Source organism: Aspergillus viridinutans (assembly GCF_018404265.1).
Source record: "Aspergillus viridinutans IFM 47045 DNA, scaffold_3, whole genome shotgun sequence".
NCBI classification, from domain to species: domain Eukaryota; kingdom Fungi; phylum Ascomycota; class Eurotiomycetes; order Eurotiales; family Aspergillaceae; genus Aspergillus; species Aspergillus viridinutans.
In genome coordinates this window covers 95,783-366,269 of record NW_025091219.1, presented here as the reverse complement: position 1 = coordinate 366,269, position 270,487 = coordinate 95,783, and the positions used below count along the sequence as shown (strand labels likewise).

The window sequence follows — 270,487 nt, the reverse complement described above, 5'->3', positions numbered from 1 at the left end:
ATGATGGGACATTTAGAACAGAGTAAAGTGAGACTCTTCGAGGTATATCTGTTAGTAAACAGGAGTAAGTATGGGACGAAAAGGTGGTCGGCGAGCTGAATGCCGGGAGTACTCAGCCTGATTGAAGACTACTTATCGTCTCTCTTTAAGGCGAACGCATAGCAGTCGATTTTCCTCCAGCAAGAATCAAAAGTACCTCGTGGCCCCTGAAGAACGCATGTTCCGGTGTCCACGGCAACAAGCATGCCGGAACCGGATATGACAGGTGCACGGCTCTCAAGCGGTTGCGGCATGCAAGGGCCCGCCAGACCTCGCGGACCACCGTGCAGCATGTCTTACAGTTTGATCTAATTAAACAGGCTGCAGAAGCTGTCGGGTAGCCTTGAACAGCAAGGGGGGTAGTGTTCGGGTCGCAGACACGTTTGAACCTACTCTCGACCTCGAGCATTAGCTGGCCAGATGAGAAAAAAAGAGTGGACACTCGAGGTAACACATATTGATTAACTCCGTTCTTTGTATTTGTTTGTCTGCTATGTCCTAAGTGACTATCTAGAAGTCTGGTATTCTCGGAGTAATTACACTGATTCATCTGATGTCGTCTGAAAACAAGTCTCCAGAGTCGTCCGAGATCCTTCCATCGCCCGGGATAAAAAGATTGAAAGAAAACAAATGATCCGCGCCGGTATGGTACAGTGTCAAAGGCAACGATGTGTCGAAGCCGTCAGCTAGTGGTGCGAATGTAGAACTGTACACATGGTGCTTGCTCAAGTAACAACAACAGAAGAGGCAAAAAGACAAGCAGAGACGAAGCACACGTTCCAGTTCATCTTAGAAGCAATCAGAGATGAAGTCAGTGAACTCAAAGTTCTCTCCAATCTGACCCTCGGGAAGGCTGAGTTGCTGGTAGAGGGCAGCCTTGTTGTAATCGTTCTGCATCTGATGCATGAGATCGAACGCATTGGGTTCAAAATGATACTGCTGGTCCTCCGGCATGCCGTTAGGAGTCATGATGGCATCCATACCTGGAACACCTTCAAAAGCAGCATTGAAATCGATCTCGCCCACTGGCATGCCCTGGAGAATGGCAGGAGTGGAGACATCAGACGAGACGTTCGTCGCAGCCGGAGTATCGAGCAAGGCAGCGGGCTTGGTGTTCTTGGAGAACTAACGGGATGAAGCACGACGCTTTCTCTCAGAAGGCTAGGAGAGCTATATCAAATGTCTCTATAATTCTCGGCTTGCATATTTCTAAGCTCTTTTGCCAGGGTTGTGCCTTCGCCCAGCCCTCCTTTCATTCTGCTTTCCAGTGTCTTCCAGGCGTCATAGCCAACTTCCTTCGCGAGTGCCTAGCAGAATTCACAGGTACAAGTTGCGGCTTTTACCGGTAACTCCAACCACCTCAGGTATTTCCTGAAGAGACTTAGGCTGGTGCATTTCGAGCACAAGTGATAGGGCGGGATTGGACACACTGACTTCATTCCGACAGCAGCAACACCTGGTGTCCATCGCCTTCCGCATAACATTTGTATGTCTTCACACAAAGAATCATTGTAATTATTATAGAGCATAATACTGCTGCAGAATTATTATAAAAATCAAGTAGCGTAATAATAACGGGGAAGGCCTACTTAGTCGGAGAGGACCGGAGGAGGAGGCGGGTGAATCGATTGTCGAGAGGTCTCAGTGAAGGATAGGACATTTCTTTGTTTACATCCTGCCACAATCTCAGACTGCGACATTGTACCCAGCCTCGTTTTTTATCGAGGACAAACACTGAAAGGGATTTATCCTTTCTCTTCTCCTTTCATCGTCTTCTTCTCTTCAGAACCCTTTCCATCCCAACAACCTGTTGGATCTTCAAAGACTCCTTCTGCGTCTACACTTGCCTCTCGTCTGTTCATCTTCAGCTTCTCCTTCAAGAGCATCTTCACAGTCTAATCTTGAGAAAAGACGATCAGTCTTCTGTTCAAAATGGACGCCGCAATCTCTCCCCTCGAGCGTGCTTTCAACACCTTTTTGATGACCATGCCACAAGAGCAGCTGGAGGAGCTTCTGCAGTACCTCCAAGACACCAAAGCTCAGGAAAACAATGGTTTGCAGCTCCCAGATGCAACTCCTGCCACTGCTGCAAACTACGCTTTGGACAATCATCATGGTGTTGCCGTTCCAGTTGCCGCAACTCCTCGTCCCCTGGTTACTCGTGCCAAACGCACCCAGGAAGGAAAGAAAAGACCTCTTAACAGCTTCATCGCATTCAGAAGTGAGTCCAACTTTACCACCAAGTATAGATACACAGACTAATAAAGAATAGGCTTCTACTCTGTCATCTTTCCGGACCTCACCCAAAAGGCCAAGTCGGGCATTCTTCGCTTCATGTGGCAGAATGACCCTTTCAAGGCCAAATGGGCAATCCTCGCGAAGGCGTACTCCATCATCCGCGATGACCATGGGAGCGAGGTTTCTTTGGATCAGTTCCTGGAGATTACTGCCAAGTTCATCGGTCTGTTTGAACCCACTCGCTACCTCGACGCAATGGGTTGGCAGTTGAACTTCGATGCCCAGCAGCAATACACAATGGCTAGGGTCAAAATCACAACTATCCCTGAAGCCGATATTTCTACCAATTACTCGGTTGACGATGTCGTGAAACACTGCTATGATACTGGCTACGTGTCTGAGAAACCACGCAAGCACACCGCAAGTAACGGCAACAATACTTCCACCATGGCTTTTGCTGCTCAGCCTGCTTTCGTTGTCAAAGCGGAGAACTGCATTCAGCTCACTGGCGACGATGCTATTGTGACTGACGATGCCTTCGCAACTCCTGAAGTGGAATTCCCATCTCCCGAAGAGACAGATGACACTCAAACCCCTGATCCTGTCGAGGCAGAACCAGCTGTCCATAACTATCCTTTGGCTTTCATGGATGTACCTGGCGTGCCTGACGGTCAACAACTTGAACTTGAATTCTTCCAGGGCAATGACTTCGACCTCAACAACATGCAACTCCCATTTATCGACGCCTTGCCCTTTGACCCAGCTGCCGCAGATCCCTTTCCGCTGAACTATGACCCACTGGAAGCGCCTCCTTTTGGCGTCTTTGACATTGATCAATACATCAACGTCTGACAGGCCATGCACTGAGGTTCGGCCGCCTACCTCTTGGGTGTCTCGAGTCTACTTCTGCAGATTATCTTCGTGCAGAAGGGGTACTCAACGATGTCTCAGGCTCTTTCACATGTACACTATCAGATTTGTTCCCGAATGTACTTTATTCATTTTCCATTCGGCATTTCGAAGCAAATCGCGGTTACGAAGCAAGCGTGGTTATTTTTCGTGGCAACATCAGCCCTCCGATGCATAACGACTTTCGATGAATTGGGGCTTTCATGATTCTACATTCGATATCAAGTGGCCTAGCTTATGAATGTCTGGCGCAGTTTTCGTTTGTTATCTGGTTTCGAAGGGTTTCGTCGGGCTTGCAGTTTACAACGATGTCCTGGTCTTTATTTCTTTCCTTGTTTCCATGAGCACCAACACACTTCTCATCGAAGTCTTTCCTATCGGTGGCTCAATCAGTTAGCATAGCTTAGCTAGTTCAAAAGATAAAAAAAATAATGATAATTGTTTCGAGGTACTTGATCGCTCTCGCAAGTAGGATAGATTGCTCTTTCGAAGGCACTTTAACTTCTACTCTATCTACAATGCGACCTTCTTCGTCGTATATGCTTTGTAGCATCATAGAGTACGGGCTCATTTCTGTTCCTAAGCGGACCAGTAATCCAGAGTACGCTCCCTGATCGAAATCTCGCAATTCCACTCAATTTCCTTGGGACAAACACAAGGTTGAACCAGCATGCCAGCCACCTCGAAGCTCCAGACCCGCAATGGTATGGAGTACATCGTACCTTCACAGAAGTGAAATCAATCCAGCCACCCATCTCCAACCGGCGTTTTCCTTTTAGTTTACATCAGTGAAAGATCTCGAGAAATTTGTCTCCAGTCACCTTCGCCACCGTTCTGTCATTCGTGAATTCGAACGAACTAGAAGGTCGGTATTTCCCTTCTACCCAGCCATCCACAACGACAGACCGATCCACTTCCTTTCAGACTTACTAGCCACCAGCTCCCAGGCAAGTGTGGAGAAAGCTCGGATGAATGCTGGAGACAGCCGTTCACTCGTGGCAAGTTCCGTAAGGCTACCTGCCACCACGAGCCGGAATCAACATGCTTCAGCCTTCACGAGATCGCCGGAATGACTCGAGCAAAAGCCCAGCCGAGGACAAGGTACGCCACCAACATTACTGTCACTGTCAAAGTTCTTATCTATCACACTCGAACCACACCAGTCCAGCCACTCAAGTCTCTTGTCCAACAGAAGCAAGAAGCAAGAAACCAGCCCAAAGTAAGTCGGGCTCGCGGTCCATCCAACCGGCCCCTACACCCGCTCTTTCACCAACTCAACTAACAGACCTAGAACCCAGTGCACAGTACTCATGTTGTCCAAAGAACCAGTCAGTAACCACCGCAGCCCAGCTCACCGGAATAGGAACCCGTTTACAGGGTCCAGACATGCAAAGTTGCTGACTCTCGCATCAGACACCTGCAGGGATACGCCGAGAAGGTAGAACCACCAGCCAAAGCTGAAGCAAAAGCCAGAGCGCGACCGAGAACGATCTGCGACCGGGTCCTACAAGCCTACTTTCTTACAGACCATCCTCGACGACGTCACAGGAAGCGGGGAGAGGGGGTCCCCTTGTTCCCTGACTCCTATGCGGATGCGCGTGGATGACCATGAACAAAGAAATTGGCAATTAGCCCTAATTCTAAACTGCGGGCGTCACGATAAGATTTGCGGTGGGACCCGCGCCAAGACGAACCGGCACCTGTCAGCAGGGAACGTGAGGGCCCAGGGTCGAATGAGAATGCGGCGGCGAATGAGGGGACAAAGAAACCGCGATGGGCGCGCAAGGAGGTCTGTGTGGGATGTGGACTGTGATCCATGCACTGCAGCACTCCATGGACGCAAGGGCTGTCACCTGGTTGTAACTCGATGCGGGTTCAGGACGATCATCTGCATCTGGAATCTCTGGAGGCTTAGCCTAAGCTCGGATACATCAATTGACTTTGTTTTTGGCCTTTTTGTCGACAAAGGATGAAAGTATATCTATCTTTCAGGGTCCAGTTCCGTCCGTACTCCGTACAATGCAAAAGCTCATACCGTTACATACAAGAAAAAATATATTGCTCCCTAGTCTTGGTATATTGAATATATGAAGAAGAGACCGCATAACGAAAGGAATCTGGTCGGAGTAGAGGAAAGAAACACAGAGCGACCGGGGATTAGAGACACAAGAGAGGAAGGGAAAGAAGGATATGATGGACTTGACCATCTGTAAGTACCGAGAGCATGCATGCAATGATAAAATACAACTACATTGCCACCCATGGTTTTACCAAAGGTAGTTTCTACCACGAGCACCACGTGGACGGAAGGCGATCCCGCAAAAGCCACGGACATAGACACATTGTAGACTACTAACTCTCACCAATGGTAATCAGGAATGGAATCTTAATCCTCCTGGTAAGAAATCTTGCGCATCTCTCCAAGGCGTTGACGTGCCCGGGCCAGACTGTTCTCGAGTTGAAGGATTTCGACCTATTCGCGAGAAAACAACCAGTCAGCATCTTCGCAACAGACAACGCGCAAAAAGCAATGTAGCAGATTGGACGAAATCAAGCATACCTGCTGCTCCATTTCTCGCACTTTGAACTCGTGCGAGCTGAGCTTCGCGTAGTCGACCGTCTCCCCTTCATCCCGATTGCGTTCGGCAATGATGTCTTGCACTTGTCGCACCAGAGCACGGCAAGCGGCACCGACCGCCTTGCTAGCGGCCTCGAGGCGATCCTGCGTCTTGCTCATGAAAGTGGCCTTGACTCGGCTGGCAGCCACCAGCTGAGCAGTGCTGGCGGCCACATCGTTACTGGCCACGATCAACTGCTCCGGAGAGTTGCGGCCGGAGATCACACCGTCTGCTGTCTCAATCAGAGTATTGGTCGAGGTGGCAACAGCCTTGGCGGCCGAAATCAGACCCTCCGTCCACCGGTTGTTCTTCTTGTAGAAGGCCGTTCTCGACGAGCTGCCACGGCCCTCACGCACGATTTCCTGCTGCGATGCCGTCGCGGCCTTAATCAGTTCGGCAATCGCGTTGGTAACGGCAATAGCAGCCTCCAAGATCACATCGTTGATGCGAAGCTCGTATGTCGAGAAGCCTTCGCGAGGCTTCGTCTTAAGCTTGGCCAAGCGTGCTGCTGCAGCCTCGATAGCATCGGCGGCCTTGCTGAGCTCTTTGTCCACCAGATCACCCAGGTCGCCGCTGGTACTAATCTTGGTGCTCTTGGGAGCAAACGCGTCAACCAGTTTCGACAACGACTGCAGATCTTTCTGAACCTCCAAGTTGTTGTTGATCACAACATCGGTCTTCTGCAGAGGTTCGAGACCCTCAAGTCGGAAGGACTGCAGTCCGCGGAAGAAGCGCACGGTCGCCTGGGCCGACTTGCGCGCCGCATTGAGCAACTGATCGGCGCTCTTGTCGTCGTTGGCGAAACGAGTGAGACCCTTAGTGTTGCTCAACACATCCGCAATGGAACCAGAGAAGATAGACACAGTGCGGATAATCTCGGCATGGGGACTGTTGGGGCCGTCGGCGATGAAATTGTTGAAAGCGGTCGAGAACTCGGTTGCGGACGCAGACGCCTTCTCGACCTGAGAGAGCACGTAGGGAGGGGAAGCGTTCTGGTTACCAGCCTGCATGGTGGAGTCCAGTTCGTACAAGGCATCATCAACACGCTGCACACCTGTTTGGAGGACAGAATCAATAATGTCGTTGATCTTGGTCACTGTGCCTTGCAGGACGGTGTCAATTTGAGAGTCCAATGCATGATCGACGTCACCCTGGCTCTGTATTGTTCTCCGGCATCAGTCACAGTTCAAAATAGCAATGTAGCCAGTAGCGAACAAAAGAAATGAAGACGTACCAGTTTTAGCTCCTCAAGCTCCATGAGCGCCTGTTCCATTCCCGACTTGTAAACCTCGATCTCTTCATCCTTCTCGCGGAGCGCAAGTTCATGGTCTCCTTGATGGTCCATGTTGCGAGACGAAATTTCTTCCAAGGCGCGGGTCTTGTTCTGTGCAATTGAGTCAGCGGAGCTATGAGATAGCAAATTTTTGCAGTCATGAAACTCACTCGGAGTGCCTCCTCGAGGTCCGCCATCTCACGGTTGTACTTCGACAACAGAGTCGAGATCTCGGTGCCCTTTGAGCGCTCGGCATTCTCCGCGCGTTCGATAGCAAGCCGAAGCTCGCGCTTGAGCTTCTCCAGCTCGTCCTTATTGGTCCCCGTCAAGCGGTCCCTGTCATGCAGAGCACGATCCCTCTCCCTGATCATATCAGCCAGTTCAAGATTCTTTGTCTTCAGCTCCCGCTCAAGCTTCTCGCGTCTCTCAATCGCCTCTTGGGCTGACGCTGCCTTGAGCTTGAGGCTCTTGGTCGTCTGCAGAAGGTCCAGATGCTCCTGTCGAAGCTGGGAGTAGAGCTTGGCTAGGGCCTCGTACTTGGAGCGCCAAGTATTGACCTGCTCCTGCAAAGCGCGAATCTGTTCATCTTTCGAGGCGTTTTGCATGTTCAAGTTCGTGGTCAGCTGCGCCATCTGCTCCTCCAAATCCTTCACGCGGCGATCATATTGCTGCAGCATCAGCTGGTCACGCTCGTACTGAGCCCGGGCATTCAAGTTTTCCCGTTCAAGCTCCGCCAATCGACCCTGAGTATGGGTCTGATACTGCTCACGCAAGAGCTGTTCCTGAGCCAGTCGCTGCTGCTCTGCCTGCAGACGCTGCTGTTCCTCAAAGTCACGTTGCGATTGCTGCTGCGCAAGAAGTTGCTGGCGCTGCTGTTCTTCCCACTGTTGCTGAAGGCGTTGCTGCTCCGCTTCAAACTCCTCCTGTTGACGCTTCGCCTCGTTGGTCCAGAAGTCGTTGATGGGCTCCGGCTCAGCAGCCACCGGCTTTGGCGGCGGAGAAGGCTGTTTCTCAACCTCCTTTGTCGGCCGTTTCGGTAAAGCTGGACGGTCCTCGTCTTCGCCCAACAAGCTTGGAGGATCTTGAGGCAACTTAGGGACAGTGATCAAACTCGTGAGATAACGCAGGTTGGAACATTCATAGTAGAATCGGACTAGCCGATAGTGCTGAGCGTCGTATCGGCCACGAAGTGGCTCGAGTGCCTCGTTATCTCCCGTGGCTATGAGTGAAAAAGCAGGTCAGCATTCAAAAGGCGACCTGCTCCCAGGACTAGCGGATGCTTACTAGTATGCATAGCCCTTAGCATGCTTGTGATAAACTTGTAAATGCCATAGCTTTCCTGCACAAGGGGAACCAATGCAGAGATTCTACACTCGTTATTGGCTCCTGACTGGAAGTGGGAGAAGATGAGCTTCTGGAATGTGTCAATCTGATCCTGTAGTGTCATGAGATCGGTAATGGTCTCGTATCTAGAACAGTCGTCAGTGGAGGACATCGCCGGTAGACGCAGGAGGACATAGCTACCCTTCATTCGGATCATTGATCGTCTTCAAACTGATGTACTCCTCGTATTCAAACAGCCCTTGACAGAAAAGGTCAGTATCCCATAATAAGCAAGCCTCTGGCTTCCTTACCATTGAACTCGGGATGATTCCGATGAAACGCCAACTTCGACTCGAGGAAGAAGACATATTCGCGAATAAGCGGACCGTATCCTAATGACACACGCACAAATCAGCCGAGTGCTCTCCCAAAGCCGAACCGTCTCTGCCGCATACCTCTAATCCCATCTCCTCCAACACCCCTCATCAAGCTGTCAATCCAATTGACATGCTGTTGTGCTTCCCTCACAACAATCGGGTGTCCTTCCTGCAGAACTTTATGTATTGTAATCAAGGCCTTGAATGTCTGGACTTCATCGGCAAGCACAGGTTGACTATACGGAACCGGAGCGCAGCAAAGTCAGTCATCATATCCGCAGCATCGCCACGCATTTTAAGCCATCACGCACACTTTCATGCCAGCCCAGAAGGCGGCAGAAGACTTGTGGTCCCAAGTATAGACGATACAGCTCCGGACATGTTTCCCTGGTGAACAAAGATCAGTGGCGAGCTCATATCAGGGGAAGCCGAGGGCGATGCGCGCAAGCGTCTCAGCGGGTGATCTGCGTACGTTTCGGGGCGGTTTCCTCTGCGGATTGCAAATTTCAGATCAGTCATATGAGACATTGGAAGAGAAAGCATAGGGTATACTCTCTGGCACACATACCGATGCTTGTTGCTTTCCGGATGTTGATCGCGAGATCGGCCTCCGTGCTACATGGACGTATTAGCTGACCCGTTTCTTTATCTTCGCGGGCTCAATTCGCAAGACAATCGGACAAGCTACTCACCGACTCATCTTGAAGGCGGGCGATTTCACGGATTTCGCGGGGATCAGGGGAGCAGAAGACGATCGTAGATGCGGCGGGAGCCGGTGGGCCCGTGACAGCGAGTGTGGATGACAAGCAACACTTGCGCTAACAAGGAAAGAAAGAAAACAAAAGGCAATAGTAAAGGCCCAGAGGAAAAAGAGAGATATAGAAAATGACTGTGAGAGGTCAGCGATCGGGATGGCAGTGTGGCAGAGCCCAGACAATGACGTTTTGGGCGTCTATCGGGAAAGCTGGCGCCTGCAGTTTGGCCATCGCAAGTCTTGGCAACGCGTCGTCCTCCTCCTGATAGATAGACGAGTCTCCTTATGTAGGGCATGAAGCCCAAGATTATTTCAATACATGAAGCTTCTGCCTAGTGATAGATCTGAATATATATCAATCTGAAAACCCATGTGACTGCTGTATGCTCAATGTACTAACTTCAACTTCACCTTAATACAATGCTAGTACTACTCCGTAGAATGAGATGGCAATATGTCCATCTACCCAATGATGAGAACAATACAAAGAGACCACATTATACCGCAGTCAGTCCTCCAATAAACCTATCTGCACCAAGAACGCCGGCTTGCCCACAAGCACACACTGGCTCTGCGCCGCAGAACCGTCCGGAGAAAACATGTATAAGAAATGACATCGAGACTGGAGGTTACTTCCTTCATCAGACGTCTCAGCCGAAGCGGTACAATTCTCACTAAGGTAAAATTCCATCTGTTGCCGATAATATTTCCATGCCGTGCTTTGTGATACCGGGCATGCCTTGGGCAATGGAGTCATGCTCGCACGATTTTTGCTCCGTACCATCATCCCAGCAACGGCCTGCAACCACATCGTCCGATCTGGAAAGGGAAAGATCCCGAGTATTTTCCTGGGTCGCACTCGGCTGTACTATATCTATCTCAGAAGCGGAATCAGGCGCCGGGCTGTTGGGTGTCGAATCGTATGGCGCCTCAACAACGAGCAATTCGTCGGGGCTGCTTTCGTCACCCTCCGGTCTGGTAAGAGGCTTCCGTTTTGGCAGGGGTGGCTTTGGGACGGGCCTCTTCGCGTCACCTTTGGAACGCTCGGGGAGTGGCGGTGGTACAGGCTTCCGTCGAGGAATAGGGTTACTCTTGATGCCGAACTTATCAGGGCGCGGTAATGGGGTGCCTGGAGGAGGAAGAGGATGACCACGTCCGATCGGCTCGTCGGGAGTGCCTGCAGGCCGAGAGGTTCCCTGGCCATTGGCATCTGCCTTTCCAAACACACTCCAACCCCATTTCTTTGCTGCGGCGGTCGCTGTACCCAGAGAGATTGATAATTTTGGCTTCTCTTCGGGAGCAGTCGAAGACGTGACTGACCTTGTCGGGATTCCTACAGTTTCCAACGTGCTTCGCCTGCGCGATCTTTCGCTACTGATAGACGCGTTGGAACTTCCATTTCCATTTCGGAGAGCGACTGACGATTCACTGGCCAAGTGCGCAGATGTAGGGCGCGTTGGAGAGCGGCTGGCGAACTCGCCAACACTTTCAATAGACTCCGTAAATGATGATCCTCGACTGGGAGACAGCTTTTCTGGGTCCATCTGGCTGATTGAGGGCGGTGATCCATTCGGCGTCTTATTCGGCGAGCTAGGAGGCGAACGACTCGAGATCTCAATCATGGCACTGGCAGCGCTGCTCTTCTCTTCGCCCTTGGAATCACCCGTAACTTTTTGGATCTTGATGTTGTCAGCGGTGACGACAGGATCGGCCACATTAGAAAACGTCTGAGATCGAATAGCGCGCGGCGGAGACAGACCGCCTGCTTTATCAACGGCGGATGATATACTCATTTCGGAGTCTGTTGTGACGGACTTGGAGCTTTTGCGTGATTTCAGCGATCCGGAAGTGGTTTCCAAAAGCACTGGCATGCTCATTGCACGATCGTCCTTCGCCTTCAGAGCCTCGATTGTGTCATTCGTAGTCGGAGTCTGTGGCTGACTGACCGACTCGTCAGGAATCTCAGTCTTTGACTCTTGTCCTGGGACCTCGCGTTGCCAGATGCCGCCGCGGTAAGGCTGCGAAGCGGTGTCCAGGAAAGGAATATCGTCCCAGTAGGGCTGAACAACACTTTCAGCGATAACTTCGCGAATTCTACTCTCGATAGTTCGCAAAATAATGCCGTAAGTGATCTGCTTCGAGCTGACAATCGGTTCGATGTCCATAACCATGTTTGGCATTGTTTCGAAAGAAACCCACACTCTGTTACTGGGCGGCGGCTTGAACCGAATCAGCATATGGCCTTCAAGCTTCTTGAGAACTACAGCGAGCACAATGTCAACCTCTCGTGCCTTGAAACGAGGACCTAGGTCAATGCGAACAGTGGCCGAAATCTCAAGGCGAAAGTTGCCGGTATATTGGATGTCAGTCTCCACGCAGCAGTTTCCATCGACCGTCAGGTCCTTGAGCCTCGGGTTGGTGATGAAAGGGGCACCTTCGCCCATGTCAATTCGCTGCAAACAGATTTTGCTGATGAAGTTCGGCTTGTTGACCCGGGAGATCTTCTTCGTGATCTTCTGCCGAATGAAGTCTTCCACCTCCGGGGTCTTGTATAAGGCCAAGAACAGTCGGCCGAGCACGGCATTGATCCACCGCGTCTGCAGCTGCTCCTCGGATGAGTGCAGGCGTTGGACTAGGGTGACAATATGATTGACGTCAAACTGCTGGTGCTTGGGCGGACAATTTGGAAAGTCGCCCATTCGGGTCTGGTTCTGGAGCATAGCGAAGTAAAAGTCCTCCTTTTCAGATAAATTGTCGGAAAAGAGGAAGAATGGAGGAGTCGGCCCTCCCAGGTCACCAAGGGAGTCCAGCCGCCTCGAAAGACAAATGGCGTTTCTTTTCAGCCATAGTTCGCCCTCCAAGATTTCTCCCTCGCCACCGTAAATGCTCACATCGTGGTGCGCGAGCGAAATGACATATCGAACTTCCACCTGGTTGGCATCGTCATAGAGCATCAAATGGCCATGTCTGTTCATCGATATGGTCAGCATTGAGGAATGCCAAAGAGACGGCACCAATCGACACCTACCGCAAAACAATGTAAAACACATTACGGGCCCTTTTCCCGTTCTTGCCATTGTTTTTCGCAGGCTCGATCGTCGGCGTTTGCTTCCTATCAAACAGACTCCGGTACATAGTTTGGTAGACGCTGGGGCTCTCGGCGGCGATCACCTCACCCGCCGGGGTGGTTCTCTCGGGAGGCTTCCCATTGACTCCACCAGGGACATACTCGCGACAGACAGCAAAATAGCCAGCAGCGACATCAGACTCGTGAGTCCTATGGAACTTTTCTGCTAGCTCATCTGTGCCAGATTTCAGACTGAACTGATCATCGGTCGGTCGTTGAATGCTATCGGGAGATGGTCCGTCTGGATGGTCGGAGGGTGGGGAAGCGCGCGGAAACGTAAGATACGCATGGAGAAGAACCAGCGACAGGACAAGCGGGATGAAGGTGAGTCCGCCGATAAAGTATGCGAGAAGAAAACTACCGAACGAACCCATCGGGACCAAGTCAATCAAAGACGCAGCAGGAAAGGCTCCATTGTCGTCGGTATCACTGTTGCGACTAGGTGAGGGGAATAGAGCCAAGGGCAAGGCAGCGGAAGGAGCACACTATCTGGCAGATGATATAGGACGACAAGGAGAGAGAAAAGGAATGAGGGATTCAGGAGGTAGACAGAGATTCAAGAAGAAAAGAAAAAGGATATCAGGGACGCATGGAAAGAGAACAAGATAGACTCAGGCACGTTCGGGTCCAATACAATAATGTATCGCTGTACTTTGTCTCACGTGGAACAGACAGCCGGGGAGCTAGGTAGTCAGATCGATTTAAGGGCAATCAGTAACCAACAACAACATCAACAGTATAATACCAGGAGCACTTTGGTCTTCAACCCCTCAACTGCTCAGGAGTAGATAGATAGGTAGTTCATACGTATGCAAGTGACTGCCGTGAAGTTAAGTACTGCTCAGTTCTGCCCCCGTCCCTTCCGCTTGTAATAATAACAGATCCCTGCCATACCTTAGGAATCGACCTATGACGGCACCTGACGATAGCTGCCCCAACCGGGTTTAGCGTGATTTCTGGGCCTGGCATGAGGAACGTTACGAACTCCACAAATCAGCATCACCAGGTAAGGTAACTATTTAGCTGGAACATCATTGCTCCGATAAATCATCTGATGGAATATCAATTAGACCCATCCAATGAGTACAGCAGTGTGAGAGCATCAATCTGAAACCATTTTGAAGGAGGAGTTGAGTGAGACGGCGACGAGTAGATGGATAATTTGGGAATGATCAATTTATTTACTCCGTACATGCTTGCAGTCTATCTGTCTATCTGTCCAATAAGGAACTCTGCTGAAGTGCCTCACATAGGTATGCTTCGGAGTACTACCGAATTACCCTCAAGACATGGTCAAGATGACCTACTTAGGTAGCCACTCAAAGGTCAGATATCTAGCCCTCGATCATCACTGCATCATAGCACATTACAAATCTACGTGTCTCATTCATAGCTAAATGAATTCATGGTGCCGCAGTTCGCAATAACAACATACAGCATTTGATAATCTAATAAAAGCAAAACATCTATGTTCCCATAAGAATCACATAAAGAAACATTGGATCTATTGACAATCATGCTTTATGTCCTCCTGTCTCATTATCATATGTCCATGGCCTTTCTTATCACTATCAACCTGATGCAGAAACAAAGGGAAGGAGGGGACAGAAAGATGCAAATTCTAGCAATCATGGAAGGAGAGGGTTAATGATACATAGATAGTGGAAGGATAATGTCACACTCGGTCGTACTTCACAAGCGATAGCTGTACACTTTGGGTCAATATGTGGCTGGATGTGGAGAGCGTATGAAATTGGGAGAATGTTGTAGACCACTTAGTCCTGAGCCCCAGCCGATATACCGTCCTCCGACGGACTCCTGACGCAGCCTTTTGAGTAATTCAATTCCTCCGATTCATGGTTTTCTCGCACATCTGTATCAGACCACTCTTCGCTTCACTCTCAGGGAAATCGCTAATGGCAGCAACGGCCTTATCGGCGTATTCCTGGGCCAAAGCGCGCGTCTGTTCAACACCATCGCTCTTATACACAATCTCACGGGCCTGGCAAGTTGTCAGCTTTTGGTCTTATCACATCGCTGCGAGACGAATCATTTTCCGGGGCTAGAAATCACCACTTACTCTTTGTACGTCTCCTTCCTGGCTAAACTTGCGGCCCACTAGGGGACCCAGCTCAGGGTTTTGTTTCCAAGCGAAGAGCAGCGGGGCAGTCGCAAGTCCCAGTTCCAGATCTGCGCCAGCAGGCTTGCCCAACTCGACCCCGCTCACCGTATAATCCAGCAGATCGTCCACCAGCTGAAATGCCAGGCCCAGATTGCGTCCATAGGAATAAGCAGCTTCAACCACCTCGGGCGCACTACCACCAAGCAAAGCAGCTGCGCGGCACGATTTGCTGATCAGACTAGCGGTCTTCAGGTAGGTCTTCTGCAAGTAGTACGAGATGGTTTCGTCGGTGAAAACGGGATTTTTCTCGTCCGCTACAGTGTTCTTCAACTGCATGAACTCGCCCTCAACCAGGTTGGCAATCACAGTGGCGAGGAGCTCGGTGACTTCGGGGTCCCTCAAGCGCGCCAGAGCAACGGAGGCTCGGCCTAGCAAGAAATCTCCGGCCAGAACAGCCATTTTGTTTCCAAATTGGAGGTTCGCAGAGTTGGACGACCGGCGGGTGACGGCATTATCTATCACGTCGTCGTGGAGAAGCGATGCAGTGTGGATTAATTCGGTAATCTCAGCGAGTCGTCGCTGAGATGGCAGGATGTTCTCGTCGCCCGCAAAATCATATTGTGCCTCGGCTGACTCTGAAACAAGAGTGTTTGTATGCGGGTTCGTGTCGGCGAGTACAGAGGGTGATGAAATGGGATCATTGACCAAAATTGGGGCTACATCGTTTGGACGACTCTTCCCCGGAGTCAAGGCAGTCGCCTGAGACATGAGCAGCACCAGAAGGGGACGCATGTGTTTACCCTCGCTTCGGGTATAATATTTGGCCACTTTATCGAGAGTCGGATGTCCCGAGCCGAGCAATTGACGGATATTTTTCGTTAGGAACTTGAGCTCTTTTCCTACAATCCTCAATGGATCCACCGAGATCTCCGGAGGAGCCTTTGGTAGACCTTTGAAGATTGTCTGTGCTGCAGAAACGGCAGCGCCGAAGGGAGAGGCATCTTTCCGCCGGGTTGGGTGATACCTTCGAACGGGTGTCTGAAATTGTTTGGAAAGAAGGTCATCGCGGAGGCATTGCCAGCATATCGAGGTGGAAGGTGTTGTTCGAGATGCGAGCACAAGGCCAGAGGCCGAAACCGTTCGAGCTCTCATGCTCAGGCGACAGTAACTATGATTAATTTCAGAAGGACTCGCAATCTAATAGAACACACAAGATAAGGTACAAGAGAAGCTGAGAGTCCTAACGAGTCAAGGCGCCGTGTGCCTTTCACTTTGCGGAGTGCATAATGTTTCCACAGTTATCAAAAAACGGCCGAAGATTTCGAGCTTACGGAGCTGCGCTCGGGCCGGAACGGGAGGGATGGCAGCTTCCAAGTTCCAAGGCCACATCAGAACACGTCGTCATCACAATTGATCACCACGCTCGTACCATTTCAAGGGCGTGTGAAAAGACATTGGCCGTTATGTCAGGTTTTTCTAAATGGAAAAAGGCGACTCGTAAAGATACTTCTACAGGAAACGCGGTGAGATTTTCTTGTCTAAAATGTAAATGGAGATTACAGAGAGATCCTGTTGAGACTCCCACCAAGGTAAGATGACCAGCTCGACGGACGACATCTACAAGACAAAATCCGTCCTGATAACCGGAAACGAAATAAATCTGTGAATACAGGAAATATGGAGAATCACGCCCGCAAGTTTAGCTCAGCAAACTTTCCCCTCATACACATCCGGGCAGAAAAAATGGCGTAGCATGACTCGGATACTGCAAAAGCCCAGCCTGGGAACCATTTGCAGTTGGCAGAGGCAAAGCTGAGCAGAGTCACTATATGAGCAGAGGTAGTGTGGGCCACTAGATGGCGTCAAAATCACCGCCAGCGTCTTCGTCATCAATGTCCCCCTCCTGAATCTCTTTGGCGAGCTCTCGTTCCCGTTCCCGAGCCTCCTGTGCGCTCTTGAGCTCGAGGCGATGCTGATTCATGGGAAATCTCATGGCCTAACACAGAAGAAGAGGCAGATGTTAGCGATGAATTCAAAAGACCGTCCGGGAAATTGGGAAAAAAAAAAAAAAAAAGTAGCTGAAAACACGGAAAGCCTACCTTGACGCTTTCGTCATGCAGAGCCAAGCAAGCCCGAATACGTTCGTGGAACACCTCTCCAGGCTCGCGAGTAGCATAGATATCTCCGACTTCCTTACTCTTCATGTATCCGTGCTCATGATCCAAGGTGGCCTCAATCACACCATCGCGGATCGCCTTGGCCACGATGTATTCTGCCGACTCCTCACTGTCCAGGCCCAAACGCAGGCAAATGTCCCGAAGCGAGATGCGAGAGTAGGACAACGACATCATCCGGATACCCGTTTTGATGACATTTTGCCTCAAACGCAGGATCAGGGTGTAGGTACCATCTTTCCGGAATGTTGCACTGTGCGTATTTACAATGTTCAAGAAACCATCCAAATCTCCAACGCTCACGGCTTGGACGAGTAAGAAGTAAGGGTGCAAAGCACGCTCAAGTGCAGGTTGGCGGAAGATTGCACGGTCGGGAATATCGCCCATCAAAAGCTCAACAACTACAAGCAGCTTGTGAGAAGCCTGATAGAAACCACGAGCACTGTGACTCGAAGGAGACTTGCGAGTAGCACCAATCAGGTGCCCGTGAGCTTCCGTATACTGCAGCTGAATCGCACGAATACGGCCCAGATAATAAAGGTACCGAGCAATCTGATTGTTTGATGCAGAAGGCGGAAAGCGGTTGTGCGAGATGAGCAAGTCAGCCTGCGAGATATGAGACGTAGACAAGTAATTCCGCAGAAGAAGAGTCATCACGGTGGCCTGAGTATCGACATCTTTCCGGAGAACGGCAGTCCTAAGAGCAGCGAGCAAGGGCTGGCGGATGGATGTAACCGCCGCAGCAGGAGATGGGGGAAGGGGAGCAACCTGCTCGAAGAAGAGGGAGTAGTAAAAGTACACGCGAGCAGCAAGAGAGTCTAGCGTGCGACGATTAAGAGTCCGCAGACGCTCAATCAACGCTGTCGAGAACTTTGCGCCCCCTTGAATATCCTTCTTGTCGTAGAGGTAGATCTGAACGAGGATAGATAGATAGGTATCAACCTCTGGCAGTATTTCTTTCGGAGCAGACTTGTTCTTCTCCGAATCGACCTCCATCTTCGAACTTGCAAGGGCGCTCTCGTAGGCGCCAGATTGATCAATGGCTTCCAGCAAGAAAGCAGCAGTAGGACTTGAGGGCGGGTAAGTCTCAACGATCACTTCTGCCAGCACATCAGCAGTGATGTGCTTGCGCATTGAGGATATCGACCTGAGAACGCGCAGTGTAAATCTGGGGTCGAAGTGGGCTACAGCTCGCTCGAGGAGTGTGAAGTTGGTCTTGATATCTACAGCCAAGTGATAACGGTCGATGGTTAGGCATGCGTCCATCAGGACAGTAGCGGGAAAAGAAACGAACCTTGAATGGCCTTGACTCTGGGATCAACCTCCGACTCGGGCTTTTGAGAATCAGTCTCTGCGGCCTCCATGACAACATCTTCCTCCTGATTCTGTCCTTTCTCTCCGGATAACCTCGAACCCTTGGACGGGGGCACTACAACAGTCATCTTCTCGTCACCTTTCCGATCCTTACGGGTGTTGAATGAGGATGTAGGCCCACCTGCCGTATCCTCTCCCATCTCAATATCTTCAGAGCCGTTCACGCCGTTGGTATGCGGCTGATCACGCTGCTCGCCCATACCGGAGTTAGATACGTTATTGGACGAAGCCGCCGGTGTGGGAGATTTGGCCTTGCTGGCGGCGCCGCGGTTTGGCGCGGCCTTGTCCTTGTTGGAACTTGAGCTTTGCGAGTTGGAACGCGCTTTTTCACCGTTAGCAGATGAAGAAGTATCTGACTTGCTGTTCGATCGCAAAGAACGTTTCTCGGCCGGCATCTTTCTTCAACTTGAAGCTCGGTTGAGCAAGAAGCGATTGTAGGGCCGGGGAACGGAGGAAGGGGAAAGAAGAGGACCAATGTCCGAGGACAAGAAGAAAGTCTGCAAAGAAATGACGAAAGGGACAAGAGTAGGGATTGAAGAACCAAGAAAAATAAGAAAAGATGGGAGATGGTGCCTCGGTGAGTAGGGGAAGATGGGTTGATGAAGTGGTGATGTGATGTCAAGGTTGACCTGGAGATGGATGGACAGCGAGAGAACCAGCACAGGGCTTAGTCAGTTGGGGCAAGCTTACTGGGAGCGGCAGCTGATGTGATGCCGGAGCTGGTCAGCTGCAGAATACTACTCGCCTCACTATTATTATTATTGAAACAGATAAGGAAAAACAAAGAGGAATAGGCCGTCCTTTTAAGCTGTGAGTTGGTCTACCAGCAGTGCAGTCTAGACTAGGTATATCTCTTCTTTCTACTAGGGACCTCAGCTACGGAGTAAACTGTTCTTTTTTGTCGGTCGCAAAACAGAAAGTATTGTGAGGCCTCAGGCAGCAACCAGCTTGGCAGCAGCTCCTTCTTGGCGGTGATTAACGCGACCCAACACCGACGCCATTGGATGTTTACGTTCGGAGTAATATTGTCTACGGAGTATCTACGGAGTAGCCTGTAGTACGATCTTTTATTTAATGAGGCTCCTGGAGCACTAATCTGCATACTATATTGTGGCAATCATAATTGTTCATCAGACTCAACAGTCAGTGGTTTCCACGATGTCCTTACTCGAAAACCATCTGGAGCAAATCCAGCTCTCCTCAAATGCCATCGCCGAATTACCGTAAGCGCATGGCCTTGTCTCCTTCGGGACTGTGTGCTGATCGAGCTTTTTGACAGTTTTCCGCAACCTCGCATATTCACCAATGCTCTTTTGGGCCCTCACGATATCACCGCTTTGATCCGCGATACCGAAGCTCATGAACGAGCCCTTTTCCAGACTGACCCGTCTGCCAAGTCCCAACGGCGAGCAACAAGGAGGGGAACAATGTTTCAATCCGAAGCGGAGGGAGAGTCCATGGCGAGTCGAATTTATGCTGCGCGAAATAACAGAAATCAGTCGGCAGTCGCAAGAGTCCTAGGTTCTGACATGATGGACGAGATCAAGCGCTCTTCGGGAACTTCAGCCAGGGGAACGCGAAGTGAAGTCAATATTGACGTCCTTCTTCGCGGGGCGGAGATTCTCTGCAATGTCTAGTAAGCAAGCTGCTCGTATCAATTACCCTTCATTTGCTGGTGCTGATTTCGTGAAGTCCCGTCGCTGGTGCCCAGGAGAAGATTGCCACTCTGCGTTATCGTCACGAGTTGATTAGTGATTCTATTGCTCAATTAGAAGACCGAGTAGCGAGGAACACCGCAGAATTGGAGCAGATGAGCCACTCGTACGGGAACGAGTACGACGACTATGACAATTCTACCACCGCACCGCCAGAAGTCACAGACGCCGATATTGAGCGAGAGATGGAGGAGATCAGAGAGTTGGAAAGGCGGAAACGAGCTCTAGAAGCGCGTGTAAGCGGCATGGAAAGGGATTTGGGTGGCTTGATGGGCTGACCCGTCTGGCCGACCACTTTTTAATGCCTTATAATCAGCGTCCTAGACGTGAGCATGAGCCTCTCTTCGCTTCGACAAGCTTCCGCCCTGAGTGCTGAATCATTTTCAATGATCGGCAATTTCTTCTTGCCCTTGTCAAGTACGTCCCTTGGCTTATTCAGATTAGGAAAGTGAGCAGACAACCCTATGTACAGCACTTGAATGTCTGTGCTCAAGCAGGATGTCGAAGCGGGTTCCTGGGCTTTGCCTCCAACCAGCCCGGTCAGTTTGGGCCGTCTGCGCTTGCGCGATGGGCCTGTAAGCTTCATGTTTCGAACTGTCTGCAAACAGCACGTTAGTCTTCGGAACGAGAGCCCAATTGGGCGAGACACAGCAGGTCGAATGTTCAAGCAGATGACGAGTTCCCCTTGATAGATCTCAGTATTCTCTGCTGAACAATGCGTGTATGGGTTGGGTTTACGAATGGAATAGGGGTTATATGATTGCAGCAGCCCTTTTTCTCAGCAATCACTCTGAGAAGAAAGTGAAGGGACTCTGGCATGACTCTCATTTGTCATTCTATCTGGAAGATCCTCAAGTCTTCTTTGACAGTGAAAATCAGCGCACCTGTATCTTAATATTCGCTCATTGAATTTGACCAGATTGTCGATGATTCTTTGATCACAATGGCCCTCCTTGGAAAGAACATTTGCCCTCCGCCATCCGCGCTGTAGAGAGATCAACATGTCCGATCAGAATCGTCGTTGTACTTGCTCTTACGTAGATAGCGCGTTTGGTAATACCCGCCTGACAACGATGCACAAGCGTCAAGTATGCCTGGAATCCTAGTTCCATGCTAGTGTCAAAATCTACTAAAGAACAGCTCAATGAGTTTGTGGGAATGTACAATCAACGAGCCGAATCGATAGCTCATCAGTCTACCCGAAGATGCGTTAGAAATATTGAGAAATAACCGTCAGTGAGGGCGCACTCCAGTGTTCGTCGCAGCTAAGGCTGCGATGCCAAGCCTGAGGCTCCAACGCTCCCTTCCGCTTCCTCTCCGCCATCATTCATCGGATACTTGGACTGACCAGGCTTCATCAGTCCCTTTTCTCAAGCTGGAAGGCTACGTCTGGAGTCTGAAATTCACTCTGTGCGAATTATTTGACCCTTTTGCCAGCGTTACGAGGGCTTTACAAGTATATCTCATCTCACCATCACGACGCAGTCCAGGGCCGAATTCACCATTTTGACCTCCAACTAACACCTTCAAAGTAACCTCGTCACAAGCGCTGCCTCCTTTGTCCCGTTCAGCTACCTCCCTCGCGAGCCTCGGCCTACCCCGTCAAGCTCCTCCTTCCCGATTAGACTACGAGATCTCTCGCTGCCGATCAACATGGATGGCTCTCAGGCCCAGGCAAATCAGCCGATGGTTGCGCCTCAGCAGCACTCGAACCTAATCCGGACAGACCAGGTTCAGAAATTACCTCATCTCAATGAGCAGCAAAAGGCTCAGCACACCCAGTTGGTGCGCAATTTCTGGGAGATACTCAACAGCCGGGACCCGCAGAGTGCGGAATACCAGAACGCCCACGTGAGACTCACACAGCTCTCTCAAAATCTGATGAAAGGCATGCGAATATTTCAACAAAACCGCCAGCAAGCACTGCAGCAGCACCAACAGGCTCAGGCGGCAGCTGCAGCCGTGCAGGGACAGCCAGTCCAACGTACGCAGTCCGCCAACCCGCAGTCTTTCGCGCAGCTTCTCCCACAAATCCAACAGAAAGTGAACGGTCTTCACTTCTTCCTCCCTCCCAATATCAGCAAAGAACAGGTACAAACATGGCTGCCGGAGGCAAGACTACGATACGGTATTGCGCTGCAAAAGCAGGAGATCGGACGCGTACGTATCGCGGAACTGCGCCAACAGTTTGCGCAGCGACAGGCCGCTGGGAACATGAGCCAGGAAGAGGTGCAGGAATTCAAAAATCGGCAGCTTGCGGCGGAGAAGCTCTATCGAGAAGGCAGCGACTTCTTGAACAAATTCAAGGAGCAACAGGAATCCTTCAAGACACAGCAGCAGAACCAGCAGCTCAATAGGGCAGGGCTACCGAACGCTGCCCCCGGTCAACCTCAACAGCCACAGGGGACTGCAGAACAGGCTGCTCCTGCCCCTGGGACTGCGCCTGCCGCCACACCTGCGCCCACTGCCGGTGACAAGCGTCCAGTGAATGTCCCCGGACCCATGCACCCTGGGCAAGCCCCCACTCCGGCACCTCACACCATTAACTCTGCAGTAACTGCGGCGCGAAATCAAGCCGGACAAGCGGCCATGTCTCCCTCCACGACTCAGCCGGGCCAAGCGCCCGTCACACAAGCTGCAGGCACCGCACCTGCCGCTCCCGCCGCGCCTCCCCATCAACCACAACAGCAGCAACCGCAACCTCTTTCGCAACAGGGGACTCCAGGCGCGCAGGTCACATTTAGCCAAACCCCCAATCCGGACGGTTCGACGCCGACCCCTTCAGCTCCACAGCCAGTCAACGTACAGGGTCCACCACGTCCTTTGTCCCATCAAGCTGCGATGGCGCAAGCTGCTCAGAATTATACCAACAACGCCGCGAACAATAACATGGCTCAGCAAAATGTGTCGCAGGCAGCTGCGAATCCTCATGCACATCCTCAGGGGTATATTTCCAATCGCGCGTCGGAAAATTCAACGCGTAACATCAACATGGCCATTCCAAAGAACCTCAACGTTCCTCCTCCAGAGCCGGTCAGCATGGCACCAGCCCGGCCCACTCTGTCCGGCGGCCCCAGTCATGGCGCCATGGGTATGATGGGCCAACCAGCCATCCAGAAACATCCCGGCTACGTTCTTGAAGGCGAAGGCCAGCGTGTATTGAGCAAGAAGATGCTTGACATCCTGGTGCGCCAGGTCACCGGAGGAGGAGAGGGTGAAGGGCTTACGCCAGACGCCGAAGAGGTAAGTTTTATTCTCGTATTAGCGCTGCGTCCGGCTGTGCACGGCGTTTAGAATATGCCATTTGCTAAATCATCACGATAGTTCATCCTGCAAATGGCCGACGATTTCGTTGATGACGTGGTCACTGCTGCTTGCCGTCTCGCCAAATTGCGCCCATCCTCGACGCTTGAAATCCGCGATATCCAACTCGTCCTGGAAAGAAACTACAACATGCGCATCTCCGGCTTCTCCACCGACGATCTCCGCACCGTGAAGAAACCGCAGCCCACGCAAGGCTGGACTCAAAAGATGTCAGCCGTCCAGGCCGCCAAAGTTACTCAGGGCAAGACCGAGTAATCCACTATCCCTATTTCTTCTCCCTTCCTCCTTCATCCTCCCGACTAAAATTATGAGGGAAATCGCCAACGGGAGAGCTCACAAGGCGGAGCACTTCCCGTCAATCTTCGTCTGGCTTTCCTTTCATCCTCCAAACCACGGAGAACTTGAGATCCGACCCCTAGAGTAACACTCAACGTGAAACATTATACATTATGCGTATTCGGGCTGGCGTCATCGGTGGGGTTGGGCCTCTACTTTTTACTATTCTTCTTTTTCTGATGGGTTTTGCCCTTGCTAGATTGTCTTTCCTCCGGGCAAACTATGAATTCGTTCAACTCCTGGAATGTTGCATCTATCCCGGCGTCATGATTTGAGAAGGCCTGTTATTCTGATATACCACCTTAGGCTAGGCACAGGTTCAACGAATGGATAAAAACTTGATTCATGATTTCATGTCTGAAACTGCGTTCTGGGGAATACAGTCAGAAATCTAGACGCTTCCTTCTGGGTCTCCCTGTAAAGATATCATGTGTCTTCAAAGGGGGATGCATTGCGGGTCTCGTTAAGTCAAAGTTGAGGTCGTAGGTAAGCATAGAATGTCTCAATAAGAAGAACGGAAGGAACCGTTGATGCCGTAAGGAAAGGGGAAACTACCTTATCACTTGGGTCATGTTCATTGCTACTGAAGGTAGATGTCATCCCCGGATGCCATGTCGGAAGCAGGAACATATTGGTATCAATTTTCTACTTGGTGTAAAGTCTTCTATCGATCTTCTAGGGCGTAGAAAGTGCAACAGTAACTCACAATGCGAGAAAAAAAAGACAATGATGACGCGCTCAAACCTGCTCACAGAAATTAAAACAAGGCTTCTCCCAACCGACTATCGAGTCCAAAATAGAGATCCAAGGACAACTGAGAATCACCAGAATAACGTACAGGAAGGGAAATGGCAGGCAACGAGGTTCCAAGAGTGTCTAGAATGGCAGAGAATTGCAGGGCCGACGATGGGCGGCTTTGATATGGGGTAACGAGGAGCAGCGCCGACAGAAGGAAAAGCAATATACAAAATATGTGGGATGCAAGGAAATATTGGGGGGATGGAAAAGAATAATAAAAGGAGAAAATTGTTCGAGAGACGGAGATTAAAGACAATCCATGTAGCCCTTCGCATAGGAGATTGTCAGCTAGATGCGCCTGGCTTGGAGTCGGCATCTACCAGAAGAGAATGAATGGACAGAAAGGCAGAGCAAAATTCACAAAAGGGAATGAAAAGATGGTATGAAAGTGTTTCAAATGATGGTGCGCATGGTCGAAGATAGCTTTGTCATGGTGCAAAGAAGAAAAACGAGGGTTGGAGACAGCATTGTCCCAAAATGATTGAAGGGCAACGGAGGACACCATGGTACTAAGGAAAATCATGTCAATCATGGTAACATGGACACTATCAGAAAATCGGTCTCCTCAAGGATTGGTGAAGAGCCGACAGATGGCGGGAGAAGATGCGTCGCACGAACATGCAAGGTAAACGATCTATGGCGCCCAAGAAACAAAGCGTCATTGACAGCGAATGGGGATATCACGAGATAATCGACCGAAAACAGCACGCCAGAAACAGAAATGGAGTCGCGGAGCGTATAATTGCGACGCCGGTCATCGGCTTGCTAAGGGTGATAATGTGCCGTTCGGGCCGCTATAAGAAACTCCTTTTCCTTTTGGACCGTCTTGCGAACTGCCCATGTCAGGCAAGGGCGGCAAATCCTTTTCTGTGAGCGACGGTCCTTGTCGGCTATGCTGGCTGTGTCCACCAACACTGCTCTGCTCACCGGCTTCGTCCACTATGGGCAGGGTCGAAGTCGGACCTGGTCCGTTGGCATCCGCAGGGTCCCAGACAGTTGAAAGCGTTCGAGGATTCGTGGTCGAGACGTCCTTTGCGGCCTCCTTCTCGGCAGCCTGCATTGTTCGTTCGACAGACTCGGTTCGTTCTGCTGATGTTTTGCCCTGCGCTCGAGCTTCTTTATGCCGTTCGACTTCCTCCTTGGACATAGTAATGCCCCGGATAAATTTAATAAACCGGTCGCCATAGCTCTCAGGCGGAATTGGGGAGATCTGGCTGCGATCATGGGAAAGTCCTTTGAAAAAGTTTTCCAGTTTCTTCACGGTCCCATACTGTCAGAGTGTCAGTCATTGCTCAGGGCTCGATGGAAGACTGGCTGCTGTTGCATTGCAGTAATGCACTTACATGCGTCAGACAGTCAATTATGCCAAGGTAATAGATCTCATCGCCAGGCTGCCCGTTCTCGTGAGTAGCTCGGAACCCTCCGTCGTCGGCATAAAAGATGTGATACTGTCTCTCGTCTAGAATCTCTTCGGGCATCTTCGCGGTGGCTTTATCAAGCGGCACAGGACGCTCCCTTTTTATGAGCATCCGCAGCTCACGTGCCTTGCGTTCGTTTTCCAGCTTGGAAGGAGTGCGCATCAGCATGTTTGGATTCGTCTCTTCTTCACGGTCACCTCCCGGTTGAAACACTTGCAACGTCTTGTCGCGAAGCTTTTCTTCGTTGCCTCTCCCAAGATCGTGGATACCCACCAAAAGAGAGTAATCCATGATCTTCAGTTTCTTCAATAGCTCAACATCGCGTTCCAGCTGAGCGAGGAAGAATTCCCGTTTCGAAGGCCCGCATTCCAGGTGACGGCCCCTGCGAAGCCAGTTTAGATCCTTCAAAGTGGCCCGCGGATTCTTCTCAAGATCCTGCTCCCGCAGGTCCCGGCCGATTGTTGACCCCTTCAGGTCGAAGGTCTGGTGGATGTCGCGGTGGGGGGGGAAGAGGTTATTCATGACCACGAAGTGGATCTTGCGCCCGTATGCCATCTTCACCCGGTGAAGACCATAAAATTGTGATATCAGCGTGTTGGGATTCTGCTCCACATGTTTGTAATATTCTGGAAGAATCTTTCGCAGCAGTTTGTGTTCGGAGTGGTGGATAGTCTTGATAATGTACTTGTAGTCCCTGGAGAAGTAGAAGAAGCTTCCGCTTTTTCCTGGCGAGCCCAGCTCGGAGAGGATATACTTGCTGGTCAGGGACATCAAATAGTCGGCCGGGTCAAGGCGGAACTTGGCTCGCAAATGCCGGAAAACCCACGGCGCATAGTCCTTAAATTTGAAGTCGTATTTTGCAGAGGGCGTCAGCTCGTTACCAGTACTAATAGCAACGAAAATGTTAGCCAATCAACAAGATTTGGGAAGAAGAACGGAAAGTGACAGTCGTCATACATATCGAAAGAGAATTTATGCTTGGCTTCAAAATCTGCGGGTGTTAATTCCCGGAGCATTTTCGCGTTGATCCTCGACACCGTAAAGCGAATTCCGGTCAGCATATTGTACGCAGTCACCCAGTTAACGTGGTTCTGGTCGACTTTTGTTCCAACGATGACACGATCGTCATCGTCGTCATCACGGCGTTTCCTTCTTGACGCTCTCCTTTGCTTGATCGCTTCCGCCCAACGCGCTGCATCCTCGTTCGGGTTGGCCTCGTCAGGAACCGAGTCCGAGTGATTGGTTTTGGTAGCCCGCCGAACCAAGCTGAGTGACGTTCGGCGGATTCCCCCCGCTGTTGGAGATAGCCGACCACTGCTATAAGCCGTCTCGTCGGCCTGATCGCGGCTATTACGACGCCCGCTGGTCGTTCTGGGGACTTGCAGAGTATGTCGATGTCGAAGGCCTGATGCTGCGGGATCTTGCGTGTGGCTAGCGTCAGCGGCGGCTGAAGGGAGAGGCGGGGAAGAATAACGGTGGGGAGCTGCCGTCTGTGAGGGAGACAATCGATCGGGTTCGGATGCGAGCCGGCTGGTATCTTCGGATAGCGAGGTCGAGAGGATGTTCCCGTTCGCGGCCACAGTCGAGTTCTGAGAAACCAGTTCGTCAACCGACGGTTGGGGGCGATCTCCGTTAACCAGCGACTTTCCGTTGGGGGTTCGGTGGCTCGACGAGATCCCATTGACCTGCTGCGCACTGGAGATGGACCCTGCTGCTGAGCCAACGCCAGCACTGGCTCCAGCATCAGAAGATTTCCGAGTAAAATCCTTGTCCATCGTCATTGAAAACCGGCCGCTCTCCCTTGGATCGCGGACCGATCCATTTCCTAATGAATGCATGCTGCCATCTTTCGAATGTGGTAAATCTCGTGTGTAGGAGCTAGCGCTTGACCGGGGCCCATTCAAAGAATAGGCACTGCCATTCTTCAGATCTGAGGAATAGTGACGATCTGTTGGCTGAGATTCGATGTGGTTCGTATCACCGTTCGGCCAGTTTGTCCATAAAAACGTATTTCCCAGGGGGGCTCTGTCGTGCGCTTTCCCTTGCGGTGAATCAAACGGGCGAGGGTGTGTGGCCGTAGCAGTAGACGACTGATAAGGCCCGTCGTTGGAGAAAGAGGGCATGGTGCGCTCCTTTTTTTCCCTTATTGTTGCGGCTCCCAAGGGGCAGGGAGGAGGAGTTCCAGGGGAAAGAAGGAAAGAGGGGATGGGACTGTGACGTGAGGTCTGCGTGGACCAACGAATCCGAGCAAGCAGACGGGAGGAAATCGCTTCGGGTACTTAATAAGATGACGCTGAGAACCAATGGGAGGACGACAAGATGGACAAGCGACAGAAGGCGTAGAAAGGGAAGTGATTGTGACAGCCGACCGATCAAGCAACACGGTATATTAATTCAATGCACGTAATGATCAACTGAATGCAAGGCAACGAGGGAGGAGAGAGGTGGGGGGTGGTGGTATTCTTCCCGAGTCGAGCTGGAGAAGCCAGCCGGGGTAGGCGTGGCAGAAAGTTCAGCGACCGATAAGCATGTTCAGGACGGAAAGAAAGAGTCGAGACAAGGAGACAACGTGGTCAGAGGCGGCGAATCACCGAGACAGACCAATCTAATAGCCGAAGGATAGGGGGAGAGAGGAGGATGAGATTGGTCAAAAACGTATGAAGGTGAGGATTGAAGGGAGGAAGGAGGAGAGAGAAAAGAGAGAGACAGCTGGAGCTAAGATGGAGAGGGATGACCAAGCTCGGATAGTTCGAGATGGCGTCCTGAGGGGAATGATGGTTATTAGATATTAATATTATGCTCTGGACATATTCTGTATGATTGGAGTTATGCAACAGTATAATTTGTCGCTCAGTCGGCCGATGCACGGTAGAGGGATTGACTATGATAATACTGTATTGATATTGATATTGGTATCGATTCAAGACAGTTCAGAAAAGGAGTGTGGTGGTAATATCAACAGGAACAAACACACGGAGAGAGCAAGAAAGGAGAGGGTGGAAAGACGGAGGCCTGGAGTCTACAGGTCCCGCCCAGGAACTACCTAGGGATGTTCTTTTCTTAGATCTTTGTATTATTATTACTATTACTGCGCTTTAAGGGCCTCGTGGAGTTCATATCTGACGATTCATGATACTCATGAAGCCTCGTACGGATGATTGGTGTTTTCCCGGAAACAAAGAGGTTGGTTATTTGACTGGAGAAAACAGGGCCAGTCTCAACTCCACTGTTCAGCTCCAATGGCAGCATCAAGATCATTATTATTTCGGATTGTTATGTTTGATCTACTCCATAGAGTCGGGTACAAACAAATGCATTGAGTTTGACTATGTCCAACGATGTTAGATGTTGAACACCCCTTTCATTGCTCCATACTGATGTCCGTAGCCGAAGAGTGCCTAGCTGAAGTACTACACCCAGGCTGATTACGTGCTTATTGATGCCACTTGCACTGTGCTAGATATCATCATGGTTCCTAAAGTAGGCGGGAGTCTACATTATCAAGGACATAATCCCAGGCAGAGCTTTCTATCTCTCTGTTTTATTGCTACGGATTTCGCAATGTTGGTTTGGACAAGCCAGGCACCTTATATATATATCTGACACAGGGGACTCCTTGTCCAGTGGGTATATTTACTTAGTAGATCGCCTGGCAATCAATCAATTGTAGGTACTCCTGTCATACCAATAAACATAGCAGCTCAACAGCTGACCATTCTAACTGCTGCTCTGATAATAAGCATTCTCTTCCTGCCCACCTGCTCAACACCTACATCCATGCAATGCATGCTCTCCTGTCATGTCAGGAGACATCATCTGCACGCAAGGGACATCCTCACATTTCTGAAGTAAACTGGACCGTCCCATAATTCATGCTTCCATCCAGAGGGAATAAATCCAGTCCAGACGCGAAGAAAACGCTGAAATAATGAACTACTCTTAAGTATCTTCTTGCTTCGAGCAGCCCGTCCCTAACTAGAAGATCAGTTTGCCTGCTGGAATTCCAATGCTGCGCGCAACCGTAGCTCATGGTTCAATATTGCTGATCTGCTGTTCAACATATGTCCACCCGACGCGCACATCTGGCAGAACGCGTATCACAGAGGCTAAAAGAAGAAGCCCAGAGAGCGTAATTCAAATTTCCGCCAACAATATGGCGTAACCCAAATGGGTCGGGAAGTACGAGCCAAATAGCAGTACAATGACCACCACCTACAACTACAGTCTACGTGTGTCCGTCGTATAAACATGAAAAAAAAGCAATTCCATTTCAAAGACGTATCCTCGAACGAGTGCCCCAAACGCAGATAACATGTTTCCCCCTGGAAAAAAAGATCCCCCGCAGGACGCCAACCCTACCAACATTCCAAAAACATAAAAAATTGAGCGAAAGCAATCGACAAGATATCCCGTGAGCAGCCACAGCAACGGCCACTAAAGATGGTAGGCGGCGGGACAAAGCAAATTACAACAGAAGGGAAGAAGATAAAGGGATACAGCCCAAAGAGATATCACTCAAAAACGCACGTCACAGACGAAGAAGCATTGGACGGGAAAGGAGCAAGCACAAGAGAAATCGCTCAGAACGACCCCAGCGATGGCATTTATGCCTCGCTCTTCTCGGCCTTCTTAGCCGTTGTGGTCTTCCTCTTGGTGGCCTTCTCAGCGGGCTTAGCTGTCGTCTTGGTCACTCGGCCTGACTTGGTCGTCGAGAGAACCTTGGGTTGGTCGACCACAGCAGGGGCCTGCTTACGTATTAGCATACACTGGGAATTGAGAAGCAACAGCGATGATGGTCACATACCGCAGTCGAGGCCTTGCGAGGTTTGGCGGTGTTGGCCTTGGGTCTTCCAACAGCTTTCTTGGTGGTGGTGCCGGCCTTTTTGGTGGTAGCTTTGGCAGCAGGCTTCTCGGCCTTCTCCGTCTTCTTAGCGGCGGCCTTCTTGGGGGCAGCAGCCTTTGAAGTAGTAGTGGCCTTCTGTATGATGCATATTAGTTATGTCTTTGCTTGATCGATTCAACATGTACTTTTGAACTCACCTTGGCAGCTGGTTTAGCAGCAGGCTCCTTCTTGGCAAGCTTCACAGGGCCGGAAGGACCTGGAAATCGAGACGCGTCAGTGTTACGATTCAGCAAAAGAAACACGCGTAGCCAGCGAGACGCCGCAAAACGCTCAGGATTGATCGAAATGATCAGAGAGCACGAAAGGTAGAGATGCGCGGCAGACAGCGACTTACCCTTGGGCTGAGTGAACTCTCCCTTCTCAACACCGGCCTTAATAGCCTTGTTGAACTGGCTGTCAAAAGCGGCCTGACTGGCGAAAGCAATTTTGTTGTTGGCCAGTACATATTTCTTGATAGACTGGCGACTGTAATGATGTAAAAAATCATACGTTAGTTTGATCGCGTCATAAGAAGTAAGGTGATTGTGAGGGGAAGTTGAGCCACGTCGCCAGCGGCGATGAATCTATACTGAGGATAAGGGCAGAAAACTACATACCTGCTACCATTACGCTCTTTGAGCTATAAAAGAGACGTCAGCGACCAACTTGAGATAAAATAAAAAGCAGTCCGATGGGTGGTTGGGACAATCAAGCGCCGTGCAGACGTGTCACGGTCGGGGAAGTTCCCACCCGGCACCATCATCAAAAGGCGCCTCGGAAACAGCGTGATTAACTCACATTCAGGATAGCATCCTTGATCATATCTATATTTTCTGAATTAGCAGACATTCGCGACGAAAATGATATTAAAACCACCCAAACGCGAAGTTGTGGTGATGAAAGATCAGTAGAAACATACCACGGTAGGAGGCGTGGCTCGAGGTAGCCTTCTTGGTCGCGCTGGTGGAAGCTTTCTTGGGAGGCATGTTGAAAGGTAAGAGGGGGATTGGTGTTTCTGATGGTGAAGGTAGGTATATATATAAATCAAGAGATCCAGAAGAAGGATTCAATGTCTAGAAGCTCCTAAAATAGACTGCTGGGTGGTGTGCGAAATCGAGGAAGAGAAAAAGCAGTCGACAACGGAAGGGGTGGAAAAGCCGCGGGGCACCGCGATTTATAGGGCAGCCGGTGTTGACACAGGATCACTCGCAAGCAGAAGCGGCACAACACGTCGAATCTCTCCCTCCTTTTCTTCGCTTTCCTCTTCTCTAATTTTTATTTTGCCTCGATATTTGTGCTTTTCATATCTTAGACTTTTATATAATGATTTAGCAGGTACATATTGAACCAGTGTAGCGCGACGATCAGCCTTTGAAAGTAACAGTAGGGAATCGCTAAGAGTACCTATGGAGTTCTGTTGTTTTGTACGCGCATGATCCTATTGTCTGTCTTCCTCAGCACTTCTTGTCTTCCCTCTGCTCCATACATGTAGGCGATGAATTTAATTCCTTCTCCCTTTTCGCACCTGTCTATCATATTCATAATGGAGACTATAAGGGATTTGATCTCGGTCTATGCGCATTCCAGGCGAAACTAATCAGGCAACCTGTTATTCTCCCTCCTTTTTGTCCACTCAATTTCTCCATCCTCGCGTTGTTTGTGGGCTCTCGATCAGGACCCCTCTCCCTTGCCAGGTTATTCATTTTTTTCCCGAATAAATTACTTGAATCTTGGTATGAACTTCTTATGGACTTTTGAATTTGACATCTATCGCTTTTGAAGAAAGAGCTTGGACATTTTCTGTCAGATCTGCGGTGGTTGAAAGTGACTTCTGAAACCGTCGAGATGCGATGCGATTGTACCTTTATTCATTGCAGTTCAATCAAGCTCATCCACTCCTGACAGCGTGCACCGTGCTCATAAACTAGAGGCTGAGGAACTGAAGTCAATGATCTATCCCCTTGCATATTTACAGTTTCTCTCTGTTGGTAAGCAACATGATTGGAATCGAAGGTGGAGGAGGGTTTCGTCCACCTTCGCTCGTGCTTTGGTTGGGTCACGAGGATAGAGTGTGTCCATGACGATGATATCCATGATATACTGTATTGGCTGAAGTTTGTCTCTGCGCCAATGAGCATCTTTTCCCTGGGTGACCGTAAGAAAGGTTATCTCAAGTTAAGCAACGTATGATTCAACCAGAAACGAAGGGAGATCATGTGGTTCGAGAATATACCCAAGTCGTCAATCATGGGAGGCATCCAAATACTACTTCTTGACCTTCCTGCCAATCACCCTTGTTGCTGAACCATGGTATACCTCGCCTTTTTACCCAGATTGCCGTCATAGGTCACTTTTTCGTAGAATTCTATTCTGGATCAAATTGTTCTGAAGGGTACGAATCCTCGGCATGTTCTGTCTGACTGATCCATTGTTTACATCATTGCTGCGGGCCGCTGTTTGGCTCATGGCTCGGAGGACATCATCACATCGGGAGACTTGTGGCAAAAGAATTCTAGGGAAAGGTGCATCGATCTAGCATCCAGCATACCCGCTATTATGAATTCTCATGCTAGTGGTCTCTATCACTAGTAGAACAGTGTCGATGAAGTCCGCTAGTACCTCTGCGCTCTCTCATCCTTGACGGTGACAGTGAAGTAATATGGCATAAGCCTTCATTCAATTCTTTTATCGTTGTCCAATCTGCTCCTGGTTCTAATGTTATTGCATCAAGTCCTACATCATTTCAGAAAGATTGACTCATGAGATATTGTATTGGTGGACCAGGGGTTACCGCTATTGCTATATAGACACCAATGCATATATATCATTCCGCAGTAGGCAGATGCACGAGCAGGCTTTGTCCACGCTTTAGTACTTGAAGAACCTAAATCCTGCAATACAGCCATGTTATCGAAAAGGAAAGACCCCTACTGCTATTATACGTCTATCATTGAGAGTCCTTGTCAAAACAAGTCAACGGACGAGTGGAGGATGGAGGAATGCAGTGTCCCTACGCGGCACCACGTACTGTCAAAATCAGAACATAATCTATAAACAGAAAACAATCATGTTCTTTTGCAATCCCTAATCATACGTGAACCATCATATGCCATGAAAAAAGAAAACGCCGCGCCTGTAGCTAAGGCCGGAAACGCCGGCAATATTACATAGTCTGACACGCAACATGCGAACCCGTAGCCCCCTTGAGATGGTCTTCCCGACACGACTCCTGCAAAGCTGGTCCTACAAAAGACAAGCAACCTACGCAGCACCGCGAGGTTTCGCCTTGGCCTCCTTCTTAGCCTTGGCCTCTTCCTTTTTGCGTTTCTTTTGTTCCTGTAACTTCTCATCGTGCTTGCGTTTGAGACTAGCCTTCTCCTCATCCGTCCGAGCGACCGGCTTGAAGAAGCCCTCAAGCCGTGATTGCTGAGCGGTTTTGAGATTCTTCTGCAGGCGAGCCGCTCCGTTGCGAACCCGGTCCTCGTTGAAACCCTTATCCTTGACCAGGAACTCCACCAGAGCTTCAACATCTGGCGCCTCCCATTTAAAGTCACACTCGGGATGGTCAGCTTCTCGCACGTCCGGATGGAGAAACAACTCCCTTGCATCCTGGTAGGGCCAATCTTCTGGGATGACATATTTCTTCTTGGGGTCGCTCTCGATTGCCTCGACCACCTTCTCCAGGCTCCCGTGTTCCCGAATGAGTTTCAAAGCGGTGTTTGGCCCGACCTTGGGGATAGGTTCCAGATAGTCACAGCCGAGAAGAATGCATAGATCAATGAACTGTGCAGCCGGGAGTAAGCATGAGAAAATCGTATCGGTGAATGAACACAGGAAATAAATAAGTCGCCTACCTGCTTGCGATCCATACCGAGTCCCTCGAGCGTATGATTCAGATGGATCTCTTGAATGGGTTCCTTTCTCTGCTCGCTGAACGTAAGATGTCTGAGAAGAATTGGCGCCTCAAAACATAAGGTGTCCATATCCTCGGAAGCAGCGGCATAGACCTTCCCTGCCCGCGCAAGCACTGCACACTGGGCTTCCGCCTCTGTCGGAGCGTCGATGTACGGGATACCCATCAACTTCAACAACTTTTTGCATTCCGCATTGTGCTCTCTTGTAACACGTACCGTGCGCCGCGAGAACTTCTCAACATCTTCCGCAGTGCCGGTCTCTTTTGCTTCTTCATGGGCTTCAGTAGCCTCTGCTTTTCGTGCACTACGCTTCGCCAGTTCACCGGACTTGAGCTTCGGTGGAGCTCCATCAAAGACATAGAGAGGCTTAATTCCGTTATCGACCATGCGCAATGTCCGGTAAAACATTCCCATCAAATGCGACGTTGTCTCGCCCGACTCGCTCATGAGCTGCTGGCCCTCGGAGCGGACGGCGATCAAAAAACTGTAGATACTCATAGACCTGCAAGATGTGAGCTACATGAGCTGACGTGTTCGAGGAAGGTTCAACGCACGCATCCTATTCATCAATGGCTTGTGAGTATCCCTGCAACTTTTCAAATGTTTTTCCATGCTGGTGAGTAGAATCGGGAGAAAAGGACTACATACGATGGCGACCTTTCGGCCAAAGTGGTTCTTGATATCCCCTGCCTTGACAGCATCTGGCGCATTCTCTTGAATAACTTGAAACAAATCTGGAGCCCCCCAGTCAGCTCTATTCAAGCTTCAAACCATGTGGTGGTAGCTGGTTAACGGGCCCAAAGTTGACGTACGTTTGATACCCATGGCGGCTTCTCGTAGAATTTAGAATACAGCCAAAAAAAAAGAGGATAATCGCTACTCCCTCGCTCTGTTGGTAAACCACTCACTAAAATAAAGTGTTCGAGATATGAAGCTCAAAAATAGCTCGACTCGTGATCAGACGCGCTGCGGAAGGATGAACGCGCCATACATCATTTGAGCCTGATCGGGATTAGTGCAATTGAGCTGGATATCCACGTGATTTTGAAACCCCGCGGGAGTTTCCCCGGCCTCAGGCGCCAAGGCCGTAACTGTAAGGCGGCGAGAGCCGCGAGACCCCAGGGGCCCAGACTTTTGTTCTCCGGCGTGTAGGAGCTTGGAAAGCCGAAAGGAAGAAGTCAATAACGGGGAGGAGGCGCTGCTATTCGCTGACGGCATTCGTAGTCCCTCCGTTCTCGGTCGATAGATAATAGAAAAGTGAAGTTGGTGCATGTAGGCAGAGCCAGCCAGAGAGGCGCACAGCTACCCCGTACTAGGCCGGGCTTGATTATTCATTCTCCCCCCTCAGGCTGAATGTTGCACCCCTCTTCAACGGGGCCCATATTCGTTGGGAGCAAACTCATATACAACGGTACAATTCTACGCACTGCTTCGAGGATGACTCTCCCCTTTTTACAGTAACCATGAAGCGGAGTCGCATTCAATTCGAAGCCAACGGCCATGCGTCTTCAGCCTCTCCTCAGGGAGCTTACCCGCATATGGCGACCGATGAGGATTCGAAACAACAAAGTCTGAGGCATATACCTAAGATCTCACGGAGAATCCGTGCGTGTACAAACTGCAAGAATCACAAGGTGCGCTGTGATAAGGAAGGGGAGGCGCCATGTCAGAGATGCCGTCGCATGGGCTTGGACTGTGTTGTCAACAAGAGCCTACAGACTTTACTGGACGATGAGACAGAGTAAATATAGCCATATATATATATCGTCATTATTGGTACACCATCGCTAATCGTTCCATGATCATATAGGTGGAAGACGACGGTTGAGCTTGCAATGACGGATTTACTCCGAAAGGCTCAGCTACCGGACTTGTCATACTATCAGTCGCTGGGCAAATCGGTGGAGACTCCTTCCAGTAGAAGAGACCGCAAAGAATCAACAGCATCAACGGAAGATACTGGCACTGCGACGGTCAACAATGACAGGAGACCGAGCTCGATAGGCTCCAACCTGGACTCTGTCCCAATAAATCCAACCCCATCGACGAATTATTCCTTTCCTAAGCAACATTCCCAGTACTCCCTCGATCGGGAAGAAAATGGAACATCATCCCTGATTACTGCACCAATGGGAAGTCTATACGAAGTGACTCGGCTGAGCGATATCCCTCCAAGTTCTCCTGGACGTCAGCATGCATCCGACCGGGCACTAGTGACCGACTTCATATCGCGAGGAGTGGTGGATCTTCAAGAGGCGGAGGAGCTGTTCCAGTATTTCGATCAGGTGCTCAGTCGTTATTTGTGGGATGGTATGGCGTTGGTGCACAAGGACCTTACATCTGTTCGCAATTCTTCTTCAATGCTTTCGGCCGCCATTCTTGCCGTTTCAGCTCTCCATTTACCCGACAAGGAGAAAACATTCGATACCTGTTATACGGAATTCGCGAAGCTGGCTTCGGAATCCATGCTTGATAGACACCATACCCTCGACGATCTGCGTGCGTTATGCGTTGGCGCATTCTGGCTTGCGGATGTCAGTTGGAAGCTTTCAGGATATGCGGTCCGAATTGCGACTGAACGAAACCTTCACCAATCCTATCGCAAGGCCATGCAGGGCTCTATGGAGCATATAGAACAAGTCAGGCTCTGGTATCTTCTCTATGTAAGTCCAGGTCGCGATTAAGAATTTGTGACAGCTTCCAGATTATTGACGCTCTGAAATCGACTGCATAGACCCTGGAGCACCATTTCTCTATCGCGTACGGACGACCGCCTATAATTCATGAAGATCCAAGCATCGCGAATCACAATACGTTTACACTTTCCCCAACGGTGCAGCAGTCGGATCTGCGCCTTCACAGCCAAGTAGACCTGTTCATCATTTTGACCCGAATATATCACGCTTTCGGTCCCGATGTCGACTTGGAGGTTCCCGAGAGCGAATTCTCTACAATCAATAAGTTCGACGCTGATCTTGGAGATTGGCGCTCCGCCTGGCTCCCTCGTTTAGGTACGCATAACGGCTTGATCTGCTTGCGGTGGTAATATGAAAAGAACGCTAATATTGAGGTGAAACAGCTGGAAGTCGGTATGTCGGTGCATACCCTTACAAAGCCGTCTATCTGCACTACCACTTCTCTCGTCTGCAACTGAACTCGGTTGCTTTACGGACATATCACTCCTCGAATTCGTCGCGGCCAATGTCCGCTGAACGCAAGAAACATGCCAATCTGGCGATAGAATCTGCGATCGAGACCCTCCTGGTGGTACTCGATGAACCTGACATTCAAAGAGCTTTGATTGGCGTTCCTCTATATCTCCACAGCATGATCACCTTTGCAGCCGTGTTCCTCCTCAAGATCGCCGCGAAATGTTGCTCCGGGCCGCTGGCCAATGCACAAGGACAGCAAAACTCCATTGCCTCGGCAGGTCTTTCAATTGATGCGCCTTACGTGCGTGCCTTGGTTGGTAGAATTATTGAGCTGATGGTCACTTGTAGCAAGCGCGCTAGTGAGCGCCATCTTACTCATCATATAGCCCGTGGCTTGCGCAGGATGCTTACAGGATTCGAGGAGTGGGAAAAGAGAAATTCGGGGGCCCAGCAATCTCTGGGACAGAATTCCTATGGGGCTACATCAATGTTCAAACCCATTATCATTCCTGGAGCGCAACCATTGGGTGAACGAGACACCATTCTGAGCCACCCTCCTCCGCTACCCGGAATGGCTCCCCTGTCGGCTGAGCGCAGTAATGGGTATGAACCTGCTCAGTTGCAAGGGAAACGGGAGCCAGGTCTCTCGATAGGCTCTCTGGATCCTATGATGGCTGATTTATGGGGCTTCGACGAGGAGTATTTCCCTACGGGCGTCTTCGATTTTCTTCAGTCTCAGATGCCTGCTTGAGCTGTTGAGGCAGTCAATCGGCAACAACCCGCATTGTCTTAATACAACATTTAGTGAAAGAACGGCAATTAACGGGACCGTTTATTCTACTCGAGGGCCCAGGTTGGGGCTCTGCTGAAACCTCCGACATTATCAGTCAATTATTACCGAACTTAGCCAGTCGATTCCAGATTCTGTCGTACGTATCCATATTTGAGTCCGCCGATGAACTGTTGAGCACCACACTGTCGTGTCAATGTGTCCACAATTGCTTTGAATGGCTTGAAAGGCCAAACCGTTGCCATCCGAGCATGCAACCCAGGAAGTCCGTCTGACTTCCCACTGAGAAGGCATTTGTCTTCCGACATCGATTTCTCTATCACGAAACCTACCCTTGTATAGGTAACTGCAATCTGCCGCTGTCGGTCACCTTCATAACGATTCACTCCATAAGGCAGAGGCATGAAAGACCAATGTTGTTAAGACGTCATCGTGAAGCGAGGCTTCCGGCTACCGAGTAAATATTTGATGTGACAGCCATGTAGCCTAGAGCATGCACATAGATTATCAAGAATATCATACCGACAGCCAAATGCCTCTAGTTAGGACTTTGCTTATCCTGACGGTTATTGGATGGTGGCACCGACGGAGCGGAAACAATCCCGAGGCTTAACATGGCCCAGAGTAAGTAAGTGGTGCGGATGACCGAGGATCACCGAGGTCGGCCTTCGAGGTGGGTATATATAGGTATGGATGAAAATCGGTGGTTGACTCGCTTTGATCCAATTCTCGCTTTCACTAACGAATTCGATACTTCGAATTGCTCTATCATCGGAGGGCAGACAAACATCCCGGTCGACTGCCGAGGTCAAGCGTTATCCGGACAATCGGACTCCCCGCAATTCAGTTGCACCCTTGCTGCTCTGGATAACCACCAGCTGCTGTCAATTTCAGTTCGACTTGGGAGACGTGCAGGAGGAGATTCACTAAAATAGATACCCGGTCTTCATTTGATTTGTACTACTTCACTCACATTCCATCTTCTCGCGCCGCATTCTTTCCTTTATATAAATCATGAACCGGTCAATCTTCCGCGCAGCATCGCGTCACCTTCGATCAGCGAATCGCCTGTACAAAGCTCCCGCGGTCTGCCAAAATGCTTCGGTACGGGCGTATTCGACAGTGTTTAATTGGGAGGATCCCCTGGCCGCGTCGGAGCTGTACACGGAAGAGGAATTGGCGATTCAGGACACAGCCCGACAATACTGCCAAGAGCGATTACTCCCCCGTGTTCTCGGTAAGTCATACATAGGGACGATGTGTGTGATTTGCGCTTACAGATTTGCATTCGTTTAGACGCCTATAGAAACGAAGACTATGACCGTAAAATCCTGGAGGAAATGGGGGAGCTCGGCCTTCTCGGCGCGAGCATTGAAGGATATGGATGCGCCGGTGCGAGTACGGTTGCCTCCGGGTTGATCACAAAAGAAGTCGAACGGGTGGACTCGGGATATCGGTCCGGAATGTCTGTACAGAGCTCGCTGGCGATGACGGGTATCTATGAGTTCGGCACCCAGGAGCAGAAGGACCGATTCCTACCGCAACTGGCCAGGGGAAAACTGGCGGGCTGCTTTGGTCTTACAGAACCCAACCACGGTTCCGACCCCGGTTCGATGGAGACGACTGCGCGCGAACACCCGACCAAGAAGGGCTACTACTTGTTGTCCGGAGCGAAGACATGGATCACCAACTCCCCCATCGCGGATATCATGTTGGTATGGGCCAAGTTGCAGACGACCGGCAAGATCAAGGGTTTCATCGTCGAGCGTAGCCAGTGCCCGCCAGGCACACTGCAGACTCCAGCGATCAAGAACAAGACTGCTCTGCGCGCATCGATCACAGGTATGATCCAGATGGACGACTGCCCTGTGCCGGCGGAGAACATGTTTCCGGACGTCGAAGGCCTCAAGGGCCCCTTCACCTGCCTGAACAGTGCCCGGTTGGGCATTGCGTTCGGTGCCATGGGCGCTCTGGAGGACTGCATCGACCGTGCCCGCACTTATGCACTGGAGCGGAAGCAGTTCAAGCGCAACCCGCTGGCGAAGTACCAGCTCATCCAGAAGAAACTAGCCGATGCAGCCACTGATGCGGCATATGGAACGCTGGCTGCCACTCAGGTCGCTCGGCTTAAGGACGCGGGCAAGAGCACTCCCGAGATGATCTCCATGGTCAAGAGGCAGAACTGCGATCGAGCTCTGGCGAATGCACGGCTGTATGTGTCTCCCTTCCTGCGACTTCCGCTGCTGGGAGTCGAATCATACTAACAGCTTTTTCGATGAGTAGGCTCCAGGAGATTTTCGGCGGTAATGCAACCAGCGACGAATACCATATCGGACGACACGTAGCCAATCTATTTGTGGTGCAGACCTACGAAGGACAGAGTGACATTCACGGTGAGTACCCGGCGGATATCTTAGCCTGTCATTTCCACATGATGAGTTCAAGACTGACATTGCCCGGGTTTAGCATTGATACTGGGACGGGCCATCACAGGAGTTCAGGCGTTTGTCTAAGACATTCTAGCCCTTCCTGGTCGACCTGTAGGAATGATTGCTTTGGAACCATGTTTGATATTGCCTGTATATATCCAAGCCGCAGCATGATAGAGGCAGAAGAAGCCATAGCAAACGACTATGCTACCACGATTCTCATACCTTCCAGGTCCTCATTCAGTCCACACTCAACCTTACATCTGTAAGATGAACATGTACCAAAAAAAAAAATCTGATATCTCAGTTCTTCTACTTGTCACCATCGCCTTGCGAGATGCAAAAAAGGCTCCAAAGTCTTACTTTGTCATCATTTGTAAATCTGTGTAATTCGCTGTAAGAAAAAGGACAAGGCTGAATGAAAAACAAAAGATCGATCCGTAATGGCGTATCGATCGTCCACTTAAAGTTAAGTACCAAGTTACCAACTGGCGGACAGTGGCGAATGCATCAAGGTTGGCATGGAAGGCCTGACACATCACCCTGGTCCGATCAACAGGGGCTGATATTCTTAGATAGGGTTGGTTGCCAGTGTAACATCTCAGCCAAGCTGATCTTATTTTCGATGTTCAAGGATAGGATATCACCAACCCTTGATCACTATTCACCCTTTAAGAAACGACAAGACCATATGACGCAGTGTGGCTGGTGCAGGAGAGTAGTAAAATTAAAGACAATCTAACCTACTCAGGTTAGCATAGTGGGTATTCTGACGGTAATACCGCTCTATACGTAAGTAACCCTCTGATCGGGAAGTTTGCCTGAGGTTCTCTGCCACTCTCTCTCCTCCACTCTCGTTTTCCCTCTTCCAGCCCAATTCCCTTCCTCTTTTCCCCCCCTCCTGCTCTTCTTTCTTCTTTTTCGCCCTCTCATTTCCGACGTAATCAAATCCATCTCTTGTCCCTAGTGAGTCCACCCTTAGTCCTCCCCATTTTTTATCATTCTCTTTCTCTTTTTCTTCTCTTCATCTTCTTCTGTTTTATTTCAGTTGATCTACTACTCACTTCCTGATCTTTGGTACTAACGTTCGGAACTCTTGTGTGTGCAGAACAAACAATACCTCTCCTTGAGTGGCTGATCTTTTATCTACACTCTTTCATATCACAGAACTTCCGACATGGCTCTCAAGAGAATTAACAAGGAACTCACTGACCTCGGCCGGTAAGATATTTCAGTTCTTCGCTCTCTCTGTCGTTGTCCTTCATGTCCACTGCGGCGTGGTGTCGTTCACCCCACTACTGCGGGGTGTCTTGGGCGTCCTCGAGGCGCTTCCATTTCCCGAATTCAAGACGTCATCTTTAGCTTTTCACAATGCTGATATTGATTGTTCATCTAGTGATCCGCCCTCTTCTTGCTCTGCTGGCCCTGTTGGAGATGATCTGGTATGATAGCTTCCCGACCCTTCCGTCGCAAGTTTTGTTGTTACTGTCGTGTGCGGCGCGGCATACTGCATGAATCCGCCTATGTCCTGCAACTTCCTCCCAGCATCTCATTACTCTTTGAATATGGCCACTGACAGCTGGTGTTTCTTTAATAGTTTCACTGGCAAGCAACAATCATGGGTCCTGTAAGTTTCTCCAACTTATTTCAGTCACTGGTCGCATTTGTGACTCAAAAGAGTGATTGGGTATCTTACGTCTATGCTCTTGAATGCTGACATTTCTCTTTGACAGGGTGACTCGCCATACTCGGGAGGCGTCTTCTTCCTGACAATCCACTTCCCTACCGATTATCCATTCAAGCCACCCAAGGTCAACTTCACCACTCGTATCTACCACCCCAACATCAACTCGAATGGCAGTATCTGTCTTGACATTCTGCGAGACCAGTGGAGCCCCGCTCTTACAATCTCTAAAGGTATTCATCGATGTGAATGATCCTCCTTTCTTAGATGCTGACCGCTCTTCAGTGCTGCTTTCGATCTGCTCAATGCTCACAGACCCTAACCCGGACGACCCGTTGGTGCCTGAGATCGCTCACGTCTACAAGACCGACCGCCCTCGGTACGAAGCGACAGCCCGCGAATGGACACGCAAATACGCTATTTGATCTTCACAGTTGACTTCTGCGCGGCCACCTCGGTTTTCCCAATTCTTTCTGCGTCATCTTTCACTCCGTTAGATCAGATCCGAAGCCTGGCGTACCGTGATCGTAGATCCATTCCTTGTTCTTACTGTGAAACAATCGCGTGTCTCTAAATTCGTGTTATTCTCTGCGCTTTCTCTAACGGCGGGAAGTGTCATGTCCTACGATCATAATGACCAATTGTCTTTGATGCATTCATAGCACCTTTTTTTTTTTCGATCTCGACTGGATGGAATTCGACAATCCATTTGATGAACATAAAAACCTCAAGGCCGGGTCTTTGGGCGGCAGAAGCTGTGGCTCGTATGGCTTGAGGATTTTGCCTCGGGGAGAGGAGAGAGGTCGCGTGAGTCGTGAGGAGAGCGGAAAAGGAGGGAGGCTTGGTGGTGCGCCGGTGGTGGTAACGGTGTGTATTAGATAGCGATAGGTATAAAGGCAAGACCACGTCCGACCCGTTGACCGGTTAAGAATGAGTTTGCTTTCAATGCTTGTGCTTTCCATGGGTTCTGATCTGTCGTACTTGTAGAGATCTAGTCTAAACCAAGAGCCCTTCTGCGAGCAGCCCCACGGGTGTCTGGATTTCGTCGTTCTACTGAAGTCTGGATGTTGTTATGCGACAGGGCCAAGTATGAAAGCTCAGCTCGGTTTGGACGATACCAGATTCTCTATTTACCCAGTATGTAATATAGACAGACATCCATTGAGCTAAAGCACAAGAATGGGCTTCAGTATGCGAATAAGGACAGGGACTACTCAGACATGCATGCGAGATGTTCATAAGAATAAGGGTGCTGATCGACCTGTAATGTCAACAAATGCATGAGAGGTAAATAGAACAGAAGCGAAGATGGGAAAGTAGGAGACAATCAAGAACATAAGAAAGAGAACGATAAATCAAGATGACCGGCCAGCTTCTTGAACTGGTCTATGGCCGCATCATACAATAGTCTATGTGTTTCGAGTATATGTACTAGACATCAATGCACAATCAATCAATGAGACGACGAAAAACAAAAACGCCCGACCTTGCTGCCTGTTTAATGCGTGGAGATATGCTGCGGTTACCCTGTCGTTACATGGCTGATTGAGGAGTCCAGATAGAACGAAGAAGCGAGCAGTTGAAGAAGACGATGAGGAACCAAGCTGCGGGTCCTTGACTTTGTTCAGGCAACCTGGCTGCCTCGCCGACTGCTGACCTTGGATGGAGCCTTGGAAGCCCCCCCAGCTATACTGCCGTTTGCTTTGATGGTCCTCTGCGACACCTTGGACACATTGGTCGAGACCTGACTGACGCTGTCGCTCGGTTGGACGGGTTCGTCGAATTTGCTGGATCGTTTGGAGACATGAGAGGGGGCTTTTGAGCGGTGGGATTGATGGGAGTAGGAGGACCTTCGTGAGAAATCGACCTGACTGATAGAATCGTCCGGCGTGATATTGGTTTGGATGTCAAAGTCATCCACGACGCTCTGGGGAAGCGGGATCTCACGGGCAGAGACACCCGACTTTGCACCGCTGCGGTACGACACATAAGATGTCACGGATCCTTCGGGCAGCGGGACCTGACGGGCCGTTCGCGCGGAGGAGGTCGTGCTTCCGGCCAGGGATCTGGCCGCTGACTGATGCGAGGAATGGCGGGAAGAGTGGTAATCCTGATAGTTGGCTTTGGATGGTTTGGCAGTCGATGCTGAATAGACGCTCTCTTTATCCATGGCTCGCGACTTATCCGGGAAGCTGCTGATGAGAGTGCTGGGGTTGCATGGATACGTAGTCGAACGGGCCGGTGGGGGGTACTCAATCGCCCTCAGAGGGATATCCCTCACCGAGTAGACACTCCCATCCGAGGCACGACGCCCATTTTCGTCGAGGTACACGCTGCCATTTTCTCCACGGGGGTGGACGAACTCTGTGCCTTCGTATATTGTGCTCGCACGAGGATTCTTCGACGAGACACTACGGGTCAGAGTGGATCGCACATCTGCTCGGGAGAAGGTGCTCCTGGCGGGAGGAGCGTCAATAGCCCTGTAGCCCTGATGTTCCTGAGCTAGCGAGGGAGCTTGCGATGGAGACGTCAGCTGAGGGAAATCCCGGGCTGAGTACTGCGGAGGAGGAGTGGCCTCCGAGGACTGTGACTCGGATTTGGTCATTGCATAAGCGATTGCGGCACCTGCGGCCGCTCCAATGAGCGTACCAACGATTGTCTTGGCTGTGCTGTCGTCCTTCTTTTGGGTGGTGTGAGTTGTATGGTTGACAATATAGGTAGGAGACGGCGCTTGCTGAATCTCCCGCGAGATGATGGTCGGTGCAGTTCGCTCTACAGCAGTAGTCGCCCTTGAGACGTACGACTTGGCCTCTGACCTGGCAGAGGGAGCGATACTTTGAGGCTTGACGGAGCTGACCTTTGTGCTAGCTCGGGACACCACGGACCCATTCTCAAGCAGGCCAATTGCTGGTGCACTAACTTCTGACTTGGCAGCAGAGATACCCGGACGGTACACAGCTTCGATGCTGTTGCCGTCAAAGTCGATCACTGCTGCACTGTAGTATCCCGAGTCCGTGTCGCGCGTCTTTGGCTCACCGTGAATCTTTCCGCCGGCTTTCAGTGCACTGATGAAGAAGGATCCTACAGCATCTTTTGACGGCGCAGGGAAAGCAACATGTGCTGCACCAGCTGGCGATCTATGATTTCGTCCTGGTCAATGGGGCTATGGTAGGGTGTTCGGAAAGAATACTGACCCTGGCTTCTGTTCTGTTATCCAGAAGTCTGCCGGCTCGCCTGATTTCTGACCGAATCCAATATAGTCATCATGGCGACCAATAAAATGATACCCCAGGGGCTGTAGGCAGGAGAGGAAGAAGGAAGTCGATGTTGGGAGGTGAGAGACAGTCAGGGTGAGGTGGGACAGAGGCATGTCTGCGTTGGAGTCGACTCGCCGAGTATATACTCCAGGAGTTCAGGGCAGTATTTGTGACCACAACGATGATACGTAGATATAAGAAAGTCGAGTCACAAAACAAGGATGTCTATGAACAACATCCAAGGAAAGGAATCAAAAGAGGAGCTGAGATTCATGATCCTCCTAAGCAGAGGACAGCTTATATATAATGCTCGAATTCTTGGGTACAGAATGCGGATGATTGAAAGACACTTTCAACGCGAAGAGGATAGTCTAGAAGCACGAAAGGACTGACGGTGCTATTTTAAGGCAAGTCGTGCTGTACAGATGGAGAGACCTAAGCATGCCCAACCGATATCCAATAACAGACGGTCGGAAGCTTAGAGCAAATGTACGTATCCATGAAGGGAAACGAACCCCTCCAGGAATACAGCTTTGGCAATAGTACAGGCACAAGTCTCATGCCTAGTTGGATTCTCAAAGCATCCGAAAGGGTGGCCAAGATTATCCACCGTACCTCGACCAGAGTCCGGGCCCTGCAGGCCCTAACCAGGAAAGGTGAGCTCCAATGGTTATCAAAACCATGGAGTCAAGAAACTCCTGATGCCACGCTCGTCTTTCCTCTTCGGTGAAGCTTAGAGCGACTCCATGGCGCCAGGTCATCGTGGGGCGCCGGGGGGAGCCGCTGGACGCGGCGGACGGTCCAGTAGGTGGCCCTGCCCAGGTCAAATGGGGCGCTCATCAAAGAACAGTGGGAAACTGCTTGGAATTGAGCCAAAGCGAGTTAGAAAGCCATCGGGTGTCCCTGTGCGAAGCGTTGTTACATTGGATTATGGATAGACCAAGGTTCGAGGTAATTGACCATGATGAATACTACTTGACACCGCGCTGACTGCTGAAAAAATGTCGAATTACGGATACTGAATGGGAGAATAGGATCACCACTCAAAAATGGTGAGTGTTACTGACTTGTTATCGGTTACTGCAACGGCCTGAGAGGATGATTGCAGAAATGAGGCCCACTAGATCATCAAATGGATATGGTGCGACAGTAAATGACAGACGGACTTGTCAGTGGTATGTAGTCGTATGGGGAGTGAGGCAGAGCTTAGAGGGGATTTCTCTCACGACTCAGACCAATGGTTTGTTCTGGGATGCTCCAATCCGGTTCGTGTTTGGGCACTTTTGCTGCTCCTAGTCGCCAGATGGTGCTGTCAGACCGCCAAAATGCATCCACTATCTGCGACTGTGCCTTGGGCGATGCACCATCTCATGGTGTCGTCAGGAGTGCGAGACTGACATAAGACAGCGCTCTTCCAAACGCTGGAGCGATCAGTCGAATGACAAGATGACCATCATGGTCCAGCCTCGCTCTGGATTGTTTTGGAACCAGATTGTAGATGCACAATCGATGACCGCCATCGCTGTCCGGAAAGACTGCCCGAGCTATGCGCCAAGTATTATGTGGCATCTACTCATGTCAGTAGCCGACCATGTCGTCTATACAGGACAGACCAGGGGCCAAGCAATCATAAAAATTGGGGATGAGTCTCATACTCTAGACCTTTGCAGCCAAAGAGAGAAAAAGTGAAGCGGAAGGTCCACCTAGATGAGAATGCAAGCCTCTCTGCGTGCCACGTCGAAGCCAGTCTAATCATAGTTCACCTTCAGTCACCGGGGCCAGCCGATCAATAATGAATCCCCTGGTAGGCATGTTTGTAAGAAGCAGCAGGCGAAGTAATCGCAGGATCTTGAATCCGTTGTCGTCTTGACAAGTGTTTTATTCTGCAGAGTTGGAGGGAGAAAAAGGGAGTCGACCAAATACAGTTGTCGGTGCCTTGGTAAATAAATGCCTGTTATCTCAGGCACTCATCCTCATCTTGTCCGATTCCTGGTCAATCATTCTCTACGGAATCTGGAGAATTCTCTATCTCATCATTAAAGTCCACATGGTATGAGTCTTGTTTCATGCTCTTCACTGATCGGACCGAGCAGCTTCCTGTTTCCTTCGACTTGGACAATGACAGGCTGATCGATAGACGTTTATATGGTAATACACCTACGGTCCGGAATGCTGAAAATGTACATGAATCTGATTTATATATATTCATATATAAGACCAACCCGAAGGCTCAGTTATCGATCGTACTGATTTTAGATTCACGTGGTACGGGCACCCAGCGCGGTCCAGTCCCTTGCACTCTGGAGGATAAATCAGGAGGCAAAAATTCAAAGGCAAAAACCTAGTCTGATTCTTGTCTCTTAGCTTCAACACTCCATGGTGGATGGGCTTGGAATGGAAGCTTTTCAGAGTACCGGAACACAAGGATTCGATTGTCCCCTTGATGGGAGGAAAGAAAAGCCGTCCAAGAAAATTTCAAGACCTCGAAAAAAGCGTAATGTCGTATTGGTGGTCGTGTATCAAGTCACACACTGGTCCCGGAAGCTAATAGCGAGAGGGAGAACGTAGGGATGATACCAGAACAGACGCGAAACGGGAGGCAATGAATCCAAAGGCGGAGAATAAGGGGCATGCGTTCAAAGGCATGCGTTCCCAAGATTAGCGTTCGCTATACTTCGACCTCGGCGCCGGGTGGCAGGTAGCGAAAAAGAAAATTCGTCAGTCGTCAAAATATGGCCGCTCTCGAGCTCCGATTCGCGGCGTCGCTCAAAGAATGCCCCATGATTCCTCCGCAGCATGGCAGAACTTGCTGCACGCAACACTGGCGCTCAAACTGTAGTTGCTGATACTGATAGTATCATCCTTGAATGAGTCCGCAAAGTCATCATGGCCCTTTGCCATGGCACCGACAAAGATACAAATACTTTCCTTGGGACCCAGGGAATCAATGTAGTCCTTGACCCGCACAACTGGGGCTTCGTAGCTGAGGGTGACTTTACGGCAGTTGGGAGGTAAGTGGTCCGTAATAGGATTCTTGATGACTTTAAGCAGTTTCTCTTGAGAATTGGTGGAACGAATGGAGAGTCTGTGCAGCAGCTGAACCATCAAACCGGCGAAACGTTTGAAGGTACGAGGAATGCGGACGGATGGGTTAACTTCGATGAGGACGCCTTTCGCAGTGTGGATGTAGATTTGGAGCTTGCCAGCCTTATTGATCGGCGAGTCGAGCAGAGTGAGAAGGCACTGTTGAGTGGAGGAAGAGCGAAGAGATTAGCAATTCAAATCAGATCTTTCCATGGAGCCTGAGCGAGTCAAACCTGATGGGTGATATCAGGCCGAGCCTCACTGATATCTCTGTTCATCTTGCGCATCACACCAATGTGTTCATCGCTATTGAGCAACGAGTATTTTTCATCCCGACCCGAGCCATTGCGACCACCATGGGAAGCACGATATGTCTCCAAACTGGCATGGGAGAGAACGACAATCAAGCGCTTTGTCTCCTTGTCATTGGCAGGAATAGGGACATGCTGTTCAGCGACCAGTTGAGGCAACTCGGGAGGCGGGCAAGACTGGGTCCCTGAAGATCGATCGTGGTCAGTCATGTTGGATGCTCGATCACCGTTGGTGTAGCACCAAGGGAGGGGTAAGGTGATCGCCGGAGCCTGGCAGATGAAACAAATCTAATTCCAAGGGAGGGGAAGGGAGAGGGCCAGTCTGGATTCGGAGTAGTGACACGGAGGGTTGCGCTCAAGGTGAGACACAAGCATGCGGGAAGAATTGTGAATGATGTCTGCTTTGGAAAAAAATCTCTTTGACAAACTTCCAGAGAAATAGGATATATGGACGCTTCCAAGACAAAGCGTAGATCACAGAGAGATAATTTTTAACAGAAAAGAAATTTGAGCAGATATATGCAAGAGGGGGGAAAAAGGTACGAAAAAAATGCGTGAAGAGGGAAGGGGAACAAAGGACAGAAGCAGATCGATAAATGACAGATACATACTGGGTCTCTTTCTCTTCCCGGCGACTTGAGCAGCGTCCGACATGGTGCCTGTATTGCTGAAGGATTCTTCCCTTGAAGATTCTGATAGCCAGAAGAGGAATATAGATCTATTGAAGAATTGAAGAGGCGTTCAACCAAGAGAGAGAAAATAAAAAATTGTCGGGGGAGAGCAATAGGCAAAGAAACGGAAGAGGGAAAAAGAGGAAGAGGAGGAGATTTCTCGGTCAGCCACAGGTTCAGAAGCGGGATAAGAAGACTACAGCGTATAATTCGTATGTATATACTGCTTACTACGGACTTTTTGGTCGATTCGTCGTGTAGACGGACAATAATACTTATCATCACTATACATTCTTCTTAGCTAAGGCATCTAACTAGGTCGTTTCCATGGGAAAAGAGCCTTAGCTATTCGTATGGTGGTTTCCGCCCCAATCCAAGTACTGCACCGAAGTGAAGAGTTCCTAGGTAGCCCTGTTATACACCTTGCTTACCAACGAATCCTTCATCTACCATGGAATTTTTGAATCCAGAATAATAAATTCCACCCTCATATTCAACATCGGATATTCCTGACGCTAATAGGAGACGCGTGGTGTTCAACAGAGATTGTAGCGTCCGCTGGGAGTTGAGAACTTCCGAGGGCGTCGACACACTTGGATAATTTGTAGCCACCGTGTACCTAGAGAAGCCTACCTACCAGCTATCACAGTAAGCAAGTTACGGGCTACATCTGTATTATTGACCTGGACGCTCTAAATACTCTGCTGCAGCCGAGATCATCTTGGACCAGCACTATTTTCTTACGAACCCGGCGCATTCTCCCTCACGCAGGATCTCAACCGATAGCAACATCAAAAGTAATCAATACAACCGACCTGATAGGCCACACTGTGAGCGTCCTGCAGGAAGATAGTAAGAAATCCCTCCGGCGTCGATGGCCTGACACCTCGTCTTCCCATCTAATCTATGTATGGGCTTCCCTGGTAACAAAATCCTACGTAGAGGCAGTGCATCAAGCTGGTACCTAGCCTAGTAGCCCACATCTGCCTCAGTTTTGCGGGGATCATATTGTCATTGACAAATGATTGGTCGATCATGCACTGTCTTACTGTATATATCTTGCGTGGGTCGCTCTGTCTACACTTCGAGCAAAAGTAAAATATATGTGTGCTCAACACCTTCAAGATTCAATGCGGGGTTCGAACTGAGCATGAGGAGGACAGAGACGTGGGATGCCATCCAATACCTTAGTCTAGCCAGCAACACTATTGACTGATTTGACGCATTTAAAGAGTGTGTCTGTTACAGAGGACAACCCTGTAGTCTCCTGATACACAAGAGGGACATTCATTCTGTAAGTCCAGGGTGACTGTGATTGTGGTCGTAGAGACCGCTAGCTCACGTGTCTTTACAGGTATCTGATCAGCAGCCATTTGCATGGCAAGTAAGGAGTACAACTCTAGCTTTGCCAGAGGAGCGGTCGGTGATCGTGAGCCCATTCACATCGCTGGTGTGCAAATTGACAAAGCTCCTGCCTGCCTACCGCATAGAAATATTATGTCGAAATGACCGACGGGCCCCAGATCGAAGACCACATCTGTTCCATTGATTCGAAGGCGTCTATCCTTCAAAAGTCACAGGGAGTGGCGGCTTCATAGCTCTAGCACTCCGTCTTCCAACGAAAAAGAATCGAGATATTAGCAGTTTGGATCACAGTCATTGATCTGACTGATCGTATCACAAATGACCGACATTTGACATCACTCCTATCATCATACAGCCATTAACGATAGTGGGAAACAAGACCGAGTGATGCTGCAGATGCCGGCTGGATCCATGTCAATGTCGTCCTACCTTCTTGTGCCTCCTCGAAATGGGAGAACCGAAAGTCAGATACATGATCAGAAGGTAGTCGTACGAAACAAACACCCTGTAGTCAGCGACTTTCCGAACAATCAATGTATGAATTGTTGCTGTTGTTGCCTACTTCGAGTACATCTGCCTGGATGCCGTCAAATCCAACACCCCTTTCAGTGATGCTTCTAATCCGTATGAGATGAGACTTTGTTCACCTTTATGGTATTCAGGTCTATCATCTCGAATGAGTAGTCGCCAGAAAGGCAGATGGGCCACATCACGAAGCGTAAAAGGCGAGGCGCAATTCCGTACACCTCTCTTGTAAACAGTCCAGTAAAGTCGTGGCTCGTGAGCTCTCTCAGCAAGGGCATAGGTGAGGCTGGGGAATCCGCAACACCGTGTGTACCAAAGCTGCAGACGATCTCTGAGCGAAGAGCACGTACGGAAAGGAATGAACGATCTCTGGCATGCTGTCAGTTGCCATCCCAAGGTTGCCAATCAACCCTTCGGCATACAACCAGAAGTCAAAATGGGATAGGATAGATTGGTCGGGTTATGTAGGAAGACAAGGCAAGCAAAACAAGGAAGTACACACCTATCACGTCAATAGTAATACCAATATCGAATTGTCAATCCTCGACAGTGGTTGTATTGAACCTACCCAAGCAAGGTATCTATGGAGTAGCCAAGAGAGCTTCCCCTACCGACGAGTGGCCCTGAGACTCCTCCAGCCGTGTATGACGATTGTGGTTGGTGGCCACACATAGGCTGTCATGCTTTCAGGAGGCAAATTCAGCCCACGAGAAGATTCCCAGGTAACTAGTACGGAGCACTCACCTATTATTATTGGTATAGGAGGCAGAAGGCAAAACCTAATGGAAATGAGGACATGCCACTAGCTAAATCATACCAGCTGCTGCTCCTTTTCCTAACCCCAGTGTCCCACGATCTACAGCTGCCCAAAAGCCAACAGTGAGCATCCAATATCCACTTGTGTTCACTGTTAATAATTATAATATCATATTAATATCATCATCACTGCCCCTCCGTGTCCTATATTAATGGTAGCCTGGAGATACCTCCGGGATCTGTTCTCCATATCCGTATCTTCTACTACTTCCCCTTGAATCTGTCTACATATACGGAGTATTAACCCCCATCATTCTTCTCGTCCTGCATCCATTTCTGAATTATCGACAAAGCCCTTGTGTGCAACTACGGGAGCACCGCGTCCTTCGTCTGAGTCATTTTCATCGTACAAACCCTCCGTTGTCAGTGGCTTAGATTGGTAGCCTCGTGTCCGAAACATTAAGATCCTTTCACATTGCTGCTATCACCAACAGACTCCCGACCGTTTTGATCCAACAAGAACCTAGTCCGCTTTGGTGGCTTTGGTGCCTCTAGTCACCTAGTGGCCCGTTAGTATCTGTTGTGCTAACCTTACCTCCTTAAGGTATGTGGAACTGTGGAAGGGCAACTGAAGAATGATCCCTGTCAAGCGCCCGAGCGATGTAATATGACTAAATGTGGATTAGCGCCTGAGGCAACGCGTTCCGTCACTCGTCGATCAAGCTTACATACGGAGGTACGTATCGCGATTATTTATCGTCGGTTTATTATTATTGTTTCCGCCAAAATCCGCCTGTTGGCTGGAACAAAATATCGCCATAATAATAATAATAATAATAAGAAGAAGATCCATCATAATAATATATTCGTTAGGAAATCATCTTTGCTGCTACTCTTCCTTCACTTTTGCATTCGCCTCCCATCAGCGCTCCACACATATGCTCTTGATGTTCGACTCGGTTGAATCCATGCTCTGAAGAAAAATAAGGGAGATGCCGTGGACTGTAACAAATTCATTCAAGCGGTACGTTTTGCTGTTTTGTCTTTACCCCTTCACTCTCTTTGCTCGGTCACTATTATCGCTATTCACTCCTTGAATCTACTGCCGTTCTAACTTGTCCAGTTCTAGAGGACTCATGAAAACTTACGGAAGATCTCTATGGCGCGTCTATGACGACGACGATAATGGCCCTGCCGCGAAGAAGCGACGCGTCGAGGCGGGCAACGAGTCCGACGACGCGGAAAACAGTCTTCAATATGCTATTCGCGAGTCTTCAGCTGCCATTTTATCGAGCCCGTCGCGTCGCAATTCAGTAGTTCTCTCGGAGGGGACGCATGACGATGACTTGTCCACCCCTCCATCATCGCCGCCTCCCAGATTGACCCCTCCCCCGGCAAACACGAGAAAACCCGCTTTTTCATTTCTGAAGCGCAAGCAATCATCGACGAAAGATGCGAGCAATGGCTCCCCGCTCACCGAAGTCAATTCCAACAGTGTGCGGTCGTCGGTCGATCCCCCCAAGAAGAAGGCGGCGCAGTCGCAACCACCCGTGTTGAAACAGATGCAGATTGATCTGGGCCACGAAGTCAGAAAAACCTGTGCTACCTGTGGGATGGAGTACGTGCCCTCCAATGCGGAGGACGCGGCGCTTCACAAGAAGTTTCACGACATGAACTCGACCGGTGTGGATTTGGGGAAGGCTTTTATGAGGGCGAACGCATGCCGCTGGGTTTACGAAGCCACTCGGTTCGACGAAGGTTACGTTGTTATTGTGGATCGCAAGGCTTCTCCGACCGTGAAGAATCAGGCCAAGAAGGTTCTGGAAGTGATCAGCAAGGAGTTGTCTGCGCCTGAAATCTCAGACGATGTCTTATGGAGCCAAACGGAGCCGCCAGAACATCTGCGGAAGAACGGTGCAGAGGAGAAAGTGGATCGCTACAAGGTGTTTCTGCACATGAAGGACAGCCGGTGCGTGGGAGCATGTCTCACTGAGCGTATCTGGGAATCACGGCCCGTGGAGTGCTCGACACCAGCTCAAAATGGAGCCGATCAGCCGACCGACTCTGCGATTACCGTCCGGGACGAGGTGCACCCCGCTATCGTGGGTATCTCGCGCATTTGGACATCGGGCTCATCTCGAAGGCGAGGAATCGCCATGGATCTTCTTGATTGCGTTGTGACCAACTTTATCTATGGGATGGAGATTCCCAAGGAGCAGGTTGCTTTTAGCCAACCGACAGCGAGTGGGAATCGTTTAGCACAGGCCTTCTTCGGGCCAGGAGTCCAGTGGCATGTCTACAACGAAAGCTAAAACTGGTCACCAGCGCACGCGAGCTCAAGTGGATATTGATTTGCGTTTTGAATCTCTTCTTTCGAATGGGCCAGATGATACCCTTCTTTCTCGGGATGGATGAGCCCGAGTTAGGAATCTTGTGATGACCCTTCGTGTCTGTTTGTATAACCTCAGGTGTTTGGGAAGGCGGCCTCTTCCTGTTCTCAATTGTTCAACACGCGCTACGTGCTTTTCTTCTATATTCTTTCTGGGTACCCTTGAATATGCGGGTCGGATATTATTTTCGCAATGTAACATATAGCCTTTTTCTTGATCGCGTTTTCTTTAACTCTGGTGTCCTTACTATATTTTGAGGCAACGGTTGGAGGACAATCGAATACAGACAGAATGCAAACAAGCACCATCAAATTTGACCATCCATTGAACAAGAAATAACCCATTCTATCTACGCACCAAACGTGCTTTGTTCATGATTACAGAAGTGCGCAAGTCCCGACCCCGTTGGCCGTCGCGACTTGTGATGCTCTGCGCTTGCCGGAAGCCGCGCGGATGACCGGCCCTCCATAGCTTAAACGCCGTAGCTGTTGCCATCTCACCTTCCATCCTTCGTAACTCCCTTCATCAATTCCATTCTCCCTGCCCTCATGGTCGGTGGGAGCCATTTACTCTGCGATGTCTGGATTAAATCCTTTCCGCCCTAAAAAGCCAGAGAGTGAGGTCCATCCGCCCCTTCCGAATGCTGGGCACGACGGTGACTGGCCCCCGAGAGGTGTGCCTCCACTATTGATGCTCTTTGTGTATAAGGTCAACGCTGACGGATTTTCATTAGCAGTGCCTCCTAATCCATCGCCGTCCTCCGTCTCGACAAACTCATCCTACCCTGCTGCTCCGTTGACTGCCGGATCTCTGACCAATTCGTCCGCAACTCCTCATGGCCATTCCGTGACCCCTCCCGGATCCTCGACGTCAGATGCTGACGACTCTCAAACCTCGGACGATCAGTCACTGCCAGACCCATTCCAAAAAAGTTCGCACATGAGCGACAATGATGTGGATGACGGGGAGGAGCTCAGTGATGAGCCCTGGGAGTCGTCATCTTTTCATCGCTGGACCCCCGCAGCTGATCGCCGTCACTCAGCTTTCAGCATCGCTCCCCACCCAACGACGTTCCCCCAAGGAGCAGTAATACCGACTCCCACGAGTCCTCTCGCCTCCTCAGCAGGACTGAATGCGGAAACAGAAGACAGCAATCGTTTGGGAGCGCTGGAAAACCAGAAGAACCTGCGGGGGAATACGATGAATGCGACGCCGAGTGCGCCTGTACCTATATCAGCTCCTCGCGGGGTAGCTCATACGGGCAGTGGTACTGCCTGCATTCCTGGGCAACATACAGTTGCTCCATCATCCGAGTTTGAGACTGGCCCGAAGCCTCTTGCTGTGCGTTCGGCAAACAGGGATAAGAAACCACCACCACCACCTAAAAGCCATCATGGGAAGTTGATAAATCCCAGTCCTCATGCGACCTCTTCTCATTCCCGACCGATACCCCCTCGGCCGACCAAACGGTTCTCCTACCATGGCACTTCCTCGGAGACATCCCTTTCTCTAACACCAGATACACCTCCCAGCAGGTCATCTCAGCCGAGGATTGATTATTTTACTCCTCTACATGATAACCCAGCACCTCAATCAGCTGAAACGCTCAGACGTAGCCAGTCACAGCACAAGCGGCCGCCAACGCCGCCGCTGAGTAGACGACATAGCCAGATGAGGAGATCCAAAAGCACTATGTCCAGAACAAATCTGTCTCGACTATCAATGCCAGCTGGAAAATTTGAGATGAATGCATCTCTTCCTTCGAGCCCAGGTCCTCGAACTCAGGAGCCCGGAATAGCTCCGCCGATGTCAGACGAGGCAGAACCTGGTTCTGGTCAATGTGAGCTGCGGTTGTCAAGGCGAGCATCTCAGGTGAACCCGCTGCCACCACCTCCCCCACCAAGGAGGAACCGAGTTTCCAGCAGTCATAGCAACAGTGGGAGCCAACCTACACAGGAGAAGCGGGCAGAGGATCAGGACTTTATGCCTCGTCCGTCGAATGCCAGTGACATCTTGGCCGATTTGTCGCGGCTACAGAAAGAAGTGGATGATCTCCGTGGTCACTATGAAAGCCGCAAGGTCAGTCACTAGAGGATTTACAATGTTACGATAGACTGCGGTGCTATACATGCACCTGGCACGAGGGTCTACTTGCTACATTTGAACCCATAACGAAGTGAATGATACATTGACTACAATGTGCTTATGCGGGTGACCTGGATGGGGAGACTTGGTATATATAAGTTATGTCAAAGACAGCCGAGCAATGAGTTATGACTACATAGCGATCAATCGAATACAGTTGCAAAATCCGTCCATCCGTCCTTCTCGAACGATGAAACAAACCAATGAAGGCGTTCGATATCAGGCATCGATACCTACCTGCTACTGGATTTGCACCTGTGATTGGTTGATGACTTATATCGTTGCGATGACGTCAGCTCCCCCTCCTTTCGTCGTCTGCAACCCTCATCAAAGACAGACAGAAAGACAGTCAGACACTATAAATGACCGAATATTAGACAAAGAGATGGGATATTTATTACAGAGGTTATTATGGACTCATTGGAGGTTCCACAAGAAACGCAACAAACTCCACTGTAGCCACTGCTCATCAATAAACTACTATTGCTCTGACTAGAACCAGATTAGCCTGCCTCACTTGACCCTATTCTATTCTGGAAGAAACGCCTCACTTCACCTGACTGAGAGTTTCTATGCATACGGCAAGCCATAATCCACCTCGTCATTCCAGAGCGCTTCCCGTGCATGAAGAAAAATCCTTAAAGTGATCTTCTCACTGACTGCATCTTGACTATCATATTTTATTACATTATTAACCACCTTTGCAAGCATCTCAATCTGACTCTTTTCTTCTGATTATCGTCGTTTATCTATCTTATCTGCCCTTCTGATTATCGACGAGGAGTCCAACAGTTTAGCTGCGACACCAGCGCATCTCGATTGTTTCAAGCCAGACGTCACTCTCCTTTGCTCTACTCTGCTCTGATCAATCTTATTCCTTCTAAAACCACAATTCCCACACAGCAGAAAGACTCCGACATAATGACGACGCCGACCCTCATAGATCTACCTCCCCCACCCTCGGATCCTGTCACGCCGTCGGACATGGGACCGTAAGAGCATCCCTTTCCTTTCCCCCCGTCTTCTTTTAGAATCTACCAGATAGTGCATCGCTTGAAGAAGAAAAGCGCAATGAATTGACTAGTATCATTGTTCAACAGAGGCACCCCAAATTCAGGCACAACCTCCCTCTCTGCACTCTCCACCACCGCTATCAAAGACGGCCATCAGGGCCAGCCTCTACCACACGGGCGACATGCTCATCACTCATCCTCTGCCTCGGCGACGTCTACATCTACCCTGGAGGCGGAGCGAGCCGATCGCATCTCTCGTCTCGCCGGGCTGGAGCGTGTCGCAACCGTCCGAGCAGGAGGTGTTCCTCAGTCGAATCTCATCTTCGCGACGGCGCACGGCCCCGGCTACTTTGACAGCGGATCCGGTTTCAAAGAAAGAAGCACTGTGGGCAGTGCCAGCGCCACCGGCAGCGTGGGTGCTCGTACTACGTGGGCAAGTGGTAGCGATGCGCTCGACGCGGACAAGATGAGCGAAGACACGAACGACGATGACGAAACCTCTAGCGTGGGAAATATCAGTGAAGGCGACGCGAGCCTGGTTGCATTTGGAGAGGGCGCCAGTACGATCAGTGGCCCGATTTCGCATCCCAGTCTCAACCGAATGTCGTCCGGAGGTCGTCCGAGTTCGCTGGGAGCTGGAAGTCCTAGCATGAGCCGAGCAAACCCCCTCGCGTCGTACCAGCCTGGAGTTGAAGACAACGCCGCCGTGTCCTCTTCCTTATCTCCTGCAGGATCGAATACGCCGGAACAGATGCATGACGCTCGCATGCTGGACGGGGTAACCTATGACAGTGATGTGGTCGACACGACTGTGAGAACCCCACGGTTGGCCACACCATTTAGCCACGGCCAGTCTGCCAACCGGAACGATGACTCGGAAGTCAATTGAGAGGAAAGCAGAGTCCAAAAGGAGTGAATGGGCGTTTTTTCTTACACAGATGGAGTCTTGTAACTTTTAGCTATGGATCAATGGAGGCACAGTGAAGGGAATTTCGGGTTGTGACGGCGGCTTCCAAGCAGATACCTCGAGAATGAGTATGTTTTTTCTGTAAGATAATTAATAGCATATTGAAATATTTTTTTCCTTCCAATCTAGCAGTTTTCAGTTTTGGATGAGATGTTGTATGGGGTGGGCCAAGAAGAGTCGACCAATATCCCGGATGGCGACACTCACATGGCCACAATAACATCATAATAATACCAGCAAGAATCACCATGAACATGAGCATCATGTTTGAAGACAGAATAGTCCGGGATCAATTCATAGAGAAACTCATAATTTTCTGTAGGACAATGACTTACTACAGTCATAAGAACAATAATCAAGCCGGGGAACACTCTAGACGGGCAATTTTGCCGCTGAAGGCCACCACCAAAATTTCTTACTCTTGTGTCCTGTCTAAGAACTTCCTCTCTTCTTCTTCTTCTCTTCACCTTCATTTCCACTCCTCCCACACCTCCTCCCTCCCAACCCTACAGTCTTCTCCTGTCCCGTTCATTGCTGGCATTGACTTGTCAAGCACTGAAGACCCGACAATTTGATTTATTTCCCTCATCCAACTGCCAAGCTCAGCTGCCATCCGCCTTTGTTTTCTTTGTGCGAGATTGCGCCCCCAGTCTCTGCTCCGTTGCGTCAGACAAACAACAGCTCGCCACACGCAAATAGTATCAAGCACATTGAAACGGAGTCGTCCTCGAGTCAACTCATTTTCCCCCCCGGGCTCTGCAACTCGTGACGTCTCTGCTCCATCGCCGCTTTTGGTGTTGAAATCTCAATACATCCTGCGCCCATCTGCGTCTTATTCGTTACACGCAGCACGAGCTAGACCTCCGTCGAGTCCGTCAGATACTATCTACTTCATTGGAATTTTCGAGACACTGTTACGCGCGCATTAACGTTGCTGTGGTGCATATCGGAAACTTTTCAAGGCGGGATTTCAGAACCGAGTCGAGAGAATTATTACATCAACATGGCAGCTCCTACACAGCTTGCTTGTAGGTCTCCCTCTTCGCAGTTTTATGAACAAAACAGCTTGTCGCCTACATTAGCTACAAATGAAAAATGTATGAATAGTGCTGACTTGCCGCAGTCCGAACGGTCAAAGGGATTGGCATCTTGGATGCGGCCCCCGTCTATGAACCTTTGTCGGGGTTTGTGAGGTAAGAATAGCTATTTGCAGCACCTATATAAATGATTTAGGCTAATAGACCTTCTGTGGTGCAGGCCTGAGGGGAACCTCCGCTGTAGCGCTTATTCTCCATGCGGCCGATATTTTGCCTGGGCGTCTCCCGAGAGGTATGCGACCATGGCGATTGCCAGAAGTCCTTGCAAACGGGCTCGCTAACTATCTACTTTAGGGTCACTATCATCGACCCCTCTGTTGGACACGTCGTCTCCACAATTTCTGCCGAAAATGTCTTTGAGCTGGGATTCTCCCCCCTGGGCACCTACCTGATCACCTGGCAGCGACCCTCGAAGGACGCCAACGGAGACGCCGTCAGGAACCTCAAGGTCTGGAAGGTGATTGAGACATCGCCTGAGAGCAACGGAGACGAGCATACGGTTGTGGGCAGCTTCGTTCAAAAGTCGCAGACAGGCTGGAACCTCCAGTACACGTTCGATGAGAGCCTATGCGCTCGCGTCGTTACCAACGAGGTCCAGTTTTTCCAGAGCGACAACCTGTCAAATGTCTGGAACAAGCTGCGTGTGGAGGGTGTGTCGGACTTTGCCCTCTCTCCCGGCAAGAACAACTCGATTGCTGTCTTTATTCCCGAGCGCAAGGTTAGTTTTCCGATCACGGGTCATTCGCAATGATTTTGCAGCCGGCTTACTTGTTTCTTCTTTTCGTCCAGGGTCAACCAGCAGCGGTCAAGGTGTTCAACGTGCCTCAGTTTGGAGCGCCAGTCTCCCAGAAGAGTTTCTTCAAGGGTGACAAAGTCCAGCTCAAGTGGAACAGCAATGGAACGACTCTGCTGGTGCTTGCGCAGACCGAGGTCGATCGCAGCGGCAAGAGTTACTACGGAGAAACAACTCTGTACCTGCTTAGTGCCAATGGTGGCTTTGATTCGCGCGTGGACCTTGGTAAGTCCTTCCGGTGTGTCTTTCCCCATCGTACCATTGCTGACTCTACCGTACAGACAAGGAGGGTCCGATTCACGATGTGTCCTGGAATCCCAACTCCAAGGAATTTGGTGTTGTGTATGGATACATGCCAGCGAAAACCACCATCTTCAACTTCCGGGGTGTGGCCAAGCACAGTTTCCCTCTGGCACCTCGCAACACCATCCTGTTCTCTCCCCATGGACGTTTCGTATTGGTGGCTGGGTTCGGTAACTTGGCCGGACAGATGGACATTTACGACTTGGACAAGAACTACAACAAGGTGGTGACCGTTGAAGCGTCGAATGCCAGTGTCTGCGAATGGTCGCCGGACGGACAGTTCATTTTGACGGCTACCACCAGTCCGCGTCTTCGAGTGGATAACGGCGTCCGGATCTGGCACGTCAGCGGTGGATTGATGTACAACGAGGATATGAATGAGCTGTACGAAGTCGTCTGGAGGCCCCAGTCGACCACCCAGCACCCTCTGGGCGACCCCTTCCAGACTCTCCCCGCCCCTCACCCGTCCGCCCTGGCCTACCTGAGCACCAAGAAAGCGCCCGCGAAGCCGGTCGGCGCCTACCGTCCCCCAGGCGCCCGTGGCCAGCTCACGCCCCTCGCGTTCAAGCGCGAAGACGAGGGCGGCGCGGCCTACGTCCGGGATGGTGCTAGCGGTGGCAGCGCGCTGAACGGATTTGGCAAGCCCCGCAGACGCGAGGTGCCAGGTGCAGAGCCGGTCGAGGAATACCTGCCTCCTGGAGCCGCTCCCGGAGGAGGGGTGGCTCTGCCGCCCGGAGCCGACCAGGAGAAGCTCTCCAGGTCGGCGGCGAAGAACAAGAAGAAGCGTGAAGCCAAGAAGCAGCAGCAGGATGGTCTGGCTCCCCCCGCGCACGGCGGCCAGTCCGGACAGAGCCCCGACCGTCGTGGCCACGAGCGAAGCCGCTCCAAGGGCCAGAACGGTCACGTTGACGGCAATGCCCGCCGCAACGGCCACCAGGCCAACGGCGCACCGCAGTCGGCCAAAGCGAAACCCGCCGAGACGCCTGCACCCGCCCCCGCCCCCGCCCCCGCCGCCGCTGCAGACGCCGCTGCAGACGCCGCCGCGAACACCACCGCGCAGGATAAGAAGATTCGAGGACTTCTGAAGAAGATCCGGGCGATCGAGGAGCTGAAAATGCGACTTGCTGGTGGGGAGAAGCTGGAGGATACGCAGGTGAAGAAGATCCAGACTGAGGACTCGGTGCGCAAGGAGCTCGAGGCTCTGGGATACAACGGATAAGCGGACTATATAGTCTTTCTTTCAGGAAGCGGAATGCAATGTGAGCTAGAGGCGGTCACTTGTGCCTTGGTTGGTGTCTTGGACGTGCTGTGTCTATGGGGGAATATCTTGAATATCTCCGCCATATTTTCTCCACATGTTTGAGTTGTAAATAAGGTCGACCGTGACTTGGCTTTCTTTCTTCATATGTATTACGCTTTGGAACGGCTATATGCAGGAAATGGCGAGGAAGGAATGTACATTGAAAGAGTATTCTCGCTGACATCTCAAATGCTTGCCAAGCCACACTGCCTGAGGAACACTGATAGATTCGATTAGATGAACTTAGATGAGAATGAAATTCAGTAACATTTACTTCTACTTCTAATAAATTGTACTCTAGTCATTTCCAGTGAATACTACGGTGAAATGTCCCAACCGAAATAACCCCCGTTTCCTAGTCTTCGTTCACCCTTCAAGTCTGCCCAGCTGCCCTTCCGCCGACACTGACGCTGATGTAGACTCGTCCGAAGATCGAACGAGTTGATCAGAACCGATCAAACGCCATCCGATCTTCTCCGTAAAGGAGGACAGATCAGCATCATTGCCTGCGGAATGACAGACTGGAAGAACCAGACAATCCAGATGAGGAAGCGACGACAGACGTCCTCGATAGAATAATGGTCGTCAAAGATCGGAAAACAGGGTCCAGCGAACTGGAGTCGGATAGGGGTCCTTGGCTTGATGTCTCGCATCTGATACAGAGCTTATCCCGTCACGAAGACGGGATTTCAAGGCATGGTCCTCGCCTTGCGCTCCACCTTGCAGCGCGAATTGTGTCGACTTGGAAGGCATGATGACCTTTCAGTAAGAAGGAAAAAAGAACAAAGGTGCAATACTACATTTATCATCAGTGGGATTATTCTCGCGTAGGAAGTAGTGGGTATCTCTGTTTGGAATTCCATGTTAAATTCGAAGCTTCATGCGAAGATGCGTGCTCGTTTGATTGGACTTCCCATTCGCATTGATCGGTTGCCGCTGGCCATGCCACTCAGAAGTCGGTCCATTCCATCCACGTCTAACTCTCCCCTGCGGAGCATGAGCTGATCGGCCTCAGTGGTTGCTTCTTCGCTGACTGACTGCCGAGAGACCGGGATCTCCTCGGGTTCGGTCAGCTTTGGCGCAAGGATGATGATGCGATGCTCTGATGTGATGAGGATATCAAAGTCCTGACGCTCCGTGTCCCGAGAACGGCGAGCAGCTGCAGGAAGATGACCGATTCCAGTAAAGTTCTCTCCCATCAGGTGGATGTCCTGGATAGGTGAAACTCTGCAGCGGTTTGATGCGTCAAAAGTGCCACTGGCTTTGATGGCGTTGCGCCACAGGGAGAGTAGACTGGGGATCACAGCGCTCTGACTGCCATGTCGTAGCAATACTGACTCGTCAGGCGGGGTGTCTCTCAGTGAACTCGTCTGGTACACCGAGATCTCTCCGCACAAAGACGGGGCGGATGTGCCAAGGGTGCCTTTCAACAGAGTATCTTCCCGCACACGCTTGGTGGAAGGAGTCATGGGCGCAAATTTCGGCCGAGGCTCAACGCTGGACTCGTTGCTGTCGGCCTTGTTTCGTCCTGTCATCCGACTCACAATCCTACCACTCACGGAAAACGCGGTCAGCGAACCGCCAGAGACACCCTGTATGCTGGACTGTCGTTGGAGAGGCCCCTTAGTACTGCCTGGACCGGCTCCCTCAAGATCCCACACACCCCATTCGCCATCCGCCATCAGCACCATAATGGCTCGTCCGCCGAGCACCCATTCCGCGTCAATAACGGTCTTCCGCCGCGCCAGCCCCGAAGGCGATTGTTCGAATCCAGGGTAGAGACTGATCAGCCACTTTCCCTCAGTTTCGGCCTTTTCAAAATCACCCTGAGGCCCTGTTGTCCTTCTAGACACTTTTGCCGGCTTCCTGGAGAAGCAAGAGTAGACTTTCACGCACCCGCTGTGGAAGGCGACTAGTAGGGTTGAGTGACGAAGAGCTGGAAAAGTCGACGGATTGAATGAGATGTTCTTCGCCGGCGCGGGCAGATATACTCGTTTAGACACAATCTCGTCATCGTACAATCGATATATAATTTGAGCATCGCCTCTCTCCTCCACAATGGGGATCCGATGTATTAAGAGGAGACCGGATGCTTCCGCGGAGTGAGTCGCCACCAGAAGATCCCATCGCTCACTGTCTTGAAAATCCGACTTGGTTGGAGACATAGTGACATCCTCATCTGATTCGATTTCCTGACAAGTAAAACTGATACTGACTCCCCTTGGAACTTCCTGATGAGACACTCCGCCGGATATGGAGACAGTTTGCACTTGCCATGAGGCGAGTTCTGTCTGTGTTGGGTGAGGAGGGATCAAGGGTAGAGTTACAATCCGAGTCGAATAATCATCACACACAGCGGAAATCACCATAAGCTTCTTGAGAGCCGGAGGAAAAGGGTCAAGCGACGATCGAGCTGTCTCGGGGAGGATGCGAGGCACTGCCAATTCAAGAACTCTGCTGCCAAGAGGTATGTCAATCTGACGGAGGATATCCTCGAATGGATAGGCTGAGTCGACCTCAGTTTCGTCTTTTTCGAAGTCGTAGACAGGCCCTTCTTCCTTGGGTATCTCTGCTGCGCTCTCCTCATCGGAATCGATGATCATGACTGCATCGTCATTGCTACTGTTCACTCTGGCGGTTTTGGCGGCTTTCTGAGTGGATGTCTTAAGTGCAGAGAAGCGTTTGCCACCTCTCCAAATCACTTTCAGACCATTCTCATAGCCATATACGACGATGGATGAACCATTGGGGGCGAGGATCGGATAAGCTTTCGCCGCATGAACGCGCTGAGGGAGCTGATAACTAGAAGCGTAACAACTGGCGTTAGAATAGCGTCCCTTAGGAGATCAAGGAGCACAAGCATAGTACCTCAGTTGCAGCCCGTCATCCCTCAGCTTGACCAAAGGTCTGGTTGGGAAGGATGGCATCTTGCCACAGGGTAAAGGCAAGTTTGGTTTCGCCACAGTAGCTTTGGCTTGTCAGATAAATTACCCGATTTTGGTCGACGATAGTAGCTTAATCGGGAAGAGAGGAGAAGAAAAGGCGAAAATCCAGGCCAGGAGGATAGAAGCGAAGAAGAAAGAATGAGGATGAGGGAGGTGGTGTGTTGTGTTTTGTCTCTGCGGCAGAAGAAAATAATAATACTACTCATGATCACCAAAAGTTGATTCTGCCGCGTCGCGCGTCAACCATTCAAGTAAGAACTAGATAGTTCCTCTTGCGACTCAACAGCACAGTCCGCCAATCCCTAAGAGCCTGCATGGATTGACAATGGATATGATCTCAATCCTGGCTCCTCTTGCCAGAGAAATTTTGACATACTCGCAATTCCGCGTCGATAATGGCCTCCGTTCGTTCCTTAGGCCTCCACGAACCATCGGCCTTACCTTTTCTTGTCGCAGAGGACCTCCTGCCTCCTGATCCATCAGAGAATCAATACGAATGGCGTACAACGGTCGATGAAGGTCCGGATGGGCCCGTGGATGATGAACTTGTCTGGACTACAAGCTGTGTCGTTTGGTCTCGAGCGGGAGTCGTGAAGAGGGTGTTCCGGTTGGATATCGAACGAGAGGAGATCAAACATGCTCTCTTCACAAGATTCTCCGTCGAGAAGGCCACTGAGTCAGATGGACGACCTATACAGGCGCAGGGCTTCAATGGTAACTCAGGCAGCGAGCCTGGCCAGAGTCGTGGTCCGCAGAGCCAACCATCACAGCATTTCCCGGGGACGTTGCCGAGTCTGCACGATCGACCTGTTCAAGGATCGCAGGCTGTTGAGACTGGGGATAGCTCAAGAGCCTTGGTTGTGGTACTCAAATCACAGGCCCACATCTTCTTTCTAAACGGCAATAGCCATGTCATTCCCCTGCCTTTCGAGGTTGATTCGGTGTTTGCAACCCCTCGAGGTCTTCTCTTTCAGAGGAAAATACAAGAGGAAGATACTAGTATTTACCCTATGGCGCCTCCAAATTCATTCATCTCATCATTTCCTACCACCGACTTCCGCGCTTCTCAATCCCTGGATCGGCCCTCTGGCCAAGCCCAACGACCATCATTGACCATTTCTCCTGCTCAGAACACTGCTTTGAACTCCCGAGCTACTAAGAATGCGAATCTACCCCGGGTGTTCTCTCTCATGGACCCGCACTCTGAAATGGGCCTGGTTGTGACCAAACAGTCCTCACGTTGGTTACAGAGTAGTATCAACGGCAAACCCTCTGGCCTGGATGTCCTTGATCCTGCCGATGAAATCGTATACGTTTCTCCAAATAATGAACTATTGGGATCTAGCCGGACTCTGAGTAAGAATCCGTTGATCCTCGTGGTAACCGTCAACATGAATACTGGGCTGTACACTCTCTGGACGGCACGATATAGAGAAGACGAGACTGGTCCTTCCTTGAAGAAACAACGGAGGCGAGACACAGGGGGCACGCGATCCAAACGTCGTAGTTCGCATTTCAGCATGGCGACAGGAGCGACCACGCCTGCTGCACGCCCGTCCGCGGCCAGGGAAAGCTTCGGTCCCCGAGGCGACAACTGGAACGTGTCGGGCTTCTCCCACTCCCAGTACTCCGTCGACAGCAGGCCGGATGATGATGACCTCGCATCAAGGTTGGGCCAGGACTTCGGCGATCTCGGTGTACCGTCTAAGACATCACGGCGAGTGAGTTCCATGCTCGCTCGCGCTGATCTTGCGACCAGTCAGGATAGAATAGCATTCTCGGATCTCGCTACAGGGAGTCAAACAGGCACCGTGCCTCATGGAGGTTTGCGTCAATCCATTGGCGGTACCAGCACTCGTGGGAGTTTTGGATTTAATCCGCGTGGTTCGCTGCCACCGGGAACCGGCTCCGTATACAGCACCGCAAGCAGTTTCGTCGATGCACCGGTTGACCGTCTACTCGAAGAACTGAACGACGATAGTCTATTTGAAGGGTTTGGCAATATGGAACTCAAGGAGACGACGTCTGGGCTGCCGGAAGAGGTTTTGCTTTCGAAAGTAGAAAGCTTCTCGACCAGGTTTTCTGGTACATTCCAGACTCCTGTCAGGTCGCCTTCCCGAAGAGTGAAAATCATCACTCTGTCTCCCTCGGAATGTGGAATCACGCAGAACGGAAATTCGGCTGCTCTGGCTGTTTACCTTTTGGACCAGGACGCAAAATCGATGACTGTTGTGAATCTACGCGCTGACAGGGTAGCACTGCCGAAGAAAGATGCAGTGACTGCCAAGAAACTGCGAAAGGAGGCCTCTTCTGAGGAGCGTTCTTTGCTCGTCCAGGCGACGGGCATACATCACTTCACTGATATTCGAGACGCCTGCAGAGTTGTTGATGGTCAGACTTCACGCATCTTGACACTTGGAGCAGCACACGCCGATCAAAACGAATTGTACCTGCAAAGTCCATGGAGCAACCCTATCAGAGTCGACATTCCCCACAATCTAATGCTATATGAGAGATATGGCGTGTCCTCCAGCGCATCCTCTAATCGCCCACGAGAAAGTGGTATGAATCGTATAATGACTGATGGCCCGGTATCAATATCTGGTCTTGACCATCCGTCTGTTCGAGGAAAATTCGACGTGATCGACGCCACGAATAGACGGCACAAGCTACAGATACAGATGGAGCCTAGCAATGAGCTTGTTAAGAACGTCATTCGAATCTGTAAATTTGTTTTGCGTGACTTTGAGAAAGCTGGCGATGGTATATTGGCTGGTTGGTGGGAAACCGTCAAGTGGCTTCGCGCGAGAGACACTGGCGAGACTGACCTCGAATGGACTGCAATGACAATCGTGTTGTTCGCAATGGCATTGCAGTTTATTGACAGTGATCAAACTGCCGTCAAACAAGCACGGAGAAAGAAGGGTCTCCTTAGGTCCAGCAGTGGAAGCTATGTCGACCTTGAGAGCTGGGAATCGATGTTGGACAAGGAATCAAGCTCTTCTGGCGTTGTAGCGCCTTGGATGGCCAGCAGTTCTTGGGGATGGATCCTCGAGCAAGATGCAGAACAAGATGCTGTCAAGTCTCAGGCAAGGAACGCTCGAAAGAGTGACCAGCAGGTTTCTAAGGGATCAACCTTTCGAACAAACACGTATTTGGTCCGATGCATAGCTCTGGCCCGAGAATTTCTGCGAACTCCTCGGGGTAACACGACGATCGGACCAAACGGTCATCTTCCTATTGCGCTCTCCTGCAATGATACTCTCCGGCGGACCGCCCTGTGTACGATTGTAGTAGGCTTACACCTGTTTCGGGAGGAACAGAAGCTTTCAATCTGTGATGCCGAGCATGAACGTAAACCTTTGGGTCTCCTTGCGCCCGTTCTGGCCCAAATCGGCGGCTGGCTCGGATGGACGTCCTGGACATGGGCAGACGACGCGTACTACGGCTCTGAGATGGCGAGTATGGAACGGTGGCAGTTTGAAGCTTCTCGCATCTCGATGATGGATATTCCTCCAGAGCCCTTTGCGCCTCCTTCGATCTTCGCTCACCTGGAGACTGCATGGGGGCAGCGCTCCTCGCCGTTCTTAACACTTCTCGACCTCGTCAGCACATCGGAGAGCACTCCACGCAATGGGAAATTATGGCAGGAATGTTTTAGGCTCACTCCGAGGACACTGGCTCTGAATGGGCTCCTCTCCGAAATACACGACATCTCGTCCTCGTTTGACAAGGTCAAGCTCCTTCACCGTTGGGGGCTTACCAGGAACGTCGTCGAGACCTTCCCAGAAGGCGTCAGTACGCCGCTGTATGAAGCGATCATGCGTACACAGACCCAGGCCTCGGCGTCCTGGAATGCGAATCTTTTGGAACTTGTCGATCGAGAGGATCTGAGCATGTCCATGAATACGGATACACCATGTCCACCTTCGGTACCTCCTCAATCCGCCCTATCGCATGATGCAGTGCGCGACTTCCATCACATCGGTGCCTCGGCCCTCGAAATTGACACAATCAACTCCTTTGAGGCTTCCGCAGAGGCAGATCGGTTCTCTATAACACGGTTGATTTTCAGAGACGACAAACGCTTCATAGAAGCGGCCAAACTGCTCAACCAATCCAAAGCTCCCGTGGCAGAGTGCATTCCAGAGCCCGACTGGACCGATTCAGACTTACTTGAGGCGCAGAAGGAGGTGGTGCAACTCGTCACCCTTCGGACCTTGTCGATCCCTGCCGGCCGAGCCATGCTTGCTTTCAGCGGCCGCTTGCCTCTATTGACAGAGAAGCTTCCAATTCCGTCATTTTCGCTGCAGTGCGTTATGAAGCCGTCAAACGTGACAGTCAGCGCCGAAAGAGCATCCTTCAGCGAGGAAAAGGTGTGCTGGGCCTTTTTTCACAACGGCGTCTCCACTGGGCTCGCTATCTCCAAGAAGTCAAAGGGGATCGACACGTCATGGATCCTTTTCAATAAGCCACAGGAGCTGACCAACCGACATGCGGGCTTCTTGCTGGCCTTGGGTCTCAATGGACACCTCAAATCGCTGGCCAAGTGGGTAGCTTTCAAGTATTTGACCCCTAAGCACACCATGACATCGATCGGTCTCTTACTCGGGCTCTCGGCGTCTTATTTGGGCACAATGGACACCCTTATTACACGGTTGCTGTCGGTACACGTTACACGAATGCTGCCCCTTGGGGCCGCCGAACTCAACCTATCACCGCTTACGCAGACCGCTGGCATCATGGGAATCGGCCTGCTCTACTGTAACTCTCAGCATCGAAGGATGAGCGAGGTGATGTTGTCTGAAATCGAAAACGCGGAACAAGAGGAGAGCTCGCCGTCGCATGAGGATCTGCGTGATGAAGGCTACCGGCTGGCGGCCGGGTTCGCCCTTGGCTTCATCAACCTGGGCAGAGGCAAAGACCTGAGAGGCATGCGGGATATGCATATTGTGGAAAGGCTCTTGGCCATCGCGGTAGGCACGAAGACTGTTCACTTGGCTCATGTGCTCGATCGAGCCACCGCTGGTGCTACCGTTGCCCTTACGATCATTTTCATGAAGACAAACGATGAGGTTCTGGCGCGAAAGATTGACATCCCCGATACCACTGTCCGTTTTGACTATGTACGACCGGACCTCTTCCTCCTACGAACGCTGGCTCGACATGTTATCATGTGGGATAGCATACGGCCCAGCTATGATTGGATTATCGAGAGTCTCCCTAAAATTTATCGACGTCGATATCGGCTCACAGGCGTCAGCCGACTGAAGAGTGAGGACATGCCCTTCTTCAACATTATTGCTGGGCTCTGCTTCGCTCTTGGTCTGCGCTTTGCGGGCTCTGCCCAGCCAGCTGTTCGTGACCTGCTTATCTCCTACCTGGACCAATTCATCCGAATTTGCAGACTCCCAGCGGTGAATTATGACGGGCGACTCACCAGGAATTCGGTCCGAAACTGTCAGGACATCGTTGCACTCTCCGCGGCGACTGTAATGGCCGGAACGGGAGACATAGCACTGTTTCGACGATTGCGATCGCTGCACGGCCGCGTGGATGCAGACACGCCGTATGGAAGTCACATGGCCGCGCACATGGCCATCGGGCTGCTCTTCCTGGGCGGAGGCAGTTATACGGTTGGCACCTCCGACCTGGCGATCGCCTCGCTGATCTGCTCACTGTATCCCATCTTCCCGACGACGGTGCTAGACAACAAATGCCACCTCCAGGCGTTCCGGCACTTGTGGGTTCTGGCTGCCGAGCCGCGCTGTCTTGTGCCCCGGGACATCGATTCTCGCCGCCCGGTCCATCTCCCGATCACCGTAACGAGTACAAGCGGGCAGAGACAGACCGTGACCGCGCCCTGTCTCCTGCCAGACCTGGAAAGCATCGCGAAAGTGGAAATCCGCAGCGCCGACTACTGGCCCCTTGTCCTGGACTTCACGCAGAACAAGCGGCTGTACGACAAGTTCCGGCACGGGGACCAGTCCGTCTATCTGCGGCGCAAGGCGACGTACTACCCCACCGGATCCTCCGTGTTCGTGGCGACGCTGTCCGGCCTCAGCGAGGCGCAAGACGTGCTCCCGTCATCCGCGGCCACTGCCAACCCGGGCCGGCGACTCCTCCCCGCGGCGCCGCCCAAGGCCGTCGCGCTGCTCGCGTCGGGCTCCAAGCTCGTCCATCGCGCGGCGCCGTCACAGAGCATGTGGGACTGGATCTTCAACCTCGACTCCCTGCGAGGGCTCGACATCCACGAGAGATCGCTGGTGCTGCCCGCCTCGTTCCCCGCACGCGTTCGGAGCATAGGGGCGAGTGGTGGGCCGGGGGATGCGCCGTGGCTGCGCGTCTCGGCCGTGGACAGCAAATTGGTGATCGAGAGCAGCGTGCAGCATGTGCTCCGCGCGGCTGGCGGGCGGGGCGCGGACGCCGACGAGGTCCGCGATCGCCTCTGGCAGCTGCGGCTGTTGTACAGCTGGCTTGACCATGTCCGAGCGGGGGAGGAGACGGAGGCGAACGGCGACGGCGAGGCTGCATCGTCCAAGGGGTTATGGCTGCGGCGGGACTTTTTGGAAGAAACCCGGTGGAAGATTTGGGGGGTGCAGATGGGGGGAGGATCCTGAGCGTGCGGACGAGACGGACGTGGAACTGTAACGGTTACTACGTATCTTATTTGAGCGTATGACTACGATGAGTATGTATTTACGTGAGATTCATGACTCTAGTGGGATGGCATAGAGGGATAGATGGTGACTACAATTGTTCATGTCATCGTGATTGTGGTAGCATAATAATATATGATACAAGATGGAAGGGTTTGATCCGGCAAATGCGGGAAATGCCGATAGACTACTGCGATCGGATAGTATTCTCCTTTAGGATCCCCCGATCTCCTCCTCCGCCCATCTGCCAGAGCCAAACGCCCTCCACGGCCCAAGCGGAGGCACTGGCATGACGACCGATCCCAGTGGCCCCCTTTGGCACTGCTGTACCTTGCGTTGGTAACGGACAAGGGTCGTTCGCATCGGCGGCCGTCGACTGAGGCGCGGCAGCTGAACGAGTCGGGCCGGACGGAGCGCCGTCTGCTTCGGCCAGCATGCCGGCGACTACGCCCTTGCGCTCGATCACGGACCATAAGCCCTCGACCAAGGGGCTGCCGCGTTCCCCGAACTGACCCTTGCCCAGGCGGAACAGGATACGGCCGAGAACTTGCCAGGCGATGCAACGTTGGGCGGGGAAAGTCGAACGACTGAGGATGGCGAGTTCGGGAATGGTGTAGCCGGCAGCATGCGGATCCTTGCCGTGGTGATGCAGACCGAGAGTGGTGGGGAGCGAGAGCGACGTGGCGGGGGAGAGGACATTGCCAATGAGGGAGAATCGGAGAGCGGAGGGATGAACGGCCTCTGCACTACTTGCAGGGTGGTAGGCGGATGTCGAGTCTGGATCTTCCGTGTCGGATGAGGGCGGCTGCAGCCAGGAGAGCGCGGATGGATCATGAGACATTTCGGGGAAATAATGGGCTTGGAGGTCAGACAGGAAAGAAGGAGACGAAGGATCGAGATTTGGCGGCTTGTCTTGTCGAGGAGGTGTAGGAAAATGAAAGGCCTCATGAATGGGGACTTCAGACGCTGGATGGAGGTCGGCTGGGGGTTGAGCTGGAGGAAGGTCTTCTGGCGTGAGAACGGAAGAAGTTACTGCGGGGGGAGTTCTCTTGAGCTGCGATGGCTCTTGCTTCTCTGTTGCTGTCTTGGAATCTTCTTCAACATCGAACGAGACTGACTTCTTGGGTTTCGCTGTAGAAGCTGATGATGATGACGAGGGTGCTGGTTCTGGTTGTGACGAGCTCTTCTCGGATGTGGTGGTGTCATCGTCGATCCGCGCGCGACGGAGGAATCTCTCGAGCAGGGACGGATTCAATGAAGACATCAGCTCCTCCCGCTCCTGTTGAATCTGGGCCGGTGACATGGATGCCAGTTGCCGACGGTTCTCTTCATCGATGCTTTTCTTCTCATCGGAAAGGGAGGCAGCAGGGGTCGAGGCAGGCGGCGGTGACGGTTCTTGTTGCTTGTTTGCCCTGCGCTGCTTGAAAGCAGACTGATTGACACGCCGTCGATGTTGAGGGAAGCCTGTTGATCCGGTGGGGGGTTTAGGAGCTGGGGGGACGGCAGTGGAGGGGGAGCGCTCGCGGATCTCGCCTATCAGACCGAAAGGGGAGGAGTCGAGGGGAGGTTGTGAAGAATCGAGGTTGAGGTCTTGATCGTCATCGAGGTTGAGAGTGAAGCGCTGGCCTCGAAATGGCATGATGTATTAAGAGTTCTGGAGTTGTCTGGGATGAGGCTATTCAGTGAAAGTTGGCGGGGGATAAAGAATAAATAATAAAATAATGAAATCATCTGATGCGGCTCAAAAGCCTAAATTGGAACGCAGAGGGCACTAGTCTCGATAAGGAATGGTGGTGCGTGTCCACGCCTTTCCCAAGTAGGCTAGTCTGAATGTATACTCCGTGCATCAAAGGTACTTGCCGATTCAGGCAGGTACCTCACCTCACTGCACTCTATCCCATTCCCTCCTTACTTGGGCCAGTTGGACAAGTATATACTCCGTATCGTATGTTGGGCTCTTATTAAATAAAGATGGCTATTAATAGTGTCTTGTTCTGGCTCCCTCTAAGGCCAAATCTCCGGTATTATCGTCATATCTTTGCGTGGGAACTGTCCGAGTACCAGAAATCACATTCGTAATGGATGACAGCAAAGATTCCATTGGCCTGTATAGTGATTCAGCAGAGTATAAGGTGTCGACTATTAGCAATTGGGCATGATATACCGGGTGTCTGTCTGGAAAATCCATTACAGAGTGTTACCCTGTATCTCCAATTCTCCATATGGAGGAGTATTATTAGATGAACATCAAAGTGACTGACTGACATGACTAGGTAAGTATCACAACTCCCTCTGGAATTGAGCAACAGGTGCTTAATGATTTGATATAGAATCAAGGCGTAGACTAGTTCATAATGCTGTCTGGCTAGAAGGATAAGAAGAGAGATAATCCATGACTCCTTCCTGCGTATATCTCTATCCGGCAAGTTGATATCAAGCCAAAGTACCTGTCCTAAGGAGACTCCGTGCGTATGATCAAATCATATCAGATCAATAAGAGCTTCCTTTCTCTCTTTGCTCTTTCTCTCTGATGACGCTGTCTTTCCATTTTCCTTCTTCCTTTCTCCTCCCTTTCCCCCTTTCTTCTCTTCCTTCTGTCCTCATCCTACCGTATGATGGTTCGCTTAGCTTAAGATCCGTCTGATATAGACCATCCAGAGTAGATATCTCTTTCCTCTCTTCTTTCTCTTTCTTCTCTTGTCTCTTTCCCCCCTTTAATATCTCCCTTTCCCTCTCCCTCTATCCCCGTCGTCATCCCCATCAATCGCCTTTACTCCATACTACTACCCGTCTCTCTCGTTTTTCCTCGGTTCCTCCTCCCGATAAACTATTCTGTGCTATTTGACCATCTCCAAACGAAGTCCTCCACTTTTGTTCTCTCCTACCCAAACTGCACAATTTTCAGGCCAACCTTGACGCGACAACCACCCGATATCAACATCCCCAAATATTCCCCCCAGGTCTTCTTTTTACACATGCAAAACTCATCATCACCATCGTCAGGGACTAGTTCTTGAATTTCTTCCTTTCTTTTTTTTTTTTTTCTTTACCCTTTCTTCAATCATGTCTGCCGATCCGCCGGAAAATGGCTGGCCTGGCAAAGAGGACGAGTCGCTGTCATCCATCGACTCCAACGCCCGACCCCGACGGGCCTCCGCCACCACTCGACGGTCGCGTCGCAAGAAGGACGACGACGCCGATGCCAGTCAGAAAGATCTCACCAGGCCAAAATCCCAAAAGGATAACAACAGTTCAAAGGATGGCGCAAAGGACACCAAGGAAAAACCCAAACCCCGGGGAAGTCGTCGCCAACGAGAAAAGTCCACATCCACCAATCCCAGTAACAATAATACCACTACCGCCAGCAGCAAGAGCAACACCAGTAATAATAACAACGACCCGAGTACAACGGCTCCCCATGACCAGAATTCATCGAATAACTCGCGCAAGAAACCAAAGCTGGAGCCCACTCCTCACGACGAGATCCCCACGAGTATTTCCGTGAGCTCCATCACGACCCTGTCTGCTTCTGCTCCTGCTCCTGCTCCTGCGCCCGCGTCGACGTCAACGTCAACTGGCCGCTCTCCGCACCTCACAGCCTCATCCGCATTACACCTCCACCAACCTTCTCAGCATGAGCAACAGCACCAGCACCAGCATCTCCCCCAGCTCAATCCCTCGTCCTCTCTTCCTCCCTACTCCAATTCGACTCCGACTCACACCCCGACTCATGCGCCGTCCCCTGCTTATGCGATGAACCATCATTCTCTTCCTCCTCCACGGCCTCAATCCCAACCGCCTCCCCCTGCTCCCCCCCCTCAGAGGAGGAGCGGTCAGAACTATGATCCCATACGTTCGGCCTTTGATACAGCTACTCCGGCTCCCGCTCCCGCGACGACCAGTCCACCTGCGCAGAATCATTCCCCGCGCAACACGTTCCGCGCAAGTGCCTCGCCGGCCATCTCCAGTATCATCGATCCACCCCAGCCGACTACAACGCAACACATCTACTCGCCAATTCCACGGCCCTCACCAAGCCATGTTCCGTCGACGCTCTCCTCCCCCGGAATACACCCCAATGCTCCACCATCAGTCCATCCATCACTGGCACCCTCCCCTTTGCCGGCGGCCTCCCCCTCCCATGGGTCTATTCTAGCTCCTCAGCATCCACTGTCACTAGCCTCGCAGCCACAACAATCGTCGCCGCCGTATTCACATCGCTCTCCCTATCCGCCTCAGCAACAACTACCACAACCGCAGCCCCCACGTTCTCCGCGTAACGAACACACGCCCGTCGCAGCAGCTCCAGAGCCCGCCTCATCCAGTCAGGCACCGCAGAAATCGTCTCCGAAGCAGGAGCCAGAGCCACCGGTTCTGCCTAAGAAGCAACCCCTCGCAAAACCCGGCTCTCCTCCAGAAGGACCAGCCGCGATGGATGTGGATATGGATGAACCTGCTCAACCCACTGCAGAAGCCAAGGCGCCCAAGAAGGAAAAAGGAACAACCGCCACCACTACCACCGCCCCTTCCTCCAATGCGGCATCGCCAAAGCCCTCGCGCCCTGTCAAGGAAGCGCCGCCTCCATTACCCCAAGGCTCCGGGTTGATCTCCAACGCTCTATTTGGAACCGATGACACTCGCCCCTCCGGTTCGTCTCGCGCCTCGCCCAACATTATTCTACACATTCCCCTGCAGCGAGACGGCAATCAGATCATCAACTTTGCCCGTATGGCGGAAGAGCAATACGGGTTCGCAGCCTTGCATCCCCGACTGGCCGCGCACAAGGAGCGACTGGCTCGCGTGGCAGCGGCAGGTGCGGCGTTGGAGCGGAACGAAAAGGGTGGCAAGGGCCTATCTGCGGGAGAAAGCGCGGACGAGGATCTCAGTCTTGACGTCGATCGTGATAGCGACCTTGATGGCGATGTCGCGATGGGTGGTGTGGGTGCGAATGCCGCGGCGGGCACAAACGGCACGTCACAGACCGATGCCTCCGAGGGAAAGAAGAAACGCCGCAAGAAGAAAATGGAAGAGTATGACCGGGATGATCCTTTTGTAGACGACAGCGAGTTGGCTTGGCAGGAACATGCGGCCGCAAGCAAGGATGGGTTCTTTGTGTACAGTGGACCGCTCGTCCCGGAGGGAGAGAAGGTCCAAGTTGAACGGTGAGCTAATCTTTGCTTTTCTATCCTTCTTATTTTCTACCCTTACTAAACGACGATTGACAGGGCGGACGGAACTATCAAGCGTGGACGTGGCCGGGGTCGCGGTGGTCGCAGCCGCGGGGGTCCATCGACTCATCAAGTGCCAATTGCCGCCGCGGTCCCCATCTCCCAGGAGACAGGGCTGCCTCTCCGTGGGCCGGGATCCCGCGGTGGCAGCACCGCTCGCCGTCCTCGTCCGAGCAAGTCCCGGCAACAGGCGGAACAGGACAAACAGGGCGCGTCTTCGGCAACATCGCAGGGACGCGGCGGCGGAACAGCTGGCCGTGGAGGAGGCGCGGCTGGAACCCGCGGTGGAAAGACACCATCAATGGTCGAGCTTGCTCCTGCGCCTCGTCCGAGCCTGGCCCCTGCACCGCCAGGGCCCAGTCCTCTGGCTGGTCCAGAAGTGGTGTCAAAGTGATCTTCCTGCGGCCATTGATTATCTCACATTATGGACATTTCGCGGATGCAAAGTCCAATGATTGCTTTTCCTCAAGTAAAGGGATGTCCCCATCATTGTTCCGGTGTACGGAGGCATTATGTGATTAATTATTGTGTGAATTGGCGTTTGAGGGTTATGCAGAACAATTGGTATGATGAAAGCTGACTTGTCAGTCTAACTTTGTCTGCTTGTGAATCCGATGAATGGCTGGTGAATCAGAATGACTATCTGGCTCTTTGTTTCTATCATACAGTGTCGCACAGCTTATGATTGTTCTGATATGCAAGAGGCGTGTTGCTTCCTCGTCTAAAGAAGATTTGATCATTAGAAATCGCTTAAGATTGAATCATCTATCACATGGCTCATGACTTGCAATTACTATTTCCCTCTGCTTTGAATGGGAATCAACAGTAGCTGTCTAATTATGGAATACGGACGGTGCATGTCTTATGCCTATATGCACAAGACTATAGCTCTATAGCTCGGTATATGTATGTTAAAATGCATAGTATGTACCTTTGTAAAAGTGATTTAGGCACGTATCACATAAGAGAAACATCAGGCGGTGACACATGTAGATGCAATGAGATCCAGCCTCTGTTTGGAAAAGCAACCGACTGCACAGACATTACATAGAAAAAGGTCCATGCGACGAGAACAGGCTATGGGACATGATGACAGACTCCAAGGGGGTGAATGTGATAAGGTACATATGAAGAAAGAGATAGCCAATGAACGAAGACGCCCTGTCGATGCAAAAGTCGTGGGGAACATTTGGTCAAGTGCGGTCAGTTTTGCTAGTTATCCAACACACCGATCAAGTTGGCGGGCCACATGCCATTGAAGCCGGAGAGGAAAATATGAAAGACTGGAATGAACTGAAGGAGAGGAGTCTCGGAGAGCCGACGGGACAGGATGACAGGCAGTAAACATCATGGCCTAGACAGCCCCCGTCATGTCGCCGCGCGACTGGTTCATCTGGCGCCGCCAGGAGCCTCCAGCAGACACTGGAGCCGGCGGAGGCGGCCCGCTCGGGGGAGGGGCGGCACGGATGGGTAAAGTTGCCGTCTGAAGTGGCATTCTCGACTTGGTGTTGTGGGAGCTAGCGGAGCGAGAACTGATCTGTGGTCGAGTAGGCGCGTCAATGGCAGACAGGGGATCTCCCAGGTAATTGCGCGATGGACGACGGCCAGACCGGTAGTCTTCCTCTTTGGTTTCCAGCGACAGGTGCTCCAGCGATAAGGGTGGAGGCGACCGGATCGACCTAGCCATATGCGGCGATGGGTTTGAGGGGACGTTGTATTGACGGGAGTGGGAGGAGCTTGAGGAGTCGTTGGCGATGTTCAAGGGAATCTCTCCAGACGTGGGCATGTAGCCCGGAGTCCGAGATGGTCTGCTAACGGCGGGCTTTGGAGGAGGCGTGGGATGGCCTGCCTCTTCCTTGAGTGATTTTGGAGCCGGGGGAGCCAAATACGACTTGCGGTTGTGCCTCTCCATCATGCTGATAGCCCACTCCTGAAGGTCAACCGGAGTACGTTTGGCAGCCTGCAAGAAAGCATCTTTGTCCTGAAGGGGAGGGGGGGTTAGTGAATGGGTACCTAGCCTAAGAGCGGGAAGGCCAAAAGATAAGGGCTTACATAGAGCTCACGAGGAGTTGGTCGTTCTTCGGGTTTCTTGAGGAGACACTTGGCGACAAATTCATGCAGGATAGGGGGGAAAGCATCGCTCTTAGGCAGCTTGGGTGCAGGTTCGTGAACAATCTGCTGCAAGAGATCCAGAATGCCCATCGGTCCAGCGCTGGCGCGATCGCCCGCAGCCGAGTCCGAGGCATCAAAGGGGAAGCGGCCAACCGCCAGTTCCATCACCGTTAATCCCACACTCCATACGTCTGATCGCACCGTGTAAGCGCCGCCTTGGATTCGCTCGGGTGCCATGTAGGTCGAGGTTCCAACGAAAGTGTCGGCGATCGAGTTGACCGTCTCTGTAGCAACACCGAAGTCGCAAAGTTTGATATTACCACGGGAATTAACGAGGATGTTGGACGGCTTGATGTCACGATGCATGATGCGGTGAGCTTCATAGAGGTACACCAGACCGGCAAGAACCGACTCGGTGATTTTGCCGAGCACATCGACTCGAACAGGTCCGAAGTCTTTGGAAATGCGGTCGAGGGAGCTGAATTTCACTAGAGTCAGTGCCCGAAAGAGAATTGCTCGGCTTGAATGAATCTTTCATGATGTACATACCCGCAGTCCATATATTCCATACATAGAACAATGTCCCTCGCTTCATTCTGGAATGCTCCGTAAAAGGTCACGATGTGAGGCGAGTTGCAATCATGGCCAACTTGGAGTTCACGCAAGATCTGCTTTCTCACATTCTCCTTGGCATCCACGCGAATGATCTGCAATCAACGATAATCCAAAGACCATTGTCAGCAAACCTTCCACCTTCTCGGTGATCCGGAATGAGAACCCATACCTTCCTGGCCATCACAACCTTGGTGGATGCGTGCATCACCTTGGATACAGTTCCTCCATTTCCAGCTCCTAGTTCTTTCAGAGTAATCAAGTCCTCACTTCGAAGATCCAGTCGAAATTCCAACCCAATCTCCAGAGTATCTGTGCGGTTGCTGTCGGTGTTTCCAATGGCACCGGGAATCTGAGCATCACCTTCCGAGGGTTTGGGGAGAGGCTTTGGCGTAGAGTTCAGGGCAAGACCCTTGACATTCTTCCGTTTCAGCGTGCGAGCTTTGAACTGGTCGGCCATGGCTGGGGCGACGGAGTGACTCTGCCGCAGTCACTGCGAGGTGGGGTAAATGGAGTGCTGCGCAAAGCACAATAACGACCTCGTGCACCTGGTTCGGACGACGGATAGAAGTAGGGGGAGGGGGGTGAATGACTCTGTTGTTGAGTTTTCCTGGTGCCTGCTTGTGGTCTAGAATTCAATGACGCGGTCGCGTCTGGTGGTCTATCGACGACCGGGGAGGGACACAAAGAGGGGATAAGGAGGGGAAAGACGGAGGGTCAATGGAGAAGATAACAGCCCCTTCCACGCCAGGTCTAATTGTTGTAACTGTGGTGATTCGCTGCAGAAGATTCTGATAGTCAGGGACTGATTGGAGAGTTCATCTTGAAAGCGATGAGCGACTAACTGAGGTAGTTGTGAGACTGCTGGAGTCGATGGGCCAACTATTGGGCGCTGAGGGATGCACACAAGCGCCGAGAATCCGGAAAAGTCAAGGCTACAGTTCCCGGAAGAGAAGTCCTTGGCCTTTGATATTTGAATTATTACCTCTTTTCACTCCTGTTGACTGAAAGGCAACCAGTCTTGATATGCAAAAGATGAGAAGATCACACAGGAAGAAAAGAGGAGAGTTGTGTTTACTGGTGGTTTAGGGGAGGTGAAACAACTATCAATAGATTGTGGATATTTGTCTATGGTCTAGTTCAATCTATTCACAGAGCAAAAGGGGGAGAAGAAGAGATCAGAGAATCTCTAGATAGATATCCAGAAGAGGATCAAAAAGAATGAATCCATTTTAATATCTACAGGTTGGAATTTAGGTAGATACCAATTGCCTTGCCTCTGTTGTGGTTGTCTCACAAGCCTCATGCTCCAATAGATGTCATCAACTATGCGAAAGACCAGAGGAATAGGTTCATCATCAATTATGAAAATAAGTCTCCTCAAGCTAGTCCTATAAGAACCAATTAAGAACACCTTACTGAGAGGTATTCAGAAATGTATAGCACAGGTAACATGTTGTACAGGGACCACCAGGAGAGGCTGTCCAGTTGGTGAATGTCACCTGACTTTGAGCCTAGCGCAGTTGGTTCCTCCAGTTTGTCGTAATGCCAAGAATAACAACCTGAACAGGCTAGGTCCCTGGGTCAGCCACATTCCCACACGTGATTAAGTATAAGCCACAGGGCTCCACTGCAGGTAGAAAGGCGGTGGCAGAACAGAGCCACAAGTTGCTGGCTTTGTCGTCGGAGTCTCTTATGGACGACGGAGGCGCTACTGAAGGAGCAGCAGCATACTAGTTTTCCATCTCCATCGTACCTCCCATACCCAGCCATAGTCTGCTGTCTTTCTCTCGTGTTCATTCTTCTTGTGTATCTTTTCTTCTATTTTCCCATACAATCTTCTCCTTTCTCTCATTAGACTTTAACATTTCACTCCTCCGGTCTTTCCTTCTCTACGCTCTACGAAATCTTTCCCTCTAGACACAATGAGCGGTCGCGATTTCGTAGAAGGTGAGGCTATGCTGGACGATGAGGAGAATGAGGAGGAGCAGGAGGAAGACTATGACGGCGAAGTTCGTGAGGGTGCTGGCACCGTAAATCACTACAATGACTCGAGTGAAGATGAAGAGGAGGACGATGATGATGAGGAGGCAGCTCGTGCAGTATGACACTCTGCGCTTTCGAGCGCAATCAAAATCCAAAAAAAGATTAAGCAAAAACTGATATTTTCTCACTTGTTAGATCCGCGAGGGATTTATTGTCGATGAGGACGAAGAGATCGAAGAACGTGCCGAGCGCAGGCGCGAGAAACGGAAGCGGCGTCGGGAGGAGCGTGAGCGCGAAGATGAGCATCTTGACGAGGAAGATTTAGAGCTCATCGGAGAGTTGAACCCTGCTTTTCAGTCCGCCGCAGCTGCAGAGGTATGCGAGCCAGACTACCTAACTCCCCATCAGGGCAATTCAGGAGGCTGACCAAACCCTGTTCTATGCAATACAGTCCAAATTCAAACGTCTCAAGCGTGGTCACAAAGACCGGGACAATCGGCAAGCGTCCCAAGGCATCGACGACATCTTCAATTCGGATGAAGACGAGGAGGCGACAGGCGACTATGACAGACCGAGTCACCGAAGACCTATGCACGATGAGATGAAGGACTTTATCGAGGAAGACGTCTTCACCGATGACGAGCTAGAAAGGGAACGAGAGGATCTGGAGATCGCCCGCCCGGCGAAGAGGGGCATCACCGGTCTCGGGGCCAGCGATGCAGCTGGCTTAGACGAAAATGCCCTCGAAGATATGCGCGCAGCGTTCGGTGATGGAAACGAATACCTGTTCGCCCTCGAAATGGAAGAACAAGAGGAAGAGCAACAGGAGGACCAAGAGAAGCATCTGGATTTAAAGGATGTTTTCGAGCCGTCGCAACTTGCAGAGAGGATGTTGACAGAGGAGGACAATCAGATTCGCTTGTTGGACGAGCCAGAGCGGCATCAGCTTGCCCGCAAGCCGTATCGCAACCTCGTTCTGACGGAAGAGCAGTTCCGCGAAGAGGCGGCCTGGATCTCAAATCTCATGCTTCTCAAGAAGCGCATCGAACCCGAATTGAGAGAACCGTTCCAGCGCTCCGTAGCCAAAGTGCTAGAGTTTCTCGTGACGGACGACTGGGAGGTTCCTTTCATTTTCCAGCATCGCAAGGACTATATGATTCACGCGACTAAAGTTCCTGTGGATGGTGCCTCTGCTGATGGGGATACGTCTCAATACACTATCAAGGCCGAGAAGCTTTTGAACATGACGGATCTCTGGGACATCTTCGATCATGATCTCAAGTTCAGAGCATTGGTGGAGAAGCGCAATACTATCCAGAAGACATACGACAATCTACAGAGCTTATTCAGCGTGAACGATAGTGTCGTGGAGGACATGCTCTCTGTGGCTGTTACCATGGAGGAACTCCAAGATGTGCAGGACTATGTTCACTTTCAGTATGCCTCGCAATTGCGCGATATGAACTTGATCCATGGGGAGGCCAACGGTGATACTCATCGGCGCAAGGCGACTGGCAAGTCCTTCTTTGAGCGTGTCCGCAACGGCAAGGCTTACGGTCTCGTTCGCGCGTTTGGCCTCACAGCAGATGCTTTCGCACAGAATGCGCTGAAGGAGGGTCGTCGCCAGTACACTGAGGATCCAGCTGAGCGCCCGGAGGAGATGGCTGACAGCTTCATTGACAACGACTTCTCCAATGCTTCCCATGTGCTCAAAGCCGCCAAGGCCATGTTTGCGGAGGAGATTGTGATGAGCCCCAAGATGCGCAAGGTGATCCGGCAAGCATACTACATGAACGGCGCAGTTGACTGCTTCCGGACTGAAAAGGGTCTCAGGAGGATTGACGAACAGCACCCTTACTACGAATTCAAGTACCTGAGAGATCAGCAGCTCAGTGATATCGCCCGTCAGCCAGAGCTTTATCTTCGAATGCTCAAGGCTGAAGAAGAGGGTCTGGTGGAAGTCAAGGTTCGATTTGAGAATTTTGATCACTTCCGGCAGCGCCTCTACCCGGACATCGAATCGGATAACTACAGTGAAATCGCTGATGCTTGGAACCGTACCCGTCGCGAAGTCCTGGACATGGCGCTGGGCAAGCTGGAGCGTTTGATCAATCGCAGCGTCAAGGAGAATATCCGTCAAGAGTGCGAGAATCACGTGGCGAAGGAATGTCGTGAAGCTTTCTCTCAGCGCTTGGATCAGGCCCCTTATAAGCCCAAGGGCATGGTTCTAGGTACTGTTCCTCGCGTCCTGGCCATGTCTACTGGTACCGGCATTGTCGGACGCGACCCCATCCACTGGGCATACGTCGAAGAAGACGGTCGCGTGCTGGAGAATGGCAAGTTTGTGGACTTGTCAATAGGTGACCGAGATCGCAGCATTCCCGACGGTAAGGATGTCGAGGCCTTGATAGAGCTGCTGGAGCGCCGCCGACCAGACGTCATTGGTGTCTCAGGCATGTCCCCGGAAACACGCAAGCTGTACAAGCTTCTGACCGAGTTGGTCGAGAGGAAGGATCTTCGGGGCGCTACGTACACCGATGAGCGTGATGAAGAAATCAGTGACCCCTTAGAGGTGGTGATTGTGAATGACGAAGTGGCGCGGCTCTACCAGCACAGTGAGCGCGCGAAGAAGGATCATCCCAGCTTTGGTCCCTTGACGCATTATTGTGTCGCATTGGCCAAGTATCTGCAAAGCCCTCTGAAGGAGTATGCCTCGCTAGGTCGGGATATCGTTTCCATTCAATTCAAGCGAGGCCAGCAATTGGTTGCTCAGGAGCTGCTCCTGAAACAGCTGGAGACCGCTTTGGTTGATATGGTCAACTTGGTGGGTGTTGACATCAACGACGCCGTCACCGATACTGCGACAGCAAACCTTCTTCCCTACGTCTGTGGTCTTGGCCCCCGAAAGGCGGCCCACCTAGTCAAGATTGTCAACATGAACGGCGGTGTGGTCAATAATCGGGTTGAGCTATTGGGTGTCAATGCGCAGTATCCGGCTATGGGCGTGAAGGTCTGGAACAATTGCGCCAGCTTCATGTTCATTGACTTTGAAAATGCCGACCCGGATGCGGATCCGTTGGACAACACCCGAGTGCACCCAGAAGACTACGATATTGCGCGGAAAATGGCAGCTGATGCCTTGGAGCTGGACGAGGAGGACATCAAGGCAGAAACCGATGAGAATGGACCTGGCGCAATCGTGCGGAAGCTCTTCCGGGATGAAGCGCAGGACAGGGTCAACGACCTGATCCTGGAAGAGTATGCGGAGCAGCTGGAAAAGAACCTCAACCAGCGGAAGCGAGCGACGCTGGAGACGATCCGGGCCGAGTTGCAACAGCCGTACGAAGAATTGCGCAAGCAATTCGCCTTGCTCAGCACCGACGATGTTTTCACCATGCTCACGGGCGAGACGTCGGACACCCTGGCCGAGGGCATGGTGGTACCTATCTCGATCAAGCGCATCACGGATGACCACATAGACGGCAAGCTCGATTGCGGCGTTGACGTGCTGGTACCAGAGTCGGAGCTTACCGATCGCTACGACATCCCCGTGCGGGCTCTCTACTCGCTACACCAGACGCTCCCAGCCAAGGTGCTGTTTTTAAACAAGAAGAGCTTCCTGTGCAATGTTTCGCTACGCGAGGAGCAAGTCAGTCGACCAGCGCCCAGACCTCGAGACCATATGCGTGGGGAGTGGGACGATCGGCAGGAGGCAAAAGACCGGGAGATGCTGCAGGAGAAGACGCAGAGCGGAGGGCGTGTCATGCGTGTCATCAAGCATCCTCTGTTCCGACCGTTCAACTCCACACAGGCGGAAGAGTTTCTGGGATCGCAGAGCCGGGGTGATGTGGTGATCCGGCCATCTTCCAAGGGACCGGACCATCTGGCCGTCACCTGGAAGGTGGCCGACGGCATCTTCCAGCATATCGATGTTCTGGAACTCGACAAGGAGAATGAGTTCTCCGTAGGTCGTACGCTGAAAGTTGGTGGTCGTTACACCTACAGCGACTTGGACGACTTGATCTTCAACCATGTCAAGGCGATGGCCAAGAAGGTAGACGAGATGATGCTGCATGAGAAGTACCAGGAAGGCAGCAAGGATGCCACCTGTAAGTTGTTTTCCCCCTTTGTTTCTCTTTCGATTGTATCCAGTACTGACGGGCCGATCCAGACTCTTGGCTGAACACCTATACCAAAGCGAACCCCAGACGATCTGCGTATGCCTTCTGTATCGATCCCAAACACCCAGGATACTTTTTGCTGTGTTTCAAGGCCGGTGAGAATGCGCAGCTACACAGTTGGCCGGTCAAGGTCATCCCTCAAGGCTATGAGTTGCAGCGTAACCCGTACCCAGACATGCGCGCCCTGTGCAATGGGTTCAAGCTACTATTTACCAATATGCAGGCCGGCAAGCGACGATGATTTCATTTTGGGACCATAGAGGGTGGACCGGGTGTTTCCTTTCCCTTTATCGTATATTTTCTCATCTCCCACATTTCCCTCTCTGTATACTGTAATATCATGATGGTTCATTCCTCTGCGATGGTGGATTTCTTGCGCGTCTGTGACTCCATAGCTGTGGGCAGAAAATAGCATTTGGCATGGTTTATGGCTTGGTTTTCCAAATTGAACTCGTTTCTCGGATCCAATTTTCTGATGATCTTCTTTCTAGCCTTCCTTTAATCTACTTCTTGGAGACGCTCATCCGTCATGTTGCACTCCGTGCTCCGTACCAGTCTGGTACTTGCTTTGCTAAGACAGATTGCATACAAAACATAGGTACAATGAAGGATACTTGATCTGCACGACACGACTATTGTAGAACAAGTAAGCAACAATGCTCCCATGTCCCAACACTTTCCTCTGCTGTGGCTCTGTCCCTGTGTGCTGCTTCATGTGAAGATGTGATCCTCGGTCTGGTTGATCATCCTCGGAAGGCTCAACGAAAGCCTTCAACGAATATCTCTGCCCCCTTGTTTGTCCTTTGTTCCCAATTTGAAGAATTTTTTTTGATGAGCTGGCCTGTTCCCCCTCTTCTATTCTTGCTCACTGTTGTCTGTGGATCCTTGTTCGGCAAACGTCAGATTGTATAAGGCTGAGACTGGCTGAGGTCAGCGGCCAAATTCCTCCTCCGCATCATCACATCATCCCCAGCAGCTTTTCTATCAACACCATCTGCTTTGCTCTTCATTGCGTTCCAAAATATCATTGATTGCTTCCTTATGTGAATAGATGTTCTGAATTGTCTTAAAACCTGATTTTCTTTCTCTGTCTACAGTCAAACAACCTGTTCCCGGTGCGCCCCTGATTCCCCGCAGTCATGGCTGCCATGGAGGAGTTGGAGATCCACAGCAAGGTAAGGAGGTTCCATGCATCAATTGGAGTATCTTCCATTGCGATCCATGCAAGAAACAAATTTACCGGTCGTGTCCTATTGCCCGCGCTGATGTGAAGCCTCCCGCTCAGTCCTACTTTGTCCGTTGGGTCAATGTCAAGCCCGAACATACCATCTCCTGGAGCATCCAGCCGCACAAGAAATCCCTCAACTTTGGCATCTTCAAGCATCCCGGCCATTCCGGTGTCCTCAGTTCTACCAATCATCCTACCGGCGACTATCACAGTACCGATTCGAGCGAGAACTTACCGTCGGCCAGTGCTGCCGCTGGCTCCCGAACCTCGGTCATCGAAAAGCTGACCAGTATCGGCCTCAAGCAGGTCCGATGGATTGGCAAGTGCGAAGCGGACAAGATCGTCAAGGGTACCTACGATGTACCTCACAATGAAGGGGGAAACTACGCGCTGGTCTTTGACAACACATTCTCCAAGCAAATCTCCAAAACGGTCACCCTGGTGCTGCTCACTTATCCTACCCACTCGGGCCCGACGAACCACTCGACAACTCAGCTCGCTCGCGAAGTCGATTTCGTGGAAAATGTCAACTCAGCGGCGCGAAAACGAGGTAACAGTATCCTTTCTAAAGCGCCCTCTCAAGCCGTCAGCACGACCTCCGGGACTACCCATACCGGAGTCTTGCACAAGCGCCGCAGGAAACGCCACCAGGGTTGGGCAAGGAGATACTTTTCGTTGGACTTCACCTCGTCGACCCTCTCCTACTACCATGATCGTAACTCGTCCGCGCTGCGCGGCTCAATTCCTCTTTCGCTGGCTGCCGTCGCTTGCAATGAAAAGTCGCGTGAAATTTCCATCGATTCGGGCACAGAAGTCTGGCACTTGCGGGCCAGCAATGACCAGGACTTCATTGCCTGGAAGCGTGCGTTAGAGAAAGCTTCCTCCAAGGCGTCCGCCGAGGACTCTCACGCTCCCGAGGTGCTGCTTCGCGTGCCTTCCCAGCGCTTCCTCACCAATGCCGCGGAGGAACGCGAGTGGACACGGGTGGAGCACCTAGTCAGCAAGGTATCGGGATCCCGGGATGCAGTGCGGCGACTGGCTAGAGACACCGATCCGAAATACTTGAATAGTTCGTCGGCGTTGTCTCCGTACGAGCGGCCCCGAGGTCGCTCCCCGAGCCCGCACCCGGAACCCAACGGTGAGGAGTACTTCGAGGCGCGCGAGCGGCGTCCATTCTGGAAACGGAAACCCAGTTCAAACTCGAATCAAACAGCCAAGCGTTCCGCCCCGACGACGACGACCTCTTCGAGCTCGCAGCTGGCGGTCCCATCGCCCACGGCGGATGCGGCGTCCCTCGCCGGCGACCGGAAACCCAGCAGCATTGCTAGCCATCCGGACCATGTGGAAGAAATCCATGACCATCTGATGGCTCTCCTGCGAGATCTGGATAATGTAGTTAGCGAATTTTCGACGTTGATCGCGGAGAGCAAACATCGTCGGCATCCGCCTGGAATGACGGCGCAGTCTCGGCTAAGCATGGAGTCCGAGATGTCGCAGGAATTCTTTGATGCCGTGGACGGAGAAAACATGTCGCCATTGCTAACCATCAAGGGAGACAGTGACGATGAAGGAGCGGGTAATATCGCCCGGCAGGCCGAGGACGAAGCCGTCGCAGATGACGCTCCATCAGACAGCGAGGAAGAAGTGGCGGAGCCCGTTACCCCCCATGGTGGGGAGAAGGACTCACCCTTGTTCCCTTCACGCCCCAAATCGCTCACGCCTCTGCCTCTGAGCCCTGTACGTCGCCGCAGCAACATCACTGCGCCCACAGTCATGCCCCCGAGCCTGATCGGTTTCCTCCGCAAAAACGTGGGTAAAGACCTATCACAGATTTCGATGCCTGTCTCCTCCAACGAGCCGCTCTCGCTACTGCAACGCGCGGCCGAGGCACTCGAATACTCCACACTGCTGGACCAGGCCGCGAAGGCCTCGGACAGTGTGGAGCGGCTCATGTACGTGACGGCCTTTGCAATCTCTCCGCTGTCAAGCAACCGCGTGCGAGAGCGAGCCATCCGGAAACCCTTCAACCCCATGCTGGGAGAGACCTACGAGCTCGTGCGGGAGGACCTCGGGTTTCGATTCATCGCGGAGAAGGTCTCGCACCGCCCTGTGCAGCTGGCGTATCAGGCAGACAGCAAGGACTGGAGTCTTGCGCAATCGCCGATGCCGACACAGAAATTCTGGGGCAAATCCGCGGAGATTATCACCGATGGGAAATTCCGGCTGACGCTCCACACGACCGGCGAGCATTTTAGTTGGTCCGCGGCCTCGTCGTTCCTGCGCAACATCATCGCCGGCGAGAAGTACGTCGAACCGGTCGGCGAGATGGCAGTGCTGAATGAGACGACGGGCCAGAAGAGCGTGTCGACCTTCAAGGCCGGCGGCATGTTCTCGGGCCGCAGCGAGGAGGTCGTCACCAAGGCGGTCGATTCTTACAACGACGAGCTGCCACTGGGGCTGACGGGCACCTGGACCTCGTCGCTGCAGCTCACCAAGAACGGATCCGCCACGGGCACGGTGATCTGGAAGGCCGGGCCTCTTGTGCCCAACGCGCCCAAACACTACGGTCTGACCGCGTTTGCGGCAACTCTGAACGAGCTCACCCCCATCGAGGAGAAGCGGCTGCCGGTGACGGACTCGCGGCTGCGGCCGGACCAGCGGGCGCTGGAAGACGGGGACGTGGACCGCGCGGAGCAAGTCAAGGTGCAGCTGGAGGAAGCGCAACGGGCGCGGCGGCGCGAGATGGAGGCGGCGGGCGAGAGCTGGACGCCGCGCTGGTTCAAGCGGGTGGAGGGCGACATGGGCGGTGCGGATGCAGAGGACGTCTGGGCTCTGAAGCCCGGCAAGGATAGCTACTGGGAGGAGCGGGCCCGGGGAACTTGGACGGGTGTGGTGCCCGTGTTCGAGGCGTAGTTACCATGTGTATGTTTATTCGTCTATGATCCTGTATAGACATGCATGTCATATATAGAGGACTTCATATAGAGATATAGGTAGAGTTGCTTACAATATCGCCCTCTACTAAGATGGCATTGGTGTAAATCACGAGGAGCAAAATAAGATTAGCCAGGCCTATGCTTACGACTATCGAGCAGCCAATCGACCTATGCTCATAACGACCATTACTCTGAAAAACTTTTATAGTGGAAAGCAAAAGTAATTTCATTCAGCTGCGGAAAACATATCGTGTCCATTTCGTTTCTAGTCGTCGGTATCGGATCGTTGTCGGTATCACATCATTCGCTTGAGCATATATACAGCTAAAATCCCAGAGTTGTTGTTCGGATATATTGCGCCAATCTCGCATTTGCGGACAAATTCGGTTGGAAGGTTCGCGCGTAAATCAATCCTCGTCTGACTGATCATGAACAGCCCATCGGTGATTATTCCGGGGCTTCGTTGATTTTCTGGCGCTCCCACGATCGGATGGTGGCGCACCCACCATCAGCGGCAGACTGTCCAGGACGGCGCGGTTGCCCTCAAAGTAGTGTACCGCGAATCCTCCCTGGAGAACTCGTCGGAGAGAGTTGAGTCGAATCCACTTCCACCAACGGTCGATGCTCATGACCCCTTCCCTTCCAATCTTCACTCGGACCTTGCTCCCGTAATGTCGATGCGAATCCTGGTCGATCGCCTTGTTGTACATGGGGCCGCGTCGGGGATTCTCTACGGTCGTCAAGATGGAGGCGAAATTGCTGTGCAGGTTCTTCTTATCCCGCTTGCTGATGTGCTTGTTGTGCACGGTAGCCAAGGATTGGAGTTGCTGTTCCAACTCGTGGGTGTTATGGTACGCATTGTAGCGTTTAACGAGCTTTGGCCCGTCGCGGTCGCCGGCATCCATAAAGGACTCCTCATCCGGTTCAACTTCCTCGTCTTCGTCGTCGTCGTCCTCTTGCGGTGTGTAGCTCTTTTCGTACAGCAGGGCGATATTCTCGCCAGCGGCAATCTGCCGGGCCGGATCATTGCTATTAAGTTGATCCATGAAGATCTGGACCGCCTCTTCGCTTTCAGCCTCCAGGTCCTCGATTTCTGTCGCGAGGTAGCCCCATTCTTGCAGAGCAGCCGTGACGGTGGCCGCATCGTCAGGGGCTTCGATTGACTGGCCATCGGAGGCAATGATGTCCAGGAAAAAGGTCATCTGGTCCAGAATGCTGTCTTCGCCAGCACCACCAAAACTGGTGCATGCCCCCAGGCAATGGATTGCGGCGGCCTTGATCACAGGGGAAGTCGAGTCGCGGATCGTGCGTGTAAGCAGCGGCTCCACGTTTTCGTAGATGGTGTTGTCAAAGGCAGTGATGGTAAGAAGACTCAAAGCGCGAAGCGCCAGAGTTGTCTCTCGCACGCTGCTTTCAAACTTGATACTCTTGGCAAAAGCGCTCACAAGGTCAATGACACGGGTGCGGATACGATCTTCGATGTAATGAGATTTGGCGAGACGGCAAAAGGCAGCATAGGCCTCTTCTCGAGCCAGGACACTGCTCCGTTTGCGATCCAGGATATCTTCAACGACATCCTCAAGCTCTTCGGGCCAGTTGGCGTTTGTATCAGCATCTGGGAGGTCAGCCAGGTCATCCAGGGAACCGAGGCTGTGGAAAACCCAAGCATGGTTAGTTATACTTCAACTGTCATGAACAACAATTACGTCATCCCGCCATGAGGACCCTTAAAAAAAATATAGGGGAGAAAGGCGGGGGAAAGAATCTCACCTATATGCAGTCTCGTCGCTGAGATTACCTTCGTCCTCTTCATCGGATTGGTGTCTGCTGGCGTTGCGAGACGACTGTTTCGAACTCTGAGCAGAGGCCGCGCGAGAGGGACGGCGAGAGCCTTCGCGAGAAGCGGCCTTGCGGGACATGGTCTTGCCGCTCTCAAAGATCTGACGGCGTAGGTCAGGCATGTTGAGAGATTCGTAGTAAGGAGATATAGAAGAGAGATAAGGATGATAGAGAGATCGTATAGATAAACGACGAGATCGATAATCAAGTGTCGTTAAGGATAAGGTTCGCAATGATCACTGGGAAAGTGGATTATCTCAATACTAGGGTATGGAGAGGGTCGGCAGAAAGAATGTTTTCACAAAGACGATGGACATGATAAGACTGGAAAAAGAACCTTGAGGCAGAATAAGAGTCGAGAAGGATCTGTTTGAAGGCTCAGTTGATGCCTACGATGGAAGAGAATAAAAAGACAAATGAAGACGTCAACGGCAAACCCTCTCTTTTTAACAGGACGCCGTGGAAGAATGATAATACGTCTTTGCGCCTTGTCAGCCGGGTTCGTCCCCTGATAGTCTGGTCTACCTTACATTACCCCTCGATGCTTTTTCATATGAACTGAGCTACTTGAGATTCCACCAATAATAACGAATCCTTATTCTTCTTTTATCTCCTCAACCTCAAGCACTAGTCTACTGCAGAGTTTCTGTACTCTCTCTGCAAGTCTCTTTCTTTTCTTTTTCTATTTTCCTTTTCTTCTGCCAATCGCCGAGGGTCTTATCGCCACGTGATGCGGGGTCGCTTATCTATTGACGGAGCTTGACTAAAAGAGGTCCTGGTCTCTGAGTAAATAGGTGTCGAGTGATGATCATTTCAGGCCAGATAGGTATGACGGTATCCCGCAGGCTGTCACTGCCTATGGGGATTCAATAGTGGATTGGGTTTCTTGGTTACTGAGCCTATGCTATGACCTCCCCCGCAGTAGGTTGCGAATAGGCAATCGTAATACGCGGTTATATTCATGAAATGGTATCTATCATGTATGCTTTCCTGTGCTACTGGAAAGCACTCTTCTCCTCCTCATCATGCTTCCATCGCCAAAGCTAGGATCCCCGAAGCCTTGGCACCCTCGAGATACTCCCTTCCTTCTCTTCTCCGCTCGTCCTCATCCTCATCGTCACCAACTTCAAGATCGACCTGTAAACTGGCATCGTACGCTCTCATGACGGTTTCCTCGTCCACACGTACTCCACCTTGGACCAGCACGCGAATACATTGCGCCAGGCGTGCAATCTCGCGCCGTGTCTGCGGTGGAATCTCGTCGTTCTGGCTGGAATAGATAGAGCTCGATACCATCTCCTCCATACGGGTGATGGATACATTCTCCGTCGTAGAGGATGCTGCGGCCGCGCCGTCGGCGTGCTTCGAGATCCAGATGTAACCATTCACCCCAAGTATAATGTTCACCTCACCGCCTCCGTTCGCTGTGTTGACCGTCCACTGTTGCCTCCGGGCGCGAACCACACCACCCGTGCCTGAAGTGCCCATCGCCCCAGCAGAAGCAGTTCCCGCTCCAGGGCCTCCCTTCACTGTCGAGCTCGATGTTCCGCTACCACCGGTTCCCGCAACAGCGAGGAACACGCCATTTCTAAGCTTGCCGTATTTCAGTGATCGCGTGTGCAATGATGCTGAGCCGTCTGAATGCACGCTCTGCACCTCTGCAACCACCAAATCCCCTTCACTGAAAAAGGTTCGAATCTGCAATTCATCCGCGCTTGTCCGCCTACGCAGGATACCGCCCGGCAGATTGATGGCAGAGAGGGGTAGCTGTGCGAGGAGAGGGGCGGCGATATCGACCTTCCATCGTCGTGACTGAACCTCCACAATCCGTCCAACAACCAGATCACCGATTTCTGGGATATACCGGGCCCGCAGCGGCTGAACGGAGAGCAGTTTGTTTGTTTTCTGTACGGTACCAGCAACAGTGGCAATAATCGAAGTCGAGAGCAGATTTGAGTAGGTACCGTGACCTCTGCGAATTGGTCAGTAACAATCCCGAAACCTCCTGTGGAAGGAATCTGAAAATGGGCAAAATATCGGCGCCCGAAGGTCGGAAAGACCAACCTCATCCATTGTGGATCATCCGTCACAACTTCACCTGGTGTCACAATTCCTGCGCCAATCTTTGTTCCTTCCACTAAGCGCGGCCGTTTGCTGGGTCGAGAGCCTCCTCTTGAAGTCAAATCAACTCCTCCGTCTGAATCTATCGACATTGAATCGGAGTCTGAATCTGGATAGGGATAATTGGCATCCTCCACAACGGGAGGAAGAATAGTGATGGCCATTTCCAAGCGAAGAAATTATCAAAGGTATTATTTCTCCGACAAAAGATAAAAATGAGTAATGAGCTGAGGTTGGCTTTGGGGTTATGTTCGAGTTTCAAGAGCAGAAGATTCCGCAATTGAATTGTTCAAGAGCAAACAGGACAAACTTGATGCAAAGAGCACGTGAAATAATCCAGCTAGAAATCAGAACTTCATGTACGGAGGAGAACTGCTAATTGAGAAAGAAATCCATATAAATTTGGCATACTTTGATATAAAGAGAAGAGGAAAATAAAAGATCTGTTTAGTTGCCCTGGTGGATTTTTATTGCTGTTATTCATGAATCTAATTAGGCCTTTCCATTTATGGTTCATATCATACCCTCGCCAGTCAACATTTATGGGTAAAAAAGAAAAGAGAATGATAAGACAGCAATGAAAGAAGTAAGGTAGTATGGCCGAATGATGACGCACAATTCTCAAGTTTGTCATATTTCGACACTTTTTGCGAGAGACAGCCATGCCGCTCAAACCGGATCAACATAAGAGATAAAGCGCAGTACTGGCAGTCCTCGGTAGGCAACTTCCCCTGCGGCGCACTGCACGAAGCATGCTCTGGGAACCCCGGATAAGTCAGGATGCCAGAAGGAGAAACCAGGAGTATAATAGTACATGGAGGGAAATCAATGCTTGAGCAGAGAAACCAGGTCTTCAGGCACCCACACCTGACGACCTTTTCGATGCGCGTTTGGTATTTGAGTTCGTGTCGTCCTTCTTCTTCTTGCTGGGACGGCTGCTGCCACCCTTGGGTCTATAGCCTGTATCGTCATCGCGCTTGCGCTTGCCTTTGGTGCTACCTGGAGTGGGACCGGTATCCATTAGGACGCCGTCCTCGTCATAAGCCTCCTCCTCTTTGCGTGGCTGGGTTGCTCTTTTGGACGCCCGCACATTAGTTGGTCGAGAGCCTGACTTCTCGGAGGCGTTCTCATGATCCTGTAGGAAAATATGCGGTTGATTGCGCCGCAGCCAGTTGTAAACGGAGACAGGGTTTCGCAGCGCTAGTTCCCTTTCTCGTTCAGAGAATGATGGCTTTTCGGGAATGCGACTAAGCTCGAGAGCGGCTGCTTCGTCGCCGAGCTTCGCATCCATACTCAGGTAGTACTCGGTCTCGTGTTCCKGAGTGAGATATCCGAGCTTCTCCTCCAGGCTGATATCCGTAGAAGAATCTTGTCTTACGGGCGGCACCGCCGTATGGGGTACCTTTTGGAGGGCAGTGTAAGGCATGCGTGGTGCAAATGCGTTGCCTCGTTTGATATCGTCTTCCAGAGTGCGATATGCTTCGAGGGTCATGCTGCCAGCAGCCATCTGTGCTTTGGCATCTTTCAAGATGGATTTTGCCGTTGCAGTGTCAACGTACATCGGCGATCGTCCAGGCGTCGGCAGGAAGGATGAGTCTCCCGGCGCACTGAGATCAAATCGCTGATTCGCTGGGACGTGCAAACTTTCGTTAAATTCAAGGAGAACCTCTAGAAGTTGGCTGTGGCAGGAGAGTCAGTCCTCGAACGAGCCTGTGTCTTTCTATACACCCGCAGATCTTCGCTTACTCGTTCTGCTCCTGGATTCTCTTTGAGAGATCTTCGATGCGCAACTCTTCGCGGATCAGGGACTCGCTCTCCTTCATCCCAAGCTCGAATTTGACTTTAAGTTTGGCATACTTCTTTCTATAGCACCAGGAGGTAGCCATATTAGTTCTCATATCCATGGCTAAAGCTGCGCACTGAAGGACCTACTTGAAAGAACGATATGACTGTTTCGCAGGGGCACCGGTCGATTCGTCGGGCAGGCTCTCGGCCACGGAGCGGGAATCCGCGTTTTCCTGTGACATGTTGAATCGAAATTGACGCGGAGAGGCGTATTCGAGGCAGTAACGCGGATATGAGATTGGTGATTGATGAGGAAATGGCGAGTGTTAAAAGAGAGCTCTAAAGGCGAGCGATGGTGTTTGATGATGGCTGGTCACCTGTCGCCAAGTCCGAAGTCCGCAATGGAAAGATTGTTGCGTCGGCGGGTGTTTTTGCCCGCCGTAAAAAGTTTCAATCCTCTCCATTCATACCAAAGACAATAGCTAAATGCGCTTGACTGACTTGAGCAGTCAAGACTAGTTTCTATTGTGAATTGCTATTTTACGATTCTCATTATTCTATTAATTGCAGTGGGCCACTCTTTTAGAACGATTATCGCGTCATTGACGAACCTGATTTCAATTCGACATGGCTGGCCTCGGTGAAGGTAGTCAAAAAAAGCGAAAGCTCACAGACGTTCCTGAAATTGAAATCGATGTGTCCGCTCCTGAGCCTCCGTCGAAAAAGGCTCTGCGTAAAGCCAAAAAGAAGGTTACCGAGCCTACGGCAGATTCTACAACGAAGCAAGAGGGCGTTGTGCCCAGGAAAAGGCAAGAAGACGAAGCGCCCCAAAAACGTTCAGACTACGGCATCTGGATTGGAAACCTGGCCTTTTCGGTGACCAAAGATGATCTGCGCAAGTTTTTCATAAGCAATTGCACGTTTGCGGATACTACAATCACCCGTATACACCTGCCGAAGGGTCAGGAAAAATTTGGAAAGGCTCAGAACAAGGGCTTCGCTTACATCGATCTTGCCAACGAGAAGGCTGTGAAGGAGGCCGTGGGGTTGAGCGAGCAACTTCTAGCTGGGCGCCGTGTGCTGATCAAGGATGCAAAGAGTTTTGACGGCAGACCAAAAAAGTCAGAACAGGATTCCGCGGCAACTGCTACAAAACCTCCTTCGAAACGGATATTTGTTGGCAATCTCGGCTTTGATGCTACAAAAGAGGTCATCGAGGAACATTTTGGACAATGCGGTACCGTCGCACATGTACATGTGGCAACGTTTCAGGATAGTGGAAAATGCAAGGGCTATGCTTGGGTGGAGTTCGAGGATCTTGCTGCCGCCGAAGCAGCGGTGAAGGGCTTTGTTATGGTTGATGAAGACGAGGATGATGATGAGGCTTCCGGAGAAGAAGAGTCCGCAAAGAGCAGGAAGTCGAAGAAACACAGACAGAGGAGGGTTTGGGTGAACCAGCTTCTTGGTCGACGAATGCGCATGGAGTTCGCAGAGGATGCCACCACACGGTACAAGAAGCGGTTTGGTAAAGATGGGGAAAGCAAGAAGAACGATGATTCGGTCATTACTGAAGTTGAAGATGGGCCTCTTGAGCAGGAGTCGACTGGAGACAGGCCGCAACGGTCACATCCTGAAAAGCCCAAGCGGAACAACAAGCCTGAATACTCAAGATACGCCAAAGAAACCGTGCAGAAGCTTAGCGGTGCTATTGTCGAACCCCAAGGAAAGAAGATCACTTTTGATTGAGACTTGTCAATATAGAAACGGAGCAGAATGGCTCTTTCCCATCATTCATATGCTAAACCAAAACTTTTCAGTCAAGTAGTGATTGACATTCAACCAATTTTTCTTTGTGAGTCACTAAATAATGCCTGGTTTGATCCTGAACAGGATAATGTACTGTGCTATGCCAGACACCCATACTGCTGTTAGCATGAGATGACAGGCATAAACAAGCTATGACCACTTTTGAGCTAGAATCCCTTCATTAGCTTACATTAGCTAGTCTCTTCATGTAAACATTCAACCCTGATATTGTAAATAGAATTTCTTCGTCAACTATGGATAATAATGCTGACTTATCTGATCGCCATACCTAATGTGATTAGCTATTCTTATGTCTAATGCCTAACCAGTCTAACCGTCGAAGGCTACCTATGTGTCGGATTTATTTATGCTAGTAATTCTAGATTCGCTGCGGTGGTTTTGGTGGGCACTAACCAGATTTGGGTAGTTGACATCGAAGAGAGATGTCATGGCTCATGCTAAAAGTGATCAACTTTGATAGTGCTCGTCTTGTTGCATTTCCCTCGACTGCCCAACCGTCCCACAATCCTCGCCCTCATTATCGAGGTGCATCTTCCTCTCATCCGCCCATCGACCTTTATACGTTCACTCCCCTCTCTCCATACACGTGTTCGAGTTTTTGCCGCTTCTGTTGATCGTTCCCGCCCCCCGGTCCTTGCAATCCGATCGTCTCGCCGCTCTTCGTTCCTGGTCGGTGCATCCTTCATCCTTACCTCAACCCTCCTTCCAAAAACCACCGTGACACAAAGGAGCATCGCATCCGGTCTTCAATCATATCCCTTCTTTCCACCTTCTACGCCAACCGAAAATGGCCTCACGTCGTCGCAACATCGGTGCTAGCCGGCGGAGGAGAAGAAGAGATGAGGAAGGCGAGGATGAAGGTTCCCTAGATGGAGAATTGGAAGATGATTCGTTAAGCGAGGGCTCGGTCATCAGTCATCCCGGTGATGATGATGATGATGCTGATGGCGAGGGAAGCGACGAGAGCGACAAGGAGGCTTCTTCGTCCCCGCACTTGGACAGAACCAACGGACCTCAGGTGAACGGTCTCGTGCCTGAAATCAGCCAGCGGTCTGGACGACGCCATTCCTCATCTCCTGGCAAGCGACACACAGCTACCGCTGTGTCAGACACTGAGGCCATGATGAATGGATTGACGCTGTCTGATCAGACGAATGAAGTGGCGGAAATCCACTTTGATGATATGAAGGGGGACTCTGGTTCACTGACAGGAAGGACACCATCTGCACCTCCCACAGAAGCGAAGAGAGAGACTTTTGCGGAGCGAAGACGTCGCGAACACGAAAGGTATGCAAAGGAGCGGGATGAGAATCCGGCCTTCGTGCCCACTCGAGGACGCTTTTTCCTTCACGATAAGCGTTCCACCGAGTCTGGCTCGAATGGCCACAGGCCGTTCAACAAATCAAAATCGAGACCTTACGGCCTCATCGTGGATGGCAATGTTCGCAGGTGAGCCTTCCCCAACTCTTTGTCATGTGCTCCCGATAGCTAACCATCGTTCCACTCGCAAGGCACTCCAAACCTGATGCTAGTGAAGGGCAGTGGGCGCATGATCTGCACGAGATGGTCGCAGGAGATGAACCCGTCAATAAGCCCTCTGCGGTACCAGGATCCATGTCGAGCTTTGCCCCAAAACCTGTCCCTACGGCTCCTCGTTCTACGCCCCCGAATAGGTCTTTCTCAAGCACCACCCTGATCGGCAATGTGCCTGTTGTAGTGTTTCTGCAGGGCATGGCTCGGCCCATACCTTTCCCTGCCGTTCCAAAGAAGCAACACACTCGTCTCCCTCAACATCGTCCCCCGTTACGTCGAGACAAGCCCGTTCGCATATCGTTCCCTGGACAGTCTCCGAGATACATATTCCCCTCGACAGAGCGCTCGTTCATCTTTATTCCACGAGCGCTGAGGCCCAATCAGCAGGGTTACCGTGGCAGGGGCCGGGGTGGATTCTATGGCGGACGCCGTCCGAGTATTTATGCAGGCTCCGTCTACACCCCAAGCGTCACCGCTAGCCGGAGATCGTCGATGGGCAAACCAGCCTCACATGATGGATATCCTTCGCCGGCTGCATCTGTATTGTCCAGGCATACGGTGGTTACGACCGAAAATGGGAAGCCAATCGTTCGTCTGCCTCCGCCTTCCAGGCCATTAGGCGGCGTGCCACCCGCAGCCACTGCTGCTGGTCCCGGAGCCGTTGTTACCGCGTCACTGCCACAACCTATGCCTCAACCTCAGCCCCAGCAACCCTCGTACCGCGAGAGCCGTCCGGCTCCCATCCCAATGCATCAGCCTCGTCCTCAGAAAGCAGTTTCTGTCGCCGATATAGAGACTCCTGCAAGCTTCTCCTTCAACGCCCCCCAGCCACAGCAGGAACAACCATTCCAACACCAGGTCCCTATGCCTATCAATGGCCCCGGCTATGGTGCCGATGCTCAATCTGCCCATGCAACCGGGACGCCTTCATCTCACATACCCGAGCGAGCAATCCATGCTCAGCCTTTCCAACCATACGGCTTCCAACAAGCCCAGCCATTTTATCCTACCGCTTATCCCCCCGGTACAGTATACTATCCAGTTTCTGGAACGGAATTCCCGCCGTACAACGCAGCCGGCATGCCGGGAGCCTCCCTCGTGCCCTATCCTCCACCGGGACAGCAAGCTCCATATGTGGTTCCAGGAGCCCACACCTCATCCGCAGAGCAGGCTTCGCAACCAGGCACAGTGGCCCATGAGGCCGGTGGCACAGTTTATTTCTACGACGCCACGCAGATGTGGCCTAACGCATCCTATACCACGCCATCTGCACCGGGGCCTGGTGGCGTCATTGGCATGGGTGGAATGATGACCCCTCCAGGCACAACCTACTATTATCCTCAGCCGCAGGGTGGTGTATACTACGCTCCGCAATAAAAAAGGAAAAGAGGCATTTCTGACGTTTTTCCGTCCGTCACATCTCGATACCTTAAAATATTCGTACCTTATCGTCTTCGTTATCCTCTTCTGCCTTGTTTTACATTTTCACTTCCACATTTCTCGTCCTGCGCTTTAGTCTCACTGTGATGCCACGCAATCGATAATTCCCAAAACTTATGATGTCGACTATAGGAGTCTCGTCCATTGTCAACTGTTTCTTCATCTCCTCGTTTCATTTTACTGTGCCATCTTCATGCTTCCTTGTCTGATGAAACTCTCCATGATGCCGTTTCCTTGAGCTTTCATATGGATTGTTATTAGATAAGCCACCCTTTGCATCCTTAGCGACTGTCTTCTCATCATTGCGGTGCCAAATTTTTGTGGCCGGAAGCTCTCATGTTCTGTACGCATTTTCCCTGCTTATTATCTGGAAAGCGATGTGGCATTGATTTCCCCGTTCCCGGTGCTGTTCCATCGTTTCTTCGCGGAATGTTGACATTTTTTTCTTTTCTCCATATTCCTTTGAAAGGCGGACCCTGGAAAACTTCAAATATTTACCTGTTTCCACGCTTTTGACCTGCACGGGTCTCTCGATAATTCCGCTCTTGTCTTCTACCTACATTGTTGTCCGTGGTTTGTTCCGCCGTTCGCTGCGCTCTAGCATTTAGGAATGGTGTTTATACGCTGTGGCGTGGGCTATAAATTCAAATATGAAGGGAAACAACCTGTGCGATCCAGCTTCTTCTCGTCTTCTTTGGCTGTAAAAAGGATCCGATGCGTTGGACAAAGATTATGACTAATCTTAGGAATTGGCGAGATGGGATGGTGTCGTAAGTACATAGTACAGGAGCACGTCGATATCTTCAAATGAGCATCATGCGTTACCCTTAAAAGACAAAGGATTAATTCAAACTGTAAACCCAGAGAGGAGAATGAGTAGGCAAGGATAAATATACAGTAATGATGACGATGATGATGATAATAATACCAATGGGATCTGACGGTGTTACCTGCAAGTATGCGAAGTACCTAAGGTAGTAAGGTAGGGATAGTTACCAATGATAGGTAATAAGGATAACGATGCTCATGAGCTTCACCGCCTCATTCTCCATTGAACTATTGTAATAACTTGTAAGGTAAAGTCTCCCTCCCCAAGAAAGCCGAATGCGGGAGCAGCAGATGACCTTCCTCCTCCGCATCTCTAGACTCTAGTCGACCTCTTAGGTTGTTACGTAGCCCCCCCAGGCAGCCTTCTGCCATACCTTACCTTTACCTCACTTTATTACCTAGCTCCCTCCTCTCTCCTCCCTCTTCTCCCTACCTCTATCTATTCAGTACATCATATCTGACTTCATCCATTGTACTTTTCATCATCTTCATCAATTTCTCAACCTTTTCTTTCATCATATTGCTTCTCACAACCTTCTTTCTTCGATCCCAGCCAGCTCATCTCTTACGTAGGTGACTAGTGCCTTATCTCTAGTTCACCGTCACCTTCGTCCTCTGTCTATCTAACACCATGGCTACCCTCATTCCGCCGGTTCCAGTCGGACCTGCAACCCTAATCACAATCAAAGTGCTCTATAATGACAGTACCCGACGCTTCAAGGTTCCTTTGAGAGAACTGGGTGCTCGGGTTCTTCCCCAGAAGGTATGTAGATGGTCTCCACCCTAGCTAGCTCCGGTCGGAGCTTGAACCTCTCCCCCGTCAACCACCCTCGTGTTCTGCCGACCGCCGCTGGCAAGTTCCCTATCCTGTTCAGCCATGAATTCTTGTCCTAAATACTCTACTTGATATATCTTGAGAATACGCTGAAACGAATCGCTGTCCTATTTTGGTTTTGTATGATGCTAACGAGCTCGCGTGCTCTAGCTCCGTCAACTCATTGGCGTACCAGCGGATAGCAACGTCATCTTTGAACGCTACTCGGACAGCGCCGGTTGCTACGTCCGCTTAGACAGCGAGAACATCGCAGTCTACAAGCAACTCTACCGTGCTGCTAAAGCTAAATTGAAGCTGCGCATCAAAGCGACATTGGTCGATGAGGTGAATGAGCCTGTTTCGCAGCCCTCTCTTGCCGAGAGTGCTCCGGAGGAGCAGGGCCCAGCAAGATACAGCTACCTGGAGACTGTCCTGGGTTCTCCCCCACCTGCCATTGGTGCCGAAGTAGTTCCGTCTGGCACTTCTGGATCGGTGCCTGACCTTTTAGATGCCCACGAGAAACCCGTTTCAGTTGGTCCCCAATCTGTTCAGTGGACAAAAGATAATATCGCACCCGCTCAGCCTTGCTACCGAGACTTTGTCCTAAACACAGATAACGTCGATGTGCCCATCGTCTCGCACAGGTCCCCAACTGGTGTATTCTGTATTGACTGCAACAACTGCGGCCGTTCTATTCCCAACGAACACTACCATTGCAGCATCTGTGAAGACGGTGATTTCGATCTATGCTCTCAATGTGTAAACTCGGGTGTCTCGTGTCAGTCTGAAGATCACTGGTTGATCAAGCGTATTGTCGAAGATGGCATTGTCACTAACAGCACTACTGAACGAGTGGCTCCTCGCAAGGTTGAGGAACCGAGAGAGTCCAAGACGGGGTCTGAAACTCTACCTGAGCTCGCTCCCGAGAAGGTCCCAGAGCCTGCTCCAGCTACAGCTGAAAAGTACTCACTTCAACCTGTGGAGCGGATCTGCAACGCTTGTCTCAAGGGTGAGTTGCCTATTGTCACATGAGGTTTTCGTTGTTGCTCACTCTCGGCAGATTTCGACGAGACCAAGATGGTCACATGCACTGACTGCGAAGACTATGATCTTTGCATGACCTGCCTTCTGAAAGACGCGCACGGCCATCATCCGGCTCATCGCTTCTCACTCCTTCACGACCGAGACTTCTGCCTGAAGAGTCTCGTGCAGTCGCGTTGCAGCCCTGGCCGCCATCACCAGCATGCAGCGATCTGTGACGGTTGTGAAAAGGTATGATTGACCCACTGTTGAATTGAGGTTTCATCGCAGGCTAATATATACTCTCAGCGGATCGTTGGTGTTCGCCACAAATGTCTGACCTGCCCCGACTGGGACTACTGCTCGGAGTGCGTTGGCAACGCCGCGCAAAGTCACCCAGGCCATCGCTTTGCACCCCTTTATGAGGCCATCTCTGAGCCACTACAGCATCATGAGGTTCACTATGGCATCTACTGCGATGGACCATTGTGCAAAGACAGGCCGTTCCCCCGCTACATCACTGGAGTCCGGTACAAGTGCTCTGTGTGCCACGATACTGATTTCTGCGCCAAATGCGAAGCCCTACCAACCAACTCCCATAATCGCACCCACCCATTGCTGATGCTCAAGACACCGGTGCGCGGCGTTACTATCAGCAACTCCGTGACTGAGAACGGGCTTGGTGGGCCTGTCATCCTTGCGGGTGACCAAGTCAAGAGATCTACCTCCGCACAAGCCAATATACCAGCTGAAGCTGAGAAGTCTTCAGAGGCACCACGCAGCGAGGAAGAAGAAGTTGTGAAGCAAAAGGAAATCGTGGAGCCATCTCCAGCAGCGGCCGAAAAGGCGCAATCCAAGGTGTATGAGATGCCAACTACAGATCTGGCTTCCAGCTATCTCGCTTTCTTTTCACGTGACACTGTCCATGACGGCACCGTCATGCCGCCGAACAAGGTATTCCAGCAGACATGGACACTCTACAATCCTGGACCACTTGCATGGCCCACTGGAAGTAGTGTGCGCTTTGTGGGCGGTGATTCCATGTTCAATGTGGATATCAATCGCCCCATGAGTCTTGATGCAGTCTCCGCCGCTATGGAGAGCAACCAGCTCCTCGAACCCTTGGAGCCTGGCCAAAGCGCGGATTTCACTGTGACTCTGAAGGCCCCGAGCCGGGTTGGTACTGCCATCTCGTATTGGCGCTTGAAGCTCACCAACGGCATGCCATTCGGTCATAGACTCTGGTGCGATATTCAGGTACGCGACGACATGATCACGTCCACCAAGCTGGAGCCTGTACAGGAAGCCTCTCGTGGACCCGAGCAACAGGCAGAGGCAGCTCCGGCCGATGACACTGAACGCACGGGAAGTCAAATGATCTTCCCTACCCTGGACAAGGAGTCACCGGTCGGGAGCACCCACCAGGCGATGGTTGCAGCTCCTTTGACAGCCCCTTCCGTGTCCAATCCATCCGAGCAAGATGTCCTTGAGGACGTGGAGAGTTTAACCTTGGATGATGCCAACACCGAGACCGGGTTCCTGACCGATGAAGAGTACGATGTCCTGGATGCCAGCGACCAAGACTACCTGGAAGCCCAATCGCAGGTCTAAAGTCAGTATCTGCAAGCTTTGGGTCTGCCGAGCGAGGCCCTTGTTTTTTTTTTTAACTCGACCACATGGGCGTAATGGGAGGGGACGGCGAAGGATGCAAGGATCGAGCTTCTCATCTCTCTTCCATATAATTGTCAAGAATCACATGCGATGAGGCGATGCTGCAACATTTTTGGGAATTTGATTATTTCAAAATGGCTATTCGAAGAATGAACGGAATGGGACAACTGGGGGTACTCTTCTCACTTGATGTGTTTATCTGTGCTCAGGTTTTTTAACAAGATCATTTCTCCAACTGTCGCCCAAATTGTTGTAGTCATGGAATTCCCTTTCTTTGACACTGGTATTGTGCGATGAACCCTAGATATCAAGAGTGAGAGAATAGTTGTAAGGGAAAGCTGTGCTCGGTTCTGTTCGGCAATTCAACGTTGTCCGGAGAGTCCATGCGCCATAGCTCTAACGAGGATCTTCAGTTTCTTCTCCACTCTCTGATGAAGATCACTGTTGCTCAGTGACTGACTGACCAATCGAAAGACTACAATTGATGGAGCTATCCAAATGCCGCCATGTTAGTGCTTACTAGGTGGGACTATTCACCATCTACGTTAGAATTCTAGTCTAGAACTGCTCCATTCCTTCCCCGCCCTTCGGCCCCTTCCACAGTGAGAACAGGCGGAGCTATCACATAATCACATTCTCAGCTATGCTCTCTTTTCTCCTGCTTCCTTTGTCTCCTTGCATCCTCCTGTTGCATGAAATGCGAGGAAAAGACAGTCGCAAGTTTATAACAATCATCTCGCAGTCTCCGTAGGCCGAAGTCACCGAACCAACAGGCAAACCAGTACGGAGAAAGGCGACAACGAGACCGTGTCGTGACACCATGGCTGGCTTCGTTCATCTTGCTGTTCTTGCCGTCCTGGCTGCGACTCTGTATGGCCCTGTGTATCGGCAGCTCACCATCTTGGGGGTCTTCCGGCATCCGGCGCCTCTGGTGATTGTTGAAGGACGGGGTTACCACAAGATTGCCGATACGATGCAATGCGAGGATCTGCATTACTGGCAGCCTACGAACAAAATATTTACAGCGTGTGAGGATTCGGTCTTGCCACGCTTCAAGTGGTTCCCTCCGTTGGCGAACCTGGAGCCGCCCGCTGTCACATCTACCGGCTCAATTCATGTCATTGATCCCAAGGTACTGCATTCTTACTGTCCAACTGGCTGAGGCTATCTCGTTGACCTGTTGGTTAGACAATGAAGTCAACCCGTCTCGCATTTGAGAACTTCTCAGGTCCGTTCGTGACGCATGGGATCGACGTCATCGAGGACCCGGAGAATCCCAATGCTGTCTATATCTTTGCTGTGAATCATCTGCCGAATCCAGAATTTATACAGGACGGCAAAGATGTTCCCCAGGCGCGATCCCAAGTCGAGCTCTTCCACCATGTTTTGGAATCAAGCACCATTGAACATGTTCGTTCCATTCATCACCCGCTGATCGCTACACCCAACGACATATATGCGGAGAGTCCGAATTCTTTCTACGTGACCAATGATCATTACTATCGCGAGGGATACAAACGCCTGATTGAGGATGCTATCCCGGCAGCCAAGTGGTCGAGCATCACCCAGGTACAGATCCAAGATCTAAAGTCCAAGGACGCAGGCAAAGGTATTGACGCCTCAGTGGCTTTGACTGGGTTACGCAACAATAATGGACTTGGTCATGGTAGATCTAAGGACGAGATGCTCATCGTCAGTTGCATGGGCGGGACTCTGTATCGCGCTCGTCCAAACAGTGGCAACCGCACGATATCTATCTTCGATGAGATTCGTCCAGGCGGCCAAATTGACAATCCCACCTACTACTCGGACCCGTATCGTACTGCTGCAGGCGATGCCAGCGGTTACGTTCTGGCGGGGTTGACACGTCCGATTGATCTATCTAAACATCACGCTGATCCGAACGGTAAAGATGGAGCCATTGTATGGTATGTGCGGCCCAAACCAGGCACGAGTGAGGATAGAGAGAAATCCACGGAATGGGAGTCGCGTGTTGTTTTCGAGGATGATGGTACTCTCATTCGGACTGCTAGCACCGCGCTCTTGGTTCCCAGAGAAACAAACCCTGGGGAGGGAAAGAGAGCATGGCTGTTTGTGACCGGATTCGTCTCAGAGAGCGTTATTGCCGTTGAGGTTGACCTTTGAAGCAAGTCTCTTGTATAGAGAGCATGAAGTCTACCTCAGAATTATCCTACGTGTTGATGCCCAGAATGAGAGCCATAGCTGATATAACATCTCTTTCCCCAGCGATAGGGAACTTTGCAATAGATTCCAAAGCAATGACATGTTCGTAGCCTAGAAAACTATTTCCGACGTGATGATTGAGGCCTTGCAGCCGTGGTGCCTGGACAATATGCTGCTGCCTGAGGCACCCAACTATTTCCACCTGTCAACAATCGCAGCGTCACGTCAGCATCTCACACACGCCAACGCTTCGCCGCTTCCTTCCTCAATCTTGTCAATATGTCTCTAATCTAAGATCTTTAACGATGCCATCGACCTCTTCGACTCGCACAGCCCTGCGAATGCGGGGCAATTGCCCGGCCATCACCGCCATGGCATCATCCCTGGTTCAACATCAGCACCTCCGCTATCAACCTGCCGCCATTCGCAATTGCTATAGCCTTTTGACTCGCGGCTACGCCAGCCCATCATCATCACCGAAATCACATACACGATCCCCATCGTGTGCCCAGCCGGCCTCCCCCATTGTCCCGTCCACCTCCTCAACGGCGACCACTTCTCTCGCCAACGATGTCAACCCTCCGCCGAGCACCCGGCCAGCAGACCTCAACCTTCCAGAGCCTGTGTCCGCGTCGGCCGGACCGGCCGACAAGCTGAAACGCTACGTCGCGCTGGGCCGCGCCTACCTGTCCTTCTACAAGACGGGCCTCAAAAACGTCTACCACAACTACCGCGCCTCGCTCCCCCTCCGCCGCTCACTCGGTCTACCCGCCTACCTGCCCATCTCGCCTCCCCCAGCACCCTCCACCTCCACCACCGACAGCAAGACCACACCTTTCCGTACAGCCGTGCACTCCCAACGCCTCAGCCGCGCCAACTTCCAGCTCGTCCGCCGCGCCGCCTACGACGTCCGCCGCATGATCCCCTTCGGCCTCATCCTGATCGTCTGCGGCGAGTTGACTCCGCTCGCCGTCCTGTTCCTGGGCAACGCCGTCACCCCTTTCACCTGCCGCGTCCCGCAGCAGATCAAGAAGGCCCGGCTGCAGCGCGCGGCCCGGAAACGCGCCGCCCTCGCCGCCCACCAGGCGCAGTCGCGAGGCTCCGTTACGGGCCCCGCGGCCGGCTCGGACGCCGAGCTTGAGCTGTTGGCCCGCGAGTTTGCACACGCCGGTTGGGTCGAGAAGGCCTCGGCCCAGGATATTCTGCAGGCGTGTGCGGCGTTGGGGCTCGTGCGGACGCATACCCGGCCCCCGGCGTTGGTCTCCTGGTTGTATCGGCCGCGACTGCGACGCTATGTGGAGTACCTGGCGCTGGATGATGAGTTGATCCGGCAGGGGGGAGGGGTCCCGGCCATGGAGGCGGCGGAGGTCAGCATTGCGGTCGAGGAGCGAGGGGGCGTGGGCGTTGCGGACGACAAGGAGGGTTGGGAGGCAGAGAGGGAGGAGAGACGGTGGTTGGAACGATGGCTGGAAAGGGCGTAAGGCCCGCAAGTCTATTTATTCATGTAGATTACTTGATAGAAGATCTCTGGCGCATGATATGGACTAGAACCGAAAGATACCTTAGCGGTTCGTGATTACTTGAGAAGGTCACGGATCGAATAACAGGCCCATGATTTTCATGGCTTGATTGTTTCTATGGAAAATACCGTAGGACATAGGTCGTTGTGGCTGGCGTTGCCCTTGAAATGTTGTAACTTTTCAGCTACTTATATTTCTTCCAGCCGGTTCGGCCCGAAAACACGTATATCGTACTATACACTCATCATCAATCATATCGTTATTAAGAGTTCATCTCACTTCGTGCCCAGACCCAGCTAATCCGATCATATGGCCCATGGACGCCTATGCCTGGTGAAAAAACCCCCATCCATTTGTTGAAAGACCATCCGCTTCTAAAATACCGCACGAAAATCAAGAAAACGAAAACCAGACAGAACGCTTGCAATCGAGGTTCGTATAATAAATCGCGTGAAACAAGAACGAACCGTAGTGAGAAGTAAGTCTAGGTGGCCGGGACTTTTTTCTGTATCGCATTGCGGACCTGCTTGGCCCATCGCAGCCCACAGCTGTTGCAAAGATCGCGGTTGCCACTGGGACCTCTACGCCATTCGGGCGTGGTCCGGGTCTGGCACATGGCGCATGTCTTTTCGACGGGGACAATGCTCTGCTTTCTCTTGCGCTTCTTCCTCCGCGCAAGGAGGCGCTGGACCTCGTCGGACAAGGTGCGGTTCTGTTTCTCCAGTTCGCGGAGCTCAGATTGCCAGCTCGAGCCTCGTGCCGTGTTCAACTCGGCGAACAGTATTGGTTCATCAAGAGCCGGCACGTATTGATCACCGGATGGCAATTTGGAACCCACTAGTGCCAACTTGTCGGAAGTCGGTTGGCCTGCCGCAGTGATGTTTCTTCTTCCAGTTACTCCAGTGTTCCCGGAAAGTGTAGCGGTGATATTTGCAGGTACAACCTTATCCGTCCCGAGAGCAGTCTGCGGTGATTTGGGGAAACGCAGCTGGGCGACCAAGAATGAAGGTTTCTCCCCTTCCTTAGTGTCTCCAGGGTACAAGGTGGTTTGGGCCTGCAACATGTGACCCTTTTTGTGCCGGATTTTATGGTTAAAGCTCGTCTGCTGGCCAGTGCGAGCCACCTCCAAAGCCTGTTTTGCATCCAGCCGGGCATCGGCTGGGATCAGGTCCTGAATGCCTTTACCGACCAGATCTTCGGGAACTCGGCCGAGCACTGGTCGAGCCTTCGAGGACATGAAGAGAATGATGCCAGAGATGGAGAGCTTGGCCCACAGATCGTTCTCGGCTAACCGGCCATCTCCAATGTTTGCGAGCTGGTCCAGGTGATAGACGGGGCAGACCCGGCCTGTCATCACCATATATTGCCGGCCGCGGTCGCCAATGTGCCACGAGCCGTGACTTTCAAACCACATGTACCCGCTATACTTTGTCCGGACTCGGTACATGACACTGACCGGGTCAGAGTTGGTGCAGGATCGGAGATCGCGTATGACAGGACCGATATCACTGGGATGGCAGATTGTCGATAGTGTCTTGCCTATCAACTCATTTGGATCGTACTCGAGGACGTTCCGACAAGATGGAGATAGGTACAGCAATTCACTGTCGAAAGAGAGTACATGAATGACATCATCGGCGTTCTCGACTAGAACGCGGTCCACATACTGCTGGTAGGTCTGGTCAGAAGTGTCCAAGTTGTCCAGTATCGTCGAGACCTGGTCGGAACTAAAGTACGTGGCAAAGCCCGGATGCATCCGATGGATGTCCGAGGGCGGCGCCACGTAATTAGGCAGCTGCTTGCGCTGGTAGTTGATCATGTAAGTACCATCTGTCACATTTGGTCAATCTGGGTCATCGACTGCAAACGAGAGCATCTGGAAGATACCTGGATTTCTGCTCGTGACGGCATCGGGCCTCTCCACGAGATCAACCTGGAACCCGACATAGAATCGGTAATCAGGCGAATTCCACCGAACAGGAATCATTGTGATCAGATTCATGAACGGCTGACCGCCCTTTCTGTAGTTAATGATGGTGGCCTGGATTTCTCCACGGTGCTGTATTGTAGACCGCAATCGAAATGCGGTATGTTGATCGACGAACTTCCGGGGCATGCCCTGCTGGACCACACCACTGGGGTCCTGAAGAAAACGGCAATTCTGGCCAACAATCTCTTCCAGAGTGTAACCGGTCAGCCGCACAAAAGCCTCCGATACATAAATGATAGGATGATCCTCCTGGTGGATGTCGCATAATGCAAATGCACATGACAAATCAACAGCGCCGATGTCAATCTTGGGGTCGGGTCTCGAGACAACCTCGGCCTGGCTGAAGTTAGATTGTACACATGGTAGCATTCAAGCCGTCGGATGGCAAGCCGGAATGATCTTACCAATATACTCATCATGTCAATGCCGCTGCTCGAATATATGCTGTTATAAGGAGTGATCTCACCTGTGGTCGCCGACTTGATCGAAGCTGTGAAATCCCATGTCAGTCCACATTCTGTTCATGCGCGACACACGTAACACAGTAAAAAGAAGACGCACTTTTCATGGGCGATGGCCTCTTGGGCTGAATGTAACGGTGAGAAGAAACCTGTGTTGTAGGGGCTTGAAGATGCTGGCGTCGCCTGTGCGGTAACTGCTGGCTTCGTGAAGAATCGGTCGATTTCGAAGCGTTGGTTGATCTGCGGACCATGGACGTGGCTTGGGCCATGCTGGTGGTTTCTTTCGCATCAACCGAGGATGTCCAGTAAGAGTTTCTGCTCGATGGATGCGCTTGCACGGTAGCAGAATAGGATGCAGTTGGGTCTAGGCTCAGGGTCTGGTTCTGGAAGGAAGGAAGCTGATGCATCGGCTGCCCATTGAATGTCTGTTCAAACATCAAGGCGGGTGGTTGGTATACGGAAGAGGGGTCGTAGGCAAATGCACTTGCTGTGTCCAGTGCCATGGGCAAGGAGTTCCCCATGCCGGAGAGCGGGTCATACACGAACAATGCATTGGACAGATGGTCAGCTAACGGCGCAGGGGCCGCGGGCAGTCGGGGCGAGGTAGAAGGGAGCAGCTCGTCGGCCGACATGCTGCTCAACAGCATACCTGATCCATGAGATTCGGAGAAAGCGAAGTCCCCCATTAGGAGTGGATCCAAAGGCGCAAATGTCATCATCATCTCGGCGTTGCTAGAGTCAAGGGCGGGATGAGAGGTGCTGGACTGGCTACCCGAGGTCGAGGGAGCCATGGGGAATGGAATATCGCCGTAGTACTCGCCATTATTGAAGTTGTTGGCCATCTCAAGAGATAAGTCGACGTTCGATCGATTCGATGGGAGGTTGTTCTCGCCAATAAGCGGATCCCATCTACACAGCGAGGACGCCTCGAAAACTAGCCCACGATAGTAGACATTCCTCCAAGGGCCAATGATTGGTAGCCCTGTAAGCGAATCCAGAAGTTCTGTCTGAATCAAGCAGCAGAAAGTCCGGATTTATAGACGATGTACAGACTGGAGGTGCATCTGTGGAGTTGCTGGGAATCTGGGAGTATATTAGTTCCTTTGTGCACTAAAAGAAGCAAAGCGGAGTCCCATGATAATAACAAGAATCATCCAAGGGAATTGAAGAAGGTTCACCTTGAAGATCACAACAGGAGAATTGGCTATACAACAGTAACCGCACAGAACAGAGGATGAGCAGAGGAAAGATATGCGGAGTACCTATAAGGTACCCAAGAGATGAAGCGATGAAGCGACCGTCCAGACGAAATGCTCAGCGCTGGATGGACGGATGTAGATTCCGTAGTTTTCATCGAATACGACTGAGGGGCGAGTACATATGTTGAGGCAGTAGATAGAGGATTCATTCTGTTTCTGTGAACAGAATAACTGCAGACTGCCAATAAGCAGAGACACGGAGACATTGAACTCAATTGATCAACTTGACGTATCGAACTCGGGTGTGACAGATCAGTTGAGGAGGCAAAAGGGGCTCGTGGAGGCAAAATATCATGTACCTCGATAATATTCCAAAAGGAAAAACGACGAGTCCCCAGAGCTTCAGGGACCGGTTGAGGTTGAAGTTACCGAGAGGATGTAATACTTGTGAAGAGCTTAATCCTTGATTGAGGCTTTACTACATACAGTTTCTCTGTCCTCTGTATCTACCGGTACATCTCGACCTTGCTGCAAGTGGAAGTAAACATGTCCTATCAGAAGTAACATCCCCAGATTATCCATGTCATCTTATTGAGTAGACTACTATTCTCCCCATACTTACCTTCCTATATAAGCATATCCTTTGTATGATCCCTGATAAGATAAGTGGAAATTGCAGATGGGCATCAAACACCGAAAGGGGAGCTTTGGCGTCGCGCCGTCTCTGGCGGCGTCTCTCCTTTTGATCGCTCGTCTCAGGAGTCGAGGTCCAAGTCGTTTCTTAGGCATATTGCAACAGAAGAAGAAGCTTCAATGTGAATATTCACTCAGTTTTGGCTCTCCTGCTCAATCATCAATCCATAGAGATTGCGATTCTACCTACCTACCTACCTACCTCCTCGTTTTGCTCGTCACCTAGTCGGCCTTTTCTCAAAATTCTTGATGTATCACGCAAAATAAACATCTCCTCTACTGACAGCTAAAAATTCAGCATCCATTTCGGTATACAATGCAAGACACAATGGAAGACGAGCCAGACAAAATCTCCATTACAATTTGCGGCGATGGTGGCTGCGGTATGTTTTTCCGCTTTTTGCCAGTGAAGATTTCCAAGACTTCGCAATCCTCTCGCGCTGGACAGGGAGAGGGATAGCTTCCACTACCGAGAAAGAGTGACACTGATCTGTCGTGGTTGACAGGTAAATCGTCCATCACTTTGCGACTGGTGCGGAGCCAATGGGTCAACGAGTGAGTATCCCCCTTGAAACAAATCGGAACGTGCGAGACAAAAATGACTGACATATCGCGACAACCTTAAAAAGATATGACCCTACCATCGGTAAAGCAGTACCCGTACCCTGACTTCAATTCTTCTTCCGTCGTCGACGCGTGATCTTCTCTAACGCCCATCTTGATTCCTCGGAGGACTAATAGAAGATTCTTATTCGGTAACACGCCTGATCGATGGCATTCCCTATTTCTTATCCATCACCGATACTGCCGGCCAGGAGGAGTATAGAGGGCTGTTTGCGCTGTCCAACCTGAGGTCGGACGCGTTTCTGCTCGTCTACGACATCACCAGTGCATCGAGCCTGAGCGCATTGGATTACTTCATGGGTCTGATTGATATCGAGGCAGAGCAACGTGCGGAAGACAATGCTCGCTTATTGAAGGAACTCGGGGACAGCGCACGCGGCGTGGAAGTCGGCATGCCTCCTCCGGTCAAGATCGTCGCTGGCAACAAGTGCGACCTCAAGGAAAATCGCGTCATCCCTGCTAGGGAGGGACTGGAATATGCCCGCAAGCATGGTTGTGGGTTCATGGAGACAAGCGCGAGAGATATGGTGAACATTGAAGAGACATTTGCCCGTATGTAACACCTCCTCTGGCAGTATCAAGGCTGCCCATGTGAGACGGCCTATTGATCTGACGCCATTGCAGTCATCGTCCGTCGTGTTATCGAAGCTCGTCGACTACATTACCAGCAGAACCAGGCGACGGCGAATCCTGGCCAGGCCACAGCGTCTGCGACTACGCAACAACCTGCCGAGCAGACGACCGATGAGACCATCGCCGCTAAGCCATCCAAAGATGCGAGATCCCCGTTCAGCCGTCTGTCAATCTTCGGAACCAAGAGCAGTAAGCGTGCTGCACCCAAGCCGGAAGATCAGAATGGCGAGTCCAAAGGCGAAGCGGTGGTATCGAAAGGGGAGCCCGACAAACCAAGTATATGGAGACGCCTGCTTTGCTGCTGATTTGACATAATTATCCGTTCGATTGTATCATTCCTTTATCTCTTTTCTTATCTTCTGTTTTTTCTTTATACCCCGGTCATCCGCCTGTCGACCGGCGATGCTTTTCCATTCTTGATCATGTATTCGTGATAAATTCCTTGGACATCCGTATTCCCACCATTTCTTTGCGCTTTTGTACAGTGTTGATAGGCCAGATGGACTCGATGTGTGTGCCAACGCAGCATCAATCACGAAAGAATGAAGTCAGTCATCAATCGACCAACCTCGGCATAAGCAGGGGTAACCGAGCATATTTGCTGGAGTCAAGCTTATTTCCTGTGCAACTGTCACGCAACTCGAGCGATTTCTAACCCGGTGGGTCAACGGCTTGTGGTTCCGATCAATATAAGGCTACCTACCTACACCCAACTGAGACCTTGAGTCTGGCCAATCCAATGGTGGACTTTCATCATCTATCTGACATCAACGTTCGATAAGATAAGCGTAAATTCAGGATAATTGATCGTCCTAGGCCAGGGAGATATCATGTGGCAATTGAAAATAACAGGATATGCAAATAGTGTGAGACATTAAAAAAGATGTCCGAATCATCGATCATCACTGAGATTGCAAACTGAAACTCTATGTCAGGGATATCCTGGACATGTGGCGCAAACATGAAGTCAGCATTCGGCATTCAGCACTCAGCCCTCAGTACCTCTCTAGGTAAAGGTAAAGAAGAAGTCGACTCTGATCAATGGGTCTTCAATTGGCTGTTCCCAGATTGCAAGGAGGTTCTAGGTTGGTCCTCCGCGGAGTCAAAATACCGAAACACTGTAAGGGGCATTGGCGAATCATCAACAGCAGTCATGACATGATCAGCGATTTGCATCCATGATGTTAACGTCATTGACTGGAGATAACACTAAGGCGGCTTTGATTTCCGCGAGAACGGACTAGATGGGCAATAGAACGATAGAACATATATCATGTTTAGGTAGAGGTCAAGCTAGAAGACACCTCGGCGAATAGCTCTCGGTGTCGTGTATTATCTTTACCCCGTACCTTAGTATCATAAGGCAGGGGAAGCAGACCATGTCCTGAAATTGTGCTCGCAATGAAGTACATACTACGGATTATTTACTCCGTACAGGTATTAGAGCCGGTCTGCCGCTAAGCTTTTAATGAGGAGTATCTGCATATCCAGAAGAGAGCTCATGACCTCGAACCGATGATTCAGCGGAAGACGCATAACTACTCCGTATAGTTGGTTGGTTTACTACTACTATGCTGATCGCTGAAGCAGTTGAGAGTGAGTTGTCCGGGTGAGAGAAGAAACGATCGGCAGCCATGTGCCGAGAAGAAGACTCGAGAATAAGAACTGGCTTTATGAACACCTTTATGATAGTAATGCCATAATTATGCGTCTACGCCGAACTATTCTGCTTGATGGGTCCAGTATGCTGTAATGTTGATACAAGAGCGCTTGATGTACCTGAAGGAGTGTGATCATGACAGAGTGAGGCATCATCAGGATCGGAGAATTGATCCTGTGTTTTCTACCTCGAGAGTCAATATATCTATTCTAACAGATGGTTCTGCATTTCTCCGTATTATTGTTATCTGATGGTAGAGCTGATGATCAACCAGACCCGGATATACGGAATTGCTTTTACTGCATCTTCCGAAAACTTTGTCAGACTGCTACTGAGAAAGTAAAAAAAGAAAAATAAAGAAAATAAAGAAAAGAAAATAAAAATGCAGAGACGAGCAAATGCCTGTAAGAGGAAATTTGAAATCAAGGAAACATTTGGCCGGGACATCTCCGAGGCCCGTTTCAAGTCTCCGGTTCCGAATACTGTATCATAAACGGACACCAGCTGTTCTGTACCCGAATTTCCTGCGGTGTAAGGTAAAGTATCTCAGCATCTACCTTTGACACATTCTGTATTCCTCTCAAAGATTCCATAATGTGATTTGGTCATTTTGATGAAGTACAGAATAGCTTTAGTTATTCCATTTATTTTGATGCCTGGGAAAAATATCAATACTAAAGTAAGTGTGAATAGATCATACCTCCACATTGATGAACAGCTACTCGTAAGGTATTGTACTCTGTACGGAGTATGATACACCAGGTCACTGCCTCGTATTACCATGTACTGCAAAGTCTAAGGATCATCGAACACAGCTAGCCTAGATCCATATTTCCTCTTTGGGCCTACTGGGCCCTGCTGGGTCTCTTGGAGTCTTGGGCGCTGCGTCAAGTAGAACGGATACACTACTGCCTTGCCTTGCCTTGCTGTAGATGTTCGACGCAGCTTCGGGATGGTTATTGCCAATTGGTACTTTCGAAGCTAATCACAAAGAGTAAATATTACTCATTCCCTTAGAAATTTCGAATAATCAAGAAATATCTCAAGTATTAATCATAATCTTCCCAATAATAATAATCATCACCTCAGAATCTAGTTAAAAAGCTGTCGGTCCTCCCTCCTTCATAGCTCCTCTGCTCTATTAGTATACTACTACTACTACTACTACCTTACCCTACTTACTACTACTTTACCTTGGATCAGTGGATAACTACCTATAACCAGCAGCTCCAGACCCTTTTGTTATATAATCCACTGTCTTTCTTATCGCTGCAACCTTTGCTGGCACTTCCTTGGGTCCATCCAGTTCTGTCCGACCCTCCATTACATCTTCATTCCTCTGTCGGCTGTTGGGACTGGCTCGTGAGCTCATCTATTCTCCGTTTACTTAAGCTCTTTACCCCCACCATTCGACCAGTCCGTCATATCATTGACCGATCTTACCGTCCATCGACCTTCAACAACCATTGCTGTTGTTTTACCCCCGGAAGTAGGGGTCTAAAATAGCCGGATATAGTTTTCGTTCGGCGTTGCACTACAATCGCACGCGCCTTCGTTGGTGTCAACGGCATCTTACTTTAGTTGATACTTCCTATACCACATAATGACGGCACGTCAATCGTCACCCACATCGGACCACTCACATTCGGACAGCAATGTTCGCAAGAGGGTGTGTAAGGCGTGCGATCGATGTAGATTGAAGAAATCAAAGGTAAGCAGGCCACGGTCCAGAAGCAAGCATCAGCGCGCTCTGAGGCGCTGACCCAGTGCAGTGTGACGGTGCCAATCCATGTGGACGGTGTAGGGCAGACAATGCCATCTGCGTCTTTGGCGAGAGGAAGAAGGCTCATGATAAAGTGTACCCCAAGGGGTGAGCTTGCACCTTTGGCAACTTGCATGCGGGGAGGGTCGAACATTAACAATGCTAATGTATGTCTTGCTTACAGGTACGTTGAGATGTTGGAGCAGCAACAGGCTTGGCTGGTGTATGGTCTTCAGGAACTATATCGACGCTCCAGCGAGCGTGAAGGCTGGCCGGGAGAGCCGTTGAAATGCGAAGCAAACGGCCACCCTCTGACGCATGATCTACTCACACGGCTTGGCGCTCTCGATCAAACTAAAGGCGAACGCTTCGAGGAGAACACCGAGGTCATGCAGCAGGAATTGTGGAAGCAGAATGCCGGCCACATGCAACGGCAAGATTCATCAGATGGCAGTTCCGAGAGTGCGCAATCGCCCATCACAACATCGCGCTTTGCAGACGCCTTCTCACGACATCAACTTCCTCCCACGCCTCCAAATCTCAGCCCAGCATCGCGTACCCAGGCACCGACGATCAAGCCTGAACCCCAGATGGCTCCCCACAATCCGGCATACATTGCCCCCTTGTCGATGCAGGGGGTAGTAAATCCCATCGCCTTGCAAGGTCCACCGCAGTGGCCTAACAGCAGCTTCGGAACCTTTGACGACATGGACATGATGGGGCCTTCCGACTTTACCAGTCTTTCATTCGATGATCAGTTATCATCACCGATGTTCAACCGGCAGATTCCAATAAACTGCGTGACATCGGCCTCGTTCATGGATACGAAGAGTGACTACGAGGATTTCAATCAATTTCTGAATCCGAATCCGACAGAGATAACGTCCATCTAGTGGGCCATCTCCGCATATTGTACAGTTTTCTTCTCTTCATTTCATTTCCAGTCTACGTCATGTCTACTGTGGGAGGTCTTTTTTTCAGAGCTCACTATTTGGTAGCCCAATGGTGCTTGGCGTTGGGTATAAAACAACAGGAGGTCTTGGATAATGGAACCATTAATGGAGGCGTTTGAAGATCTTCCTTTCTCATTTTTCACTTTGACGTGCATATCATGTTTGTTCATTTGTTTCGGTGTCTGACTCAGGCTTTCCATGCCTGACAGTGTTACACCATAGTGAGCAAATCAAACTTTGATACAACAATGATCACTCCTCTCAACATCGCCGACCCCCTTTTTTTGGCTCATATAAGGCTCATCATTAGATCATGGATCATGGTTGAATGATTGGACGACGATGCAGATCAGGAACTGAAAGTGCGGAGTGACGTTGAGACATGCTTGACTAATACCAGGCTGAGAATTACGTCATGCACCGCCGCATACGGGGACTCTTTATATCCGTTCGGCGAACTCAAACAGTAAGGTAGTTCTTGGTAAGCTGGAGGGTTCATGAGCCATCTGTTTTTCTTGGCTGAGCAATTAAAGCGTGCATTTGCAGCTTTTTCCGAGATCAGAGTTCATCGGCGTCTTCGTGACTGTTTTTGAAGGTTCAAGGATTGAAATTCAGGGTTTCGTAGCTTGTACGCAATTCTGTCTCTTCTTCTTGGTTATCTATACATAATGGTTCCATTTACAATACAGAAATCATGGTTCACAATAGTTGATCCGCGAGTCAGTCTTGCCATGTTCCAAAGGATGATTATGGTTTCATTTAAAGATCGGTTGTCAAGACTCAAGACAAAAGAAAAGGGAAAGAAAAAAGAAAGAGGGAAATGGAGGGTCCAAGATTCCCCACCGTGAAAAAGTTCCATTTGACTCCCAATCAAGACAAACTGGTCAGCCCGAACCCAGCCTCACAGTCCCAGTCCGCTTTATGATTACTATTCCATTTGCTTGGACTTTGGACTTAGACTCAGGTGGCTGGAGCCAAAGTATTCAGAAGAAGTAAAAAACGTCCGAGATGCCGACATGCCGACCCAGCTTTTTAGAGTTGGTGGCTCGTTCCCAGTTCCCGATCTCCCATCGGAATTTGGCACCTGTTTTAGGAATCTTGACTCTATCAGTCCACATGCACAAATTTTTACTTGCTAGTGGATAGGCTACTGCGTAGAGGACTCTTTCCTCCGTAAGACGGCGAAATGCTGGGATGGATAGGTCAGCCATTTTCTTGTTCTCCTGTATCTACCGGTGAAAAGCTGCAGTCTCCACGACGCCCGAGGTCCTGTGTAGTCGTGCAGTCTGCTGTCACGACAGATGCAAGGAATATCACTAATATCACTATGTGATCATGCTGTTGATATCATATTGACATCGAGACAGCACACTGAGACAAAGTACTGATATTCTCATAGTGCATTGACCGCGAATAGTGGGTTCTTGTCCATCGCTGGATCGTGGAAATTGGGACAGGTACCATCAGTCTATTGCACATCTTCTCCGTCCGTTACTGGCTTTGCTTTGTAATGGAGCCTCAGCTCGCAATGACACTAATTAGTCACGGTGCTTTACAAAGACTCTCGTAGTACCTTGTAGAGCAAACAGATCGATACAGTAGTTAGCCATACAGCTAGCCACTTTTACTCAATCATCCCCCCCATCCATGCGAGAGAGACTCATGGATTCGAAAAACTTAAGTGCAGCTTCTCGGATTCGGTCATCATCATTTCAGCTTCGGAGTCTAGGCCATGCATTCCGCAGGACGGCGGAGTATCTATGCATCTAGGTACTATTATTGGCTTATTTTCTCCCAAGCTGACAGGTTCGGATTTCGGAAGTTCGGGGTAGACGCTCTCCGTGATCGCCGACCCGTGCTGATGCTTGAATGCTTCACTTGCACCAACAGCATGACTACGAAGAATAGAGACTAGATGATAGATACCACGTCTGTCGACTGTGTCAGCTGCTCAAGTACTTCTTAGACATTAGATAGCTTGATTCTTACAAGTGTAACGGCCGGCATTCTCGAGAGGTCAATTGTAGGGTAAGATAGGGGAAGATTATATAAAGGCACTGCGCATATACCACCAAATGCTCTTTTAATGAGGATGAGGCTCGGACAGACTGTTTGAGGCTCATAAAGAATGTCCAAGCGGGGGCGGCTCTTTATATATAAACTTGTCTGACTCTGACGAGGTCTATGCTCCGTGCTGTACATCAGTGTCATCATCTCATGCGGAAGAGTTCAAACTCAGAATAGAATGTATATTCTGCCTCAGGCACCAACACGCCGGAAATCTACCGGATTAGGCAGAGTTCAACATCTTTAGCCTAAAGCTGCCCCTCGCTCATCAACAAACTTATTCCTCCAATATTAACCCTTTATTCGTCAATTCGCGGCTTGCAATGGGTACTATGACTATTTAGCCGTCGAAAAATGAGGACAACTAGACAACTAGACACCAAAGATGATGAACCAGCCTGTGCTTCATCTCAATTCAGGCTCCGGTGCTTTTTCCCGTCCTCCCACTCTGATCGGCGTGTTGCGGGGTTACGTAGTTACTCCATATCAACTCGCTTTTCTGCAACCACTATCATATCCAAATTGAAAACTTAACCTCATTATTGTCCATTTCCAAGCAGTGACAGGATCCTAAGCAGGACAGGAAGACGAGCATCATGTCTGAAGAATCTGGATTCAAATTTCTGCCTCTCGGAGCCATCATTCAGGAATTCCGCGTCGGAGGGAAGAACCTCGTTCTTGGTTTCAACACTCAGGACCAATATGATAAATACAACTCGCCTCACTTTGGCGCAACAATAGGTCGCGTGGCCAACAGAATCAAGGATGCCGTCATCCACAACCTGAATGGTCGGGACTACACCTTGGCCAAAAACAACGGGCCCAACTCACTACATGGCGGGGAGAAAGGCTGGGGCAAGTGCGTCTTTGACGGCCCTCAGACCGTGAAGCGCGATGGCAAGGATGCCCTACTGTTCAAGTACCTCAGCAAGGACGGCGAGGAAGGCTTCCCCGGCACAGTGGAAGTGCGAGTCTGGTACACGGCCAGCAACGAGGATGGCGACAGTCCCAGCTCCAAGACAGTCCTAACTACCGAGTATGAGGTTGAGTTTGTGGGGAACGAGTGTGAGGAGACGGTTGTCAACATGACCAACCATAGGTAAGTTTGCAGTTGCACGCCGTGAACAGGAGGATTCTATCATAGCGCAATAGTTGATAATATTTGTGTCGGGCGTAGTTATTTCAACCTCGGCAACGGTCCTACCATCGAAGGCACCAAGGCCCAATTGTCCACCGCCGACTACCTGCCCGTCGACTCCACCGGTATCCCGCTTGGCAACATCGACAAATTCCCTCTGGACGTATCCAAGCCCTTCGTCCTCGGCGCGGCCGACCCTGACATAGACGATGTGTTCCTGATGGAGACTGATCCCTCCAAGGTCGTTTTGGATACGCGCAGTCAGCCCTTAAAATTGCTGGCGCAGTTCAGCCACCCGGACACAGGTCTGCACCTGGAGGTACACAGCACCGAGCCCGCGTTCCAGTTCTACACGGGCAAATACATCAACGTGCCCGCAATGGACGGACTGCCACAGCGCGTGGCTAGAGCCGGCTTCTGCGTGGAACCCAGCCGATATGTCAATGCGCCCAACGAGCCGGCATGGCGGCCGATGGTGCTTTTGAAAAAGGGACAGATTTTCGGATGCAAGACCGTGTACAAGGCCTGGAAGGCATGAGCGTTGTAAGGGACATTATGACATGCCTTGTATCTCGGCTCTTTTATCTCGGCTACGGCTCAGAAATTGACTTGATGAGATTTCCCTATTGTGTCCTTTGATTCGGTGGTTCGGTCTCCGTAGACTACCTTAGTTCATGTGCGATTTTCGCCAGTTTTCGCCGCGGGACCCACCAGCATCATCCGATCCAGCGGCATTAAGACTAAGTGCCTTAGCAGCCAGGATGCTATGTGCCGATTATCCTTATCTCCGTGATATGTATCCGAGAGACCCTCAGGCCTCAGCGTCCTCCCCTAGAGAATAACAGTCTAGAGAGTGAATGAATTGTGGTTCACTGGTTCCCACTTGGGCTGATCCAGAGACCAAACCTATTCTAGAAATGAGAAAAAGTTCGATGGTCGGGGCCCACCCACTTGAAATCGACGCAAAACGGCGTCTGTCAGGCCATCTGACGAGCTGGGCCTGCTGAGGTTGAGAATTATGCCGCGGAAGACGTATCCCACTCCCAGACTCCGTGCCAAGTACCAACACAACAGGTAAAATGGCTCATTTTTTCCGTTCCTGAGATGCCAAGAGCTTCTCGAAGACTACTATGGTCTATGGGTCTTCTAGCGCGCAATGATCGTCCATATGATCCTGCGTTATGAGAACATTTCTACTGGCTGTGCTCTGTCTTCTGTGCTATTCTATCCAATAGTGCATAAGCCATATGACCATACACTCTCGGCAAACCGAGGCAATGGTTGATTGGCAGGCGTATCAATGCGGAGGATAGATCATAGAAATGGTGATGAGGGTAGACGAGAAAATGGACCTTACTGTTGATATTAGTATTAGGAGGGACCTGGTCTTCAAGTTATGGGCTTTAATATATGCCGGTAGCTACTATTCAAGGTGATCATAGAAGCCTGTGCCATCATTCTACCATACTCTCTGCCAGGGCAGAAATACCAGTGGAATTCAGAATTTCAGTAAAATGTATTGCGCATACCTTGCAGTAATTAACGGTATGGAAAACGAATGTCTCCTGTATTACAGTACTGTAGCGTAATGATACCATGTCTGTACGGAGATACCGCGTACTCTGTACTGCACCGTGGACGGAAAGAGGATTGCCGTGTAATTCTCTGGGTAAGATTGGCGGACCCGGAACGGAGACATTCAACTTCCCTTAACCTTGGCATTTCTACTGCTCAATTTGGAAGGATTATTAACGATCTTCGGGAGGCGCATCCTAGGTTAATGCTGGAATCAGATGTCTTCTGCTTGGCGTATGGTTCATCCAGTCATCGACATCCCAGAGTAAAAGCTGGATGCGCATAACAGATACCATTATGACCTAGTACTTACTCCGCCGACGGACATATCTACAAAGTACACATGCAAGCCCTTTGATGTGTTCGGCATTACCACATCAGCCATCACCAGCTGTCCATGACATAATACGGAGTTATCAATCTGGAGATCTGGTCAGCAACCGATCATATGTCCTAAGTCCGACAGGTCAGCATATCTGGAGCCTGGACCGATAAGGTTGGTTTTCAGGGCGCAAGGAGGCTGTGTAGGCCTGCCGAACTACGAGGACTCGAGGTTGTTGATGCCTCTATGAGCTAGCATGATTGATGAAGTCATCTAGACCAGCATTGACTTTGAATTTGGTTGCGCTTGGCAGCTTGCACTCTTACCCCACACATTGTTTCACAACTGATAGTCTATCTATCAGATCAACCAGCGGATGAGGCTGTGGTTATACGATACTCTGTAGTGCTCGCGAATACGAGATAGTGCGGCCAACATGCTGAGCCTGACAGTATGTCCCAGGCTCCTAGCCTCACAGGCAAAACTCGCTCTCGTAGCGAATACGAATTTATAAGCAAGGCATGAGACGATTTGAGGTCAAAATCTGGACAACAACAACTGAATCTTGTTGCCTAAAGCAGCGGATCAACCCCTGAGTCTCTGTAAGCGCGGTTAAGTAACTACATCAATCAGGAGTTGAGTCGTGGCTGTGTTCTTGGGCGGCCTGATTCCTTGACTCCAGAGTGCCTTTAAGTTTCTCGTCGTATTCGTCTTCGGCCTTGGTCGTCCTGGTTGACTTGTTTGCTTTCACAATGTTTACACTTGACAGACTCGTTGACCTGACGATACATACGTTGTTCTGTTTCTTTGCCAAAGTGATTACAATCCAACTTGTATCGAGTCTGATGTGTCAATATTACCTAATTAGTCCAAATGAACATCACCCGAAATCCCGTCTTGTCTTGTTGTAAAGTGCTGTTGCATTTGTAAGTCATGTGATGTTATGTCCATAGCAGAGATGGCTCCGATCCCAACCGACCCACGTGACGCGCCCCGGATGTTGCCGATGCATGCCCCGCGTGGGGTTGATCGATAGCAACACACTTCTATGCTGGATAAACATCTTCTGGGGACGCATTTCTCTTGCATACTCGTGCAGAATTCAGTCGAGTAGCAGCTCTCTTTCTCGGGCCGCCCACCTGTCTGTATCCGTGCCAATTGCGCTGCAGGGTCCTGTACCACCGGACAGCCATCTTGACCCGCTTATCGGACAGAGTTCAGTGACCAGAAAAAGACGACCTGCGATTCAACCGCACTTTTGTACAGCGATATTCAAGATGGCATCGGTCTACGGAGATCTTCGGCATTTGCTACCGAGCAGCTACAAGCGGCACATCACCGCTTGGTTGGAGGAGGATTGCCCCAGCTTCGACTATGGAGGGTTTGTCGTCGGTGAGTCAGAGGGCGAGGCAAGATTACTGGGGAAGAGCAAGGTACGCAGCCTGGAAAGCAATCTGATAGTAGGAAATGTCTGTATGCTAAGTCATACCAGGGTGTCGTTGCAGGTGTACCCTTTTTCGACGAGGTCTTTTCCCAATTGGGCTGCACGTATGCCTATCGACAAAGCCCCCGAATACAGAATAGAACAGAACAGGCTGATGGTTGATGCTCGCAGAGTCGAATGGCACGTCAAGGAAGGCGAATCCATCGACCCAATCAAACACTGCGCCACCGTCCGCGGCCCCATCCGCCAGATCCTCCTCGGCGAGCGCGTCGCCCTCAACATCCTCGCCCGCTGCTCCGGCATCGCAACCAAGAGTTCCGCCCTCGTGGCCGCCCTGCGCGCCCACGGCTGGCAGGGCACTCTCGCCGGTACCCGCAAGACCACGCCCGGCTTCCGCGTCGTCGAGAAATACGGCCTCCTCGTCGGCGGCGCCGACCCCCACCGGCACGACCTGAGCTCCATGACCATGCTCAAGGATAACCACGTCTGGGCCTGCGCCAACAACCGCTCCGCCGCGGATGCTGGCTCCGCCGCGGATGCTGGCTCCGCCGACCCCCAGTCCATCGCGGCCGCTATCCCCCGCGCCGTCCAGGCGGCCAAGGCGGCGGGCGGGTTCTCGACCAAAGTCGAGGTCGAATGCCGCAGTCTCGAGGAGGCGAACGCGGCGATTGGCGCCGGCGCCGATGTCATCATGCTCGACAACTTCACCCCGGAGGGCGTCCGTGACGCGGCCCGCCAGCTCAAGCAGGAGTGGGCCGGCAAGCAAAAGGCGTTCCTCGTCGAGGTCAGCGGCGGGCTGACCGAGTCCAACGCCGCGGCCTATGCCTGTCCCGATGTGGACATCCTCTCCACCAGCTCCATCCACCAGGGGACCCCCATCGTGGACTTTTCTCTCAAGGTGTCGCTGCGGTAGATGGGTTTTGTGTATTTGGTTTGTTTATCTTTCTGTACATGGCATTGGCGAACAGCCACGGGAGTTCTCGGCTTGTATCATTCACCATGACACTGTGAGCATAATCTCCGTAAAGGGCGGAGTAGACCCAAGAACCGACTTGTAATGGGTAACTCATTCCAAATGTCGCGGCTTGCTTGTTCGCGACACAAGATGTCATCGCACCTTTCGAGGTGTCCGTCTACAGTCTATCCATAAGGCCACACACAAGCCAGTAGAAGATGCGGCGGCATCCGATATTGACCTCAATCGACTGTCGTCGAATTTGTGAACAATTACTCCTCAACTATGCACAGCCCGGATTCATCAATCCCAAGAAATCAACAAGAACCAAGGGGTATATAGTACATCGCGTCCAGTATAAAAGCATGACATGACATAATGTTCCACCGAATGACATCCTTGAGCGCACAAATAACAAAGTAGCCGCTAGAGATGCACAAAAAATCATATGTTAAGGAGAATACGAACATGGAAAAGTGACGATGCCAAGGGGCAGGAATGTGCGTCGAGCTTAGACTTCAATGTCCACACATATCCCCTCTCCTTCGCTCGAGCTCAGCTCCTCATCCCTATGACGGCCATATTCACCGTCGTTGCTCGGATCGGAATGTTCTGATTTGCGGACTCGACCGTGATCGTAGTCGCCGTCGGTCGAGGTCTCTGCCGACAGGCCTCGCCGCATGCGCTGTCTCTCTAGCTGAGCACGGAGCCGTTGGTTCTCCGCATCCCGCTCCTCGAGCCGCTTGCGAGCTCCGCTGCGATCAAGCAAACGCGCCTCCCGCTCCGCCTTCAATCGCTTCTCCAGTTCCCTCAAGCGATGGATCCATCTCTCGTTGCTTACCGGGTCGCCCGACGCATGCCGTGAGCGCGAACTGGCGACGATGGCACCCGCGTCGTCAGCTGGCGCGTTCGATGATGGCTGAGGGATGCCTGTTGTCGAACCCCGGTGCGGATTCCTGGAAAGGTGGGGCGTCGCTGACTTTTCGATCACGGAACGGTGGCGGGTCAAGGCCGAGGACTCTGCGTCTGCGCCGGACTCCGTGTTCAATGTTCGACTCGGTGAGCGTGGGATGCCTTGTCCCATACCGGCGGCAACAGCTGCTGCGGATGTTGGGCCGCGACTGCGCGAGTGAGACTGAAGCAGATTCAGCTCCGCCTTTAGCAGCCGGTTCTCTCCACGTAGCTTGGCGATCTCGGGCGACATCCCGGACTGGCCTCTGCTATGCTGCTGAGCCCGCAAATTCATCACCGACTCCTCCAAGCGGTCGAGCTTCTTAATGCGTAGTCCCAAGGTATGCTCCAGAGTCTGATACTGCTTGGTCAGATCGCGCTCGACGCCCTTGATGCGGCTCTTAAATCCCGCTATCACATTCTCCAGTGTCTTGACCGCGAGCAAGAGGTTGCGGCTGAATCCTGGCCAGAATAATATATTGCCAATCACCTCTTGGCTGGGTAGGTTTCCGTTGATGAGACTGTTCGAATGCGCCCAGTCCGGCCCACACATTGCGGACAGCCGCTTCCACATTGTCAGTAGCATGGAGTTTCGCTCGTTCAGCTGCTCTCTGAACTGCTGTTCGAGCGCGGTAAATCGCTTGCGGTCCTGGCTCCGGGCGTTTTCCAACTCCGTAATGCGTGAATTGTTCTGAGTGATAGTGCGAGATGCCTGGTGATGAGATTTGAGGGCCTGTTCAAACGACTGCTTGTCTGCCCGACGGGCCTGTCGTTCACGTTCGAGGAGCTCAGCCAGCTTGCGAGACTCGAGTCCGTGACTTTCAAGAAGAGCATCGCGGTTCCGCAAGAGAGACTCCTTCTCGTCGAGTTTTGACCGGACGCTCTCAAGCTCCAAGGCTGTCGACTCAAGTTCCTTTTGTAACTTCATGATGTTAGAAATCAGGCTGGAACGGCTGCCAGTGAGATCGCCCAGTGTTTCCCTCAGGTTATTCTCCAAGTCCATGAGTCGCTCTCTCCAGGTGGCCGTTTCGATCTCTTGCGCAGACAGGCTCTTCTTCAGCCTGCGGGCCTCCTCCCTGGCTGCAGAAGCCTCCCGGTTAAGTTCGTTGATGATGCGTTGAACCTCCTGTTTCTCCTTGGTTCCTACGACTTCGCGTTGATGTCGTTCTTCGGCCATGCGAGCTTCCAGCTCCTTTACCTTGTCCCTTTCGCTCTGCAGGCTCATCTGGCATGTCTTAAGTTCAGACTCCAGGTCCCCAATCCTAATCTTATCACCATCTTGCTCTTCTCGCAGGAACGCAATCTCGTTCTGGCTCGATTCGATTTGGACAGTAAGTCGCTGCACCTTCGTATTCGCTTCATAAAGACTCTTCTCCAATGCCTCCATCTCTCGGTTACAGTCCTGGAGCTCTCTTTGAACTGTTTCATATCGCTGCAGGTTTGTTTGCGCGTCTTCCTCGAGCCGTATGATACCTTCACTGGCGGAGCGCATCTCAGCTTGCAATGCCCGGAGGTTCTCGTCCTGATTCCGGAGCTCCTCCTCCAGACGCTCACATTCATCTGTCTTCCGTCTGAGATCCTCCTCGAGGCCTTCTATATCTTCATTATACTGGGCGTCCATAATTTGCATGTTGACGATGCAGTCATTCATTTTTCGTTCAGCTTCGTCACGTTCTTGGTGTAACGCGTTGAACATCTCATCAGCCCCGTCTACGTCTGCCTGATATTGCTTGTCGAGGGCATCGTATTCCGCGATGCGTTCTTCTAACTCGGCCCTGATAGTTTGGTTCTCCAGTTTCAGCGCGGATACTTGATCACGCAGTTGGCCAATCCGCAGTTCCAGGTCCTCGCGTTCTGCATCGTCGCTTCGAGATGGTCCTGTCCCGTCACTGGCCCGCGAAGAGGATCTCCCCTGGGCCCGAGAAGCAGAGCGATCGAAGATGCTATCTCCAGCGATAGATCGAACACCGTCGCGACGCTGACCAAGTTTCAGCTCCTCGATCTCTTGGTACAGGCGCTCTTTCTCCTTGTTACGAGATGTGAGCATGGACGTCTGGGCGCTAACTTCTCTCCTCAGTTCCGCATTCTCCTGTCTGAGGAGTCGTAGCTCTTCCACGAGTGTATCGCTGGACGAACTAGCAAGGGTCGGCATGCGGGGTACATCTCTGTCAGAGGCTGTCGTATACGAGATCATGGATCCCACGCGGTCTCGCTGCCCTGCTCTCGGAAGGGCGATCACGTAGTTCAATTCGTTCCGAAGCGCCTGTACTTCATCCTTAATTCGCTTGTTTTCCTCCTCCGCCTGTTCCCGCGCGGCAGTTTCTGCGTCAAGCATATCCTTCCACATATCCTGCAGCATCGATATGTCAGTACCAAGCAACGGGGTGTACGCTACAGGACATTGACTTTATTACCCTTTCTTCCCTTGCCCCAGCCTCTGAACCGATCGGCCTGTCACTCAATGCTTTGACCATCTGGGCGAGTCTCCTTTTTTCGCTTTCCCGAGCCATACTCTCCGACCGGAGCCTCTCGATTTCAAGTTCGTAAGCCTCCTGTCTCTCCCGCAGATACAGAATCTCTTCGTCCTGTGCGGCATCCCGGGAATCCTCGTCGGAGCCGTCGGGATCGTGGTTAGCCATGGACTCTTTGTCCGATTGTTGGTCCTTGAGCTGCTTTTCCAAGTCGCGGATCTTCCTTTTCAAATTCTGATTGTCTTTCTGCAACTTGAGCTTGTCCGACTTCAGCTCGACATTCTCAGAGATCATCTCCTTGATCCCTTCCTCCGAACGCCTGTTCAGTGCTTCGTTGAGGAAGTGGATGCGCATCTTCAAATCAAAGTTCTCCTTCGACAGACGGTCAATCGTGCTGCTTTGCTCTTTGAGCGTCATGGTTCGACCGCTCCTCGCGAAACCCGGAGTTGGGAGACCAGCACGCTTCTCAGGGGACGATGAACGGCCAGCAAAGTCTTCCCGAAACTGTCTGACAAATGCGCTTGGTACTTGCACGTCCTTGACACGTTCTGCAATGGCGGTGTCGGTTGGAAAAATGTTGTCTCGAGGCCTCGCCTTTGGTGTCATTGGCCCTTGATCATCCCCTAACGCGGGCGATTGGTGTTCCTGGTGAGACTGCGGCTGCGACTGCTGCTGAGATGAGCCGGGCCGCGACTGTGATGTGCCTTCTTCCTCAGTCAGCGTCTGCAGGCCACCCTCGGCAACTGCGGAGGGATTCCTCCTCTCCATGACATTCTCGTCACTCAGGCCAGAAATGCCGGAAGCCATGCTACCTAAGCTAATAGATCTCGTTAGGTTGTTGCGTTGGTCACCTTGAGCAGGATGAGAGTTGCCTGGGGCCGCGCCACCGGACTGAAGGGCGTAGTCCGCGCCCAGCGTCGCATCGCTATTGGTAGTCTCGGTGTTGTTACTGGCGACGGACGAATATGAGAGGCGATGCGATGACTGGCGACTGGTCAAGTATCGTGGCCTGCTGCCCCTTCGACTGCTTGTGCGGGAGGCTGCTTCTGCATCCTGGCCACTCTCGTTCTGAAAAAGTCTCGGCCGTTCCAACGATGAGCTCCGAAAACTTGTCTGTATACTTAGATTAGCCGCCTGCATGGAGCGATTCAGATCTGATGTCGTAGAGCGGTCAGCCTCTTCTTGGCCAACCCTGTTGATTGATTGCGAACCCTCCGAGAAAGTAGATTGTATTCTGGTCGACGATCGCGCCGCTGCTTCCGCTGCAGGCGATGAAGGTATCGCCTCCATGGCCGTATCCTCTCCATGTTGTTGCGACACGGTAGTGGGCGTAGCATCCAGGCCCATGGTAGAGTCGTCGTGAGGACCCAAACTCGGCGTCTGCGGAACCGGCACCCCCTCGCCAGTGGATGTCAAGTCGTGGCTCGTATTGTCCGCTGTCATGAAGGAGGACTGGTTGGTCTCCGATGCGGCCGGCTCATGCGTATTTGCACTGGGATCTTCGATCAAAAGAGTATCGCCGATACCCGCGGCCCTGTTCGGAGTAGCGACCTCGATTGTCGAAGGTTCGGGTAAGAAACTCGACTCCATGTCCATCAATTTCCTCCGCATCTCTTTCTCTTCCAAGAAGGTCTGGTTCTCAGCGCGCTCATGGTCCCCGTCATCGCTGGAAAGGAACAAACTACTGTCATCGTGATCGGGCAAGGGAGGGAGGTGAGATATATTCGAATCGTCCTGGTCCGAAGGATCGATCGTGGAGGTGGGATCGTCGTCTCGGCCTAAATCGAGTGTGGTCTCATCTTGCGTATGGTAAATATCGCTTTCTGTATCGTGAGCTTCGTCCATTGTTGTATTGCTGCCGAGGGGAGGGTCTCCCCGTGTGGTGTCCTGCACCATCAAATCAAAAGGGTTGCAGAATTCCTCCACCGACGCGAACACCTCGTCGTCTGTATCAAAGGCGCCAGGTATTGAGACGCACGACGGAAGGAGATCTGATTGCGCGCAGTGAGTGATTTGGAAGATCGGAGACGGAGAGGATGGCGGCGAAAGGTCGGAATTGGTCGACATGGTGACAGTCGTATTATTATTATTGTTATTATTATTATTATGATTTAGTCCAACTAGTCTAGTCGGTTTTAGACTGACGTTGGCGGCTTGGATCCAGCGTCTGGGCACACAGCGACACAAGTCTATTCCCTGCTCCACATTCACCTGAAGAAATCAGTTGGATTCGATCGAAGCTAGACAGGTAGATAGATATTTTGATTCATGAATTCAAGCCTCATGGCCAGTTTATGGCGTCGGGGCTTTGCTTAGCTTACCTCGTCGGTGGGATGAATTCTTCGACAACACCAGCAAAACAATGGATTGTTACCTCTCTGTTGGGCACAAAATCATGTTCTTGACAGCTGCACTGGATCCATGCAATGGCTCTGATACTTATAGGTGGCAGCAATGGGTGAAAGAAGATGAGAATGAGGTTGTTAAGAAGCAAGGGATCGGAGGAGGAGAATGATGTGTATGATGGTTTCCTTTCCCTCCTGACGTGGTAAACTGGTGCTTGTTGTTTACTGCCAGTTGGAGTGTGACCAGTCAGACAATGTCACGCCATTTGGTTTCAGAGGCTCATTATTCTTATTTGTTCTTGTTATTGACAGTCCAATTCCAAAATGATGGTTACCGAGCTCCGGGAGAAGTTTGTAGATTAAAAATCTAGATATTTTACATCAAGAATACAACTCATACCGACCCTCAAGACAAGGAAAAATATGGAAAAAAACAAGCAGACACTATCGTGATATCCATAACATCGGGCTCATCATTCTCGCAGAGAACGAAACAAAAAGAAACGAAGACAAGTGTCGTGGCATGGAGGCATATCTGCAGAACATGACGCCCGATTCCAGGCAAAGTAGGCGTGGATGGAAGATCGACAGAAGGCCGAGGGCGCGGAAACATGACGTGAACGGGTTTAACGTCTCAGGGACGGATGTCCTGATCACGAAGGGGTGTCTTCTTCGCGAGTTGCATAGATCTTGTTTTTAGCATCTATTGCGGCTTGGAGCGAATCAATATACGTCCGGAACTTCACAATTTCCCGTAGCAAATACGAGGATTTGCGTTCCCAATTGGCCATCGCCTTGGCTGCGTTGGGATGGCGAGGGGAGAATGCAAGAATCATGGCGGGTCGAAGCTCGTTGTGACGCGACAAGTCGTCCTCCACGTTCTTGACATACGTTTGTAAAGCCTTCAGCTGCTCGGCCTCGAGCAGTGCTGAGGCCGCCATACTCTGCTGAGGTGGCGCCCAATCACTGATATGTACTCGATCCGCCGGCAGCTTAGGTCGGATGCCCTGCTGGTCAATAGAGCTGCGGATGGAGCTCTGAATGCTAGCTCGAGGCCCGGATGAAGGTGGCGTCCTGTTGTTGTCGGCGTGCACCAGAGCGCTGTTGATCACGGCATCGCTCCATCCGTACTCAATGTTACTGATTCCTCCGACCAAAGGCTCCTTAGACAATCTCGCGCTCCAGTAGTTGGCGGACGAGACGAATTCCCGGACAATCTCCGGTGTGCCCGCCTGAAACAGGTGAACGGCGCCAGTCGGCAAACTCAGTGCCCAGACGTGTGGACGTGACTTGGAATAGCCTGGGGGCGGAAGTGCACTGGCAATCGTGTGCCGCAGGAGAAATTTCCAAATCTCCTGGGCATTTTCGGTCCAGTTTCCACCTCCCACCACGACCCCTCCATGAGGACGCTGTTTGGGTTTCTGCCGCAGCGTCCTCGCCGTGTTGCTGAATGAGAACAGACGCATCCAGCCTTGCTGAATCACAGCGAAGCATTCATTCCAATTACGATCCCTGGCCCTCTTATCGACCGAATCCAAGTGTTGCTTGTGCTTGAGGCTACCTTCTTTGGCCCATGGAGCCCCGGCCAGTTGTAGAGTCTCATCCTCCAGGAGATGAGCCGTCCCTTCCTCTTCCACACTCGTTATGGAGTGCGCAGAATCCTCACGGATGATCGCCTGGCTGAGTGCGTTCGCGAAACCAATCGACTGTTGATAATCCCCGCGCGGATAATCCGAGCCGAAAGAATCGACAGACGCAGAAGTCAATTTACCGAGAGAGTATTTACTCCACGTACTAGAGGCAGACGGGCTCCAGAGAGACGACTGGTCGTCCAAGCTGGTTCGGCTGGACCCCATCGTGGACGGAGGATACCATCTGGCCCGCGAGCGCGCTTTGGAGGACCATCGCGCTATTCCGTAGCGAGAATCAGCCGAGCGACCGCGAGGGAAGATGTCAGAGCCGCTCTTGCTGATTGTGCTTGGACTTCTCCGCAGACCATGATGGTTGGCGCCAGGGCCGAGTAGATTGTTTGACTGGGGTTGCGGACCATCCCTATCAGTTGCAGCGCCATGGAGCGGAAGCTTTTGCTTCTGAATCGAGGAGTAGAAGTCTCTCAGCACAGTCTCCACCTGTTGCTCCCATAGCCTCATCGATCCATTGAATGGCGCATTAACCAACGGACCGACGTCGCTTTCAGGATCACCCGACAATTTGATCGAGAGATCGGTTCGAGACAACCGATTAACAAGCTTGTGGGGAGGGTGACTCGGCCGGTCTGTATCGGTATTGGACGCCTCAGGATTGTTGGTCGGGTTCGGCTGCGACGTGGCGGGTAACGAAGCCGACTCTTGTGTTGGCAGTCTCGATCGATTAGCGGGCCGAGTGGTTTCGAATCCGTCCGGAGCTGCTTCAACAGCAACCCGACGTATTGTCGGCATCGTGTTCCGAACGAACTGATTCTTCGTCATCTTCTGCTCAATATCCGCCAGATGAAGGTCTGTGTTCAACAGTAGTAAAGAATAGCAGATAGTATGGACAACGTCTAGACTATGTTAGATCTGGGATATACTCTGTAACGGAAGGTGAAAGAAAGTGAACGCACCGGCAGCTTTGAAGCCATGTCGTGGGTTACACTGGCACCACCTAGTTGAGAAAGCATCCAGCACTCGATCTACCTGCTGCGTCTCGCCCTTGAGCACTAAGCGAGTACAAAGGCTTCGTAGTGCTGCAAGAATGTTCATGTTGGACCAGTCAAAGAGGTCCATGTATGCCTCTCTGATAGAAGCACGGCCAGGATCCCCAAGCCAGGCAGCAGCCGGCTCATTGCCTACCACTTGGTCTTGACTATCGAACAGTCGCCTTGCTTGATCCCGATCAGAACTCGAGGGGCCGCCTGGCAAGGCGTCGTCAGAGCATTCAGCGGTGTCCTCGATGATCTGTGGAGGCTTAGGATCTTCCGACGGCACCGCAGGGGTGTTGGCGGCTGTAAAGAATTCTTCCGAGTTTGCAGGCGAGACTTGAGGCGAAGCATCCGCCTTCGCGGCGGGGATGGATAGCTTGCTGGGCTGGGCCTGCTGGTCTCCACAGGAGTTGGATCTTTGGCGACGGCCTGCAGTTCTCTCGGCGGTTTCCATAATTGAATACTCTGAATCTTCCAGAGGTGACACACTTGCTGGAGATATACTCTCGACTACCGGAGACAGAGCCGGGGCGGATTTCGTCGTCGTTGGGATCATGATATGGGAGGTGCCGTCAGTCAACTGACCGACGTTCTCGCCCTCGGAAGGATTGAGGCCATCCTCGACCGCCATTTTCTCCTGCTTTCGATCAACAGTGGTTGAATCCATTTCAGTGGTCCTGGCTGTGGACTCTTCATCTCCGCTGCCGTTCATCAGGAATGATGTATCGTGGCCACTGCCTGCGGTTGGAGGCGGATATAGGCTGTATTTTGATGTCTGACCGCCCTTGGCGGGAGCTGTAGAAACATTTTCTTTCTCGTTCCTTGCTGAGGTAAGGCTTGTATTCATATTTCCTGCATGATCTGCACCTGCGACCCGAATCGGGCCACTATTGGACTTATCACATGCGCCGCCAATGCCATCAGCAAGGTACGGATTCATCACCTTTCTGAGACTACTGACAGGACTGGGCTCGGGTTTCAAAATCTCCACAGCCTTGGGGCCTAGTTCCTGAGGAAGAATAATGGGAGGTGGTAGGCTGTCGGTCATAGATATCGACTTCTTTCGCCGACGGAAAAAAGAAGACTTCTTGTTCACCACATGTGGTTGGCCTTCGCGGAGGGCATTTGCGCCAGACACATTGTTTCTTAATGGCTGTCTGCGGCTCCTGAGACTTCCGCCAGCTGCATTTGTCTCCTTGGTGTCATTCTCTTGGGGTAATATGCTGTCAGATTGGATGCTTTCCGACGGTCCTGAAGCGGTGTTTTTCGATGATCCGAACACGCGCCGGAAAAATCCCTGGCGCTCCTTGGCAGGTGTTGTGTCTGGCGAGGCCAGTATAGCAGGTTTATTGAACGAGATCGTCGGACTTGGAGCGGGCGGGTCGAGCGATGCTGATATTGCTGGGGGCGGATCCAGCCCGTCATCGGCCAGTTTGGCAAGCTCGTTGTCTCCGCCTCGCATGATGGAGCTGGTACCAATGTTCTCCGGCCGGGTTTTCCTGGCATGGTTGGTTCGGGACGATTTGATGCTATTCCGCCGGGAGGCGACCGGTGTCCGCGAAGACTGACTGTTCAAGACACCGGCATAATCATTTTGAGCGGATGAGTGTAACTTCCGGGGGCCAGCCGGCACGCTGGGTGTTGGAGCGGCGTCTGTATTGTCGTAGAACGTGGAATCGTGATCGACGGGAATGAAAGGCGGCCTAGTACCGTAATCGAAGCTGGCCGAACGTCGCTCACCGGACGAGTCCGCTCTCCCTCTGATGAGAGCTGGACCGAAGTCGAGATTGGAAGATGAGCTTGCTTTGCTGCTTTTCCTTGTCCCGCGAGTCGTTTGATCGGCCCCGGTGACGGTTCGATAGTCATAGAGTTGACCTCGTGAATTGGTGCCTTCCCGGCTGCGGGTACTCCCGAAGCGTCCCAGGCCGGAGTGATACTGGGAGCTACTGTTGCTCCGGCGGCCTCTGGCCGCAGAGGCTGGCTGGGTTCCATAGCGAGTCGAGCTGTCGTCGTAGCCAAAGTCCGCTTCTGATGAAAGGGACGAAGAGAATGTATGGCCGCGATACCGATGTGGTCCCGCGGACTCCTGCGAGTTCCGACCGTACAATTCGGATTCAAAGACGGAGTTGAAGAGGCGGTAGTCATCGAGAACCGAATTGCCTGTGGACAAAGCGAACTGATCTAGAGAAAGCAACATATTGTCGACAATGGAGGTGCGCGCGGCATGTTTTGGAGACAGGGAGAGGTCATGGGGATCCCGCTCTTCACTTGAATCGTTACTGCTGTTGTTCGCATGGTCGGCCGGATTCGTATCGTCTAGGAAGGTTTCGCGCAACGAGGGACGGGGATGGAGCCCTCGCTTGAAAGGCTTGCAGTTGGACGCTTGTGAAGGCGGTGTTCGAGGGGGCGAGCGATTCGTGTGGGCATCCTTTCTGATGCTACTCGACCGGACTAGACGATTCATGGCTGAGCACTTGGTCAGGATTCGTGTGTAGCGGGATGAGATCTAGATGAACCAGCGACCCGGCAACGCCTGGGCACACTGTGTAGAAAAAGGTGCCACCCGGTATGTCGTCCAGTACGAGGACACAACGAGGACGAGTTCTGACCGGGGGCTTCTCAATCACAATGGCCGGCTGTCTGCGAGTTGGCCATATACATATATTCCTCTTCAAATTCAAACCGATCTTCTTCGGGAAGAGACAAAGGTAGGTGTTTGTAAGTGTCACCTGTCGGTCATCGCGGAAGCGGGAGCAAAGATGGCCTTGATTCCGCGCGGTAGGGGGAAGCGGAAAAAGCGAAGGTCAATTGAACGAGAGGAAGTCCTTGGGACGACAGATTGCAAGCAGCCGGTGACGTTCTGAGGCACCTGGCAGTAATAGGGCAGTCAGAGAAGAAAAAGAACAAACCCCATAAAAGGCCATGAAAGTGCTATCTAGTCCAAATAAGATGATGATCGGGGAGGGGAACGATGGAGACTGGAGAGCGGACCGTGGAAGCCTCAGGCAAGGGACCAGGAACCGGAACCACAAAAAAAACGAGGGTCAAGGATGAAACGCCGACGATATTAAGTGTTTCCAGATGAGGAGGCGATGAGAATTGAGTTGTTCAATATTCGCTAGTAATTGTCAATGCGACCGTCAGACACGACATGAGCCTTTCAATGTCGCTTGTCAACCAAGTCGTAACTTTTCAGGGGCAGAACATGAGATAATCCACTGGCTCTCTACAAACTAGATTCGGATACGGCTAGAGCTGCTTTGTTGGCTGCAGAGGCTTGACACTAAGAATCACTAGCTTGAGGAACAACAAAAGTTAATAGGATGAACACTCTGGCAGTCTAGATATGGTCTGGCGTCGAGTGTCTGAGAATCTGCATGTCATGTTTTCTGTGTTATGATTCCTCTACTTGTTCAAATAAATACATGATGGATTTGTCTACAATGACTCGCGTGGTGAATACATAGGTAGCAATTGATCTAATTATTATTCTCCTATAACTACCTCTCTAATAGAAAGGTATATATACAAGGTCATTATCATATTCATACCTAGGCCAGACGATCGGCCCATCGTTGAGTTAACTATTCATCCATGTGGGCTGGTGGGGACCAAAGACACAAGACTAAGAGTACCCCAAGGATTAACTAGCTACTCCGTCGAGAGGTACTAATGGAGATAAATCACTAGAACGGAAGCTTTGACTGTCTCAGAGAAAGTATCGCTGTAAGCAAGGAACTGCTTTACTACTGCCCTTTAAAGTGATTAGTTTCAAGTAGAGTCGCTAATGTATCATCACAGTTATGCTGCTCAGACGGAGTAGTACCTAGAGAATTGTACGGTAATTTGCATTTTTAGGCTACATAGTCTCCACAGGACATAACATCTCATCTCGTCCATATCGACTGCCCGATCTCTGTGGACTGTTCCTAACTGTTGCTCTATGAGTCGTCTCTGTAAGGCAGGCATACATCCGCTTGTGACGTGTCAAAACCTTGAATCTTCCATGAATCATGAATTGCCTTTGCTAATCTGTACGTAGAATCAGTTTCTTCTTCGACCGACCGTCGAAACCCTATGTGTATCCTAGACGCATCGACAAAATCGATATCTTGATAGTTCACTGAGGTCTAGAGATCTGCGGGAATCAGTTGAGACCTATCACTCTTCCACATTATCCCTCTCGCAATCGCAATAATCTGCGGCTTTCATGAGGACGTCTAGCATAGGCCAATCACATTTCAAGTCGTGTGAAGAGCACTAAGTCGTTGATTCAAATCTTTCAGTTCCTCGGCGTTGCTATCAGGAACCATTTCTGCTCTCAAGCACGCATCTTAGTCCAGATCATGCTATATTCTAGGCTCACGGGCGATCTGGAAGTGTTATGTCAAGACCTTAGAGTCACCCGGAGCCCCGATGTCAAAAGTCATCGATCATAAGAAATCAATAAGCAACAGAAGCGTTTAATCAGCGTTTAAGAGTGTGTGGAATGTCAAAATCCAGGATGTCGACTTTTGTATGTAGTACTCCATAAATGCTTAGTAACAGCATCAACAGATGACATAACGGCCGGCAACAAGAGCAACGCCGACACTCATCTCCACCAAGACAACATCAGCAACCCAGTTAGCTGTACGGTGGGATTAGTACCGAGCTATCCACCCTTTTCCTCAGTGGACTACACACGTTGTTCCCCCTCTCAGAGCTTCTGAGAAATTGGGGAATCTTTTTGCAAACTCTCTACAAGATGAACCCGACCATCTCAGTCCCTCGTCAACATGCCAGCCCTGCCAGCTTTGGCGGCACAACCCCAACGAGTCGCGGATCCAGTATACGGATGCCGCGTTTCTTCAAGAGGTAGGCCTTTGGACTGGGCTATCATGAGGATGTCTGCGACCGGATAATGCTGGATAGTCGCTTGTCCCTCTCAGCGTGAGCATGGCTGACCGTGCCTTTTACCAAGCAGGCTATTCAAGTTCCCGCAGATGGACTTTGAAATGGCAATCTGGGAGATGACATCACTATTGATAGCTCCTAAGAAGGTGTTCAAATCAATCTACTATCATGTAAGTGTTGTTTCTCTATCCAATGTTGAGCTCAGCCTGGTAATTGTTTGCTAAATGTCATGGTCGATTGGTAGAAACGTACGTTGAACGCGCTTCCCCTTGTTCGAAACTTCCGGACCAGACCGTCGGCGAGATCACAGGATCAATACAGCTAATCGTCTTTTAACTTATCGGTACAGAAACCAAAAACACCTGGCACCGTCCGGACCCCTCCTTTACATATTTGCTCTCCTTCTTCCTCCTGCTCACTGCGCTCGCATGGGGCCTGGCTTATGCGCCGGCCTTTGGCTCGATCGTCCGCCTGTCGCTGCTCTTTATCTTTGTCCACTTCATCGGCTCCTCGCTGGTGGTATCGACAATAGCCTACTTTGCGATCCCTCGACTGTTTGGACCTGACGGAGCGGCGGCATCCCTGTCCGGATTCAGAGGGTCTCGCGGGCGGAGGCGCGGCGCGGCACAAGGCTTGTTCGTCCAGCCTGGGGAGAAGGATCAACTGGAGTTTGGATACTGCTTTGACGTGAGTTTCACTCCCGATGGCCTGGACTGGTCTATCGAAAGATGGCAACGCTTTCCCGGTAGGGCTGGGGCTGACTTTGGGGTGTCCAGGTGTCGAATCGGGCCTTCTTCCCTCTATATCTCCACCTTTATGTCGTCCAATTCCTTCTTCTGCCCTTACTCACTCGCAGTCCGAGCAACTTCCTCGCTACTTTCCTGGGAAATACGCTCTATCTCTCCGCGCTGATCTACTACACCTACATTACCTTTCTGGGGTACAATGCCCTCCCGTTCCTACACAACACCGAGCTCCTCCTCCTCCCGATCCTGGTCTTGTCCATCCTGTGGCTCGTGAGTCTTATTGCAGGCTGGGGGGTCGTCATGCACGGACGCAGCGTGGAAGGGTTGTTTTGGGGAGTCTGATGCCCTTGAAGTGCCTGAATTGACACCATCGTGCTAAGATAGCTGGCGTTCATGCGTTGACTGATACATGCACTGTTCATATATATCCCACTTTTTCCTCCCTCTGCTCCATCGAGCTCGGAAAATAGGGCGTTGGTGTACATGGGTGTCCTTTGGTTCGTTCTGATTTTCGTTTGTCTTTCGTGATTTGGGTGCATAATCTGCATAACATGGCATGTCGTGATGGTTTTCGGTGGCTTGTGCCTCTTCCGTTGTAAATAGATCATTTACCTGCTTATGGCGAGTTCGTTTGGTGTAATCACCCACTCAGTTCTATATCGATTCCGTGTTACAATAATTTGAAGTGTCAAATGCAGAGGGAAACATGCAGTCATCCCTGTGACGATCATATCTGTTCAAAACGTCTAAAGCGAGTATATACTCAAAATCAACCAGAGAGATATATTGCCGATACTGTCCAAACCAGACAAACAGGTTCATCGCGTCATTTCAGCGTGGGTCGCAGGTGGGAAACACTTCATTAATTCTTCTTCGGGCCTCCCTTCTTCTTACCCTTGGTCTCCTCGCGGCGCTTCATCTCCCGCTCGCGCGCCGCCGCCTTCTCCCGCGCCAGCGCTGCTCTCTCTTCCTTCTCAGCCTCCTTGCGCAGCCGTTCGGCCTCGCGCTGCTCCCGGATGAGGGCCAGACGGGCCAGGTCCGCCCGCGCCTCCTCCGTCTTGCCCTCGGCGTGTAGTTTCATGTACCGCTCCCGGGCCTGCTGCGCCTCAATGGCCTCGCGTTCCCGCCGGGAGAGCTGTGACAGATCGCCGGCAGGGGCCTTCTCCGGCTCTGCCGCGGGATCCTTGTGGAGTTGTGAACGGGACTTGGCGGTGTGGTTCGGGTTGGCGGGGAGGTCCTCGTCGTCGCCGTCGTCGCCGTCGTCGCTCTCATCTTCCTCCGAGTCCGAGGGAGGCAGGTCGCCCGGTTGCGCGGCGACGTTGTTCCGTCGCGCGATCGCGGCTAGCTTCTTCGCCTTGGCTGCGGCGCGTCGTTCCTCGCGAGTCATTGCTGCTGGTCCTGCTGATGATTCGGCGGCGGCACTGGGCCCGGCTTGTGCGTTGTCCTCGTCAGACGACTCCTCCTCGGAATCGGAGGCTTCTTCTGATTCATCCTCTTCGACTGATGAGGGAATGTCGTCGCCTGGCTCCTGCACGGCAAAGCAGCGAAGAGTAGAAAGGTCAGCGTCTCATTCCTGCAGACACGATGGGTTCGGTCCCCTGTGAGGAAATTTAGAGGCACGTACCCGCCATAGACCAACGGGGTTTCCGTCCTTGTCTACCGGTTGAACATCGCGACTGAAATGCTTGCCCCCTGCGTGTCACGAAGAGAGATGCATCAGTATTCTCGAATCATATTCTCTTGTTTGTTCTCCCGGTTCGAAAGTAACCCTTAAGATGCGTCACCTACCTCCTCTGCTGGGTTTGGAGAACTTTCCGCGACCGCGGGGTGCCATGTTAAGTAGAGATGCAGGAAGCAGCGTAAATTGAGTAAAATTTCAGGAGTACAAATGGCTGTAAGGAGCTGAATAAATCAACACTGCCGATTAGCAAAGTTCACGCTGTCTTGAGCTGCTGTAGACGGGATTCGGTTGTATGGAGGGGCAGAGCGGGAGAGGGACAGAAATTGGAGACGAGAAGCTCACATCTTCTTGAGAAGGAAATACGGCACCACTCCCTGAATGATCGGAGGAAGAGGCTAGAGTGGCAGCAGAGAATTCTCTTAGAGATAGACTCCACAGACCAAAGAGAATGGCGACGTGCAGGTTGAATGTTTTGAGTCACGCACAGGATTTCCCAGGCGGGGAAAAGAAGCAGAGACAGGTCCACCGCCAACGAAGGGAGGATGTCTCATCACAACATTGGATAACTCCATATCATTTAGCTACAATAACCACCAAGATGGTCACTCAAATACTATTATTTCATGTGATCACGCCCCAGCGTGATATGGGCCTGCTTCATCATTATTTTCTTCCTCCCAAGATCCAGTCAACAGCAAGCCCCTTGACTGAGTTCTACATCCGATGCCATGTGAATCCCAGTTTCGCTACTCTTGCAGCGATCAACGTCAGTGTACCAGCTAGAATCGCACTGCCCATGAACATCTGAGCGTAGAGGTAATGTCCCCCGGCCGTCTGGATCAGGGCTCCCGCGATCGGAGACCCGATCAGCGCTGCGACTGCGACCACGCTGAGCACCATGCCCATTCTCACTCCGGCTTTCTTCAAGTCGGTGGTCAGGGAGGTCAGAGTGGCCGGGAATAGCGACTGGATGCCCGCGGCCGCCAGACCATAGAAGGCGCTCCAAGCGTATAACCCATGAATCTCGTCCACCCCGGCCCAGCAGAAGGCTATCAGACCGGTGACCAGGCTGAAAGGGATCAGCATGTTCAACGGACCAGTATACCAGTCGGCCATGGTGTTCGGGATCACCCGACCCAGGATGCCGATGCCGTTCATGACCAGCAGGATATACACCGAGGTGGTCTCGGAGACCCCGATGATATTGCGGCCAAAGCTGCCGATGTAGAAGAAGCCAACATAGAGCCCCCAGAAGTTGAGGAACATCCCGATGGCGAAAAACAGGTACGGCAGCTCCTTGAAGGCGCCCCATTCCACCAGCGGGCCGCTCTTACGGGGCGGCAATCGTTGTTTTAGGAAGACCACCGGAGGGATGAGCGTGGCCAGAGTGATGAAGCCCAGAACGCGCATCGTCCAGCCGTATCCGACCTGTGGCAGCAGGCGCACGACGACCGCTGGAAAAACCAACCCTCCCGTCGCCGATCCGCAGGCCACGATCCCGATGGCAAGGGCCCGTTTCGTGGTAAAATAGGTGGCCATCAGGGCTACGGTCGGGCAGAACATGAGACCGCAACCGATTCCCTGGCCGACTCCCTGGGCGAGGAACAGCTGCCAGTACTCGGTGCACAAAGAGGTCATGAAGATGCAAAAGACTTCCAGCAGCGCTCCTGTGGCCAGGGTGACTTTGAAGAAGCCGGCATCCGTCGCACGGCCAGACAGTGTTCCAATGAAGAAGAGCAAGAAAATTTGGATGCTGCCAACCCAGGAGATGTCGGAGGGTGGCCGGCCCAAGTGCTCCGTATAGTATGTCTGGAAAACACCGAACCCATTGATGTACCCCCAAGTGTTGAAGATGACAAAATGAGCCAGGAGGACCTGGGTCCAAGCAAAGAGGCCTCCATCGGGAGGAGGGCCGATATCCTTGCCGGATTCTCTGGTCCGCACAAGCGACAAGGTCCGGGCAGCCAATGTTCCGATATGACTGGTATTGGTGACGGTTCTCGAGAGCTCCTTTGATCGAGGATCGACACCGTTGTTCACACCGGACTCCTCATCGTAGGGCAAGCCTGCCAAAGGAACAAAGCGGTCACTTGTGGTGTCCTCGAATTGCGGATTCGCAGGGTCTTTTTCATTGACCGAAACAGCGTCGGGAGGCTGGTCTTGTGCCATTACCTATGTATGTATTATCAGTAGACATTCGAATGAGAGAAAGAGACAGAGACATGCTCAGATCCAACTATACCTACCATATCTCAATGACTCAAAACACCTTCACTCACGGCGGAAGCCGAATGCGACTGGAGAAAGCGACTGCAGTAAAGAAGGCAGCTGGAAGACTGGTTTCCTTTCTTGTTTGTTCTCTGATTGATAAGCACAGTGACGGTCCGACGAAGTTCTCGAGCCAGGATTTAGTTGGCAACCATCCATGACCGGATTTTTCTTTTCGGACCTTCCAGTGGTTCGCACAGAAGACCGAAAAGTCGAGTCATCGTAAAGTGTCGGCAACCGCATCCGAGAGATGAGGGGCTGTCCACGACGATCTTTCGTGAATCGTGGAGGGGCGAGTCTGAGATAATGAGACTCATCTTGGATTTGGTCGAGTGAAGATGGATTGCAGCTTGTTCTTTTATTCCTTGTCAACTGGGTACGATACTGTCGATGTTCGCCGTGACTTTGATGGTTCGGAGATGTCCGCGCATTTTTATGTTCCCGAGGACACTGTTGAAATACAAAAGAATAGATGGTATGGACTCGCTATTCCGTTACGCGCTTTGTATATCTTCTCAAGATATAGGTGAAACTGTTTCCGTCTTCCCATCATCGACCATCCTGTAGAACAGCTTCTATTTACCATCTCCTGCGTAACCGTGCATCCCCATCCGACTCGGGCTTATCCGATACCACGGTCCAATTGGCACTCATTGACTTCTTGTCAACGGAGACCGAAGGTCCTGGGGTCTAGTATCCAAGGGAAGAAAGTTCGATTTCATATCTCTATCTCTAACAGCCTATATTCAAAGGCGTACCTGTCTCTCCGCCCTCTATCTATAGTAAAGCGGATGGAAACCAACGCGGAAAGTCACAACCAGTCGGAGGAAGAACAAGGCGGAACAATAATGGAAAGGAATCTGGAGAGAAGAAGAAGAGGAAGAAGATGCGGCCTCACAGCGTGGAAGATACAGACAGATGCCAGGAACCTTTCCACACGTACTCCCTCAAACAGCTTCCTCCTGTTGCATGCTCGAACGGCCGATAAATCTTCGACCCTCGGCTTGTTCTACATTCTCCCCGGGGATCAAGAAGACGAGATTATATATCGCTAGTGCAAAGTAATCATATTTCGTTAGAACGTGATGATTTTGCAGCCAAACGGCCAAGCATGGCACGACCAGCCCTGCCTCACATCGTCCCTAGTATTCTTGCGCAGAAGAACTATTGTTCAGCATCGAAATCGTTCCAATCACGTCAGCTGGCTCAAGGAGGTGCCAGCTGGCTTCCGTCTGCTTCGAACTGGCCCCAACGGTGACTGAGAACACATGCCCAGTGGGGAGGCCGGACTTCTTGAGCGCACGGAACATGTCTACAACAAAAAGTTAACCCGAGCCACGAACCGAGCATTCAACCGGAATCGGTAGTACTTACCCTCATCGGTGAAATCGTCTCCCAAGCACAGGACGAATTCCGGAGCTTGCCCGGGTTCTGTTCCGTATTCCTGGACCAATCGCGCCGCAATGAAGCCCTTGTTGACAAATGTCGGCCGCACCTCCAGATTGGCCTTACCGGCCATCACCTCGACTTCCCACCGCTTGGCTACCGTCTCCTCCAGCATCTTGCGGCACTCCCGGGCCTGGAATGCACCGTACTCGGGATCCGCTCGGCGGTAGTGCCAGGTCAGTGCAACCCGCTTGCGCTCGATGAACGAGCCTTGCGTACGCTCGGTGAAGTGCTGGAACACCTCCATCACTTCCTTCTGCCACCCCATATCACTCGACTCGGCAAGGTTTTCCCAGTCATCCGATCGCGGCTGCCGGATGAAGCAACCATGCTCGGCGCTCAGGCCCAATTCCGGGATGTGGCCCATCCATTCATCCAGGAATGCCTGGTCACGACCACTGATGATCCAAACCGCATTGCGAGGGTCCGCAGCCAGAGTCTTCAGAGTCCGCAGCACCCGATCCGATGGGATGGCGGCCTGCGGGTCTTTGACAATTGGGGTGAGCGTACCATCGTAATCGAACATGAACAGCCGCTTGCGCGCTTTGCGGTACTGCTTCAACAGCTTCGCCCGGTCCAGCGCCGGCGTTGCCACCGATTGGTCAAAAGAGGAAAGATTGGTAAGCAAGCGGGTGACAAACTGGTTGGACCAGGTCGAGATGGTATTCGTGGTGACGTGCTTGTAGAGTTTGACGTGCTGCGCCTTCTTCTCCTCCGGGGACATGGTCAGGGCTCGGTTGATGGCTTCAGCGACGCCGGTCGTATCCCATGGGTTGATGTGAATGGCGCTGGACAGCGTGCCCGCCGTACCAGAGAACTCGGAGAGAATGAGAGGACCATGAGTGTTGTGCTGGCAGAGGATGTATTCCAGACTCGTCGTGTTCATGCCGTCCCGGACGGTGGTGATCAGACCCACATCGGCGACACGCAGGAGCGCGAAGTACTCGTGCTGGGAGAGATATTGGGGGTAGTACTTGACGGGCGAGAAGCTGATCGAGCCGAAGCGGCCGTTGATGGTAGACACCAGGTTTGAGATCTGGCTGGCGATCTTGTTCTCGGGGTCCTCCTTCTCCTCCTCCACGCTGGTTGGGCTGGTCACTTGGATGAGGACGACCTTCTCACGCCACTCCGGATACCTCTCTAGGAACTGCTCAAATGCCTGCAGCTTCTGGGCCACACCGCGAACACTGTCCAGTCGATCACGGCCGACAATGATCTTCTTGCCGGCGTACAGTTTACGAAGTCCCACCACAGCCTCTTCGATCTCGGGGTAACCATAGGCCGCCTTCTGAATGGTCTTGACATCAATTCCGATGGGGAAGACGTCCACCGCAACATGGGCGCCGTAAGCATCAACGCCGGCGTTATTCGAGTCGAAGCCCAGGACGCGCGTACAACAGGACGAGAAGTGACGCGAGTAGGAGAATGTCTGGAAGCCGATCATGTTGGCACCCAGGACACCAGTCAGGACTTCTTTGCGCTTGGCAAGGCAACGCATGAATTCGCTGCTGGGAAACGGGGCGTGCAGGAAGAATCCGATGTAGATGTTCGGTATCCGTTGCCGCAGCAGACTGGGCAGCAGGAAGAGATGATAATCGTGGATCCAGACGATGTCACCTTCCTGATACTCCTGTATAATACGGTCCGCGAAGAGTCTGTTCATGCGGACGTAATCTCCCCACCACTTCCGTTCTGACCGGCCATCCGTGGGGCCGTGTTGCTTGTAATGGAGCAGGGGGTACAACTCCTTCTCCGCATAGCGCCTCCATCTCCCTTGATCTTCCAGGAAGATCGAAGACTCCTCCGGCTCTTCGGACTCGTCCGACAGCCATACGGGAGCGATCTTGCCGTAACGGCCCGAGGTCAGCTGAGCGTCAAGTCGCGCTCGGTCCTCTTGACTGACTCTGAAGCCTTCGAGAAGCGGGTGGCTGGGCGGTCGCTGCTTCGAGTCCACGGGTACGGGGGCCGCTGCTTTGTTCAGGGGAACGGCAACACCATTGAGCGCGGGCGGTAGCCTTGCGCCCGAGTTGACGGGGATGTGCTGGAGAGGAACGGAGACGTCTTGAATTGGTTCCACCTCGCCGGTCCAGCCAACGAGCGTATGGGACCATTTCGTCTCCCCTGAGCTGAGATAAGCAAAGGAATCGAAAAGGGCAGAAGTTCCGGGACGTGGTTTGAGATCCTGTTCAAATGGTTCATCGGAGCGTTAGTCCAATGCCGCCAAGTTGGGGAAAAAGAGAAGTGAAGAAGAAATCATAGGGGCACCATACCCAATCGGAGCCAGGACGGTAGCCGACCTTGTACGGGATGCAGAAGGCGGCGCTGATAATCCGGCCGGTGAGGTTCAAACCGGGATATTGCTCGCGCGGGTCGAAGTCGGGAATCATAGGGGAGCGGCTGAGACTCAGACGGCGGAGGAGCTCAATAGGCGACTTTGCATTCTTCGCTGCATCAGCCGGCGAGCCAGGAGAAGCGGTATCGGAGGCGGTCGACGACTGTTTGGTGCCAGGAACCTGAGAGAAGTACGAGGGGGCATCATTGACCAGGGGATGTTTCTTGTCGGTCTCCAGACTAGGAGTGGCATTTGAGGCATTGGTATAGGCCTCTTCACCCAAAGACTTCATGCCGGGACCGACCATGACGGGGTTTGGCTGGCCCTCAGGCACTTTGGCGGGGGAGTCCTGGTTGGCGGCCATGACGAAAACGGCCGAAGATGGGCGGAGGGACAGATCCCAATTGCTCAAGGCTCGCAGGAAATTAATGTAGTACAGAACTATTTCCGAGGAGAGTCAGATAGAGCGAATTATAATTGGAAAAGCAAGACGACAACTGAGAAGGCAAAATGGGGAGTACGAACCTCGGGGGAGGATATAGAGAAATGGGGAAGTAGAAGGAAGTAAGAGGGTTGACAGGATAATAGATAACGATACCTCCGTAGTAGAAAGGTGGGGTGGTGGGCGGAAAGTGAAGCCGGTGAGGAAACGAAGACGGATGGTATGATTATGATTGTTCAATATGAGATGAAAAAGAAAGTCATGAGCAATAGAAAGAGTAGTTAGAGAGGTAAGAGTAGTTGAATGATTGGAAGCGGGAGAATCAATGAAGAAAATGAGGGAAAACGAGGAACGGTGGTGGAGGAGTAGACGATAACGACGATTTGGTTGGCAAAACCCGGTTTTTGATCGAGTGGAGGGAAAAGATGAGCAACAGGAAAGCGGATATCCAGAAAGAAATGTATTATCCTATTTTATTTATACTATGAGTAAAAATGGAGGACATGGACTAGAATAAGGGTTTGGCTGCTCCATACCAAGTATCTAGACCTCCGACTATTTTTATGGCTACAAACTACTACCAAACCACCACGACTATGGTTTGGGTATGAACGAGGGGCATCAGGATGGGCGGCGAACTTAATCAATCAAGACTGGCTAGTCCTGAGGGAGTAATTATTGATAATCAGCAGAAAGAATTATTATTAGTATCATTGCTCACTATCATGGTCTTGAGAAAGGGGTATACAAGGACTCCGTAGAAGCATCCCAAAGGAGAAAATGGGAGAAGCTGACAGAAAAGGGGAGAGCTGGAGAGAATCAATCAATGGAGCTAGTCCAGGCCGATAAGAGTATAGAATAATAAGAGTGAGTAGCTAATAGACTAGTAGTAAGAATAAGAGAGAAGAAGACCCTGAATAACAGCTAATAATAATCATAACAGAACATGTTCCTTGACTTCAGTACCTGCAAGACTGCAAGTAGATATGATGTGACAGATGAATATGACGACGAGGACCAGAGAACAGGCACATGGCTGGAATTTCTCCCCGCTAGAGTCCCATCTGGTACGTCATGTTCCAGCCATGTCTAGTAGGCTACAAGTACCTATAGGCTATAGCTAAGATAGGTATGCATTGATTTCATAGTGATTCACTGCAGGTCAATGATCGTCCCGAGCAATTATCTTCCGAACTCTGGAGTCTGGACTTGTAGATTTTAGCTGCCTGTCATGTTGATCATGATCTTCATTCGTCTCTTCATTTGATTCGATCATTCCACGTGGAGTACTACAAGACAAAGTAGAGACTACCTAGAGAGGTACCTTTAGCTGGTAGACACCTAGAGAAATCCTTCCGAGGGGTCAATAATAGGTACAGTGAAGAGAAGGGCTAGGGCTGCTCCTCACATGACCGCAAATCACATGATCTTATCTGTTCAAGTCAGGTGATCTTATCATCCTCCGACAGATCTGAAGAATTGGACCAGGGGCACGCAGGATACCATTTCATCCTATCTGGTCTTCTCGAACCAACACAGGGCGTCTGCATCTTATACTCTACCATCCAAAATTACAGATACTGCCTCTGAGTACATGCTCAAAGTCACGGTGGCTGCCCCGCGATGTCTTGTATATCCCACTGATCGCGCAGCAATGCGCTTGGCCTCTGCTCTTCGTATCTCCTCTTCAAATCTGTTCTCAACAGCACCTTTCCGTCGGCAGTTGCATGATCCTGTCATCTTTAGACATAGCCTTGAGAAGACTCTTGAGGCTCATCGGTCCTCCAATCGAGCCAGTCTGATCCGCAAGGTGATTAACGACAAATGTCCTGCTGGAATATCCCCTCCGATTCTACCACTTGAGCACCATGCTGGTCATGATGAGCCACTTCCAAACGTCTCGTCCGTGTCAAGTGCAGAGCCACAGTCCCTCCAGTCTCTTGCGCCTGCGAGACGAGCGCAGAGGAAGGCCCGTTCGTCGAGCCAAGTAGCCGCTCCGCACCCCAAGACAGCAAATTATACACTGCTGCAGTGGCATGCAGATGAAGCCAGGGGTCGACCAGAGCAAAGTCCTTGGCTGAAGTACTTGACTACCGATTGCAAGACATCCGATGCCATTTCGCGTCTCGACGCGGAGATCCGCGCTCTTGAGATCTACATGACACCGACCCCGTCGGAGCAGGATGAGATAGATCGGCTGGTTGCAGACGTGGGTAGGTTGGTCGCGGGAATTGTCCCCAGCCCGCCCCAGGTGACCGGTTCATGGCGGACGCGATTCGCTCTGAGCCACTCCGATCTTGATTTCGTCTTACCTGTCCCGGATTCGGATCGATCCACCCGTGGCGTGCGCAAGCCCAGTGCTACCCGGCCCAAGGTGCTCCAGACTTACAAAAAGCTCTTACGTGACGTTGGACATGCGCTTCAGCAGTGCCCTTCGTTCGCGGGGAGAGTCCGGGTTCTGGGCAACCATTTCCCGGTCCTTTCAGCCATCCATCGCCCCACGGGCCGTCTGCTGCAGTTCCACTGCGGCCAAGGACTACCGGCCTCTGTCGAATATATCATGGACTACCAGGCCGAGTATCCCTCGACTCGGCCCCTCTACGTGACGGCTCGCCTGATCCTCGAGGCGCGGGGCAGGTATGGCCGCCCCCGGTTGTCTATTGGATCCGACGCCCTCGTAATGCTTCTCGTGGCCTTCCTCAAAATGAATCACGGGCGTTTCCAGCGGCCTGACTGTCTCGGCGAGCAGCTCATCGCGTTTCTGCGGGCCTACGGCACCGATGTCGACCTGACCACCACCGGAGTCTCCGTCGATCCCCCCAGTTGGTTCAATGCCGGTACGGTCAAACGCGCCAGCGCCCTGTACGCACCCGACGATCTACCCGCGCATTTGCGCGGCCAGCGCTCCCTCATCAGCCTCAAGAGAACGGCGGCCGCCAGACGCAATCTGTCTGCCGCCAGCCGGTTGTGCGTGCAGGACCCCACCAACTACATGAACGATCTGGGCCGCAGCTGCGTGCGTACGTCGGAACTCCAGGACGCATTCTCCCTTGCTCATGACCGTCTCGGCGCAAGTCTCAGGCACTGGGAAGGTAGTGAACAGGCCGCGGACGCTAGTATCCTGACTGGGGCCCTGCAAGCAAATTTTCATGATTTTGAAAACCTACGCGCCAAATCGCTTAAGCTCAATGCGAGCTAGCATTGAATTGTGTCAGGCCCTTGCAACCTTGGGGATTCCTCTCATCTCCTGCCTAAATATTGATACATTATATATGGGATAATTCCGAGTCCGCCAACATGCTTGTCACCTGGGCTCATCCCTGGCACTGGCCACTCCGTAGATGCACTTGACTCAATAGAGGATCGCAGTAATGAAATGTCAGAAAACGCAACGAGTAAAACAGGTGAAATTGCTTGAAAGAGAACGCCCGCTTTCTAGTCAAGCAGCTCTGAAGAGCCATGCAATGTATCCAAACCGCTCTGTTCGAACGGGAATGTGAAAATAACTATGACAAAGAAGCGGCAAGCCAGGCCACGGCAAAAGTAGTCTATGACATAAATTCAACGATCAAGATCACGCCGGTGTATGACAACTCCAGGTCAAGCAATGCCAGCAATCAACTTGGTGTGGCACCGTAGGAAAAGCACTGCCAAAGCATACGACGATATACGATTGATCAATTGCTGTACCTCTGTCAGCAGCTATTTCGGTTTCTGACGGGATGCTGATGAGTGACTTACTATATTTCCAAGGGGGAAATCTGGTCAAGCGTGTAGAGCCAGTTTCCGCCCTGCTCTTCTTTCTCAAGCCTACGACAGTCCATTAGTATATGGCTAAAAAACGACGAGGATTGGCCAGAATATCACGAACCAGTCATAAGGCCACATTATGAGATGTCCCTGGACCCTATTCAATAACTCTTCTGCTTGTTGTTTGTCTATAACATCATCCGTCGCGTGGAATTCACGCTTCGAAAGCGTTGTTGCTCGTCTCCGACGGCGGCGGGTCTGGGTTGTGGCATTGCGATTCAGAGCCTCAGAATAATCAACAGCTTGCGGCTCCTGCTGCTCGACAGCTTCCTTGGTAGGGCCGCTCTCTTCGCTGCGTCCACTCTGTGTAGGACCCGCCCCTGTAGCTTCGGACACCTCCAGGGCAGTCTTCTCGTCAATTGACGATAACGTTTCTTGCTTCGCAAGGTCGGACTGCATTCGATCAGCTGCATCGCGCCCACCTTCGGCTACACGAGCCTCTCTCTTCTCATCCGAGCCAGCCCCGTTTGTATTTGTCCCGGGAGGTCCCGTTGACTTTTGGTGGCTTGGCTGAGAAACCTTGACGCTGTGCTGACTCTGCATTTCTGAAAATCGCTCTCCGTATGTGGCGTACTCCTTGTATTCTTTCCACGACTTGACCTCGCTGTCAGGCATACAACGAAAGACGGCCCGGTAGATTTTTGTGTTCTTCTCCGCCACGGCTTGCCAAGTGTCCAGGTAGAAGATGTCGATCACAGGGTCTCTCATGCAGTCCTTGTCAATGAAGATGTGCTTGAGATCTGGGATCAGTGGGTGTGGATACTTCGCCGCATCGGCTATGTCTGATGACGGCGACAGGACGCCATTGTCGTTCTCAATATTGGTCCCTGGCTGAGTCGGATGACGGGCAGCTGCTAATCCATCAATCACTGGAGTTGGATCGGCATCATGAGCCGTAGTCGAGGGTGATTCGCGGCTTGTTTCTCTAGCAATGGGCCTGCCCGGTTGCGTCTTCCGCTTCGACGCCGGCTTAAGTTGTCGGATGGTGCCTTTGCCCTCGCTAGCGATAGGCGAGACCAGAACCTCAGCGTTGTCTTCGAGCATTTGCGAATCGCGACCGTCGGCCAGCCCGGCTTCTAGAGCGACGTTTAGATGATCTACCCCAAGCCCATCAACGTCCTTCTTATGTTCCGCATTAGAGGTCACCCTTGGATCAGCAGTGAGCTTTCTGTTCGACTTGAGGTTGGGATTGTTTTCTTGTTCCCAGTCTACATCGTGGTTGAAACTGTGCAAGTCTTCCGATCTGGAGAGAAACTCGTCTTGTATCCGATGCCGACGCTCGATCATATCCCTCTCATCCTGTCTCTCCATCATCAGGGACTCGGAGTCGGCCTTGTCAGCGTTCTCCGGTGTTCTGGTGCCTTCTTCCGCAATCTGGATTTTTCGCAGTTCTTCTTCAGTTGCTATCGAGTGCTCCATTAGCTCGTCAACGTCGATGCCAAGATGCTCTCTCATCAACCGCATGCGCAGGGTATGCGGGAACCGTCCGACAAGATACGGGCGGCCATCCATGGAGGACCATATCATATCTGTATCACGCACGACAGCTGCTACCTCGGAGTCTCGCGAGCCCAACATCGACCTCTCATTGATATTCGCAGACCCAATGATGGCGGCCCGATCATCAACAACCATGCACTTGGCATGGATGTAGAGCTGCTCAGTGACAAGTTGTTTTTGCGGTCCGATCTTGCCCCATGTCCGAAGACTGAAAAATTGAATGTAATCTTCCGGATCGATGCCCAGCGCACGCAGTCTGCCAAAAATCGAAGTCTCCCCCCGGCAAATGCTGCGATACTGACACTGCATGATGAGACGAACGCTGGTTCCGCCCTCACTGTCTACAGTATTCTGAAAGCCTGGCATCAGTGGGATAACGATGACGGCGCGCCACGCCTCCTGATTCTTGGAGGCTCGAATGATGCGCTCCACCAACGCATCGCCAATTAAATTCTCAATCTTTCTGCCGTCTATCTCGCAGGTGCTGATGAAGAATTGATTCTCGATGTAGACAAAATGGTCCGATTCCTCTATCAGTTTGACGTACGCATTCATAATGCTGTGCTCGGTGACATCCGGCGTACCCGTTGACCACATACTGCTTGAGCGCAAGATCTGCACCTCGCAAGTCCCATCAAGGCCGAGAGCTTCCAAGTCGGCAGGGTCAAAGTCAGGTGGAGGCAGAAGAAAAGGTGTAGGTCTGGTAGGTTTCCGCTGCCGCAAGATGTAGTTCCAGCGCTGCACAAAATGCCGCGTGAGATCCCGGGCGGGCTGACCGACGACGTGCATCGAAATGTCATGCCACGGCATCCTGGGTATCACATTACGGTCATACATCTCCTCGTACGGCTTGTCCAGATCGTAAAAGTCCTGAACCCGCGGGTTCGAGTAATCCTTACCCGGCCAGAGTTGGCAGTGGTCTGCGTCCTTGGGTCCATCGGGCGTCTCGAAGCCAGTAGGCTTGTCGTCAGTGAGCACATGTTGCGGAGTGTCCCATCTTCCGAAACAAAGGTCGATTCCGCCAACAAAAGCCACGGTGTGGTCGATCAGGCATAGTTTCTCATGGTGCGCCCAGAAAAATGTGTTCTGTCTAAACTGATTCGGAGAGCGCTGTACAAAGACGTTGGGATGAAGGTCGAGAAGTGAGAATTTGGAGTATTCCGAGTCAATAGGGATAGCGGAGTTGATATTCCGATACATGATCACAAATATCTTGACCCCTTCGCGAGCTTTGCGTTGAAGAAGTCGATCCAGCCGCCATTTCTGACTGATGGCTGCTGGCCGTCGCAGGTACAGTTCAGGACTGAGCCACCAGTCATGGATATAGATGACGTCTTTGGCCTGATTGATCGCTCGCGACACCATCCACATGTGGTCGCGCGCATCGACTAGCCACTGTGCAAAACAGTTCTGGCGCACCGGGGCAAAGCTCTGAAACCTGTTCGGCTTCGCCCACGGGGTACTATTGACCATGAACCTTATAGAGTCCTCGAATTGATGGAGCTGACGCTCATTCCTGGCCAGCAGTCTGAGCTTACGTTCCGAGTTTTCCAGCCTCAGCGTGTGGTGCTGTGGGTGTCTGGCCGACTCTTTAGCTGACTTGGCAAGCTCTTTCGCTTTCTGATGTCGTAAACTGATCTTCTGAGTTTGTAATTTGAAAAACGGGTCGACCAAGAACACATCGTAGATATTCATCTCCTCTGGCGAGTCAACGCAAACAAGGTAGCTGTGTCGGACAAGAAACCATTTTGGTGAATGCCGCTTCTTCACCATCGCTGGAGTTAGCGCCCTTCGAAAATCGAGGCCTTTGGAAGACTGAATAATCAGGTATCCCTCTTTACCATGATAGCTGCCTTCGGACGCAAGGCGGACACCCAAGGCAGACAGTTCCAGGAATTTACACAAACGGTTGCTATCAGCCTTGAAAATTAAAAATCGAATCATCTTCTGTAGATAGGCTTCAAGTTTCTTCCGCTGTCTCTCGGGATATGGTTCCCTCTTCGTCGACTGGCCAGGTTCCGCCGTCCCAGCATTGGCCTCGCCCTCGGTATTGGTAATGCTCGACTGTCTCCGGGATATACCTCCTGACAGTCGGCGCTGCCCTTGTTGCTGCTTTCTCCTACCGGTCCTCTCATTGCCGCTGGTCGCTTCGGCGGCGGTCTCATAGCCGCCTTCGTCTTCCTCGTCTTCAATCTCACTTTCCAGGCCCCGGACTCCTCGAAGATATGGAAAGGCGCTTCGAGGGAAACGGGGAAGGTTCTGTCCGCCCTCGGTGTTTCGCAGCTGAATGTACTTCTGCGTTCCGAAGTGAAGCTTATATTTCAGATGCAGATTCGCAAAATCTCGAAGAGTACGGTGGATGATCCATTTCATCCGCGTCATCCCGCTGCCGTATTCCAGCTCGATTCTGAATACAAGGTGACGGTCACCGGAATGAGGTTCGAACTTGCTATCAGTGACCCGAACTTTCAACTGCTCCAGAAGGATTGGGATCCGTTTGCTGCCGTGTTCATCCCGTTGAAACATGCTAGCCAAGATCAAGGCGGCCGGCACCCCTGAAGCCAACTCGGCTAGTAGCTCGGCGGACTTTGCATGGTCTACTGTGCTCTCAGGCTTGCGACGCATAAACTTGAACCCAGCCTTTATCTGCCGCCACTTCTGAGCGCTCAGACTCGAGCCGCGTTCAGCTCTATGGCGCCGCCAATGTGGGGCATTTCCTTCTGTTTGTTCAGATGGTCCAACCAGCCCAGTAAAACGCTTGAAATTGCTCGGTCGTCTCTCCCCCTGATTACCATGGCTATCCGCCTGTCGACCGCCATAGGTAAGTGCACGAGCGTTAGCTATTCTCCGTCTCCAAGCATCTCTATTCAGGCGATCTCGACCCTCGTCCTCCGATACACCCTCCCGCTGCTGCGCGAAGTCCCCGGTGCTCACTCTGCGTGCAAAGAGGTTGGCGCGGTAGTTCTCAAATGGACCAAACGAAGCTGGGAGGTGGAATGACGGTCTCCTTGTCGTCTTCGGTGTGTTCGGTTCAGTCTGAGGTGCTGACTGAGGCTCTTGCTGCCGTCGTGAAATTTTCTTCTTCTTCCTGCGCTGACTGACGTGTTGCTCCCCGGCGCTTTCCTCGGCATCAGCATCGATATCACTCCCCTCCTCTTCCAAAGTATCGGGGAAACGAAACGCCCCTAGCTCCGAACCCGGTGTTGCCAGATCGGCGTTGGCCTGTCTCATATCACCAATGGTTGCCCCGCTAGCCGAACGAGAATGAGAGGTAAATGAGGGCGAAGCGAAAGATTTGAGCTTGGTAAAGATCGATTGTTTCCCCTTCAGTCCAGAGTCCGGCTCATCACCCAGGACAGATGGGGGTCTTGACCCAGATACTTCCGGGGCGGGATCGATGTCAGAGGTCTCGCGGGTGAACTGGACGCTGGGACGACGCGGCGAAACAGCCGCTCCGGGAGTTGAGGGCTGATGCTGTTTATGGTCTGGTGACTGTCGAGGACTGTCGAGAGATTCATTTGGCCGCCGATGACTTGGCAAAAATGGTTGCTCCCCCTGGCCATTATTCCACGCCTCCTCCAATCCACGGGCCTTCTCTGATCGAGTCTTTCCACCTCCTTCATTGCCCTGTTCAACATTCTCCTTTATAGATTGTGCATCATCTGCAACATCTCGCTCATCCGTAGCATCAGCTTTGCCGTCCCTAAAATCAGAAGCTGAATGTCTGTTTTCCGCCTGGGAGGGAAACGGTGAACCGAGCTTGATACCGCTAGCCAGTGTCAGAGGATCTGGTCCTTTGGGATCGGGATGATTCGAAATGTTTTCCGAGTCCCTCAACGCTGAGGTAGCAATCGCCGAATCGGTCATTATACCTACAAGGAACGACTGGTATCAGCGTGGACATCAAATCACTTGTAAACACAAGATCGAACGTACGTGCGGATCAATAGATCCTAGCAAAACCGACCGAAATAGTTCACCACACAATCATTCTGTCAAGATTTGGAGAGCTTTTGGGGCTAGAAAAATTGAGGGAATGAGATTATTTCAGCAAATTCAAACCTGAAACCGTCAACGTACTTAAAGGGGAGTGTTGCAACTTGCATTAGCGTTTCGAGTAGCTATTCCAACAACCGCTGGTGGAGCCGCCCCCCATAGAACATTGACGGAAGGCCCGCTTTGGCGTGATTGTTCAATGAAAACTCGGGATTTAGCCTAGATAGGGGGAAAGGCAGCAGCTCGAAGTTTGGTTGCAAGGGGGACAGTCGATCCTTGGATAGGATAATGTAAGGTATGGTGTCTGGAAAAGGAAATAATGCTGATCTTGAAAATACTCACAGATTTAGCAGAACTTCTTTAATAATGCCTTGACGATCATCAATATTACGGCACAGAGGAAGGGAAATATGGTTCCTGAGGCGCATGTTTCGTTTCAAGCCTCAGGCATCAGCCGACTGAGATGTGTGGCTGTGCAATTCGTCCTACCTATTTATACGTATGGTAAAGTTACGCTGTCTTGTAAACAAGATACAATACATGGTATTCTATGGGCACGTTACCAGGGTAGGTATATATCCTCGGCTTCGAATGCGGAGTCAAAGGTGGGATGTTGATAAGTGTCTCTGATCTGATGTAGATTTGACAGCACTCAGATAATTGTTTTTCTTTTTCTTTTTTTTTTTTTTGTACATACTCCTAATTTTTGCCAGTGCGTTTATCAATAGATATTTCACATACATAGCAAGCAAAATGACGGATCCCTTGAAGACCTTGGATACGGCATCTCCCTCAAGATCCTCCAATCCACCGTCCGTTTCTCAGAAGAAATACCCAATCGCTGGAATTCTTACCACGGTCTTCGGCCTCGATGAAATCCCGTCTCAGGCTTCTGAGATCGCTTGTCTTTGGCTCTTACACCCAAGGTTGGCGACTCAGGAGCGAATGACGGGTTTCGCAACGTCCGTCATTGCGGATTGGAATCACAGGATCAAAGATGGTCGTGCCGGTCCGATCAAGGGTCTGATTGCTGTCTCATTCGATCAAAGAAACCATGGCACAAGATTGGTCGATCCTCTTGCCAACGAGGCATGGAGAGAAGGGAACCCTCGACACGCGCAGGATATGTTTTCCATTTTCCGTGAGTACTGGATCAGCAAACTCTAGAAGTTCCTACCTCCGGGACTATTTGCAGTACTACCGAATTATGCCCTGAGAACTAATGCGTCATGCGTCTCGCACAACAGAGGGAACCGCGCGCGACGTTTCATTACTGATGGACTATCTTCCGGCCTATGTGTTTCCCCAAGGCGAACGCAGGATCTTCAAACATATGGTGCTGGGAGTATCCCTGGGGGGCCATGCAGCGTGGAGCTGTCTCCTCCATGAACCCCGCGTGAGCGCCGGCGTGGTCATCATCGGCTGTCCCGACTACGTAAATCTTATGGCAGATCGTGCGCGATTGTCGAAGCTGCCATCCTGGACAAACAGCGACCCTCCGGGGTCTCGGATTCTAGGCTCTGAAGCATTTCCCTCCTCTCTCCTGGAGACTATCTCTAAACTTGACCCAGCGAGTATTTTTCTGAGTTATGTCAATCCTAATTCGGACGCTGGGCCCCTTCGAAACAATCCTCTGCCTGAGCCGACTGAAATTGAAAAACAAGCTCTGCGGCCGGTGCTTACGCGCTGTCTGGCTGGCAAGAAGATTCTCAACCTATCCGGGGGCGTGGATAAACTGGTTCCCTATCACCGTGGGGAAGTTTTCCTGACTTGGTTGAAGAAGGCTATTGCTCCAGATGGTTGGTTTGCAGATGGTGCTGTTACATTCGAAGACATTATTGATGAAAAAGCTGGTCACGAGGTCACTCCGAAGATGATGGACGAAGCAGTTCGCTTCATAACTGAGACGCTTGCCTCCAGTGATGACGCCAAAAGGAGTTGTGGGTATGTTCGCGAATCCAAAATATAAACCATTAGAGCAATCAACTACGATTATTTCTGCATTCCCCAGATCGAGTGAAAATTATACTGTAAGGGAAAGAGAAGCGAGCCAGCAGATGGTAATCTACGAGGTGCGCTATGAAACCCTGCTTTCGAGGCAAACCTTGTTGAGGAACTGATTGATCGATCAAAATATAAATCCGATATTGCCTTGTCAGAGCGTCGATCATAGCGCTTTTGAAAGAACCCGCAGCAGACGGAGTGAAGCAAGGAAAAAGGTTGAACAGTGTGAAATCCTCCCAGATGTATTTTGTTTGATAGGGTGAGATCGTAAGGGCGTCTGAAGGCCAGGCTATGCTGCTCATCGCAAACAAAACCCATTATGTTGTAAATACACGAATCAAATGTGCCCGATTCGCGGCTCCCATTTTTTGAGTTCTTATTCCCTTTTATCTCAGAGAACAGAATTTGAACCCTCTATCACAAGCCCGACCGCAGTGCGGCACCTAACCCAGTTTCTGCACCCTGCTCGTTTCGCAATCATGACTCCGCATTTAGGCAACCAACTCAACAACACCACCAGCCTCCTTGATCTTCTGCTCAGCGTCACGGCTGAAGTATCTGGCGCGGACAACGATGGGGATCTCGGGGATACGGCCCTTGCCCAGAACCTTGGAGTAGCCAAGGGAGAGGAGGTCAATAACGGGGGCGGTGTCGGTCTTCTGGCCGCTAAGGTAGGCTTCGCGAGTCTCGGTAGGGACGAGGGACCACAGCTGTAAAATTCAAGACATCCCAATCAGTCACTTTTGTCCATAACCACAACAATTCTCCTCCCCAATCCTATCATATTTCCGCTACTCCTCCACGTTCCCCAATGCAACTCTCTTCTGCTCTCGCGGCGATTCCCGTCGGGTCGGACTAGGTGTGACTCTAAACGCATTCATTCAACGTACCTTGTCGAGGTTGATGGTGGGCTTCCAGAACTGCTGGTTGGTCTTGTGGAAGTATCTCATACCAACCTTACCGAAGTAACCAGGGTGGAACTTGTCAAGGTTGGTACGGTGGTGGTGCTGACCACCGGCCATACCACGACCACCGGGATGCTTACGGTGCTTGCCAACGCGACCGTAACCGGCCGACACATGACCGCGACTGCAGTAGAAGAAAAATCCAAGTTAGTCTCCCGATATACATAATATGCCGAATGATTGTTTCATGATCGCGAATGGATGCATTGACTCGTCGCAAATACCACGACAGAAAGGGACGTTCGACAATTCGATGTGTATGACGGGGTGAAATTCTCGACTCACGCTTTTCTTGTCTTCGAAAAACGGGTAGGCATCTTGTCGACGGTGTTGTGCTCGACAAGACCGGTCTGAGGTTTGGCGATGGGGGGATGCGGTCGTATATGCTGCTGGTTCAGATGTTTAATTGTAGGCTCGGAGCTGGCTAGAGTGTGCGCTAGGCTGTTCGCTTGCCCTAAGTAGGGTCCAGCCCTTGCAATTCTTGGCAGTCAGCTTCCCTGTCAGGTCACGTGTGCGGAGATACAAGGTACAACATACAGACCTACCACTTTTTTTTACGACGGATACAAATACCACTACAGTCTAACGATTGATGACGCTTTATGACAAGGTATGTAGGCAGGTGATGCCAGGCCAGTCAGTCTGTAATTGTGGTTGCGAAAAAGAAGACTGTCTCAATTACCTCGCGCTCCGACCAGAGAAAAAGTTGGACAGATCCTCTGCGAGTGCTGAAGCTGGCCGTCGTACAGAGCGGCGCACCATGCTCTGTTTAATCCAGGCTGGTAATTTCCCCTGTATATTCGCTTTTTCATATCGCCTGTCGATCATCACAATAGCAGCATAATCATTGCGGTGCCTGATTGCTCGCCCAATGCATTGATTGACCGCTCGCATACACGCGTTCTCGTAGAAATCCTTCCCTGCTGCTTTTGCAATTGACTGCCTGTCCTTCTCAGATCCAGAGCTCGAGTTATAAGTTTTCTGCTCGACATATTGGATCTTGGCCTGCCAAACTGCACTGCGTATGTTTGGAAACGGCAGACCGATGATCAAGACGCCTCTTCCCAGTTTATCGGAGAAGTTTATGCCCTCGGACAGTTTCCCTCCGACGACGGAAAGAAGCAGAGCTCCTTGACCAGAGTCAATAGTTCTTGTATATTCTTGTAGCAAATCTTCCGTTTTCGGCCCCATGTCCCGACCTTCGTATAGAATAGACTTTTTTCGTTCAATGAGACCGAGAATAGTCTGGCCCTTCTCGCCCACAAGAGGCTTCCTCCATACGGCCAATATTCGGCTGAGATAATCGTAGCTTGGAAAGAATGCGACGACACCATCTGGGATAGCACGGCACAACGTAGCCACAGTCCGTCCGAGATCAAGAATCTAAGAACAGAAGCACAGCAAACCGTTAGAAAGTTCTAGAGATCATGAAGCCACGGTCTTGAAAGTCGTCGCTTACCATCTTCTCAGAATCGCGAGAGTCGTAAGTAAAATCAAATTCGGAACCTAGAACGCCATTGACAAGCGTGTGTGCAATAAGGTTCTCTGGGGGAATAACGTGGCCATAGCTGAAAGTATCTAGCCGGCTTGGGGCAATGTAGGAAAATAGGTGATTTCGATAATCACTCATCTATGGTATCGATCAGCCGCTTTAAGGAGATGAGAACATCACAGGAGGGTACTTGTTATACATACGGGAGACATGGTTCCGCCAGCCAAGATCACTGCCCGGGCATCTTCGACAATCTCCCGGAAATGGTTCGTCGGGTCCAATAACATATACTTCAACTGGATATCATCGTGGCACTTTAGATAGAAAAATCGGCCTTCGGCGGAGGGATTCATCAATGGTAAAAGAAAGCTCTGAACAAGGAAAAGGACAGGTGACGAAGGTTTGTCGTCCGGTTGTTGATTCGCTTTGTCTTTCGAAAATTCGACATAGCCGTCGACTTTTCTGGCCAGTTTGCTTTCCTGTAAATACCGAGATAGCTTGTATGGGTTGATTTGATCGACGCCTTTCCCAGCCATCAAATCTGCCGGATCCACGGCACCTTCTGCAGGCAGGTTTTTCCCTATGATTGACCGAAGATGGTCTGCAATCGAACTGATGAGTCTGATGGTTTGAGCGATGTAGTTTCGGTTCTTCCCTTTTAAGCGCGCCTTGTACTTGCGTGCATATGTTGTTAATTGGAAAAGTGCAGTCTGTAACTGCGATAATCTAATTGTTACTGAATGTATATTGCATATTGCATCCATGAGATTGTGGGCCTCATCAATGATGACGACGTGATTCTTGATCGAGAGATCGAGGGCATCTCGCGCTGAGCGCTGGAGTAGTAAGGGATAAGGAAGGGTCACAATCTTTTGCGCATTCAGCAGAGCATTCTATGATGATTAGAAGACCGATTCAGAACGTACCTCGCTGTTTTTGAGTACTGAGCGGGAGGCGTAGTAAGGACAGACTCCCATCCGCTTACCAAGCTTTCCCATGTCTTCGATGTCCTTAATGGTCGCCAAAGTGTGATCCCGAAATTGTAGCACCTGCCCTTCATCCTCTTTTGACGGCAAGTAAGGACATCTTTTCTCGGCAGCTACTCCAGGCTGCTGCAGTTCCAAGCAGCGCTCATTGATTGCAGTGGCGTTTCCTAGGGACATTACCTTGGGGTTTATGCATAAATTCTTTCGCGAACCAAGAGTAAGATGTTTCACGCGTTCTTCGACCTCATCGGTGTCTGCATCGCTCGTGGTGAGCTCCGCTGGCATGCTGGACGGCATTTTGACGCGCCGCAACTCGCTTGAGAATTGGGACAGTTGGGAGTGAGTTCTCGAGCAATAGAAGATCTTAACATCATCGTCTCCATGTCCGGTGTCATCGTCAGCGGGAGCCGAGAACTGCTCCTTGAAGCGCTCCAATAGTTCAAGTGTGCTATTTGAGAGTCCACTGATATCACCGAGTTTCTTGGAAGATGTCATCCTTTCTTCGGCATCGCTGTCATAATCATCCAGGATCCATTCATCATCTTGCTCTGGACCTGAGTCACCAGACAATGTATCCAATCTCTAAAGTGTGGTCAGTGCAGAGCAGCTTGTGATCCAGTACCGGTAGACATACCTGCCTCTTCCGAGGTCCTCCTGGATGCTCAGTAGCATGCCTCTGCTTCTCCTCTTCAACTCTGATCTTTTCTAGGCGAGCCTCCAGCGCTCTTCTTTTCTCTGTTACCGCACGAGCTGACTCGCGCTTGGCAAACTCCAACATCCATTCGGGCTCGCCCTCATCATCGCCTGCAGAACCTCATCAGCGGCAAACCCCTGGTGTCCACACCTTCCCATACTGACAAGAAGCTTTATTGACGGTATTTTGAAGTGCCTTGCGCTTGTGTTCTCTTAGCCAGGTCATAGAACCGCATATCAAGCTCAGAGATTTTCCCTATGGTAGAGTTGTGTTAGTGGCCAGGCGTTCTACAGAATAGCAGGTAAGAACTCAGTCTCTGCTTTCGGTCTGATGGTGATCTTTACTTACCGTGCCTGTACGATGTCATTAGTCGACGTGATCAAGTAACAGGTGAAGGTCAACTTACCAGTTGGAGACTCGAATACTGCGACTTTTCCTTCTTCCAGGCAAGTGTAGAGAGCGCGCATGAACTGGAGTTGTATGTCATATGGGGAGTAAGGATGGCTGAAATTTTGTGGTTGAGATCCCATGGTGCTCAAGGTACCTCCAGTTACACGGTTCACCAGCTTGACTTTAGTACACTAATTTACGAGGGCATATGACGCCTTCAGGCTCTGCACCACATGTTTTCAATGGAGGACCTCAGCTTCAGCGGATGTTTGACGGGGATGCGGCGCTGCCGCGAACAAGAAGCAAAAGGTAACCGCCTAACGTAGGTTGTTGGGTAACTACAACGTTCCTTGAATACAAAGCAATAAAGTACCTGTCAGCCAGCCTGGATACCGAATCTAGTAAAGGATTTGCGGAACTCTCTAGAATTCTGATTCGACCAATCAGATCACGAGAAATAGATCATATCGCGATTCAACTCAGCAATTCCATTCCGATTAGCCGAGAATCATCTTTCCTGTCTATAAATTCTAGTATGAGATCGTAGATTAGAAGAATCAGACCTTCATCCCTTGATATTCCGTGTATATGCGTTTACTATACAAACGTTATTACTTCAGATTAGCTGACAGTTATAAGCCCGGATTGTTCACCAGCTATCGGATCTCCATTGCCCGGACGCTCACCCTAATTATAAGAAGCTATATCACATCTAGGCTAGGCCTCAGTGATTAGGCCGTAGCTATCGATTTGCTTCCACATTTAGAAGGGGTGAAGCTATTCGCAAGGGGAATCTCAGCACCTGTGAGCCAATATGATGGAATATCAGGCGAATCCAATCGATCCCACGTCCACGAAGGTCCCAATCATACTGGATAAGGCAGATGATTGGTGGACATGGATTGGATATATTAAATCTATCGCAAAGAAATAGAATATATGGAAATATCTTGATCCGGAAGATGAGAAGAATGCAAATGACAAGCCAAAGGAGCTAATCAAACCAGTCCCTGAGAAGCAATATAGATCCATGACTCCAATGGAGCAATTTGATTGGATCCAGACACAGAAGGACTATGAAGATGACTGACATCTCTATAAGAAAGAATCGGCCGGAATGCTGAATATCTAGAATACTATCCAATTAACAGTCAGCCTGAAGCATCAGCATATCTTAAAAGATAAGATGATATCTGAATAGAAGCACCTAATCAAGCTGAAGAAGAAGCTTAAACCATTGAAGTAATTATATATGGCAAGCCTCAAGCTCCAATTCACTCACTTAGGCGCGAAGAAGCCGAATGAGAATATGGATAGATGGCTTGATGAATAGGAGAACATGATAGGTGAATATCAGGAGGCTGGATTAGTCTAATTAACTAGATATATAGCCACTGCCGCCTTCCTAGATGCCATAGAATCCATTCTACCTCACTATGCCGAGATTAGGCAGGAGAAGCTGGAAGAGAATAACAAATTAGATATATATGATGAGATCAACACCTTCCAGAAGAAGTGGGAGAAGAAATCTCATCAAGATAAGCAATCTAATACCTTGTTTGCAACCTTCTAGGGCCAATCAGATTGCCTAAATTAATTATCCAGCTAATCAGGATGCTCCAGGCCTCCTCCCCAGAAGTACTTCTGCAGAGAGGTTCACTACTTTAATAATTATCTATATATCATTCCAGGCAAAAGGCCAACCAATTAGAAGCCAGATCCATTGATTAAGAAGAAGTTTAAACATGCAAAACAGAAGAGGGAAATGGTTTGGTTAGCTATTAAATAAGCTATTAAGTAAGCTAATCAAGGCACAGCATTAGGTTAGTTAAATCAATCTAGCTAATTAAATTATCAGATTCAATGTACCGCAATAAGTATTTACTGAATAGATTCTAATGTTAGAAGTCCTCATAACAAATCAACTAATCAGAATAAAGGAATCAGAATTTAAACATCCCTCTCAGCCAGCGCCAATAGGCCTAAGGCATATGAGTTATAAGATAGCTAGATTGCAGATACTAGATCTGACATACACATCTGCAACAATTATCAATGATTACAAGATTTCAATCCAGTCAACAGCATATTCATTCAATTCAGAGATACGCAGGCTCTAATCATAGGGTATAGAATAGCAGAGGTCTTTAGAGAGAGTCTAGATAGTAGTAAATACATACTAGAACTAACTTAAGTAGCCTACATCCTAAGTTTCTATACTAATATTATCTCTATGTAAGTCGCAAATCAGAAGGGATTCTACCAGAATCAATAGCTAGAGATCATTAAAGATAAGCATGGCAAACTAATCATTTATACACAGAAGCAATTCAATTAAGATATTATTAAATATAATCTAATATTGAATGAGCAGCAGGCAACATTTACAGCAAGAATATACATCCCAAAGTTAATACTTCTAGTTAGCAATAAAGCAACAACTAAGGTATGGCATAAATATATGGTGTATACTAGTAAAGAAGCTATATCTTATCTTACAGAAGTTATAGAAGGGGTAGAGGTTATTTCTTACCTAAATCAGGTATATAAAGTATGCCTTCTATTAAAGGCCAGGCGGAAGATATCTAGATAACCACCTAAGAGAGCTAACAAAACATTTAAATGCATTTGTTTTGATCTAATCCAGATGAGTGAGGCAGATAATGGTGATAAATAGGTTATCTATTTCCTCTATGATGTGACTGGCTGGCATACAGCCTATACCACCCATATAAAAGCTGATTTAAGGAAATATATGGATATCTATCTTGCATGGGTCTAACGCCAGTTTAGGATGAAACCAAAACGCCTCTATTCAGACCAGGAGTGAATGCTAGGAGATTGGTATATTAAGAAGTGCTAGAATGAGGGTATCTAAATCAAGCATTCTATATGTGGCCTAGCAGATTAAAATAGATAAATCAAATCAGCAGGAGAAAATATAGTAATTATAGTAAGATCAATACTCATTAGCTTATGCTTACCTAGCAAGCTATAGCACTACACCATCCAAGCAGCCGTCTATCTTAATAATTAATGTCCCCAGAGAGATAGAGATCCGCAGAAAGAGCTGCAAAGATAAATAGATAGAGAGAATAGAAGTAAAATCAGCGAAGATGTTAAGTAAACATGGATGATATTATATAAGAAGTTATATAGAAAGAAGCCAGATCTCTCAAACCTATAAGTATATGGATGCCGCGCCTACATTCACCAGGAAGACATTCCAAAACTAGATAAGATAAAGCTATGAGCCTAGGTAGGCTATCTTATTAGATATATAGTGTTAAATATATAGGAGATATGGAATCCAAAGACAAACAGCATCATAATTAAGAGAGATGTTGAATTCCTGGAAGATATAATATATAACCTAGACCAGCCATTTCACTAGCTAACAGAGTGAGTCAAAATACCTGAGTATATCACCATGCAGGCCATGCTAAATATCCCTAAGATAGAGATTTAACCTCCCCCTAATAACAATAAGGCAATTCCGCGTAGTGGTATAGAAGATGGAGGTGTAAGTCAGGGAGATGAGGCTAAATCTTAGAGGGTGAATGCCGCAGTGAATAGTACAGAGAAGTCTAGTATAAGTGAGAGTGATATGCAGATTAACTAATCAGCATCTATAGTAGAATTAACTAAGCCTTAACTTCTAACTCCTAAACTAACTCTATCACCTCATGCAGTTAGATCTAATAAATTAATCTATTAAACTCCATCCAGACATGCCTCTCAGCAGGTGCCAGGAGCATGGGAAGATAGTCTAAATCATTCTAATTCAGCTAACCAGAGGCCTCAAACACCTATCCAAACTATTAAGCCAAATGAGCAAGATTCACCTATTAATTATAGCAATAATTCACTAAGCCAGCAACTGCTCACAAGCCTTAAACTACCAGAAATAGATAATTCCACAGATAAATATAAGCCTCTGAGACCTTCAAGAGAGATTAAACTTAATTTCTTAACTAATAATATTGTATATAGGAAACGGGTGAGGAAGCCTACAAAAGATATATATAATTTATATAGCACTATAAAAGATGATGATAAAGAAGGAAAGATTAACTAGTACTATTATCTATTTAGTACCTTCTTACAGGCAGTTCTAGATAGGAAGCCTTAGCCTTATATACACTATAGCAAGCTTCCCCCGCCACTAAAGTTATATAAAGATATTATGAAGCATCCATTAAAGGAGCTCTTCTACACAGCTACAGATCTGGAATATAACTTGCTATTAGCTAGAAACACATAGAAGAAAGTGAGGTATCCTTAGGGAAAGCAGGTCATTCTAATTAAGTAGGTTTTTACATATAAATTTAATAATGATAGTTATCTTCTCAAGGCTAAAGGATAAATATATATAAGAGGTAATTTACAGGTCCTTAATTAAGAAGATACAGCAGCTACTACCCTTATAGCTTAAATATTTTAAACACTCATAGCAATAGCAGTAGCATTCAACCTAGACATTTAGTAATTAGATACCTTAAATGCCTTCATCAACAGCCTTCTAGATGAAGAGGTATACATATATATAGCAGAGGGATACTCAGAATCAGGCTATATTTAGCTATTAAATAGAGCTCTCTACAGCTTGTAGAGGTCACTATATTTATAGTAGAAAGAATTAACCTTAACTCTTAAGATATTAGGTTTCTAAGCAATCAATAAAGATACATGCCTCTTTACAGATAATAAGGTAATCATTATAGTGTTTATTAATAATATCTTATTCTTATATTATCCAGAATAGAGATTATATATAAATTAGGTGATCACCAGCTTACAAGCATACTATAATTTCTATAATCTAAGTAATGCTACTACCTTCCTAGGCATCTAGATATAGTAAGACAGGGTGAATTAAATAATATAGCTTAATTAAGTAGTGTATATTAACAAGATCATAGACTAATATCACCTATAAATAAGTAGACCTCCAGCTACACTAGTATTAGGCAAAACTTTACAGGCATATAATAGTAGGGCTAGCTATATATTTACCTACTAGTATTAATAGAAGACTAGCTCAGTGACCTACCTTACTATAATTACAAGGCTAGATATCGCGAAGGCACTATCTAATCTATTAGTTTACCTCACCAACCCTGGCCCCAGGCATCTCAAGGAAGCAAATTACCTCATATAATTCTTACAGGGGATATAAGATTAGGCAATTAGATTCTTAATTAATTAAGCAGGCAGCCAGTGCTTCACACTAGCTAGTAACACTGCTTACAGAGATCACCTAGATCACAAGAGCTCTGAAGATTATATCTGCCTATTATACAGCAGAGCAATAGATTGGCGAGCTAGTAAGTAGAAAACAGTTACTATATTAATAATAGAAGCTAAATTGCTTACCCTATCAGCAACAGCAAAGAATATTATATAGTGGAAGAGACTCTTTCAATCTATTAGGTTTAATCCAGAGCACCAAATCTCCATACTATACAATAACTATTAAACCATCAATCTACTTACTAGCAATGAGCCAAAGTTAAACATAAAGCTACAGCATGTTAACATACACTACCATTAGCTTTGGTAAGAGGTGCAAGCTGGCCATATCTTAATCTAATAGGTCAAAATAGCAAGCATGCCAGCTGATAGGCTTACTAAGATTCTCTCTCACCAAAAGCATTATAATTTCATGAGGCAGATTAGCCTCATCAACCTAAACAAGATAGACTAATTACCAGACATCTATCTCACCTTCCTAATTTGGAAATATCATTTGCTTTAACAGCTATGGCAGGCCCGTTACGAGCCTGGGGGGGTGTGTCAGCCAGCCTGGATACCAAATCTAGTAAAGGATTTGCGGAACTCTCTAGAATTCTGATTCGACCAATCAGATCACGAGAAATAGATCATATCACGATTCAACTCAGCGATTCCATTCCGATTAGCCGAGAATCATCTTTCCTGTCTATAAATTCTAGTATGAGATCGTAGATTAGAAGAATCAGACCTTCATCCCTTGATATTCCGTGTATATGCGTTTACCATACAAACATTATTACTTCGGATTGGCTGACAGTACCTTACGTTGGCTGGCATAGTACGTAGAACCTTGACAGAGACTGGAAGGGACTCGGGATAATTCCATTGACCAATCAGGTTCGCGGTAGACCTATTTGTCTTCTTACCTTATTTGGGGAAGCAACTTTCTGAGAGCACTGTGATGACCAACAATGGATAATTATAGGAACACATATGTAAGAAGAGTGGTAATAAACTCTGGAAGTTGCTGTAAGAAACTTGATATTATAAATGAACGAGCGTCCAATCCTAGCCGAAAAGATGAGCCAAATTGAGGCAGTTCAAAATAAGTTTTGTTCTCCTGCTGCTACTGGTAATTAGTATTGACTGAACCTGAAGTACTACTGGGTACCTAGAGGACAGCTGTATCTGAATACATCAATTGGATTAGACACTCGTGACGCTTTCAAAGAAAGAATGTTGGAGGGTATTCAAACTAAAGAGAAATCTCCTTCTCTTTGACAACCAGATGATACTTATCTGTATTGTTAGACATGATGACAGAATTGTCTGGGTACTGTCATGGCTGTCATCAAAGCATCCTGTAAGACACTTCTATCTCTATCACCTTCAAGGTCTTTCTTTGACTGCAGCCCCTACCTTACTCTTAACAACTGTACGCCTTGTTAGTTGTATATAGGAGTAACTATCCACTCTGGAGTATTTGTAGCAGCCTAGTCGCAGTACCTAGCACTTAATAGTGGCTTGGTACGGTATTTACTTTCATAGGCAGCTACCTTACCTAGTCAAATTCCGCATCCACTGCCACGGACCCCGCTTCTCGTTACTGGGCTTTGGGGTCTATCTACAGATTACTCCAGTCTCATCCAAGGAATACTTCTTCTTTTGCGCTCAATATCATCCTTACTATGGTCCTATCGTTGCCCTGCTTCTAGTTATTCCCCACCACTCATTATTAGAAGGCCTGTCGTGGTCTTATGGTATGAGAGTTCGTTTGGCGGCTTTTCGGATGATGCGCTTGATCTCTACACTTTACCCTGCGCGTTCCGTGTAGTCAGACTGATCTCCCTTCAACTTTATTTCCTCTTGCGTTCTATTTTTAATCCATGAGCCTTTGATTGGAAGGGAAGAAAAAATTAAGGAGCGCCTAAAGAATCGTGTTTCCCAGTCACATCTGATCCGTACTGTTTTCGGCAACGCCTGGAAAAGATTGAAGAAAAGGAAAACAAAGGAGAAGGGGCTATTATCTGGACGATGAATAGACCTCCGCAAGGCCGTGGTCAGCCACGTCTTGGTGCTACATGGTATCCAGGGGGCCAGGATGACTTTTACATGCCAGAAGTCATATCCCCCTCTCCTCAAAGGTGCGATTGCAAACTGCATATTTCAGGGGACTTCCCCCACCCGATTGGTGGTGATACGCGTTGCTGACTTGATGCACTCAATCTCAAAAGGGTCATGCCGGAAGTTCCAGAAAACATGCAGGACAATATAGCCCACCTCGAGCACGAAGCCCGGACCCCCCACCACGGCCAACATGCTCCAGTCCAGCATGATCGCTCACGTTTCCCTGAGCGGTCTTCATCCGTCGCGGTCGCGCAGGGACAGCCGCTACCTGGCGCGGGCTCCGACATGGGATCTTCTACCGTTTCTCCTTTCCCTGTCCTGAGAAATCCGCCGCCAAATGTACCGCCTACTGACGAGCAAAGAGAAGCCAGTTTGGAGAGAGCTCGAGTCGCTGTTTTGTCGTCCAACGACCCGGAGATGCAGTTGGCCTGGGCTCAGGACGCTCTCACCTACGTTGAGGCCGCGGTGCAAAACGAGGCTCGTCTCTCCTTGATTCAACCTCCCAGGCCGCAGACTCCTCCTGTTGAGCGTCAGTTGAAGCTCGACGCGATGAACATTGTGAACTTCTTGGCGGATCAATACCATCCCAAGGCCGATTTCATCCGAGGCATGTGGCTCGAGTTTGGCAAATTCGGGCATCGCGTGGACAAGAAGGCAGCATTTCGCGCCTATACGAGAGCTGCGGACAGAGGATATGCTCGGGCGGAGTATCGTATCGGAATGCAGTTTGAAAGCTCCGGAGAACCAGAGAAGGCTATCAAACACTACGAAAAGGGAGTCGCCCTTGCGGACTCCGCTTCTTACTATGTATGTTCAGGACACCTTTGCCGTCACAATGAGCTCCTTGCTAATGCCACGGCCGGCAGCGTTTGGGCATGATGATCCTCCTCGGTCAGCATGGTCAGCGGCAGGATTACCAGATGGGCTTGGATTATATCAGCCTTGCTGCACAATCTTGCGACGAGAATGCGCCCCAGGGTGCCTATGTACGTGACGCCCTTCCTCTTCACGGTCTCAACGCTTTTGGGGTCTGACATGACGTTCGACAGGTTTATGGTATGCTCTTGGCACGGGAGCTCCCGCAGGTTAATGTACCAGAGAGCTACCTTCCCCTGGATCTTAACGCTGCTCGTGTCAACATTGAAAAGGCAGCCTATCACGGATTTGCCAAAGCTCAGGTTAAGATGGGCGCCGCTTATGAACTTGGTCAACTCGGCTGCGACTTCAACCCTGCGCTATCCTTACATTATAACGCGCTGGCTGCGCGTCAAGGGGAGCCGGAAGCGGAGATGGCGATTAGCAAGTGGTTTCTCTGCGGTCATGAGGGCGTTTTCGAGAAGAACGACGAGTTGGCCTTCACATTTGCTCATCGTGCTGCGCTCAGTGGATTCCCGACAGCTGAATTTGCGCTAGGATACTTCTACGAGGTTGGTATTTACGTCGATGTCGACCTCAAGGAAGCCAGAAGCTGGTACGCCAAGGCTGCAGCGAATGGGAATAAAGACGCTACAAGTCGGATCGACAGCATCTCGCGGTCAAAGACACTGTCGAGGAAGGATCACGAGAATGTCGCGATCGCGCGCATCAAGTCGCGCTACGGGTCGCACCGGCGTGAGAGTTCTCTAGAATCAACGCAAGAGAACCTCGAAATGCCCGATCCATCCAGGATGAGTCTCGCAGGCACCGGACACTCCGCCGCGCCTTACCCCGACAGACCAGGATCCCGTTCCCGGCCTGTTTATCCACAGGGCTACTCAATGGCCGACCCGCGCCCCAGCTCGGCTTTTGGGATCAACCCCAATATCCGCGCGAATGCGCCCAACTACAACCGGGCCGCGTCTTACGGCCCAGGTCCTCAGAATTACCGTAACCCGGGGCCGGGGGCGCCGCCATCGGTTGGACCGATGAGTCCGACAGGTGTGCATAGCCCATCGGCAACACCCAAACTCGATATCGGTTACTCAGCGCCACTTGATCAGCCTCCCAGCGCTGATGCTCGAAGACGCCCTCAACGGCTCGATAGTGTACCCCCGGACCGGAAGCCTGCCCGAACTGCTGTCTCACCTCACTCCCAGGGTAGCTCGATGGGATCGCCACGGCCACAAGCCTCACCTTCTGCTGCGTCATTCCCTCTGTCGTCAAGAACGTCGACTCCCAAACCCTCCGGAAACCCCGCAAGCGCAGCAAGCCAAAAGCCTACAACACAACCTTCCAAACCCTCCGCAGGGGGTCTCCCCGGCAAGGGTCCGAAGACATTCGAAGAAATGGGAGTTCCTACCGCCCAGAAAGACAGTGATTGCGTAAGTCTTTGATTATTTCCCGGTTCAGTTGTATCGAATCTGCGAAGCTAACATCTGCCTTAGATCATCATGTGATACCCTTGCCGAATAATTCTGCACGACGATTCTCTATCTTGTGTCTTCACGGGAGAATACCATTTTAATACAGCCATTGTCCCAACCGGAGCGGATAAGGGCGGCGTAGGAGAGGCCCTGATGTAATGAATGGCCTTCACCGATTGTTTGTCTCAGCCTTTCTTTGCACTCCAATTCAGTACTTTCTTGATCTCTTTGCAAAAAAGCATTTTCCCCGTCGGGGGTTTTTCGGAATGATTTTACCTTATCTTCCCATGTTTTGTATTTGTGGCAGCCATCCATTCCATTCGAATAAACTGGAAGACCTTGTCATGGTTCAGCGTTCTTGTCTACTACTCATTTCTCTGAAATTTATTCTTTCCCGGTTGCTGCTGCTCTATTTCCCAAGGCCAATACTTGTTCTGTAACTCTGGAACAAGATTTATATGTATATCTAAGAGTTGATGGATAGCATTTTCCACGTGATGATGGTGGCCCTTGTGTGATTGCTGGTTTATACCCTGTACAGTGATGAATTTCGGTCTGAAAAACCACGTCCCGGTTCCCTCACTCTTCTCTTCCATAGTCTCCACCTTGTCTGGTAGTAGATTGACCACTTCACCTCTGTCGCCATGACACAGAAGAAGGCGAAAGCGGCCGACATGTCGGTTGTAGGTGAGCCGGCAAGATTTGCTTCGACCTCCGTATGCCTCCAGCTTACTCTGCATACCTAGCTGCCAATGACGAAACATCATTGATCCTGGATTACCTTCGTGAGTGCCATGTTGATTCGCAAGACACTTTTCTTAGTTGCACCGTCGACTCTGACTACTGACTGGTCTTCTAGGGAAACAAAAGTAGGTCTAAGTATTCTATGCTAGCAATTTAGTATCTTGAAATGCTGTCTAAACGTTCAAAACCAGTCGTCCTTATTCGGTTCGTCCTCTTGATGATGAGCGCCTGGTGGTAATGACTCTAACGTTTTGGCATCTCAGGCCATAGATGTTTCAACGAATTTGCATAACAAGGTCTCAAAAAGTCAGTACAGACGTTTCACTTCAGGCGGGTCGTCTGGGAAATTATGACTGATGTCGGTCCTATAGCGCACGCAGCAAAGGTCTTGCGAGACCTACACCGGAAGAAGGAGATTGAAGCCCGGATCTCAGGTGCTCAGCACATCCCTTGCGAGCAAAGGGCCTTGGAGACTAACTAAGCTCTACCTGGGATTTAGGAAAACACACAGTTTATCATGCCCTTCAAGACGCGTCCGACGATTTCAGGATGGAGACCATGGCGATGATGGATGAAAAGATCAAGCAGCTGGAAGAACAGTTAACAACACTCAAAACCAAGGAAAAGAAAGCGCGAACGGATTTAGCAACGCTCTCCACGAAGCCATTGCTCTGTGAGCTTCGACACGATGTCGGCCGACTTGAGCAAGAAACACAGGCGGTTTCATCTCGTCTCAAGAAAATCCAGAAAAGAGATTCAATCCAGGTGTCTCCGGAGGAGAGAGCAAAGTTGGGAAAGGAATGGAGACGCTGGAATAAGATCGCTAGCGTCCGTAAGACGATCTGTCGGGATCTATGGAGTAGATGCTTGGAGGTTGTACCGGACAATGTGAGTCGAGAAGAGCTTTGGGTAAGTACACCGACTCTTGATACTGCATTACGGCGTCGATCTGCAGCAGTTTCGGCTGACTTTGTCCATCAGGAATCTCTGGGCCTTGAAGGATCCTTTCTTCGTTGAAATACTACGTTTTATCCGATCAGAGGGAGGTAGAGACTGAGAGGTACCGTGATCCATGCGGATGAATAGTCTCATCGCGCAATGGCCGCTCCAATTGTCCTTTGAAGAATCGACTCCTGTGCACTGAATCTTACAGCCCCTTCGGATGCCTGTTATGCATAGTACCTATGTTAAATCCTGCGGCGTACGGCAGGACCGTTATTATGAGTGGATTGACATGCGGAGAGGGGACAGATCCTATTTTTATTGAGAGTCGAGTATGAGGAACGAAAATCGAGGCTTATGAAAAGTATCAGATGATATGGAAGTTGGGCTGTATCGAGTCACCGGAGAGGGAAAGGGTGAGATTATATGCAAACCAATACTTATCTGATGGTTCACGAGACTCGGTCAGGAGAAAGACCATCAAAGGTGATATGACGCCATTCAGGATGATCATTCGTTGATGGTACAAACTAGATACTATTACCACGATCATAGCTACTATCACTCGATATCATGTGCAGCGCAAATCCCTTCCGTCTTCTCTTCATGGGGGTGGGTTAACATATGAGGAATGAAGAGGATCAGCCATCTGATGAGCATCAAGAATATACCATGAATATCATATCATACACATATTAATGTTGAAATATCCTCGAATTGACCTATCTCATTGACAACAACAATATAATAACATAATATAATGATCCTGAATACCACCCAGTACAGAGACAGAGTATGTAAGTATTATTTATGATTCCCCACCTGTGGAAATCTCCCCGTGCCCAGTATCGATCTATACGATAACCACCACTGAGGTAGATACATAGATACAAGGTACTTAGTTACTGCCTACCTTACTGACTAAATCAACCCCTCCGGATTTTCCAACGGTTTTGACTTCCCTTCTGTTCTGCCACATCGCTGCCAAAGGGAGTGTCTCGCTCACTCACTCACTCACACTCTCTTTCTCATTCTCATAAAAGTTTACACATTGATTATCATATTTTTTGAGTCTTTCTTTCCGGTGCTCTCGTCCTCGAAATTCGCCCATCTCTCCTCCGTGAGATGAAAAATCATACTCCTCTTCCTGTCCCCTCCGAAGCCCCCTCTGTGCAGAACGGCCATTCCCGCAATCTCTCCGGCTTCGACATGGCTGCCCGCAGTCCTCCCAACCAGAGCAGTAAGTCACAGTCCGGGACTCTTCTTTGTCATCCCTTAATCATATAGTTACTGTTCCCTTTCTCCGATCGCACTTCCGGTTACTTGCAGGATTGTCGCTTTCCAGGACCGTTTTTGCTCCGCTCCTCACTTCTCTTTTCGGTGAAAGAAAGAGATAAACTAATTTCAGTTGCTATCTTCTCTAGATACCAAGCATGTGCCCTGCAAATTCTTTCGCCAGGGAGCTTGCCAGGCCGGTCCTGCTTGTCCTTTCCTACACTCCACAGACGCCGCGATTGACTATGCGCCTTGCAAATATTTCTCCAAGGTACGACCTGTAACCGGATCCATCTTGTCCCCCCTCTCGTAGCGGCGGATGCAAGCAATTTCCTTCCTTCCTCATCCTCGATTTTGAGCTCATGCAGTTGACTGGTTTGTTCTCCGCACAATTAGGGCAATTGCAAGTTCGGAGCCAAGTGCGCGCTGGCGCATATCCTTCCTGATGGTCGGCGGGTGAATCGGCCAAGTCCTGGTATGGGAACGGGTGGAGGCCATCTCAATCTTGGAGGACGTGTCAACCCTCAAGCATATGTCAATCAAGATTCGGCCTTGACGAACTCGGTCCTCTCCCAACAGCGCTTGGGCAGTCATGATCCTCGTTACGCTTCGCAATTGCCGCCTCAAGAGGAGTTCGGTGCTCTACAACAGCAGCAGCAGCCACCCCCACCGCCGTTCGACGCCATTCCTACCATCGATGCAGGTTTAGCCTCGGATGCGGGTTCGAAGTACGGGTCGCCAGCGGACGACACGCGTTTCCCTATGTCTCCGAATCACCGTCACCTAACCGCTCTTGACGCACAGCTCCCCGCGTCGTTTGACAGTCAAGGCATTTCGCACGCCGCTCGTTATGGCCCCGTGGCCGCGTCCGTGCCATCGAAGTTCGGGTTGGATCTGGCCTCTCCTCCTGCGCAGAGAATGGGTGGTCCGTCAGATGTACTTCGTAATCTCCGTGACACAGCGTATGGGTCCGACTTCAGGAAACCGTCGTCCTTCATGGGGTCATCCCCTCCAGGCATTCCCGAAGATGGGGTAGGACCGAGATTTTTACACTCTGCTAGGCCAGTGAAGTCGCGCATGCTTTCGGCCAGTGTTCCCCGACCCACAGCATTGGATGACTGGGACGACAGCAACTTCCCCATGGAGGAGGATTATCTGCCTATCAATTTGCACGATGATGTCCTCACCCCTCAGGAGAAACTCCGACGCCTGTCGCGCACTGATCATGATCTCAGTTCCAGCCACCGCGATTTAAGCGGACTCGGTATGACCAGCACCAGCTTCTCCAAGATCGGCTCTCCGCTCGCATCCAGTCCGTCACGGTTTGGTGCCTTATTTGCCAAGCAACGCCAGCAGAAGAAGGATGAAGACTCCCATGGTACATCCTTTTCGCACATCGGCTCGCCTCTTCGCGAGTCCTCCCTCAATCTAGGTACCAGTCCCAGCTTGGGCCCCATCGGAAGCCGACAGATCTCCGGCGATGTCTCTCCATATGTGGCCAGCCCTGGCAGGCAGTCATCGACATCCATGATCTCTCAGCAGCTGAGTAGCATGTCTCTTTACCCTGCTCCGGCCCGTCACTCCTCCGCAGTAGGCTCCAATGGCCGCCTGGACCGTACAATCTCGTCGCCTGTCAGCACAAGCAAGATCGACGAGGAGCAGAGTGATTTAGTCTTTTCCATGGAGGAAGAAGACAGCGCCAAACGGAACAGTACTTCTTGGGCCACCAATAAGGCCGAATCCAACGATGGGGCATCGACCCCCACAAGCAACTCAGGTTTCCAGGCATGATGTTGTTGAAAATGATTATCTGGAACCAAATTTGCACATGCATCCATGACAACATTAAAGCGCGGAGTTTACGAGCAAAAGGAACAATTGGGAGATTAAAAAGCAAAAAAGTTTCCACCACCAGTTGAAATTGTGTTCATACCTCGACATTCAAAGGAAAATAACGGTCTTGTGGATGCCCCTGGATTTTACCCTACTTGCGTTGCCTTTTCGTCGTTTCGTCATCGTGTTTCGCATTTTGATGGGAATTTTGCATAGAACGGTCAAGCGAACTATAGTGGATTTGACTCTTCCTGTTTCACAACGTCGGTCACTTGGTCTAGGACCAAATCAGGCATTTTAATTCAGGGTGTTTTGTAACCCGGTTGGGGGAAGTGCCGAGACTGCTGCCATTCTTAGAATTCCTCCTTTCATTTCTCTTTTCTCTTGTCGTTTCATTTGGGTTCACGTCCTATCTCTATCGGCCATTCCGAAGGTCTGCGGAGGAAGGAAAGGGCAATTTGACTCTGGCCCAACCCCATCGGGTCGACAGTTGATCGACCTCCATCATCCAGGAGGTTGTCATGTGTACATTCTTGGTCTGCATCGTTCAGTCTTGACTCAACCACAAGTCCACAACTTCCTTGTTCTGCCTCCAATCTCTTCTCCTTGGGTCAATCTCACGAGGCAATGACGTGTCCTAGCGCCCCTGTTTCTTACCGCCTCCTTTGTCTATCCCATATTTCCGATGTTGGGATTGAGCTGCCCATGGTCCCACTCGATATCTTGCCTGTTCTCCAGTCAGCGCATGGTGCGCCTGTGTACGGAGAGATCGGGTGGTTTGTATTTCAGGCAGCATCTCCAAGCTTTCCCGCGAGAACAATTGCTTGGGTGCGCGGGCTCAAGTGATTGGTGTACATATCCGACTCGAACAGAAGACCCTCGGGCATCCATAAAGCGCATGCCTAGTCCTACGTCTGGTCCCACAGGCTGGTGGAGGGATTACTTGGACTATCAGCTTTCATTGCAGTATCTTAATGCTACTAGTATACACAAATAGTGTTGTAATTCTCGCTCTGCCCATCCCAGACTCCTGAACATTACGCGCCCTCCCTTTTCCCCAGTATCGATTTTGCCTTTCAAAGTAAAAATGTGATAACGCCGAAGCTCAAACAAAACACAGTCGGCCTTGTTATTCTCATGGAAAGGTCTTGAGAGGCACCAATGACACGCGACCGAGAACGTAATTCCACCCCTGGCACTAGATCCTGGGGTCAATATCGTCCATATACATAGCACTGCCTTTAAGGCTGACAGCGGTGGCTTTGCTGGAATAAGCCTGGATCTGCGCCGTCTTCTCTCGAGTGATGCGACCAGCCATGATCCTGCGTGCGCGAGCCTCGGCATCTGCTTGCTTGGCTGTCTCTGCTCGGTTCGAGTATAGATGTTCGTAGATCTTTTCCGTGCCAACCATGACATGGCTCGTCATAATCTCAACGGCTTTGGCGGTCAACGCCTCCACACGGACTGCGAGATCTGTCTCTTCATCGGCACGTCGGCGTTTGACTCGCTCCTCTCGCTCCTCTCGCTCGACTATCTCGAGATCTTCTTTCCGTTTCCGCTGCTCAACAAGTTTCCGACGTTCTTCCTTAGCAGCTAAATATTTTAGGGAATGACCTAGTTTTTGTTGAAGTGATGGAACGATATCGAGTGGCGGAGCAGAGAAGAAAAGCACATGGCCGGAGTCGTCACAATGGAACTGTTCACGAATATCCTCCGGGATTGCTGCATTTGCCGCCTCACTGAGGCGGAAGACCTCAATTGGACGAGGCGCGTTAGGATTGTATACCGATGCTGGCGGTACGTGCACACGACCTGCCTGATATGGCGTATATGGAGATGGCTGAGCCGCCACATACGGGTGCGGTACCGGCGAAGGTTGGTAAGCAGGGGAGTGAGGAGTTTGCGGTACAAACGCGCTAGGGCGCCTCTGCAGAGCCGGTTGATAAACCTGGACTGGCGGTACTTGAGGCTGTTGGTAGGCAACTGGAGGCACAGGAACAGGAGAGCCCTGGGTAGGAGGAATTGGGGCAGCGGGAGAGCGTGTAGGGACGGGGACGGCCCCAACTGCGGGAGCCGTGCCGGGACTACCGACGCTTGGTCGCGTAGATGGTTGGGTAATCGATGGCAGACGAGGAGGAACAGTTGACAATACTGGCTGGGGTAATGACGGCGGCGGAGAAGGAGTCGGCTCAGGTGGCGGAGATTCCTGTCAAAAAAATTTCCAGTCAGTATCCCACAATTCAAAGGGGTTTACGGACGAAACTCCCCTACCGACTAGGAGTTAAGATACTCACATTTTCGTCGCGTGGACGTCGATGTACCGCTCCAACAATGGGCGGCGCATTATCGGCGCCCCAGGTTGGTTTGGGCAGATCGTCAGTTTCCTTTGCATCACTCTTCAGCAAGTGCTTGATCGGACTCGGTATCTTCTTGATCCTCCGAGGGACATCAAAGAGGTCCATCTCGTAATCTTTTTCTCGCACTTCATCGGGAAGGCAACTCGCCCATGTTTTAATCTTGTTGAGCTTGTGCTTCTCCTCGTTATAGCGTGCCTCACAGATGTATACTTCCTTGTCAGGAGGAAGGCCTCTAGGGCGCCCGCGGTTGTACCGAGTAAAGAACATGACGAAACAGCGGTCGACAACCTCTTCGATCCGATGATCACGGTACTGGCCAGTCTTGACCACCTCGTTGGGATAGAAATGTTTCTCAAAGTGATGAACTGTCTGCTCAGGACGGTAGTACCAGCAAGCATTGACCCACTTTTCACCTTCAGAATCCTGCCATGTGCGGTAGATCTGTGCGACGATCGGCTTGGTCACATCGTTCGGATTCTGTATATGAACCCAGTCACCCACTTTCCAGAGCTCACCTTTGTACAGAATGCCATCAGGCAATGGGAGACGACCATCCTCCATCAGATACTCGCTGTCAGGTTTCCTCTTCTCAATCTCAGCAAGCCTCCTCGCCTCAACTTGCAAATCAACAGCGTCCTTGTATATCTGACTGTCCGGCTGGTTGTAGGCTTTGGCATTGTTGAACATCAGATCCATATCGCGCATGAAATGGTCAACCGAGTTGTACTTCTTGCGCTTCGACTTCCGCTTGATAATGTCAATCGCAATCGGCTCCTTGATTTCAACATAATAGTCCGGATATGTAGCTTTGTCTGGCAAGCGTTCAAAGTGTCGCACTTTGAGCATGCCAAGAGGCCCTTTGAACTTCCGGATCCCCTTCAAAACTGCCTTGATCCTGGCCTCCATAGGGGTATCGACACGCGGGGGCCGGCCCCGCTTCTTTCTGAGCTCTGGGTCGGCTGATTTATGCCCGTCGTCCTTCCCTGCGTCCCGTTTCCAACCAGGGCGCGGACCGCGCTTCTTCTTGCGACGACCATCATCATCGGAATCATCCTCGTCGTCCTCCTCATCCTCGTCCTCGTCATCCTCATCCTCCTCCTCGGGAAGAGGATCCGCCTCTGGAATCTCTCCCAAATCGGGAAGTTCGGCTTCTTCAGCGGTGATAATCCCTTGTTTAACCAGTTTTTCAAATTCTGCTATGAAAACGTCCTAATTTGGAGAACAAGGATCAGCACCGTGGTATTCGGCGACGGATATGGAGTTAAAAACTTTACGAACGTATTACGAACCTTTATGACAAGCGCATCCTCATACGCCTGTGAATTTGGCCGATTATACGTCTGCGCATTGTGAGGGATCTAAAGCGAAGACAACACCGTGAGTAAAAGCCATAATCAGTGGTCCCTCAATGGCACCAACGTTGCGACACTTACCAGGGCGCAGTCTCGCACGAACTCGGCGACGTTCTTGTATTCGCGCTTGTTTATCTTCTGTTTCAAGATACTAAGGGCCATGGGCTCTTTGATGATCTCATAATAATCAGGAACATTGCGCTTGTTCACGCTGCGCTGAAACAGCCTCGATGGGTCATGGCCACTGTAACGGGAAGAAAGTCAGCTAAATCTAAATGGCGCGGACACAGCTCGACCTGTTGAGTCGTCCAGGTTGGGGCTTTTCTTTTTTCTGCTGCGTTGTTCTGCTTGAAAGTCGCAAGCAAAGAATATGCGGACTTACTCCTCTTCTCTGAATTCATAGATAGCCAGAACAACGTCCATCATCGACCTCCATTGCTCGTCGGTGACGCCGCCCGTCGCAGAACTATCGCCCTTGCTATCATCCTCAATCGATTTGACCGGCTCCTCAGGAGCGGGTTGGCTTTGCGACGGCTCCGACGCCTTTTCCATGCTGTTGACAACACCCTACCACTGAGAGTGACACCCACAGTCAGAAAGCGGGTGCAGAAAGACTCAAGATAACCGACGACAGTCCTTCAGGGAGATGCAGATTGCTCAATCTGGCGCGCAAAAAAAGAGGCGAGATGAGGAGAGAGGTTCGCGCATAATTACGCTGACTCAGCGAGTTCCTGTCACGGTTTGGCCGGAACGATACCATACGGTAACTATCCGAACGTTACCGTCAAATATATACCTTATATTTCCCTACCTATTTCATACAGGGACTGGACATTGAATTGGTAATATTATGCACATCAAGCGAAGGTATGTATTCCAAGTCTCCAGCGGACCTTACCTACTTGTTGATTTCCAATGTTTCACAACCATCAAGCCTTGTCAAGCCCAATCTTCTCTTCTACTCCATATCAGCTTCCGCACGAGAGAAAGATCGACCGTCAGTACGGATTAGCGTAAGAACGGGCCAGTGCGGGGATAGCTTGAAGACGCATGTGTACGGTACCTATCTCCTGTCGTCACTGTTTTTTGAGCCTTTCATGCACAGCGTTTATGTCTATGAGCTCGGACATATTCCTTTTTCTTTGGTCTAGCCATGTTTGAGGACTTTGTCAGCCAACGCAATGGCCGGGATTTTATGCCCGAAATATCTCAGCAACTCGAAAGTACAATTCGTGCCATTTCACAGTACCTACTCCAAAGTCTCCGTGTCCTAAGGGCAATGCGCCGCCAGCCCCACATCCAACTGGTTGCTGCTCGTCAATCGTCATTCCATCTCATCCATCCTTCCAGTGGCTCTGTTTCGTCCCGGCGACTAGATACTCCCGTGTGCCTGATACTCTGGAGTTTTCTCCGATCTGTTGTCTGGATTCTGAAGGCTAGGCTTTCTGTCCTAGACGTATCTACAAGATAGTTGACGTTCCCCATCGGTCTTGTCCCAATCTTTCGGCGCTCTTATCTACTTAGCTAGTGGGAGATGAGGATCCGAGTCCGTGGACCTGCTGGACAGTCCGCCGTCACTCTTGATGACACTGCAACTGTCAATGATCTTCGCGCTCACATTGTCGAGAAAACTGGGTTGACAGCATATGATGTGAAGTATGGATATCCCGACCTCAAACCTCTGGTATTAGATGGGTACCCTTCGGAACAGAAAATCAGAGACCTCGGGATTAGTCTAAATGGCGAACAACTGCTCGTCACCAGGAAGGAGGATTCTGCACCGACTACTCTCCAACAAGCACCAAGCGCCGGGGAAAGCGAAAGACAATTATCTACGGCGCAGGATGATGATAGGAAACTGTCTCTCTCGCGCAAGCCGCATGAGGGTGTGTCGGACGATCCTCCCGAGATTGCTTCGCCTGAACATTCGGGCACCTTTGTGCTGCGCATCATGCCTGACGATAATTCCTGTCTGTTTCGCGCGGTAGGGAGTGCAATTATGGGAGGAATGGACACTATGACCGAGCTTCGGTCGATTGTCGCCCAGACTATTCAAGCGAACCCGGACGTCTACTCGGAGGCAGTGCTAGAGAAAAAGCCAGACGACTATTGTCGTTGGATCCAGCAGGAGAATTCATGGGGCGGAGCAATTGAGCTCAGCATTTTGAGCAAACATTTCGATATCGAGATCTGCTCAATCGACGTGCAAACGCTGCGGGTGGATCGGTTCAATGAAGGTTCGCCCACACGGTGTGTCCTGGTGTATTCTGGGATTCACTATGATACCATTGCTTTGTCACCGTCGGATCCACCATATACTCACGCTTATGCCCCTCCGGAGTTTGATACCAAGGTCTTTGATGCAGCCGATCCGGTAGTTCTGGAGAAAGCGCTGGCTTTATGCGAGATTCTCCAGAGCAAACATTACTATACAGATACTGCAGGCTTTCGCATTCGCTGCAATACTTGCGGCGGCATTTTCATCGGCGAAAAAGGAGCCACCGCGCATGCGACTCAGACAGGACATTATGATTTCGGCGAAGCAAGCTGAAAAAGCCGCAATGGATACAGTTGGCTGCGTGTATCTCAGCATTTGGATACGTTATTCGATAAGGTATATCTTTATTTGGGGCGGGAAGTTCTCAAACTATATGCAGAAATCTGAAAAGCCGAGATTCGAGAACGTTGTAGTACAACACATAGCGCGTTTATATATAGCGAGCGGACTTATTGAGTTGACAGAAGACAAAATTCCGTTCTTTGTGGGATATCATAATCATACATAATTTCCAAACCTTCTACACCATCGCTACTTCATCCGCCTCGTCATCCTCTCTGTCGCCTTCTTCGTCCTCTCCAGTATCTGCGCTGTCCTCAGGATGTCCACCCCACTCCACGTCGTGCTCTATAGGGTTGGTGAAGAACTCGTGCAGCAAAGCTTCCTTGGCACTCAGTCGTTTGTAGGGGTCCAGCTCCATGAGACCAGCCAGGAGTCGAGTGGCTTGCCTCTCGCTCTCGGTCAATTCTTCCACACAACTGGCCCATTTCACCAGTTTCTCCCAGCCATAGCCCTTTTCGCCAATGGTAGGAATGTTTGTTTCGAAAATCTGACCATGCATGGCGGCTGCAGTCTTCATCCGACGGGTGCCAAAGATACTTGCCATTTCGATCATGGCATCAACATCGTCGGCGGAGTTGAAAAAAGGGAATCGACGTCCGAGCAAGGTTAACAGAATCACGCCGGCAGACCACATGTCTATCTTGGTTGTTTGAGATGTACATTTGAAAAGGACCTCCGGCGCCCGGAAGCCGCGAGTCCCCGCTCGATTAGCACGTCTTGCCGGCCGTGAGTCGTTCTTAGGGTAGCCAGCCGACAGCGTGGACGTAGAGCAATGAGTATAGTAGTAGCTCTGCAGCAACCGACTGCGGCGTACAAAGTTCGGATTGGCGCAAAGACAGGTGCCGGTATATTCAGACCCCTCACGCTGGAAAAGACGAATGAGAAATTCGGTAGTGAGAACCTTTGAAAGTGGACACTTACTTCCGCCAGACCAAAGTCTACAAGGACTCCTTCGCGAAGCTCAGGGTTGTACAAGAAGTTACTGTCAAGGGGCTTAGAGAACGCGTGACGCAACGGGCCGACACACAGCAATGCACTTACGTTGGCTTGATGTCTCGATGAAGAATATTGTGCTTATGGACGGAGTTTAGCGCAGTGAAAAGGGATCTGAAATAATGTCGCATATCGGCAACCATAAATGTGCGATATTGAATGCGAAAGTCAGTATGGGGAAAGAAAGGCAAGACAGCCACAACCTGGTCCTGGTGCCTGAAAGCTGTGATCAAAGGGCACACGGACCGGCAGCCCCGAAGGTCATGGAGCAGCTCCAGCTCATTTTGGATTCTCAACGGACTGCTGGTAACGTAGATCTTCTTCAGTGCAACGTATCGCGGTTTTCTCCGTTTGGTGACCGACTCCTCCACTCGCCGTCTCTTTGTTGGGGGACTTGACCAGTTACTGCTTTGGTTTTCCTGGAAATTGTCCCAATCGTTCTTGTAATGGTCGTACAAAAGATCCTCGGCTTTGTAGACTGTTGAAAATGTTCCTATGGTAACCAAAGTCCAACGCTCAGCCATACATTCACCAAGTGGGAAGGGTCAATTTCGAGCACAAGACAGAAGGGATGTCGGTACCTTCACCGATTCTGTTCACCAGACGAAACCGATCAGAGATCCCCGGGAATGTATCCTCAAGTTTCTTCATGTCTTCCCGGACCGAGTCGTCCACTTCTTCTTCCTCCTCATCCTCAGCTCCATGGTCGCTCTCTCCGCGACGTGAGTCTGCCGAGGCGTCACTGTCTGAGGCAGTACCATCGTCTAGCACAGCCATGTGCCCTTGTGTGCGATGGTCCGTAGCCCTAGCATTTTGCAGTCCAAAGACACCAGTAATTGGGGCGTGCATTGTGGACATGTCACTAATCAGAGAGATGTTACCACCACTATGGCCGAAGCTAAGTGAGGGGTTCCTCAAAGATCTTGCATGTACCAACGCAATCGACTAGATCCGGGCCCCAGGCCACAGGGTTGGCAATGCGTTCGGATATGAATGGATTATGCAGGGCAGCGCGCGTCGAGGATCTCTCAAAACATCAATTTCGCAGTTGATGACACGGTAGTCGCGTATATGATTGTGTATGATCCATCAAAACGGTTGGTTCTAAAGATAGTGAAAGCAGCATGCAAAATGTCCCTATCAGGTATGGTAATGTTTGTTTATTTCTGTTTAGGATACATAATTAGTTACAGGTAATATAACCAAGGTACCTAGGTAGGTACCTAGGTATCTTAGACACCTTTAAGTTGGTTCTCTTATCATACACAGTACCTCTCTACAGTTCAATACATTGCATGACCCTCTTCATTTCACTGACATTCTGTTAAGCCCGTACAACCTAGGTATGAGTTTCAGTCACAACCTAAGCTGATTGCGTAGATTCCATACAGTATTATAATGTAACATACAGAATTTCACCCACCCCCGTTCAGGATAAGATATATCGTAGCGCCACGGCAGAATGATCTAAAAAGGCAAAACACAAACAAAACCTAAGGCACGCTTGCATCGCCAAACATTCTCCTCCTTTCCCGCTGCCGACTCTTTCACCCAAACTCATCCCCCTCTTTACCCCCACTCTGAAGTGTGAAAGTCCCATTCCGTCACTCAACCTCTCAAGTGTCCTTCGAGGACATCCTCGCAGTCGGCTCAGGATGGAGGACAGGATTCAGTTCGATATCAACGAGTCACTCAAATATTACTTGAGTGATCCGGCCTCTGTTCCCACAAACGATGCCGACCCGGAACTGCTGGATTGCGAAAGCGACCTCGAGCATTTAACGCCAGTATTGATCGATAATGTGCTCAATCCCATCGTAGATGCTGTGGCTGAGAACCCCGAAGCGTTGGCGAGACAGTCATTTTTTGACTCACTGCAATTCCTTCTAAAGTGCGCGATGGCCCCTTCTCCGTTCTCCGAATTTTCTGGCCCTGGTGGAACCCATTCTGAACTTCTCAATCTCTGCAGATATTCGTCTTTCCTCCCTACGAAGTCCCTCAGCAAACTCCTCGACCTAGTAGTGTCCGGGCTGTCTGTCGAAGCAGATATTATCCATGGAGATCTCGAAGCCGACGAGCAGGATGCTATCCAGCACCATAAACAGCTATTGGAGATGTACGGCTTCTTGCTTCAATGGGCTCTCTCTGCTGTGGAAGTCAAAGCGGCAGAAAAGCCCGCGGAGGCTGCGCCTGCTCGGAGAGGTGTAGGTAAATCTGGAAGGTCGAAGGCCAACAACAAGGATGGTACATGGGACTGGACAGCACAGATTCAGATATCCATGGAGACGATGTGCAAAGTGATGAAACTTAAATTAAGCAGGATTTTCATGACCACATCGGACCGCGACACTTTTGTCAACTTGTTCACCCGTGCGATTTACCTCATCTTGGAGAGCGAGCAACGGGTCAAGAGTCTAACCATTCGAATGCATGCTTTCAAAGTTCTTTGCATTGCTGTGAAACATCATGGTCATGCCTTTGGTAGGGTCCAAGAACATAATGAGCAGGCATGCCTGGGCTAACATGCTGTGAAGGAGCGCAGACATCCATCGTACAAAGCCTGACCTATTTTGAGCATCTGTCAGAGCCTATGGCTGAATTTTTACATATTCTTGCGGAGCAATATGACTATCCACAACTATCGGACGAGATATTGAAGTACTTAGATGTCTCACGCATCACCACTAGACTATGGCTAATATCGATAACAGGGAACTCGGAAACAAAGAATTCAACTCGAACGATACACGAGGGCCGAAATCAGTTTCGGCCTTTATCGTGAAACTCTCAGAGCTGGCACCGCGGCTGATCATCAAGCAGATGACTCTATTGGCCAAACAATTGGACAGCGAAGTAATTTCCCTAAGGCAATCTTCTTGGTTGAATATGAAGATGGGGCTAATCATTTCTACAGTCATACACTCTTCGTTGCGCTGTTGTTGAGGTTTGCGGAAATCTAATTGCGGACCTTAGCAGACAAGAAGAACGCAGCGAGAACTACAAAACTCAAATCAATGCGTTCTTTGATGTCCTAGAAGAGAGATTTCTCGACGTCAATCCCTACTGCCGTTGCCGAACCATCCAGGTATATATGAGGATCTGTGACCTCGAACAGAAGTTCCCCAAAAGACGACAGGCGGTGGCGGAGCTGGCGGCAAGGAGCTTGGAAGATAAAAGCAGCAATGTGCGTCGCAACGCGATCAAATTACTTGCGAAACTGGTCTCTACACACCCATTCAGTGTAATGCACGGCGGACAGCTTTCCTACAAAGAGTGGGCAGCTCGTCTCGACAACGTCGATGCGGAACTTAATGCACTACGGCCGCCTGAGACACCCGGCTTCGATGGTGGTGAGGCTTCACATGTCGACAGTGAGCTGTTAGACGACGCGACCCAGATACCTGAAGATTCCCCATCGAAGGCACCACGCATGACCGAAGCGGAAAAGGCTGCGGCCATCCAAAAGGCCGCAGAACAGGCAGCGACATCCGAACTACTGGCACGACTGCAGCTGACCAGGAAATACTACAACGAAGCCATCCGTTTCATTGAGGTGCTTCACTCCGCCTCGGCAGTGGTCTCCCAGCTCCTGTCATCTCGAAATAAGAGCGAAGTCATTGAAGCCATGGATTTTTTTGTGGTGCTTGATGCATATAAGGTTGAGACTGCACGCAGTGGCATCAGGCGGATGCTGCGACTCATCTGGACCAAAGGCAACAGCGATGAAGGCAAAGGAGTTCAGACCCATCTGATTGACTGCTACAAGGGTCTGTTCTTTGATGCGCCGGACTCGTTCGGCCCCAATGATGCCGCAAACTACGTTGCCCGGAACATAATCAGTTTGACTTTTGGCTCAACACCTGCCGAGTTGACATGCCTCGAACAATTGCTCAGTACCATGATGAAAGCCGGTCACATCTCGGATGCGGTTATTGCGAAGCTCTGGCAAGTCTATGGTGTTCAACGCAAAGAGATTTCCAAGACTCAGCGGCGGGGTGCCATTATTATCCTCGGTATGCTGGCCCTGGCGGATCCGGAAGTTGTAATCAAGGAGACCGAAGTGATGCTGCGCATCGGCCTTGGCAACATAGGCAGAAGTGATCTGTTGCTCGCGAAATACACCTGCGTTGCGTTGAAGCGAATGGTGCCTGGACGGCAGGCGAAATCGAAAGACGCTGGCATTCCCAAGCTAGCAAATGATCACCCCGTTCTCAGTAAGCTTGCCGCCATGGTCGAAATTGTGTCAGACAGCAAAGAGTGGTATGGCGTGGCAGAGCAAGCCATTGGAGCCATATATACGCTCTCGAAGCATCCGGATGTCCTTTGCTCTGATATTCTGAAGCGTAAGACTAGGGCTGTATTCCAGCCACAGCTGCAACGGCCTTCTTCCAAGGCCTCCGGCGATGAAGACGAGCAGCGCCCCGGAACAGCCTCCACTGATGATCAAGGCCCGCGGCCAAAGACATCTTCTGCCGCCCTGTCTCAGTTGCTTTTTATTGTCGGCCATATTGCTATTAAGCAGATTGTCCATCTTGAGCTATGTGAACTTGACTTCAAGCGTCGCAAGGCAGAACAGGAGAAGCATAAGGCTGCCAATACAGCCGCCCACAAGGACAACCAGACGGGCGAGGATGATGAATTGGACCTCATTGGTGGGACGACCGAAGATGACTTCACGGAGGCCATGTCTCACGTTCGAGAACGGGAATTGCTCTACGGAGAGAATTCTCTCCTGTCAAACTTCGGGCCTCTGGTTGCGGAGATTTGCGCTAATAGTAACGCTTATCCCGATCGCAACCTTCAGGCGGCAGCGACTCTGTGTATGGCCAAGCTGATGTGCGTGTCAGCCGAGTATTGCGAAAAGAACCTCCCCCTCTTGATCACCATCATGGAGCGCTCAGAGGACCCGACCGTTCGCAGTAACGCGGTTATTGCTCTTGGGGACATGGCTGTTTGCTTCAACCATCTCATCGACGAGAACACAGATTTCCTATATCGTCGACTCAATGATGATGATGTGTCCGTCAAGCGCACTTGTCTGATGACACTCACATTTCTCATTTTAGCTGGACAGGTAAAAGTCAAGGGACAGTTAGGCGAAATGGCCAAGTGCTTGGAGGATGATGACAAGCGCATCGCTGATTTGGCTCGCATGTTTTTCACGGAATTGGCGACTAAGGACAACGCAGTGTACAATCACTTTGTCGACATGTTCGGTCTGTTGAGTGCTGAGCGGAATCTTGAAGAGACTGCTCTGAGACGTATCGTTAAATTCCTGATTGGCTTCGTTGAAAAGGTGAGTTACCCAAAATCTGACAAGATGCGGTGCGTATCTATTCGTCGCAACGCGTCTCTGACTGTTTCTTCTACAGGAAAAACATGCCAGGCAGTTGGCCGAGAAACTTGCTGCTAGACTGCCTCGATGTGAAACCGAGCGCCAGTGGAACGATGTGGCTTATGCTCTGTCCCTCCTGCCTCACAAGAACGAGGATATCGCAAAGACGATAAGCGCAGGTTTCAACAAAGTTATCACCGCAAATTCTTGAGTTAATTGCGACAATGGTGTTGGGGTTGGATTGGTGATTGATCATGGGCATTCCATTTCCGTTCGAGGAGTAAAGGCGCAGCTTTTGGGACTGTGGGAAGGAAAGGTTACTTTATGATTACGAGTATATGGCTTCATGCAGCTACTCTCTTGTTTTGTTTACCATGTCTTTTAGCCGCATGTTGCACGGTGTACTGGGCTGATTCCCGTAGCTTCAGTATTCCCGTTTAGATGTTATGCATTCAGGTCACCCGTTCGAATACGCTCAGAATGTAAAGTAAGGGTAACGGAACGACCTCTTAAAAAGCAGTCTTCTTCTATTATCAACAAGTAGTTCACGGAATGATGGACTGACGGAACCTATCGCCGTCAAGTTGTCTAAAAAAGGCAAGGAATGCACGAGGTAAAGCGAATCATTGCCTTATATCACACAAACATGGGACAATTGGGGGACTAGACGAAACAGAGCCCACCAGTGAGCTGCCAGATACTCCAGATTCAAAGAACGCAATCCCATATGCAAATTTCAACCCCCAGCCTAAAGGCTTAGGCACCTTTTCTTTCGCTTTCTGCCAGTTTATAGTCGCCCTGACGAAGGCCCTGCAGGGCTTTATATCCCTCTTCGGTCAACTCTGGTCTTCCTAAAGGTGTAACACTCCCTGTGAAAAACCGCGGCTGCCACGGTTCGTTCGTCTGTTGCCGCTCTGCTGCCTTTTCTCGCTGTCGCTCTTCGATTTCTTGCTTAAGTCTTGTGGCCTCGCTATATCTTTTTTCTTTGATGGCTTTGGTGACCCCCGCCCAGAATTTGAGAGACTCGTTTGACAACTGCTCTTCTTCGGGAGGTAAAGTCTTTGGCACTGGGAAGAGAGGCGTTACATCAATTAAGAGACGCGGCTCAGCTGTTCCAGCCATTGTGTAATAGATCTGTCCATGCCATGACCCGCTGATCTTGGCAAGAACATCGCCTTCGGGCACATCTTTGATTCTAGTGATGGTATCCTGGTTCGGGTCATACCGGAAAATCAACCCTTCCACCTTGTTCTGGGCTCGACCAATCCAGCCTTCCTCCAGATACTGTAGAATGACCTTGATGCGTGTTTTGGAGCAGGTGATAAAACACGCATCTGAGACTGAAATGGCCAGCGCACCCCGCAATATGCCACCAAGATGAGCACTTGGATGGGTCAGCTGGTATTCCTCATTATCTCTCTTCTCAATATTGACGAAAATTCCCAGGTTGTGTTGACCAGGAGCGACGCGGATGCTAGTGCCTGTAAATTTGGCACTGAGTTGATCGAATCCACGAGCGGAGACTCCTCTTTCCGGGCAGTCTATAAAGAAGGCAGACACTGGTGGATGATGTGATGTCTGTTCAGTCAGATAGCATATCTTGACGGTTTCTCCGAGGTCACTGTCACTGGTGAGGGTCCCGTTTTGCACGCCTGCTGTCGGAGGCGAGGATATGTCCGGGGCATTGTCATGAACCTCCCAACTACACTATAGAAGCCGGATTAGTCGATACTGTCCTGGCACGCCGCGGCGGTCTGCCGTCGTGCATCGACACTTACCCGAAAGAACTCGCCCAGGGTCGAATTGTAGGGTTTGCAAGGTTTGCCTTTGATATATTTCTGTCGGGGGCTTAGTGGATATTTTTGGCAAGACATCCAAGGTGACGTTGAAGCCATACCAGATCCTTGGTAAACCAGAACCTTAGCACTTCCAGCATTCGACCAATGGGTTCATCCGACTTCCCTATGCTGTAATATCGCCTGTCAGATAGCGAGCCTGCGGAGTACAAAAAGAATATCATACTAACCTCGCGAAAGTTTCCGGTCTGTCAAGGTAGTTCCAATATTCTGAGAGATTATCAAGCTCCGTCAGATATCTCGTCGCATCGAACAATACAGCCCGGATCGACTTACCCAAATTCGGTCTGGGCTCCAGAAGATGTGCGGGTAAGGAGAAACGAACAGATGCGATGTCGGCCACGCCAACGAACCTAACAGGTACAGCCAGCGTATTAGGTCCGAGACGTACCACAATAGACCTCAAGGCAGTACGTACTTGCGGAGAATGGAAAGGAAGGTTTTCAGCTTAGACGAGTCATCATTTGCCTTGTCGGGTGTCGCTGTGGCTGCAACAGAAGACATCTTGGGCAAAATCGCCTATAAAATATACAATGTCAAGTGCTCTTTCGGACGAGCAGTGGAGGCAAAGGCAAGATTCCCAAACGGTTATGTCCAGGGTTTAGTCAATCCAGACGCAGGGTAATGCCAGTCTCGGACGGAATTAGTAGTAGAAGAGTCGACAGGGGGAAGTCAAAGACAGCTGAATAGAACGGCGAGTAGGGGAATAACGATGAACACGATATAAAAACCAAGATAGACGTCCCGTAGAACTCCAGGCGGTGACTTTTCGCCTGCCCCAATGGTTGAAGAATAAAGATACTTTAGTTCCAGTTAGCAGATACGTCACCGACAATTCGTTATCGGACAACATAACTAACCTAATATAATAGATAATGACTAGACTAGGTAGTTAACCGATGGCGTTTGACGGGTGGAGGAGGAGACTTGGCTTTGACAAGTTCTGACCTATGATTTCTGGCTCTATTATGGGTCCTTGGCCACCTCAACCGATCGCAACATAGGAGAGAAGAGAAGAACGAGAATCTCGAACGAGGATGAAGAACGTTGTCTTTTTCTTCCCTTATGATGGTGAAAGCATTTTCTATCTAGATCGTCTCGTCTCCCATGTCAGCCGGACTATTCGGCCCAGCCCATCCTTGTCTCATCTCTTGCGGATAAGAAAGCAAGTATGCAGGGCTGTCATCCAATCGGCTTACCACGAGGGGTCAGAGAGCTTTCCTGGGCTTTCTACGGAGGAATGAAGGAGCCATATGGTCCAATCCCGTCAATTGCCCTTTGGCTGAAATTAAGGTACGAAGCTTTCTACCTGAATCTTAAGAATCTGTGTAGATATTATCTACGTGGGCGGGGGTAAACCTTTGCAGCATATGCCCCCGGCAGGTGTATTGCATGCATGACAATTGCCACGGCATTATTATTATCAGCGAATGCCACTCATTCAGCATAGTCTAGTCAGTTCTTGGAATTTCTTCATCGAGCTGAAGAAGTCTTCAAGCCATGCTAGAAATTGATTTCTCCGAAACTCAGGAGCCTCCCTCACCTCAACAGCTTGATCAAGTCAAGCTCTCTATGATTCTTTTGCGCGCCAAGGACCGAATCCACGCTCTCACTGCTGGACCATAGTCGAACCGCCGCCCGGTTGCATAGTCATCGTCCGCCCGGTGGGATTGTTGTTCTTCCAAAATAGATGCTCGGAGCTCCCGCTGCTCGTTGCTGAGCCGGTATCGATGCTGCCTCAGTTCCTCCGCTGAGGCCTTCGCATATTGTACTTCACGATCTGGTGGGATAATCACACCCTCGATGCGATGCCTTGATAAGTTATAGGAGCTATCGGGTCCCAGTATTGTGTTTTCGAGCAGAGACGCGGGACATTCGGGCCCGGGACAGGTTCCTTCGGCCTCCTCACGGGAAGCCAACCAGCGGTTGACTGCTTCCAAGCATTTCACATTGACTGCCAGCATATCTTCAAGCTCAACAAGCGGATCCTTAGCCACGCTGAGAATGGAGAACTCAATTTGATCCTCTTCATACTCCGCCATCCTAGTGAGGATGTTGGGCCGTACTAGAGTCAACCAGTCCTCGTCGGGCGCATATTCCCCTGGATTGTCATCAGCTCATGCCTATCTGTTTGTGCAGATTGAAGCATACTCACCGAGAGCTTGGGGCTGACGCTCCAAGCCGTCAAACTTCCAGACTTTGCCCAGCGCCGGGACAAATGCGATAAAATGGAATCCAGCGTCAGTCTCAAACTCATCATGCCTGTTCTTGCCCGATCGAGAACGTTTGGATGTCGCCTCCACCTTCAGCTGCAGATCTGAATTCAGTATATCCATTCTCCTGCGTCTCAGATGTGAGATGAAGTCACGATGACGGACAAGGACGAAGAAGAAACAGGGGAGGAGTGGGAGTGTAACAAACGACCCACCTTGCAAATGAGTTGTGTATCCTTTTGACGAATTCAAAGTTGTTGATGGCATCACCCCTCAACGCTGGTGTGAACGGCATCGTAAATTCTCTGAAATGTCGTAGGTTTTCCCCAAGGTCGACTCCTTCGATGTTGTTTACAATGTTCAGGAGTGCCACGCTTGCGCAGGCATTACTAGCTGTCTTTGCAAGATAAGTCAAGGAAAATGAGCATGAGACATATATAGGGAAGGAAACAGACCTGGTTTGCAAACCAAAGCCCTTCTGGACAGCTCGCTTCCTGCTTATCAGGATCATCTTCTCGCCAACGAAACAGAAAGATTAGACCATATACTGGTTTACTACTTGCACGTAAGCCTTTTTCAGAATCAAACAGGCCGAAAGAATGTCGGAGACAATGGCACCAGAAGAATCATACTTTAGGAATGCCATCAATTCATCGTCCAGTGAGATGACTTCTTGAACCTTGACCCCTTTGACTCCGAACTCGCGCAGCATCACATTAAAAATAGCCTAGCGAGTATGAGAACCGGCTCGTGGCCAAAGTAGCGCGCATACCAACAGCATGAATCTGCGATCATACTTACCGGCTCCGACTCAAGCTCACAGAAGCCGTTCCATTTCTGCCTTTCCAATACATTGGCGGGATTGCATGGTGCTGCAGTAGATGGGTTTGCCATCGTATGATTGGACGACACAAATGCTGGACTCGAACTGGTATTCACTCTTCTGCGTTTGTTGCGCTGGCTCATGTTGGCCAATTATTTCCTTCGTAGAGTGGTTGGCAGAAGCTAGCTTAGTTCTCTTCAGGAAGATGTGCTCTAGGGACAAGGTCCGATCGCGAATGACCAACAAAATTGCAGAATGTCACAACACTCATTCAGAAGTCAGGAGCCGGTGTCAGGGTGTTATCAGGAAGAAATTGATAGATAAGTTTGCTCGCTGGCTTCCTTTCAATATCCACTTTTGAGTACGTGACAGGATGGAGATCAAAGAGAAACAGCCCGAGGCTCTGAGGGGGGGGGAGAAATGAAACCAACGTCTCTTGATCTTTTTATTTGCAGGGAAATCATCTAAATGACCCAGATAGACAACAAGAATATGGAGTAGATACCAAGCCGATGAAATAATAATGGACGGATGGGTATACTCCGTACACGATACCTTATTGAATTGGGGTTCGCTCAACATTGCTGCCTTCTGATTGGACAAAGCTCCTTCTCGTTCTTCTACCTCCGACGCGACTCCACGCGTTAAGGTATCTCTATATGAGTCCATCCATAGTATGTATGGTAGTAGTAATGATATCATGAAAATAACTACGAGGAGATACTTGAAGATGTCAGATCGATGGAGATATGTAAGAGACCTGATCGGATACTCCACACCTGTGGAATATTTCGATCGAATTACCTGGAAGTACATTATGTTGGATATCTTAACAAGAGGTAACGGAGGCATTCTACTTATTTCCGATCCTACGAACCCAATTTATCCAACTAACATAAAAAGATTTAATATGGTCAAGAGGGAAATAGAACCAAAAAGAAGATAAAAATGAGGAGGGAAAAATGAAAGACGCTCTTATGTCGAGTCGAAATGAAGGGATAGGTAGAAAGAACATCATAGTTGGTAAAAGTTTCTCTCTCATCTGGCTGGAGGAGGATGAAGTATGCTAAGAGCTGTGTGATCCGCACTTGTCGACCCGCTAACCGCAAAGCTCTTCTTTTCCCCGTTCTCTGCTAGCTTCCAGTCAACAACCAGAAACAAAGTTGTTACTCCATACACATCTCTCAGAGGTTGCCGCCACTGCTGTTGCTGCTGATTCTAGGGATATTCATTGATCTCAATTTGTCGCGATCCTCTCAAGTGACAGTGCTACGTATCACCTAAGTTTCAATTGGCGAGTGACGACAGTCGCGTATGGTTTTCTCGGTTTTCAAATTATTAGGTTATTCTTTTGATTTTTGACGTCTTTGATAGATTGGCATAGGTCCGACTCACCTCGATCAAGAGCGGTATCATCTCGGCGACCGCAGCATGCCATGAACGGCACTCCTCGACTTCGGTCTGCCTTTCCTCAGACCCCTCAAACGCTTCAAAGAACAAGAGAGTATAACATTACACCGACGAGGCCTAAGCCACGGGATATCGGGCTGCGGAGATCCCCAGTGAAAGCACCGCAGACCAAAGTGGACGCGCCTCTCGTTCCGACCGGCGTGATAGATGCCCCGTCGCAGAGGCTCTACGTGGTAGCTTTCTATATTGCGCTCAATGCATGGCGTGTCTATGAGTCCTGGACAGCTTCAGATGAGTTGGACTCAACCTGGCTGTTTCTAAAATGGGCTTCCATTGACGGGATTTTTCTCTTCGGCCTGCAGGCCTTGCGCATACCTTGGCTTGAGTGGGCGTTTCCAACAACGCTGGCGGTCTTCTTGATCCATGTAGTCGGTAACATGTTTCTCATGTTTCGAATTCCCGTGCGTATCCCGACCTGCCGTGCGATGTCGACGTGCTTACACCAAGCAGATTCCAATGAGTGCGTGGATCTCAGGAATCATCAAAGTGGCATACGATCGGGAATTATCCATTTCTGAACGTAGTGTCAAACCTGGAGATATCATTCATAATGCCTCTCTCATTCTCGGAAAACAGATCGTTCACATTCTGCCGGAGGGGTAGGTTCTCCTCATCAAGGATGCCCGATACCCGCCAACTGACGTTCTTTAGATCCGCCGTTCTGAACCCGGATCAGATCCCCTTCTGTCTAGATTCTCAGAAAAGCACGGTTAATGTACCGATACGCGTCAATCAAACCGACCCGGTTCTCATAGAACTATTACGCCTAGATCTCAGCACTGGTGAAAATGAAACGATTACAATCTCATCGAAGCAGCTGAAGCAGATGAAACGTCAGGCAGGCAAGAAACTTCCGAGCTCGGACGCACTCGCACACCGTGATATACTCTACCCCATCCGGCGCACTGGCATCTATCGTTTACAAAAAGTTGTGGACGAGTCAAACCTTGAGGTCCGCATGCGCTCATCTGACGCACTTGTCGTTTCCTGTCCGCGCGCACTAATCAAGAACACCCATACTCACAAATGTAAGGGAGAATTATCTAATCTGGTGTTGGAGGTTGAGGGTACACCGCCGTTGAAGATCAAATATAGTAGACAAGTGAATAGGCTTGATCGCGGATTTTCCTTCCAGAATATTCAACCTGATCACCTACGGTCGCCATTGCTAGGGCAGAGAAGCTCAGGCATTTTGTTTGATGCAAAACAGCCGGAGATCGCATGGGCCCAGAGTCAAACCATCGAAGTCCCACTGAACGAATCTCTGAATGTGGGAGGGGAATGGTTCTATACCATTGAAGAAGTCCATGACGGTTGTGGGAATATCGCAAATTATTCGACGCTTCTGGACGAAGTTGATCGATCCTCCCCAAAGCCGCTGTCGCATTGGCACCAGTTCTCCGTACATGAAAGACCTCGTCTATCATTGTCTGGCTGCGATGACCAGCATTTCATCGAGGTCGCGAAAGGAGAACATGTGAATCTTCCCCTAAAGTTTCACCCGGTTGGGCAAGGATATGACAACGATGGGCCTTTCTCCTTGGGTTACTCATTTAGGGGCAACGAGCTAGATGAGAGGGATGCGTCCGACAAGGTTCGCCAGCTTTCGCTCAAAGACCTTGACCAGAAGCCTCAGATAAAGGAATCAGGCTGGTATACGTTGAACTCTATTTCGAGCCAATTTTGTTCTGGAGAAATATTGGAACCTTCGTCTTGCTATCTTCACAACCCTCCGGAGCCTGAATTGGCCCTGAGATACGAGAAGATATTCGACAAGTGTGCCAACAACTCCGTGGGTCTACTCCTTGATCTCGATCTCACTGGCTCGCCGCCATTCCGCCTGCGGTACAGCATTGAGCACTCGAAAGGTGTTGAAACCAAGTCGCTGACGGTCGATGGTCTGCGCACTCAACTCGATTTCACTCCATCTGAAGCCGGATTTTATCGATACCGCTTCTTAGATATTGCGGATACAGTCTATGCGCCTCGCTCTTTGAAAGATAAAGTGCCCGTCTTGGAACAGGACGTAAAACCACCAGCCTCTGCTCATTTCCTTGGCTCCAGGGAAGTGCGCAGAGCCTGTTTTGGTGAACCCGTTTCCGTAGACGTTTCCTTCCTTGGGGAATCGCCCTGGACTCTGCATTACGAACTGGTCCACAATGGCAAAAAATCCAAGCACGTCTTAGAATCCCATGCCGAGATTGCCACTATTGTCACCGAAAGACTCGTTAGTGGTGGTGAATATAATCTGGTACTGACGAGCGTTAAGGATCGTTCGAACTGCAAACGGACTTTGAAAGACAGCGTCAGGATTGATGCTCGGTCGAAGCCGCCTCACGTATCGTTTGGGCAAATCGATAAGAAGCGAACTGTGTCAGCCCTGCAAGGAGCAAAGGTTGATATTCCGCTGAGACTGAGCGGTGAACGACCATGGACGGTGAACTACAGGAATCTAGACGTTGACTCCCCTGCTATTGAGAAGACGTTCTGGCAGGAAAATAGTGTCATGTCAGTGACGCAGGAAGGGCACTATAATCTCATTGGCGTGACAGACAGCTCTTGCCCTGGGTCTGTTGACCAAGCAGCTAGGGATTTCGAGGTTTCTTGGATACCTCGGCCCCACATTGCTGCTGTAGACGGCTCCCCTTTGGTAATGGGAAGCCCCATCGAGAAGCGCGACGTTTGTCAAGGTGACGATGATAGTGTGGAACTTCGCCTGACAGGCAATCCGCCATATACCATTCAGTGCGAACAACAGCGCAAAATGGCCCGTGGCACGTCCTCAGTTCGAACAAGAGGCCTTAAGACGGCCCTCCATGTAACGTCCATGGAAATGGACACGTCTGAAGCCGGGTTATACACGTACAAATTCAAGGAAGTCGGCGATAGCCTTTACGACTATGACCCAAGAAGTGAGCCTGTGATTGTGACGCAAAGAGTGAACCCATTGCCATCTGCGCGGTTTGATGCTCCTGGCCATATTTATGGATTTTGTAAAGAGGATGTCAGTGGTGAAGAATCCATTCCTGTTACTCTGGAAGGCGTTGCGCCGTTCTTCTTGGAGATCAATATCAAACACCATTCGAACGCCAAACCCGAGATCGTGTCAATTCCCAACATCGGCTCCAATCGATACAATCTACCTATTCCGCGTCGTTATCTGAATCTGGGCCAGCACGTCGTGAGCATTCACAAGGTTCGAGATGCGCGAGGATGTCAGCGGACGTTCGAGAACGATGCCTCAACAGTCAGAGTCGCCGTATCCGATGTGCCGACAATCATTCCGCTCGAATCCAAGATCGACTACTGCGTTGGGGAGCGCCTGTCTTTCTCGCTGTCTGGCCATGCCCCGTTCGACGTGTTTTACACGTTTGATGGGGTTTCGAGGAAGGCCACCTCCCGCACAACTAATTTCCGACGCATCGCGGAAAGACCTGGTATATTCACCATTACCGCAGTAAGCGACGGTGCCAGTGGGAAATGCAAGGCGCACAAGAACATAACAAAGACCATTCATGAGATGCCGAGCGTTAGAATTAGCAGAGGTCAAACCTCTGTGGTTGATATACATGAGGGTGGAGAAGCCGAACTCCAGTTCGAGTTCTGGGGCACACCACCCTTCGAATTCACGTAAGTCTTCTTCTTCCCTTCACTGTCGCCCGTCTACCCTGAAGCAAAGAAGATTTTGATGCTCATCGTCATTTCATAGTTACATCCGAAGTTCTATCCCCCGGAAAGGAAAGAAGCCAGAAGTCCTGGATATCAAACACGATATCTCCTACGAGCATAAGAAAACGATCAAGACCTCTGACGAAGGAACCTACGAGGTCGTTGCAATCAAGGACAAGTTCTGTTCTTTCTCCTCGCAGGCGCAAGTAGAAAAGTCCGAGAAGCTATTGGCCGGATCATGATTTGGGGAAAGGGAATGATTGTCACTTACGTAGGCTAGTTGGAGCCGTTCATGTATCGCATTTGTCTGTGTATTATCCCATTCCATGTTTTCCTTTTTTTTTAAAGTTTCCAAGCATTGCATTGCAACGGCGCTGAATTGGATACTCCTATAGTACATCTCCGAAAACAGGTCTCCTAAGCACTACTTTCCGTGTCTTCTTTGTGCACATCGATCCCTTCAATCAAATGTGCCCCCAACCTCGCAATCTCGTTCAAGATAGCCGTTTGGTTGATGTAGACATCTTCACTGCCCTTCGCCTCCGGTTTCACCAGGGCAACGGGTAATGTGGAATATGTCATCTTCAGGCTCCAATTCTTGGGCTTAACCGTATGTGGGTTCCAGAGGCCTGCAATCACGTCGCACTGCTCATCTCCATGAAAGAACAGAATGTTTGGACTAAAGCACGCCTGCAATTCGCGAACAAATGCTCTGACAACCGTGACCTTATCGGCTCGCTCTGGAATGACCTGTTGTTGCAGGTTCTTGAATCTGGATGATGACGATGCTAGGACTTCCGTGAGGGCCTTCGACCGTAAACTCAAAATAAAATCATAAGGCGCTAAAGATGTATGAAAGAGGTCGGAAACGTCGAGAGCATACCCCCTTTCTCGCATCAATTTCACAGCCGCCTTTGCCAAAGAGGACATGCGCCCTGCCACAACCTTCGAAGGCATTTCATACTGTGTCCAGGAGATCCCGTCGGTATCAATATCCGAAGCCACAAACAGAACGACATTATTCATCGCCGGATCGATCTTTCGCCAGGCGGCAAAACGCGTGCGGATCACTTCAACTGCATTTTGATCTAACTGCCCGCCCAGGTCAATCATTAACGGCTCTTGCTGCCAATCCCACCGTGAGAGCAGATGGAGGGTTCTCAGGAAGCCAGCCATGACACTGGACGGTGTATCCCATGGATACGACTGCGTGAACACCTGAACTGCGAACAACTCCACCAATTCGTCGTATACATGACCTTTGAAGAGATGACAATTGAACCAATGCTTGACTAAGCGGACGGTAGGCGACAGCAACGGATGACGTGTACACAGTGTACGGATTGCTTGAGTGAGACGAGGTGATTGGAGAAACGTTCGCTTGTACATCGCCAGAGCGTACGCCACATCCTGCTTTGCTTGAGCGCTCTCTCCTTTCTGCTTCAGCAGCCGTTCTAACAGGGTTTGCTCTCGATCGTGATGAATGCGCAAGCGGAATATGACACCGGACGCATGGAAAATGTCAAGATATGCGTTATTGAGAATTCGGCTGGTCTCGTTCTCTAAACCCACCCTACAAGAAGTAGCGACACCAGAGGATTCTAAGCAATCGCCTATTTTGACAAGAAAGGCCACTTTCGTCATTTGAATTGCCGCAAGATCGTCCGGCCAACGCGCCGAGCTCTCGAACTGGAGCACCACATCGACAAGTTCACCCGGTATGCTAGGAGTATGTTGAACCCGGAGGGCAGTGTATCGCAAAAGCGGGCTAGCAGGGGCTAGGTGTCTCACCGTCAATGGAACACCTTCCATGTCTTGAATAGACTTTTCCAACGAGCTGAAGGCATCCGCGATCAGCTGGAAGGACGGGCTAGTATAAGAAACTATACCATTTCCGTAGCTGCTAAGTTTCTCCTCGAATTCATCACCAATATAATGAATGTCTTCGTCGACAAAATTGAAATGGCGCCGCAGGATATAAGACAATATCTGAAAGACTATTGATTTCGAGGATGGATGATCGGACCACACAAGACTCTCCAGAATACTGCCATCTTTGAAGCGCCGGAGTTCAGCTTTCTCTCCCCAAAACGACCGGAAAGATGCTGCTTCTTCCTTTTGCTCCGCGGAAGGGCCATGGTCGACAACGCGCGAAACGTTCTCTGGATTCATAAGCAGTCCAACTGATATTCTTTCCTTTAGCTTCTTTGACGATGGTTTCGCTAGGACAGACCATGGTTCGATGGAACGGCTGGAGATATGAATAAGTTTGACCCGATCCCCAAGAGCTTTCAAAAGGACACCGTAGATAGCCTGCTGATTGCGAATAGCTTGGAGAATGTTGCCGTTGTCAAAAGAAGGGAGTGCAATGATCCGATCGAATCTCAACATGGGTTCATTGACCTTCACAATGAAGACTTTTTCAAAGTTATCATCACGGGACTCGTTCAACATTTTGAGAGTTATGCTCGCTTCGTGGCGAAGGAAAGCATAAGACCAAGGCGTCATCTTGTAGAGTATATTGATTCCACGTTTCCCGTCGTATACGACAGGCCCATCCCTGGGAAATGAAACTCCATCAACAGTGGGAAATAGTAATGGCTTGGTAAGATCACGGCCTGCGAGAAATTGTATAGTCGCTTTGAACAGCTGATAGCAACTATACGACTTGAGAAGGATCGGTTTCCCGTTAGCACCGCCACCCTCCAACAAAAGAGACATGAGTAATGCCCACTCAAAGCCCCCGAAGCCGCCCAAGTGAAATGATGAGGCGAAACCCCGTTGCTGGAGCCAGATTCGACCTAGAAGACAAGCGTCTCGGTAAGAGTCGCATTGCCGAATGGTCGAATGTACGTGTTTATGATAAGACGCGACGGTGGCCTCTGAGCGAAGAGCCGAATTATAAAAGGGTGTAGGCTCACTATTGCCAGTGTTTTCGCTTGAGACGTGACGCACGTTATTCTTCGCTGGCAGCGTTCGAGAGATGGGAAACAAATCATCTTCGATGGCCGTGATGACGCGGATCTGGGACCTTGCGAGTGCTAAATCGCTGCTAGTACTGCTCGGTTCCAAGATGAGGTCCGGACGAAGGCTATCGCCTTCCTGTGTAGCGAATTTGACATCCAGGCCGAGGTCTTGCGCTTCCTGAAGGCCGGCAGCCAGGCATGCAATGTAGTACGCTCGTTTGTGGAAGAAGCGGTAATTGACATAATCTTTCTCCTGGAAAAGTGAACGTCGCATTGTCACTGCTAGATCGATCGTGTACTTCTCTGTCTGCTTGGTACCGGTTCTCGAGGCGAAACTCCCTACCACATTGATGTCCGTTGGCGGAGCATAAGATACGGAGTATTTTGTCTCCCTCGAGGGTCGAGGGTCCGGGAACGGGACGACAATGCCATATGTGGTGCGCAATTCTTTCTCCGCCTCACAAGCTAGCATGGGAGGTCTCTCGTGGAGTCGTTCGATGGCCTCCTTTACTCTGTGTAAAGTGTCCTGAACTCTTGAGACCTGTTTGTCGTAATTGGGCTTCGACGAGGACAGCAGTTCATCCAGTTGCAATTTGAAGAAGCTAGACTTGTAGAGTCCACTGGCTAGTGCAAGTTCTCCGGAGCGGTCGTCCTGCACTTTTCTGTTTGAACGGATACTCTTCGACAGCTCAGCATCCCGGCCGTTTGAGCTGAACTTCTGAGTAGATCCATTTTCTGGAGGGGGGCTCAGTTTCCTTCTCTTCGCAGTGTGGGCAGACATGTTATGCAAAGCAAGACAACTGCGACGAATTATGAGGAGAATGAGAAAGAAAAAAAAAAAAGAGAGAGAGAATTTTAACGCGAAAATACACTTAGAAAATCATATCAACCCAATGCAGTAGCGGTTGAAAGAAATTATTATGAGTTCAGAAGTGCAACACTACTTTCCACGGCAGCAAATTTCTAAGATAAATTTTCTGAAGCCATTCCCTTACTTTTGTTTAGTTAAGCACCTGATATCCCCAATATTCCACGTGATAAAACAGCTTGTAGCCAACCAAATCGACGGATTCCACCCGTTAGCACTCCGCACTTGAGCCCCGACGCGAAGCCGCCGAGATCGGTCTCGGCACTAATTACTGTCCAGTTACCACTAATTTTTTGACTCAATCATCTCTCTATCCTTGCTTTGAATGATCTATTGAAATACCATCTTTGATCTCTTTCGATCAATCTAAGTCCAATCCACACTCACTAGCGACCACGCCTTCTGACCGATACTATCCGCGCTATCATGCTCCAAGATGTCGGAGGTCCCGTTCCCCCAAACACTGACCATGTACGTGCACACCCCAAGTTGCCTCTCTCCGCCCCGCCAAACAGCTCTGTCATGGTCCAATCATGGGATGACGTACGGAGTTGATTCCGATAGCAACATACGTTTGAATATTATTGTCTTTCCCTGGAGATTGCGAATTTTTAAATCGACAAGGGCTTTCGTTCTTGGAGAAGCTGACCCAAAGTCCAGGCAGTCAGTGTATCACTTCCTACGTGGAGTGCCAATGTAGCCTACGAAGAAGGAGAACCCTGGATTGTGAGAAAGATGAAATGTGGCTATCCTCGCTTCTTCATTCATCCCATCATTCAGGAGCTTGCGAGGGAAGTTGTAAAACTTCATGGAAATACCGAAACAGAAGCGGCTTCGTTGTTCCCGTCACCCAAGACTGCAAGCGTATGCCGGTCATTCATTATTTCGAGGATTCCCTCCCAAGAATCGCCAAGAATCCGTATTGTCAACTTCGTTCCTGCCCCTCACACAGAGTCCCGGCCACAGACGATAAGGTCGCCTCTATCGTGTGTGATGTACCCAACAGAATACGCTTCTATCGCCCAGCAAGTATGGCAACACAGTGGAAATGGAATATCCAGTCGTCGGGGCGAGTTTTGTCTAAGCGCGCTGCGAGATGGATTCCTTGTGGAGGATAAGGAACCTGCACAAATTGAGCAATCGTCACAGAAATTTTCCAAAGGTCCGCGGCGATATCAGGGAAGAGGATCAGCGAATGGTATAGTTCGGAGTGGTGCAGTCGCTGCCTCGGCCCCTGACTTGTCGACGGAGAATATTGAAACTCAGGACGGCCGTGAATACGTTCAATTTATCGAGGAGCGCTTCGGCAGGAACTTGAGCGTTTTACTGGCTGATCAAGCAAAGCAAGCTGTGCGCAGACGAATCGCGGGCGTTCTCACTGCTAATGTCGATCTAAGTGAGGCTCTTGATGAAGCATCAAGAGAGGGTAGAGTAGCAGGGTTGACAGATTCCGATGTTTTTCTCTTCCCAAGTGGTATGAGTTCAATCTTCAATGCGCACCAGATGCTTCTGGCCGCCAGAGGTCATTTGAAAAGCATTTGCTTTGGATTCCCCTACATAGATACCCTGAAGACGCTTGAGAAATGGGGTCCTGGTTGCCTGTTCTATGGACATGGTTCCTCTGGAGACCTAGACGATCTGGAATCCCGACTAGAGGGTGGCGAGAGATTTCTTGCGCTTTTCACCGAGTTTCCGGGAAACCCATTACTCAAATCTCCTGATTTGAAGAGAATATATACTCTTGCACAGAAATATGACTTTGCAGTGGTAGTGGATGAGACAGTGGGCAACTTCTTGAACATCAATGTGCTTCCCTATGCAGACATTGTTGTCAGCAGTCTGACAAAGGTCTTCAGTGGAGATAGCAATGTTATGGGAGGAAGTGCTGTTATCAATCCACATGGGCGCTCTTATCAGGAACTGCGAACCACTTTCAGCCGTGAGTACGAGGATAATCTCTGGGCAGAAGACGCCGTTTTTTTGGAGAGGAATAGCCGAGACTTTGTGTCTCGAATCGAAAAGATAAACAAAACCACCGAACTCATAACAGCCTTGCTAAAGGAATCCCCCGTCGGTGAGCAATCCAACATCCTGAGTCGAATTCTTGGTTCCATTCTGACGCCTTGTTAGTGAAAGATGTTTACTACCCTAAGTACAACACTTCAAGAGGTTTCTACGACGACTTCCGTACCCCCAATGGTGGGTATGGTGGTCTATTCTCCGTCACCTTCCACTCTGACGCTGAAGCAATCGCTTTTTTCGATCACCTCGAAGTTCTCAAAGGCCCTAGCCTTGGAACAAATTTCACGCTCAGGTGAGTGTCCATATACGCCCCCACTACTCGTTCTTCTGGCAAGCTTTGGCTTACGCATCTGAACCAGTTCGCCATATACGCTACTCGCACATTACAATGAGCTCGACTGGGTAAGTATTGCATCGTTCGCCCCAATTCTCCTTCCGTGGTTTGATGTTTCGCTCCCTTCCCCTGGATTAGAGCCCTCCGCTTACTGTCCATTGCAGGCTGCTTCGTTTGGTGTCGAGTCGAATTTGGTGAGAATAAGCGTGGGTTTGGAGGATGTATCGGATCTCCGCGACCAAGTCCAGCGAGCCCTCGCAGCAGCCGCAGAAGCGAAGGCTTAAATCAGTACTGATTTCTTGGATTTTGAAGCTCGGTTATCTTGGTAACGGGTCTACGGTCTCGCTCGGCAATACCTACGAAACGGACTCGTTCTCTACTGCTATTGCTGCCTATCCGCCGGCAGAAAAGAATTTAATCAAAATCAGTGGCCGTATTGCGGCGATTAGTCAAAGGCCTGAAAGTGGTTGGCATTGCATAATGATTGATCGGCTTGTGTGCGATGGCATCGTCGACGTTGAAACTTGTTGGGGCCTATATATTTCGAGCGAAAATGACGTCCATTCTAGTATCCATTCAACGTCATAAACGTTCAGCAAAGAATGCAGGACGGAACGAGAAGCTACTCGCTATCACAGAGATCAATAAGCTTTCCTTAGAAATATATACGTGAATAGATAAACCAGATCCCCGAGGATTTGCCTTTCCAATAAAAATCAAGGCAACAAGGTACAAAAAAGCCCACGCAGATATTTCAACATCTTGTTTGATCGTTAGCATCCTCGCCATGGTTTTGATTTTGAAAATCAGTTGCCTTTGGCAATGATCAGTTCCTCGCTACCTGTTCGTCTCAACGCCTGTCGCATCGTCTCTATGTTAAACTCGCCACGGACGTTAGGGGAGATTGGCCTTTGGACGGCCAACCGCGGACTACCTGCGGCGAAACTTTCCCTACTTGAAGAAAGGTCCGATGCCTTGATCGAATTCGGGGTGCTAGTGACCGGACATGTATCCAATTCATGAAGAAGCCTTGGGGAACGTAATGGCGATGGAGAGCTGTTTCGCATTGAGGGTGACTGGTGAGAGGATCCACGACTAGACAGAAAATCGGTAGCTTCCGCATGTTCAGCATTGACGACATCAGCGAATGATACGAAGCTCAGCCTTCGTACATTAGTACTTTCCAGAGCCTTGCATGGCGAATGAGGCTCTTCCAAATCCTCGGAACCATCTCTAACGTGCTCAAAACACGAAGATGGCAGCGAGGGCTCTACAGCGAAGGCACCACAAACTCCCGCTGGAGCAGATTGGTGGACGTTACGTGTGACGATCTCGACTGTATCTGGGCTAAGACGGTCGTCGGTGATTGCGACAGAGGATGCCTCCAGTACAGGGGGAATATGGTTTTCCATACTTATATGTGAAGGGATCGAGGGTGAAGTATGCACTGGTAACAGATCTTTTTGCACGTCGCGCTCAAAGATTGAGGACGACGACAAGATCGGAATCCCTGAGCCTGACTGATCTATGCAATCTGGTGAAGCCGATCTGGAGAGATGTCCCGATGTATATGATAGGCTAGGGTACATGTCGGACGACTTGGGGCGCACATCAGCAGCTGACACATGTGTACCCGGTAGGGTGGCCGAAGCTATCTGGTCACCATTTTCAATCTTGCGGTCTTCTCTTAAGTTGCGCTGGCGTTCCGATTCGATCCGGCTTTGGTCAGTGACATTTGATTGGAACTTGTCGACAGATGTGTCCTCGATATCTCCCCGTTGGCCTCGTGGAAAGGTTCTTAGTGGCTCTTCATTTAAGTGACTGCTCCCTCGGCGATAGATTATCGAGTCTGGATAATCCTGCGTATCCATGGCATGGGGGCAGACCTGTACTCTTTGCCGAAATGAGGTAGCCGTAACAGCTTCGCACATCACTACTCCGGTGCTAAAGGTTCGAACACCTTGCTGAGCGCTTTCTGCGCAAGTGTAGGGCTCCCCAGGAAGCTCCTGATCCTTTAGAGATACACTAAGCTCCCTGATTCTTTTATGCCTTTGGCTCCAAGTGGTGTCATATAAAGTGAAATATTTTTGCACATTTAGCAATGAATCAACCAGATTCGGAGCTACTTGCTCCCATGTGATCAGCAGGAGAGCTGACGCGTGCAGAAACGTAACCAAGCTTAGTAGGCGTTGGAGACGAGAAATGAAGATGTTGCATCAAAATACGTTGAGGAGGTGAAATAAGATAAGGTTCGCAAAACCTAGAGTGAAGTTAGGCAGGTCGGATGATCTGAGTTATTAAGATGGTCGGGGGTATGACGTTGACCCTGTTATCTGACAGATTAGAAAGTAGGCTGGCTCAACGAACATGGAAACATAAACATCCGTTCAAAAAGCAATATTGCGATAAAATCATTTTGAAGCAACCCGATACAGATAAATCAGCTCGAGGAAGGCCATTGTACGGTAGCAGATTATCAGTTGGTAATAAGTCGTGGTCGAGGCCGAGAGAGCGACAAAGAGCATGGCATAGATAAAGGGATGGATGCATCTAGACGGGAGCTTTCAGGTGGAAAATGACAGTACTTAGAAAAAGAGGTAAGATACGGAGTACTCCGTATTCATAGGTAACATCTTAGCTTACCTCCATACCTTAGGTACTTTGTTTACCGTATAATTACCCAGCCAGGGCCACCCCCAAATTATTCGGCTGTCACGGGACCTTCAATAATTCGGAAAAATGTTGGCATTTCATCTCAAACCGAACTTTGAGATTCCGTCCTTTCGTAACTGGTCTAGGTTGGATGCACCGAAACATTACTTAAACATTGACTTGAGAGGCAGTATGTCCATTTGATGTTCATTTCAAGCACATCTTCCTTCGATTATTGTTTCCCGCTTAATTGATTGTGTTCTAGGTTTCCGGCACCAGGGTCAAATTCAATCGCCATTTGCCTGTATCGCTTAGATATTGGGAACCATTCCCAAGCATCCAATTCCCACAATGGCAACTTTCAGTGCTGTTTCGAAGAGGCCATTCATAACCTTGCCGTTTCTAATACCCTCGTGCGAGCCGGTCGTTCTAGAGTTGCGCCGAAATCAGTCTTCATACAGGCGTACGAAACAACGTCTTCGCGTTAAGCCGGATGCCTCTTTTGGTTTCTCTTCGGATCAATCTCACATTATCTTCAATCCTCCTTCGAGCGCTCCGTCTGTCTTTCATACGCCGACGAAATTTCTTCCCCCTGATGATGCTCGGAGAACCCTCCGCACCGACGCGTCAATGAAAAGTGATCAGAACCCCGAAGATCTTCCTCCTGTATTCAATTCGCCAACAGAGAAAAAGTATCACCTGACTCCGTCTGATATAGAGGAAATCCGCAAACTCAGACTCAGCGACCCTATGACTTGGAGCAGGTGGAAGTTAGCCAAGCGATTTGACTGTTCTCCGATGTTCATCGGTATGGTCTGCGAAGCCAGTCCTCAGAAGAAAGAAATTCAGAGACAGGTCTTGGAAGCTGTCCAGTCGAGATGGGGTCTGAAAAGACGGATGGCCAGAGAAGACCGTCAATTGCGGAAAGAATCCTGGGGCAAGGATGAATGAATATTGAATAGTACAAATTCTATGCTGTATACAAAGACTTAATTTATTATGTCCCTACTTTCTTTGATCCCCTCACTGTGCTTTTTCCATCAATTTTGATGTGTTTGTCTGATTCCAGATGTATTATAAGCATAGCATGGGTGCTGTAACAAAATTTACCATATTTGCATCTGTTCATAATACGGCTATAGTTATTCAAGCTTTCCAATTTGTTTTGCTATTTTTCAAATAATAATAGAATAGAAAGTGAAATAACCGAGTTAATCCGCTCTGTCTGTTCGATTCGGACTGCGGTTCGCCTAGTCGCGGCAGGGAAAAAAAAGAGGTCGCGTAGTGAGCGAAGATACCTCGATTTTCGGCTCCACGTTTAGGTAACAGCTCTCCAATAATCATCCAATAATGATTCATCCGACAAACCATAGGTGATTCCTACTGTAGCCGCGCAAATGCCCCTCCCTCTCCGTCGCATTGCAACGTCCCTGGCAGACCAAACTCTTCATAAGCTCTACAAAGGATATCCTCAATCTGTTATCAAAAGAAAGTGCTGGGGATCACAACTTAGCTGTCCAAAAACGAACAATACATACTCTCGCCGATCCACTTACGGAAACATTAGTGACCAAAAAATGGCGCCGCAACTGGAACCATTTTTCACGCAGTACGTTTGTACTGTCTGGAATTTTTGTGGAATATTTTATAGACTGATATCCAAAATGTGAATTGTTTTCAGGGTTGATGAATTGTCAAACTCTTTTATCGACCGTATGGCCCTTCGGTTTGATTCCCACTTGACACATACTGACTAAAGCCAAGGGTTGCGAAAGGCTGTCGCGATTCCATCTATTTCTGCGCATGATGAGAACAGGAAGGATGTCTTCAGGGTAAGCAGTGCAGGAACCATTACTAGAGACGGACTGATAACGTGTTGTTCGATCTGAAAAGATGGCGCATTTCCTTGCCTCCGAACTAGAGGCACTTGGAGCCGAAGTTGAACAAAGACCCTTGGGTAAACAACCAGGCAAAGAGCATCTTGACCTTCCCCCCGTTGTCATCGCTCGGTATGGCAACGATAAAACCAAGCGGACGATCTTAGTCTATGGTCATTATGATGTGCAGCCTGCCCTCAAAGAAGATGGCTGGGCTACTGAACCTTTTGAACTGTCTATAGACGATCAAGGCAGAATGTTCGGCCGTGGAAGTACAGACGACAAAGGTCCTGTTTTAGGTTGGCTGAATGTCATTGAAGCCCACCAAAAAGCCGGTGTCGAGCTGCCTGTCAACCTTCTCTGTTGCTTCGAGGGCATGGAGGAGTATGGCTCGGAAGGTTTGGAGGAGTTCATTCAATCCGAAAGCAAGAAGTTTTTCAAGGACGCAGACGCTGTTTGCATCTCGGACAACTACTGGCTCGGCACTGAGAAGCCCTGCCTGACATACGGTTTGCGGGGTTGTAACTATTACTCCATCAGTATTTCAGGTCCCGCCCAAGACCTACACAGCGGTGTTTTTGGTGGTTCTACCCATGAGCCGATGACGGATATGGTGAACATCTTGTCGAAACTTGTTGATCCTCAGGGCAACATCTTGATTCCTGGCATTATAGACCTGGTTGCGCCCCTCACCAAAGAGGAAAACTCATTGTACGGCAAGATCAGCTATACGATGGACAATCTCCACGAGTCGCTAGGTAGTAAGACGAATATTCATGCAACAAAAGAGAGAACACTCATGGCAAGATGGAGATACCCATCCCTATCTATCCATGGCATCGAGGGTGCATTCTCCGCCCCTGGCGCCAAAACTGTTATACCAGCGAAGGTTATCGGGAAGTTTTCCATTCGAACCGTTCCAAATATGGAAAGTGAAGATGTGAACAAGCTTGTGTTCGACTACATCAAGGCGGAATTTGCCAAGCTGAATAGCAAAAATACTCTGGACGTGTGGCTTCAGCATGATGGAAAGTGGTGGGTTGCTAGCCCCAAACATTGGAACTTCACCGCTGCAAGCAGGGCTGTTAAGCAGGTCTTCGGTGTAGAACCTGATATGACTCGTGAAGGCGGCAGGTACGTACACTATTCGGGTTTTACTTTCCAAAGTTGACTACTACATCGCGATACATCGGCTAATATCGACATAGCATTCCTGTTACCCTAACTTTTGAACAAGCAACAGGAAAGAATGTATTACTCCTGCCGATGGGTAGCTCAACCGACGCTGCCCACTCGGTCAATGAGAAACTGGACAAGAAGAATTACATCGAAGGTACCAAATTACTTGGTGCTTATCTGCACTACGTTGCGGAGGAGCCCGTCGGCGAAGTCTAAGATCGTGGTAACCCATCTTCACGCTGAGGACCACGCTCGTTTATGGTATATTGCAATGTATTCCTGACTACCATTGCCTCTTCCACCGTTGGCATCTTGGTCTTCTGCGCACGAAATGTGGTCTCTCAGACTGAATTACAATTCTGGATCCTGTTCAACCCTCTAGCAATATAGGTGCATTTCAGCTGTCTTGGTTTACTCAGGGTAGCAGAACATTCAAGGCTGTGGGAGTCAACCTTCCTCTCATTCACGAGTTGTCCATTGCAAACCCCTATTTGAGGCTAGCCTCTACGTAGCAGGCAAGTCAGACCGCCAATAAAAGTGGCAGGATCTCATTGTCTCTATCTACTCGTAGTAAGATGTACCTGTAGACTTCCCGCTTGCTCCACGTCACTTGACCCGATGGAGATAAATTTCGGACTTAAGAATACCGTTAACAAGACACGCGACGCGACTCAGCAATAGATGCTAATAATTGTGCTGGGCTCCATTTTAAGGCTCGCATTCGGTATTTCTCAACGCACAGCCGTGTCCCGCTTTGGCAAATACTTTGCAGCAGAAAGACACGATGTATCGCTAGACGAGCATGATTGAAATTTCGTGACCAAAACCTTATCCGCTCCTTGATGATGGCATCTGCGAAGCGCTTACAGGCGTCTCAGGACCCTGAAAGCTTCAATGATGAAGGCGGCGGCACATCTCCAACGTCCACTTCGGTAAGACTATCAATAGATGTTATATATTCAGCAAGTTGACGTGATTATACAGCGCAAACGTATTCGTAGGTTTGAAGCGTCACACTCGGAAGAAGACATCGAATCAAACGATGCTGCGACAAGGAGTTCTTGTTCCATCACCGAGGCTCTGGATGATGACGAGGATGAATTGGAGCTGCGTGCTACACAAGCAATTCAAGAGAAATACTCTTTCGCCAATGAAGAACCGAATATCCCTGCTGAGCACGGTATCCTTGAGCGCGTCGAATGTTATAATTTCATGTGTCACGATCATTTCCAAGTCGAATTGGGCCCATTGATAAATTTTATCGTGGGCAAGAACGGTAGTGGAAAGAGCGCTGTTCTCACTGCCATAACTCTCTGCTTGGGTGGTAAAGCTTCTGCGACCAACCGTGGACAGAGTCTGAAAAGCTTCATCAAAGAAGGGAAAGAGTAAGTCGCATCTTGCAATATGAACTGCAGGTTTCTAACTATGTTTCCCGCTAAAGAAGTGCAACTATCGTCGTGCGACTCAAGAACCAGGGTGATGGAGCCTATATGCCTGATGACTACGGAAAATCAATCATAATAGAACGTCACTTCTCCAAAAATGGCACGAGTGGATTCAAGATCAAAGCTGAAAATGGGCGTATAGTTTCCACTAAGAAGGCAGAGCTTGACACAATCATTGACTACTTCACACTCCAATTTGATAACCCCATGAACGTCCTCTCACAAGACATGGCTCGCCAATTTCTCAGCACGTCTAGTCCTGCTGATAAGTATAGGTTTTTCGTGAAGGGCGTTCAGCTGGAGCAGTTGGACCAAGACTACAGGCTTATCGAAGAATCTGCCGATCAAATTGAAGAGAAGTTGAGAAACAGAGAGCAAGACATCAGGATCTTAAGAGATCTAAAAGATACAGCGGATCGCAGATTGGAAAAATCAGATCAGCAGGAATCACTCAGAAGACGCATTAGGAACGTTCGGAACCAAGTGGCCTGGGCTCAGGTTGAGGAACAGGAAAAGGCAAGTCAGATAGCTTGTAGGGCCTGCATTCCTATGTCTAACAAACAACTAGTTGAGAGACTCCTTGGAGGGCGAGCTCGCGCGGACAGACGGAGAGATAGCAACTGCTGAGGCTCAACTGAGCGTATTTGACGTCAATATACAGGACACAGAGTGTGAATTTGCGGCTGCAGCGGAGTTCCTCAACCAAGCTACTTCCAGGCTCGATCAAGCCCAGAGCGAAAGAAACGAAATAAAAACCAAACTGGAAGAACAATTAAGCGAACGCCATGACCTACAGGTATCCTCACTATCTGTCGTACGCCTGACATTTCTCAGCTTCTGATCATCTTGCGCAGGCCGAACAACGTCAAATCAAGGAATATCTCAGAACCACAGAGACAAGGATTCGCGAAACTCAGCATCAGATTGCTGACGAAAATCGGCGCCTGGCAGACCTTAGTGGCGGGAGCTATTCTCGAAAAGAGGAACAAGTCCAACAAGCAAAGACCGAGGCCGCTGAGATTCGGAGACAGTGCGAAGAGCACCAACAGAGTGCTCGTCAGCTATACCAAGAAGCCGAGGAAGCCGAGAATGCAGTCAAATTGGCTGCCGCTCCTATAGACAAAATGAAGGCTGAGGTCGACCAGGCAGAGTCCAACTTACGGAATCTCAATAGGGAAGGAATCAGACGTACAGGCTTTCATGAAAGGATGCCAGCACTCCTTAAGGAGGTAGAAATTGAACGGTCCTTCTCCAGGAAACCTGTGGGCCCCATTGGAAGTTACGTGAGCTTGTTGAAACCAGAGTGGTCATCTATATTGGAGAACGCCCTTGGCACCACATTGAACAGCTTCATTGTGACCTCGAGGCGAGATATGAACATTCTTTCACACATTATGCAGAGGGTTGGCTGGTAAGCGATTTCAGAGCTCTGTGCCAGGTGGGTTTGACTAAACTATTATCTTCAGCGTGTGCCCTATATTCATAGGAAGTGATGGCCATATTGATACGTCAGAACATGAGCCGGAACCTCACTATGATACAGCGCTGCGGATTCTTCAAGTGAGTTGACGAGTTTCACTGTTAATCTTTTTTCCCTTCTTCTGAGTTTCAGTTCTGAAATTGAAGCGACTGTTGCCTAACTCTGACGTTCAGATCGACAACGAACTGGTTCGCCGACAATTGATTATAAATCACGGCATAGAGCAGATGCTCCTGATTGAAAGGCTTGAAGATGCCTCGTCTGTGCTCTTTGATGGGCAGCGCCCGAAAAATGTGAAGCGATGCTACTGTATTGATCGGACAGATCGGCGCCGAGGAATTCATCTTTCCTACAGTCGAACAGGAGATCCCAGCCAGGCACCAGTCCAAGCCTACAATGGAAGTCCACGTATGAAATCCGATTTAGAATCGCAAATCAGGTGATTATTTGAATAACGGTTTGGGGACTTGCCACGAGCGCTAATATTCGATGTCCACAGAATTCAGCGTGATGTAGTAGCAGGTCTTAGACGCGAGCTAAGCAATCAGGAACAGCAATTGCGCTCCGCTCGATCTCGCCTAGAGAGCTGTAAGCAAGCTATTGAGAGACATAAGCGAAGATCAAAAGAATTACAAGTTCTGTTGCAGAGGCAAGAGGATCAAGTGGAAGAGCTCACTGACGCGCTTGAACGAGAGACTGTCGAGGATGGACATCTGGATGTGCTACGAGCAACTCTTCAAGAGGCCGAGGCAGAGAAACGCCTAAACGAAGGGTCTTTGAAGGACAGTGTGGATGCTATGGATGCCATGATGAGGAAATTGAAAGCGACCAAGCAAGAGCTTTCCGCAAAAGATGCCGAAATCTCGACCTTGCAGGAAGAGCTCCGGGTTGCTCAGGGAGAGGAGCACTTGGTGCAAGACAAGCGCCGGAAGATCATTGGTCTTAAAAATACAGCAATTGAGCGAGTCAATGACATCAAGCTCCACAGAACAAGGATTCAACAAGAAAAGGACTGTGTTGCCGCACGTGTCGTCGAATATGAGGAGAAGGCCAGTCTAGTTTCACCACGTGTTGCGATTGATGAAGGGGAAACTGCGAACACACTGTCCAAGAAGCTCCAGAGACTTCACGGTGACCTGCAACGCTCCAATCAACAGTCAGTATAAGACCAGAATTTTCTTGACTGTCCTACTGACGGAGTACTAGACTCGGAGGATCCCGTGATGAAATCGCTGCTGAAGTGGAAAGGGCTACTGCGGCCTATCAACAAGCGACGAAGCAAATTGAGGAATTTAGATTGCTAGCTGACGTAGGATGATTACATCCAGCCGAACATATCCCTTTGCTGACCGTTTGTCTAGGTTCTCAAAGCGACTCTGAGACACCGTAAAGCTCGTTGGCTCATCTTCAGGTCGCACATTTCGTCTCGTGCCAAAGCTCAATTTACATACCTCTTGAGCGAAAGAAGTTTTCGCGGTCGACTCTTGACTGATCATAATGGCAAGCTCCTCGATTTACAGGCAGGTGATGTTGAGTACCGTTGAGCATGGTCACTGGATCTGACAAGTTGCCTAGGTCGAACCTGACATAACAAAGGACAGTGCCGGTCGTGGTGCGAAGACTCTGTCCGGCGGCGAGAAATCATTCTCGCAAGTTTGTCTCTTGTTGGCGCTGTGGGAGGCCATGGGATCCCCAGTCCGTTGCCTGGATGAATTGTAAGTCAGCGCTGTGCTGTTATATTTCTCATTGACTGATTGATATTTTGACAGTGACGTATATATGGATCATATCAACAGAAAAATGGCGATTGATATGCTCGTGAGTTGTCTTTGCGAAGCAAACTATACTGAATTTACTTTAACTGTTCATGGCAGATGCTCGCTGCCCGGCGATCCATTGGGCGACAATTCATACTTATCACACCGGGTTCTAGAGCTGAAATCACCCTGGCTCCGGATGTTCGAGTAAAAGAGTACGTCAGCATACGGAAAATAGTGTTGTGCTGTGACTAATGGATATGTGCAGGTTGGCGGAGCCCGAACGTGGCCAGAGGAGGCTTCTATTTTGAACAGGATCAAATGCCTGAATTACAGATTCCTCCGTCGTTTGTTTGGAGGAGTTTAAATGGTCTGTCTCGATTTTTGGTTTCATCGTCTTTCCGAGCGCCGATTTAGATATACCCTCCTGAATAGAAATCGATTCGAGATAGGAAAATGTCCAGCAAGGTGAACTCGAAGAAAGCTCAGTAGCATTACATTACGTGGTTATTGTAGCTCAAATGTGCAATGTGCATAAAGACGACCCCTTTTGTGCTCTTTGTGCTCTTCGAAAGCGATAAGCCATTTCCAGGTTGTAGAAGATAGTGACTCGAGCAGTGAGTAGGCAGGTACTGGTTAGCTACTTTGACTGCTCAGTATGGTAGTGGACCCTTCGAAGGCGGCAAGGGCCATACTCATCACCTACTGGTCAGTGGTCATCGCACCATCTCCATTATTATTCACTTCCCTGTACGTCTCTACTCACACCAGAAGTTTTCCCTCCACATCCCAATAAATTCACCTCGCATTACTGCAGTGACTGCTTCTTATATCTATCTAAAATCTGCCTTTCTCAAGTCCTGTTGTCTGTGGGCTTCTAATCTCGATCTCCACTATCCAATCGACCTCCGTACACCCGTCTTTTCAACTTTCCATACTTCTCGATAATCTTCGTTCACCCCGGAAGACCTTGAGCTTCCAAGCCTCGTTCCCGTCATCGGCTTGCGTGCAAGTGGTCTCTACGCCTGGAGGGGATTCGAACAAAATTCGACTTATAACCTCGCTAACTGGAACCGTACTCGCCTTGTATTGATTGAATAGGAACGCAGACTTTTTTACTCTGATACAAGTCTTACCTCTAAATCTCTGGGAGCTGCTCAAGATTCGAAACCACAACTTCGAGGACTTTCTATTCTGGTTCTCCAATCAAACATTCTTTCACACTCCATTGCAACAACACGTGTCTTATTCCTGGAATAACTTGGCCTACCGCTTCTGTCCAGACTCGGGAAATTTTGACATTCATTTTTTCCTACTTCTGGCTCATCATGGCAGACGCTCTTGCAAATCAGCTCAACACCACAAGCTTAGGGTATGTTCCTGTTACCAAGTGGCAGCTGTCTTCAGTTCGAGATAACTCAACTCATACGCCCTCTACAGGGAAGCGAACTCGGAAATGAGGTGGAAAGAACAATTGAATATGCCTGCGAAAGACGCAAGACCGCAGACTGAGGTTTGTGGCTTAATAATGGTGTCACTCTTGCATGTGCATCATGTCTGACCGAGTTGTAGGATGTGACCGCCACTAAGGGCCTTGAATTTGAAGACTTTTATATCAAACGAGAGCTTATGATGGGCATATTTGAGGCTGGGTTTGAGAAACCTTCTCCAATCCAAGAAGAAACAATACCAGTCGCTCTTACAGGCCGCGATATTCTGGCTCGCGCAAAGAACGGCACCGGCAAGACAGCAGCTTTCGTTATCCCTACTCTGGAACGCATCAACCCTAAAAGCACAAAGACTCAAGCACTTATCCTTGTACCAACAAGAGAGCTTGCGCTCCAAACATCCCAAGTTTGCAAAACTCTTGGAAAGCATCTGGGGATCAACGTCATGGTCACTACCGGAGGGACGGGTTTGATGGATGATATCATAAGACTGAACGACGCTGTGCACATTCTCGTAGGGACTCCAGGAAGAGTATTGGACTTGGCCAGCAAGGGCGTTGCGGATCTTTCGGAGTGTCCTACATTCGTCATGGACGAAGCTGACAAGTTGCTGTCGCCTGAATTTACACCCGTCATTGAGCAGCTCTTATCATTTCACCCAAAAGACAGACAAGTGATGCTCTTCAGTGCCACCTTTCCGTTAATTGTCAAATCATTCAAGGTAAGGCGAGACTATTTTTGTTCGTTTCGGGCCGTCCACTGATGAGCTTCATAAAGGATAAACATATGCGCAATCCTTATGAGATTAACCTTATGGATGAACTTACTCTCCGAGGAATCACCCAATACTACGCTTTTGTGGAGGAAAAACAGAAGGTCCACTGCCTGAACACCCTATTCTCAAAGCTTCAAATAAACCAGTCGATCATTTTCTGCAACTCCACCAACCGAGTTGAACTTCTTGCGAAGAAGATTACAGAGCTGGGCTACTCTTGCTTCTACTCGCACGCTCGAATGCTCCAGCAACACAGAAATCGAGTTTTCCACGACTTCCGCAATGGTGTGTGTCGCAACCTCGTCTGCTCCGATTTGCTCACTCGAGGTATCGATATTCAAGCTGTGAATGTTGTCATAAATTTCGACTTCCCGAAGAATGCCGAAACATACCTTCACCGGATTGGTCGATCTGGTCGTTTCGGACACTTGGGTCTTGCCATCAATCTCATCAATTGGGATGACCGCTTCAATTTATACAAGATCGAGCAGGAACTGGGAACGGAAATACAGCCCATTCCCCAGAACATTGACAAGAAGCTATATGTTTATGATTCTCCAGAGACAATTCCTCGTCCTATCTCCAATCCATCACAGCCACGTCAAATAACGAATACTCCGGGAAATACGAGCACTGCAGACCGCCGCCATCATAATCATCCAAATAGTGGGCAATACCAGTTCAATAGAGGCCGTGGTTCATACCGTGGTCGGGGGCAGGGTCAGCGCCGGAGCGCACAAACCGAAACCAACAAGTTCGGTCACCATCAGGGCCAACACAGTGGCAAGACTTCAACAGCGCCGGTGTCATGATTTCGCTGTCGTTATCTCTCACTTGCTTGAAATAATGACCTGAATGTCTACGATCGGTTCGCTCCCTTTTGCTTGCACTCGACCTCCCGCAGTTCGGGGCCTCCTGTCCCTTTTCCGATTCATTTGCTTGGCTCTGGCGATCTATTTATTCCCTCTGATTTACTGCGCGCACATCTTGCCGTTCTCTCCTCTTTTGCCGTGAGAAGCGGGTTTTTCGGATTGTCCGTACGGTTTGCCCTACTTCATTGTAGTGTATGTGGCTTTTTCTTTGGCCTCTACCTTCACTGCATCCCGTTATTTGCTTGATCCGGTGCCAGTTATGCCCGGTTTCTCGACCCCTTCTTTTTTAACTTGTACATACCTTCCATTGTTCCAAAGCAACGGGTCGGCGTTTCAAGGTGTTCTTCGATTGGTGTCACCCTTCGGCGTTCGCAGGTGTCTTCCCGCAAGGCACTGGTGCATTATCGGCTTATTTTTGGCTTCGACTTGTCAGGTGAACCAGGATTACGGGGACGTATTTCAGCTTCTGATGGGCCAGTCGTGTTTCAGCCCTTTCATGTCCGTCTTGGCTTCGAGGATCACTTTTGTGATCTCAAACTCGTACCTGACTACGTGCATCTGATGGGGTTCCGGAGTTTTTGTCTGATTACTTTTCGGATTCCGTCTTCGCAAAATTACCTGTGTCCTGGCGAGCATGAGGGCTCCTGAGTGTGCTCACCCTGGCTCGGCATACCAAAGCTTCCATCAATCTTACGTCAAGGTGGAGTTGCGCCACTTATTTGTCTTCCGTTCTCGCCGCATTGTTTTGAAGGACACCTTTCTGCAAAGCTACGCAGAAATCAAATACTGATTAGGAATCCAACAAGCGAGGGTTGGGTCTGCAGGATTCAGATGGTCGCAGGGCTTGGTTCATCTCGGGTGAGAGGATGTGATGATCAAAGTGTGAGAGGGGAAAACGCACATAGGGACTCCCGACATACAAAAATGAAAAAGGAAAAAAAAAAGGAAAAAAGGAGACCACTTGGGTGGAAGAAAATGGGAAGAAAAGTCAGAAAAACGTTGGCAGAGGAGTGCTGGATGGTACCAACCCATTCTGGGTATATGATAGCCTTAACATTGGTAGCATCTAGTAAAATGTAAATGTTTCCCTCTGTCAGAGCTCTCGAATACTTCTCACGTATATTGGATAGGAGACCTACTCATCATATAGGTTACTCATAAATAACTTGTGGAGCACAAGTCACCCCATAGATAATGGAGAAGGCTATTTTGCGTTTGGCGCATATGTTGCATCCCGTATTCTAGATACTGGCTCTCCCTAACTCCGGCAATAATAGTTCTTGCTTACGGGCCCCTAACGCACTTCGGATTTGAAAATGGCTACTGCGGAAAAAGATCCCAAGTCCAAGGTCAGGAATGTCAAAATAACACCCGGTTTTGCGCAATCACTGACTTCATTATAGCCCAGCAGCCTGCGGTCTATCATAGCGGGCTCTTCAGCGGGAGCGGTTGAGATTGGCAAGTTCACTGTTGCTGGAATCGCCCGTTACTTGAAGATACCCTTGCTGACTCCATAGCAGCGATAACTTATCCAGCGGAGTGTCAGATTATCTCATCTTTTATGATATGTCAGGCTAATCCAATTGTGCAGTTGCGAAGACACGATCGCAGCTCAATCGCAGGCTACCCGATGCCAAAAAGCTTCCATGGCCACCATTCGGAAAACAATGGTATGCCGGATGCACGACTTTGATCATAGGAAATTCTCTTAAGGCTGGCATACGTAAGTTCCATCGAGCGTTGCTCCGCTACCATTGTCCAAATTTTTTTGATAGAGACTCACGCTAGAATATCCTTAAGGCTTCGTTGCCTTCGACACCTTCAAATCTCTACTTCAGGATGAAAATGGCAATATATCCGGTCCAAGAACTGTGATTGCCGGTTTCGGAGCCGGCTTCACAGAGTCCCTATTAGCAGTGACTCCTTTCGAAAGCATCAAGACGCAATTGTTCGTTGTCACCTCACTTGAATACCCTAGCCCAAACCCCCAGATATTTGGGTCACAAACTGTTACCAGCGTGCGCGGTGGAACTGACATACGGGGAACAGAATCGACGATAGAAAATCCCCAAATCCTCGTATGCGTGGATTCCTGCACGGCAGTAAGATCATCTTTCAGGAAAGAGGCCTTCGGGGCTTTTTTCAAGGCTTCGTTCCTACAACAGCGAGACAGGCGGCCAACTCGGCGACCAGATTCTCAAGCTACACAATGTTGAAACAATTGGCTCAGGGCTACGTCGCACCCGGCGAGAAGCTAGGAACTGCCAGTACATTCGCTCTTGGTGGGATAGCGGGCCTCATTACAGTGTACGCAAGCCTTTGTACCCGGGGGACAACGTTGTGAGCTGTGTCCATCACTATTCGATATGCTAATATTGCTTCCACGCAGTTATGTTACGCAGCCTCTTGACACTGTCAAAACCAGGTGAGCCTTTAAGAACTTGAAATTTGCGCCTATAGATTGGTATTGACCCCTCAGCAGAATGCAATCGCTCGAAGCCAGTAAAAATTACAAAAACAGCTTCGTTTGCGCCGCGCGAATTTTCAAAGACGAAGGCTTGCTTACTTTCTGGTCAGGAGCTGTACCACGTCTAGTAAGATTGATCATGAGTGGAGGAATAGTGTTCACAATGTTCGTTGCGATAAGTCATTCTCGTCCACACTTTCGGGTGCTAATTCATCACAACCAGGTATGAGAAGACAATGGAGGCTCTCGACTCTATCGATCCTGAGAGGAAATACATATGACGCCGGAACACTATATAAGTAGTTGATGCTTTAGTTGTATATATTATCGAAGCGGAGTCATCGGGTTCAAGGTTGGCAGACTGGAGCGAACTTTGTTTCACCGCACCGATGGCCAATACCTAACAGTTAGTTGAGGATGATCGTGCAGGCTAATATCAATTTCGGCGCTAATGTGAAGGACAACTTTACTCCCCGACGGCATTTATCGAATCTTCTGCAGATATGGCTGCTATCTCCCGATCAGCCAGCCAGGTTCTGACACTATCCATTACAGTCTCAAGACTTTCGCCGCCATCAAGAACATTGTCCAGATTGTGCACTGTAATGCCGCTACGGTGGTCAGTGCAACGACTCTGTCCATAATTGTATGTGCGGATTTTGTCACCACGACCCATCCGAGCGACGCCTCCAAGAACACCTCTTCTCAACTCAACGAGTTCCTGCTCACGAGCTTCTTGTCTAGCCTCAGCCAATTTTGCTCGTAGCAATTGCCATGCCTTTTTCCGATTCGCGTGCTGAGACCGGGAATCCTGCATTGAAACGACAATTCCAGTGGGTATATGAGTCAACCGGATAGCTGACTCGGTCTTGTTTACATGCTGACCTCCGGCTCCGCTTGCGCGCATCTTCTCAGTGCGGACTTCCTGGGGATCAACATAGTAGTCACTGTTTGGGTCGTCGAAATTTAAAGCACTGTCCATACCGGCCCCTGCCTCTGGGAAGTTGGGAAGAACCATCACGCTGACCGCACTTGTATGGGTACGACCCTTGGTCTCCGTGGCCGGCACTCTCTGCACCCTATGGACCCCAGACTCAGTTCTCAAAAGATCATACGCTCCGTCTGCGTCGATCTCTAAGACTGCTTCGCTCAGGCGATCATCTGAAGGCCCGTCTTGCACGTCGAGCTTGATCACATTGGACCGTAGGCCACGTCGAGTACAAAATGCAGTGTACATCCTCAAAAGCTCGAAAGCAAAAAGGCCAGCTTCGTCTCCACCTGCGCCAGGGCGGATTTCGAGTAGGCAGGGAAGATCTGCAAAGGGGTGCCGAGGAACAAGGGACTTTTTCAGGGTCTTTGATATGGCTGGCAAAGTACGGTCGCTACTTTTTAAGTCTTCGAGAGCAAGAGATCTTAGCTCATCGTCGGTCTCTGAATCATCAATCAAGGATCTGAGTTCCGATAGGGTCTGAGACCAGAATAATCATGTTAGTCAAGATTCACGAGAAAAAGCAAATCTTTCATTTTCGACTTGCCTCGTGCGCGCGATCCCAGTCCTGCAAGGCTTGCGCGATTGACGCAAGTTCGCCCACTCGCTTCGCAATCTTTGCGTCAAATGAGTCTGTCAATTGGGTGGAAAGCCTGGTATGTTCAGCCGCCAAGGAGCGAGCCCGGGTTAGTAATGCTGGTGAGAGATGAGAACCTGATGGAAAGATTAGCCCATATGTATGCGGAAGACCCTTCGCTTTACGTAGCAGTCAAAGTATCCCTACTCGTGTTCAAGTTCCGCGGTTGTGAGATGGCCCTATGGCTCAATGTGGTTCGAGCAGTTCGTGCAAGGCATCGAGAGCATATCCATGAGAAGCCAATCATTGTGAGTTGAATATGAGAGAAAAGGTGGTATGGAAGAAAGAGCCCAATCTCAATGCTTTGAGGCGCGTTCTGAAGTGCGGGCTAGGTGATGGAACTATGCCTGATTGAATTGGCTCGATTAAACACCTTCTTTTGGAGACCAGGTAGTAAGTAACTTTTCAATCACACTGCTTCTGAGCTGCGACCCTTATACACTGATTAAGTAGGGAACTGCCGCCTTCAAACTTGCGGATTTCTGTATGTGTATTTAGGACTTGATATACTTATCCACCAGATTTTGTCACGTGAATATATTACAATTTCAATACAGTATTCTGTAATGGGTCTGTAAAGGCCAGACTGGAGGTTAAGCATATTCAGATGATAGAATATCTACGAAACTTGGTCGAATTGTATATAAAGAATGCCTCACTATGTAACTCGCCTAGCGACCTCTTTCAAGGTCCTGTTGCTGTGTTGCCATTCTTCCGATTTTCCATAGTTCAAGCCATCTACCTGACTTATTCACAGCTCACACCTTGAAGCAGGTTAAGTGCTGCTGAGGCGTGAATTCTATTATGCGCTGTTGTCTGAGACTCGTGTGATACCATAGGTCTCAACGATACCTTATGGGCTGAACTGCCAACATGCTCATTACTTTGGAGTTCTTCACAGTTTTTCTGGCCTGTTTTTCCGTTGCTTGTGGCCTCCAGTCTGCCGAGATACCCACTGATACTCCTTTGTCGTCTCTGGTCGCTTCGGCAAAAGCCCATCTTGCTAGTGGTTCTGCGCGCGATGCTCTGCTCTACTTCGATGCGGCCGTCTCGCGAGATCCAAGCAATTATCTCACAATCTTTCAGCGAGGTGCTGCTTATCTATCTCTTGGACGAACTGCGCAAGCGTTAGACGATTTTGACCGTGTCCTCCAGCTCAAACCGGACTTTGAAAGCGCACTCCTCCAACGAGCTCGCCTCAGGGCCAAGACTGCTGACTGGGACGGTGCGCTGCATGACTTTGAAAGAGCTGGCAAGAAGCTTTCGGAAGAGTATAGAGAAACCCAAGAGGCACGCGATGCCGCCTTCCAAGCATTCGACGCGGAGAAACGGGGTGCGTGGGACGATTGTATAGGTCGAGCCAATACAGCGATTCTCAAGGCGAGCACATCATTGGGTTTACGGCAAACTCGGGCACGTTGTCGCTTCGAGAAGGGTGAAGTGGAAGAAGGTATCAGCGACCTTGTTCATGTCCTGCAATTGTCTCCGGGCATGATAGAGCCTCATTTGCAAATATCGGCAATGTCATTCTATGCTCTAGGCGACAGTGAACGTGGTATATCGCAAATTCGCAAATGTTTGCATTCGGACCCAGATTCGAAAGCATGTGCTCAGCTTTACAAAAAAGAAAGGCAGCTAATGAAGAGACTGGAGAAATTACAAAAAGCGATGGATTCACGAAAATTCAACAACGCTGTCAACCTACTTGTAGGTGTTGGGGAGGAGAATGGTTTGCTTGATGAGGTTAAGGACGACTTCGAGAGTGCGAAAGACGCTGGCCACATCCATCCTGCAGCCCCGAGCAATCTACACTCATCCTTAGTTGAACGGACGTGCGAAGCCTACCGTGAGGTCAGTGATTCCAGAGGATAATGCTTTCTACTTGCCGCAGCTGACTGGAGGATGCTTGATTACAGGTTGGTATGCTCAAACGGGCTGCTCCTTACTGTACCGAAATTCTCCGGCTGAAGCCACATTCATTGGCTGCCCTTCTATTCAATGGTCAGATGGCGCTTGATGAGGAGCGTTTCGAGGACGCTATTCGCACCCTCAACGAAGCCAGAGAACATCACCCGGGATCTCAGGAAGTCCAGACGCTTATGCAGAAAGCACATGTGTTGTTGAAACGCTCCAAGCATAAGGACTACTACAAAGTCCTGGGCGTCAGTCGTGACTCAGATGAGCGCACAATCAAAAGAGCTTATCGGCAGTTGACAAAGCAGCATCACCCTGACAAAGCCGTCTCCCAGGGCGTCTCAAAGGAGGAAGCTGAGAAGAAGATGGCCGCTATAAACGAGGCATACGAAGTTTTGTCGGACCCCGAACTTAGAGCACGGTATGACAACGGCGACGACCCCAACGACCCCGAGTCGCAGAGGGGAAATCCATTCCAGGGAAACCCCTTTGGTGCCGCCGGCGGCCAGCAATTCTTCTTCCAGCAAGGCGCGCCACATTTCAAATTCTCAGGTCAAGGATTCAACTTTCCCCGAGGCTTTCCTTTCCGTTAGCATCTTTCGTATACTACTGGCCCTGCAGCTCACCCTGCAGTCTACCTTATTCCCACATCTTTGCACTTTCGCGTTGCCCGAAAGGCACGCTACCATTATCCCGCCTATTGGAATATGATCAATCCCGCCTCCCTTTCCATTTGGAACAGCAAAGTGTATGTACTCGGTCAGATATGAGGAAGTGTTATACGGCATTCAATTCTCCTTGTGAATCTGCATTCTTGTCTGCTCCACCTCTTGCCCCTCCCGTTTATTAGTTTCTTTTTCTTCCTTTCGTAACAAGGGGTTTTAGATTATCACTAGATAGGTGAATAAACACATCAGGGAAGGTGTTGGGCTGATCACTTCGGCGCATCCGTCAATGGCACATAGCTAACCTGGAAAACCTTCTCCTTGTGAACAGAGCCATCCTCTTTCTTGTCAACAACCCATATGTACTGTCCACCACCGAGTCCAAAGCTACGTAGGGTGCCATCATCATTTTCCGCATCAACGGGTATGAACAAGCGTCCTGGGGCACGTAACTGCTCAATGAGAACCGGGTGTAGCTTGTCTGCCGCTGCGCCCACATGGATTGCATCGTAAGGGGCCCCTTCCCTCCAGCCCAGCCGACCATCGGCGGTGATAAATTTCACTTTTCCGGAATTTAGGAGAGCGCGGCCTTGCTCTGACTTGCTCATGTTCGCCCGGGCCAGGTCAACAAGTTCCGGGATATGGTCCACTCCGATAACCTGACCACTGGCACCATTGGTAGACCCATCTGTAACAAGATTGGCGAGAACATGTGTCAAATACCCAGATCCTGAGCCGATATCCAATACCCGGGATCCCGGCTTGAGGAAGTCGACTAAGTATTCGCAAGCATGGCCATGCATATGTGGCGCCGAAATAGTCGCTCCATGTCCGATAGGTTGCGGCGAGTCGGAGTACGGCCTCGAGGGCGCGTAATGGGCGCGATCAACCTTGGAATTTCAGTGTCAGAATCTCAGGCAGTGAACGACTTTATTCTTGGGCTACTGGGGTGGAGGATGCTGGGTGGTGGCAGCGGTAGAAGCAAAGTGATGCTCACGCCCATCATAGCTTTTTTCACTCGATCATGTTTAATCAGTCCTTCCTTGGAGAGGTTCTCGATCAACTCAGCATTTGTGGTGCCGGAACAGTACCAAGCCATTGATGACTGCTTCCTTGTAAATTTTCTCAGCAGTGTGATTGTCTTTATGTGCCTTTTCAGCATTCAGAGATCGCCTGTTAGATTTGAGAGAATATCCCACTCGGACAACTCGTATGATGTTAAAGTGATGGCTAGAATGGGCGCCTTCGGAGCAGTCATCTGCCGCGGGAGATTCCCATCATTATGTCAATATTACGGAGTACCTCATATGCGGATGCCATCGGAGCACCATTGTATGGGTGGAAAGGCTCTTGTCGGAGTGCATAAATCTCACTAATACGTCATATCATATGATGATGATAAGTAGGTGCAGTTACAACTCTTTATCTGCTTTTTATGGCCCATTGCCTCTATGGGCTTACTGGCTTTTCTGGCATATACGAGAGGTAGGCACCTCCCTAAGGCAGGTATGTATGTTGGATCTTGATCTACATTATTGACAGGCTGGTTGTTGTTGTTCTGGGCTTTACCTTTCTGAATACCTAGAGACTATCGGCTTTCGCTCTGGAAGGTGATAAATGCTTCTATTTACTCTGTACACTAAGATGTAGATTCACTCGGTAGTCAACATTGTATCAATTCATATGCTATGTCTGAGGTACGTGACAGTAATTAATGTTTGGACATATGACCCACGCCATGTCCAGTTGTACATATATATGTATATATATAATAACCGGGATGGTAAATCTGTACTGGTCAAGCAACAGTTATATATCAATCATCATGCCATTCAGTTTACAAGCAAAATCCATCTAACAAACCATACGTGACAGATTTATAATCACAACTATAACTATACTTGTTCTGTTCGCAACGCGAATACTCCAATGGCCTTAATTAGTTAACTATCAAGTCATGGTCACATGGATGGTGTCATCCATAATTTTGTTCCCCGCATCCATTAAACATCACACCCCAAACAATCAAGCCCTCAATGTGAATCAGCTCATCAAGTCAGGTAGGACCAGATGAAAGACCAGAAGGTAGATCCGGACACACAGGTCGAGGTTGATACAATTATACTTGATTATCTGCTGTGCACTGTCATCAACACGTTCCTCTGCACACAAGAAGGAGAGAAGGGATGGCACTGCAAGGATCAGAGTACCATTTGGTTGATCCAAAGCGTCAATAGTATGTTGGAATACAAGCATTGTCGTAAGCACCAAAGGCTGTGCTGACCATGGACACCATCTCGTCGTTTATCGCTCACACAGCCCTGACACCGATGCTGATACATGCCGAGACAATCTCCCAGGACATGCGCATCAAGCTTCAGCTTCTCGAATTCATCACTACGTGCAATCAGAATCAATATAATAGCACAACAGCAAACAATCAATCATCACGGCATGGATTCGGAGAGCAGAAGGAAGGATTTACGATCTCGACTGAACGTCAAGTCTACCCACCACACTCGAAACCCGAGGCCCCGAGACCACACATTGATACGAACAACGACCGTACCCAACTAAGACTGGACATCCTTCCTGCCATCGCCTATGCATTCATCTCCGTGTGCATCGTCGCAAATGACCATTTGTCCAACACTAACTGGGCCGATATTGCAGCCCAGCTCATGCTAAAAGCTGCGTCTGAGAAACATGGTTCTCATGGGAGTACAACGCCCGACATATTTTATGAATTGATAGCCCAAGCACCAGAGGCGCTCAAAAAACAGCCTGACTGGCAACGAGTGGCTGATAAGTATGAAACTTACCTACAGCCACCGCTCGGACTTCTGGAAACCGCACTGAAACGCCTGCCTACGCATCAACTTGGAACCATCATTATCGAGTTCTTGTTTGATCTCATGAGGTGCCTGAACCCCCCGGTTCTGTTACAGCTCGAGAGAGGGAAGCTCTATGGACTGAGCCGAGCGGAAACACAGGGGCTGAAAACCAAGGTTGGACTGCGATGATAATACGTCTGCCATAAAGATTACAACCAACATAGCGCGTTTCTCACTTTGAGCGCACGAGCTACTATCCATAACTTATGCCGATAGCCAAACAAGGGTCTCGGCAGCGATCCGAACAAAGTGTATTGTGAATGCCAAGGCCAATAAGATAGTATTTTACAAAAAAGAGAAGCAGTAGATACCCTTAGACGAACTTAAAGGCCCACTAGCCGAGCAACATCCGACGAGGATCTTCAATGTATTCCTTGACCTGAAGGAACCATAATCAGCGGAATGTGTCAAACAACGAAGAAAAATCAACGAACCTTGATAAGGAAAGTGACCGCCTCCCGCCCATCCAAAAGTCGATGATCATAGGTCAGGGCAAGGTACATCATCTGGAAACGTTAGCGCCTGACAATCAAATCGCGGCAGTATGGCAATGCGTACTGGACGAATTTCCACTTTACCGTTCACGACTGCTGGCCGGTCCTTGATTGCGTGGAGTCCAAGAACAGCTTTGAAAGTCAGAATTCGATCCGAAAAGAACGAGGGAGAGAGCACAGACCAGTCTGGGGCAAGTTGATGATCGGAGTGCCCATCAAAGAGCCGAAAACACCACCCTAAAACAATGTCAACGATACTGTCACTTCATGAATCATGCTGCTTACGTTGCTAATGGTGAAAGTGCCACCAGCCATATCCTCGATTGTCAACTTGTTGTCCCGTGCCTAAAAAGATATCAGTCACAAAAGGTGCAAGCCAGTCGCATGATACCACTGACCTTCTTGCCAAGGTCTGCTATGGCCTTTTCAATTCCGACGAGATCCATGCCTTCAGCGTTACGGACGACGGGTGTCACAAGGCCCTTCTCAGTAGCAACGGCCACGCTGATGTCAACGTAGTCGCGGTAAACAATGGTATCACCACCACTGGGGCCTTCGATCGATGCGTTAACGGCGGGCACATCTTTCATAGCTAGGACACAGGCACGAGAAAAAGCGCTCATGAAGCCAAGCTTGACACCCGTTTTCTTCAGTACATCGTCTTTGTAGAGTTTCCGAAATTCCATGAGGGATGACATGTCAACCTCGTTGAAGGTAGTGAGCGAGGCAGCGGTATTCTGGGACTGCTTCAGGCGCTCGGCTATTCTCAGCCTCATTCTATTCATTTTCACCTATTATTCCCAAGAAGTAACAGAAGAGCCGCGAGTTAGCGAGTGTCAGAGCGACAACACAGATGTTGAAGGGAACTGTAAACGCACCCTACGTTCCTCACGACCTTCGAAGCTCGGTTTAACGTCAGAAGTAGTCTCTGACTTAGGAGCAGGAGGCTGAGGCTTGGAAGTAGGAGGCTGTTCAGGCGGAGGCGATGGAGCTTTGGGGGTCTCTGATGGCTGTGGCTTGTTGGACTCTGCAGGAGGCTGCTTCTCGACATCTGCGGGCTCCTTCGGCTTTTCAGTAGCTGTCTCCTCTTTTGGCCCAGGAGCGCCACCTAATTCGAGTTTGACCAAATCCTGGCCAACCGTCACAGTGTCTTCTTCGTTCACGAGGAGCTCCTTAATAGTCCCCGACTCAGGAGCATTGACCGACACGTCGATCTGTAATGGGTTGGCAAAACTTTCAAGCAATGTGGACGGTATGTGACATTCGCTGCAGCCCTACCTTGTCTGTCTCAATTGTAGCGATTTCTTCGTCCCGCTCAACGTAATCGCCCACCTCTGCCGAACGGTAAGTGAAAGATTTGCAAACTGGCCAAGAGACCTACGCTTCGAAAATTGCTTCAATGTACCCTCGGTGATCGATTCTGCCATCTGAGGGACCTTCACTATGGTATCAGCTGCAGCGAGATCAGCGAAGAACGTCATAAGAAACTAAAGCAAATTGCGATACCGTAAGTTCTGATCTGATGGCCTCCGAGGCGGGCGAGACTGCTCCCGGGTATATTGGCTCTATGGAATGTCGACGGTCAGCCAGAGCAGATAAATGAACGTCAACCTCCGATGTCCTTACCCCGAGGACGGAGCATGCAGCAAAACCGCGCCAGTCCTATGCCTTCTAAGCGCCAAAGAGGTAATACTCCTGCGAGCACCAATGCAAGGCAAGCGGGAGCATTGAGCCGTTCGAGGAATAGACCTCAGGTGTAGCTCTGACAGACGGTGAAATGGTAACCTAGACGCCATATTTCACCCGATTTGGTTGGGTAGTAAACAGAAGTTAAGGAGCAGGAGAATCTGGCACGATTGTCTGATCCGAGTAGAGAGGAAACCTATGGCCCCAGAATAACCTACTGAAGACCTGTTCAATACGTCTTCACTCGACGTTGCAGTACGAAGGTACAGGATAGCAGAGTGATGGAACTTTAAGTTAGCGTAGTACCAGGGACGAAAGCTCAAGCCCCGGGCCGAAAGAACCGGAATTTCCCTCAGCAAACACACGCACATCATCTGCGTTCCATGCGCCCGGGTGGATGACGGAGTATTATTATTACGCTTGTTCGGCTTTCCCTAAAGACCAACATGGCAGATTCGGCGCACCCTATCAAATTCACTAGGTACGCATCTCAAGAGAAACTGCCCTATAGTGAGTGGACAGGATTGCGAACAATCACTAGAAATTTACAAATTTGTTCTTCAGCTAGCATTCTCTTTCTGCGGTCGGTCTGCCAGGTCTCAGGGTCTTCTTCCCGTACGACTTTGACAGAGAGAAGTCATGTCTGCTACCGCCGTTGCGTAAGTTGCTCTCAGAAGGAAGAATAGGCTGCGTTGCTAACCTGAACTTTGCTTTTCAGGTCACTCTACCGACGGAGTCTCAAGCTTGCCCTTGACTGGGCAGTTCACAGACACGTATGGAGAGGACAAGCTGTGTATATTCGGTCCCTGTTTGAGGCAAATAAGGACGTCCGTGATCCTCGTCAACAAAGAGTAAACTCCCTCTGGCCCCAGCAACCGTCTGGCCGTTGCACAACCCCAAGTCATCAGCTTATACAAACAAATATGGCAGGTGCTACTCCGCGAAACTGAGAAATTACTGGAAACATGGAAACACCCGGATCCGTACCGCGCACCTACTGCCCCTGGTGGTAAGTCTGATAAGTTAGAAAAAGGGCTGCATCATGCGCAATTGACTGATAATGTCTTCCAGGCAGTAAATATGAGAGAAACCTTCCTGCTCCGCAGTTACCTTGTATGTTACACCATTTGATCTGTCGATTTTGCCTCGATTGACATACGTCTTAGATGCTTCTCAACATGCAGATGCCCACTAAGGTTGGATGGCGTACCAGATCCATATATTTGCGTCAATTAGACGAGTTTACAATGGGTTCCCTACTCGAAGATAGACATGGCGTTTCAGTAACATACCTCGCAACTTGTACCCTGGACGTTGCTTTGAACATTATGGGAAAGCGCTGAAATGCTTGAGTGGCGTATTGTAAGAACTACGGAAGCTGCAGGCAGGCCTTTAAATCTACTTAGCATAAGATCTACTGAGATTCCCGTCGTCTTCAAAAGACAAATTTCATTAAGAAAGCTGTCGGTATCATTCAATGCCCGTGAGCATAATGTACAACCATAAATCAAAGCATGAAAAACAGAGCCATAATTGTGCCCAGTCCAGAACCCCGTTATCACATCATGAGAAACCAAAGCACGCCGATTGAGAAACCCGAACAGGAAAGAAATAAAAATAGGACAATTAAAGCTCCTGGCTAGGACCCTTTCCACTCTTCGGAGTCTTCTTGGGTAGAAGGTCTGGAAATTGGTTAGAAAATATAGTCAAGACGAAACCCAAGTGCCGAAACTTACTTTGGTGAATGTTGGGCAGAACACCACCCTGCGCAATTGTAACGTGGCCAAGCAGCTTGTTCAATTCCTCATCATTGCGAATGGCAAGCTGGAGATGGCGAGGAATGATACGAGTCTTCTTGTTGTCACGGGCAGCGTTGCCAGCCAACTCCAGGATTTCAGCAGCGAGATACTCGAGAACAGCGGCCAAGTAGACCGGAGCACCTATACAAAGGCATTATGGTCAGAACCGCAAGAACAAAGACGATGAGCTAAATCGGGTAAAAGACTTACCAGCACCAACACGTTGAGCGTAGTTACCCTTGCGCAGCAGACGGTGAACACGACCGACGGGGAAGGCAAGTCCAGCCTTCGAAGAGCGCCTAAATTCGAGATGTCAGCATGGTTCGAGGGTTCATGAGAAACGGGGTTGTCTTACGACTGCGCGTTCTTGCTGCCGCTGGCTTTGCCTCCGGATTTGCCTCCAGTCATTTTGTCTGATTAAGTGGTCAAGGTTAAACTGTTGTAGTGGTTTAATAGAGTTGATGGTTTTCAAATTGACGCGGCGGACGTGTAGTAGACGGACAGTCGTTGAAGTAAACCAAGAGACTGGGTGGTCAGCGCGAGGAAAGCCAGGAGATTTATAATGACGCGCTCAGGGTGACGTTAGCCTGCCCAGACGCCCTTCAGATCACCCTCTCGCTTAGCGGGGCTGGCCAATCACCAAAAGGATCATGGTCCAGCGCTCCAATAGCTTGGCTACATATGTGAGCTACGATCTGTGTGGCCTAGCACAGTGTTGGGGTTCCAAATCAAGTTAAGTGCTGTAATATTTCAGTGTAATAATTATTACATCCGTCTTGGCATGACTTCACCCTCGTGATTGTAGTACTTGAACTTATTTACATTGCTTTAATCATACAGATCATACCAGCCTGTGACCGTATTGAAATTCTGTCTCTTTCGCGTACTTCAGATCAACTGGGGTTTCGCAGGCTGGTATAAGTAGCGCGCCTCCCTCGTCACCGCGTCTCCATCATTCTCATCTTCCTTCTCAATCCATCTGCACAACGTTCGAACGTCAAGTTTCCTCAACACAACCACAATCTATTCTCTCGAGCTCTATTTAGTTGATAACTTCTTTTGATAATCTTCTACTCACAAAAATGCCTCCCAAAGCTGCCGAGAAGAAGCCTAGCACTGGTGGCAAGGCGCCCGCTGGAAAGGCTCCTGCTGAGAAAAAGGAAGCGGGCAAGAAGACCGCTGCTGCTGCCACTGGCGACAAGAAGAAGCGTGGCAAGACCAGGAAGGAAACCTACTCCTCCTACATCTACAAGGGTAAGTAATACTACTAGTTATATGTGGTGCGGAAGCTTACCAGGGTGCAGTTCTCAAACAAGTTCATCCTGACACTGGTATTTCGACTCGTGCCATGTCTATCCTGAACTCTTTTGTCAATGGTATTTTCAACACCTCGAAAACATTTGAAACCGATTGTATTCTAATCCATTACAGATATCTTTGAGCGCGTCGCCACGGAAGCGTCGAAGCTTGCTGCTTACAACAAGAAATCGACCATCTCGTCGAGGGAGATCCAGACTTCGTGAGTAAAGCCCTTATCCACCATACGAATTACACTGATTCTCTTTCCAAGTGTTCGGCTCATCCTCCCTGGTGAGTTGGCGAAGCACGCCGTTTCGGAAGGCACTAAGGCTGTCACGAAGTACTCTTCTTCTGCCAAATAGGCATGTCGCTTCTTGCTTCTTTTGCCTTGTGTTTGTTTCTCGGGATTGTCATTTTTACTGCCTCCTTATCTTCATGGTTTTGAGGCGGTGGGTTACAGGGTGTTTGAGGATCTTTTAATGTGTCATGGGATGGTTTGATATTTTCCTTTCTTTTTCTCTCTCTCTGTCCTGATGCCCTTTTGGGTTGAATGTGTTCATGGTTCATTCGCGACGAGAATGCGGTGTAACATAACTCGGATTTTGGGGCTGGTTGCACGAATTTCCTTCCCCTACCATAAATCGGAATCTCATTTGCTTATGCAACATATTCTTGACAGTCGCCTCGAATTGGTGCGATTGGGGATAATCTGAATAGCAGTTCCATATTGCTCGTTTGGTTCTGGTTCCATTGGCATATCACGGGACACAGAGCATCCGCTGTGTTCTTTCATTCATCATCCAAGACCTCTACCTCATCGATCGCCCCTTCACGGCCCTGGAATACAGCAGTGTCTGATTCGCTGAGCACATGTACGATAGGTTTCCCCTGAACAGATACCTCGCTCTTCCAGTGTGCCCAGTCTTCTTTGTCTTTTATAATGAAGCCGATAAGCATGCTCGGATCCATGTCTCGAAGGTGGATTCTCCTGAGGCGTCGAGTATGATAGGTTTCTATCTCTTCGTCGGTGTATGGTTCATCGATATTGCGCTGTGGCAACGCTGGGCGGGTCTGATGAGGGTCAAGGTAAAATAGGTGTGAGCCTTGAACGCCGACGAAGTAATGCGATGCTGATGGGCGTCCACTGCAGATTTGGTCACCACTGGTCCGGAAATCTTGGGTCTTTTAAATGATAACGTACCCAGCTATTCCTACGGATTGGGGGAGTTGCAATGTGGTCTTTACCGCGTCCCAATACACGGGAGTAATACGATCGATTCCCAGTCGCGTCCCAATTAATATCAGTGTCGGTCTGAAGGACCCTCTCTCGTCGTGGGCAGCATCCAGAAATTTATCTTCATGCACATCTGCTGTATCATCAGTCATGTAGACACCAATGTTGAGGCTTCCATGTTGAGACACAAGGGCCCTAAATTCATATGTGAGCTACGCTAATGGGCAATGTGATTGGGACATACTGTATGCATCTGGCGGTCGCGGAGGGCCCAAACCATTCCCCGGGATGTTTGTTACAGGACTCGGCACCATGCTGGACAAATCGATGTATTGAGAAAGGTGCATCCGGGTGATCTGCAAACTGTGACAATAGCTGAGCCTCCTGATCAGTGTTGATTCCTCGACGCCAATCTGTAGGCACGTTAGCTCACTGCGGCTTGGATACCGGATATATTGGTGAAACTGTTGACGTTGTTACTTACCTCGGCCAAATAACAATATGGACATTGCGTTCGCCAGGAGGCTCTGCCCTGACCTTATCATGCAGCCCCATCCTGTGTCGGATGTGAATCCGTGTTGGTCAACGAGCTGGCTTCTCAATCGCACGCTCAATGTCATTGCGGAGTACGCATCCTGTTTGATAGGCTTCGGTATTGGGGGAAAGTTCGATCTGTAGGTAATCCAGATCCTTGATTCGAAGTCGAGAAGGAACGATTCAGGCCAGCCCTGTTCGTCTAACTGGCCCGGCATTGTAGCCTTTGGGACCAGCTGGCTTGGTCCTTCTTCGTTCACCAGTCGCATTGATTTGGGCGATGCTATGGACGCATGAGCCCAAAGAGAGGCAACTACTTTTGCATCTGGCCGTGGCTTACCGTTGCGCCTATTGTCTCTCTCCATACCATCCGTTGTATATTTGGTTCCCAGACACCAGATGGGTTCTTCTGGTTGGTCGTTCCTGGGTGCAGGGTCCCAGATATACTGTATAATTCGCTTGCAGCGCTCCATGTCTACCCCATTCATTTTGAATGGCGACTTGTGAATGCCTGTATGTCGGTCTCTGCGGAGTGCTGGGGCGCTCTGGTCGACTAGTTTGCTTTATATTGTTGGTATATGTTCCACGCCAATGTTGGTTTGCTGCCTGTGCACTTCGGTATATAAAGGCTCATCCCAGTCACCTACTGGTGTCGAAACGGTGCGGCTGTGTAGGGAATAGATATACAACTGTGTATGGTCATCCGTTGTTAATATGATGATTTGTGGTTAACCATGATCTCAGTACTTTTTGTCTCAATGAGGGGTTCCGTCATACAACGTCAGTCACGAGACTGTCGTATACGTGTAGCATATATATATATATATATATATATATAATCCTCTCTCAACTACCGTACCGGGTGTGGTATGTTACAGTCTAAAAACCAAGACCATCTACCTGACCACGAGGACACGCAACAACAACCGCGTGAGGATACAAAGCCTACAATGGTTACATAGGTAGCGTTCCATAAAGGTATACAAGCCTCGAAGAGAACCCAATGACATACTTCCGTCGTAGACGGCTGCCACCACAGATAAGGACATAACGATAAGCACGTCACATGCATACAACACCACATACACCGCCTTCAATGTCAACGGAAGACAGACTAGGTCACTAGGTAAGTCTTGACTCCACCAAGTTCCAACAACCCAGCAGACCGAATTTTTTCAACACATAACAACTGTGTGGAGTGCTGCACAGGAAACCTACAATGCCAGCGTGCTACTCAGAGTAAAAGGGGGCATCGATATTGAACCGAAGAGGGCATACCCAGAGAATCGATCCCAAGACCGTAATATTGCCGCGAAGGCAAAAAGGGTGGAAGACATGGCTCGCCACAGCAGGGCGAAAGTACGCACGAGCAACCAGAAGGCCGTGACAAAGACATCACACACAGGTCCATCACCCTACATATAGCCGACCAACCATAACCAACTGACTTGTTGCAGCCCACAGGCATCCCCAGCTCTCCATGCAGCAAGAAGCACGAAACACCGAGGTGCGCAATATATGGCGGATGGGTACTAATTTCCGTCATCAGGCAGTGCAATTTGTGAGTGCAGGTCTACAAGAAAACAATGAGAAAAAACTGGAAAGTTTGGACATGCAACACAAGGGAATAGAAATGACCCTACCTAAACTCCCCCCAGAACAATGCAACGGAGAGTCCATGCGATATCCACACCCTACTATCATTTCACCAGATGGGGAGATTCCCACGGATACCGAGCATATAGACCACATCACCCCCGGAGGGGGTAACACCAGCGAGGATGAAATAGTGTTTACTGGACGGCACCTTAAAACAAAGTACGCTCGAGGACCATCAGACAGAAACCGATCTCCGATATCAAGGCCATCCAGGCAGCACAACGCTAGGAGCCCCGCTCGTCAAAAAGAGCATGGAATCTCCGACTATTGCAGAGGACACGAATGTAGCCCGCGGAATAACGGTTCAACGCAGCCTTGGCTACAACATCACAGCCACAAAATACCGACACAATCATGTCACTCAGCAGAAAACGCGTCGGGAGACCTACTGCATGCCACAAAATCGACCTTGCCAGAGCGAACCGAGCGAATCCAACCACGTGCCATCGATGAGATTGTTGATTTTATACCCTTCAATTCCAGACGCCCATCAATTAGGGAGCAATATTCGAGACTTCGCGAAGACGAAGAAAATGACATATTGGCCGATTACATAGCGAACATTGACGATGACTACGAAGACTACTGTCAGTGGCCTGATTTGTGTCGCAGTACAAGCACGGAGTCCGACAACGGTCAAATGGACAGACCGGCGTCTACATGTGTCTCCGCTGAACTGGTCAATGCCAATTGTTCCGAGCCACCAAACAATGGGGAGGAAATAATTCCATGCGTACGCGGCCAAATGTTGGCTGAATGTGAAGATGAGAGTGACACTGGTCTGGCTTCCGGAGGTATGCCCAGTCAACTGCATCCAAACACTTATCCCATGCTGAAGCCACCAGGATTTACTGCTAAATCGAATGGATTTGCGGTACTTTGCACCAGTTCGACGGACGGGGCACATAGCTCCCCGAGCTCTTCCGAATGCAGTGACACCGAAACGAAGGAAATCGGCAAGGACTTGGAGATCGAGACAGAGAGCATGTGTCTGTCTCGGTCGCACCGTAACCGCAGCAAAGCAAAGGAAAATCATTTCGCTTCGGCAGCCGCTTTTGCTGATGCATTGGAATCGGACCCATTTTATGGATTCGATATAATGGACTTCAACAGACCCAGCCTGCTGAACAAAACAAAAGGGAAGCAACGTGCTTTTGATCTGTCATTATCCGATAGCGAGCTGGAACTGCAATTGGAACGGGCATGGCGAAATGATAGAGAGAAGAAAAAGACAAGAAAACAGAAGAGAGAAGAGCTCCGTGCTGGAGGCCTACTCGGTCGGAATGCAAATGCGCCGGATCTCAGAGCTAAGTATTCAAGTGGCTTCGATGTCGATGATCTGAAATCGGAAATGCGCAGTTTCTTGCTATCATCGAAAGAAAGGTACGAGTTTCCCTGCAGCCGCTATTGAAAGTTTTTAAAACTAGAGTGCTGAAACCCAGACTTTGTTCAGCTTGTCTCTTCCACCCATGTCTAAACATTACAGGAAGGTTGTGCATGACATGGCAGGCGCACTGTCACTCAAATCACAGTCCCGCGGCAAAGGGTCGTCCAGATTTCCCATGCTGTACAAGACTTCCCGCACACCAAGGCATACACAGAAAACGATCACACAGGTGGAAAGGATATTATCGAAGTCTCAATTCTCTCACCGTGGCCCCAAGTCACGGTCCCAGAACAACAAGAAACCGGCGAAGGCTTCTCGTGGTCGCCCTACATCATCTGTCAGCTATATGGAAGGCGACGTCGTTGGGGCCTCAGCACCGGAAATTGGAGCGGAAAACAAGGGAAGAGCTATGCTCGAAAGGATGGGATGGAGTTTGGGGACTCCACTCGGTGCCATAAACAACAAAGGCATTCTGTTACCTGTTGCGCACGTCGTGAAGAATTCCAAGGCTGGCCTGGGGTAGATAGTTTCGAGAGATCCTACAATCCCTAGTTGCATCTCCTATGGTTGTCTTTCTAAGGCTAAGTGGTGGACCTGCAACGATGATAGAGATTCCAACACTCAACAAGCCTGTCGCACTTCCAAAACTCCGTTCATGGGATGATGAATGGCACGAACCTGAGAAGTGTCCCTGTTAGAATACTTTATGGTACAACAAGGCAATTATTGTATCTATGACTATGATTACCCGCAAAACCATGATTGTTTGTGGCATCTACTTCAACATATCTCCTTTCACTATGAGATGGTTTAAGGAACGAGTGGATAAAAGATAAATACCAGTCACCTAGGTCATAAAGGGTTTGTTCAAATGCTAGTCTTTGCTACCTGATTGGGGGCTGGGCATGGTCATACTTCCTCAAGTGTGTAAAAAGCTGGGTTTTGGATAGAAACGCAGCCTTGCAGGTGGTACAAATCAATTCGGGAGAGTGACCGAGAGCCTGCTGAGCCGCCTTTCGAGCGCGTTTCTGTTTGGCTTTGCCAATTTTTTTGACATCAGTCGATGGACTCTGACCCAAGCCAGAGGCTGACAATTCTTGAGATAGTAAATCAACAGCATCGTCTGCCGTCTCAAAGACATCGTCCGAGCCTGTAGGATTCAGAATGGTTTCGCTCGACACGTGGCTAGTATGTGTCGCAGGAAATATCGTATCAGCTTCCGTGAATTCGCGGCGACTTTCCTCTTGCGTGTCTTCCATGATGGGTGCAATGTTTTGATCAGCATCAGCATTGCGTCCACTTTGGACCTTACCACTGTCTTCATGGCTGAAGAAGGAAGCTGCTGAGTCGTCGTTGCATTGCTCTAGTTGAGCATGGTCACTGTACGGCGCCATATACTGATCAAGATTGAGCGACTCATTTTCTGCTCTCATCTCCCAGCGAAGCTGTTTGACGGCCTTGACGTGTTTCTTGCTACGTTCGTGCGCGTTGAATTGGTTCAGGCTCTTGAAAGCCTTCCGGCAAATGATGCACTCGAACTGCTCGAGTTCAGATCCCGAACTATCCGGATTCGCTTCCTCAGCCTCTTCTGACTTCGCCCAGTCAGGTATAACATGCTCACGCAGCTTTGCTTGGTTTACTGCTCTTGATTTGGCAGCTTGTGCAGCGGCAGTTTGACGGAGGAGCTCCCGGCGCTGGGCTTCGCTTTGGATGCCACTTTTATAGCGCGGATCCCTCTTTTTAACAAAAGCCACAAGCGATCTGACAGCTTCGTTAAATTCGCGGATCCCCTCCTCCCTCAATCGCTTATTTTCCTTCTCCATCAATCTGCGCACGCGACGATCTGGAGCCTCGGAATATCGGTAAATATCTTTCCAGGCGAAAGATTTCTTGGTTGAAAAGCTACTCCAGACGACATAGAATGGCCGTACGACGTCTTCAAAAGTATCACTTTGTGACCCAAAAGTCGGATAGTCGACAAACTCCAATTTGTCTGCGCGACATGCCATTTCTTCCTCGAGGGCAAGCCGTGTAAATACCGCTCGAAGGCCGCCGAAGAATCCAGATTGAGAATCCGAAAATTCCATTCGAGGACTGAACTTGGAGAACAGCTGCAATATGTCACCAGAGGTTGTCATACGGCTATCATAACAGTATTCGCTACTACTTGGCTGCCCATCGCGACTCAAAAATGCATCTTTGTGAGTATCATACCATGCGCGCTCCTGAGGATCTGAGAGAACTTGATATGCAGTTTGGATTTCTGCAAACAGTTTCGTTGCAGCTTCGACATTGCCGTAGTTTTTATCCGGGTGCAGCTCGAGAGCTTTTCTTTTGTATGCTTTTCTTATTCTTGATGAGATTCGAAGAGAAGGATGTCAGCCTAACAGGCGCATGGCGGGTTATAATAGAGTTACAATCTCACTCATCTGTGGAGGCGTCATGTTGTATCCCCAGGAGTTCATAATAATCTTCTTTCCTCTCTTTGGACGAAGGTTCAGCAGAATATGCATTATCCTGAAAATTGGTAGATTGAGATTGGCCCATAAGGGATTGACAGCCTGACCTAGGTAAAAATAACGGAAGAAGTGTACGTAATGGCAATGTAGCTTGAGCTCTGGGTTTCTAATGGATATTAGTTGGGAGTAGGCAGTACATATCTTAATTTTCCTCCAGGGCTTAGCTAAGGATGGTGTATTTCAAAAATTTTCATCTAAATGTCAGAAATTCATGACAAGGCCTATTTTTTAAAATATTATCTGACAAATATATATGACAAAAGTGGGTACCTATTATAGCTAATTGGAAGGCGAGCTTTCTTTATCTAACTAATTAGAGTATATAGATTTTCTAATTACCTAACTTGCTACCAGATAACCAGAGCCTCCTAACTTAGTAACTAATATAGAAATGGCCAGATTCTACCTTAATCATCTCTCCTCTCTTGCTTACATAGCTCATCTCTCTTACTAGATTCTATCTTAATTATCTCTTCTCTCTTACTTATATAGCTTATCTCTCTTACTTAGGCTGGCTGTGTGGGAGGGAATGTTAGGCACTATATATATAGAGGCCAGGCATGATTGACCAAGGGGTCAATCATAGTAGGTCTTTTGCCTCAGTTGGGAATGCCTCCATAGCCTAGCATGGGGTTCTCACAGGGAAATCCTGTGGGAAATTCCCTCCCATTGGGAAATGGGTATCCCATATTAATTTCCCATCCCATTTTGGGATTCGATTGATTGATTGATTGATTGATTTATTCCTTACTCCATTTCAGCACTGGGCTAGGCCATGTCGGAGGCTCCTAGTGAGCAGTGACTATCCAACCAATAACTGTCCTTCCAGACTAATACTGCTAGTGTACATAAATATCTATATATATCTTAGGCACCTAGGCTAGGCTGAACCCCCTATAGATTCCCTTATAGATGCCCCTATTTTAGCCCTAGCTAAAATCAGTAAGTGCTGCCACCCTAACTCCCTATAGATCTATCTATTCTAGCTAGGGCTGAAATTAATAAGTACTACTACCTTAATTCCCTATTATTCTATCTATTCTAGCTAAGGCTAAAATTACTAGCTTCTAAAGCCTCTATACCTGCCTAGGTGCCTATATAGGCCTATTTCCCCCTAAGATAGTTGCTAACCTATTCAGAATACTATAGATTCCTAAGCTTATAAGAGTTCCAGGGGTGCCATCACTGAAAGGTGCTAGATTAGTAAGCTAGTATTATATAGATATATAGGCCAGGGCTATGAGTAGTAGTACTATACTAATAAGAGTAACTAGTAGTATATAATAGTATATAATAATAATTTATTAGCTATTATCTACTAGGGCTATTAGTAGCTACCTACTACTAGGGGTAGTTAGCTTAAGCTATACTAGCTTAGTAGCTTCTACTAGATATATTAATTAGCTAGTATTTAATATAAATTATATAGCTTATTAAATATACTACTTCTCTATTAAGGTCTCTATTAGGTCTTAGAGGGTCCCTTCTATACTAGTCTATATTATCTACTAAAGATTATTATATTAGGTATAACTAAATAGTATATAGTAAATTATCTCTAGGGCCTGCCTACATGGGCAGAGAGGGTTATTAGTCTAGTTAATACTTAAGAAGTAGTAATTTAGCCTAATCTTTCTAGTATATATCTAGGCTAGAATACTATACTCTATAGGGGTAAGATTATTATAGATAATAAATAAATACCTAGAGACCTTAGGGAGATAATACTAGAGGTATCTACTATATTTAGATTACTACTAGGCCTCCTCCTATTACTCCTTAGTATACTATTTAATCTAGGTATCTAGGGGGCCCTATATAGGGTAATCTAGGAGTATAACTAGTAGTAGGGGCCTATACTACCCTCTATAATACTCTATTACTATCTAGCTACCTCCTTTATCTTCTAGTTTACTAGCTTATTACTAGTAACCCCATAGTGTGCTGCTAGCTAGTAGAATAATATATCTAATACTAGATCTAGCTAATTTAGTAAGTCTACTATCTCCTAAACTAGATACTAGCTAGAGCCCTGCTTTAGAGTAAGTAATATGCATAGTATACCTTAGTTATTAGAATAAATCTTAGCCTGCTTCTATTAGCTATAGGAAGCTAGTAGTACCTACTAGAGATTATATAGTACTAGATCTTACTTAATAAGCTATAGGGCTAGTACTAACCCTATAATCTCTATAACTAGCACTATATGCTTAACATCTGTCCCTAGGTAATATTATTAATAGATAGGGGGATCTAGGCACACTGTGGTAGTGCCTATCTATCTATAGATATTAGAACTATTAGTATAGATCTAAATAGCCTCTAGGTAGGTAATATAATAAATATTATAGTAGATTATTAACTACTTCTTTATCTTCTTAATTACTACCTCTAGTAGCTCCTACTAGGGGGGTACTACCTATAGTAAGTATATCTCTAGCTCTCTAGAATTAATACTAGTTATTAATTTAACTTCTTCTTCTATAGTTTTCAGCAGTAAGTGTAAAAGTAGATTCTAGTAGTATTAGTAATAATTAAGAATATATATTTAATAGGCTAGAGTAGTAGTAATTTAGATAAGGATTTAGATATAGTATTATTAGAGGAGTAGTAATATTAGGGTAAGATATAATTTAGTATTAAATATAGCCCTACTAACTATTTAGAAGGCCCCTATAATTAGCTTACTAGCCTAATATTAGATTTAATTTAATACCTTTATCTACTAACTATAGAGGTGCTTCTAGCCCCAGACTAGTAGTATATATTATATAGAGGTAGTATATAGCATAATTAGGATAATATAGGTAGTATATATATACTAAAGCTCCTAGAGCTATAGGCCCTATTTAGAGCTATCTAGTATACTAATAGCCTAGAGGTACTAGGTAGCTACATTATTAATATACTAGAGATATATCTTAAAGATAAGATTCTAATTAAGAATAACCCTAAGGAGTTAGGCTATTATACTAGCTTTAATAACCTATTTATTACCTAGGTCTAGTAGCTCCCCTAGCCTACTGCCTTAGCTAGATAGTTTAGTATCACCCTAGGCCTACTGGCCTAGGGGGTGGAAGTAAATAAGCTAGAACTTTAATAATTTAAATTAAGAGGTATAAGTAGTAGCCTAATAGAGGTACCTATATTAGTAGTACTTATATAGTTATTAATAATTAGTATACTTACTATTACTAGTAGCTAGTATTATTATATTATTAATATATCTAATATTATTAGTACCCTACTCAGGGTCCCCCTAGCCCATTAGGCCTATATTATAGAAGATATAGAGAATTAGTAAGAGAGGGGAGCCTTATAGAATGCTAGTTTTTATTCTCTAGGTTAGTATAGTATATTTAGGCAGTACTAGTAAGGTGGATTAGCCCTAGAGAAAGCTACTAAGCTAGGTAATATAGGCCTCTAGGACCCTTTAGATATAGAGGTTATAGATAAGTTAGTTATATAAGGTATTATTAAAGGCCCTATAGATATCTAGTAGAAGGGCAGAGATAATCTTATTATTCTTCTAGCTTAAGTAGATAGCTTCTAGAGCTATATAAAGAGTATTCTCTATATCCTAGCCTTTATACCCCCTAAAATAGTTATCTAGAAGTAATCTATAGGCCTTAGCTAGATAGCTTAACTAGATAGTAATTAGGGCCTTAAGTAGCTTACTTAGAGTATTAAGTAGGGTAATTAATTAGTATATCTTTAGTATTAAGTAGTCTAGCTTACCTAGCTTATAGAGGGTAATAGTAGTAGTATTATAGAAGTGCTTTAAATAGTAGCTAAGCTAAATATATTAATTATATAGGCCTATTAGGCTTAGGACTAGTATATAACTAATAGCCTATAGCACCTAGTTAGTAATACTATCTAGGCTAGGGGCCTTATTAGCTTTAATAATATAGAGGGTATGGTGGATCTTATACTTCCTAAATTCTAGTATACTAATTAGCTTAGGGTAGTTATATCCCTAAATATTATCTAGGTTAGCCTGCAGAGAGGGTAGGAAGAACTAGTAGGCTAGAAGATTAGCCTTCTCCTAGGCCCTATAAGTAACTAAGCTAGTATAGAGATTCTAAAGAGGCAGGGTATAGGCCTAGTATAGACCTTAGTTCTTTATCTAATAGATAGCATACTATATATCATCTATATCTATAATATAATATGGCAGCTCATCTCTCTTGCTAATTTAATTCTGCCTTAATCATCTCTCCTCACTTGCTCATGCAGCTTATCTCTCTTACTAATTTAATTCTACCTTAATTATCTCTTCTTGCTTACTCATGCAGCTCATCTCTCTTACTAATTTAATTCTATCTTAATCATCTCTCCTTACTTACTTATGTAGCTTATCTCTCTTACTAATTTAATTCTACCTTAATTATCTCTTCTTACTTACTTATGCAGCTCATCTCTCTTACTAATTTAATTCTACCTTAATTATCTCTCCTTACTTACTTATATAGCTTATCTCTCTTACTAATTTAATTCTACCTTTATTAAGAGAGATAAGCATACATAGGGGGTCCTAGACCTTATAAGCTAAACTAAATATACCCTATAAGCTAGCTAGCTAGCCAGCCCCCTTAAACACTAATCTATATAATRATTAATAAATAGGGACCTTAATAGACCCTAGAATCTAACCTCCCTATCCCTAAGATCCATCTCTGCGTGGTTAAATATACTATTATTTTAATTAGTAGCTTATAGCTTCCTAATCAGGATCCTGTATATTAATTACTACTACTAATTAAAGGCCCTGGCACCTTAGGCCTAACCCTACTAATTAGAGGCCCTGGAACCCTGGGATCTCCCCTACTAATTAGAGGTGCTAAATCCTAGACCTCTAAGATTTAGCTCTAGCTATCTACTAATAATAACTCTTTAGGTAGAGTAGTTACCTAATTAGATTAGGGCTCTATCCCTCTCTTATTAGGCTGCCTCCCTGTGCTAGGTTAGGCTACTTATAGACTTTACTCTAATATTATATACTATCTTATACTTTAATTCTATACTATCTCATACTTTCCACTGGGGCCTAGTTATTATATTATAATATTATAGCTTAGTGGCTGGCCCTAGTAGCTAGTAATAATTCTTCTATTATTAATTATTTCTTTTATTTCATAGTGCACTATATAGATATTATTAAATTTACTTAGGCTTACCCTAGCAGGTCTGCTAAGGCTCCCTAGGTTAAAGGCTTTACCTAGTAGGCCCACACCCTAGTTATAAAACTACTAGAGAGCTAAGTCCATAGCATAGTTACTAGTGATTATAGCATGCAGGCCCTGGGCCTAGGTATAAATAGTATAGGAGTAGGTGAGCATAGCTTAGCTACCTCTTTATCTATAACCCCTAGGGCCTAAGAGGTCCTTAGCTAGATCTAGTAGGTGCTGAGTAACCTATCTTCCTCCTCTAATTATTATCTTCCTCTTATCTCCTCCCCCCTGGCTGCACCCCCCCATAATGATGAGAACCACATCTAGATCTGGTGGCATGGGCATAGAAATAGCCTAGGAGCTAGCCCTTATAAGTAAACTACTATTATAGCTATTATAGGTAAGATCTAGGAGATTCTCTGCTGTAGTAGCCTCCCTAGCCTGGCTAGTATATAGGTAGTGGGGGCCCAGGTACTTTATAGTAGTGATCTAGATATATATACCTATTCTGTGTTAGATTAGGAGTGCCTAATCTAGAATGAAAAGGCATAGCTCTAGGAGCTAGCTAAGGGTAAATATACCTAGATTATTAATTACTAGTATACTATCCTAGTCTACTATATCTCTATTACTTTCCTCCCTTCCTAGAGCATAGTAGTAGCTCTCTAGGAGAAGATCTTATATTATAACCTAGTACTCTACAGCCCTATACTATATATAGGCTAGTATAGGAATAATACTATAGCCTAATAGTATAAGTAGAAGTCTTTCCTAGTGGTCTTCTTCTAAGATATATAGTTAGTAAACTATACTATTTAGAACTAGATCTTCCTGGATGGCACCCTGCTATGTATAGAACTATTTAACCTACTATACTGGCTCCTATAGTGCACCTAATGCCTAAATTATAGACATACCTAGCCTATCTGCATAGCTAAAAGAGTTATATATCTATATTATGCTAATACCTATAATAAGAAGTTCTATAAGGTTAAAGAGGTCCCTTTCTAGTACTGCTATACTATCTGCTATAGCACCCACTAAGCTGATAGTAAGCAGTGCCCTATATACTAATATAAATACTAAATATCCTAAGAATAACTATAGAATTAACCCCTTTTCTTTACCAGCCCACCCTAGCCTACTGACCTAGCCCTAAACACTAGACTGGCCCAGCTATCTATACTACTATATAGTGCAGCTGGCACGGAGCCCCCTAGGCCTAAAAGGGCTGAAATAATTAGTAAACTACTACTAAATCTAGAAGATATATATTAACTAGCTAGCTAATCATCACTATTACTAGCTAATATATTTAAAATAAAACTATATTCTCCTATAAAGGCCCCCTATCACCTACCTATCTACCTAATAGTTAATATTAGCTGCTATCCATCTCTGCAGCTATAGCTAACCCATTCTATATAAATCTGCTTATAAAGTATATTACTAAAGCAGCCCTAGAAAGCAGCTATAGTACTAGAGCTGGTATCTATATAGCTAGTACTAGCACCTCCTCTACTACCTACTTATAATACTAATTTCTATATACTAGTACTAATACTACTATAATTAATAGATACTAGCACCTCTAAAAGAGTAGCTAATTTAGCCTCCCTACCCCTATTACTACTCTCTAACCTAGCCTAATGCACCCCTAGACTCTTCTCTAGAATATCTAATATATTAAGCCTCTTAGTTATCTTCTATATACTAACCCTCCTAAGTAACCTTACCTGGGAAGTTCCTAAGCTACTAGTGGCCCTAAAGTATAAATATAGCTACAGCTAGGGCTATTAGTCTACTATAAGTAGCCTAGACCTGCTTAATACCCTAGTCTCTAAGCTAAAACATCTAAAGATATCTACTAAGATATATAATACTAAAGATAATAGAACTATATAAGCCTCTAGCCTATAAGGCCTACCTACACTACTTACTGGCCTGAGCCTGCCCACTAAGCTAGCTTAGATACCTGAGATACTGAGCTAGGGGGGCCCTATCAGGCCCCTTCTGCCATGGCCCTAGTTTATAAGACCAGGGCCTCTAGTATTAATTACTAGCACTAGCTCATCCAGTATACCCAGCATATCTAGTATATCTAGATCAGTATCTAGGTTAGCATCTAATCTAGCCTCTAGTTTAGCAGCTAGTTTAGTATCTATCTTAGTAAGCAGCATCTCCCTCCTGCTATTTAACCCTAAAATACTAACCCTATTAGCCTACTAAACTGCACCCTTTCTACTAACCTCTGACCCTGACCCGCCCCTGAATTCAGAGGAAGCTAAATATAATAGGTTCTATATATACTAGAAGGCTGAAATAGGAAGCACTTAGGGTAGCTTAAGTATATATAATAGTAGTATTTACCTAGAGGAGGGCTGCTAGTATATAGCCCCTAGTAGCTATAGCTAGTAGCCTATCCACACCCCTAAGGGCCCCTGAATCTGAACTAGATAAAGCTAAATCTGAACCTAAGGCTAAACCTAATCTAGGGGCTAAAACTAATACTAGAACTAAGGCTAGTATTACCCTAGGCCCCTGGGCTAACTAAACTATCTAAATACTATAGTATAATATTTAGAATTTACTAGATATTAGTATAGCCCCTCTCCTTTAGGACCCTTAGCTCTAGGACTATATAGTTATTATTATCTAGGAGCCCTGGGTTAACACCTATAGGGATGCTCCCCTGATATACTTCCCCTAGGAAGCTGCTAATTACTTCTATATTATCTAGCTAGCTATAGGGCTAGGCTAAGGGTCCCCCTATATCTATATATATATATAGAAGACTCTGTGCTGGTAGGTTATCTTTATATCTATGTATATTATATCCACCACTATCTAGCTGGCACTAGGCTAGCTATAGATAGTAGTCCATAATGTCTACAACCTACTATAGACCACAGTAAATAAGGGAGTGGTGGACCTTATCCAGGCCCTAGAGGCTATAGACTAGTAGTAGTAGGCCTCTAGTAAGCCTATAGAGCATGTGGTAGTTAGTAATTTTAATATCTATAATAGCCTCTAGGCTGGTAAGGTGCACTAGCTTCCCTAGGCCTAGTATAATAGCCCCTATATAGAAGCCCTAAAGTAAGTTATTAAGTAATACCTACTAGAGCTAGTTACCCTAGTTAGCCTTATTATCTAGCCTATCCTAGTCTCTGTATGTAATACTACTACCCCTAGTAGTCTAGACCTCCTTAAAAAAGCCAGCCTAAGGGCCCTCTCTATAGAGGAGTAGGCTACTAGCTTAATAATTAATCTAACCTTTATCTCCTAGGGGCTTATAGACTATATCTACTATATTTAGGAAGCTAACCTAGATAGTAATTTAGATCACCTTCCTATTAAAACTAAGCTAAATACCACCTTTAAACCTAAACCACCCTAATAATACTAAAACTAGGCTACTATAGACCCCTAGAAGCTAGTAATAGCCCTTACTATATACCTGCCCCTATTACTTCCTGCTAAAGTAACCTAGGGAGATATTAACTAGTTTATAGAGGAGCTAGTTAATATACTTACTACTATAATTAATACTATAGTACCCTAGCTCTACTCTTCTTAGTACTCCTACCCTAGCTTCACCTTAGAGTACCAGGCCCTACTATAGGAGAAGAAGTACATCCAGTAGACTATCTTTATATACTAGAGTAAGTACTAGTGTAAGGCCTCCCTGCCCCTATAGGTTTAGCTAGCTTAGGCCACCCAGGCATATAAGTAGGCTATATAATAGTACTAATGTAATACCTTCTAGCAGTAGATTACTAATATTATAGATATAGATAATATATAGCATGCTATTTACTAGATAAAGAATCAGGGGCCCTACTAGGCCTATACCCCCCTAATTCAGGACCCCTATACTAGCTTAGTTACTTACAGGGCCTAGGAGAAGGCTAACCTCCTAGCCTACTAGTTCTTCCTACCACCCCTGTAAGCTAATCTAGATAACCTCTAGGGCTATAACTACCCTAAACTAATTAGTATACTAGAATTTAGGGAATATAAAGTCCTCTGCACCCTCTGCTCTATTAAACCTGATAAGATACCTAGCCTAGATGGAATTACTAACTAGGTACTATAGGCCACTAGTTATATATTAGTTCCATGCCTAATAGGCCTATATAACTAGTATATTTAGCTTAGCTACTGCCTAGAGCACTTCTATAATGCTGCTATAGTTGCCCTCTATAAGCTAGGTAAGCTAGACTACTTAGTACTAAAGGTATACTAGTTAATAGCCCTGCTTAATATACTAAGTAAGCTGCTTAAGGCCCTAATTACTACTTAGTTAAGCTATCTAGCTAAGGCCTATAGGTTACTCCTAGATAACTATTTTAGGGGGTGTAAGGGCTAGGGTATAGAGAATACCCTTTATATAGCTCTAGAAGCTATCTACTTAGGCTAGAAGAATAGTAAGATTATCTCTGCCCTTCTACTTAATATCTATAGGGCCTTTAATAATATTTTATATAAATAACTCTTATATAACCTCTATGCTAGAAGGGTCTTAGAGCCCTATATTATCTAGCTTAGTAGCTTCCTCTAGGGCTAATCCACCTTACTAGTTCTGCCTAAGTATACTATGCTAACCTAATAGATAGAGACTAGTATCCTATAGGGCTCCCCCCTCTCCCTAATTCTCTATATCTTCTATAACATAGGCCTAATAGGGTGGGGGGACCCTGAATAGGGTACTAATAATATTAGATATATTAATAATATAATAATACTTACTACTAGTAATAGTAAGTATGCTAATTATTAATAGCTATAGAAGTACTACTAATATAGGTACCTTTATTAGGCTACTACTTATACCTTCTAATTTAAGCTATTAAAGTTCTAGCTTATTCACTTCCACCCCCTGGGCTGGCGGGCCTAGGGTAATGCTAAACTATCTAGCTAAGGTAGTAGGCCAGGGGAGCTACTAGACCTAGGTAATAAGTAGGTTATTAAAGCTAGTATAATAGTCTAGCTCCTTAGGGTTATTCTTAACTAGAACCTTACCTTTAAGGCATACCTCTAGTATATTAATAGTATAGCTATCTAGCACCTCTAGGCTATTAGTATACTAGGTAGCTCTAAATAGGGCCTATAGCTCTAGGAGCTTTAGTATATATATACTACCTATATTACCTTAGTTATGCTATATACTGCCTTAGTATAGTATGCACTACTAGTCTAGGGCTAGAAGTATATCTATAACTAATAGATAAAGATACTAAACTAAATCTAGTATTAGGCTAGGAAGCTAATTATAGAGGTCTTTTAAATAGTTAGTAGGGCTATATTTAATACTAAATTACACCTTATCCTAATACTATTACTCCTTTAATAATACTATATCTAAACCTTTATCTAAATTACTACTACTCTAGCCTATTAACTATATATTCTTAACTATTATTAATACTACTAGAACCTGCTATTATACTCACTGCTAGAGGCTGCAGAGGAGGAGGTTAAATTAGTAACTAGAATTAATCCTAGGAAGCTAGAGATATACTTATTATAGGTAGTACCCCCCTAGTAGGAGCTACTAGAGGTGGTAATTAAGGAGATAAAGAAGTAGTTAATAATTTATTATAATATTTATTATATTACCTACCTAGAGGCTATTAGGATCTATACTAATAGTTCTAGTATCTATAAATAGGTAGGCACTATTATAGTGTGCCTAGACCCCCCTATCTACTAATAATATTACCTAGGGATGGATGTTAAATATATAGTGCTAGCTATAGAGATTATAGGGTTAGTGCTAGCCCTATAGCTCCTTAAGTAAGAGCTAGTACTATATAATATCTAGATAGTAGTATAGGTAGTGTTGGTAGGGCTAGCTTTCTATAGCTAATAGAAGTAGGCTAAAATATATTCTAATAACTAGGGTATATTATATATACTACTTACCCTAAAGTAGGGCTCTAGCTAGTATCTAGTTTAGGAGATAGTAGACCTACTTAACTAGCTAGATCTAGTGCTTAATATATTATTCTACTAGCTAGTAGTGCACCATAGGGTTGCTAGTAATAAGCTAGTAGACTAGAAGGTAAAGAAGGTAGCTAGATAGTAATAGGGTATTATAGAGGGGTAGTATAGGCCCCTACTACTAGTTATACTCTTAGATTACCCTATATGTAGGCCCCTGGATGCCTAGATTAAGTAGTATATAAAGGAGTAATAGGGGGAGGCCTAGTAGTAGTCTATATATAGTAGGCACCTCTAGTACTTCCTCCCTAAGGTCTCCTGCTATTTAATTACTATCTATAATAATCTTACCCCTATAGAGCACAGCATTCTGGCCTAGATATATATTAGGAAGATTAGGCTAAATCACTACCTCTTAAGTATTAACTAGGCTAATAACCCCCTCTATCTATATAGGTGGGCCCTAGAGATAATTTATTATATACTATTTAGCTGCACCTAATATAATGACCTTTAGTAGGTAATATAGACTAGTGTAGAAGGGACCCCCTAAAACCTTATAGAGGCCTTAATAGAGAAATAGTATATTTAGTAGACTATGCAGCTCATGCTAAGCACTAGCTAGCTAATATATCTAGTTAAAGCTACCTAGCTAGTATAGCTTGAGCTAAGCACCTCTAGCAGTGCCTAGCTTCTGATAGCCCTAGCAGATAATAGCTAACAGACTATAATCACATACTATCATATACTATTAGTCACTCCTGTTAGTATAGTACTACTATCTATAGCCCTAACCCATGCATTCATGCAGCATTAGTATGCTGGATCAGGGCCCCTAGGGCCCAGAACAGCTCTATTTAGTGATAACACCCCCAGAACCCTTACAGGCTTAGGAATCTGCAGCATTCTAAATGAGTTAGCAACTGTCTTAGGGGGAAGTGGGCCTGTACAGGCACCTAGGCAGGTGTAAAGGCTTCAGTAGCTAGTGATTTTAGTGCTAGCTAAGGTAGAACTATAGTATATTAAGGTAGTAGCACTCACTAATTTTAGCCCTAGCTAAGATGGAATAACAGGGAATTAAGGTAGCAGCACTCACTGATTCTAGCTAGGGCTAAAACAGGGGTGTCTATAAGGGAATCTATAGGGGGTTCAGCCTAGCCTAGGTGCCTAATATATATATATATATCCATGTATGCTGGCGGTGCTGGTCCGGAAGGACAGCCATTGGTTAGATAGTCACTGCTCACTAGGAGCCTCCAGCATGGCCCAGCCCGGTGCCGAAACGGAGTAAGGAATCAATCAATCAATCAATCATATATCTATAATATTAGTAATCTACTACTAAAAGATATTATATTAGTACTACTAGACTACTTACTTATAGGCCTAAGTAGCCTAAGCTAGCTATATCTATAGGGGTAAGGAGGCCTTATAATAATACTTACTTTAGTATATAGAGATAGTCTACTAGATATACTTCTTCTTCTATAGCAGGGCCTAGTACTCTAAGGTAAAGCTAGGGCAGGAGTATAGAGATAGATAGAGCTAGGGTACTATAATATTAATTATAGTAGTAAGTATACTAACTAGCTTCTCTATAAATTAGTTAATATCTCCCTAGATTACTTTAGTAGGAAGTAATAGAGGTAGGTATATAATAAGGACTATTGTCATGGGCTAGAAGCCATATAAATCTATAACCTAGATTTGGATGGTAAGAAATCGCTGAAAGGTTCTAACTAGGGCCGTGACGGCCAAACATAAAAAGGAGTGTGTAAATGGTGGGCAAGATCATATGATGAGATTAATTACTATATTAATTACTATAAGAGTTACATAACTACCAGTATCCCCACTAGACAGGAGTTTATTAGTGCCTAAGGCAGGTCATAAGTGCCTAGTAGGCTTAAGCATTTAGCAGGCCCTGCCTACTATACTATCCCCCCCTTTAAATTAAGGCTGGCGTGCCTCCCACACCATAAGTACTGCTATATTAGTAAGGTTTGTAGCTAGCTCCTAAGTAGGCCACTTATAGCCTACCTACTTAATAAGGTACTCTATTTAACAGCCTTATCTAATGTATTTCTTATGCTTCTGTAAGATCTCCTTAATAGTGTATTCTGCTTTACTATTAACTAGGACTGCTGGCAGCTGGTAATCACTGTTTAACTGGCTTGGGAACAGATCACTAGCAGTGGGACATAGTAGACTAATATAGAATATATTATATATGCCTAGTGGTATATCTAATTAGTAAGCATGTGACCTAATAGCTTTAAGCACTATAAACTTTATATACTGCATGTTAAGCTTCCTGCTTAGATGATCTATTTAAACATTCTATAAGTCTAACTATACTTTTAATTTAATAGCATATCACAGGGCTGCTAAGTGGGAGTGGTTTAAATACTCTTCTTAGCACTGCTAGACTATAGCTAGTTCTAACTATGCTATATTAGTAGCTTCCCTTATCTTTATTATAATTACTTTAGCCTTAGCCTTTAGTAAATAGGTTATATAGGTAGCTACCACCTCATAGTCTAGCTCCTTAATCTCTAGTAATTTAACATTATACCTATGATCTAGGAAGAATGGGCTAACTCCTATGCTTATAGTATTCTAGCTATTAATTACTAGTTAGGCTATTAGTAGTAATGACTTCTAATTAGTCTATATATAGTTATAGAAGTTCCTGAGGTAGGCCTCTAATATTATATTTATTTATTTAATCTACCTGTCTATTTGTGGGTGGAAGCCTATTAAGAGGTATTATTAGATGCCTAGTTATTTATAAAAGTGCTCCTAGAACTAGCTAATAAACTATAGACCACAGTCTGAAGTGATCACACTAGAAATGCTATAATATCTAATAAATTAATTAATTAGTAACTATGCTACTATCTCAGAGTCTATCTATTTATAGGGCACCAAGATCACACCCTTTCTAAGTCTATTACTAATCACTATTATATCTTCACACCCATTGGAGGTTAGTAGTTTAGTAATAAAGTTAATAGCAATCTCTCACCACTTATAATCTAGGATTAGTAAGGGTTTTAACAGCCCCTAATATCATTTATACTATACATAATTAGCGCTGCACTTATTACAGTTCTTTATAAATTATTAGATATCTGCAGAGAGCTCCAGCCAGTAGAAGTTCTAGGTGATTATTATATATAGTGTATTCTTCCTAGGATAGCCTATTAATACTAAGTTATGGGTCTCTTGCAGAATCCTTATTTATAGGGGTTCAGAATTAGGGACCCATTTTTGGCCTTGGTACAGTAGGTGGTTATCCAGTGATGTTAAATACTTAGTAATTAATACTTGGATGTGTAACTGCTTTAGGAATTATATAGCCCCTTCCTCCACCGCCTGGCGCGTCTTCTATAGATTAATATCATCTAGTGCGGCTTCTTTCCAGTATTCTTCCAGGGGCAAAGGTGCTTCACTAGTGGATGTTATACTAGAGACTATATAATAGGTCTGCTTAGTACATTAATTACTACATTTACTTGGTGACTTTGCGTCCAGGTTAGGCACTACTTTATGATTATAAAATACTTATACCTGTGCCTGGCTAGTGATAACCTTAAGCAGCACTAAATAATGATTACATGCCTTAAGTCTGTTATCCTCTGCATCCTATGGTATATCTTGCTCCCTGCATGACAGGGTGTCTAGGCAGGCAGCAAGCTTCCCAGGCTGGTAGTGCATCTTATAGTTAAATTAGCTTAAGGTGTATAACTAATGCATCTACTGTTTATTAAGCCTGCGGACTGTCTTAAAGTATTTAAGGTTGTGGTGGTCTATAATAAGCTTAAATTATAGTAAGCTAATTAATTCTAACTCCCACTCCTTAAGAGTATTAATAATAGCTAGTAACTCCTTATTATAGATCTTATAGTTGTACTCTGCTGGCATATTCTTCCTAAAGATGTAGGCTACTGGTCTCAGTACACTATTATTATTATACTGTAACATAGTAGCTCCTGTTACCCAGTTAGATGTGTCTATCTCCACTACTGTCATTCTATTAGGGTCAAACTGCATAAGAATTAGGGCTATTATAAACATCTTCTTTAATAATTTAAAGGCCTTTGCCTATTTATCTTTCTATATAAAGGAGGCACCCTTGTGAGTCAGAGCTGTTAATAGTTATACTATCTCTAAGAAATCTTATATAAATTATTAGTAGAAGTTTATAAAGCTAAGGAATAATTATATGCTGTAGGCTAATATAGGGGCTTACTATTCTAATATAGCTTTTACCTTACCTAGATCTATTTATACTCCCTTACTAGCTTTAATAATAAAACCAAGGTATTTTGTGCTCTTCACTTTAAACTTATACTTATTAATATCTAATTATAACCCAGTGTTCTTTAGGTATTTAAGCACCTAGTAAATATATTACTAGTGCTTTATTAATAATCTATTAGTAAAGATTAGCATATTATTAATATACATAGAGGTGAACTTATCTAGGAAGTCCTAGAGTATCTAGTTAATATACCTTTAGAAGGTGCTTAGTGTGTTTGCTATGCTAAAGGGGGTGACTAGCTATTTAAATAGGCTAAAGTATGTATAGAATGCTATTAACCACTTATCTCTAGGGGTAATATAGATCTTATAGAATACTATAATTATATCTAACTTAGTAAACTACTTTGCCTTAGAGATATACTCTAGAGTCTTATTAATTAATAGAAGTAGGTAATAGTCCTTCTTAGTAATTATATTTAGTATATAGTAGTTAATATAGAATTATAGTCTACCTTCTAGCTTATAGGTAAATAGCATAGGTGCAGTAGTAGCTAAGCTGCTTATATAGATAAAACCTTTCTTAAGTAGCTTTATTAATATCTTCCATAGCACCAGTAGTTCTCTATAAGATATACTATATAATAGCCCCTATAGGGGCTCTATCATCTTCCCTTTCTTATCCTTAATTAGCTTAATCTAGTAGTCTACCCCTAGGCAGTATAGTAGTAGCTCATTAGCCTTCTTCTAATTAAATATATCTAGAAAGTTATAGTAGTATATTAGTAGCTTTATAGCTAGATTAGTATGCTTTTTAACCCACAGGGCCTTCTTAATATCCTTAATACTAGTAGTAAAGATCTATATTATCTTATCCTTCTTTCACTGCTAATTATAAACTATAAACCCTTAGGCACTAATTTACTTTACTACTAGCTTTAACTTATTCTCTATACTTTTAATTATAGTCCTATCTATAAATCTTAATTAAGGCCCTTTAGCCTCTACTATAGCCCTTTAATCTCTTATCTATAGGGTCCCTAGAATTAAATTAGTCCTATTACCCAGCTTTAGTACCACATACACATAGACTAAATATTAGTAGTTGCCACTAATATCTAGAGTAAAATAGGTAATTATTAAAATAATACTTCTTATTGCACCAGTGTAATTTTCTAGATTAATAGGCTTAATCTTAATCTGCTCTAGTTATAGCTTCTAAATAAAGTATTCAGCTATAATCACATAAGATATACATCCTATATTAGGTAGGATTCTATAATTACATTCCTTATTAATTATACTAGATATAATAAATTCAGGAATATTAAATCCAACAACCCTTTAAAATTATCTATAATTAGTAAGTACATCTTCTTCCTTAGGACATGGGTGATACTAGCTTTTTAGTTATATTAACTATTTAACTAGCCCCTGTGAGAGTCTCTTCACAGGAGTAGCTAGTTTTCTAACTTACTAGCTTTATCTATAGACTCTAGGGTCTATAGGTTTATTTCATTATCTTCTAGCATAGGTCTAACAGTTCATAAGGCGCATAGTGGCTTTATTTCTCTGCTTAGGGGAGGGGCAGTGCCTAGGTATTAGTAGCTTTTAATTATATAGTCTAAAGCTCTACATCATAGGCATCTTTCTTCTATATAGTAATAAGATTATTTAGCTTTATCAACCTATTTTGCACATTAGCACTGGTAGGCTAGAGTCATAGAGGAAGGCTTCTATTCTATAATGTCACCAGGACTCAGTGCGCTTAGGGCTAGGTTTACTAGGAGTGTAGGGATATAGATAATATAACCATAGTTTATAGCCTGTATATTTCTCCCATACTATTTAGTCTGAGCCATTCCCTGTGCGCAGAAGGCTTTAATTCAGTCTGTAATTATCTATAGTTACTAGTAATACCCTTTAAAGCTGGCCTCCTTAGCTACACTAAAGAGTTGCATTCACATCTCTATATTTAAGGTACTATTAATAAAGGTTTACTTTATATCATTAGTCTAACTGTAACTGCTGGCTTCTATTAGCAGCTAGTTAAAGTCTATTAGTATATCACAGAAGGGGTGATTACCTTATTATAGGCAGCATAGTTCTTCTATGGCTTTTTCCACATAATTCCTGTCCCAGAATATAAGGTCAAGCTAGCTGACCATACAATCCAAGTCAGCCCCTATTATAGCACAGTTCTGAGTATATTAATCCATCTAAGGACTTATTACAGTAGTGGCTTAATCCTTAAGCCTAGTAAAGGCATACCACATGTAATTATAGTAATTACCAAACACAAAGTGATCAACTTCTAGCTTCTACAGTAGATTAGAACAGAAAATATTATACATAGCTTTATCAACACCATTATATTAGTCAGGGTCTGGTAGGATCAGTTTAGGCCTTCTCACTAGTTCATCAATGGGGGTAACAGCAGGGGTGGGTACTACAGGCATTACCTAAGGGGTGGGCATTACTGCTGTGAGGGCAGCATCTGTCTAAGGGATAGTAGCAGCTTATTATACTTCAATTTAGGCTATTCAATCCATGATCTCCTGCAACTACTGGGCTATTTAGGCCATGGGGTCTGCTCGCGCAGCATCCCATCACAGTGGGAGTTCATTAGGTCCCTCCAGGAATGTCAACATCTGCGACAACACATCATTATAATTCATACTGTCTGTATCATCTGGTTTGTCTGGTTCGTCTGGTTCGTCTAACTTATTTATAAGCAAGCGATTTCTAATGTCACGGGCTAGAAGCCATATAAATCTATAACCTAGATTTGGACGGTAAGAAATCGCTAAAAGGTTCTAACTAGGGCCATGACAGCTGAACATAAAAAGGAGTGTACAAATAGTAGGCAAGATCACATAATAAGATTAATTACTACATTGATTACTACAAGAGTCACATGACTACCAGTGTCCCCACTAGACAGGAGTTCGTTGGTGCCTGAGGCAGGTCGCGAGTGCCTAGTAGGCTTGAGCATTTAGCAGGCCCTGCCCGCTACAACTATAGCTAGCTTCTAGGAATCTATAGTAGCCTAGTTTTAGTATTATCTAGGTAGTTTAGGCTTAAAGGTAGTATCTAGCTTAATTTTAATAAGAAGGTAATCTAAATTATTATCTAGATTAGCTTCTTAAATATAGTAGATATAGTCTATAAGCCCCTAGAAGATAAAGATTAAATTAATTATTAAGCCTATAGCCTATTTCTCTATAGAGAGGGCCTCTAGGCCTATATTATTACTTACTTTATCTAGCTTATTAGTAGCCTATATAGATATAGGTATAGGCTAGATAATAAGGCTAACTAGAGTAACTAGCTCTAGTAGCTATTATTTAATAATCTACTTTAGAGTATTAATATAGAGGCTATTATACTAAGTCTAAGAAAGCTAGTACACCTTACCTACCTAGAGGCTATTATAGATATTAAAATTACTAATTACTATATACTCTACTATCTTCCTAAAGGCCTATTACTACTAATCTATAGCCTCTAGGGCCTAGATAAGGTTTATCACCCTCTTATTTACTCCTGACTATAATAGATTATAGATATTATAGACTATAATCTATAGCCTGCCTAGTGCTGGCTAGATTATAGTAGAGATAATATATATAGAGATAAAGATAACCTATTAGTACAGAGCCTTCTATATATATATATAGACCTAGGGGGCTCCTTAGCCTAACCTCTACCCCTATCCTATAGCTAGTTAGATAATATAGAAGTGGTTAGTAGCTTCTTAGAGGAAGTATATTAGAGAGTTATCTCTATAAGTATTAACCTAGGGCTCCTAGATAGTAATAACTATATAATTATAGAGCTAGGGGTCCTAAAGAAGAGGAGCTATACTAATATCTAGTAAATTCTAAATATTATATTATAGTATCTAAATAGTTTAATTAGCTTAGAGGTCTAATATAACTCTAGCTTTAGCTCTAGTACTAGTTTTAGCCTCTATACTAGGTTTAGCTTTAGATTTAGCTTTATTTAGTTTGGATTTAGGGGCCCTTAGGGGTATAGATAGGCTACTAGCTATAGCTACTAAGGGTTATATACTAGTAGCCCTCCTCTAGATAAATACTACTATTATATATACTTAAGCTACCCTAAGTGCTTCTTATTTTAGTCTTCTAGTATATATAGTATCTATTATACTTAGCTTTCTCTAAGTTTAGGGGTGGGTTAGGGTTAGATATTAGTAAGAAAGGTATAGTTTAGTAGGCTAATAAGGTTAGCATTCTAAGGTTAAATAGAGAGAGGGAGATACTACTTACTAAAATAGATACTAAACTAGATACTAGATTAGATATTAATCTAGATACTAATCTAGATATACTAGATATACTAGATAAGTAAGTACTAATAATTAATACTAGAGGCTCTAATTAAGTAAACTAGGGCTATAGTAGAAGGGGCTTAATAAGGCCTCCTTAGCTTAGTATCTTAGGTATCTAGGTTAGCTTAGTAGGTAGGCTTAAGCTAGTGAGTAGTATAGATAGGCCTTATAGAATAGTAGTAAAGGCTTATATAGTTCTATTATCTTTAATATTATATATCTTTATAGATATCTTTAGATATTTCAGCCTAGATACTAGGGTATTAAGTAGGTCTAGGCTACTTATAGTAGGCTAGTAGCCCTAGCTATAGCTATATTTATATTTTAGCCTTAGTAGCTTAGGGACCTCCTAGGTAAGATTACTTAGGAGGATAGATATATAGAAGATAACTAAGAGGCTTAATATATTTAATATATATAAGGAGAGTCTAGGGATGCATTAAGCTAGATTAGAGAGTAGTAATAGAGATAGGAAGGCTAAATTAACTATTTATCTAAGGGTTATTACCCTAGCTAACTAGGGGGATATTAGTATAGATATATAGAAATTAGTATTATAGGCTAGTAGTAGTAGAGGTGCTAGTTCCTTTACTATAAATTAGGGTTTAGATTCTAGGGGTATAGCTATCTTCTAGGGCTACCTTAGTAATATACTCTAGGAGTGAGTTTATATAGAATAGGTGGGCTAGAGCTATAGAGATAGATAGCAGCTAACATTAACTATTAGGTAGATAGGTAGATAGATAGGGGCCTTTACAGGAGGGCATATTTTAAATATATTAACTAGTAATAGTGATAATTAGCTAGCTAGTTAACACATACCTTCTGGATTTAGGAGTGGTTTACTAATTATTTTAGACCTTTTAGGCCTAGGGGGCTCTGTGCTGCCTGTGCTGTGTGGTGGTACAGGTGGCTGGGCCAGTCTAGTATCTAGGGCTAGGTTAGTAGGCCAGGCTGGTTCAGCAGGCTGAGGTGGGCAGGTAAAGAAAAGGGGTTAATTCTATATTTAATCTTAAGATATTTAGAGTTTATGCTAGTGTATAGGGTACTACTTACTATTAGCTTAGTAGATACTATAGTAGATAGTATAGTAGTACTAGAAAGAGACTTCCTTAACCTTATAGAACTTCTTATTATAGATGTTAGTATAGTATAGATATATAACTCTTTTAGCTATATAAATAGGCTAGGTATATCTATAATTTAGGTATTAGGTGCACTATAGGAGCTAGCAGAGTAGGTTAAATAGTTCTATATATAGTAGGGTGCTATCTAGGAAGATTTAGTACTAGATAGTATAATTTACTAACTATATATCCTAGAAGGAAACTACTAGGGAAGATTTCTACTTACTCTATTAGGCTATAGTATTATTTCTATACTAGCCTATATATAGTATAAGGCTATAGAGTGCTAGATTATAGTATAAGATCTTCTCCTAGAGGTATTCTACTATACTCTAGAAGGGGAGGAAGGTAATAGGGATATAATAGATAAGAATAGTATATTAGTAATTAATAATATAGATATATTTATCCTTAGGGAGCTCCTAGAGCTATGCCTTTTTATTCTAGATTAGGTACTCCTAATCTAATACAGAATAGATATATATATCTAGATTACTATTATAAAGTACCTAGGCCCCTGCTACCTATATGCTAGCTAGGCTAGGGAGGCTACTATAGTAGAGAATCTCCTAGATCTTATCTATAATAGCTATAGTAGTAGTTTACTTATAAGGGCTAGCCCCTAGGCTATTTCTATGCCTGTGCTACTAGATCTAGATATAGTTCTCATCATTATAGGGGGGTATAGCTAGGGGGGAGGAGGTAGAAGGGAGATAATAGTTAGGGGGGGAAGATAGATTACTTAGTACCTACTAGATCTAGCTAAAGACCTCTTAGGTTCTAAGAATTATAGATAAGAAAGTAGCTAAGCTATGCTTACCTACTTCTATACTATTTATATCTAGGGCCTCTATACCTAGGGCCTATATACTATAATTACTAGCTACTATATTATAGAATTAGTTATCTAGTAGCTTCCTAACTAGAGTAAGTACTTACTAAGTAAAGCCCTTAATCTAGAGAGCCTTAGTAGACTTACTAAGGTAAGCCTAAGTAAATTTAATAATATCTATATAGTATACTATAAAATAAAAGAAGTAATTAGTAATAGAAGAGTTATTACTAGCTACTAGGGCTAGCTACTAAGCTATAATATTAAAATAACTAGGCCCTAGTGAAAAGTATAGAATAGTATATAATTAAAGTATATAATAGTATATAATACTAGAGTAAAGTCTATAAATAGCCTAATCTAGTATAGGGAGATAGCCTGATGAGAGGGGGCAGAGCCCTAATCTAGTTAGGTAACTACTCTATCTAAAGGGTTATTATTAGTAGATAGCTAGAGCTGAATCTTAGAGGTCTAGGGTTCAGCACCTCTAATTAGTGGGGGAGATCCTGGGGTGCTAGGGCCTCTAATTAGTAGAGTTAATTAATATATAGGATCCTGATTAGGGAGCTGTGAGCTGCTGATTAAAATAATAGCATGTTTAACCATGTGGAGGTGGATCTTAGGGGTAGAGATGTTAGATTTTAGGGTCTAGTAAGGTCCCTGTTTATTTAATTATTAGGTTAATTAGTATCTAAGCTAGATGGCTAGCTACCTTACTAAATATATATTACTTTAGCTTATAAGGTGTAGGACCCCCCGCGTGTGCTTATCTATCTTAATAAAGGTAGAATCTAGTGAGAGAGATAAGCTGTGTAAGGTAAGTAAGAAGAGATGATTAAGGTAGAATCTAGTAAGAGAGATAAGCTATATAAGATAAGTAAGAAGAGATAATTAAGGTAGAATCTAGTAAGAGAGATAAGCTATGTAAGATAAGTAAGGAGAGATGATTAAGGTAGAATCTAGTAAGAGAGATAAGCTACATAAGGCAAGTGAGGAGAGATGATTAAGGTCCCATTTTGGGATTCCCAGGGGATTTCCCTAGCTTATCTAGTAGGATAGGACTCCTGAATAGCATAATCTAGATAGGAAGGGAAGATTAAATATGATTTCCTATATTGATTGATTGATTGATTGATTCCTTACTCTGCTTCAGCACTGGGCTGGGCCATGCCGGAGGCTCCTAGTGTGATATCAACCAGCACATATATGACTTCAGGGAAGTCTATCAGATGTGTAATAATATCTAGTGATTACTATTACTATTTATATAGTTAGTTAGACCTTACATTCATTCTTTAGCCTAGGTTAAATTATAAAAGGAGACTGGAATCCCTTAAAGTTAAGAAGATATATATAAGGCAGCTATTAGCCTATCCTCTACCCTTATACTCTTTAAAGGCTCTACATCCTTTATAACTATAAATATCCCATCTGGTAGCATGTCTAGATTAAGTAAATATATAATACCTAATTCCTAGGAAGGTTTAAAACCCCTTATAAAGGATTAATCTAAACTATAGCAGGCTCTAAAGATATTATCTACTAATCCTTAGGAATACTATTAATAATTTAACTTTAATAAAATCCCTTATATTAATTATCCCTAACTTAATAGAAAATATCTTAGATTAATAAGTTTTCAACCTCCTCAGACTAATCTAGATACCTAAGATAATAATAATTTACTATAGGGATATCCTTATTAACTCTTCCCTATAGTAATATTATAAGTTATGAATGTTATAGGCTATTAGAGTATTTTAAAATAATAATAGAGATGCAGCTCATCTCTCTTACTAGATTCTACCTTAATTAATTTTCCTTACTTACTTATATAGCCTATCTCTCTTACTAGATTCTACCTTAATTAATTTTCCTTACTTACTTATATATATAGCTTATCTCTCTTGCTAGATTCTACCTTTATTAAGATAGATAAGTATATGTAGGGGATTATAGACCTTATAAGCTAAAGTAATATATGCCTAGTGAGCTAGCTAGCTAGCTATCTAGCTCTAATATTAATTTATATAATAATTAATAAATAGAGACCTTAATAGACTCTAAAATCTAACCTCTCTACCCCTAAGATCCATCTCTATATAGCTAAATATATATTAACTAGTTATTTTATTTTAATTAGTAGCTTCCTAATTAGGATCCTATATATTAATTACTACTATTAATTAAAGGCCCCAGCACCTTAGGACCTTTAGGCCTAATCCTACTAATTAGAGGCCCTAGTACCCTGGGATCTCCCCTACTAATTAGAGGTACTAAACCCCAGACCTTTAAGATTTAGCTACTATATCTAGCCTAAGCTATCTACTAATAATAACCCTTTAGGTAGAGTAGTTACCTAATTAGATTAGGGCTCTACTCCCTCTTATTAAGCTACCTCTCTATACTAGGTTAGGCTACTTATAGACTTTACTCTAGTATTATATACTATTATATACTTTAATTATATACTATCTTATACTTTCTACTAGGGCCTAGCTATTTTAATATTATAGCTTAGTAGCTAGCCCTAGTAGCTAGTAATAACTTTTCTATTACTAATTACTCCTTTTATTTTATAGTATACTATATAGATATTATTAAATTTACTTAGGCTTATCCTAATAAGTCTACTAAGGCCTTCTAGGTTAAGGGCTTTACTTAGTAAGTACTTACCCTARTTAGAAAGCTACTAGATAGCTAATTCTATAATATAATAGCTAGTGATTATAGTATATAGGCCCTAGGTATAGAGGCCCTAGGTATAAATAGTATAGAAGTAGATAAATATAGCTTAGCTACTTTCTTATCTATAACCCCTAGGGCCTAAAAGGTCTTTAGCTAGACCTAGTAGATACTAAGTAATCTATCTTCCCCCTCTAATTATTATCTCTCTCCTACCTTCTCCCCCCTAGCTGCACCCCCCTATAATAATAAGAACTATATCTAGATCTAGTAGTATAGGCATAGAAATAGCCTAGGGGCTAGCCCTTATAAGTAAACTATTACTATAGCTATTATAGATAAGATCTAGGAGATTCTCTACTAAAGTGGCCTCCCTAGCTTAGCTAATATATAGATAATAGAGGCCTAGGTGCTTTATAGTAATAATCTAGATATATATACCTATTCTATATTAGATTAGGAGTATCTAATCTAGAATAAAAAGGCCTGGCTCTAGAGCTCCCTAAAGGTAAATATACCTATATTACTAATTACTAGTATACTATCCTTATCTACCACATCCCTATTACTTTCCTCTCCTTCTAGAGTATAGTAGAATATCTCTAGAAGAAGATCTTATACTATAATCTAGTACTCTAAGGCCCTATACTATATATAGGCTAGTGTAGATATAATACTATAGCCTAATAAAGTAAGTAGAAATCTTCCCTAGTAATTTCCTTCTAAGATATATAGTTAGTAAACTATGCTATCTAGCACTAAATCTTCCTAGATAGTACCCTACTATATATAGAACTATTTAACCTACTCTACTAGCTCCTATAGTACATCTAATACCTAAATTATAGATATACCTAGCCTATTTACATAGCTAAAAGAGTTATATATCTATACTATACTAATACCTATAATAAGAAGTTCTATAAGGTTAAGGAAGTCCCTTCCTAGCACTACTATACTATTTACTATAGCTCCTACTAAGCTAATAGTAAGCAGTGCCCTATATACTAATATAAATACTAAATATCCTAAGATTAACTATAGAACTAATCCCTTTTCTTTACCAGCCTACCCTAGCCTGCTAACCCAGCCTTAAAAGTTAGAAGGGCCCTAATATAGCCACCTATACTACTATATAGCATAGCTAACATAGAGCCCCCTAGGCCTAAAAGGGCTAATATAATTAGTAAACTACTACTAAATCCAGAAGCTATGTGTTAACTAGCTAGCTAATTATTACTATTACTAGCTAATATATTTAAATAAAACCATACCCTCCTATAAAGGCCCCCTATTATCTATCTATCTATCTAATAGTTAATATTAGCTACTACCCATCTCTATAGCTCTAGCCTATCTATTTTATATAGACTTACTCCTAAAGCATATTACCAAAGCAGCCCTAAAAAATAACTATTGCCCTAGAACCTAAGCCTTAATCTATAGTAAAGGAATCAGCACCTCTACCATTATCTATCTATAATATTAATTTCTATATACTAGTACTAATACCACTATAGTTAATAGATACTAGTATTCCTAGATAAGTAGCTAATTTAGCCTCTCTACCTCTATTACTACTCTCTAACCTAGCCTAATATATCCCTAGACTCTTCTTATATATATTAAGTATATTAAGCCTCTTAGTTATCTTATATATATCTATCCTCCCTAGTGACCTCACCTAGGAGGTCCCTAAGCTGCTAGGGGCCCTAAAGTATAAATATAGCTATAGCTAGGGCTATTAACCTATTATAAGCAGCCTAGACCTGCTTAATACCCTAGTCTCTAGGCTAAAATATCTAAAGATATCTACTAAAATATATAATACTAAAGATAACAGAACTATATAAGCCTCTACCTCTACTCTATAAGGCCTACCTATATTACTTACTAGCCTAAGCCTACCCACTAAGCTAGCCTAGACACCTAAGATACTAAGCTAAGGGGGCCCTATTAAGCCCCTTCTATTATAGCCCTAGTTTATAAGACCAGGGCCTCTAGTATTAATTACTAGTACTAGCTCATCCAGCATACCTAAAACATCTAGTATATCTAATATATCTAATATATCTAGTATATCTAATTTAGTATCTACCTTAGTAAGTAGTGCCTCCCTCCCCCTATTTAACCCTAAAATACTAACCATATTAGCCTACTAAACTATATCCTTCCTAATAACCTCTAACCCTGACCTGCCCCTGAATTTAGAGGAAGCTAAATATAATAGGTACTATATATACTAGAAGGCTAAAATAGGAAGTATTTAGGGTAGCTTAAGT

At 48.7% G+C, this 270,487-nt stretch overlaps 79 protein-coding genes across 79 annotated transcripts; 43 read left to right on the top strand and 36 right to left on the bottom strand.

The window, feature by feature from the left end:
* Positions 1-828: 828 nt before the first annotated feature.
* On the bottom strand, positions 829-1,434 carry Aspvir_005101 (uncharacterized protein; the record flags this gene model as incomplete). Its single annotated transcript, XM_043268320.1, has 2 exons — positions 829-1,164; positions 1,399-1,434. 2 exons carry the CDS (start codon positions 1,432-1,434, stop codon positions 829-831), a joined length of 372 nt encoding a protein of 123 aa, XP_043124255.1.
* A 537-nt stretch (positions 1,435-1,971) lies between these two features.
* Aspvir_005100 (uncharacterized protein) lies at positions 1,972-3,129 on the top strand (the record flags this gene model as incomplete). The annotated part of the gene is made up of 2 exons (XM_043268319.1): positions 1,972-2,260; positions 2,312-3,129. 2 exons carry the CDS (start codon positions 1,972-1,974, stop codon positions 3,127-3,129), a joined length of 1,107 nt encoding a protein of 368 aa, XP_043124254.1.
* Positions 3,130-5,572: 2,443 nt separating this feature from the next.
* On the bottom strand, positions 5,573-9,477 carry Aspvir_005099 (putative cytoskeleton assembly control protein Sla2; the record flags this gene model as incomplete). Its single annotated transcript, XM_043268318.1, has 12 exons — positions 5,573-5,659; positions 5,747-6,961; positions 7,039-7,188; positions 7,248-8,296; positions 8,362-8,546; positions 8,602-8,659; positions 8,712-8,792; positions 8,856-9,013; positions 9,089-9,164; positions 9,250-9,267; positions 9,346-9,392; positions 9,470-9,477. 12 exons carry the CDS (start codon positions 9,475-9,477, stop codon positions 5,573-5,575), a joined length of 3,132 nt encoding a protein of 1,043 aa, XP_043124253.1.
* Positions 9,478-10,205: 728 nt separating this feature from the next.
* On the bottom strand, positions 10,206-13,032 carry Aspvir_005098 (SMP domain-containing protein; the record flags this gene model as incomplete). The annotated part of the gene is made up of 2 exons (XM_043268317.1): positions 10,206-12,498; positions 12,560-13,032. The coding sequence occupies 2 exons, from the start codon at positions 13,030-13,032 to the stop codon at positions 10,206-10,208; spliced, it is 2,766 nt and encodes a 921-aa protein (XP_043124252.1).
* Positions 13,033-14,498: 1,466 nt separating this feature from the next.
* Aspvir_005097 (trans-hexaprenyltranstransferase) lies at positions 14,499-15,932 on the bottom strand (the record flags this gene model as incomplete). Its single annotated transcript, XM_043268316.1, has 2 exons — positions 14,499-14,660; positions 14,739-15,932. 2 exons carry the CDS (start codon positions 15,930-15,932, stop codon positions 14,499-14,501), a joined length of 1,356 nt encoding a protein of 451 aa, XP_043124251.1.
* Positions 15,933-16,632: 700 nt separating this feature from the next.
* Aspvir_005096 (proteasome regulatory particle lid subunit RPN3) lies at positions 16,633-18,723 on the bottom strand (the record flags this gene model as incomplete). The annotated part of the gene is made up of 3 exons (XM_043268315.1): positions 16,633-16,776; positions 16,880-18,177; positions 18,249-18,723. 3 exons carry the CDS (start codon positions 18,721-18,723, stop codon positions 16,633-16,635), a joined length of 1,917 nt encoding a protein of 638 aa, XP_043124250.1.
* Positions 18,724-19,486: 763 nt separating this feature from the next.
* Positions 19,487-20,321, top strand: Aspvir_005095 (uncharacterized protein; the record flags this gene model as incomplete). The annotated part of the gene is made up of 3 exons (XM_043268314.1): positions 19,487-19,551; positions 19,608-19,964; positions 20,021-20,321. 3 exons carry the CDS (start codon positions 19,487-19,489, stop codon positions 20,319-20,321), a joined length of 723 nt encoding a protein of 240 aa, XP_043124249.1.
* Positions 20,322-21,248: 927 nt separating this feature from the next.
* Aspvir_005094 (putative transcription initiation factor TFIID subunit 12) lies at positions 21,249-23,622 on the top strand (the record flags this gene model as incomplete). The annotated part of the gene is made up of 4 exons (XM_043268313.1): positions 21,249-21,252; positions 21,309-21,453; positions 21,576-23,286; positions 23,368-23,622. The coding sequence occupies 4 exons, from the start codon at positions 21,249-21,251 to the stop codon at positions 23,620-23,622; spliced, it is 2,115 nt and encodes a 704-aa protein (XP_043124248.1).
* A 1,633-nt stretch (positions 23,623-25,255) lies between these two features.
* Aspvir_005093 (1-phosphatidylinositol-4-phosphate 5-kinase) lies at positions 25,256-28,042 on the bottom strand (the record flags this gene model as incomplete). The annotated part of the gene is made up of 3 exons (XM_043268312.1): positions 25,256-25,771; positions 25,845-26,805; positions 26,877-28,042. 3 exons carry the CDS (start codon positions 28,040-28,042, stop codon positions 25,256-25,258), a joined length of 2,643 nt encoding a protein of 880 aa, XP_043124247.1.
* A 2,481-nt stretch (positions 28,043-30,523) lies between these two features.
* Positions 30,524-31,787, bottom strand: Aspvir_005092 (histone H1/H5 family protein; the record flags this gene model as incomplete). Its single annotated transcript, XM_043268311.1, has 7 exons — positions 30,524-30,664; positions 30,724-30,897; positions 30,960-31,018; positions 31,157-31,287; positions 31,419-31,441; positions 31,600-31,625; positions 31,721-31,787. 7 exons carry the CDS (start codon positions 31,785-31,787, stop codon positions 30,524-30,526), a joined length of 621 nt encoding a protein of 206 aa, XP_043124246.1.
* A 2,275-nt stretch (positions 31,788-34,062) lies between these two features.
* On the bottom strand, positions 34,063-35,540 carry fen1 (multifunctional nuclease RAD27; the record flags this gene model as incomplete). The annotated part of the gene is made up of 5 exons (XM_043268310.1): positions 34,063-34,584; positions 34,656-35,217; positions 35,270-35,274; positions 35,364-35,449; positions 35,528-35,540. 5 exons carry the CDS (start codon positions 35,538-35,540, stop codon positions 34,063-34,065), a joined length of 1,188 nt encoding a protein of 395 aa, XP_043124245.1.
* A 638-nt stretch (positions 35,541-36,178) lies between these two features.
* On the top strand, positions 36,179-38,618 carry Aspvir_005090 (Zn(II)2Cys6 transcription factor; the record flags this gene model as incomplete). Its single annotated transcript, XM_043268309.1, has 4 exons — positions 36,179-36,456; positions 36,526-37,378; positions 37,450-37,726; positions 37,795-38,618. 4 exons carry the CDS (start codon positions 36,179-36,181, stop codon positions 38,616-38,618), a joined length of 2,232 nt encoding a protein of 743 aa, XP_043124244.1.
* Positions 38,619-39,671: 1,053 nt separating this feature from the next.
* Positions 39,672-41,170, top strand: Aspvir_005089 (acyl-CoA dehydrogenase; the record flags this gene model as incomplete). The annotated part of the gene is made up of 4 exons (XM_043268308.1): positions 39,672-39,894; positions 39,954-40,869; positions 40,941-41,050; positions 41,124-41,170. 4 exons carry the CDS (start codon positions 39,672-39,674, stop codon positions 41,168-41,170), a joined length of 1,296 nt encoding a protein of 431 aa, XP_043124243.1.
* Positions 41,171-42,704: 1,534 nt separating this feature from the next.
* Aspvir_005088 (putative ubiquitin conjugating enzyme (UbcD)) lies at positions 42,705-43,195 on the top strand (the record flags this gene model as incomplete). Its single annotated transcript, XM_043268307.1, has 3 exons — positions 42,705-42,713; positions 42,820-43,003; positions 43,056-43,195. 3 exons carry the CDS (start codon positions 42,705-42,707, stop codon positions 43,193-43,195), a joined length of 333 nt encoding a protein of 110 aa, XP_043124242.1.
* A 1,199-nt stretch (positions 43,196-44,394) lies between these two features.
* Positions 44,395-46,140, bottom strand: Aspvir_005087 (VOC family protein; the record flags this gene model as incomplete). The annotated part of the gene is made up of 2 exons (XM_043268306.1): positions 44,395-45,907; positions 45,965-46,140. 2 exons carry the CDS (start codon positions 46,138-46,140, stop codon positions 44,395-44,397), a joined length of 1,689 nt encoding a protein of 562 aa, XP_043124241.1.
* A 2,653-nt stretch (positions 46,141-48,793) lies between these two features.
* On the bottom strand, positions 48,794-49,632 carry Aspvir_005086 (18S rRNA pseudouridine methyltransferase; the record flags this gene model as incomplete). Its single annotated transcript, XM_043268305.1, has 2 exons — positions 48,794-49,270; positions 49,345-49,632. The coding sequence occupies 2 exons, from the start codon at positions 49,630-49,632 to the stop codon at positions 48,794-48,796; spliced, it is 765 nt and encodes a 254-aa protein (XP_043124240.1).
* Positions 49,633-53,731: 4,099 nt separating this feature from the next.
* On the top strand, positions 53,732-55,051 carry Aspvir_005085 (ESCO family N-acetyltransferase; the record flags this gene model as incomplete). Its single annotated transcript, XM_043268304.1, has 2 exons — positions 53,732-53,763; positions 53,869-55,051. The coding sequence occupies 2 exons, from the start codon at positions 53,732-53,734 to the stop codon at positions 55,049-55,051; spliced, it is 1,215 nt and encodes a 404-aa protein (XP_043124239.1).
* Positions 55,052-55,705: 654 nt separating this feature from the next.
* Aspvir_005084 (uncharacterized protein) lies at positions 55,706-57,220 on the top strand (the record flags this gene model as incomplete). The annotated part of the gene is made up of 1 exon (XM_043268303.1): positions 55,706-57,220. The coding sequence occupies one exon, from the start codon at positions 55,706-55,708 to the stop codon at positions 57,218-57,220; it is 1,515 nt and encodes a 504-aa protein (XP_043124238.1).
* Positions 57,221-58,195: 975 nt separating this feature from the next.
* On the top strand, positions 58,196-59,176 carry Aspvir_005083 (uncharacterized protein; the record flags this gene model as incomplete). Its single annotated transcript, XM_043268302.1, has 2 exons — positions 58,196-58,266; positions 58,375-59,176. 2 exons carry the CDS (start codon positions 58,196-58,198, stop codon positions 59,174-59,176), a joined length of 873 nt encoding a protein of 290 aa, XP_043124237.1.
* A 1,081-nt stretch (positions 59,177-60,257) lies between these two features.
* Positions 60,258-62,666, top strand: Aspvir_005082 (translation initiation factor 2A; the record flags this gene model as incomplete). The annotated part of the gene is made up of 6 exons (XM_043268301.1): positions 60,258-60,282; positions 60,378-60,447; positions 60,512-60,583; positions 60,646-61,069; positions 61,141-61,369; positions 61,426-62,666. 6 exons carry the CDS (start codon positions 60,258-60,260, stop codon positions 62,664-62,666), a joined length of 2,061 nt encoding a protein of 686 aa, XP_043124236.1.
* A 959-nt stretch (positions 62,667-63,625) lies between these two features.
* On the bottom strand, positions 63,626-65,674 carry Aspvir_005081 (uncharacterized protein; the record flags this gene model as incomplete). The annotated part of the gene is made up of 2 exons (XM_043268300.1): positions 63,626-65,549; positions 65,616-65,674. The coding sequence occupies 2 exons, from the start codon at positions 65,672-65,674 to the stop codon at positions 63,626-63,628; spliced, it is 1,983 nt and encodes a 660-aa protein (XP_043124235.1).
* A 413-nt stretch (positions 65,675-66,087) lies between these two features.
* On the top strand, positions 66,088-72,312 carry Aspvir_005080 (anaphase promoting complex subunit 1; the record flags this gene model as incomplete). The annotated part of the gene is made up of 1 exon (XM_043268299.1): positions 66,088-72,312. One exon carries the CDS (start codon positions 66,088-66,090, stop codon positions 72,310-72,312), a length of 6,225 nt encoding a protein of 2,074 aa, XP_043124234.1.
* A 226-nt stretch (positions 72,313-72,538) lies between these two features.
* Positions 72,539-73,990, bottom strand: Aspvir_005079 (RPAP1 family protein; the record flags this gene model as incomplete). Its single annotated transcript, XM_043268298.1, has 1 exon — positions 72,539-73,990. One exon carries the CDS (start codon positions 73,988-73,990, stop codon positions 72,539-72,541), a length of 1,452 nt encoding a protein of 483 aa, XP_043124233.1.
* Positions 73,991-75,414: 1,424 nt separating this feature from the next.
* On the top strand, positions 75,415-77,973 carry Aspvir_005078 (uncharacterized protein; the record flags this gene model as incomplete). The annotated part of the gene is made up of 2 exons (XM_043268297.1): positions 75,415-77,513; positions 77,577-77,973. 2 exons carry the CDS (start codon positions 75,415-75,417, stop codon positions 77,971-77,973), a joined length of 2,496 nt encoding a protein of 831 aa, XP_043124232.1.
* A 960-nt stretch (positions 77,974-78,933) lies between these two features.
* Positions 78,934-80,763, bottom strand: ste7 (MAP kinase kinase Ste7; the record flags this gene model as incomplete). Its single annotated transcript, XM_043268296.1, has 4 exons — positions 78,934-79,560; positions 79,632-80,169; positions 80,241-80,398; positions 80,476-80,763. 4 exons carry the CDS (start codon positions 80,761-80,763, stop codon positions 78,934-78,936), a joined length of 1,611 nt encoding a protein of 536 aa, XP_043124231.1.
* Positions 80,764-82,228: 1,465 nt separating this feature from the next.
* On the top strand, positions 82,229-86,711 carry spt6 (chromatin-remodeling histone chaperone SPT6; the record flags this gene model as incomplete). Its single annotated transcript, XM_043268295.1, has 4 exons — positions 82,229-82,405; positions 82,485-82,664; positions 82,741-86,398; positions 86,461-86,711. 4 exons carry the CDS (start codon positions 82,229-82,231, stop codon positions 86,709-86,711), a joined length of 4,266 nt encoding a protein of 1,421 aa, XP_043124230.1.
* Positions 86,712-87,609: 898 nt separating this feature from the next.
* Positions 87,610-90,611, top strand: Aspvir_005075 (oxysterol-binding protein related protein OSH3; the record flags this gene model as incomplete). Its single annotated transcript, XM_043268294.1, has 2 exons — positions 87,610-87,645; positions 87,756-90,611. The coding sequence occupies 2 exons, from the start codon at positions 87,610-87,612 to the stop codon at positions 90,609-90,611; spliced, it is 2,892 nt and encodes a 963-aa protein (XP_043124229.1).
* A 430-nt stretch (positions 90,612-91,041) lies between these two features.
* Aspvir_005074 (IFRD domain-containing protein) lies at positions 91,042-92,595 on the bottom strand (the record flags this gene model as incomplete). Its single annotated transcript, XM_043268293.1, has 2 exons — positions 91,042-92,284; positions 92,405-92,595. The coding sequence occupies 2 exons, from the start codon at positions 92,593-92,595 to the stop codon at positions 91,042-91,044; spliced, it is 1,434 nt and encodes a 477-aa protein (XP_043124228.1).
* A 901-nt stretch (positions 92,596-93,496) lies between these two features.
* Positions 93,497-94,758, bottom strand: Aspvir_005073 (exosome non-catalytic core subunit RRP4; the record flags this gene model as incomplete). The annotated part of the gene is made up of 2 exons (XM_043268292.1): positions 93,497-94,445; positions 94,538-94,758. The coding sequence occupies 2 exons, from the start codon at positions 94,756-94,758 to the stop codon at positions 93,497-93,499; spliced, it is 1,170 nt and encodes a 389-aa protein (XP_043124227.1).
* Positions 94,759-95,447: 689 nt separating this feature from the next.
* Positions 95,448-96,621, bottom strand: Aspvir_005072 (uncharacterized protein; the record flags this gene model as incomplete). Its single annotated transcript, XM_043268291.1, has 3 exons — positions 95,448-96,273; positions 96,341-96,457; positions 96,527-96,621. The coding sequence occupies 3 exons, from the start codon at positions 96,619-96,621 to the stop codon at positions 95,448-95,450; spliced, it is 1,038 nt and encodes a 345-aa protein (XP_043124226.1).
* A 385-nt stretch (positions 96,622-97,006) lies between these two features.
* On the top strand, positions 97,007-98,125 carry Aspvir_005071 (putative RNA binding protein Rnp24; the record flags this gene model as incomplete). The annotated part of the gene is made up of 1 exon (XM_043268290.1): positions 97,007-98,125. One exon carries the CDS (start codon positions 97,007-97,009, stop codon positions 98,123-98,125), a length of 1,119 nt encoding a protein of 372 aa, XP_043124225.1.
* An 868-nt stretch (positions 98,126-98,993) lies between these two features.
* Aspvir_005070 (uncharacterized protein) lies at positions 98,994-101,116 on the top strand (the record flags this gene model as incomplete). Its single annotated transcript, XM_043268289.1, has 2 exons — positions 98,994-99,655; positions 99,718-101,116. 2 exons carry the CDS (start codon positions 98,994-98,996, stop codon positions 101,114-101,116), a joined length of 2,061 nt encoding a protein of 686 aa, XP_043124224.1.
* A 1,522-nt stretch (positions 101,117-102,638) lies between these two features.
* Positions 102,639-105,452, top strand: Aspvir_005069 (ZZ type zinc finger domain protein; the record flags this gene model as incomplete). The annotated part of the gene is made up of 4 exons (XM_043268288.1): positions 102,639-102,770; positions 102,993-103,830; positions 103,882-104,093; positions 104,151-105,452. 4 exons carry the CDS (start codon positions 102,639-102,641, stop codon positions 105,450-105,452), a joined length of 2,484 nt encoding a protein of 827 aa, XP_043124223.1.
* An 880-nt stretch (positions 105,453-106,332) lies between these two features.
* Positions 106,333-107,657, top strand: Aspvir_005068 (uncharacterized protein; the record flags this gene model as incomplete). The annotated part of the gene is made up of 2 exons (XM_043268287.1): positions 106,333-106,644; positions 106,701-107,657. 2 exons carry the CDS (start codon positions 106,333-106,335, stop codon positions 107,655-107,657), a joined length of 1,269 nt encoding a protein of 422 aa, XP_043124222.1.
* A 344-nt stretch (positions 107,658-108,001) lies between these two features.
* On the top strand, positions 108,002-109,177 carry Aspvir_005067 (uncharacterized protein; the record flags this gene model as incomplete). Its single annotated transcript, XM_043268286.1, has 1 exon — positions 108,002-109,177. One exon carries the CDS (start codon positions 108,002-108,004, stop codon positions 109,175-109,177), a length of 1,176 nt encoding a protein of 391 aa, XP_043124221.1.
* Positions 109,178-109,700: 523 nt separating this feature from the next.
* Positions 109,701-112,509, bottom strand: lreA (GATA transcription factor LreA; the record flags this gene model as incomplete). The annotated part of the gene is made up of 4 exons (XM_043268285.1): positions 109,701-111,046; positions 111,104-111,542; positions 111,611-111,696; positions 111,768-112,509. 4 exons carry the CDS (start codon positions 112,507-112,509, stop codon positions 109,701-109,703), a joined length of 2,613 nt encoding a protein of 870 aa, XP_043124220.1.
* A 1,366-nt stretch (positions 112,510-113,875) lies between these two features.
* On the top strand, positions 113,876-115,121 carry Aspvir_005065 (putative RAS small monomeric GTPase; the record flags this gene model as incomplete). The annotated part of the gene is made up of 3 exons (XM_043268284.1): positions 113,876-113,942; positions 114,301-114,735; positions 114,808-115,121. The coding sequence occupies 3 exons, from the start codon at positions 113,876-113,878 to the stop codon at positions 115,119-115,121; spliced, it is 816 nt and encodes a 271-aa protein (XP_043124219.1).
* A 2,958-nt stretch (positions 115,122-118,079) lies between these two features.
* On the top strand, positions 118,080-119,131 carry Aspvir_005064 (Zn(II)2Cys6 transcription factor domain-containing protein; the record flags this gene model as incomplete). Its single annotated transcript, XM_043268283.1, has 3 exons — positions 118,080-118,187; positions 118,249-118,346; positions 118,423-119,131. 3 exons carry the CDS (start codon positions 118,080-118,082, stop codon positions 119,129-119,131), a joined length of 915 nt encoding a protein of 304 aa, XP_043124218.1.
* A 2,723-nt stretch (positions 119,132-121,854) lies between these two features.
* Positions 121,855-122,934, top strand: Aspvir_005063 (aldose epimerase family protein; the record flags this gene model as incomplete). Its single annotated transcript, XM_043268282.1, has 2 exons — positions 121,855-122,357; positions 122,436-122,934. The coding sequence occupies 2 exons, from the start codon at positions 121,855-121,857 to the stop codon at positions 122,932-122,934; spliced, it is 1,002 nt and encodes a 333-aa protein (XP_043124217.1).
* Positions 122,935-125,570: 2,636 nt separating this feature from the next.
* Aspvir_005062 (nicotinate-nucleotide diphosphorylase (carboxylating)) lies at positions 125,571-126,650 on the top strand (the record flags this gene model as incomplete). The annotated part of the gene is made up of 3 exons (XM_043268281.1): positions 125,571-125,726; positions 125,786-125,841; positions 125,909-126,650. The coding sequence occupies 3 exons, from the start codon at positions 125,571-125,573 to the stop codon at positions 126,648-126,650; spliced, it is 954 nt and encodes a 317-aa protein (XP_043124216.1).
* Positions 126,651-127,203: 553 nt separating this feature from the next.
* Positions 127,204-132,181, bottom strand: Aspvir_005061 (putative anucleate primary sterigmata (ApsB); the record flags this gene model as incomplete). The annotated part of the gene is made up of 2 exons (XM_043268280.1): positions 127,204-129,993; positions 130,058-132,181. 2 exons carry the CDS (start codon positions 132,179-132,181, stop codon positions 127,204-127,206), a joined length of 4,914 nt encoding a protein of 1,637 aa, XP_043124215.1.
* Positions 132,182-133,112: 931 nt separating this feature from the next.
* Aspvir_005060 (Sec7 domain protein) lies at positions 133,113-137,603 on the bottom strand (the record flags this gene model as incomplete). Its single annotated transcript, XM_043268279.1, has 2 exons — positions 133,113-134,956; positions 135,062-137,603. The coding sequence occupies 2 exons, from the start codon at positions 137,601-137,603 to the stop codon at positions 133,113-133,115; spliced, it is 4,386 nt and encodes a 1,461-aa protein (XP_043124214.1).
* A 2,314-nt stretch (positions 137,604-139,917) lies between these two features.
* On the top strand, positions 139,918-141,123 carry Aspvir_005059 (unc-50 family protein; the record flags this gene model as incomplete). Its single annotated transcript, XM_043268278.1, has 3 exons — positions 139,918-139,996; positions 140,385-140,722; positions 140,812-141,123. 3 exons carry the CDS (start codon positions 139,918-139,920, stop codon positions 141,121-141,123), a joined length of 729 nt encoding a protein of 242 aa, XP_043124213.1.
* A 520-nt stretch (positions 141,124-141,643) lies between these two features.
* Aspvir_005058 (PDGFA associated 1 family protein) lies at positions 141,644-142,615 on the bottom strand (the record flags this gene model as incomplete). The annotated part of the gene is made up of 3 exons (XM_043268277.1): positions 141,644-142,309; positions 142,406-142,473; positions 142,570-142,615. The coding sequence occupies 3 exons, from the start codon at positions 142,613-142,615 to the stop codon at positions 141,644-141,646; spliced, it is 780 nt and encodes a 259-aa protein (XP_043124212.1).
* A 561-nt stretch (positions 142,616-143,176) lies between these two features.
* On the bottom strand, positions 143,177-144,631 carry Aspvir_005057 (putative MFS monocarboxylate transporter; the record flags this gene model as incomplete). Its single annotated transcript, XM_043268276.1, has 1 exon — positions 143,177-144,631. The coding sequence occupies one exon, from the start codon at positions 144,629-144,631 to the stop codon at positions 143,177-143,179; it is 1,455 nt and encodes a 484-aa protein (XP_043124211.1).
* Positions 144,632-145,872: 1,241 nt separating this feature from the next.
* orlA (putative alpha,alpha-trehalose-phosphate synthase subunit Tps2) lies at positions 145,873-148,872 on the bottom strand (the record flags this gene model as incomplete). The annotated part of the gene is made up of 3 exons (XM_043268275.1): positions 145,873-146,042; positions 146,105-148,358; positions 148,447-148,872. The coding sequence occupies 3 exons, from the start codon at positions 148,870-148,872 to the stop codon at positions 145,873-145,875; spliced, it is 2,850 nt and encodes a 949-aa protein (XP_043124210.1).
* A 1,732-nt stretch (positions 148,873-150,604) lies between these two features.
* Aspvir_005055 (uncharacterized protein) lies at positions 150,605-152,149 on the top strand (the record flags this gene model as incomplete). Its single annotated transcript, XM_043268274.1, has 1 exon — positions 150,605-152,149. One exon carries the CDS (start codon positions 150,605-150,607, stop codon positions 152,147-152,149), a length of 1,545 nt encoding a protein of 514 aa, XP_043124209.1.
* Positions 152,150-152,627: 478 nt separating this feature from the next.
* Positions 152,628-158,127, bottom strand: pld3 (phospholipase D; the record flags this gene model as incomplete). Its single annotated transcript, XM_043268273.1, has 3 exons — positions 152,628-152,634; positions 152,692-152,760; positions 152,822-158,127. 3 exons carry the CDS (start codon positions 158,125-158,127, stop codon positions 152,628-152,630), a joined length of 5,382 nt encoding a protein of 1,793 aa, XP_043124208.1.
* Positions 158,128-159,009: 882 nt separating this feature from the next.
* On the top strand, positions 159,010-160,225 carry Aspvir_005053 (uncharacterized protein; the record flags this gene model as incomplete). Its single annotated transcript, XM_043268272.1, has 2 exons — positions 159,010-159,397; positions 159,504-160,225. 2 exons carry the CDS (start codon positions 159,010-159,012, stop codon positions 160,223-160,225), a joined length of 1,110 nt encoding a protein of 369 aa, XP_043124207.1.
* A 526-nt stretch (positions 160,226-160,751) lies between these two features.
* Positions 160,752-164,927, bottom strand: Aspvir_005052 (ATP-dependent DNA helicase chl1; the record flags this gene model as incomplete). Its single annotated transcript, XM_043268271.1, has 9 exons — positions 160,752-160,970; positions 161,151-161,349; positions 161,511-161,696; positions 161,908-162,608; positions 162,685-162,855; positions 162,921-163,610; positions 163,644-164,285; positions 164,338-164,507; positions 164,804-164,927. The coding sequence occupies 9 exons, from the start codon at positions 164,925-164,927 to the stop codon at positions 160,752-160,754; spliced, it is 3,102 nt and encodes a 1,033-aa protein (XP_043124206.1).
* Positions 164,928-172,260: 7,333 nt separating this feature from the next.
* Positions 172,261-174,524, top strand: Aspvir_005051 (putative chitin synthase activator (Chs3); the record flags this gene model as incomplete). The annotated part of the gene is made up of 4 exons (XM_043268270.1): positions 172,261-172,956; positions 173,016-173,135; positions 173,199-174,449; positions 174,513-174,524. The coding sequence occupies 4 exons, from the start codon at positions 172,261-172,263 to the stop codon at positions 174,522-174,524; spliced, it is 2,079 nt and encodes a 692-aa protein (XP_043124205.1).
* A 611-nt stretch (positions 174,525-175,135) lies between these two features.
* Positions 175,136-176,252, top strand: Aspvir_005050 (putative TBP interacting domain protein; the record flags this gene model as incomplete). Its single annotated transcript, XM_043268269.1, has 7 exons — positions 175,136-175,178; positions 175,238-175,276; positions 175,351-175,360; positions 175,427-175,439; positions 175,499-175,541; positions 175,607-175,669; positions 175,735-176,252. The coding sequence occupies 7 exons, from the start codon at positions 175,136-175,138 to the stop codon at positions 176,250-176,252; spliced, it is 729 nt and encodes a 242-aa protein (XP_043124204.1).
* A 1,050-nt stretch (positions 176,253-177,302) lies between these two features.
* Positions 177,303-179,243, top strand: Aspvir_005049 (putative spindle poison sensitivity protein Scp3; the record flags this gene model as incomplete). The annotated part of the gene is made up of 3 exons (XM_043268268.1): positions 177,303-177,417; positions 177,602-177,723; positions 177,849-179,243. 3 exons carry the CDS (start codon positions 177,303-177,305, stop codon positions 179,241-179,243), a joined length of 1,632 nt encoding a protein of 543 aa, XP_043124203.1.
* Positions 179,244-180,483: 1,240 nt separating this feature from the next.
* On the bottom strand, positions 180,484-183,546 carry Aspvir_005048 (putative RSC complex subunit (RSC1); the record flags this gene model as incomplete). The annotated part of the gene is made up of 5 exons (XM_043268267.1): positions 180,484-181,491; positions 181,580-182,851; positions 182,932-183,000; positions 183,076-183,238; positions 183,377-183,546. The coding sequence occupies 5 exons, from the start codon at positions 183,544-183,546 to the stop codon at positions 180,484-180,486; spliced, it is 2,682 nt and encodes an 893-aa protein (XP_043124202.1).
* Positions 183,547-184,528: 982 nt separating this feature from the next.
* Positions 184,529-185,545, top strand: Aspvir_005047 (ubiquitin-specific protease OTU1; the record flags this gene model as incomplete). The annotated part of the gene is made up of 1 exon (XM_043268266.1): positions 184,529-185,545. One exon carries the CDS (start codon positions 184,529-184,531, stop codon positions 185,543-185,545), a length of 1,017 nt encoding a protein of 338 aa, XP_043124201.1.
* A 247-nt stretch (positions 185,546-185,792) lies between these two features.
* On the bottom strand, positions 185,793-187,456 carry Aspvir_005046 (serine/threonine protein kinase CDC7; the record flags this gene model as incomplete). The annotated part of the gene is made up of 4 exons (XM_043268265.1): positions 185,793-186,479; positions 186,536-186,596; positions 186,656-187,100; positions 187,189-187,456. 4 exons carry the CDS (start codon positions 187,454-187,456, stop codon positions 185,793-185,795), a joined length of 1,461 nt encoding a protein of 486 aa, XP_043124200.1.
* Positions 187,457-188,262: 806 nt separating this feature from the next.
* Positions 188,263-192,153, top strand: Aspvir_005045 (condensin subunit YCS4; the record flags this gene model as incomplete). Its single annotated transcript, XM_043268264.1, has 5 exons — positions 188,263-189,088; positions 189,142-189,265; positions 189,319-189,460; positions 189,522-191,903; positions 191,980-192,153. 5 exons carry the CDS (start codon positions 188,263-188,265, stop codon positions 192,151-192,153), a joined length of 3,648 nt encoding a protein of 1,215 aa, XP_043124199.1.
* A 545-nt stretch (positions 192,154-192,698) lies between these two features.
* Aspvir_005044 (putative oxysterol binding protein (Orp8)) lies at positions 192,699-194,302 on the bottom strand (the record flags this gene model as incomplete). Its single annotated transcript, XM_043268263.1, has 6 exons — positions 192,699-193,649; positions 193,721-193,780; positions 193,840-193,909; positions 193,969-194,008; positions 194,075-194,151; positions 194,217-194,302. 6 exons carry the CDS (start codon positions 194,300-194,302, stop codon positions 192,699-192,701), a joined length of 1,284 nt encoding a protein of 427 aa, XP_043124198.1.
* Positions 194,303-195,354: 1,052 nt separating this feature from the next.
* Positions 195,355-196,905, bottom strand: Aspvir_005043 (ubiquitin C-terminal hydrolase 37; the record flags this gene model as incomplete). The annotated part of the gene is made up of 6 exons (XM_043268262.1): positions 195,355-195,899; positions 195,954-196,138; positions 196,227-196,408; positions 196,467-196,566; positions 196,644-196,738; positions 196,813-196,905. 6 exons carry the CDS (start codon positions 196,903-196,905, stop codon positions 195,355-195,357), a joined length of 1,200 nt encoding a protein of 399 aa, XP_043124197.1.
* A 1,365-nt stretch (positions 196,906-198,270) lies between these two features.
* Positions 198,271-202,215, top strand: Aspvir_005042 (putative nuclear envelope pore membrane protein; the record flags this gene model as incomplete). The annotated part of the gene is made up of 4 exons (XM_043268261.1): positions 198,271-198,705; positions 198,755-198,903; positions 198,956-201,934; positions 202,014-202,215. 4 exons carry the CDS (start codon positions 198,271-198,273, stop codon positions 202,213-202,215), a joined length of 3,765 nt encoding a protein of 1,254 aa, XP_043124196.1.
* Positions 202,216-202,390: 175 nt separating this feature from the next.
* On the bottom strand, positions 202,391-205,720 carry Aspvir_005041 (rRNA-processing protein UTP22; the record flags this gene model as incomplete). Its single annotated transcript, XM_043268260.1, has 1 exon — positions 202,391-205,720. The coding sequence occupies one exon, from the start codon at positions 205,718-205,720 to the stop codon at positions 202,391-202,393; it is 3,330 nt and encodes a 1,109-aa protein (XP_043124195.1).
* A 513-nt stretch (positions 205,721-206,233) lies between these two features.
* Positions 206,234-208,447, top strand: Aspvir_005040 (cystathionine gamma-synthase; the record flags this gene model as incomplete). Its single annotated transcript, XM_043268259.1, has 5 exons — positions 206,234-206,278; positions 206,468-207,881; positions 207,938-208,121; positions 208,189-208,231; positions 208,328-208,447. The coding sequence occupies 5 exons, from the start codon at positions 206,234-206,236 to the stop codon at positions 208,445-208,447; spliced, it is 1,806 nt and encodes a 601-aa protein (XP_043124194.1).
* A 522-nt stretch (positions 208,448-208,969) lies between these two features.
* On the bottom strand, positions 208,970-210,034 carry Aspvir_005039 (uncharacterized protein; the record flags this gene model as incomplete). Its single annotated transcript, XM_043268258.1, has 1 exon — positions 208,970-210,034. One exon carries the CDS (start codon positions 210,032-210,034, stop codon positions 208,970-208,972), a length of 1,065 nt encoding a protein of 354 aa, XP_043124193.1.
* A 1,132-nt stretch (positions 210,035-211,166) lies between these two features.
* On the top strand, positions 211,167-211,766 carry Aspvir_005038 (mitochondrial 54S ribosomal protein mL58; the record flags this gene model as incomplete). The annotated part of the gene is made up of 1 exon (XM_043268257.1): positions 211,167-211,766. The coding sequence occupies one exon, from the start codon at positions 211,167-211,169 to the stop codon at positions 211,764-211,766; it is 600 nt and encodes a 199-aa protein (XP_043124192.1).
* Positions 211,767-212,392: 626 nt separating this feature from the next.
* On the top strand, positions 212,393-214,087 carry Aspvir_005037 (M20 family dipeptidase; the record flags this gene model as incomplete). The annotated part of the gene is made up of 5 exons (XM_043268256.1): positions 212,393-212,424; positions 212,497-212,528; positions 212,580-212,647; positions 212,709-213,826; positions 213,901-214,087. 5 exons carry the CDS (start codon positions 212,393-212,395, stop codon positions 214,085-214,087), a joined length of 1,437 nt encoding a protein of 478 aa, XP_043124191.1.
* A 626-nt stretch (positions 214,088-214,713) lies between these two features.
* Aspvir_005036 (DNA repair protein SMC6) lies at positions 214,714-218,864 on the top strand (the record flags this gene model as incomplete). Its single annotated transcript, XM_043268255.1, has 14 exons — positions 214,714-214,803; positions 214,856-215,256; positions 215,313-215,832; positions 215,885-216,112; positions 216,171-216,727; positions 216,783-216,876; positions 216,970-217,235; positions 217,296-217,952; positions 218,003-218,105; positions 218,158-218,316; positions 218,372-218,511; positions 218,566-218,614; positions 218,671-218,768; positions 218,822-218,864. 14 exons carry the CDS (start codon positions 214,714-214,716, stop codon positions 218,862-218,864), a joined length of 3,405 nt encoding a protein of 1,134 aa, XP_043124190.1.
* A 1,017-nt stretch (positions 218,865-219,881) lies between these two features.
* On the top strand, positions 219,882-221,588 carry dhh1 (DExD/H-box ATP-dependent RNA helicase DHH1; the record flags this gene model as incomplete). The annotated part of the gene is made up of 4 exons (XM_043268254.1): positions 219,882-219,925; positions 219,994-220,066; positions 220,126-220,722; positions 220,779-221,588. 4 exons carry the CDS (start codon positions 219,882-219,884, stop codon positions 221,586-221,588), a joined length of 1,524 nt encoding a protein of 507 aa, XP_043124189.1.
* Positions 221,589-222,964: 1,376 nt separating this feature from the next.
* Aspvir_005034 (putative mitochondrial tricarboxylate transporter (Ctp)) lies at positions 222,965-224,396 on the top strand (the record flags this gene model as incomplete). Its single annotated transcript, XM_043268253.1, has 9 exons — positions 222,965-222,997; positions 223,052-223,106; positions 223,169-223,189; positions 223,240-223,371; positions 223,449-223,596; positions 223,698-223,955; positions 224,038-224,073; positions 224,131-224,280; positions 224,339-224,396. The coding sequence occupies 9 exons, from the start codon at positions 222,965-222,967 to the stop codon at positions 224,394-224,396; spliced, it is 891 nt and encodes a 296-aa protein (XP_043124188.1).
* Positions 224,397-224,581: 185 nt separating this feature from the next.
* On the bottom strand, positions 224,582-225,352 carry Aspvir_005033 (putative mitochondrial translation release factor (RF-1); the record flags this gene model as incomplete). The annotated part of the gene is made up of 1 exon (XM_043268252.1): positions 224,582-225,352. The coding sequence occupies one exon, from the start codon at positions 225,350-225,352 to the stop codon at positions 224,582-224,584; it is 771 nt and encodes a 256-aa protein (XP_043124187.1).
* A 1,261-nt stretch (positions 225,353-226,613) lies between these two features.
* Aspvir_005032 (DnaJ and TPR domain protein) lies at positions 226,614-228,247 on the top strand (the record flags this gene model as incomplete). The annotated part of the gene is made up of 2 exons (XM_043268251.1): positions 226,614-227,591; positions 227,657-228,247. The coding sequence occupies 2 exons, from the start codon at positions 226,614-226,616 to the stop codon at positions 228,245-228,247; spliced, it is 1,569 nt and encodes a 522-aa protein (XP_043124186.1).
* A 341-nt stretch (positions 228,248-228,588) lies between these two features.
* On the bottom strand, positions 228,589-229,418 carry Aspvir_005031 (protein-L-isoaspartate O-methyltransferase; the record flags this gene model as incomplete). The annotated part of the gene is made up of 2 exons (XM_043268250.1): positions 228,589-229,209; positions 229,317-229,418. 2 exons carry the CDS (start codon positions 229,416-229,418, stop codon positions 228,589-228,591), a joined length of 723 nt encoding a protein of 240 aa, XP_043124185.1.
* Positions 229,419-230,604: 1,186 nt separating this feature from the next.
* On the top strand, positions 230,605-231,342 carry Aspvir_005030 (uncharacterized protein; the record flags this gene model as incomplete). The annotated part of the gene is made up of 1 exon (XM_043268249.1): positions 230,605-231,342. One exon carries the CDS (start codon positions 230,605-230,607, stop codon positions 231,340-231,342), a length of 738 nt encoding a protein of 245 aa, XP_043124184.1.
* Positions 231,343-231,547: 205 nt separating this feature from the next.
* Positions 231,548-233,188, bottom strand: Aspvir_005029 (putative dihydrolipoamide succinyltransferase; the record flags this gene model as incomplete). The annotated part of the gene is made up of 9 exons (XM_043268248.1): positions 231,548-231,592; positions 231,648-231,719; positions 231,772-231,839; positions 231,890-231,944; positions 231,993-232,052; positions 232,106-232,498; positions 232,586-232,921; positions 232,986-233,041; positions 233,089-233,188. The coding sequence occupies 9 exons, from the start codon at positions 233,186-233,188 to the stop codon at positions 231,548-231,550; spliced, it is 1,185 nt and encodes a 394-aa protein (XP_043124183.1).
* Positions 233,189-234,032: 844 nt separating this feature from the next.
* Positions 234,033-234,588, top strand: Aspvir_005028 (NADH dehydrogenase [ubiquinone] 1 beta subcomplex subunit 9; the record flags this gene model as incomplete). The annotated part of the gene is made up of 5 exons (XM_043268247.1): positions 234,033-234,052; positions 234,112-234,244; positions 234,324-234,402; positions 234,465-234,506; positions 234,560-234,588. 5 exons carry the CDS (start codon positions 234,033-234,035, stop codon positions 234,586-234,588), a joined length of 303 nt encoding a protein of 100 aa, XP_043124182.1.
* Positions 234,589-235,019: 431 nt separating this feature from the next.
* Aspvir_005027 (histone H2A) lies at positions 235,020-235,600 on the bottom strand (the record flags this gene model as incomplete). Its single annotated transcript, XM_043268246.1, has 4 exons — positions 235,020-235,075; positions 235,130-235,333; positions 235,403-235,491; positions 235,548-235,600. 4 exons carry the CDS (start codon positions 235,598-235,600, stop codon positions 235,020-235,022), a joined length of 402 nt encoding a protein of 133 aa, XP_043124181.1.
* A 674-nt stretch (positions 235,601-236,274) lies between these two features.
* Aspvir_005026 (histone H2B family protein) lies at positions 236,275-236,853 on the top strand (the record flags this gene model as incomplete). The annotated part of the gene is made up of 4 exons (XM_043268245.1): positions 236,275-236,446; positions 236,497-236,568; positions 236,624-236,711; positions 236,763-236,853. 4 exons carry the CDS (start codon positions 236,275-236,277, stop codon positions 236,851-236,853), a joined length of 423 nt encoding a protein of 140 aa, XP_043124180.1.
* Positions 236,854-237,280: 427 nt separating this feature from the next.
* On the bottom strand, positions 237,281-238,747 carry Aspvir_005025 (cysteine protease ATG4; the record flags this gene model as incomplete). Its single annotated transcript, XM_043268244.1, has 5 exons — positions 237,281-237,635; positions 237,693-237,920; positions 237,970-238,138; positions 238,210-238,542; positions 238,600-238,747. The coding sequence occupies 5 exons, from the start codon at positions 238,745-238,747 to the stop codon at positions 237,281-237,283; spliced, it is 1,233 nt and encodes a 410-aa protein (XP_043124179.1).
* Positions 238,748-239,739: 992 nt separating this feature from the next.
* On the top strand, positions 239,740-241,828 carry Aspvir_005024 (putative R3H and G-patch domain protein; the record flags this gene model as incomplete). The annotated part of the gene is made up of 2 exons (XM_043268243.1): positions 239,740-241,301; positions 241,405-241,828. The coding sequence occupies 2 exons, from the start codon at positions 239,740-239,742 to the stop codon at positions 241,826-241,828; spliced, it is 1,986 nt and encodes a 661-aa protein (XP_043124178.1).
* A 361-nt stretch (positions 241,829-242,189) lies between these two features.
* On the bottom strand, positions 242,190-243,852 carry Aspvir_005023 (putative C2H2 finger domain protein; the record flags this gene model as incomplete). Its single annotated transcript, XM_043268242.1, has 2 exons — positions 242,190-243,657; positions 243,731-243,852. 2 exons carry the CDS (start codon positions 243,850-243,852, stop codon positions 242,190-242,192), a joined length of 1,590 nt encoding a protein of 529 aa, XP_043124177.1.
* Positions 243,853-270,487: the final 26,635 nt, after the last annotated feature.